At 39.4% G+C, this 268,031-nt stretch overlaps 2 protein-coding genes across 6 annotated transcripts; both read right to left on the bottom strand.

Moving 5' to 3' along the window:
- Nucleotides 1–87,150: 87,150 nt before the first annotated feature.
- Mthfs (methenyltetrahydrofolate synthetase) lies at nucleotides 87,151–229,032 on the bottom strand. Of its 5 annotated transcripts, none has more exons than XM_040275125.2 (3): nucleotides 228,746–229,032; nucleotides 222,600–222,861; nucleotides 87,151–88,308 (listed from the first exon to the last, which is right to left on the bottom strand). In XM_040275125.2, the coding sequence occupies exons 1-3, from the start codon at nucleotides 228,860–228,862 to the stop codon at nucleotides 88,106–88,108; spliced, it is 582 nt and encodes a 193-aa protein (XP_040131059.1). In that variant the 5' UTR covers nucleotides 228,863–229,032; the 3' UTR covers nucleotides 87,151–88,105. The 5 variants fall into 5 exon arrangements, with proteins under 5 accessions (XP_040131059.1, XP_005316933.1, XP_013215498.1 ...); XM_005316876.5 differs by lacking the exon at nucleotides 87,151–88,308 and adding an exon at nucleotides 174,603–175,411 and having other exon boundaries at nucleotides 228,746–229,025; XM_013360044.3 differs by lacking the exons at nucleotides 87,151–88,308; nucleotides 228,746–229,032 and adding exons at nucleotides 174,603–175,411; nucleotides 228,535–228,653.
- Nucleotides 229,033–246,238: 17,206 nt separating this feature from the next.
- Bcl2a1 (BCL2 related protein A1) lies at nucleotides 246,239–257,854 on the bottom strand. The gene is made up of 2 exons (XM_005316877.5): nucleotides 257,096–257,854; nucleotides 246,239–246,496 (listed from the first exon to the last, which is right to left on the bottom strand). The coding sequence occupies exons 1-2, from the start codon at nucleotides 257,513–257,515 to the stop codon at nucleotides 246,389–246,391; spliced, it is 528 nt and encodes a 175-aa protein (XP_005316934.1). The 5' UTR covers nucleotides 257,516–257,854; the 3' UTR covers nucleotides 246,239–246,388.
- Between the last annotated feature and the right edge of the window lie 10,177 nt (nucleotides 257,855–268,031).

Here is a 268,031-nt window from a genome sequence, read left to right as displayed (position 1 = left end):
TGTGTGGTTGATGGAGTGTGGACCCTGTGGGTAGACTGTGGAAAGGGAATGTGATCCAGGGTCTAGATGAAGGAGATCTTTGGCTAACAGGAGGTGTACCTCGTGCACTAGAGTGGGGAAAGGAAGGAAGGAGCTACATACAGGTACGTTTCTAAGTGAAGGAGGCAGGAGAAAGGATGGTAGCTCAGAACATCCAGATATACCATGTGAAAGTCAGTGAGAAGAGGACAGAGGACAGAACAACCAGCATGTAAGAGGCTGCAGGGAAAGAGGTGTCCATCAAGGGGACTGGGGAAAAGCAGCTAGAGAAACAGGAGAAAGATCTGGCCTAACCAGGAAGGTTGCCAGCAGAGATGCTGCTGAACAGGGTCGGGTAGCATGTAGAAAAAAGGAAATTGGAAGATTACTGATGACCTTCAGGAAAAGCCAACAGGCAGTGGGTGAAGAGGTGCACTTCTTAGAGGCAGCACAGGTCCTACCAGCACTTCCAGAAAGTGACCTCCCTCCTTATTTAGGACAGTCCTTTCTTCCCCGCCACTTCCCATCTCAGAGACTGCTCTGCCTTCTCCTCCTCCCATGCCACGAATACCCATTCTCCAGGATGATCTTTTTAGTCCTCCCTTGTCCTCATGACACACATTCTCTTTCTGTGACCTCAGCTACTACTTATGGGCTCATACTGAATATCAAACTCCACCCAGAACATCTCTCAAAATAAAAGGAGTGAAGAATTAACACACACACACTTGGGAGAAAATTCTCAAGGGAGTTAAGGATTTTAAAGAAAATAGAAACAGGTTAATGGGATAGAAAGTGATTGAGAGAATGAAATTAATAATCTTAGATAATGTGGGGTTGACTGAATGAATCATCTGAATGATGAGGGGTTAACTTTAGAAGGATAAAGACTTTTTAGAGGTAGGGATAGCATAAGTCAAAGTTTGCAGTCTGGGCCAAAATACTTAGTGAGCTCCAGAAACAGAAAGAGGGAGCCAGAGAAGCCAAGCCCTGTGAGAAAATGGAGAGAGTGAAGAGAGGCCAGCGAAGAAAGCAGAGGCCAGATAGGCAGCACATTTCCAGTCTTGCAGGAACTCACAAGTTAGTACAGGCATTAATAGTAGATTTCAAGCATGGGGTTTATAATGGCTAATCTGCATTGTCAACTTGATAGGATTAAGAGAGCCTAAGACTAAGAGGCTTCTGGGTATATCAATGAGGGTGTTTTTAGGAATGATTGGCATGCAGGACAGTGAACCGGAGACCCACCCTCAGTGTGGGCAGCATGGTCCAATAGGTTGGAAGCTTCAATGGAATAAAAGTTGGAAGAACAGGAAGCAGCACCAGATGCCAGCTTCTCCAACCAGCTCTTGATTGCTGCTGCGATTGCCTGAGGACATCAGACTCCAGCAACTTCACTCTTCCAAAGCATATACTGCCCAGGGATTCTCCAGGGGGTTTCCAGGCCTTCAGTCTCGGACTAGGGTAGCATAGTGATCCTTCTTGTTCTGAGGCTTCAGCATCTTAGACTAGATGGTTACTGGTTCCTTCAGCTCTCCAGCCTGGAAATGGCCATTGTGGTCTCTCCAGCTTCTGGTTGTGTAAGACAATCTAATAAATCATCTCTATGTGTATCCTGTTAGTTCTGTTCCTCTAGTGAATCGTGACATGTACAAAGTTGTTGTAATCTAATGTGTGTTTTGAAAATATCACAGTTGCTATGTAATGAATGGCGTGGCAGGACCAAGGGCCAGTAAGCAAGCCCTGCAGTAGTCCAGGGTCAAGGTGCCAGAGCTTGGACTGGGGGCCACAGTGGAGACACAAAAAAGTAGGATGTGAGAGAACCACTGGGTCTGGCGGCAGGGTTGATGAGATCAAGTTTTCTGGGCTAAACTATTGGGCAGATGGAGCAAAACCGTTCAATAGGATGAAGCAAATGTTGCAAGAAGAGGTTTGGGAAAATCATGAATTAAGATTGGGATTGCAGTGATGGTGATGATAAAAGTGGTAGTAGAAGCATAAGAAAAGAATAGTATAAGAAGAATTGCCCCTCATTTCTATGGAATCTTTAGAGAGATACATTATTTTAAAATAACTTCAATTTAGAGTATTATATGGAATTATAGATAAAAATTTTTGCCTTGATTTTTAATGGAAAGTCAATATAACTGAAATCTATGCAACCTTGATTTTAAAAGTTAGCTTCTATACTGGACAAGGTCATTAAGACATTTCTATCTTTATACTATCTTCTTAACCAATAATTCTCTCTTAAATTCTTCCAAGAACCCTGAGTACTTACTACATTATTTCACTATCCAATAAGCTACTAGCTGCAAGGGTTCCTAAGCACCTAAAAAGAGACTGTTTTTGATGTGTTGTAAGTGTAAAATACACTCAGATTTGAAAACTTAAAGGACAAAAAAATGGAAACTATCTCATTAATACATTTCATATTAATTACACTTTCAAGGAGGATAGTTTAGATATATGAATTAAAATAAAATATTACAACTAATTGGACCTGTTTATGTTTACTTTTTAAATGTGCCTACTAGTAAATTTAAATTTACATGTGTCTTCTTTTTTATTTCTATAGGACAACATTAAAATTATTTAATAGAATAGGATGTTGCTTTCCAACATGATATAACCCATCATTTAATAAGAATTTCTAACCTAGTGAGTTTTTGGGGGGTCCAGAAAGTTCCAGAATGTAGAAGGAATACATAGATACAACAAACAGGAATATTATTTCAGTAGAAGATGTACAGAAGGTTATAATTTGCATAATTTTAATAGGTAAGTCATTTTGGGTCTGTGTTCAGCTACCTATAACAGAAAACCTACATAAAAGTGATATGACCAAATAAAAATTTATTTTTCTAATACAGTGACCAGTGCTGAGTTGCTAGCCTTGATTTCTCAGTTCCAGGAGAGAAGGGATTAATCCTCTGTGGGTCATCAGAAGGCGGCTGCTGCTTCAGCTATTCATGGCAGACACAGAGGAAAGGCCACAAGATGTCAAGCAAGTTTGTCCCTTATTGAAAAAGTCTTCCCAGAAGTTCCACCTAATGGCTTCCTTTTATATATCATTGGCTTAGAAATATCACTTAAAGGCCAAGAAGTATAGGGTTTCGTCTAGGCAGGCAGGCATCTATGCTACAACAAGGGTTGGAAATTTCCATCATCCTGCCAAAGCTTTGTTTCATTGGGAAATATTCATTGTTCATTTGGATTTGTTATCCTGCTACTCACCTTTATTCTGTGTGCAACTGACTCAAGGAAAAAGACTCAGGATCATAAAACATCTGATCTATAGGTTTTCAAACACTTGTATTAATCCTTTTCAAAACTACCAGGTACATTTGCTTTCAATCAAACTCCTATCATTAGATAATTGCTTCAAAGTAAAATTATAATGCATTTGTAGAGATACATTATATTATGTATTACAAATTCTGTGGAAGTGAAATGCTTTATCTGATGCCAAGAGAAAGTTAGGTCCTTTTCACTCAAAAATATCATCTCAAAATATATAGCATGGCTGTCTGTTAGGCACTGGAGATTCCAAATAGGAAAAAAAAAGTCATGCTTTCAAAGAATGCACAGACTAGCAGGGAGGGACAGGAGGAACAGATGTATCAAATATTTGACATAATATTTAACATGCTTATTGCAATAAAATTTTAAAGTTCTATTATGATATTGTTTCAGGGATCAAGGACAGCTTATGCACACATAATTACCTGTCACTGATAATAATGTATAATACATTGCAAAGTGCTTGGTGTACACAGGCATTGTGCTACAAACTATGCACACCCTGCCTCATTTGTTCCCCACAACCACCTTTAAGATAGGTGCAATAGCATGCCCACCTAACAGAAGAGGACTTTAAAGACTCTTTGGCACCCTCTACTGCTCCTTTGCAGCCCAGCTCAGGATCATTATTAAATGCATAACTATGATTATCTGCTTACCATCCATCTTCCTTGCTAGAGGGCTAGCTCCATGAGGGCTGGAGCTATATCTGTCTCACTCTCCACTGTACACCAGGCATGACTCAGTGCCAAGCACAAAGTGAACACACACTTTTCTGTCCAGTAGCTTAATAATTCGATCCAGTGCAGTAAATGTGTTTCATCAAGCATTCCAACCCTATTTTATTGATAGAGCCTACTTGCAGAGAGAGGATGAGTAAATACTTGGAGCTGCAACTTGATTAGTTGGGAAGAGATCTGTGATTCATTAGTGAACTCTGGGGCATGAGAGTAACCTGTGTACCATGAAGTTGCCAGCTCTGAATTAGATTCCATGAATTTGACCATGAAGTCTATGCATTGTGCTGCTTCTATGTTCATCATATTAGACACCCAACACTAAACAACTAGTAAATAAACGCTTGTTTCAGTTAATTGACTTTATCAGGTGGCTAATGGTCAGGCATCTAAAGCCAGTTTTGTTCAATAAGATCATTCTTCAAGTGTGCCCATCCAAAGTAAAAGAAAAAAAAAATCCCTGATAATGTCCCATGGCAACTATTAGGTGTTCTAATAGGCAATCTATAGTTTATTGATGGGCCTTGTAGACCCCTAAAAGTCTCAGAGGAAATTCATCACATTCTACAACAGCCTAGCCAGTGATGTTTGCCAACTTTTCCCTTATTTCCCGATTTTCAAACGGAAACAGGACTATCTCTCAGCCTCCTTCAGAGGCTGTGAAGAATAAGTAACAAACAAGCATTTGTAAAGCAGTTGACACAAGCTGGAGGGCTCCCTGACCGTGAGCAAGTGGGAATTCATAAATCCCTCTCCCAACCATCTCATCTGTCTTGGCTTCCTCTGTCCATTTACTTACCATCATTTATTTTTAATCAGAAAATAAGTTACCTCAGCTCAGAGGATTTTTTTTTAAGATCTCATAGAAAATATGACTTTAGGAAATCGGATGCAGGCTATGAAAAATGCATTTACTGTCAGCAAACAAGGGATCCAAATTACTCAAGCCCAAGCTATTTTCACTTATCCTTGGCTTTCGCTACTTGCTACCTGTATTTCTGTGAAGGCATTTGAGAGCAAATTGATGATATTCTTTCCCTTCAAGGCCTTGTATATAGTTGTAGTCAATCCCCTGAGCCAAACCAGGGCAGGGTGGTGGGGGTAGGGGACAGTGGCAGGAGAGACAAGGAAGAGAAGAAAAAAAAATAAATGAAGAGAAAAAAAATAACTCATATCTTGGGTACACGAGTATCCACACACACATCCTGTTTCTATGGTAGCTATGGTTTACCTGATTCACTGTGGACACTCCAAAGAAAGGTTTTCATGTGAAATGTAACTGGTAAGTGCTTGATGTGGACTAGGCATTCATTAAATCATTCATTAAATTACTTTTTCCATGTGGAATTGGGTTCAAAAGAAGCCACAGTTAAAATTAAATCCTTAACTGGCACTTGACACATTTCAAAATAATCTTGATATAGTAGCATTTCTATTACTTGAAAAATGAAAAAACACCTTTGCCATCAACCCCCTACCACTCAAACCTATTACAGAACATATTAATTAATTTCCAAGTAGGCACAGGGATGGTCAAAGAGTTAGCAGAAAGGGAAAACTTAGAATGCCTTGAGGAGGAGTTCCAACTTTATTCTGCTCCTGAAGACCCATCAGGATGCTTCAGACAGGAAAGCAAAATGGATGGGCTTATGATGAATGAAAATTATACTGATGATGATGTGAAGGAGAAATTAGAGAAGCTGGGGACTCAGATATGAAGGAGAAATTAGAGAAGCTGGGGACACAAGTTAGGAAGGAGATTGGTGGCAGTAGGTAAGTAATCTGGATAAAATTAGGTTGACAAAGAAGAGAAGAACAGTGGTGGGTTGGGGTCCGGGTGCAGAGTTGATAAGTTTACCAAGATGGAAATTAGAGACTGGGAAGAAAGAGCAGAACACAGCAGGATGAGGCAATACAATTGAAAATTAATTACTAATTTTCATATTAAACTTATATTTTAACTTATGCAGTCATACAAATAATATTTCAAAAGCATATGCTGGCAAGTACTGGTGTTGTGAGGGAACCAATGGCAAATCCATTTATATGTAAGGACATCTCAAAATTGAAACTTTGCAGACTCTCCATAGTGCAAAATCAAATTTAGATTTTACCTTCAAATCAAGAGCACATCTTAAATTTTATTGCATACTGAAAGAAGCATGAACAAACAAGTGGAAAAAAACAAATTGCAACTGCACTTTCCAATTGGATCCACTGGCCCCATCTAGAATTAAGGACAGTGTTTCCAAGCTAGCCACCCCAGGTAACCAGAGCAAGAATCTTCAATAGAGCACTTAGGTCCATAGGAAAATTTGTTACAGAGCAAGAACACCCGCTGTCTATGAAATGTTTTATAAAACAGATTTCATGGCACACCCTTGTCGTCAGTTCAAAGAATAGTAAAAAGGGAAAACTAATATTTATTTTGTCTTAAAATCACTTATTTTCACACTAGACTAGTCATAGAATTTATTATGATTCTAACTGAATTTTCTCCTAAAATAGTTAACCATGTATACATTAAAAATTTACTGAATTTTCAATTTTTATCCTAATATTATGAATTTTATCTTTACCTTGTATGAAATTTCAGATAATCAATCTATGTTTATATTTTATTCTCTATCATTATTTTAATTATTTAATTATTATTATTTTAATTGTTGTGGTCTTAAATGTAATGTCTAAGAGGGAAATAGGGGCCTCTCTTAACCCTGGATAAATAAGATAAGAAATTTGAATTTATTGCCATCTGGCCAGGCTGATAAGATGAGCTGGGCTAAAAGGAGCTGGCTGCAGCAATAACTAAGAAAATGGCTAAGAAACCACGTAACACATGAACATGAGCTTCGAGGGTGGGACTGCTCTGTGACCCCAAGGGTCAGCTCCATGCTGGGCAGCGCTGGAAAGGAAGACAGTGCACCTAGAACCCCCTATTAATTGGGGAAAAGACATCTGATAGAATATTCCACCCAAATAAGGCCAGGGCTAGGGTTTCAAAAGGTGGAGTCTTGCTTGGTGATGTCTTGTGGTCAGCAGATTGATTGACATCTTGGCAAATCACACCCATCTCAGGTATTGTGTGGGATTACAGGCAGAGCGAAAGGAAAGACACACTTTCGTCACACAGCCCAATCAATGCACAACACCAGACCAGTCCCTTCATATGCTCAAATGCACATAGCTCACACACAGCCCATGGATGGCTCATGACATGAATTTCTTTTTTAAACATAATGATCAGCTTCTAAGTTGTATAGTGTTTGCCAATAAGCTTCAGGGTTAAAGAAAAAATGCATTTTAAAGTAAATAAATTTCCACGGCATCTTCTTCAACCTCAACGGGAGCCAGTTTTTACTGATTTAGTGACAATATTTTCTCGAAAAAATAGAAATACTTCTAGTGCCAATAGATTCAATACTTTATTTTTTCATGATTAATTTAAATCTTCTTTACTATTGAATTGATTTGAATGCTTTTGAAATATTATTTGTATGACTGCATAAGTTAAAATATAAGTTTAATATGAAAATTAGTAATTAATTTTCAATTGTATTGTCACTGGGTTGGGAGTCCTGAGAAGGTCCCCAAAAGGGAACTGCACCTCAACTCAGACCCTGAGGGTCCTGGATGTCACATAAAGAAATGTGAGGATGGGTCCAAGTGAAGCACAGATTGATTTTATTAAAAGAAAGAAGCACACACTCTGGGAGACAGGGTAGAGTGTGAGCATTGGAGAGGAACGTGCTAGCCTCCGTCTTAGCAGGGCGTATTTACACATGTCAAATCTATAGTGCAGAAACATTGTCTAAGAAGGTGTTTTCAGATCTTCTTTGTATTGGTGATTGACCATATTGGCCATTACCAGGATGGAGGTCACTTTGGAATATGTTAGTCCTTATCAGGGCTGAGGCTCAGTGGTAGAGCGCTTGCCTCACACATATGAGGCATTGGATTCCATCCTCAGCACCACATAAAAATAAATAAATAACGATATTGTGTCCATCTACAACTAAAATAAATAAATAGACCATTATCAGAAAGGCAGTCATTTTCTGACATGTTGGACATTATCAGGATCATTTTCTTTTGTTTTTGAGCATTCTGCTTTATGAATTGAAGCAGTACTACATTATAAGGACTAACAATTGATTTAACAGTGTTGTTTGTGATCAGAATATGTGAACCTGACCTTTATATCTGAACTTCTAATCCATGTGAAAGTGGACTTTAAATCTGGGCAATAAATCATGGTTGTTTTAAACATGACTAAATCTTGTGTTGCTTCTTGGTTCTCTTTTTTTTTTTTTTTTTTTTGTACCAGGGATTGAACCCAGGAGCTTAATCACTGACCCACATCCCAACCCTTTTTATTATTTTATTTAGAGACAGGTTTTCGCTAAGTTTCTGAGGCTGGCTTTGAACTTATAATCTTCCTGCCTCAGCCTCCTGAGCTGCTGGGATTACAGGTGTGCACCACTGCGCCCATCCCTTGGTTCTCCTTTCAACCTATCCTTACATCTTCTCCCCTACCTCATTATAACTGGGGTAAAAGATTCATCATTAACCTTAAGGGGAATTTTTAAAAGTTGCATCATACTCAGAGGCAGAGGGAAAGAGAGACTATTCAAACTTAAATTGTCTTTAGGTATTAAGGTGAATAATTCACTTGCTCATCATCCTATTGCTTTAAACTTTTTAATAAAATGATAACTAACAGTTTATTTTCTAAAAAAAAAAACAAATGTGATATGATTTGTTCTGGATTCATTAATTTTAATTCCTATAAGTTCACTTGGAAGTCAATGACTCATCTTCTCTCACATTTCTAAATGTCTTACAAGCAGAGGCACAGAGGCACAGACTCACTTTGTTCTAACATTGTATGGAACAGCCATGGAGAATAGAAAGAAGGTTTCTTTCCAGAAGAAAAGGCAAGTTTGTTACTGTCCAATAGGATACATATGATGTCTCTCTCTCTTTAGGGCAAAGTTCTGGCAGGTTCAGGTAACACCTATTAAAAAGAGCTGGGTTTCCTAAGTCCCTGGTTCCCCAGATGTGATGCAGATCCACTGTAAGCACAGCAGGCACCTGGGACCCTCCACGCCACCTCTGAGGGGTTTGGGAGCAAGGAAAATTAATGTAAACATAAAGTTCATGCTGTTTGTTGTGCCACTGACTAGAAACATTCTCTGTCTCTGACCCAGAAGTCTCATATCTTCTGCCAGCACCTCTGAAACTGTGCAGACTTACTTAATATCTTGCAAGTAGGTCAAAATCACATGCCCTTGACAGCTTTTGTCAATGAGGATGAGATGCAGAGAGGGGCATGGCTTTCTAGAAGAGAAGGAACAAGAGCCTCATGGGCCAGTTGAGGGGATATGAAAAGGTACAGATACAGTTGTCCTTGCTCCCACCCAAGTCGTAGATGAGGAAGAAGAAAGGGCAGGAGTCTTCAACTGTCTTATCTATGAATGAATGACACAGGCTGAGAAGCAAGAGGTGAAATGGAAACAAGCCCCCAGTGATGCTCAGTTGTTTTTTACTCTCCCTTGGGAAAAAGAAAGAAGGGATATTTTCATGACACCAGGGCAACAAATCCCTGACCCCAGCGAACAGCCATAGCAACTGAATCAAGGATACTCCAAAGTCAAAGTAGTTGATGTGATTAACAAGGATAGAGGGCTTTGGGGGGACTAAAAGCATTAGAGGTATGTTGACTGAGCCACTGGAAAATCAAAGCAAATGATCTTTGTTGACTAACACAAGACTGTCCCCCTCACCCCTGACTTCTCCTTGCCCTTTACCCTAGCCTCAGCTACCTCAAGGAAATAATGATTAGGGGAAGGCAAAGGTCTCCCTGTCCCCAAGGAGTACCAAGGGCCATATGCACCTATCTGAGTATGCTGAAATAACTTTGGAGACAGGAGGACTAGTCATCATCTCACCCTGTCCTGGTAGACTAGCGGACTCTTAAATTCAACTGATGAGGGTTTGCAGCCTTATAGGCAGAGTCCTTCAGCATGATTCAATGTCCTGCTGCTGTGGTGTCCATTGCTGAATGTAAAACTTAATTGATATCCCCACACCAGTACTAGGCATGCTCATAAGTTCCAGAGGGTATTATCTGGACTAGAAAGAGCCAGATATAGAAAAGTACAAGAAACTTTATTGAGGTCCCACAATAAAGCCTTTGAGAGAGACCACTCTGTGTTTGCTAACTTGATTAACTGGATCCTCTAACAAAGGGCTAACCTCCATATGGAGAAGTCCCTTGGGATTAGGAATCATGCCTGCCTCTCTCGGCTACCAGCTAGACTCCTTTTCTTTCCTTCTTTCTTTGAATTGTTTAAATTCAATTTTTTTATTCCAAGATCATTACAAATTCACACTCAGTTATAAAAAAACACAGATATATATACCTCTTATCTAGTTTTCTCGGTGATAATATCTTGCAAAATTCTAGTATGATAACCATACCATGAACCCCTCTTTCAAAGCAGCTGTTAGTTTGCTGTTGGGCTCTTGGACAAACTAAATGACTAACCCATGGAGGTTTTGTAAATCTCTGACTTCATAATTCATTTATGGGGTAGGTCAGCTCAGACACAGTGCTTACCCAGGAAAATACAATATTCCAGAATGCACCAACTTGGCCTCAAGGGTATCTCATCTTTACATTAAAAAGTGATACCCATCTCTTTGGGTACCTACCTCTTTCCCTCCCACTTCAGTGCCTGAAGCAATGCTTGTGGTATAAAGAGACCGTCAATCCACAGAGATTTTCCTAAATTCCTGGGCCTTGTTTACCAATGGTTCAGTCAAACTGAAACCTGCTGGTGTCCACCAGCCTGCTGCAGCGGTTGAGGCTCAGCATCAGCTTGGCAGCACTGAAAATGATGCAGTTACTCTCCCAGGTAGGCTAAATTCCAGGCTGTCCTCATAGCTCTGGAAACACTTTTCTTCGTGAACTTTGCTGTATTTTCACTATCCCTGGGACTGTTGCCAATGGCTTAGCTGTATGCCCTACCACGTGGAAAACTACAAACTGGAAGCTGAAAGACACCTCTCACAAACTGTGGAAGCAAGTCACTCTGCTGATTGAACCCTTGGAGTCACTGGTGTAAATCTCAGAGTAAAGGCCCATTCTCTGATGAGATTGGCTGGAATGAAACTGCTGATGGAGTGTGTGCTATCATTGCTGCCTGGATCCTCCATCAACAGGAGATGGCAACACATCCACCATGCAGAGTCAAGGACTGGATGGGCCTGATGCTCACTTAGGACTACCTATGACTTCTGCAGCTGACCTGTTTGTCTTGCAGGAAGGAGGCCATATTACACAGGGCATGACCCCAGCCTGCCCCTGGTGGAGTGACTACAGTGGACCTTCGGTTTCCTCCCAGAGGTACCAGCCTCATCGCTGTCAACTTTGGTGCCTATTTCACCATTGCTGTTCCAGTCCAATCAGCTGACTCCAACCACATCTCTGTGGCCCTGGAGTAGAATCCTTAATATGTGTTCAGCTTTCTGGGTGTAGTCTGAAAACAATGCCCCTTATCTGTAAAATCTACTTTAAAATGGACTGATAATTAAGGCATTCAATGACCTTCTAAGCTCCCCACCATTCAGAAGTATCTGAGATTACTGAGCAGCATGCTCACCTCCTTAAAAATCAACTCAAAAAGATTTTTTCTTACTCTACTTCCCTTATCTAATCCAAATCTATTTACCTTAATAAGTCAACTTGGTCACCAAATGCATTTGTCTCCTGAAAGGGATCATCTTCTCTGAGCCATTTCCTGGATAATGGTCAGGATAAAAAGGAATGGGAATTTTAGACTTATTTTGAGAAATTTAGGATTCTATCATAGGTATGATGTATCTTTCTTTTTTTCTAATAGCAATCCCAGGCCAGCCTTGAAGCAGCAAACACACACACACACACACACACACACACACCGGAAGGGATGGCAGGTATCGGGGGTCCCAAGAAATTCAAACTTAATTATGGTCCATTCCTTTGGATTCTCTCTTGGCTTGACATAGTCATCTGGGAAGGCTTCAACTCACATGCTAGGGTTGTTATAGACAATAGAATTTCCCTAGATTTTCTTGTGTGCCAAGACAGAGTGTGAGCAATCAGTAATGCATCTGCCCATAGCTGGATTAATGTCCTAGGCCAAATGGAAAAATCAATACAGAAACTTAAGGAGAGGGAAAATTGGTTTTGTAAGGTATATGCTGATGGTTTATGGGATTTGTTCAGTTGGTTGGATCCAGGACCCTGAGGGATATGTTAATGTCAGTCCTGCAGGTTGGCCTCATCCTGATGCTTGGAGTCCTATTGACAGTAGCCTTAATTAAATGCTGTTTGAGACAAATTGAATAGATTTGGTACCAGCCTCAGTTGGTCATATTAATCAGAGTGGCAGAACGAATGGCACACATGCATGGGGGCATTTTTCAGAATCCAAGACAGTGTAGAAATGAGGGGTGGATTTTGTTGGAAACAATTTTCTTGTGGGTCTCTCATGTTTCTTCATGCCTCCGAGCAGAGGCATTGGCTATCTCTTCAAGGATGCCCTCCCTACAGAGCCAAGGGCTGGTTTAGTTACATTGTAACATAATAAAGATTAAATCTCCCTCTGGAGCAAAAGGCAGGCAGGTTTGCTTATTGCCCATTTTGAAAGCTTCAGGTTCCACAACCTCAGGGTTCCCTGGCTTTCATAAAAACCAGCTAAGTACCCAGCATCTGCTTGGACCCCTCTGCATTGCCCCTAGGGATTGGGAGGCAAGAGGCACCAACACAAGAATAATGTTCCTGCCGCTTGCTGCACCATGAATAATAAACTTCTCTGTCTTCAACCCAGGAGTTCATGACTTCTGCTGGAATTCACAAAACTTTGTTTTTACTAAGGCAAAATGATTTGTTTTGTGTTTTATTTTTTTATTTAGTGTTATTTTAGGGAAAAACAATTTCATACATTCATTTTATTGCAACCTCACTAAATTCAGATAGTGCTCTAGTTGCTTATATGGGCCTCCTATGTGAATGAACAGAACATCTGTAAATGGTAATAATTTCATCTCTTACTTTCCAGTATATATATATATATATATCCTGCTTATTCTATACTTATTTTTTTGGCTAAAATTTACAGAAAAGTATTAATAAATAATACTCACAATCATCCTTACCCATGATTTTCAAGGTATATTTCATCATTATTTGTACATTTGGTTCCATATTAGAAATAGGTTTTCCTCATGTTTTTAAGATTATTAAAATCTTTTATTAGGCATTAACATTGAATTTTATCAAAGGTTTTTTTGGTGCCTGTCTAAATAATTATATCCTAAACCACATTCCATTGAATACTCTTCTGGTAGACATTAATAAATATGGGCTTTGCAAAAGGATTATATTATCAAGTAAGTTTGTGAAAGGTGGTCTATGACCTTTTAAAACTCACAATGTGTATGACCATAATAAAGTTTCTGAGTATGCTCAAGTAAAGAAATATACTTAACTTTGTTAACCTGCAGTTTCCTAAAGTTACCTAAGTATAAATTAGTAAAACTTCCCAGAGCATGCTTTTCCCATAATGTTTTATTGTGTCCTTGACACATAAATGATAACTTGGCACATAGTAGGATAGTTTTCCATCAAATCATACCCATTGTGCTATCTTTTTGTTCTATATGTCCCCCCAAACCCAAATTCATGTGCTAAAGCCCTAATCTCCAATGTAATAGTATTTGAAAGAGGGGCTCTTGGGAAAAAATGAGGTCATGATGGTGGCGTGCTCTTGAATGGAATTAGTGCCATAATAAAAAAGAGACACAGGAGAGATGTTGTCTCCTTCTGCCACATAAGGACAAAGAACGGTGTCCAACTGCAAACCAGGAAGAGGGCCCTCCCCAGGAACTGAGTTGTCCGGCACTTTTATCTTGGACTTTTCAGCTTCTAGATCTGTGAGAAGTAAAATTCCTTTGCTACTTCACTCAATCTGTGGTCCTTTGTTATAGCACGTGTACAGCTACAATGTGTGGTACTCAGGATTGGAGAAGTTTCTGCAGCAATCCTCAGTTTTTTGTTTTTTGGGTTTTTTGGCAAGTTTTTTTTCCCCTTTTAGATACACATAACATTCTTTTTCCATGATTGAAATTCAGGATTTCCCCCAGGATATATGTCTACATACTGGTTTTATTAATATCATCTGGAATTTAGAGGGCTCTTTTGGTATGTAGATTCAGGCAAATTTTCTTTTGTGATGTCTTGACATCTTTTGTTGGATTTCACCTGCCTTCTCTCAGAACCATCAAGTATTTCTACACTGATATCTGTTATCTGGCTTTTATTGTTGTCATTTCCTCACTGGTTATTTTTTTTCTTTCTGTTACCATCAGGAAATGTTTCCCAAGCTTTTCTTCCACATCATGAATTTAGTTCTCTCTCTTCCGCTCATTGGTCCATCTAATCTCGTTTTTACAGCCAAGCTTGTATCTTTCATTCTTAACTTTACCAGCTCTTTTCACACTGTTGCCTCATCTTGGCTTCCCTCTTGTTTCATAGACTCCTATAGCAGTTAAATGTTATCTAATGCTTGGTTTTCTACAGCAAGGTTACAACAGGGAGTGGTAGACACTGTGGTCAGTTGAATGGCCCATGGCCATCTGAAGTGCAAATCGGGCCAACCAATACCTGCCACAGGAGCCTGGTATCGCCTGATCTGCTCCAGAAATTCAGGTTTTCTTAATGTAAATTCTATTTATTTATAATAGCTGACAATATTTACTTTTTCAAGAACTCTCTATGGGCCATTTCTGTGACCCAGATGAAATGCACAGACTACTGGTTTGCAAACTCTAATGTTTGAGATTGTAAAGCTCTAAAGAATTCTAGGCTAGGACTATTAAATTTTAAATTAAATATTAACTTAACTTTGGACATTTTCAGTTAGAAACAAACTGGTGAAATCTTCTGGCCAGCAATCGGAAATATGTATTTGCATTGTTCCAAAAAGCTAAAACACCCCCTGAGGAAATCCAGAGCTAACACCTGATGTCTCTGATGATTTTCAACACTGTTGATATCCTTCCTCCTGATAGCAGCCCTGCATATCTGTGTCAGGGGATTTACATGCATTATCTCATTGAAGCTCATATATTCCAAACTTAGGACTGAAGAACCATTACTATACCTATTTAGGAAGAGTAAAATGAACAATAACAGATATTAGTATGTTCAAAGTCAATTCATATTTTAGAAATGTGTGGACTAAATTGAGGAAATAGGATTATGCCCAATCATAAATTAGAAAGCATACATGCATCCACACATGCGTGCACACGTATGTACACACACACATGCACACATACATTTGCTGGCTTGTTCAAGGACCAACAGCTTATAATATCTGGCATTGTTTTCACAACAGGGCATAGTAGAGTTTCCATAAAGACAAGATAGCGCACCATCTAGAACAGGACAGGCCTCCCACCTTGAGAGGAAACGGGGGTATAGATCTCATGGACATGGATAACAGCACTGTGAGGTTCCCCAGATAAGATGCTAACAGGGGAAACTAAAGATCATAATAAGAAAGATCAACGGAAGGAGGGAATTGTGATCTTATATATAAATGCCAATCCAATAGGACTTGCTTAGAACTTGTAGGTATCGTGGGTTCATCATGGGTAATAAACAGGTGGGTACAGAGTCAAAGTGCCTCCCTGTTCATTAAGCAGCATCGTGATAAGAAGAAAAGTTAAGGCAAGAAACAGGAGTTAGAGTTAAGGATTCCTTTGAAGCCTCTGCTCTAAGGTGATTTTGAACAGCTTGTGGTTTGCGTTGCTCCCCTGACTCTCAAATTCAACCAGGTATTTGAGATCTATGGTCCAGAAGAGAGGGTCAGTAATTATCAGACTAGTACACAGAAGCTCACAGAGGTGATATAACGTATCTAAATGCACAGCTCATTAGCAGAGGCCTGGGATTTTCCCATACTTCCTGACCTCCACTCCTCTGCATCCCTTGGTTTCCTGAAGCTGAATGTTCTGGACCTCCATGTACCACCCCTGCCCCATCATCTGACAGGTAGATCTGTTTGACATTTATGGAAGGAAATCTCATGCAGGAAGTCTCCAGAGTCTGTGCCCTTCAGTGAAATGAATCCATATGGGTTAAGATGGGAAGTGATACATCCTGAAAGTCAACACACAGGGAGCTCAGAACAAGCACTTGTCAGACTGTCTCTCTGGAGACTTGAAGCCATAAAGGAAGCAGATCCAAGTACCTTCTAGGAAAGGAAGATGTTTAAAGGGCACACACATCCTTTTCTTTCTTTACTTCTTGTCAAACATCATTTGCTAAACTGTGATTTTTAGCAAAGGCTGGTATTTTATACCCAAAGTCTCTTTTCATATTAAATATATCCCTGGTTCATATATTTCTAGTCTGGGATGAATTTGACATGGTATTGAAATTGTCAAGGGAAATCAGTGGAGGAGACAATGTTAGAAACAGATTGTCTGAGCTGATAGCTTGAAAAAGTTATTTTAAAACAAAACAGCAGCAATAAAGAGGAGATGGACAGCTGTGTGTTTGAGGAAGGGGGAGATAGGGGAGGAGACACGACATTTCCTTGCAGCAGGGTACAAATGCATCACACAGAGGTGTCAGACAGTCCACACTGAAGGATTCTGAGCTTCAGACCCAACAGACATCACCAGATTCCCCATCAAGTGAGATCATTTGTCTATAAGCCTTTTGAAGGTATAAAGCATTCAGGAGCCATAAGGTCTCATAATTATTACTACTATCCTTACTTAATCGGTGGTGCTCGTTGTCTGTTTTGGGAGGACACTTCCAGACAAGAGGTGAATGAGAAATGTCTGTAATACACAGTTGACCTCTTTCCTCTATATTTGTCATCCCCAGGCCATGAGTCAGACTGAGACGGAGCAAGACTGACTTCTCTATATTAATAATGCACAGTGCTCTATTTTAATAATCACTATCCATCAGGTGTGCACAGTGATTCATGGTTTGCAAAACATTTTCACCCCCATACTTTCACATTGCCCAGGGAGTTGGAGTTGAGACTGATCAGCACCAGGGGCAGCCAATCAAGTACCACACCAAGAGTCTTCTCTTCAGGGGCAATGACAGAATTGTTGGCCTTTCTGCTTCTGCTGCTCCAACCGGAGAACTCTACTCTCTCTGTTGCTTTGAGATGATTCATCTTTAGAAAGCAGAAGACAAAGCACTTTGGAGTGGTCAAGTTCAGACTCTTTGTGCTCCTGGAGGGCCTTTTAGCAATCTGAGAAGAAAGTGTGAGCAGGTGATTTCCTCCTTCTTCCCACTTTGTGATATGCATGGTCATCTTACGTCTTAAAAACAACAAAACGATCTTCCTGTCTGCCCCACCACTCTGTAAGCAGCTTGAAGGAGCCCATTTACTGCAGTTATCATAGTCCCTTAAGAAGTAGTTAATAAAAGATATTTAGGGAGGGTGGGAGTGATTGAAGGGCCTTTGGCATTCCTTAGCTGTCCTACTACTCTTCAGTGGATTCCAGTATGTGGGTCATTGACCTTTTAAATATTCCTACAGAGGGTACTATTTTTGACATTCCACCTTCTTCCTTCCTAGCAAAGGGAAATTATTTCTGATTTTATTCTGGTATCTCCCTATCCATAATGCTCTGTGCTTGTGTGTCTGTCACCAGAAGACATCTGAGAAATTTCAAAAGGGGACCTCAATTCAGGACAAGCAGGGTCCTTGACAAGTGATGGAATAGAATTTCAGCATGTGCCAGTCAGAGAGAGAGACAGAGGGAAAGAGATTGATTTATTCAGGAAAGCAGATACACATTTAAAGAAAAATGTGGACCATCTCAAAAAAGAGACGCCTTTGGGGGATAAAGCCAGAAACACACACTCAAGGGAGGATGTGGGCATCTCAACAGATGGGTACCTGGGAATAAAGCAAGGAACATGCACTCAAAGGAGAATGCAGGCCATCTTCAGAATGACAGACACACTTTGGTGGCTCCTAGCTCCTTTTTAAAAGGAAACTTGTTGAAGGGGGATAGGGAAAACATACGGGGTTGACGTCAACCTCATGATCACAAGATGGTTTGTGGTGGTCTAGCCATTCTCAGGATCCTGATGTGGTCTACATTGTCTGATCATCCAATAATGCTGGAAAGTACCCTAAATTATAGGTTTCTTAAAATTTCAAATCTCTCTTTGCTTATTCTATTTATTAGTGGGATAGCTGACAGCGCACAAGTTAATTTTTGTAAGTAGATAATTTTATGGTAATCCTATGGGAAATCTCTATGACTTAGAGATTTTTCTAGAAATTTTGGAGCCACAGGCCTGGGAGAGGGACTGACTGGGGAAATGACAGGCCTGGAAAAGTCTGAGGAACTTTTGACTCAAATTAGAGTTCCTGTCCTTCTTTTTATCTCCTTTCTACGTTCTTTTTATTTTCTTCTAGCCTACCTCAGATCAACCTCAGGCCTAATATTTCCCCTTCATCTTCATCCCCTTTATTACCCAGAGCTCATTGAAATGGATAAGCCTAGATCCATCCCTATCAAATCAGGTCCCCTGGTATCCACCTGTGAACCATGCTTTCTGCTCACAGGCCTTTCAACAGAAGGCGTCCAGGGAGTTCCTGGAGATAGGGAGTGTTTTAGTGTTTTAGTCAGCTTTTCATTGCAGTGGTCAAAACATCTGGCAAGAGCAACTTAGAGGAGGAAAAGTTTATTTTGACTCATAGATTCCGAGGTCCCGTCCATGGTCAGCCAACTCCATAGCTCTGGGTCCAACGTGAGGACTCAGATCATGGTGAAAAGGTACAACAGAGGAAAGTAGCTCAGGAGGTGGCAACCAGGGAGAAGAAAGAGAGCCCTGCTCACCAGAGACAAAATATAAACCCCAAAGTCATGTCCCCTTGGCCTACTGCCTCCAGCCACATCCTACCTGTCTATGGTCAGCACCCAGTTGATTCATGTCAGTGGTTTACGCCACTGATTAGGTTACAACTCTCATAATCTAATCATTTTACCCCTGAAACATTCCTGCATTATCTTACACATGAGCCTTTGAGGGAATCTCATATCTAACATAACAGCAACCTCAATCAACTCAGGACAGGTTGAAAAAAACTGAATTTTATAAGTTCTACAGGCAATTCTTTTTTAAATTATTTATTTATTCTAATTTGTTATACATGATGGCAGAATGCAATTCATTTCATATGACACATATATAGAGCACGATTTTCAAGTCACTGATTGTATACAAAGTATTTTCACACTTTTCGTGTCTTCATACATGTACTTAGGGTAATGATGTCTAATTCATTCCACCATCATTCCTACCCCTTTCTCCTCCCTTCCCCTCCCTCCCCTTTGCCCTATCTAAAGTTCCTCCAATCCTCCCATTACCGATCCCCCCCCTCCGATTGCCATTATGAGTCAGCATCCTCATATCAAAGAAAAGATCTGACCTTTGTTTTGGGGGGATTAGCTAATTTCACTTAGCATTATCTTCTCCAACTTCATTCATTTACCTGCAAATGCCATGATTTTATTCTCTTTTAATGCTGAGTCATGTTCCAATGTGCATATATACCAAAATTTCCCTATCCATTCATCTACTGAAGGGCATCTGGGTTGGTTCCACAATTTAGCTATTGTGAATTGTGCTGCTATAAACATTGAAATAGCTGTGTCCCTGTAGTATGCTGTTTTTAAGTTGCAGGCAGTTCTTATATTTGGGCAACTTTGAGATTCTTGCATTAAATGATGTATCATCCCCTGAGAAGTTGTTAGTGGTTCAGGGTAACACCCAGCCTTGGCTGATCTCATTACACTGAAAGGAAATCATAGCATTCCAAGGTCCAGAGAGTCAGCTTCACTCAAACTCTCCAGCTAGATGTGACCAAAGAAGAATATATGTCCTGAATGCTATTGGCCACCATCTTGCAACCATGAGGGGAACCAGCCTGAAGACCAAGCCAACACCTCAGGTTGGTGCAGAAGAGAGACAAAGAGAGCCTGTGTCCTAGATAACACACTAGGACACCAAATGATCCAACCCTGGAGCCTGTCCTAAATTAAACTTCTCATTATGTGAAATAATAAATGCCTTTACTGTGTAAGTCACTGCTGTGAGTCAAGTTTTCTGTTACTTACTAAAAGCATCTGATTAATTCTACTCCTGGCAGCAGCAGCTGTAGCACATCTAGACCTCCACTTAAGCAGCCAAAATCCAAAAAGTAATCAAAACAGTTATCACTTACTGAGTGTTTGCTATGCCAGGCACTGTGCTAAGTGGTTTGTATTGATTATTTCAGTTATTCTCTACAGCCATCCAGCAGGTGGAAACTTATAGGGTGCCCTCATTTATAGATAAGGAAACTGAGGAAAAGAGACTTGAAAACAAATTCTCCAAAGCAAGTGGCAGAGCCAGAATTTGAATCCAGGGGATTTGACTCCATCACTTACCCTATTAACCACTGAGCCCAAACTGAGTCTCTGCCCATTGAAGCCCACTATTGAAGTCCTACAAGAAAGGCAGGGCTGAATGGTGTCAATAGGATTTCACCATCCAGGATGGTTTGCCAAGCTCCACATTTCTAAAGAGGTGTTCATCCATCTGCAGCATCAACCAAGGGAGAATGTGCCAGTTTCCCATTGGAAAAATTATTGGCAGGGCTAGGAACATGAGGTCGGACTTCAAATTAGTGTCAGAGAGTTTAAGTATGTCCAATCTTCAGGCACCCGAGGAGGAGCAATTAGAGATCTTTTCTTTCCAGGTCCTCATTTTAAGTCAGTAAATCCCACCTGCAAATTGATACTTTCCTTTAGATCTTAAGTTCACTTAATGTGGGTGCATGAGAGTAGGGAAATCACATAATAAATAAGCTGGCTCTAATCACTGTAGGAGGCTCACTTCTGGCTTGAGGACTAACTTAGAATCAATTTTAAAGGGGAATGCCCTTTAAAAGTTGGACAGAGATGAAATGCTAGTGTTCAAACTTCTACCAATATATCCAAATAAACACCAGTTTCCAGGGTCAAAGTATAAAGCCAATTTAATCAGCTAATGGAAAAGGGGAAAAAAGCCAGCCAAGCTGTTTATGTTTTCTATTTTTGTTGTGATTTTTGTAGTCTTCTATTTGTTTGGATGGTTCCTTGTATTTTGTTGTTCTTGTTTTTAAATCCATATAGATCCAGTCTGTGTCTTACTTTTCAGCTATTCTAGTAGCCAAAAGTGTAATAGTATGTTCTATTAAAAACAGTAGCTACATATGCTCCTAATATTTTAATGAATGTGTTATAGCTCTCAAAGAGGTTTGAGATTTGACACTGTACTTGATCCTAGACCATTTATGCTCTGACATCTACTTTATCCTGAGCAACATTAAGCATTCAGACTTGATTACCCAGTGTGTGATTCCTGGACCAGCAGCTTCAGCATCCCTTGGGAGTATCACCTGCCAAATCAGACTCTGCATTTAAACCAGACCCTCTGATGATTGCTTTGCACATTATAGTTTGAGATGTAAAAAATAATAATAAAGTGACAAATAAGAGATGGAGCTTTTCCTCTAAGAGGAAGACAGGAACACAAAACTAGGTAATCACAATACACTGGGTTTGATGCTGTAGTGGAATAAAGCTCAGAGGATCCTGGGAGCCCAGAATTGGGGCATGCTGACTCCTGGGAAGTCAAGGAGGTTTCCAGAAAAAAATAATCTTGTGCTAACCCCAGCAGAGTAGGAGGCCCCCTCCTAGAAGGTGCAGGAGACAATTCACACAGAAGACAGTTTCTTGCTGTGAGAATCTGCATGCCTGGGCAGGTTTTCCATGTCTAAAACTTTATCACTATCAGTGCTCTTTAGGTACACATGGCTTTAACATGCCACAGATTTTGTATCTCAAAACCTGGGAAGCATGGAAGGGTAGCTGAAAAGAAAACGAGGAAATGGGAGATGGGCGAGCAAGAAATGAAAGATGGAGACCAGGCAGAGGTACATGCAAGAGTTTATTTGTCAGAGCTGACAAATAAAGGCACATCTCTCCATAGACAGAGAGAGGCAAGACAGGCTTGGATTTGGGGGCTTTTATGATCAGGCTCAGGGACAGAACTGATGGGTCCTAATGCAGTTTAAGGGTGAGGTTGGTATGAAGGAGTGGTGATATGCCCTTGGGCAGGAAAGAATGTGAGAGGTAAAGGGTTGGGTTGGTATGAGGGAATAGTGAGCCTTTCACAGAAAAATCATCTGTCACTTAAGAGGGTCACCCACATGCTAAGCAAGGACTTTACAGTAGCAAAAGAAAATAAAGCATTTTATATAGCAATAATTATGTGATCCCTATTATATAAAATTTCAATGCATTTAAATTTTATTTATTTAATAATGATTTTCCCATGCTTCTTGGATAGTTCATAATAGATTGTAGGGATATATGCTTTGCCTATAGAAGAATCTAACTAAGTTAAAATGCCTCTCTCCTTGCTTGCTTCATGAAGAAGATCACTGACACCAAACTGTTTTAATTTCTGTTACTTTCCAATAAAACATCAAAGCCCAAAGTCAGACCTTCTTGATGGACTCAGCCTAGGATTCCATAGCCTTTGAGGGAACTGTGGAGGTGACACAGCATTAGTTATAATGTAGGAGTTGAGAGAAGGTGAGGTACTACCACAGGGAGGGCCTGCTGAATGCTAAGAGCTATGTGAGTCAATTTTTCAGAATGATTTTCTTTGATCCCCAAAGTGGCTTCACATCTCGTGATAAATACCAACACAGAGGTGAGAGATACTTCTAGTGGTGAGGTAATCAGAATCCAAATCCTCCTTCTTATTTCACCTCTGATTACTTTTCATACAAGGCACAACCACCACCTCCCAAGAGACTTCTCTTTTCTGTGCCACCCTTTCCATCTCCTTCTCTCCCCTCCTTCTGCCAATCTTCAGCTGCATCATACTCTGTGTTTCAGGCTTTTACTAGCAGCTCTCATCACTGTATGTCTACAGGTTCTGCCAACATCCCATTAGTGTGTGATAGAAAATGCACCAAATCTGCATTTATGCTCCTGATTATTTCCTGCCTTTTAATAGCATTGATCCTGGACTTCAGCTCTCTTCCATCTTGCAACCCCCATTCTAAGTGATTGATATTAAACTTTCAACTATAATATTCTATATATTACACTCTGTCAGTTTTCATGTTCCACCTGTTAAGCATCATGGGAGTTGATATTGTGAGGGCAGTAATGTTGATGTAGGACCAAGGTAGAGGGGAAACAAGCAGAGTGCTCAACAATGTGGCTGAAGGTGGGGGTCAGGGGGGAAGCCAACAAGAGTTTGAACTCTGGTGAAGGAGGGAGCCAATTGAATGCCCAACATCCGATCCAAAGAGCAATGTTACAACATAAATAAAACAAGTAGCTTACATTTAGAAGTTGGTAGAATCCTGAATAGAGGCAATGAGTAGCTGAGATAAGACATTCAAGAATCATCCTTTCATGTAACTCTTCATGCAATTTCTCTATGTGGTTTTGGTGACATAAAGGAACCTGCAGATCTAGTCACATGTGGCCTTAAAAGCTCTTTATTCAAGTCCTGAAGGCTGGATGACCTACATGATTAGGCAACTTTGTTTGAAACTTATTTATTTTTTTTGTCAAATTCCTTTTTGGGTGGTTTGCTCAAAATAACAAAAGTAGAATTTTGCTCTTCTTCCATGGGTCCAGGTAACTATTTTATGAACTTTCCTTGGGTTTATGTAGTTGATAAAAGGAAACATATTTGAACTTTCGGCTCACAGCAGGATGATCTATTTTTATTTTCAACCACAAACTAAGGAAGAATGCCTGTATTCCTACACACACACACACACACACACGCAATGACACAGATAACTATTGTCAAGTCAAGGACAGGAGCAAGACATTATTTGAAATGGGGCCAGTAAATTTTTATGTAAAGAGCCAGAGAGTAAATATTTTAAGCTTATGGACCACTCAGTCCTTGTCATAGTCACTTAATTCTATTGTTGTAGCACAAAAGCAGTCATGGTACATAAATAGATGGATGTGGCTGTGCTTTAATATAATCTTATTTATAAACTCTAAAACTTGAATTTCATGTAATTTTTTGTGTTACTAGGGACTGAACCCAGGAGTGAGCCACCCCTGAGCCACATCCACAGTTCTTTCTATTTTTTATTTTGAGATAGGATCTCATTGACAGTCTTCCTGCTTTACCCTCCTGAGTAATTGGGATAACAGGGAGTTTCATATAATTTTAATACATCATGAAGTTTTATTCCTTTTTTGCTTTTTTTGGAACTGAGAATTGAACCCAGGGGTATTCAACCACTGAATCACATCCCCACCCCTTTTTTTATTTTTTATTTAGAGACCAGGTCTCACTAAGTTGCTAAGTGCCTCAATATATTGCTGAGGCTGGCTTTGAACTCGCAGTCCTCCTGCCTCAGCCTCCCAAGCTGCTGGGATTACAGGCCTGAGCCACCATGCCTAGCCCTTTTTTGCTTTTTTGAAACCATTTCAAAACATAAAATATCTTCTTAGCTTGTATGTTAACAAAAACAGGCAGATTAACTTGGCATATGGTCATGTGAAGTGGAGTTTGACAATCCCTAATTTAGAAGGTCCTTTTATAAGGTGTGATCCTGGGGTTAGAATTAATCTGCTTTTTAGAATATTTGATTTTTTTATATATATGGGCATGTTATTTCAGTGTTATCTTTATTTTTATTTATTTATTTTTTATTAGTTACATGACAGTACAATGATCTTGACATATCATACATTTGAATCAAATGGGGTGTAATTTCTCATTTTTCTGAGTGTACAGATTGCAAAATCACATTGGTTAGAGAGAGAGAAAGATTGAAACCCATGGATGACATCTTAAATAAAGATGGCTGCTATGGTTTGTATAAGCGTATCACAAAGGCCCATGCATTAAAGGCTTGGTCCCCAGTCTGTGGTGCTATTGGGAGGTTGTGGCGCCTTTGGAAGGAGCCTCTGGAACCTAGTGGTAGAAAGTTAGGTCATTGGCGTAGTGCCCTTGAAAAGAATTATGGTATTATGGTATTCTGGTCTCTTCTTCATGTCTCTTTGCCTTCTGGCCACCATGAGATGAGTGGCTTGCTCAACCACATGTTCTCCACCATGATGTTCTGCCTCTCCAAAGGCCCAAAGGCAAAGGGATCAAGCATCTATCAACAAAAATCACTGAAACTATGAATTACTAAAATCAACCTTTCCGCCTTTTTAAATGAATTATCTCAAGTAATTGTTACAGTAATAGAAATCTAACTAGCTAATAAAATATTCCTAAGAACCTCAGAATATAGGCAGGTAGGTCCAAACCAACAGCATCAACATGAGTGTGAGTGGTGTGAAAGCAACCCAGGACAAACAAGGACATCTGGTGACCCTGCAAGCTAAGAAATCTAGCAATCACCCCCAAAAGGAAAGGATCTGCTCAGACCTGAGGATCTTTAGCCACAGTGCAAACAATGGTCAAACTGGATGGAGCCTCTCAGGTTCTGACTTGTAGGTGAGCTGTCAGGGGTCATGATGGAAGTTCTGAAAGGATAAGGGTGGTTCAAAATGTTAGAATAAGGACAGACTCTGCATGAGGAGAAACTGATAGAAATGGCACACAAATTGATCAAGATAGAAATGCTTGGAGTAAAGGGTAAGAAGGTTCAGCTATAACCAGGCTCAGAGGAACAGAGAAGATAAATCTCAGGAAAAGGAGTTCAGTATCAGGAAACCCATTAATACAATTATCATATTAATAAAGCTAATGAGAAAAATTGTGTCATCTCCATAGATACCAAAGAGAAAGTTCAATATCCATCTTAAAAATAGTCAGCAAAATAAAAATTGGGAGATATTTTTCTGAACAGGATAGAATACACATACCACAGGCCCAAACTGGCAGCTTTCTTAAGGGGAAATCATTAGCAAAAATTTCTTAATTATCTTATGAATCCATTTATTAGATAGGCTAAAAAGCTACATTTTTATTTTCACCAAACTCCAACAGAAATTTAGCTTTTTCCATCAATTATGAATAAATCACAGTAGTAGTAAAAATTATTTATGGCTCTTTCACTAATAGAAATCACAGATACTTTTATATCACATTACAGTTGTTGCAGTTATTTCAAAATGTTGTTTACACTACTCATTGTTTTAAAATTTGCAAACCCCCAAGATATTTAATAGACCTGAAACTATATTTGGTATTTGATGAATAATGATATTTCAATAACTATTTCAGTACTTGGTTTTCTCTATAATCCCATGTATTTTACTTTATGTCTTTAAAATCTCAATTCAGAGAAGCAGTCTATAATCTTTAGCTGACTGACAGAAGGATCTGGGGCACAAAAAGAGATTATGGACTCTTACATTCATCATTTTCCAATAAAATGAGGAACAGAGATTTCCACTCTCTCCAATTGTGTGAAGTATACTCAGACTAGAAGCTGAGCCAGTCTAAAAATGATAATGAAGTCTATGGCTAACCTTCTATACCTGATCTTTCCTCGTTATGTGCACATAGACACAGTCAATTTTGGTTCTTTACTAAATGAAGAGATAAGGGAAGAAAGATACAAAGTAGGAAAGGAAAACATTAATCCACAGCACAATGCAGCCTGTTTCTAACATTTGCAAACCTCCAAGTCTCTCAACAGAGGTTACAGCATTCTGATTCCCAAGAATAATCCAGACCAGGCCTAACAAGAGGTAGCAGGTCAACTCCAGCAGCAGGAGACACTTGCAAGAAGAATATAGCCCAAGTCCATGCCCAGTGTGTCCAGGGGCTGGGTGTGGGTCCTCAAAAATGGCACCAATGCTTACTCTCACCTCATGGCTCCTTCTAACTGTTCAGGCTTCCTTGACTTCCTGGACTTACTCTGGTCCCTCCGCAAATATTACAGTCCTGCCTGGACATCTGTCCATTCAGTTGAAGCCCTGATTCCTTATCTGACTTTAACAAAATCTTCCCCCTCAAAGAATGGCAAGAAAGGGAGCTATATGATCCGCCCTGGCTTGCAGCAGCTCATTGGAACTAAAGGAGCCATGATGTTGTGTTTGACCTAGCAATGAAGACCATCATTATTTTGTGAATGTGGCAAATCCAAATTTTTAGACGGCCAAGCAGATATACATCACATATTAGAAATTTAGTATAAAGTCAGGAACTAAAGCAGAACAAGCATCTTCACTTAAAGATATTCAAATAATATATTAAAAGACACACATACACAGCTGGGTGTGGTGGCCCACGCCTATAATCTCAGCAGCTTGGGAGGCTGAGGCGAGAGGATGGAGAGTTCCAAGCCAGCCTCAGCAACTTAGTGAAGCACTAAGCAACTCAGTGAGACCCTGTCTCTAAATAAAATATAAAATCAGCCTGGGAATGTGGCACAGTGTTTGAGTGCCCTGAGTTCAATCCTCGGTACCCATCCCCACTAAAAAAAAAAAGAAAGAAAGAAAAGGACATACACACCATGAAGTGAGCTGAACAAAGCAAGTCTGCAGGCTTTCCTCAGCCCCAAAAGTCACCAGTTTGCAACCTCCATCAATTCCTGCCCTCTCTACAAATTACTCAGTCCTGTGGGGAGAGGCTGTACCATAAATTAAGACTACAGATGTGACATTTCTTTGTACCCCATAATCTGGGCTATTTGTTTCTCCATCCCCTGGGGAAACTTGGAGCTCTCCACTACCATATCAGATTCCTTGTTTCTTATACTCACCAGTTAAGCTCCTGAGCAGCCAGCATGCCTGGCGTCTGAGTAATGACCCAGGTCAGCACACCCTCCTGTGAGTCCTCACAGACTCTCTTCCTGAATGCATGCACAAAATTGCTCCTAGAACCAAATAGAACAGTTGACTAAAGAAGGAGGCATCGAGAATCTAAATATAGTTATAAGTCAGGTGCAATTTCTTCACTGAGCAGAGAATATATCAACTGAATTATTTTTAACTCTTGGAGTAAAATATATTATTGTGGGCTTCATTCATGAACCAATTATTTTACATAATCCATGCTTATTTTAAAATATCCTTGTCATTTGACAGGCCACAGAAAGGTAGGTTGACTAGAAAATTAGCATTAGCGCTGCTTGAAAATTGCAGGTTTTAATAGCTCTAGTCACAGTCACAGAAATAACCAAGGAAAATCAAATTAAGAAACTAAAGCAATCCAAAAGGCTCAAAGGAAAAGAAGAAATGGAAATTCTAAGATTCGCACAGCAGTCTGCAGTTTATAAAGGGCTTTCGTGTATATTATTCACTGAAATCTTCATAATCCATGTGCAGAGGGGTTATTATCCCTGTTCCATAGAGGAGGAAACTGAAATCCAGAGTGGTTCCCTCAATATTCTAGCTGGAGAGTGCCCGAGCCAGAACTGAAGTTAGTTGTGCTGGCTCCAAGCCAGCATTGCCCTACTACATGGATCAGAAAATTTTGTCTGTAAAAGGTCATGTAGTAAATATTTTAGGCTTTGAAGTCTGTAGGGTCTCTATTAGAACTACCCAACTCTGCCATGGTAGAACCAGAGCAGACTTAGACAATATGTAAACAAATATGGCTGTGTTCCAATAAAATTTTGTTTATAGAAACAGGTAGAGGGCTAGATTTGGTCCACATACTAAATCCAGGGTGAGCAGCCTTTGCTTGTTCTCACCGGGTCACCTTTGCATATTTCCAAAGAATCAGAGATTCAACATGGTCGTGGTCTCCCTATGTTATAGTTTGGATCTAGAGTCTTCCTGAAAAGCTCATGTATAGAAAGCATAGTCCCCAATGTAGAAGGGTTCAGAGGTACAATTTTTAGGCAATGATTGTATCACAAGGAATGTGATCTCATAGTGGATTAATCTATTTGAGGGTGGGATAATCTATTAATCTACTGACAGCTGAATGAACTACTGGGAGCTTGGACATCATTAGAGAAAGTAGGTCACTGGGGGTGTTCCAGGAAGGGTTTATTTTTCTCCTCAGCCCCTTTCTCTTTCTTCTTCTGTCTCTTGGCTGCCAGGAGGTGAGCAGTTTTCCTCCTCCACACCCTTCTGCCATGATGTTCTGCCCCACTTGAGGCCCAGAGCAGTAGAGTCTGCCCCCCTACCAACTGAGACCTCTGAAATGGTGAGCCCCAAATAAATTGTTCTTGTCAGGCATTTTTGTGAGGACACTACAACGCTGACCAACACAACGTGATAGCATCTCATGGGAATCACACAAGATACTAGGTTGGGAAGTGTTTAAAATGAGGGGCCTGATAAGGAAACTGTGACCGAGATAGATGAACAAGACCACTCAGGCCTCAACTGAGGTGATGGGTGAGGACAGGTAAAGAAAGGGTGGGTGTAGGCACAGTCTAAAGAAAAAAAATGGCAAATCTGAGGTGGAATCAAAGTAGATAGAGAGGTCAATGAGGTTGAGGATATTGAGGGGGACTCAAGATGTCAAGCTGGGTCAGCTCAGAGACCCCGAGACTGAGTCATAACCACAAGATATTAGAACAGGGAGTAGGTTCTGGGGAGAAGGGCTGAACCACAGATGCTGAAGGAGCCTTCTCCTCACCGTGAAGGGAGAGCTGGAGGTAAACCCAGGACACAGCATCTGATACTACACCACACACATCACATGAACAAAGATGAGAGACAGCACAAAGTCTGACACCATTGAATGTGACCTTCCCTAGGAGGTGCCGTCTGCTTCTAGGCTGTTTGGGTTAATGTCACCAATGAACATCACCAAAGAGAGACAACTGAATGAGGTTTAATACTAAGGGAATCCAGAACCTGCCAGCCCAAATTATGTCACTTTGGCATATGGACTATTTTGAGATAAAGGCACTCTCAAAACAGCCACTACAAAAAGAACACTTGACCTTCCTTCTTTTTTAAAGCAAGAGATGAAATTCCCATGGGAAATCCTTCTTAGACTAGAAGAATGACCTTAGAGTGCCATTCTTACCATTAAGGATGGAAGCTCAGGCCAAGAGACATCTGTACAGACAAACTTTGCTGAACTCACCCTTCACTTCCTCATCACTTCTCCATCCACAAAACCAGCGTGGACAAAGCTCCTTTGCCTCATTACGATTTCATCATTTTCTACTCTTTATCTAGTTCTGTACATAAGTATTCAACTTTAACTGTATTTTGGGGGTCTTTGTTTTCTTACGAAGGCTCCTGTGCCACATAAATGTGTATCTCCTGTCTGTCTTATGTTCATTCTCCAGCCCAACCAGAAAATCATAAGAGAGTAGAGGTTAAATGTTGCTCCCACTAAAATACCAACTATAGAGTGACCCCATCCTGTGAGCTGGAACCATGGAATAAGAACTAGTCATTTCTTGGGCCTTTTTTTCTTCCTAAATGCCCCCATCATCCCTTTCTTTGGCATTATTGATGTCTTGGAAATGACTGGGTGTGCCCCTGGGTGTGAAGCTCTTGATAACAAGTGTGCAGAATTCATTCATTGAGTCGCCTCCATTGAATTCACCCTTAAAAAGCCTTAGGGGGCCAAGTATAATTAAACAACATTAATTAAAATACTGAAGATCAGAAAAGGGCAACCACAGGAGGGACAATGGAATAGCATCAAAGAGATGGAAAATAACAAAAATAGCAGCAATCACTGTGCATGAAAGCCTGGGAGGTTGACAGCTCAGCTGGAGGGCCTTCAGAGGAAAATTTCACAGACACCCAGCCCAACGAGAAATGAGGGGACAGGGCAGTGGAAAGGAGGAGCCCCAGTGGGTGCACAGAGGGTCTCCTTTCACTCTCCACAGAAGTCCAAGAGGTCCGTGGTCTTTGTAGATCATAATTAACCATTTTGATAGGACTTGCCTTCAGAAATTTCTGACCATGCACAACAGACCCCGGCTTTCTGTGGTCTAATATGCTGCCGCAGAGCCTCAGTGTTGGGTTTTTAATTAAAAGGAAAGAATCCTAGCATCTTGCTAAATTGCAGAGTGATTTTTCTCACACCTATTTCTCTAGCTTAACCTCCATTAGATTTAAAAATAAAGTTCTTATAGCCAGAGTCAGTGGTGGTATGGTTCCAGTTTAAGGAGCTGGAGTACACTGTACGATGAATAACCTCACCTGCAATCTGGAGGTGTGGGGACTGCATCATCAGTGGTTTGACCCAAGGCAATTTGAACCCAAGTTCCTCTCCCCAAAGGTAACAAGTGCTGTCCGCTTCTCACGTGTGCTCCCAGACATGATCTATGCATAAATAAGCACATATGTGCCCCAATATATTACTTTTCACACAAATAGTAACATATTATGCACATTGTCTATACAACTTGGTTGCTTTTTTTCCCCCCACTTAAAAATACATCTTAGGGGCTAGGGTTGTGGCTCAGCAGTAGAGCGCTTGCTTAGCACATGTAAGATGCTGGGTTCCATCCTCAGCACCACATAAAAATAAATAAATAAAATAAAGTTATTGTATCCAACTACAACTAAGAAAAAAAAATTTTTTAATACATCTTAGAAAACCTTCCATACCAGATCACACAGAGTTGTTTAATTCTTTCCAATAGCCACAGGAGTGTTCCATTGTGTAAATTTTCCATAGTTTGTTAAGCCAGTCCCCTAGTTCAGCTTCCACACTTTATTCCAATCAGTGCTGGAATGAACAATATTGTATATGGGCCAGTTTCATATGCACAAATCTATTTATAGGATGAATTCTTATAGATGAATTGCTCGGTCAGAGTATGCAAAGTGGAGATAAAAATAGCACCTATTTCTTGAGTTGTTTTGAAGAGTACATGAGCTTTTGCATGTTAAAATCACACTAGAAGGCTCAATAAATAGGTTTTTTTTTTTTGAAGGCAAAGTCCTGAGCACTGGAAGAAGGGGGGCTGTGAGGGGAACACAAATACATCAACAGAGGTGAATTCACAGTCCCTTCCAGAAAATATTTCAAGTTTAGTAGCATAGAAAATTAGTAGATGCTATCTTGGGCATAGACACCAAATTCTAATGGTATAGAGAAGAAATAAGTAAATTTCACATGGAAAAGTTCTTTTTTAAAAAAAATGGAGCTTATGTGCTGGGTTTTGAGCATGGCCATAATCTAAAGAGACAGAGGACAGAGCACATTCCATCAGGCTGGGAATCAGAGGCACAAAGTCCAGACAGGCAGAACCGACCCTTGAAAGCACTGTGGAATACTAGGAAATCACGGTAGTCAACAAAACCAATATCTCTCTGGATAAACTTACACATGTGCTTCAGGGGAAAAAAAAGTCAGATAAGAACTGGCCAGAAGAGACTCAAATGTGGGGAATTTTGGTGCAAAGCCTTGGTTGATTTCTCACCTTGCAAGGGTGCTCTAAGGACTTAGGGACTCTGGGAGCTGGGAGGTTCTCCTTAAAGCTTCCAGACAGAACACACACTGCACCATGCCTAGTTCCTTGGGAAATTAGAGCAGAATCCAACTACCAGAATCATTCTAAAATCAAAAGGAATAGGGGTTAACAGCTAGCCCTTTAGAATTCATCAATATTTCATCTAAATGTTGCAACCACCACATCTGTTTTTACTGACAGCTGTTTCTTCCTAAGAGACTGACAGCTCACATTTCACAACTTTGCTTTAAAAATGTATGGGCAATGCATGGTTTAGCTAAATCTCAATGGTATTACTGAAAAAGTTTGCCGAAGAAACCTGCAACTTGCAAGTTTCTCTGAATGTCTGATAGGATTGTGAGACCTGCCCCTGATGTTCTGTGAATGTTTTCCAACAACCTTCTGTGGATGTTTTCCATCTCTCTTCATTGGACCTGTGGGGTAGCACTTGGTACAAGACCACATTGCCTGGGCACAGCTATCTAGGACATGCTCCTAGCCTGATTTCCTATCTGCATGTTAGAAGTAACAAGTTTCAAAAAAGCAAAACTTTGTCCTGCCCTGCCCCAGTGATGCATGTCTGTAATCCTAGCAGCTTGGGAGGCTGAGACAGGAGGATCACAAATTCAAAGCCAGCCTCAGCCAGCCTTAGAACTTAACATGTCTTGAAGCAACTTAGACTTTGTCTCAAAACAAAATAAAAAAGGCTGAAAATGGTCAAAAAATACATGAAAGAAATGTTCAGCACTTCTAGCCATTAGAGAAATGCATATTAAAACTACACTGAGATTTCATCTCACTCCAGTCAGAATGACAATTATCAAGAATACAAGTAACAAATAATTGTTGGTGAGGATGTGGGGAAAAAGGTACACTCACACACTGGTGGGACTGTAAATTGGTGCAACCAGTCTGGAAAGCAGTATGGAGATTCCTTGGGAAATTTGGAATGGAATCACCATTTGACCCAGTTATCCCATTCCGAGGTTTATACCCAAAGGACTTAAAATCAGCATACTATGGTAACACAGCCACATTAATGTTTATAACTCACAATAGCTAATTCAGTTCAATTCACAATAGCTAAGCTGTGAAACCAACCTATATGCCCTTCAACAGATGAATGGATTAAGAAAATGTGGTATAAATACACAATGAAAAGTTACTCAGCCGTAAAGAAGAATGAAATAATGGCATTTGCCTTAAACGGATGCAACTGGAGACTATCATGCTAAGTGACAGAAGCCAATCCCAAAAAACCAAAGGCCAAATGTTCTCTCTGATATGCAGATGCTGACACACAATAAGTGCAGGAGGCAGTAAAGAAGTTCATTGGGTTGGACAAAGGGGAATGAAGGGAAGTGATGGAGATAAGAATAGGAAAGACAGTAGAATGAGTCTGATAGAACTTTCCTGTGTACATATATGAAAGCAGGACCTGAGGCATTTGCTTTATTCCACATGTAATGAGAAGCTTTTGGATAATGAGAAAGGGAGTGGCATTACCCGGTTCACATCTGGGAAAGACTGCTTTAACTGACATGTGAGAAATTCCATATCATTACAACAGCAAGAATGGGAGCCTAATTAGGATGAGTTATACTCCATGTATGTATAATATGTCAAATTACACTCTAATGTCATGTATACCTAAAAAAGAAAAAAATTTAAAAAGGAGGGATGGAGATGTGGCTCAGTGCCCCTGGGTTCAATACCCAGTACCAAAAAAAAAAAAAAAAAAAAAAGTGATACTTTTGAGCAAAAGAAAAAAATATTTTACATATTTTAGGAACAAGGAATTCATTCCCTGTATAATAACTGTAGGTTTGTTTTATTTCATAAAATCCTTAGGTGAGCCCTGCCGACCTATCATTCAAGTTAGAGCCACTTTTTGATTCCTTCTTCTTTAATGTCTCCCAGTTGCTGCCATACTGAATTAGTCACCAGCCCCAGTCGTTTCTATGTCTCCACTCCTACACATCTTCCATTCTCCCTGCCATGCCCTAAGCTCTGCTCCTCTACATCACTACAGCAGCTCCCAAGCAAGCTTGACCTGCGTCTGGTCTCTCCCTGTCCTGACTTCTCCATGCAGACACCATGGGTATCTTGCAGAAATGCAGAGCTTCCATCATTCTCTTTGGGATATGCTCATAGCCTCCAGAATAAAACCTAAAATCTTGTTTGACATTCAGGACGACTCCTCATTTGCTCCCTCCATCTACCCAACTTCCTCTCCTTTTGCTTTCTCCCATTTCCCACACTGTCCAGCCATTACGAGATTATGTGCCGCTCTATAAGCTGGTATAAATTCAGGTTTTCATCTTCACAACTACCCTCATCTGAAATTTCCTCTCCCTCTCCTCTCCTCATTCTTCAAAACCCAATTCCTGCTGAAGCTTCCCAACAATGGCCAAGTACAGGCAGTCAACTTCCACGCTCTCCAAGAGCACTTCGTCACTCTCGAATGATCTCCCCAGGAGGAGAGCACATCGGAGACAAATACACATCGGATCTATCTATAGTGGAAACAGAGTCCCAAAAGGGAAATTTGAAGTGTTTTTGAAAACACAAGGAGATTCAAATTCACAGAGCTCGAGGAAGTTTTCTTAGTGGGATCTCATGAAAATAGAAGGGAAACAAGTGGAGTGGAAGAAAAGCACAGAGGAGGGAGGAGGGACGATACTGGGGAATTCAATTAACACCAATTATACTATGTCGTGTACAAACATGTCACAATGAGTCCCACTATTACATATTATTATAATGCACCAATAAAAAATAAAGGGGCAAAAGGAAAGTTTTTTTCCATTTCTTGATGCTCTACCCTATACACTGAATAGCTAAAAAATAGTCACAATTTGCATTACTGTAAAATACTGATCTGAGTGAGCGAAGTAATTTCTGATCCTCTTGCATCCTGTGAAATTAAATCATCACTTAACTTTTCTTCTTAAGACTGCAGGTGCTTCTATTAGCTTGTGTCAAGCATAAACCTTTCTTTTTTTAATATTTTGACTTTGCAATATTCTGTCATTAAAACCATGTATGAGAGGTTTTTTAAAAAAGAATAATGATGACATCATAATAATATAATTATAAACATTCAAATGATATTTAAAATTATTTTGGGGGGTACTAGGAATTGAGCTCAGGGGCACTTGACCCAGCCCTATTCTGTATTTTATTTAAAGACAGGGTCTCATTGAATTGCTTAGTGCCTCACTTTTGCTGAGGCTGGCTTGAACTCACAATCCTCCTGCCTCAGCCTCAATCCTCCACCAGGATTACAGGCATGCACCACCAAACCTGGCTTAAAATTAATTTTTTAAAAACAAAAAGTAATATCACCCAAATTTAACTCCTCATGTAAATCATCATTCATGTTGGACAAACACCATCACTATAGACACTGTTCTTTACATTGATACAGAAACCAGGATGGTGCCACTTGCATTATTTTAATATAATTAATTTAATGTCATTTGTGTGTAACAGAAGAAAGAGCAGTTGACAAGAAACTGAAGAAATTGCTAAAGTTCCGATAAATGTTTCTTTGCCAGAGATGTTCATGCCTAAAATTCCCCTCTAAAATTAGAAAAACTTTAATTAAAAATGGAAGATGTAGGACTGGTATTTTTTTAGCTTTACATTTTAATGTTGGCATAATTCTGGAATTCATTTATTCATTCATGAGTAGCTACCATGCGCAAGACTCTATACAGAACTAGAAAATCAATAAATATAATATCAGATGGAGATGTGGACTAGGAAGAGAAATAAACCAGAATACAAAGTCAGAGGGGCCAATTATGATCAAAGAGTCACAGAGGGTTTCTCTGGGGATGAGAAAGGATTTGAATAAGATGAAGAAGTGAGGCCTAAATACATGTAGGAAGAGAACATTCCAGGGAGAAAGAATTTCAAATACAGATGCCCCAAGGCTGAACCATTTTGTAATGTTATAGCAACAGCAAAAAGGTCAATGTGACCTTGTAGTGGCACCACCTCCTCCACAGAAATTCTTAATTAAGCTTCTCCAGAGATTCCACCATAACTGTTCTGAGACTGTCAGCAAGAATTTCTGCAACAGAGTTTTCAGGTAGGAAGTGTATTTCGGAAGCAGGGTATGATAAGAAAGACTAACCCAAGGCCTTCTCAGAGGCTTTGGCATTTCCATAGATAATAGTCAGGTCCTGTCAAGTTAGCAGGCAGGAGAGAAGAGGAGGAGAGCTCTTCCTGTCCTGGATGCCGGTTCTTGAAGAGAGCATTCTTGATTTTTGTATCCAGGCCTGGGTTCCACTTTTCTGGGAAAAGCTGCTTTTGTGTGGACTCTGCAGATCGTGAGCCTCTGAGCCCCTCCCCTACACACTGGGTATAAAGTTCTGAAACTTTCTAAACTCAGGGTTCAGAGGGATTGATGAACAGAGGCAAAAGCCCCACTTCTGAGCCTGGCTGCAACCAATAAACCTGCTTCCTGCTTATTCTGGGTGTCCAGCCTCCTCTGTCCCACAACAAGCTGAGTGATCAACAAAAAAGGGGTGGGTAGTGAGGGGGAGCTGTAGCCCAGGCTGCACAGAGCCTTATAAGCCTGGGTAAGGCATTTGCTTTATTCCACATGTAATGAGAAGCTTTTGGATAATGAGAAAGGGAGTGGCTGACCCAGTTCACATCTGGGAAAGACTGCTTTAACTTATGTGTGAGAAATTACCTCTGGTGGGCTTGGGCGAGAGAAGAAGCAGAGACCCTAGTCAATAGGTTATTGCCATCTTTTGGAAGAAGATAAGAAGACTGGCTGGTGAGTGGAAGAGGAGGTGTATGTTAGTTTCCTAGGGATGTAACCAAGTGCTAGAAGCCAAGTGGCTTAAAACAATAGAATTGTCTTGTCTCACAGTACTGGAGGCTTGATGTCTGGAATTATGGTGTCACCATATGGGCCATGTTCCTTCTGAAACCTGAGGAGGACTCCTTTCTTACCTCTTCCTAACTTCTGGTGCTCTGATGGCAGTCTTGGGCACTCTGTGGCTTGCAACCGCATGACTTCCATCTCTGCTTTGTTGTCACATGGCATTCTCTGTGTCCTGTGATCACAAGGTGTCTTCCCCTAAGGACAACAGCCATATTGATTAGGAGCCCACCCTACTCTAACATGTCCTCCCCCTAACCAATGACATTTGCAAACCCATATCAAAATATGGTCACATTCTGAAGTGCTGGTAGTTAGGACATCTATGTACTTTTTTTGTGGTTGTGGGTGACAGAAACACAATGACATCCATCTATATCAGGGAGTGAAATAAAGAAGAGAACTGAGAATGATATCTCAGATTTTGACCTAAGCAATGGAGTGAACGGCGGTGCCATTTTTGAAATGAGAGAGAATGGATGGGGAAGTGTGTGATCAGATTCATGAGAGTAAATAAATAAATAGATAGATAAATGAATGCTTTTAAAATGTTATGTTTGAGTTGGCTCAAAGTGGAATTATGGGTATAGGAAAAAAAAAACCTTATTTTCTCAACTGTGAAAATCTGAACAGAGGAATGGGACAGAGAGGTAATTTGGAAATGATCAGGGTACAGAAGGTTAATAACGGCCAGAGAAGTAAATGACATTACCTAGGAAGTAAATGCAGGCAGAAGAGAACAAAGCTGCAACTGCATTTTGGGACACGCCAACATTTAGAGCTGACAAAGAAGAAAGGGATGAAGCCAAGACAGCGACAGAGTTGGCAATGAGGCTGGAGGAAAACCAGAAGCCAGAAGAATCTCAGGAATCAATTAAGTGCTTCAAGAAGGACGGAGTCAACTAGTACATGGGATGCACTGAGGGATCTTGTACACGGACAACACCTATGACTTCCACAAAGGTGGTTTCCAGTGAGTGGTGGTATTAAGATCTGTTTCAGAGAACGTGGGAAGTGAAGGACTTAAAGTAGAAAACACATTAAAGATGCTGTTGTCTTTCGGGGAGCAGATAAATAAGTTGATAATTGAAGAGGATCTGGGGCTCAGGAGATAGGGGAGATATTGTGGTTCATTTCAATGGTGATGAGAATGGCTCAGAAGAGGGGAAAACGGTGGGTGAAGAAGAGAAGATGATTATAGCAGCAAAGAACATGAGAAGGACAGAGGAACTGGGATCAGGACAAAAGAAGAAAATTAGCCTTAGGCAGAAGCCGGAAGAACTTGTCCTTTAGAAGAGAGATGAATTCTTCTTTATAAAAGAAGTCAAAGTATGTAAGTATAGATGTTACTAGTCATGCAAGCCTTGTAGAGGAAAATTAGGGTATTCTAGTCTGATGATTTATTTCCATTTGCTTATTTTTTTAAAGGGCCAGATCATCATTTTAGACTGAAAAAGTGCTGGGGTAGGTGGGAGACTGAAGTAGTTACTCGGGAGAGTAAGTAAAGAAACTGACTGAAAAAAAACGGACAAGACTTGCTGAATAGGGTGGTCCCGTCAGTTAGAACAAGACCATGGAGCATGGCTGTATTGTCCTCCAGTCACATTTAAGCTTATAGTTACAGGTGAAAAGTAAGCAGAGAACTGCTTTTAAACAGATTGGTGAGTAAGATAGGACAGAGTTGAGTAGTTAGGTGGTTATAATGATGAACCATGGAATTCATAAGAGATGAAAATGGAAGGAAAGGAAAGAAGCAGCCTCAACTTGGTGGCTAGAGGTCCTTACAGGATCCAAGAGTTGGTGAAATTTAAACCTGATAGATAAGGGGTGGTGGTAGAATGGGAAACTTGAGTCAAGATTGGATGGCATGATTCCCAGTAATTATGCAACAGAGGAAAAATATAGGAAGAGAGATCCAAAAACTGAGAGCTTAGACGCGTGGGTGAGTCGACTAACTGGATGTTGGAAGAATATCTGACATGGATGCTGATGTCACCAAGCATGACAACTAGAGAGATAGACATGGGCTCTAAATCAATTGCTAACAACTACAATGAATGAATGATTATAAGGAATGGCCCCAAAGATTGTACATAAATGCTACAAGGAAAATTAATGGGCAGTATAACATTTTCTTAAAAGGCTAGAAAGTTTCAGGGAGAAGGAAAGAAAAATGAAAATGGTCAGGTAGCATCAATGAAAAACCAAGGACGTCTACTCCTTAGGACCATGCTTCTCAGGTTAATGGGGAAGGGGGTTTTTCTTTCTGTGCTAGTGCTGCTCTACCCCTCTCCCTCAGCTCACTCATCTTCCTAGCAGACCTGTCCATGGCTAGGCATAGGGAGAAAGGGAATTTAAGAAAAATTCTTACTTGAATGGTTCTTTTGCAAAACCTAGAGACACTTTTATGGGTTTCTTGGTATTTGGGGATCTGGGAAACTCCAATTAACATTCTCACGAAGCCAGGTGCAGTGGTGCACACCTGTAATCCCAGCAACTCAGGAGGCTGAGGCAGGAGGATCTCAAGTTTAAAGCCAGCCTTAGCAACAGTGAGGCACTAAGCAGCAACTCAGACCTGAGACCCTGTTTCTAAATAAAATACATAAAAAGGGGGGTTGTGAATGTGGCGGTGATTGAGTGCCCCTGAGTTCAATCCCCAGTGCTCCCCCACCTTTTTTTTCCACAATGTGAGTGATGCCTTTGCTCTGGTCTGGCCTTAAATGAACTCTGACCACTAAAACACGGAATGCCAGAAAGGGCCTTATAAATATTCTTATTGGAGACTCACTGTACTCTTGGTGGCCTCCTTAGACATAGTCTGTTGAGCAGCATCTACATTCCAGTCTGGCTGTCCCACATGGTCCACATCTGCTCTGGAAAACGGGTTTGAGAGCTTGTGCTGCTCTGGGTGGAATGACGGCCTTCCCCAGTGCAGAGCTCCTTCTCCCTGTCTTTCTTCGTTGGGCTGAGAAGCTGCTGCAACCTGCCCTTAGAAGTTCCAGGCCCACTCCCAGCCCACTGTGACCCCTCAACCCTGGAACACACAACAAGCTCTAACGGGAAAGACCTTCTCAGTAACCATGGGGCAGTCTCAGAGCATGGTCCTTCTCCGTAACCCTCGTTAGTTGACAGAGGGAAAATCGGCAACACTGCAACCACTTCCTCCAAAGACATTTTTTCTTCCTCCTTCAACATTCATCCTTTTTATTATTTCTTATTTGTTCTTTTAAATATACACCCTTATGTTCAGGAGAGTGATCGGCTAAGAGACAAAATAAAAAGTCCTGCCTTAGGCCATTCCCTCCAAAAGCCCTGCAAAAGGAGTCCAGCACCAAACTTTTGAGACAGGGCACCTGTGATTTTATTTTTAGCTTTAGAGACCTCTCCCAGTACCAAGACAGAACCAGTCCCATTTTAATTATCTGCTACCCCAGTAATTAATATTCTCAGCCTTCTTCATTCATTTCCAACTCAAACTTCAGGTCTCATTAAAATTATTTTTGCTTTTCCAAGGTTTATAAATCTTATATTTGGTCTGTAATTATAATTCCCGCCATCAAAACATATTTTTAATTCAGCTTTTTCATTCCTCAGATTTTTAAAAATTTCTCCTTTGGCTATATTTCATTGCCATTTAGGTTTCTTGTTGAATGTAGACCTTTATCCATGTAGACCTAAGATTTTTGCTAAGGTATTGGAAAGACCACTTTTACTACCTTTAACATTCATGCCACATTTTCTTTTGCTCAATGCTGTCTCTCTTGTTCTACTGGCTTCCAACCCAAAATGATGCTATAGTCCTTTGATTTAGGTCTCTCCTTTTATAAATTGGTTGCCTTTATTGGTAGCTGAATTGTTTGATTGATGCTATTTTTTTTTCAAGAAAAGCTCATGTGTGCTACAATTCTTACTTGAGAATTTTCCAAACATGGTTTTCATACTTAAAGAATGATTTGACTGCTATAAATTACTAGGCCAAACCATTTTTTCTTGAACTTTAAGCATTGTTCTATTTGATTCTGGCATTGAATGCTGCTATGGGAAAGCCTAAGGCAAAGCAGATTTTTTTTGGTTCGATATCTTGCTTTTTCTACCTAGATACCTAAAGAAATCTTCTACCTCTTCATAAACTTTATAAATTGGTGCAAATTCAAACATTCTATATCATTGTATATCAGTTTTTCTGAAATACAATCTGTATATTAGGTTTATACTTATTTCGGAAAAAAAACAATTTTATTACAATTTTGTCCATATTTTGTATCGTTTGTTTCCATGTTGTTTATTCTATACAGATGATTCCCAAATAGCAATAGTTTGACTTGTGCTTTTAAACTTAGTGCAAAAGAAGTACACATTCAGGAGAAACTGTACTTTGAATTTTGGTGTTTTCTGAGGCTGGAAATAAACAGAATGATACGCTCTTCTCTTTTTGATCAGCAGTAGCAAACCATAGCTCCCACTTGTCACACAAGCAAGAGCTAACAACCAGTACTTTATACCACTGTCCTGCTAAACTGGGGTGTTTGGAAGTATTTTTTTATTTAAGTCAAGAAGCATCTGTACTTTTCTGATTATAATTTATGTTGGATATTGTTATAGATCATTTATATTAATTAGTCTTTGTTGAACTGCTTTTCTTTTTTGGAGGGGAGGTCCAGGGGACTGAACCAGAGTTGCTAAATGCTGAGCCACATGCCCAGACCCCTTGTGTGTGTGCATGTCAGGTCTCACTAAATTGCTGAGGCTGGCTTTGAACTTGTGATCCTCCTGCTTCAACCTCCGTACCACTGGTATTACACTGGTATTACATGGTGCACCACCGTGCCTGGCTGCTTTTATCTTTCGATTCTTGCTGCAGTCACTCCATTCTCTCTTCTATGTTGGCAGTTCAGTATTCAGCCATGTCTAATCTAACCCTTGATCACTCCAATTTAGTTACTAATTAGATAATGAGATTGTTTTGGTTCTCTACATTGCTCTTTTTCTTCTAAATCTGCTGGCAAGCACTGTGTGTCTGAATAGTTGCTGGGACATTTTTTTTTCATCTTGCTCATGATCTTCGGGAAGTCTCCACCACTCCTTTTCCTTGCCCAGTTTAGTTATGGACACCTTCTCTTTGGCATGACGTTTGCGTTGATATGACATCTGTCTATACAGCTATGGTTTAGGGCTAAAGGAACATGCCCTGTCATTCTTTCTATAACTGGAGGGTTTGACAAGAGAGGGACAAAGAGAGGGCTATCCTTTCAAAGAATTTTTTTAAATGTCCAGGGTTCATTATTCTTCATTGAAAATGTTCTCTTAGATTCCCAAATTCAGCAGAGAACTCTGAAAAATGGATGTTCCTGGATTTTTCTCTACATTAAATGCCATCCTGGGATGCTGCAAGACTGAGGACTGGGGCTCATTCTCTTAAGGATTTTCCTTATGATTCCTCCAAGTAGCTCCCTCATCTCCATAATGTATTTCTTCTAAATTTGGGGGTCAGAAGGAAAATTCTCAAGATGTTTTTAACCACTTGATCTTTCCCCAAATCAACTTTGAAATGTTGGAGTAGGGTGCAGGTGGTATTAAGACCATCCAGAATCTTGCCAATATCTTTGATTCTTTATTGTGATCACATGTTTAAAGTTAGGGCATGACAGGCTGCCACTTGAAATGGTATCACTTTATACTTTCCTTTTTTTTACTTTATATAATCAGAACTTTCCATAACATTGCTTCATTTTGCCATCTTCACCTAAAGCCTGTTATTTTATGATTTTAAATCACTATGTCTTGTAAACAATGTTTATTTTCCTCCAGAATGGAACATTTCCATTTTATCATGAAAGCCATATAAAGCATAGCATCAAAATACTGAGACTCAATTACAAGAGAGGTCTTATGTTTTGTTTTGTTTTTAATGTATTTATTCCATGGAGTGAATGCCAACTAGAAAAAGCACAATCTTCACAAGCTTCTAGCACTGATTCAGACCTGAAGAACTCTTTTCTTCCTTTCTTTGCAGGTAGTCTATTCATATGGCCATTTTTTTGCAAAAAAAAAAAAAAGGAGAGAGAGAGAGAAACATTTATATATTTTAGTCACAATGTAGATTCTGGACATTGTCTACACTCTGATGCTTTAAATTTTGACTTAAAATTAAATCAATAAAAATAATAAAATCAGGGCTAGAGTTGTAGCTCAGCAGTAGAACACTTGCCTCATATGTGTGAGACACTGGTTTGATTCCCAGCACCATATATAAATAAGTAAATAAAATAAAGGTCCATCAACAACTAAAAAATTATTTTAAAAAAATAATAAAATCAGACTGAGAAACTTTAACTTGATCAGAAGCAAAAATAATAAATAAATAAGTGATAACAACAAACTCTCAAAAAGAAATGCTTCCATTACTTATTTATGTTTTGGATGAGTTTCTTCCTTTGGAAGCCTATTCTATGGAGGAATTTTTAAAATGCATTGAAAGAGTAGATTTTAATGTTTTTCTCTATTGCTAAGTTGAGATCTGATTCATGCTTCTGATTTTGTTCTTTGGGATTAGAGAAGGGGGAACAGAAATGAGGGCTAATTGCAAAAGAACCTCTTCCATAACGCTGTCACAGTGGGAGGGAAAAGCACAGATGCCTTCTGATTCACTTGAAGGAGAGATTTGCTCATTTTCCTTATTTGGCTTGTTTCAGGCTTGTGTCATTTGGCCCCAAGTGGGATGTCTTTCATATTCACTTTGAGTTAGGATAAATGCAAACCATCAAAAAGTTTAATCTGGTCCTCACATTAATGAAGCTGATAAAGACAGAAAAGGAAAAGCCAGTGTCTTAGTCTGTTCTATGCTGCTATAACAAAATACCAAAGACTAATTTATAAAGAACAGAAATTTATCCTCTCACAGTTCTGGAGGTGGGAAGTCCAAGATTATGATGGCTTTAGAAGTGCCTTCTGACTGCATCATCATGTGGTAGAAGGCAGGACAAGAGAGCATCAAGCCCCTTTATAAAGGCCCCTAATCCCATTCATGAGGGTAGAGCCCTCATGACCTAATCACCTCTTAGAGACTCCACTCTTAATAGGATCATATTGGCAACACCTGGATTTTGAAGGGGACATATTCATAGCATCTGGATGTCGGACTCATCCATTCCTCTGGTGTCAACTCTGGTGACTTGTATTGTTAAGCTTATATCACACTCTGAGTTCCAGTGCCTACCTGACTTCTCATGTAGAGGGCTCCCAACTCAGCAGGTCACAAACCAACCTCCATTGTTGCCAAGTCCACACTCATGAAACTGCCCAGGCCTCTCCTTTCCTCATGGTTGGCTCTGCTTATGCTGAGAGGACATTGGAAGTCTTCCTTAACTGCTTTCCTCTTTGTGGCTCAAATCCAGATAAGATAGGGTCATCTGAAACACCTCCTAGGGACCTTCTTGTCTATCACTATTGCCACCACCAGGCTTCAGACCTTATCTGTCCTGACTCATCCCTATGGGAGATGGAGCTGAACAACGTAAACTGCACCAATGTCTCCACCCTGACATCTTATACAATATGACCTCACCACTCCTCCACCAGGGAATGGGGTGTCCCTTCTTGAATCTGGGCTTCCCTGTGACTTGTTTCAACCCATGAAGGCAACATGGTTGTGACTTGGAAATAATTTCTAACACTGGGACTTAAGAAATCTACAGATTGAGCCTTCGCCAATTGGAATGCTCCTTCCTGGAAGTCTACGTCCATGTTAGAAGGTCAACTACCCTGAAATCGTTTTCCCATAAAGAATCCCAGGAAGCCCCTCCCCACAGGAGAGAGGCCATGTAGAGGAGCACTGGGCTGCCAGGCAGCAGAACCAAGCCTTCTCGGACCTTCCAGCCAGCCCACCCCTTGGGACCACAGTCAATACCACATGCAAGAGGGCAGCCCAGCCCTACCCTGCTGGATTCCTGGACCACAGTAAGGGAGGAGTAAAGGAAACACTCCTCTGTTAAGGCACTAGTCTGGGATAGTTGCTACAGAGCAGCAGATAACTAAGGCACTCCCTCTGCATCTAGTCCCCCCACTATGGACCTTTGCCATTTTGCCGTCAGTGCTTTGTTCTGAACTCTGGTGGGACCACAACACTGCAGAATCAACACCAAACCCCTTGGTCCCTTGCCAAGTAACCTTCTCTGTCAGTCTCCCACTCACCTGCCCAACTTTAGCTTTTGTCCCACCTTCCTCCACCCCTGTCTCTCCCAGATCCCTCAGACATGCCTCCCAGACATACATCTCTTCCTGCATTGTACCCCATGATCCTATGTCACTGGGATGTTCTTCCTACATCAAACCATCTCTGGTACAAAACCCAATTGCTCTGTGAGACCTCAGAACACTCAGAGCTCTCACTTACCCAGTGCTACCGTCAGCACTCTTTCACGGGTCTTTTCCCAGATCTGACTGCACATGGAATCATCAGGGCAGATCATTAAAAATACACATTTCTCAACTTCTTTCCACCCTATGGAATAGGACCTGGGAGTGAGGCCTACAAATCTGGATTTTTGAAGCACCCTAGGTGTTACAGACAGAGCCAAGCAGAACCCATATTCAGGACTGAGTTTGAATTGGAATTACTTGCCAGGTTGCCTGCCTTTGCCCTAGGCTGGCATCCCCTGGAGGACAAGAATCACCTCGTCATCTCTGTGTCCTTGAGTCTAGCTTCCTCCCACAATGAACATAGGAACAGAGAATGGCTTTCAGGAGATCTGTAAGACAGTAAGAAGGCCAAAAGATTCAAGTCTTTCTTAAAGGAAGAAGGAAGCCAAAGAGCAAGAAACTTCAGTCCTCCTGCCTGTCACCTGCTGCTCAGCAGAGAATTTCCCACAATGCAACTCCTTTGCTTCCAGACTTAACTAATTTAGCTCTATCCTAGGGCCTGGTCTAGTACCTGGAAAACAATAATTACTCATTGAAATTAATGAGATGAATGAATAACTATAAACCAAGAGGAAACAGAACAGTTGTGACTGAGGCCTCTCCAATTGCTTGGTTTTGACCACACTGCTCAGGCCGGGGCTTGGTACTTTCGACCTTAACTGTCCACAGATATTATCATTGGACATTACCTCTCTCAGCTCTGATAGTGCAGGATGCCAGGTGGGTGTCACCCTGCATGAAAGATCTGTCTATAGCTACCCATGGATTCTTGTTCCATTTACACTCACAAGATGCTGCTTGGCATCTCTGTATCCGAGGGTGACGTGTCTTTATATCAAATCCCGTGACTGCGCCCAGAAAGGTTAATGCTTCTTTCTGCTGCTGGATTCCACGCTGAGTAGGCAACCTTTAGCTAAGTTCCCCAGAGAATAATTACTGATTTATTAAGGGTAGAATGACACAGATAGAAACAATGATAAAACTGAGCTAAAAGTGTAGTCAAATGATAGCATGTTGCCTAAGATATACTTGTTGGCACTAAATATCCAAGAGACAGTTAAATTAGAATCAATTGTCTATAGCCATTTATTCTTTCAAAGCCGATTTTCTCTACTCTTATTCATCTTTATATATTTTCTCTTAGAAAAAAAATGTTTTTCTGAGAAATTTTTTTTTTCTGAAGAACAATGAGAATAATAGAGCTTTCAGTGAGGCATTATCACCTTCATATTTCAACAAAGCAGATCCAGCTTTTAAATTGGAGTCGGCCCTAGAGAGAGCTAAGTCAACAATCAAAGTAGCCCCTGATGCCTTTAAGGACCCTGGGAACATTTTATGCATTGGCCCATGAGCAAAGAGCAGCACCCCTTCTTCTTTAATTGAAAGCTGTTTATTTGCTGGTGTTTGATATTTGTGCTGATAGTAAATGGACAGCCTGCCAGCCTGTACTGCTCATTAACTCAGCGCTCCCCCAGGGCCTCCTTCCTGCTGCTCTGTAACCTGGGCTGTCAAGATTTCCTGCCAAATGGGACAGCCTTGTCCTCACATCTGCCTGTACCGCCTGTTCTCCTAGGTGCCTGTTTTCCCCACCTCAAACAACCAGCCTGACTTTAGCACCATGAACCTTGACCACTTAAAGCCTGCATTTTTCTATAGTCAGAGGCTTAACTCTCAAGGTTAGTGCCTGCAGGGGAATAGCTTTGCAGAAAAGCAGCTGATGTGAATACCATGTACTAAGTTTCTATCAAATTGCATTTATTTAAAATAGATTTTTGAGACCCTGTCACATGCCAGACACCGTTCTAAGTATGGGATGTAGTAAGTAAGCAAGGCAAGCCACATGCTGCCTTCACACAGCTTGCACTCTTCGCAGAGAGAGACCGTATGCAAGTCAACAGAAATAACTTCAGACAGCAAACTCTGCAGTGAAGGTACAACAGGATGAAGTGATGGAGAGAGGAAAGCTTCTCAAAGAGATGTTTTTGAGTTCCAACCTGAATGTTGAAAAGAAGCCAGATATTCATGAATTGAAGAAAACTACTCCCTGCAGAGGGCGGGGAAATGCAAAGATCCTGTGGCCAGAGCAAGCTTGGAGAGTCTAAGTGTTTGGGAAACAAGAAAATTTAAAATTTTTTTAAATATATGTATGTGTGTGCATATGTATTAAATTATATATTATTGTACATATTATAAAATATATTATGTAGACTTACAGCTTATACATATAATAACAGCAGTGCAACATTATGGGGGTGAGAAGTCCAGTGGGGTGTTCACACTGGAGAGGGCAATGAATCATATACTGATTAGCCATTCAACATCGTTATCTTGCCCACCTTTGGAATCTTCAATACATACGTATTACTCAGGGTGCCGAGTATAAGACAGGCATCCTACATTTATTCAGGCATTTGACATTTATTAAACTTCCTTTTGCCAAACAGTAGGCTAGAGCAGGGATGGACACACTTTTTCCATGGATTTCAGTGAATGTGTAGCTTGCAGGCCACATACAGTCTCTCTCTCATACTGTTTTGCTGGGCTTTTTACCACCCTAAAAATGTAGAGACCCCTCAACATGAGGGCTGCCACAAGTAGACCACAGGTTAGATTGAACCTGTGGGCTACAGTATGCCCGGACTTAACTGAACAAGACACACATCCCTGCCTCAAAAAGACAAGAAATCCTAGTACAGAGTGACAGGGATGACTTCCCAGCAGATGAGGAGACTTAGGAAGGGCCCTTAGCCCCAGGCAGGAAACCCAAGCCATGCCTTCGAAAAACTCTCTGTTAATCCTAGAATCAAGGACTGTGGCTGCAATTGTAGACAGAGGCCAAGCAGGCTGTGGAAGGAGCTGAGCATGACACCTCTTGGCGTCAGTGTCAGGGTGCAACAGGGGTCAGGGCACACAGGCCTGGTTAATGGGGCAGCTGGCACTTAGCTCCAATGTGGGCAAATGTGATTTTTGTTTTCAAAAGACAGATTTTTAAAAATATTTTATTTGTTCTTTTAGTTACACATGACAGTAGAATCATTTTGACACATCATATATACGCGGAGTGTAACTTCCTATTTTTGTGATATGGAATTACACTGGCCATGTATTCATATATGAACATAGGAAAGTTATGTCCAGTTCATTTTATTGTCTTTCCTAGTCCCATCTACAATCCCCTCTCTTCATTCCCCTTTGTCTAATCCAGTGAACTTCTATTCTTCCTCCCCACCAACCCCCCACCCCAAAACTTATTGTGAGTTAGCATCCATATATCAGAGAGAACCTTCAGCCATTGGTTTGCGGGGATTGGCTGATTTCATTTAGGATGACAGCCTCGAGTTCCATCCATTTACCAGCAAATGCCATCATTTCATTCTTCTTGATGGCTGAGTAACATTCCATTGTATATATGTTCCACATTTTTAATCCATTCATTGAAGGGCACCTATGTTGGTTCCATAGCTTAGCTATTGTGAATTGAGCTGCTATGAACATTGATGTGGCCACGTCACTATACTGTGCTGATTTGAAGTCCTTTGGGCATATGCTGAGAAGTGGGATAAGTGAGTCAAATGGTGGTTCCATTCCAAGTTTTCTGAGGACTCCCCATCCTGAAAACACAGAAGGTTTGATCTGTATCTTCAAAGACTGGTGAGATGGCTTTCATAATTTTAAAGACTGTGAGGGTAAATATTTTGTGAGTCTAGTACGACATATCTACAGGACAACTTTGGCACCCTGGCCTCGGTTTCTTAGACATTGGGATGCATCATAAAGGGACAGAGATGGGACTAAAGAAGCCAGTCAAGGCCATGTCTACTGACTGAATAAAAAATAATAACAATGTGGAACAGGAGATGAGAGAAGAAAGACAAGAAGAAGAAAAAAGGAAACCCGGTCCCTTAGAGCCCAGGTATAATTTGTTGCTTTGAAGCCCTGTGCCTTTTTTTTTTTTTTTTTTTTTTTAGAAAGAGATCATGTAGGTCAGTTCCAGCCTTGAAAGGCAAGTTGGTTTCTCTGTCTAATGAGCCTGCTCATTCATTCCTTTGACAAATATTTAAACACCTACCATGTGCCAGGCTCCCTTCTAGGCCTTTGGTACGTGTCCGTGAATATCACAGGTGGTTACTCTTGCCCCCAAATATCTTACGTTCTGAGGAGTGAGAAGTGGTAAAGAAACAAAAACTTTAAATGTAATAAATATGTAAACTGGATAGTGTTTCAGGAGATGATAAGTTCTACAGGGAAAAACAAGGCAGAACTGAGGCTGGACAGGAGTTAAAGAAGAAATAGTTGGACTTTGAAATAGGGACCTGAAACTGGGCCTCTGGAGTAGAGGCTTGAAGGAAAGGAGAGGCATCTGAGAAGCATTCCAGCAGAGGGGCACTCAGTGCAAAGGCCCTGGGGCCTGAGTGTACCTAGTGTGTGGAAGACAGGGCGGGGAGGAACTGCGGCCACAGCAGGGTGACCCGTGTAGGGGAGTTGTATTAGCAGCAGTTCGAGTTGAAGGTCAAAAGGATCAAATTAATCAGTTTCTGTGATTCTGTTCTCAGATCAGTGTAGAGAAAATTCCTCCATCCCCAGAAAAATCCACATGCAAGCAGCTATCTCTGGCAACAATTCTAAGCAGAGTACCAGCTTCCAGGCTGAGAGCCCTGGGGACTCAGTCTGAGTGTGACACCTCAGCATCTTAGATTTCCAGACCAGTCAGTGGCTTCAAGCCAAGGAAGGCACCTGACTAGGGCTACGTGGAATTGTCTAAGAGGCACCTGGACATGGATGAATTAAGGGAATTGTGATCCAGGGGCTCAAGCTCCGCATGTTTCATCCTGAAGTTGATCTGCCACAGACCATCCTCTGCTCACCCAGTCTGCAACCACTAGACAAGAGAAAAGCAAAAGTCCCCCATTCTGTTCCATTATCTCTGTGTGGCATTGGGGGGCGGGGCAGGAAGGTTGGTGTGAAAATCTCAAAGCACTCACAAGGGGAAGCCCCTTCGGTGAGTCATTGGGCACTCAGATCCGGAGGGTCCGGGCTTCTCCTGCTGGGGGCCTGTGTCAAATGCTCTGAATTAGATATGGAGAGAGGAGTCGTGGGAGTAATAACAGTTTTTAACAACCTGGCCTCCTCCATCCCCCACCTAATACAAAAGAACGCCTTGCTCTTAAGGGAGAGTCACGTAAGAGCAAAGCAGACAACAGACTGCAGGCCAGAAGCTGCCTCTTGCATGGATTTAAACACAGACGACTGCTGGCGAGGTGGAGGCTGGGTGGCTACAACTCCAGCTGCCAGGAGCCACATTCTGGGTGAACTCCACAGTGTCGTGTGGCAGGGATGAGGAATAGGCTTTTGTGGCCATGCTGTTAAGAGAAGAAAGGCACTGGTCCCCAGGCTTCCTCTCCTGTTTCTTGGCACATCAGGTTTTCTAAGATTTCCCCTTCTCTAACAAATTCTTAAGCCCCCAATAAGGGGCACTGTGGAATTTGTTCAAGTTCCTGTGCCTAAGAGATGGTGAGCCCTAAAGGACCCAACAGTCTTTTCAGGTAAACAATACAGAGAGAACTTTTGCTTGATGAGTTTGTAGCCCTCGGGGGACATAAAGGGTCAACTGGACTACCCTGGGCATGAGTCAAGATACCTGGAGAGCCAGCAGCCATGCTTTGTTGGGCCACTCTAAGCAGAGTAGGTCACTGGGAGAAGACGGATCAAGTGGCTTTAGTGACTGAAAGTCAACACAGTCCCAGAGAGGCTGTGTACTCTGTCTGAAGGCACTAGCCCCTCCCACCCTACTGAGGTTCTTGGGTCACTAGCCACGTCCTCTGAGATTGCTGACTGGGTTGAAGCCACCCAAAAACCATAGAAACCACTCAGGGATCTGGTGAGGTCTGATGTGTCTGAGGACATGACAACACCTTAAAGAACAGGGTTTCTTGTCCCTCTACCACACTGGCACTCCAGGAGGAATTGCCGGACCCAGACACAAGTTTACATCAGTTAGGCTGAGAATCCACAGCAGGCAGGCAGAAGGAAGGGTTAATCCAGCCTGCCCCAGAGCACGTAGCTGGACTGATCCCAGGAGGTGGGGAGGGAACACTCTTGCCTTCTATAGATGAGTGCCCAGTGGCAGAGAGGCCTCCAGGACGAACCCCTCTGAAGGACAGCCTGCTGGGTGAGCTGATTCCTCCCTGGTATGGAGGCTGGAAGGGAGAAGAATGGGCTCTGGGCTCTAGGCCAAGTTCACAGGAAGTTGGCCAGCCACTGAGGCTGCAGGGTGCATAGAAAAACCCAGACTGATTCACAAAGCCCAGTGGGAGGTGAGCAGGGTTAAATGAGGGCAGGAAAATTAGCACAACCGTTAATAACAGAAAATATTCAGAAGACAATCAAGAAGGAAGGGGAAAGGCAGAGAATTGAATGAGTTTGGGTTTGGGGAGGAGACCCTTTCGTTAGGGATGTCATCTCCCAGGCCTTCAACTGGGAAGCTCTGCAGTCCTCTCCCTGGTGGAGTCCATTCAGACCATGAGGCCCCAGGCCTGGGTTCCAGGCCTCCCCACCCAAGGAAGGTACCACGTCAGCCACCGGGGACTGCAGATATTCAAATGTCTAGTATTTCCCAGCTCTTATTAACATAAAGAAAACTTTTCCATCCCTTCCTGACACATGAGTCTTTACCGGTTGGATAGCTTTCTTTTTCACTGATCACATAGGAAAGTTTAATCATGCTGTGTCACAAAATTAATGGAGTTGTTTCTCATCTTTATCTTTGACTCATTTAATTATTCTCCAAAACAGAAAGCCAATGTTTTACACATGCACGCATCACATTTACCAGATTTGTTTTATAAATGTCCTTTGACATACCTATAACCTTGCCCAATTACAAATTCAGTAAAGAGAAACTGCATAGTGATTTATGACCTTATTTTTATAACATTATAAAATGGATAAATTACATTAGTGATGCATCATTTTAATCCTAACTGGACTGATTTTATTATCTATCCAACAAAATGGGCCCCATAATTTTTTTTTTCCAGTGGCATTTATAAGAGTGTTAGAAATGCTTATTAGCGTGTTTGGTTGAATTGAAAAAAAACAAGGTTAGTTTTTTTTATGTTTGTTTTGTTTTGATTTTTTTTATCAGGAAGTAAGAATGATTTGGCTAATTGATTTTAAAGAGAGGACTAACTTTGCCAATTAGATTTTATAGTAGTGTTTTACAAACTCATATTCCAAGGTTTTGATGAAAATATATTCAAAGCACACGATTTTAAAAAAAAACTATTGTATAAAAAATGTCTCAGCAAGCCTACTGTGGTGGTGCATGCCTGTAAGAAAGACTGAGGCAGGAGGATCAGGAATCAAAGGCAGCCTCAGCAACTTAAGGAGGCCATAAGCAATTCAGTGAGACCCTGTTTCTAAATAAAATATTTAAAAAGGGCTTGGGACATTAAAAGAGAATAAAATTATGGAATTTTCAGGTAAATGGATGGAGTTAGAGAATATCATGCTAAGTGAAGTAGGCCAACCCCCCAAAACCAAAGGTCAAATGTTCTCATAATGGGGGGGGGAGGGTATAGAAAGAATGGAGAAACTTTGGATTAGGCAAAGGAGAGGGGGTAGGAGAAAGGGGTATGGGGGCCAGAAAGATGGTGGAATGAGATGGACATCATTACCCTAGGTACATGTATGACTGCACAAATGGCGCCATTCTACATCAGAGAAGTGCAAAGTTGGGCTCCTTTGTGTACAATGAAATGAAACACATTCTATCTCGTGTATAACTAATTAGAAAAAAATGTTAAAATAAAAAAAAAAGAATGTCATTGACTGGTAAATGGATGAAAATGAGAACATCATACTGAATTAAACAGCCAGATGCAGAAAGTCAAGGGTTGAATGTTTTATACGCAGAAGCTAGAGAGAAATGAGGAAGTTTTGAGGTGTTTTCTTTTTTAAAGATGGGGGTGGATCTCATGAAAATAAGAGGAGAACAGTGGAATAGAGGAAGGGAGAGTAAGAAGAGATGGGGAAGGGGAGGAACAGCAGAATGAAATTAACTAAACTATGTCACAAGCATGCACAAACATATCACAATGAATTTTACTTTTGTAGTATAACTGTAATGCACCAATTAAGAAAATAAATCAAACATAAAAAATCAAGTAAGAAAAAACCAATTTTAAATGTATAAATATAAAAGTAAATTAAATGTAAATTAAAATCCAATCAATTGAAGAAAAAAATAAAGGGCTGGGTGTGTTGATCAGTGATTAAGCATCCCTGGTACCAAAAAAAAAAAAAAGTATCAGCAAAAGTTTTAGGAAATACCATTATGCAATTTTCCCAAATTTTTAAAAAATATGTCTGACTAAACAAGGTGCCTCTAAGTGAAAGAATACCTGGGAATACGAATAGGTAGTTGATAATATTACAAAAGCCTCTCTGATAATCTTCCCGGTAATTGGAAAGTTGAATGACTCTCTAACAGTGGATAACACATCCTTTTCCAAGTGGTATATTTTTCAATTCCCTGCTTTTAACAAAATTAAAAATTATTTTAATGATAAATCATTGTGTGAGTTTTGGCAAATAACTTGAAAGGCATTCAAATATACAAGTGACAGTGACATAGCAAAGTTCCATTTCTTGCACTTGTTTATATGAACACATTTTTTTTTCAGTGTTTATGTCTCTAAAAAGAAAAATAGCATGAAAAAAGGTCCTTGATTCTGTATCATTGAATAGCAGTCATATCATAGAGAAATGAATTAATTAGAAAAAAGCTTCACTCGTTAGTGTATTTCCAATAAAAATACTTGTCTTTATTATAATTAAAAATTTAATATAATTGCTATTTTGAATGCTTATGTACTACTAATCATTTTAATTATAACTTAGCATATAATTGTTTAAACACTTAGAGCTTTATAGTCAGAAAGAAAGTAAATTTTAAAATTTAAGTTTAGAAGACATAATCTTAATGAGATAAATATGACAGGATGACCAATGAAAAACTTTCAAGCATGAAATAAAGATATATTAATTTAAAAAATTCTAGGCAAATCACATAAAACAAACATTAAAAAGATAGTGCATCACGATCAAGTGGGGTTCATCCCAGGGATGTAAGGTTGGTTCAACATCCAGAAATCAATAAACATAATTCATCACATGAATAAACTTAAAGACAAGAATTATATGATCATCTCAATAGCATTTGACAATATACAGCACCACTTCATGTTCAAAACACTAGAAAAACTAGGTATAGTAGGAACATACCTCAACATTGTAAAAGCTATCTATGCTAAACACAAGGCCAACATCATTCTAAATGGAGGAAAATTGAAAGCATTCTCTCTAAAAACTGGAACAAGACAAAGATGCCCTTTTGACATTTCTATTCAACATAATCCTTGAAACTCTAGCCATAGCAATTAGAGAAAGAAATTAAAGAAATATGAATAGGAAAAAGAACTAAACTAGTTCTAAACTATTTACCAATGGGATGATTCTATGTTTAGAAGATCCAAAAAATTCCACTAGAAAATTTCTAAAAATTCATAAGTGAATTCAGCAAAATAGCATAACATAAAATCAGCACCCATAAATCAAATGCATTTCTATACATCAGTAATGAATCCTCTGAAAGAGAAATTAGGAAAACTACCCCATTCACAGTAACCTCAAAAAATAAAATAAAATACTTGGGGCTCAATCTAACAAAAGAGGTAAAAGACCTCTTTTACAAGTGATAGAACATGAAAGAAAGAAATTGAAGAAGTCCTTAGAAGATGGAAAGATCTCCCATGATCTTGGATAGGCAGAATTAATATTGTCAAAATGGCCATACTACCAAAAGCACTGTACAAATTTAATGCAATTTCTATTAAAATCCCAATGACATTCTTCATAGAAATTTTAAAAAGCAATCATGAAATTCATTTGGAAAAAATAAGAGATGTAGAATAACCAAAGCAATCCTTAGCAAGAAGAGTGAATCATGAGGCATCACAATACCAGACCATAAACTATACTACAGAGCCATAATAACAAAAACAGCATGATATTGGCACCAAAACAGACACACAGACCAATGGTACATAATAGAAGACAAAGAGACAAACCCACATAAATATAGTTATCTCATACAAGACAAAGGTGCCAAAAACATTCACTGGAGAAAAGATAGCCTATTCAACAAATGGTGCTGGGAAAAATGGAAATCCATATATAACAAAATGAAATTAAACCCCTATCATTCACCCTGCATAAAATTCAACTCAAGTAGATCAAAGACTTAGGCACTAGAACAGAGACCCTACACCTAATAGAAGCCCAAATCTCCACCATGTTGGCTTAGGACTTGACTTGCTTAATAAGATTGCTAAAGTGCAAGAGGTAAAATCAAGAATCAATAAGTGGGATGGAATCAAACTAAAAAAACTGCTTCACAGCAAAGGAAACAATCAATACTGTGAAGAGAGAACCTATAGAATGGGAAAAAATCTTTACCACATGCACCTCAGATACAGCATTAATCTACAGGATATATAAAGAACTCAAAAAACTTAACAACAACAACAAAAAAAAATAACCCATTCAATAAATGGGCTAAAGAACTGAATACACATTTCACAAAGAAATAAATTTGATCAACAAATATATGAAAAAATATTCAACATCTCCAGCAATTAGAGAAATGCAAATCAAAACTTCTCTAAGATATCATCTCACTCTAGTCAGAATAGCAATCATCAAGAATATAAGCACCAATAAATGTTGGCAAGGATGTGGGGGAAAAGGTACACTTATGCATTGTTGGTGGGATTGTAAATTGTTGCAACCATTATAGAAAGCAGTATGGAGATTCCTCAGAAAACATGGAATGGAACCACCATTCAACTCAGCTATCTCACTTCTCAGTTTATCCCCAAAGGACTTAAATCAGCACAGCCACATCAATGTTTATAACAGCTCAACTTAAAACAGCTAAACTATGGGACCAACCTAGGTGTCTTTCAACAGATAAATGGCTAAATAAATTGTGGAGTGTATATATATATATTTGTGGTGTAAATATACTATATATATATATATACACACACACATACACACACACAATGGAATATTACTCAGCCTTAAAAAAGAATGAAATCATGGCATTTGCCAGTATATTGATGGAACTGGAGAATATTATGCTAAGTGAAATAAACCGGTTCCAAAACACCAAAGGCTGAATATTTTCTCTGATATGCAAATGTTAATTCACAATAAGTGGGGGTGGTTGGTAGGGAAGAATAGAGTTACTTTGGATTAGACAGAGGGGAGTGAAGGGAAGGGAGGGGTATAGGCATAGGAAAGATAGTAGAATGAATCGGACATTATTACCCTTTGTGCATATTTGACCACATGACCAGTGTGATTCTACATCATGTACAACCAGAAGAATGAGAAGTTATACTCCATTTATGTGTGATGTGTCAAAAGTGCATTCTACTGTCATGTATAACTAATTACAACAAATAAAATAAAATATTTTTAAATTCTAGGAGAAATGGATGGAAAGGAAATATAAAACTTCAAAGTGCTGAAAAACAGTTTGTTTATACATTTATTTAAGTGAAGGAAGGGGTCTCATATCATCGTGACATTTAGATTCCATTGGCCACATCTTTAAATATTTAAATTTTCTTTTCAAAACTGTCAATTTTTACAGCATATTGAAAATCACATCCTTCCCAACTCTTTAGGGAGAAGATGAGATATTTTAGACACCAGCTTTATAATGTGCATAGATTTTTTCCACAAAGGTGTCTGGAGGCACATGAGGAAAACTGTCAGAACACTGTGCTAGACCAGGAGAGCCAGAAAGACAGGAAGGATCAACTAATCCAGCCCCTCCACACTAGCTCCTGCGCCACTTTACAGAACAGAAAACTGAGCCCAGAGAGAAACAGTGAGCCTCTCACTCCCTAAACCTTTGGCTATGGCCCTGGGCACAAAGTCAGAGTCAGTGCCACAGGAAAAGCCCAGGTGTGCCGACCTCCCCCGCAGTGTTGATTACAACCCCATGCTCAACAGTGGTGCTCACCTCTTGTACCAGGGGTCAGTGTGTTGACATCAAGTAAATGTCACACTTGCCAAGCTGCACTGCCCCCCCCCTTCTTAATTTCCTCAGCATTTCGTTCATCTCCCCATCCAACTGTCCCCAAGGATTTGACAACTTTCTGCTGTTGATAACATTATCGAAACCACAGGGTTCATTGTGACAGAAATGACAGCCAGGAGCCTAGACAGACAATAGGGACCCACAGGGAGGAAAGCAAGCCACTATAGAAGGGGCACCAAGTGAACAGACAACCAAACAGGAACCAAGAGGAAGACGTTGACTGCATGTGCCCCACACCTGTCGCAGCCAGGGCTGGATCACAGCACAGCCAAGCATGGGACTGGAGGCTCCTGGCCTCTCCTTAGTTGTTCAGTCTCTTTCACACTTGATACTAGTTATTTGGGCTCAAGAATGGCCAGGGATTAACCAAGAATCAACAAATAGGATGGATTTAAACTAAAAAGTTTTTTTCTCAGCAAAAGAAACAATCTGTTAGGTGAACAGAGAGCCTACATCCTGGGAACAAATTTTTACCCCTCACACATCAGATAGAGCTCTAATCTCTAGGGTATATAAAGAGCTGAACAAGATAAGCACCAAAAAAAATAAAATGATAATAATCCAATCAATAGATGGGCCAAGGACCTGAACAGACACTTCTCAGAAGAGGATATACAATCAATCAACAAATATACAAAAAATGCTCATCATCTCTTGCAATCAGAGAGATGAAAATGCAAAACTACTCTAAGATACCATCTCACTCCAGTAAGAATGGCAGCCATTATGAAGACAAACAACAATAAGTGTTGGCGAGGATGTGGGGGAAAGGTACACTCATACACTGCTGGTGGGACTGCAAATTGGTACAGCCAATTTGGAAAGCAGTATGGAGATTCCTTGGAAATCTGGGAATGGAACCACCATTTGACCCAGATATTCCTCTTCTTGGACTATACCCAAAGGACCTAAAAACAGCATATTACAGGGACACAGCCACATCAATGTTTATAGCAGCACAATTCACAATAGCTAAACTGTGGAGCCAACCTAGATGTCCTTCAGAGGATGAATGGATTAAAAAAGTGGCATTTGTACACAATGGAATAATACTCAGCAATAAAAAGAATAAGATCATGGCATTTGCAGGGAAATGGATGGCATTACAGAAGATTATGCTAAGTGAAGTTAGCCAATCCCCCCAAAATAAATGCCAAATGTCTTCTCTGATATAAGAATGGAGACTCAAAATGGGGTTGGGAGGGAGAGCAAGGGAGAAAGATTACCTCTAGATAGGGAATAGGGGTGGGAGGGAAAGGGAGAGAGAAGGAGAATAGCATGGATGGTGAAAGGAGACTCTCATCACTATACAAAATACATGTATGAAGATGTGAATTTGGTGTCAACATACCTTATATACAAACAGAGATATGATAAATGGTGGTATAAAGGTGTATTAAGAATTGTAATGCAAAAATAATAAGAGAGCTCATGTATAATGGCATAATTTGGCATGAACATACTTTATATAAAGTTATGAAAAATTGTGCTGTGAATGGATAATTATTAATGTAATTCATTCCACTATTGTCATGTATTTAAGAAATAAAAATAAATAAATAAAAATAAAATTTTAAAAAAAGAATAGCCAGGGAACCAACCATTAGATTATCATGACACTTGGATCCACAAATACGGTAAGGCAGGCAGAAGATTTACAAGTCCGAATAACTAAAGTTGAATACTTTCAAACTTGCAAAGGAGCCTAAATGGCATGCATCGACTGCCAAGTTTTTGTGGTTCTGTCATTTCTAAACTTGATTTTGAAATCCCAGGTAAAAGACTAAGCTGGCTTGTGACTATGAAAGGTATGCTGCCCTCAGATGCTAATAACATGCTACATCTTACTTTGAATTTGAAGGCTTAAAGTCTTAAGTTGATAAGGAGATTAATTCACTTGGAATTTTTTTAAGTCAAAAACAATATAAAGTTTTTCATTCAAAACTTTTTTAACTCAAGTTAAAAAGAACATGATATTTTGAAATAATATTTTGCTATTATTTCATTTAAAACATTTACATTCATCAAAGAGGAATACAAAGAAGCAAAAATGGCATTATCCAAGTAAATTTTGTTGGCATTTAAAACATGAAAGTAATATAGATAAGAGAATGAAAAGACAAGGTAGAAACAAGAAGGGATTTGCAAATGATACATCTGATATGAGACTTCTACCCAGAGTACATTAAAAAATCCTCTCAAAACTCATCATTAAGAAATCTATACAAAGTTTGGAGTTATGTTAATCATAATGTGCTAAAGCAGATTTCCTAAATTTTGATTTATATACCATATGATAAAACATGTCAACTCTAGGAGAAAATGGTAACAGTTACACAGCAACCCTACCATTTCTATAACTTTTCTGTAAATTTAAAGCTGTTCTAAGCAGGGCAAAGTGGCACATGCCTGTAATCCCAGCAACTAAGGAGGATGAGGCAAGGGGATCGTAAGTTCAAAGCCAGCCTCAGCAACTTGGTGAGGCCTTAAGCTACTTAGTGAAACCTTATTTCTAAATTTAAAATAAAAATTTTAAAGGGCTAGGATGTGGCTCAGTGGTTAAGCAACGCTGGATTCAATTCCTAGTCCCCCCATTCCCCCACCCCCCAAAAAAAAAACTGTTCCAAAACAAGGTTCATTAAAAAAAACTTGACAAAAAGAAAATAAACAACCATATTCAAAAATAGATAAAATACGTGAATCAACACTTCACAAAGAGGGTATGTGGATGGCAAGCACATGGAAAGATGTGACAGTGCTCAGTGACAATGGCAGGGTAAGGACCTCTGACAATTCTCTTCTCCATAAAAGCCACAGGGCACTGGCAGAAATTGCCTACATTGTTTTCTGCTTATTAACTAAAGGCTTTCAGCAATCTGAAGAGCATTCATTAAAAAAAATAAAAGGCAGGATCTCATAAGAACAGTGAGCCCCTATATACAACCTCCACTTCTATCCAATTTCCACCTCCCGCCTAGGTCCACAGGACCCTGAAAACCAATAGCCTGCAACCAACCACAGCTTTGGGGATTAAACAACACACTCCTAAATAAAACATGAGTCAAAGAAGCAGTCTCAAGAGAAATTTTAAAATATTTTGAGCTAAATTAAAATGCAACTGCAACCAGCCAAACTTTTCTGATAAAGTGAAAGTGGTGCTTGAGGGACATTGAGAGCACTTAATGCAGATACTAGAAAAGAACCATCTAAATTCAGTAACATGAATGTCTATCTACCTTAGTTTACTGAGGGGAAACCTAATAAACCCTCTAGCTTCACTGTATCTTGGTGGAGTTACAAATCACTAATCTTGGAGGTCACACAACTGGGCAGTACCTATTAGTCTCCCACTAGCTTTGCTTAGATAACACCTCTGATGTGTGTGACTCATGCTAATAACAGTTGCCTAGGTTACTTTTCAGGGACCTGAAGGCCACTTTTGTCAAAAAATGACTCTTCACTTTGGCCTGCAGATGTCCCATGGGTGACTGAAACAGAAGTAAAAGGCTTGGCATATTTGCCTTCATATTGTGTCTGTCCCCTTTGCTGCCCTAACCTTTGGGTCAGAGTCTATGCAGCTCTGTGCATAGACATGTTGATTAATTTGAGAAAGTGTTGTTCAGAACTAGAACACAGGGTTAACCTGACCTAGACTCGCCTAGTCGCTCTCTCTGCCCTCAAGCCTAAAGACCTTTACCAGCCACCATATCTGGAAACACCAGACTATAAAAGGAGGGAAAAGAGGAGGCACCTGAGTTTCTGGAAGATTTCTGCCTCTTTCCAGAAAGAATACAAATATCCTTCCTGTTTACTAGACTGGGTCTCTCCCTCATTATTCCTGTTCTATATCTGCAACCCCTCAACTCCCCGGAATTGAGAAGCTGATTTGTGAGCAAAGCTCCTACTTCTCCATTCTTTGACCACTGATACATCTCGTTCTTCTGTCACTCTGTCCCGGCCTTATCAAGCAGCAGCAGAATTGACCTTTTCCCAATTACATTAGGACTAGAGGAAGAAGAGCAATATGAGATTACAGCAAGCAGAAGAAAAACAAATAGTAACAGAGCAGGAATCAATGAAATTAAATACTGGAAATCAATTAAAATTAATGAAAATAAGATCTCGTTTTTCAAAAGATTAATAAAATTGATAAAATTCTAGCTAAGCTAACCAACATAGAAAGAGAGAACTTACAAATTTTAATATCAGAACTGAAAGAGAGGTCATCACTTGTGATACCATGGATATTAACAGCATAATAAAGGAATATTATGAAAAACTCTGTACCCATAAATTTAATAGCATGGAAGAAATTGAACAATTCCTTAAAGTAGAAAAACTACCAAAATTCACACACAAGGAAAATAAGTGATTCTAATAGTCTGACATATATTTTTAAAATGTAAGTCATAATTAACCTTTCAAAATAGGAAGTTCCAGGCCCAGACGGTTTCTGGTAAAACCTACTACATATTTAAAGAAGAATATTACTATTTCTCTATAATCACTTCTAAAAAATAGAAGCAGAAGGAACACTTCCTAAATTTTTTTATGACACCACTTTACTATAATATCAAAACCAAACCAAGATATTACGAGAAAGAAAAAAACTACAATCTGATCTCCCTTATGAACGTAAATGCAAAACTCCTCAACCAAATATTAGCAAGTCAAATTTGTGATATGTAAGGAATCATTCACCATGACCAAATAGGATCTATTTGAGGTATGCAGAGCAGTTTCAACCATTCAAAAATCAATATAATCCATCACATCAGCAGACAAAAGAAGGAAATTTATATGATCAAATCAATAAATGCAGCCAAAGCATCTGACAAAATCTAATGCCCATTCATGATTAAAAGAGAAAAAAACTCTCAGTACACTAGGAATTCCTCAACTTGATAAGAACATCCATAGAAAACCTACAGCTAACGTACTTAATGATGAGACACCAGACGTTTTCATCCAAAGTTCAGGAAGAAGACAAGCATGTCTTCTCTTGCCACTCCCATCCAAGATCACATTGGAAGGCCCAACTAATAAAATAAGACCCAAAAAGCCACAAAATATATACTGATTGGAAAATTCATGTATGGCAATGATTGTGTAAAAAATATCAAATATATAAGAGAAGAAAAAACCCTCCTGATACTAGTAAGCAGTGATCACATGGTTACAGAATATAAAGTACATTAGGAAAAAAAATTCAGTTGCTTTCCAGTTGCTAATAACAAAACTACTGGAATCTGAAATTAAAAACACAATACCACTTACATTAGGACACACGTATATGTGCGCGCACACACACACACCCACAACTCTGGGTATAAAGAGCATTCACAAAAATTCCAGAGCTAACTTCATACTTAATAGTAAAAGAATAGATGTTTTCCTGACTAAGATCAGGAAAAAGACATGGATATGTGCTCATACTGCTTCATTTTGACATAGTACAAGAGTTTTTAGTGAGGGCAAATAAGTAAGAAAAAGAAACAATTTCCCTTTTTTGTTTTCTAGATTGAAAATTAGAAAAATTACTTCTACTTGCATATGATATTATATAGAAAATCTTAAGGAATGTACATACGCACACCTACTAGAGCTTTAGTTATTAGGTTTAATTTTTAATAATAAATGAGTTGCAGGATGAAAGATCAATATACAAAGTGTTTTTCTATACACTTGCAACAAACAATGAAAATGAAATGATTTTTGCAATGAACTATGCAAAAACAGTTAAGAAAACAATGCTATTTAAAAATAGCATCAAAAACAATAAAATAGAGACTGGGATTGTGGCTCAGCGGTAGAGCCTCACCTAGCATGGGCGGGGCCTGGATTCGATCCTCAGCACCACATAAAAATAAAGGTATTGTGTTGTGTAGAAATAAAAAATTAATACTCTAAAACTAGAGAACATCATTGAAGGAAGTTAAAAAAGGTTTAAAGAAATGGAAAGATGTCCCATATAACACTGTTAAAACTGATCTGCAGATTCAAAGAAATCCCTATCAGAATCCCTGCTATCTTCTTTGTAGAGATTACAAGCTCATTTCTTATGGAATTAGAAAGTCACCCAGAAATAACCATAACAATTTTGAAAAGGAAGAACAATACAGGAAGACTCATACTTCCCAACTTCAAAACTTACTACAAAGAACAACGATCAAGAGAATGCAGTTCTGGGACATGGATAGACATACAGGACAGAAGAATAGGATTGTCACACATTCTATTGTCAACTAACACATGACCAGGTTTCCAGGAGCAATCATCAGAGAAACTTCCGTCTTTCCAAATTTGTGTGTCAGAAGGAGAAGGGGCCATGCCCACATAGTGGCTGTTTTGCTTTTATGCTATGAAACCCATCCTGACAATTGAGAATGTTAGACATTTTTCTTCCTTCTGTCTTCTCCTATTTTTTTCTGCTTAACAGTGTATAACTTCATTCCCTTTATGAGAAAATGAAGCAATGCAAAATCACAAAGCATAAAATATAAATATCCCTTTCCAAACACTCCTACTGCCCTTAGAGATAACAAGCATTCGGAGATTCGGAATTGGGTAGATTGTCCTATTGCCCAATCTTTTTCTGTTTTCATACATTCATATTAAACATGAACATGTTTTATTAAAATGCAGTTGTGCTCTACCCATTGTCCTGAAACCTATTTTCTTAATAACATGCCTGAGACTGTACTGAATCACCGCACATTAACCTACCTGGTTCTGTCCTAAGTGCTACATTATGGCGATATCTAATACTTAGGAAGAGGCGACTATGTTGAGAATCTATTCAAAGCACTTCAGACTCCTAATTCACTTAACCTCACCATAACCCTATCAGAGAAATTAAATCATTACATCTAGAGATCAGGAAATTGAGGAAGTTAGCTGATTTTTCCAAAGTGATGGGGAAGAAACCAAACCCCAGGTAGTCTCAGCAGCAGCAGGCAAGCTTTTTAACTCCTAGGCTTCTTTACTCCTTGGTGATGTAAAGGCCGGGTAATGTATCTGAACGGTTCCCGATCGAAGAAGCTTTAGTTTCTAATTTTTCACCATTATAAACAGGCTGTAATTAGCGTCCTTGTGCCTGTAATCAAATCTATCAATCTTTTCCTTTACAGCTTGTGCGTTTCAATCTTGTGTGGGAAGGCCTCTCTACCCCTAAGTTATAAATAATCTTTCTTCATTTTCTTCTATAACTTTTATGGTTTGGTTTTATTCATTTAGCACTTGCGTCCCTCTGGAATTTACTTTGATGTATGGCATTATTTAGATGTCTAATTGGATTGTCTTCCATATGGATAGCCAATTGTTCCAATGTCATTTCTGAATAGTCTCTGTCTTTTTTCTTGGTTGCAGAAATATTTCCCAAGAAAATCTTGTAAGACTGAAAAACAGCTTACACCATCACATTAAAATCTACCCATGCTTAATCAACTGTTGAGAAATATAAACATAAAGTGGTTTGTTAAACATACAGGAAAAATCCAGTGTGCAGAATAGGAAAAACAAGGAGAGAAAACAGGAATTTTTTTCCCCATATCAAATGCACTGAATAAATATTTCTAATGGGAATATTTTGGACTTGGTTCAGATCCTGGCTCTGCCCCTTAACCATAATTTGTCTTGAATAAATCCCCTAACTTGTGTGTCTCTGTTTCCTCATCTGTAAGAAGGGGACAGTAGTAATAGAGGTCTTAGGAAGTTGCTGTAAGGCTTAGAGCACCTGGCACACAGTAGGTGTATCGCTCAGTACAGAAGGACCGATTTCCCATTTTTTTCTGAGAGAACTAAAGTATCTCCATAGACAGCTCAGCTCTTACACTCACGAGTCTCTAGATGACATAATGGTGCTTACTATTAAGAACATTTGCTTTTGTAGAACATTGTGCAATGTTCTCAATTGGACCTTGGCTTCCAGGAACAGATTTCCAGAAGTAGATGTAAAGGTTATTGGTGATTTCTTGGAAAAAAAATGAAGAGAATTCAATTTCTTTGATATGTTTTATGGGCTCAAAAATACCAGGGATAAAAAATAGAGAAATAGTTGAAAGACAAATAATGTCTCCCTTTTTGTCTTATCTTCTTTCCCACAACACTTATTCCAAACCTTATTCTTTCTTGGTCTTTCTACTCGGTCACTTCATTTGACAACTCATCTCACTTCACTTCCTACATCAGAGAAAATAAAGCCCCTCACCCCTCAAATTCCTGCTGCCAAACTCACTGGTGCCCACAGCTGTGTTCACCCATTCTCCTTCCCACCAGCCTCTCCCTCTCCATGGTGCCTTCCTTTTATCAAGTCTGTAGCACTCCGAATCCTAACAACCGCCACCACTGCAAATCCTCCCTCAGCCCCACATGGCCCCCCAGCTATTGCTCTCTTCCCTTTACTCAAATTCTTTTATAAGAAGGTACACTCTTGCTATGTTAGCTTCCTCTCTTCCCTCAAAATCTCATTCTACTGTCATATGGCTGTTGCCCCCACCTCCAAATCTGCCTCACCAAGATCAATAAGAACATCTTTGTGCTAATTACAGTGGTCACTCCTCCGTCCCCATCCAGAGTGCCCCCTGAGCAGCCTGGTCCCCTTGACTATGTCCTCCTTCTTAAAATAGCCTCTTGTCTTGGATTTTATGATACTGTAATTTTTCATTTTTCTCCAACCACTGTTCAATTCTTGCTAGTCTTGCTCCTGACCCTCTCATTCTCTGCTCATATCTTACATGTTGGCATCTTTGGAATTCTGGTCTAGGCCCTCTTCTATTTTTCTTTATATATATTCCCTGAGTGCTCCAATTGACATTCATATGATCTTGGCTTCCAAAACCATAAATCCACCCTTGGCCAGCAGACCCATAACCCAGCTTCCTCATAGACAGCACCTTTTGACTGCCCCCTTTAAGTTCCTTCAGCACAATATAATCCAGCTAAAGGGTCACATCCCTTCCATTCCCATATTTATCATCTATAAAGAGGACCAGGGTCCAAAGTCACCTCTCTCTCCTTCTTCTCCCTTGTTCCAAGTGCTGTCCATCCTGCCCCTGAACAGCTCTTGAAACAAACTACTTCTCTCCAACTGCACAGGTACCATCCAGGTTCAGTCACCAACCCCTCTCAACTGGATTTCTGTCTACCTCCCAACTGGTCTACCTTCCTCCATCCTGTCCAGTATGACACTGCAGTTGGGATCATTTTTATATGTCAAATCTGATCTTTTTATTTCTTAACCCCATCCAGTATCTTCTTTCTCTTATGATAAACTTCAGAGTTTTTTATATGGCTTACAATCCCACATATCTTACCCCCTCACCTCTCTTCAGCATTATCTCCTACTGTCCATACTTCTTTCTACACACACACATGAATGCACACATGCACACGCGCGTGCGCACACACACACACACACACACACACACACACACACATATCTTATACTGAATATGTTTTACTTGCCCCAAATACACTTTTTGACTTGTACACTGTTATTCCCTCTTCCTGGAACAGGAGCTCCAACATGACCCCAATCACTTTCTACCCAACTCATACTTCAGAGTATAATTCACTTCTGCTGGGAAGGTCCCTCTGAATTCTCTCTCATGAGCAGCTCCTGTAGCCATGTAGGCCACTCTTTATCAGACTAACTCCATTGTAGTAAGTTACAAATTCTGCTCATCTGCAGGGATCCCTCATGGTTGGTGAGCACAAGGATTTCCTATTTCTGGGTTATTTTTCACCACCTAACACAGTGCTGGAGCAGAACAGACACTTAGGGCACTTCTGAATGAATGAGTAAGACCTGCTGTGGTACTTACTACTTTATCAAGAAACATTATGCTTACAACCATGGAATCCCAACCAGTTTAGTCAAAGTGAAGAGAAATATAACTAAAATGGTTTCTTTGATTTGGAAAAAAAATCATTAATGGAATTTACCAAAATAAGTTCTGTTTAAAGTTACAATAGATGAAATGTTATTTGTAGCAATTTTTATCTTTAAAAAATCTCTAGCACTTGGGAAAGCATTTCAACTTCTACTATGTCACAGATGAGCATTTCCAGTCTAATTTCACCTAGGTCTCTTGCTATACCTATCATCCTCACTCACAGAGCCCAAGAGCCTAATCATGTCCTTACCCAACGTGGGCCATTCTGCTTCAATGATTAGGCCAACAGCATCAGGATAACTAGAAAAGGGACTTCTTCAAGCCTTGAATCCTCTGTTTTTCAGCTACAACATTGGACATCCCATTTATTTATGTACTGGCAATTTTCTTTGACATACTAAAGAACAAAATCATATTTTCCTAATGGGATTCACTGGGCTGAGACTAAAGGTTAAATGACAAGCATCTGTACGGTGGTTCCTTTCCGTACCCATCAAGGACAATCCACCATTCATCACAGTGACTTTCAATGCTTCCTCCTACCGAGAAGCAGCCTAAAGAGTTACTTTACAGTGAGATGATGAGTACATTTATCTTTCCATTGTCCCCTCAAAAATCTCTGGAAATGTACAATTTCCACATCCAACTTGTATGTATCAAGCACCAAAAAAGGCATCACTGTGAAGAGAACAAGGAACTGCAGTTGTATGGCCCTAGCTTTGGTCTTTTGACAATTAGTCTTTCTGGGATTTGGTTTTCTTATCTGAAAAAATAGGAACAGTTTATCAACTTCATATGAGGATTAAATGAGGCTAGGTGTAAGCACCTGGTCATCAATAAGTATCAGCACCAGCCTTACTTTCCATCATATACTCAGCATTCAGTCAGGCCAGTTCCAAGAGAGGAACTCAAACTCAAGTGCAAATTAACAGGAGATGCCTCCTGATTAAAAAATCTCAAAGTTTTTACAACATCTGTGAGAAAATTCATTTTTACAGCAATTGAACAACAGAGGGGCCTTGGATAAGGTCAGAATTCCAAATGGGCATAAACCAAAAACTGAATTTCAAAGCTAGAGTCATGGCAGTATCATTCTTATCTAGAAGACCCAAAACAGGTTATGATGATCCACCAGCAAGACAAACAACTCCTCCTAGTTCCCTGGGACTCTGAGTTTTGGTTCTAAAAATCCCATATCCCAGGAAGCCTCTTAGTCCTGGGAAAACCAAGATAGTTGGTCCCCTACTACACAAGACAGTGAAATGCCTGGTTGGCATGTATCCAAGGGCAGTTTCTATTTTAAGAAAGCAATGGTGAGGATGTGAAGGAAAGGGAACTTTGCACATTGTTGTAGGAATGTAAATTAGCACATCTGGTATGGATAACAATATCAAGCTTCCTCAAAAAATTAAAAATAGAAGAATCATATGATCCATAAATCCCACTTCTGGGTATATACCCAAAGGAAGTGAAGTCCATTTGTTGAAGACACATCTGTACTCCGATCTCCATTACTGCCCTATTCATCATAGCCAAAGTATAGAATCAAACTAAGGATCCATCCACAAATGAAGAGATTTTACATATATACACAGTGAAAATTATTTGGCCTTAAAAAAAGAAGGAATTCTGTCATTTGTGATGATACAAATAAGCAAAAGAACATTTTATTAAGTAAAATAAGCCATACACAGAGAGATAAATGCTGTGTGATCACACTTATATATACAATCTAAAAAGTTGGAACTCTTAGAAGCAGAGTAGAATGGTGGTGACCACCACTGGGGTTGGGGAGCGGTTAGGGAGGGGTGTTATGGAGAGGTTGGTTATACAGAATATAAAATTTCACCCAGATAGAAGAAACAAATTAAAGAGTTCTGTCAAACAATATAATTAGTTAATAACATGATATTGTGTTCTTGAAAATTACTAAGAGAGTAGACTCAAGGGTTCTCACTACAAATAAATGATGGTATGTGAAGTAATACATATGTTAATTAGCTCAATTTACCTATTCCACAATGTATTTCAAAACAGCATGGTAAAGCTTCATGACAGAGTTTATGCTTAGTATGTGCAAGGACCTGGGTTCAATCTCCAGCAAAGAAAGAGGGAGGGATGGAGGGAATAGAAAAGAAAAGGAAAGAGAGAAAAAGAAAAGAAAGAGAAAGGAAGGAGAGGGAGGGAGAGAGAAACAGGTAGAAAAGAAGAAAGGAAAGAAGAAAATAAAATGACTGTTTACACAATAAATATATATTTTTTGATTTTTCAATTTTAAAAAATTGACTATTTACTATTTATCAAAAAAGAAAAAAGCAATGAGACAACCAGGTTTTCAGGGCTTTTGAATTATTCCCTCTAAGGCCTAGAAGAGATAACCTCAGTTTTTATAAAGGTTTTATAGTTCAGTGGTTCACATCCTTGGGTGCCATTGGAATCACCTGGGGAACCACCATCAGAAATTCTGACTTAATTGTTCTGGGGTGGGAATCAGACAGATATTTTTAAAACATCTCTCTTGGTGATTTTAATGCATAACTAGGGTTGAGAACCACTGTATAAGTTCTCAGAAGCATTGTCTCTGTGTTCACCCTTCAAAAACTTTAAAATGGCTTTTGAATATTAAAAGGAGATTTAAGAATATAAAGCAATCTTTTTCACATGTGTAAGCAAAACTGGAATATATGCTTAGGAATGAAAATGTTAGTATTCATAGTAAAACTGTCCAATAATTGAGTTAAGAATACACACACAGAAAAGAGCTTTTGAGGAAAATCTTGTCTTCAACAAAGATCCCAGGAGTTATACATCTGAATTATTATGTCCCTTAAAAGTTGTTACTACATGAAAAGAAGCTATAAACTTATTTTAATGATGCTGCCACTGTGGAAAAACAAATTTATTAGAGAGAAATTGCCTTTTGAGGCTGAGATAGATTCATTAAAATGTCTTGAATTGTGGAAAATTTTGATCCTTGGTTATGGTTTAATCTCTGGAAGAAATAAGTTATCACCCAGACCCAGGTATGTGAGTTGACAGTTAATCCCGCTGGGTGATCTCATGGTACCATGAGGCCCAAGGTCTCTGACGGGGTCTTGTTTAATACCATAGCCCTCAGGAAGTTACATTTTTCCTAGCATGACGCACAAGCTCCTTGATTGAACTTAAATGAAACAATAGGACAGGTTACCATTCTTGGCCTTGAGGGTCATTTCCAAAGAAGAGATGAGAAATGTTTGGAGCAATAATGCCTAACTGAAGTAAGGGCAGACTTTCCCAGGTGTGCCGCGTTCTCACAGTATATTTGTGACAAAGACCACTTTAGTACTTCCTAAAGATATTTGAATCAAAAAAGGAAGTGACCCATGAAAAAGTCATGATGGTTCCAAAAGAAGATGGTGGCTGTGTCTGGAAATTTCACTAGTGGACATCCATTACTGTACATGACCCAAAAGGTAGGTCTGCCCCATGGATGTGCAGGTCAAATCCATAATTATCAGCACACAGAGAATGGGTCTGATGTTCAAAGCTGGAGTCTCACTGGACTCAGAATGATGGACAACACTGGAATTCCAATTAGTTACATTACAAAGATAAGTAGAATAGGAGCTGTAGGAGCCAGAGGCCTCTGGAAATTATGACAGGAACACTTTCTCCCAGAAAAGCACATTCAAGGGGGGAGTTGAGTCACCATCAGTAGGCTGGTTGGTGGACAGAAACTCAAGATCAGGTGACTAAATTAAAGCCTCAGCAGCATTCAGTCAGGAGATCCCGAAGACTATTTCTCACAACAGGTGAGCCCTTCAGTGGAAATACAGCACTCAAGTTCAATGGTGGGGATGGCTCTGCCCCATTTCAGCCTGCCTACCTGTATTTTAATTTTTGTGTCCATAACTGACCAATTCTTTTCCAATTGGTGTATTCTTTCCTTGTCTAGGTTAATGGAACTGATTTAAAGAATGTGAATGTTGAAGCTCTGCCTGTCTTCACCAAGGAAGGAGAACTGGAATATATGGAAGTGTTTGTTATCATGTTACATTGTCTTTCAAGCCTTTAAACCAGTCTTTCAAGCCTTTAAACCAGTCTTTCTGGAGTACAGTAGAGGAAGGGGCTCGAGGGGTGGGGCAGAGAATTGGGTAAGGGGAGCAACTGCAGAATTTAATTTACAAAATTATGCTCTGTGCATGAATGAATACCTCAAATCAATTCCATTTTTATGTATATGAATAATGTACCAATATAAAAAGCAATATGAAGACCAGTAGATAGAAGAAAGGGATGGGGAGAGCAGAGAAAGGAGAGAAAGGGAAAGTTCTGGGAAATGAGAATAAGCAAACTATGCTATATGCATTGATGATAATGTCAAAGAACATTAAACAATAATTCTAAAAGACAAAAAAGGCTTTATTTTTAAAGACAATTTTGTGCTTCTTGCTCTGGTTAATTATGAATTGACTTTAATGCTTAACTCTTATTTCTCTGTTTTCTAAGTTTATGAACTTCTGGAAATGTACCTAGCCCAATATGTACAACACTTTGGGGTAGCAACAGAATCCCCATATTTTTTTTAAAAAAATCATAATAAAAATCCATCCATTTATTTCCACTCATTCAACAAATATTGATTGTTCCAGATACTTTTCCCAATGCTGGCAACTCAGTGGTAAACAAAACAAAGTCCCAGTCTTTATGGGCCTTACATTTCTGTTGAAGGACAGAAACTAAATGAGGAAAAAAATACCTATATCAAATAAGTTCATAGAGCTACAAAGAGAAAAGAAGTAACATTTAAAAAGTTCACTTCCGAATAAGAGAAAAATTATCACCTCAGGGAAATTTTAAACCATATCATATGTGGCCCCAAAATGACTAAAAGTATCAGTGTCAATGTAGAGAAAATGACAAGGAAGGTCCCACTCAAAAGAAAACAGAGAAATCTGAGACCAGGGGCTGAAAATCCACATATCCATGACAATGGGTCTAGGACCTGTGTGGTTCTGCAGTCCCAGGAATCTATGCCAGTGAATTTTCTACCTTCCAGTGCTGCTTGTATTTTTGACAGTTTCCTCAGGATCTATGGCCTTAAATGATGCATGGAGAAAGGGAAAATGAAATTACTTTTTTGTGCCTACCTGAATTTAATGTCTAGCAGCAATGCCCCAGATTCTTACTTTGGGCCTTGCAAAAGAAATATCTCACCATCAGGCATGGGCAAGAATGGAGGCAAGAAGTGTCTAAGTACCTGAAAAAAGACCCTCATGTTAGCCTAAAAATAGGGAAGCAGGAGCCACAGTAATTATGATCATTATAGCATATATCATTTATTGAGTACCACTATGGCTTATGTTCTAAAGAGACATTTTGCATATTCTACCCAAATAAATTCTTAGACCCCTTGTGACCTGATCTCCAGGCAAAGTCATATGCAAAGAAATACAATCCAGTAGTAAAAAACTAATAATTTTAAAAATAATTCTGGTTTTTTTACTTGCATTTATAAATAAAGGCTGTAAGACCCTCTTTCTTCTCCTTTCTATTCTCACATACCTTTGGCAGTTCTAGAACCTTTCACCTGCTCCCTACCCTCTATTTCTACCCAGGATGCACTGAAAACTGGCCACCACCATTGAAAAGGACCCTGGTCTCTTCTTTTGCTTCCCCCTTTCTCCCATTTTTCTCGTCCTCTTTTTCTCTAACTATTCTTCTAATTCTAAAACTCAAACAGCCAGAGAGTGAGGCAAGCAAACCAGAAGTCATCTGTTGAGATGGGGAATGGAAACAGTTCGAAAGACAAAAACAATATTATCTTTACAGGTTTGGAACAAGAGGAGCGGGAAAGAGAAAGGCTGAGAACATCCATATGTTGTTAACAGGCATGAGAGATGATTGTAACAATGGCCCCAAGAAATCTCCTTCCCTGTTTCCAGCCTTTTTGAAATAGGACATGCCTGACCTTGAGTCTGGACTGGCCTTTGTGTTCTGTTTGGAACAAAGATTGCAGCAGAGGTAAAGTACTACAGTTGTGTTCTGGAACCTTGTCTTGAGGAAACTTTGAAGCATCTGTTTTTGCTCTTTGAACCCTGAGATCATCATGCTGCAAACAAACCCAGTTCAGCCTGCTGGAGGATGAGAGACCATGTGGAAGACCAACACACCTCAACCATCCCTATGATTGACATGTGAGCGAGGCCATCTAGGATTCTCTGGCACCAGCTGAGACATGGGTGGATGCTGCATCAGATGACACAGTCACATGAGGGATTCCAGACAAGAACTAAAGAGCTGCGCAGATCACCAAACCACAAAATTATAAAGGAATAATAAATGATTGGGGGTGGATCATAACAGAACAAAGCTCTCCCATATATAAATCATCAGCTCATGTAATTCTTGCAATACAAAGTAGGTTGTCTAATATTATATCTGTAATTGTGAAACTAAAGTTTCATAAAACCAACTATCTTGTTTAAGGTCACATAACTTTCAAGTGGTAAAACCAGTATTAACATCCTGGTCTAATTTCAAATCTCATTTATACATGATTTGTTGACTCCACCTCTTTGAAATCTGAGTAATGTCTACTGAGAATCATTCCTCTGTTAACCTCATAGAAACTATTCATTCAAAGCAACCTTATCCTTCACATCTCCACTTCCCAACAGATTTAGGATTCATGCATACACCTCCTTATTGTTGGAAGCATGTTTAATTTGTGTTGTAGTGAGTGTCTCCATGGCATTTCATACATAGTTAAGGACATTGTTTAACTTGAACTTTAAAGGCATTTTATTGGTAGTTTTGTTCTTTCATTTATTTTCATTTATCAACTGTGATGATCACTATAAATTGTTGAATACTTACTGTGGTTCAGGCTCTCTACTCAGCACTTTATACGCATTATCTCATTTAATCCTCATGAAAATGTAATTGTGTTGCTATCTTCATTTTGCCAGTGAGAAGACTGAGGCTCAAAGAATGATATAGCTATTAATGATAAAGCTGAAATGAAAACCCAGGCCTGTCTGATAATAAAGCCTGTGCCCTTAACTAGTAGATTGTATTCGTGCTGTTCTAGTAAGAGAATACAAATACCTCTCTAAGAGGGGGAGGAAAAGCCATGATTTGTAGACCTTGCTGATTGCCATGGTGTAAATAATCTTCAGTATCAAGTTAACAAAGTGAATTTGAGGTAGAATAGAAAAAAATAAGGACAGTTAGGAGAAAAGAGGAAAAGAGGAACTGTACTTTTAAATCTAAAAACTCCAAGAACAACTTCACCTTAACCCCCACGCCTGTTTTTCTCCAGAAGGAAACCTCCTTGGACCCCATCCAGTGACAACATCACTAAAGGTAGAGTTGGGAAAAGATGCACACAGTTGATTTGGGGATCCTGTAGACCTGACCCTGGCACACCACTGGTTCTACTGCCCTATTCTCTGAGCTAGGGCCTGAGCTAAGCTCTGAGAATACAGAGTCAAATGTCCCCATGTGGAAGAGCTTAGAGAAGAGGAACCACGAGGCTTTAACCTCCTTCTGGTCTGTTGGGTGTGCTCTGAGGCCAAGATGAGGCAGGACATCATGGCAGAAGAGCGTGGCTGAGGAAAGCTCTCCACTCACTATAGTTAGGAAGCAGGAAGAGAGAGGAAAGTGCAAGAAAGACACCCCCAATAACCTACTGCCTCCAATAGGCCCCACATCCCAGTAGTTCATTCAGCCATCAATAGATCGATTAATCCACTTAGGAGATCAGATCAGAGTCCCCACCATCCAATCACTTCCCCAAAGTTCCCCCTCTGAACACATGAGACTTTGGGAGACATTCCAGACCCAAACCATACAGAATTGTTGTAAGAGACCTCGTACCCTTGCGCATCACACTGCCCTAAACAAGGAGCCATTCTCCCATGTACTTGTACTACCTGGCACATTTTCATACTCCCTGCCACTCTTCTGAATGCTCATAACAATCCACAGGCCATGCTTAACTTTGCATGGGCTCTGCTTGGAAGCTCTGGTTCAGAGAGTCAGGGCTGATTTACAGGTGTTCAAGGAAAACGTACTCTACCACAGAAAAGAGGTCCTGGGGACACCATCCCTTATAAGAACAGAGGACACAGGGTAAATTGTGGAAAAAAAAATCTTATAAAGCACCTACCACACTTGCATCTGTTCCATGAACCAGATGTAGCCTATGACATAGGAGGTCCAGAGACTTGGCTGACAGCACAAATTGCTGCCCACCATCTTGGGGCAAGTTCAGGATGCACTTCTCAAACCAGAAGATTGAACTGATATTAGATGTCCCAAAAGATGTTCCCACCTTCCTATGATGTCCTGGTTATTCACTAGCCACTGTTATGGCAGCCCACCTTCCAAGGAGGCATCACAAATTGCCTCATCCTGGAGAGACCTCAGGGGGTCTCCAGTTCAACTTCCTTTTCTAAATAAGCCTTTCTCCTCATCGCCAGCAGAGGGCGACCTGAACAGAATATTGGCCTTGGGTGTTTCAAAGGAGCTCCAGTTAGGATACAGATTTCTATCTGGGTCAGAAGTGTCAGGGACATCCAGGAAGGGCAAGTCAGATAAGAACAAGAAACACATGGCCCATGGTTAAGGATGTGGACTGTAGAATCAGATACACTTGGAAATAATCCCAGACCCATCCAATACTAGACATGGACCTTGGACATTTTACTTAACCTCTCCATGCCTCCATTTCTTCTTCTGCAGAATATAGTAATAATATCCTCTCAAAGTTAGAAGTAATGCATACTCTCATGTATGTAAAGGCTGGCACCCAAAAAATTGTGCAATAAACTCTTAGCATTCATTATTAGTTACTACACTCAGGAAATCCGGAAGGCTGGACAGAAAGATGAAATATGAATCCTGACACTAAACAGCAAGAGAATAATGGGGTGTCAGGATAGTGAAATCTACAATAGATTTCCAGCGAAGAACTGATTTCAGCTTTGTAGCAAGATATAAGAGTAGACTAACCCAGAAAAATGGAGACCCACCAAACCCAACTGAGCAGTCATGAAGGCTTGCAGCAAGAGTAGAGACAGCAGGAGAGCTTAGAAAGGAATGCAAGAGATGGGTGAGCCTGGGGATGTTAACAGGAGGGAGGTGAGGACGAAGGAACTCCAGACTGAGACTGTGGGATGCTCAGGAGGGATGAGGTGGGTCTGTCCAGGACCATTCTGGATATTGAAGGTATAGATACTCAGCAGGAAGTTGGGAAGGTGTGTAGAGCACTGGAGGCAGCATGAGGATGTGGGGGTTCAACTTATAACCAACCAGCTGTGATGCCTCCTCCAGGAGCCAAAGCTCCACCAACATCGATCTTAACTGGGCAGAAGAGTTTGACAGAGCAAATAAGGAGGTGACAAACAGCAACTGCTGGAAAGATAACAGCTTTATGCAGTAGCAAATGGAATCTTGCAGAAATTAAAAAGCAGGGAAGTATTTTAGAACCACAGCAGGACTTCTCAAGATAGCAACACTTATAATAGACAGTCAAAGAAATTAGAAAACCAAGATTCCATTTTAGGATGAAACATTTTTTTGGCCTGTAAAATAAATTAGTTTTCTATTATTGCTTATATGAGATTTTGAAAATGAATGAAAAATGGGAAAACGGAAAAAATTATAAAGCATGGCTTCATAGAAACACTATAGTTATTAGTATTTTAGACTTTTTTTGTACTTTGCTCTTCCACTTAATATTATTTAAAAAAAGAATTTTTGCAAGAACATACAATATAACCCACTCTGCATGAAAAACTGGACTATTTCATAGAGTACCAATTATCAAATTACAAAAGAAGTATTTTAAAAACAATGAGGGGCTGGGGATATAGCTCAGTTGGTAGAGTGCTTGCTTCAAATGCACAAGGCCCTGGGTTCAATCCCCAGCACCAAAAAACACACACACAAAAAAAAAAAAAAAACAATGAGAAAAGGAGGTTTATCAATAAGTGGTATTGGCATCAATGTTTATAGCAGCACAATTCACAATAGTCAAGTTATGGAACTAGCCCAGGTGCCTGTCAACAGATGAATGAATTTTTATAAATGTGGTCTATATACACAGTTTTTCTCAGCTATGAAGAAGAATGAAATTATGGCATTTGCCAGTTAATGGATGGAACTGGAGAATATCACACTAAGTGAAATAAGTCAGGCTCAGAAAATCAAGGGTCAAATGTTTTCTCTCATATGTGGAAGTTAGAGCAAAATAAGGGGGGGAAGGGAAAGGGGGTCAAATCTCACAAAAATAGAGGAAAAATCAGTGCAGTGGACAAAGGAGATTGGGAGAGGGAATGCAGAATGAATTTGACAAAAATTACACTATGCACATGTATAAATACACCACAGTGAGTTCCACCTTTATGTATATCTATAAAGCACCAATTTTTTTAAAAAAGAAAATAAATAAATAGAAGGAACACTGGTAGATGGAGGAAGGAGAGGGAGAGAGGAAGCACTGGGGACTGAGAATGTAGTAAATTAAATTCCATGCATATATGATTATGTCAAAACAAACCCAACTATTATGTATAACTATAATGCACTAATAAAAGCATTTTAAAAACTAATGTTATGTAAGAGGGTGCTAATTATATGTGGCCTCGAGCATTTCTCCCTTGTGAATCTCAGAAATCATTTCTTGCTTATTTCCAACAAAGGAGAGAAAATGTATGATTATGTATGATTATGGGATACAAGTAGCAAATAAAAGATATGTATGCATATAAAAACAAAACAAAACAACAAAAAAAAGTGGTGTTGGTTCAAATTGGTTAGCAATTTGAAAACACAGTATTCATTTAGGTCCTTATCTTTTCCTTTGGAGTAAAACAAATTCCTGTTGGGTTAAAACATTTCTTAAAAAAAATAAAACATGAAAGCTAAAGAGGATATAATTAAATATTTATTAAATTTCTGGAGGGAAAGGACTATTTGTCTCCTTTCTAAGCTAAGATGTGGTAAAATAAATCAAATATAAACTACAAAAAGACTAACATTCTTTCTCCTTTAAGAACTGAATCAGGGCTGGAGATGTAGATCAGTAGCTCCATGGTAAAGTGTTTGCCTGGCATGCACAAGACCCTGGGTTCTATCCCCAACACCACCAAACAAACAAACAAACAACAACAAAAAACACTGAATCAAATCAATACAAAAATCACTAATGAAAAAATGGCAAAGGACATAAACAGACAAAAGAAAAATATGAGAAAAATAACCAGTCAACAAATAAAAATAACCAGTCAATAAAATAAAATAACCTGTGTGATGTGTGACTCCAGTAATAATTAAAGAAATATAAACTCAAAACAATGTTACTTTGAGTTTGTTGTTGTTATCTGTTAAACTAGTGAGCTTTACGCATCATCCTCAGTTAAGCAATCAGGAGAGCCAGGTCATGCAATGATAACAATCAAGCACAAAGATCCAGTGGCAGAAAACAGAAGTGGACAAACTTTCTGTAAAGGGACAAATAAGAATATTTTAGTCTTTGTAAGCCCTGTTGCAGCTACTCAACTCTGCCACTGTAGCAAAAAGGCAACAATGGATAAATTATAAAGGAATGGAAATTTTATGTGAAAACAGGAGGTGGGCTGGCATGGCCTGCAGGTCACAGCTTGTGAACCCCTGGCTTAAAGTAAGTTTTATTTTTCTCTCATGGTCCATGTCCTTTGCAGGACAGCAGGAGCATTCTGATCACTATAGACACTTAGGGATCCATGCTAATGAAGTCTCCATATTGACTTTTGCTTCTATAGCTACCTTAGCATGAGAATTTTATAAAATCTCACAAAGGCAGTTCAATGCCCCAACCACTCACTTCCGTGCATGTCATTGACCAGTCACATGACTGTGTCCCACCATAGGGGACAGGAAATTCAGTTTTCCCTGTTCTCAAACCGGATTTCCATGAATAGCACTGATCTGAAAACCACACTTGGTACAAGTGAAGAGGAAGAATATAGGCATTCTTGCCTGCAGCTGACTTTTGATGTTCATGCATATATAGTTGGACTGATAAATACAGAAAATGAAAATACAAGGCAATTTCAAATAAACCACAAATAAGGTTTTGGTGTAAGTATGTCCCAATCACTCCTGCCTGCCAGTCCGCATTGTGTGCCCTTGTGTTATCCTGGTTGTGACCATGAGTTGGCAGGTCATCATGCCATCCAGGTCTTTAAAGCTATTTATATTGAGTACATCATGTCTGAGACAAATTGTTGTCATTTTACAGATAACTGAAGCTAAAAGAGTTTAGGTAACTTATCCAACATCAAAAAAATGTGGCAAATGGCGAAGCAGGGATTGGAGATGCTATGCTGCCCCTATTGTGCTATGAAAGGGACAGTCAGAAAGATGCAGCATCCTCCTCCTTCAGTTTCCCATCAGTACAATGAAAGGGTTGGTCCAGAAGGTCTCTGAGGACCCCTGGTTCTGGGACTCTCTGAATCAAGAATGCTCTGAAATTAGTCTTTTTTCTTTTTTTCTTTTTTTTTTTTTTTTTTTAGCATTGCAAGACTAGGGACATACATTTGAGAACTGCTCCAATTTTATCAATATCATCAGCGGGTATGATTATTTCGTATGATCAACAGTGCCAAACCCGAGACCTATTCCAAGGAATGTGCCTGCTAGGTGGATAAGGTGAAGAATTTCAACTTGGAAGCCTAAAGAAAGAGCTCAGGTCCATAACTTGGGAACCAGAATACCTGGGGCTGAAGTGAATTCAACCCCTTACTAATCATGAACACTCAAACAAGTTACTTTTCCCTTCTGTGTCTCAATTTCCTTATCAGCAAAATGGAGGTAATAATAAACAAAGACCCTTGAGCCTTTCATAAGGAGTAAATGAGATAATGCACTTAAAACATTGCCTGGCACACAAATAACTATCAACAAGAACTAAATGCTATGTTTTATTATTATCTTCCTCCTGATTTCAGTTTCTGTTCATTCTTTTCAGCATTTGGCCCCAAAATGATCCGGTTGATTTGAACATCATACTTGCCTTGCTGAGATCTTTTGGCATCTATTGTTGAATTACTTCCATCTTGATCCTGGTCCCAGCTCCATCCCTCCTGTTAGTATAAGACATATAGCAGACTTACAAAGCCTGACTTTGGCTTCATACCTCTATCCTTGTCCCAATATACCATATATACTTCCCTTCCCTAAGGTACTTCACATCTTGATCTTGTAAATGAAGATCCTGGGGCTGGGGATGTGGCTCAAGCGGTAGCGCGCTCGCCTGCCATGCGTGCGGCCCGGGTTCGGTCCTCAGCACCACATACCAACAAAGATGTTGTGTCCGCCGAGAACTAAAAAATAAATACTAAAAATTCTCTCTCTCTCTCTCTCTCTCTCTCTCTCTCTCTCTCTCTCTCTCTCTCTCTCCTCTCTCACTCTCTCTTAAAAAAAAATGAAGATCCTTATCCTTCCAAAAATTATTTTCATTTATTTACTCATTTACTCATTTGACAAATATTTATCAATGGCCTCCCCTGAGACAGGGAGTGGAGATCACATCAGTGAGCACAACAAACCAAACTCCTATCCCAGACAGAAAACAGTGCAGCACAGGAGACAGACCAACAAAATAATGCATGCCAGGGGACCCTGAGGGCAGATGACTGTGCCATTCGGACACTGTGGTCAGGGTTGGCTGAGATATTTCATGTCGGTCTATGAAGAAATTGAGGAGGCAGCTCTTGGCTATGACTTTGAAGAAGACAGCTGCCTGGGGCACACAGGGGAGGACAAGGAACATTCTATGTTACTGGAAAGCTTTCAAGGAAGTCATTGGTCAAATGGGAGCCACTTGGCTTTTCCAGTGGGGATTCCTGGCCCAGGGCGGTTCCAGCTCTCCTCAGTATCAGGGTTTGAATTCTAATAAAAGTCTAACCGCTGCTAAAGCTGCAGAGGTTTCTATGGGTCCAGGTGTCTCTGGTTCCTGGGTCAACCATTTGTGACTCTAAGGTCATATCACAAGAAAGAGCCCAGGTATCTAGGCCTAAGAAGGGACCTCAAGGTTCTGAGGCCGTCTCCCCATGCAACATGGGCCTCATCTTCCCAGAGCCTTGGAGAATCTGAGCAGCACCCTCTGGATTATCAGAGGACTTTTGCAGGGAGTTCCTGTGACATAAACCACAGGGAGGATGCTTCCCTTCTACTAGTGTACCTCCAGTAAATTCTTTGGATCTCCTTAGGTCAGGGTGAGAAGCTTCCAGAGGTTTCCTTACAGGAGAGTTTCATAGATAAGACCCAAGTTTTATAAATCTCACTCTTCCTCCCCCCTCCTCTTCTCTGCAGGTCTTCACCTTCCCCACACACTCAGAGAACCCGAGAGGCAGAACACTCAGGGAAAAGAAGCCTGGTCTCCAAGAACCTTGGGGGAAAGGATAATTTCTGATGACCTACTGGGAGTTCTTCACCTTCCCTGAGAGAAATTACCAGGCGTCACCTCCAGTCTCAGCCCATTGGCCCCCATCCACCAGACTACGGAAGGTGATACCTGCTCCCTGAGGAGAGGCTAGGGGACAGTCCTCCTGGAGGATCCTTGTCCATAAAGCCCAAGAACTTCTACCTTAACAGCTCCCACGGCTTTTCTCTAACTCACATGGACCCATTTTCTTCAAGACCAACCATATAAGAAGCATCTTATTATGCCTCATCTTATTCTAAGCAAAGTGCTTTCCTTTTGGCTTATTTAAAAAAAAAAAAAAAAGCAGATTTGTGGGGGAAAGTCAGGCACAGCTGAGGTTACATAAGATGCCAAGGGCTTACTCTCATGGGCTTGGCAATGATTTCAGAACAAGGTATGAGAAGTCACACATTTAAAATAGATGAAAATGCATTTCATTCATAACCAAATTAAAAATCTTCAAGCTCTATGAGTAATCTTGGGCTGGTCTCTTTTTTTATTCTCAGTCGCCTAATATAACCATCTGGAATTCTTTTTAAAGTGCCATCCTATTCAGCATTTAGAAATAAAGGACTTGACTTTAAATGGAAAATCTACATCTCATTGTAAGGGGGAAACTCAACACTCATGGCCCATTCTGCACAAATCACAAATACATATGCTTAGCGGATGGGAAAAGATAGTTCCAGAAAATTCATTTCACACATGACAGGAGACATGAAAATGTATGAATGGACTGAAACTCATGAGTAGGCAAACCTAAAAAGTGCACCCCTGTCCTGTGTCTCCAGGATCCCGTGATATCTTTTCTAAGTATCTGGAATGCTGTGGAATATATGCTCACATCATATCTAGGCACAGAATAGTGTGTGGCATGCATTGTAATCCTCATCTAATTTGAAATTATGGACTGCCAACATAGTTCAAAATCAGTCTTGATTACTTGATCTCTAAAATGGGACTGAAAACCAACTTCACACTGATTTACAACATTCAAAATTTTAAATAAAAAAATGTGTGTCAGTTCTTGAGAAATCCTAAAACATTATATAAGTGTTAATTTACAAATAAGGTAAATTAAGGTATAAGAGCTGACAGATCCCATACTGTAGGGTATAAGAGCTGACAGATCCCAAAGGATTGTGATGGTGGGATAGGGTTAGGGTTAGGTCCTTACTGTCAGCCCAGCTGTCATTTGGCAAGAGCAAAACCTGAGGAGTCCAGTGTAGTGTTCCTCCAATAAATAGTTTGGATCTCCTTAGGTCAGGGTGAGAAGCTTTCAGAGGTTTCCTTACAGCTTCATAGATAAGACCCGAGTTTTATAAATCTCCCTCTTACAAGCGTTCGTTCGGGGAGAAATGGGGAGCAGAAGAACATGCTTGAGGATGCTGTAATATGCAGGAAGGGAGAATGTCAAAGAGGCCTAAACTGGAGCAGAGGCAGAAGAAATAAACCGAGGGAAAAAACTCAGGTATATTGAGAAGGTTCTACTGATAGTTGGCCAGAGCTGGGTGGGATGAAGAAAAGGAAGGAACCTGGAATGACTCCGGAGTGTTGTCTGACAAAATGAAATGGAAGGTGCTACTATTGATTGAAATCATAAATCCACAAGAAAGTCAGGATTTTCAGGGATTAACAATACTGTCCATCTTGGGAAGGTTATGTGTGAGGTGCCTGGAGATGGCCAGGTGGGCCCAGATAGTCAACAGGCAACTGGATACGAAGGTCCTGAGTTCAAGACAAAGGAGTCCAATTTTGGAATTATGGGCACGTGTTGCTAATAACTGAAGTCGTAAATCCATATGAGATCGTCAGGGGTGCTGGACATTTTGCTTTACCTTCTATGGGGGTCTCACATGCGGCCTGTTGGAATGTGCATCATAAAGCCTCCCTACAGCACCCGGGCCAGGATGGCCAGTCATAGCACTCCAGGGCCCTGCACAGTCACTAGTCCAGGGACAGGCACTTGACCCAGGAAGAGCAATTCAAAATCTCCTCTGGGATTGTCACCTAGAGCTGGGGAGACTGTGCAGAATGAAGCCCTTACAGGGAAGGCGAGAGAACATGAGATGGAAAAAAATGACAGAGTCCAAACAATGACATTTGAACCCTTATTTAGCAAGGCTCAAAACTAGATTCCACCCCCTTGATTTGTCAACTCTGAACCAATTAATTTCCTTCTATTATAATTGTTGTTAATGTTGACTTAATTTGAGTTTCTTGCAAACCACTAGTCCTCACGAACACAGAAATTGGTACCAGAAGTAAGGTGCTACTAATAAAGCAACCTGAAGGACAGAACTGGCTGAATCAAGGAAAAACAACAGAAATCCCTCGGCTTTCTGACCCAATAGTTGGCAATGCATATTGTGTGGTAACAGTGCAACTGGCTGGACCCTTGTCGACCTCAGGACTCAGATCACGTACCTTCTAAGCCCTTTAAGAAGTTGACTTAACTTCAAGATACATAAAGAACTCAAAAACTTAACACCAAAAGAACAAATAACCCAATCAATAAATGGGCTCAGGAACTGAACAGAAGAAGAAATACACTCGATCAAAATGTATGTGAAAAATGTTTAACCTCTCTGCAATTAGAGAAATGCAAATCAAAACCACACTTATATTCATCTCACTCCAGTCAGAATGGCAATTATCAAGAATACAAGTAACAATAAATGTTGGTGAGGAGGTGGGGAAAAAGGTACACTGATATATTGCTGGTGGGACTGTAAACTGGTGCAACCACTATGGAAAGCAATATGGAGATTTCTCAGAAAACATGGAATGGAACCACCATTTGACCCAGTTATCTGACTCCTTGGCATACACCCAAAGAACTTGAAATCAGCATGCTACAATGATGCAGCCACATTAATATATATAGAAGCTCAATTTACAATAGCTAAGCTCTAGAACCAACCTAGGTGTCCTTCAACAGATAAATGGATAAAAAAGGGCTGGGGATATAGCTCAGTTGGTAGAGTGCTTGCCTCCCATGCACAAGGCCCTGGGTTCAATCCCCAGCACCACAAAAAAAAAAAGAAATTCAATGACTTTCTTTAAATGGATAAAAAAAAATATATGGTCTATATACTCAATGGAATATTACTCAGCCTTAAAGAAGAATGAATTTATGGCATTTGCAGGTAAATGAACGGAAGCTGGAGAATATTATGCTAAGTGGAATAAGCCAGTCCCAAAAAACCAAAGACCAAATGTTTTCTCTGATGTGGACACTAATTCACAATAAGGGTGGAGGGAAGAACAGAGGTACTTTAGATACCTATCTAGAGGGGAGTGAAAAGAGGGATGGGGATATGGGAGTAGGAAGGATAGTAGAATTAATTGGACGTTATTACCCTATGTGCATATATAATTACATGACCTGTGTAACTCTACATCATGTACCACCAGAAGAATGAGAAGTTAAATTCCATTTATGTATGATGTGTCAAGATGCATCAACTGTCATGTATAACTAACAAGAACAAATAAAAATTTTTTAAAAAGAAGTTGACTTAAATCCATGCAGGAGAAGGGCTGTGGGCAGTGGAACTCATCTATTGCAGGTGCCATTTGCAACAGGGCCAGATCTGGGAGACTGGCTACATGAAAGAGATTGAGTAAATAAGCAATTATATTTCAGGTGACTGGAGTCAGATTGCTCACTGTCAGAGAAGAAAGGTAAAGTATGGAAAGTGAAAAAGACTAGAAGAGCCTAGGAAATATGTGCATGTAATGTATATACAAACCTGCAGACATTCATATGTATTTATATCTATTTCTTTGTTTCTCTATTTAAAAACCATGAACTCACACTGACATCTCTAATTCTAATCCATCACCCAGGGACTTAGTCTTGTACTTTCTCTACGTAGATGTAGAAACTGTGACCTCCCAGAAACACACAAGTCTTCCAGATCTAGGCTATTCCATACCATTCTTCATTAAAAAGAGCAGGACTCCATGAAGAAATGGCAGATGTAGAGAAAGGACAAGATGATTCTGGAATATTTTGATATGCCAAAAAATAAGGAAGCACTCAAGGAATAATGGAAGCCTATCAAAAGGACACTGAAGCCAGCAGGAAAGCCTCCTACTGGCCAAAACCAGAAATATTTGGGCATCAAGAATGTTTTCTCTGATATAAGGGGATAGGGAGGGGGAGCATGGGAGGAAGAGATGAATTCTAGATAGGGCAGAGGGGAGGGAGGGGAAGAGAGAGGGAAGGGGATTAGCAAGGATGGTGGAATGTGATGGACATCATTATATAAAATACATGTATGAAGACACGAATTGGGTGTCAACATACTTTATATACAGAGATATGAAAAATTGTGGTATACATGTGTAATAAGAATTGTAATGCAAAAAAACTATATGGATAAAGACGTGAATTGGCATGAATATACTTTATATATAAAGATATGAAAAACTGTGTGTCTATATGTGTAATAAGAATTGTAATGCATTCCGCTGTCATGTATTTAAAAAAATAAAATCAATTTAAAAAGAAAGAAAAAAAGAAATATTGAAAAAATAAGAATCTATGAATCTATATTAATATAAATAAACAGATAAATGTATGCAATTCAATAAATAAATACATTATACTGTGTAGTAGAATGCTAATTAATAAATGTAGAAGAAATTGTGGAATTAGAAAGATCACCAATTGATCGACATGGCAGTAAGAATAGATTCAAGCAAGAATCTTTGGTAGATATAAAAACCAGTGAATGAAGTTTTGACGAGGAAGAAGATAATTACAAATTCTCAAGAGTCTCCACATTTTAATCACCAAGCACAAAGTGCTTATTCATTACCATTACTATGAATACACTGGTAGAAGCCATCCTAACCAGTGATAAAAGTTAACACTTAAGTTATGAAATAAATTGACATGTGCCTCCTTGTATGAAGAACTGAGAACACAGGATCCTATATGTTGTTTCTGCAAAAACAAAAAACACACAACCCAAATATAATCATGAGAAAGCCGCAAACAAATCAAATTGAGACTATCATTCAAAGTTACAAGCCTAAACCTTCTAAAATATCAGGGTTATAAAGACAAATCATTTACACACAAAAAAAGAGATATCTACATATGTACACAGATAGTCATATATGGGGCAAGTCATTTAGAGAGAGAATAAGACAAATGTGGTAAGAGATTAATAATGGGAGAATATGGGCCAAGGGGGTTAATATGAATATTCTTCCTTCTATTCTTGCAACATTTTGGTTAATTAAAAACTTAAAATAAGTTAATTTAACAAAATGAATTCTCTCTCTCTCTCTCACACACACACACACATTCACACACTCACACACACTCACACACTCACACACACTCACACTCACACACACACACTCACACACACACTCTCTCACACACACACTCACACACACACTCACACACACTCTCACACACACTCACACACACACTCACACACACACACACTCACACACTCTCTCACACACACACACACTCACACACACACACACACACACACACTGCTTGGAATGGTATATTGTCATGTGCTGGCCCCTTCACCTCTTCAAGAAAAGGTCAAGTTTCAATTCCTGCTGCCTTGTCTGAAAGTGGAATGAGAAAGACTCATCTTTTTCCAGAAAGATCATTTTGCCTGGGGTCATTAATAAGACACCATCAGTTATCAGATAATAACTTGTCTTTGGAAGCAAAAAGGCCAAATTCCCCACTTCAAGATAAATGTGGCAGGGCCTCATGGGAGGAAAGCAAGGAGCCTGACGGAGAAGGAGACCGAGATGCAGGTGGAGCCATAGAAAGGAGAATCCTCTCCAGCGCCCCCTGCTGGCACATGTAGGTGGGTGCACCATCCATGGTTGTGCTGCCAGGGTGAAGGCTTCCATCCAGGTCTGTTGCTTTTTCAAAGACAGCCATATCTGGGGGGGAAAAAGCGAAATCTGTGGTTAAGACAAAGTGAAACCTAGATTTAATATTTTTCTTGTGTGATAAGAAGGCTGGAGATAGGTAGTCACTGATATTGATCCAGTAGATTTAAGAGGTTAGGGCTGAAATCTCTTGAGATTTACTTAGCCTTTCCTTCATAGTCTCCCACTGTAAAAAAAAAAAAAAAAATTCTGCTACAATTACACTTGCATTCTGGGCAAAAATGAAAAGGACTGATGAATCACTCCACTGACAGAGCGGGGGACTGCTGCTTTCCCCACACAGGCAGGATCAGGGACCACAGGATTTTGTTTCTCCTTCTCTCTTTTGGAGGGGAGGTTTTATTGTGGTAATCCAGCATAACAGCTATCATGTATTTCCTGTAAGGAGCAACGTATAACAGAGGCTTAAGCACTAAAGACATGTAATTATCATATATTGCAAGACGTCTGGAAGAAGTGAGGCCTGGTTTGGGCAAGTAGTTCAAGCATATCACCAAGAACAAAGCTCTCTCTATCTGCTTCTCTGATATTCTCAGTAGGTTAGCTTCTTGCTGATATAGGACTGACATACAGTTTTAGGAGTAATAGTCTCCATCTATACTGGAAATCCCCAGAGATGGAGAATCTGAGGCCTGCATAAGTCCATTTTCCCTTCATATGCAAAGATTATTTCTGCAGAATAAGTCAGCATGCAGAGGAAAAAGTTGAGGCTCGAAAAGAGAAACACACCGTGACAGCACCATCGGAGGTCCTGGATACAACTGACCCGACTTCCACCTCCACATTTCCCAGTTACTTGGCCCACAGCACTCCTTTTTTTATTCTTCCTGTTTCTCTTCCTCTTCTTTTTTTGGTTTAAAAATCAGGTGGTCCAGCGATTTCACTTCTGATTATATATCCAAAGAATTGAAAGCAAGGTCTCAAAGAGTTATTGGTATGCATACTCATGTTCATAGCAGTGTCATTCACAGTAGCCAAAAGATGGAAGCAAGTTTCCAATGACAGATGAACAGATAAACAAAATGTAGTGTGTGTGTGTGTGTGTGTGTGTGTGTGTGTGTGTGTGTGTGAGTAAAGATGAAGAAGAGAGCACTGGAGAACCCCAACATGGAAAGGGGAGCTGGAAAAAGAGCAGCCAGTGAACATGACTGGGATGAAGCTCCCTAGCAGCACAGGCAATGAGCCATGAGAAAATGATTTCAAGGAAGCCAGCACAGAAGTGACAAACTCCAGCGGGCTCCAGGAGGTCAAATGGTGTAAATATTGAAAAGTGCCTATTAGATTTAACAAGTAGAAAGCTTTTCCCGTGCTGAATCATTAGAACCAAAAGAGAAATTACAGTGGGCTAAAGGATTAATGAGAAGAGAGAGAGAAAAGAGAAAGAAAACAAAAACTGACTTTTAACGACCTTAGAAGACTATCACTTCAGATTAATTCCAGAATTTACAAGCCATAGTGATAGGAAGGAGCAGCAAGGCCCATCCCTGGGCTATCCAGTAGCCGGTCTAGTGGCCTTTCTGCTGGCAGCCTGCTCTGGAGACAGACAGGCCTGCTCCCTAACTTAGTCTCTCTCCTCCCTTAGAAAGGTCTGTGGACCCCAGTCCTTGGCTCATGCTCTGCCATGGCACCACCCTGAGTCTGACCTTGGGCAAGAAGGATCCCAGAAAAATGTGCTTCCCACATGACACTAAAATCCGAACCTCTCAGCTGGTGAATTGACACTGCCCTGGGGCCTGTTTCTTTTTGCTATGGAATTATCTCTTCATTCTCAAGAACAATGGTCCCCTCATATGCCAGTCTGGTCTTGAGGGTTTGGCCTTGCTCCTTCTGTTTCCTCTGAGTTCACCTGTCCCCTCTCCAACGGGTATCAAGAGACGTGCCCCATTCTCAGCAGTCCCTATATTTCCTATACTCCTTCCCTGTAGCTAGGCCCCTCAGACCACAGTGACAACCTATAGGGCAGATCCATCTTTGCCACATGAGAAGTCATTTAATACAAAATCCAGTAATGGTTGAACCAGGGTGTAAACGCATGCCCAGAGACACTAACTAAACCAGTCTAGGTTAAACAGCTATTACTGAGCTGTCCCAGCAATCAAACCCAAGTCCACCTGACTCCAGAGCCTGGGTTCTTTCCACACCACATCAGTCCCCCTAACAGAATCCCATTCAGGCAAACCACACTGGGTGTCTCTAGCTAAATGTCATCTGCCTCTTCCCCCTGCTCTATTCTCCACCACCTGTGCAAACACCCCTATCACCCCTTTTACTCTCTGACAACTGTTTTTGTTTTTGGGGGGGTTTTTTTGCCTGAATGCGTCCATTTCTACAGCCACACTTTGAACATAGTATTTCCTCACTATCCAGAATACAGTCCATTAACCAATAGCAACAGACATCACGTGGGAACTTGTCAGAAATACAGAATTTTGAGCCTTGCCCTAGATGTACAGAATCAAAAACCATGTTGTAACAAGATCCCCAGGTACACTCACACTGACAAGGGAAGGGCGGCTGTGTTTCACGTGCTAACACTATTCCTCCACTGCCTGTGGCTGGGTAGACCCTCCACCCTCCCTGCCATCACCTAATGCAGGCTGTCCCCCCCCCCCCAGGTCCAAGTTCCTATAGAGGCTCTGTCCACACAGCAGGGTGGCCATGCCTGGAAAGGTCCAGAAATACAACAGATTTCATCCATGACTCCCATGAATGAGATAACACATTTTAAGTCCTTTAGGAAGAATCTCCTCCATAAACTGGATTGTTCTGCTTCCTTCCTTGGGTTCTTTAGTAGGAGTGTGAACATTTGCATCTGGAAGAGATTTTCATTTTTAGTCCTCTATAAATAAGTCGACACATGACGTCCTTTGTCACATTCTGCCCTCCACTCATTCATCAGCCCCCACAGCTGGAACAGCTCAACGCTGCCCCCATCCTCCCCAGCTTGCAGAGTCAATGTCAATGTGTCTGCCTAAACCACCACCTGAGGACCCTGTGGCGTCACCAGCCCTGCGTGCCTTACCTGGAAGCAATGCCATCCCTTGTCGGTGGCCTCTGCTTGGATTCTCAACCCCACCTGCGTGTCTTGAATTGTCCTTGTGGCTTGAGGCTTTGTCTCTGAGTTTTAGTTTTGTCACCTGCCCATATCCTAGCCTCCTCTGAAACCCTACCCTTTACTTAACAGGCTCTTCTCACTACAGTGCCTGGGTCTGTAGATCTAGAGCAAGGCTCAATGTCCGCCTTTATCCTCCTGCCAGAACATGCACTGATTCATCTTGTCAGTTGTTTACCAGGATCATCCAGAATCTGCCATAACCTTGGAAACTTGCACTGATTTTCAGTCTCACACTGATAGATGCTAGAAGAGAGGGCATTCTTGGCCAGGGATCTGGGAGGAACTTCAAGTGGACATGGCTAGTTAATTTTTCTTTAGTTGAACAGAATGGATTTTATGTCACTGTAGTTTTCACATGAATTCCTTACACACTACAAATTGTCCTGCCTAATTTTACTTTCTTTACAATGCTGTCTGGGTGCCCGAGAGAGTAGACTGTTCAGGTTTCTGGCTAGGGATGGCATCTCCTAGGACAGGGAGAGGGTCAAAGCAGGAAAGGGTTCACCCTGAAATGGGGCATGGTGTAAATTTGGGTTAAAAGAGTACCAAGATCCAGAATCCCAGCCCCCAAAATTCTGATGGAAAAGGGAGGCAGGCAAAGAAGGAAAAGTCAAGTCCAAGTAAAGGATCTACTCTTCATGTCAGTCAGACAGGACGAGAGCAGAAAGCGGAGTCTAGAGAGAGTCTGGGGGTACAGGGACTGGGAGAATGAGAGAGGACTGGGAGCTCATAAATTTGGTATAGGTGTGGAGAGAGAGAATGAAACTGGTTCAGACAAAATAAATCAGACACGGAGAGGATAATGATATAACAGGACATAAACCCTGTCCTAACTAAATCACCTTACTAGAAAAAAAGTGAATTCAAATCACTCTGTCAATGTGACATAGCAGAGAAATAGCCAGGTCACAACACAGCCAACAGACACATGAAAAATGCTCACCATCATTAGTCATTTGGGAAAATGCAAAGTAAAACTAGAATGAGATGCTACTACCCGCCTATTAGAATGGCTAAAATTTTTTGAATCAACAATACCAAGTGTTGATGAGTATGTGAAGTAACTGGAACTCTCATAAACTGCTGAGGCTGTAAGATGGTACAACCACTTTGGAAAACCTTCACTCCTAGGAATTTATCCAAGGTTAATAAAAGCATATGTCTACACAAAAACTTACACCCAAAAGTTCTTATCAGCTTTATTTGTGATAACCAAAAACTAGAAGCCAACCAAATTTCCATCTGCAAATGAATCAAAACATAATTGTGGAATAGCTACATGATGGAATACTATACGGCAATAAAAAGGAAGGGACCATCAATACACACACAACAAGGCGATTCTCTAAATCATTATGCTAAATAAAGAAGCCAATAGAAAAAAGAGTTACTGCTGTATGCTTTCATATGTTAAAAATTCTAGAATATGCAAAACAACCTAAAGTAGTAGTAAGCAAGTCAATGGTAGCCTGAAGACAGAGTTGGAGGAAGGCATGGAATGCCAAGGGGATCAGGGAAGTTTTTTGGGGTATTGGAAATCTTCATCTTCTTAATTGTGGTGATAATGTCAAAATTGTATGCACATGTCAAAATGTGTCAAATTTTACACTTTGAATAGATGCAGTTTATGATGCTTCAATTATAACCAAATGAAGATAAATAAAAACAAGACAAAATAAAGCAAATAACTTCAGCATTCAATTCATCATGTTCCCTTTCTTCCTCCTGATATGATGACCAGTGACAGATAGATGGTAAGGTCCCTATCAACCTCCATTTCTGAAGGAGACATGAAAAAAATTTCCCAACCAAGCTGGGATGAACATGTAGCACAAGGAAAAAAAATAAGCCTTGAATTTTTTAAGCAAATGAGATGCACATGTTATTTATTACTGCAGCATAACCTTACCCAACCTGACTGACATAATTCCCAAACTCAGTGTATTATCCCAAAATCTCATTGGGGAAAAAAAAAAGTTAATAGTTCAAATCATAACAAAATGTGAAACACAATGGCAGGTAAAATCTACCCCCAAGGAATTTGTGAAACCCAAATTAGATTTCTATTTGTTCAAGTGACAGAACCATCGTGGCCTTTGTTTTGAGATACAAACACTTGAAGAGATCGATCCTGCCCATCTCAACATATGAGGTAATGATGAAGACTAGAATATTACAAAGGAGCAATGGGAAGATTGGATATGCCACAAGCCATCCCATCTCACACCAAGATATCATCTACAGCACACTGAAGAACACAGAATACATCCTGAAGAAAGAAAAAGTAATATGAAGATGATCACTTTAGTGAGATAAACTGAACTATTGATCTGTTCTTTCAGGGGGAAAAAATGAGGTTACACAGAATCTATTTGAGGATGGCACCAGCCATACTGGATCATTTGGACAAACCTTTCTCAATTAATATAAGAGTTCCTTGGGATGTCAGCAGACCCAGAAAGAAGATCTGGATTCATACTAATTAAGTTGAGTTGAAGTAATGCTAAGGAATGCAAATTCCTTTTTCAGTCTTTGGGGTAAAATTGGGTTAGTTACAGATAGACACAATACATTTATTTATTCGTTTATCTATCTATCTATTTATTTATTTAATGTGGTTCTGAGGCTTTGATTCAGTGCCTCACCTGCGCTAGGCGAGCACTCTGCCACTGTACCACAACCCCAGTCCCCAGGGAAAAAAATTATTGAAATGATCAAGTATTAAATATTAGGCTTTACAAGAAGAATTTCAGTGTCATCATCACTAGAGAGGTGAGACCAGAATGTAGGTCCAAGCCAGGACCTGTTAGGTGAAACACTAGGCCTATCCTCATTCTTAAAGGAACAATGTCATCTCCAGATGAGGTGAAGAAGAGTCACCAGTTTTTCTGCCAGGACTGAGAGAAGATGTCTTCGTGGTGGAATGTTAGACCATCATGGAACCCATGGAGAATGTGAATCAATTCTTCAAAATAGATTTGTGATTGGATACTTTTGTGCTGTATTTGTTTATAAAACATAGACTAAAATTTCACGACCCTACTTTAGTTTTCCTTTCTTTTTTAATTTAAAAAAATGGTTATCAGAAAAAAAGAATGTCGGGCTGGGGTTGTGGCCCAGCGGTAGAACACTCACCTAGCATGTGCAAGGCCCTGGGTTCCATCCTCAGCACCATATAAAAATAAATAAATAAAATAAAGGTATTGCATCAACTACAACTAAAAAATAAATATGTAAAAAAAAAAATGAGAATGTCCTGGATCTTGCCGTCACTGAGAAACTCCAATTAAAGCATTCACACTCACATCCAATCCTGCCAACACACAAGGCCAGAGAGGATTGCACTCACTTCAGAGTCAAGAAAATCTTAGACCAAGGCTAAATATGAGGTGATGGACACAAGAAGGCACATGGCCCTAGGGAAGGAAAGCAATGTACTCTGGAGGAAAACTCAGCCATCAGATGATGAAGCACTTGCCATTGGGAGTTGCAGGAGAAACAAGAAGGCGAGGATGTACAATTAATAAAATAAGGAAGTGGTAACTATGTAGGACACTCTCTGAAGTTCTCAGTCATAAGGTTTAATCCTTCTCTTAATCCCACGAATGGTTCAAGGAGATGAGTTGTCCATAGAAACCTACTGATGTGGTGCTACTGTAAGATGCTCACTGGACATTTTTGTAAAATGAATTATCTAAACACCCTCCAGAACTCAGTGGGCCTCCAGTCTATGGAAAAGCCAGATAAGCCTAACAGGTGCCCCTCTCAGTGTCCTCACAGCAAGAGTCTCTGAATGGCTCTGGTCACATGGCTAACCATTGGCAAAGCTGGAATGCACTTGATTTCTAGCTCCATGTACTTTTCACAATGCCAGAGAAGATAAATAGATTTCATGTCTGTGTTAGTTTTCTGTTGCCATAACAAACACCTACAAAGTCAGCTTATCAAGACAAAAGGGTTATTTGGGGCATATAGTTTTAGAGGTTTCAGTCCACAGTTGGTTGGTCCCATTGATTTTGGGCCTGTGGCAAGGCAACACATCATGGCAGAGAGCACATGGTAGAGCAACGCTGCTCACCTCATAATGAGTGGGAAGCAAAAAAGAGAGGAAAGAAGAGACAGAGGGTCCCACAATTCCCTTCCAGGGCATGACCCAAAACCTCCCACTAACTCCCACCTCTTACAGGTTTCCACCACCTTCCAATAGGCCAAGCTAGGAACTACTCCTTTAATACACAGAACTTTGGGTGATATTCCAGATCCAAACTCTAGCAACGTCACATGTTAACTATGATTGATTTTTAGTGGGCACCTGAAGACAGTGTTAAGAAAGAGTCTGAGGTTGTACCTAAGCTTCGTACCCAGCATCTGTTATTCCTTCACTTCTTTAGCCTGAGTCTGGACTCAGTTCTATATTAGGACAAATTCTTAATTAGAATTTTCACTACCTCTATCTCTAACCCACACAACTCTTTCAGGAATTTCGCAGGATGTAACTCTTAAATAATAGGATCAAAAAATATACATGTGCAATTAAAATAGTAAGATTATTAAGGAAAAAATTCTTGCAGAAGTAGGAGGTATTCCCCTGGAGACATGTAATCCATGCCCCCATTGGGAGAACAAATCTCCCTTCACCTGGAAGCAGTACTCTTTCTGCAAAAATAAAACTGAAGGGAGGAAAAATTAACCCCAGACTAATTCTAAATCTGGGTGTGTTACAGGGGCGAGTAAGGAAGTAGCTGTATCAAAGACAGTCACTGATTCTCATTTTCAGAAATCAATTATGACCCCACAGCCATTAAAAAGTAAAATTATAACTATTTCACAAGAAGCACAGAATGTGCCAATACAAATGATGACTGTCCTATGATTAAATTTTGTATGCACAAAGGTAAGAGCTTGAACAAAGCATGAATAAATATGAACAGCTTGATTTGTGGCACCGGTCAGAGCATGGGTTAATTTCTTTCAGTTTGGTTTCCATTAATGTTGTTCGTACAACAAATAATTTGTAAAAAGCCATTAAGGTGCCTCGGTGACAATTGGAAAACCAATTATAAATTCCTGCATCTCTAAAATGAGACTGAACCAATGGTGCAGAGCCACAGCATGGAGAAACAAAGCCTCTGCACTCTTTTTTTTTTTTGCCTGAATAGAAGGAAGGCTTCACTTAAAGAGAAAAGGTACTTTTATCTGAGTGTCATTTATCTGTTTCACTCTAAGAATATAGCCTCTTTATAAAGACTGTTCAAATCATATCTGAGATTCATCCCATATATTCACTGCCACAGGGATTCATTGGAGACGCTGACCTACTGCCACCCTGCCCTATGTTTCAGCATTAGTCAGTACCCAGGGGCAAGCCATGCCTCTCAACAAGGCCCTTTGCATGTACTACTCTGATACCTGAAGAAGTCACACAACATAAATGTTCCATTCTTAGTGTCGTAGCAAATTTGGATCAATTACTTGCCCATGGGCAAAGACCTAAGTTTCCTGAGATGAGAGGACAAGACTTAAAGCCCAAGTGGACTTTCTAGGCATCTCCACCCCTACCCTGACATAGCAGCTTAGAGGTGCATCCTGATTGGTTAAAACATTCATGGTGCTCTCATTCCCCCTACCAAGGAATAGGTTAAGTTTCCAAGATGACATTGATAAAATCAGGTTTTCCTATGGCCTCAGGATTGACCCAGCTGAGGCTAATGAGATTCAGGGGGTTCTTTGATTGGATGTTGCTATACCCACATTAGGTCCAAATTTGGGGCACTTCTCTGTTGTCACCCTGAGAAAAACTGAGCCAAGAGAATTGCTGGAAAATACAAAGTGTGCCACTGGATTAAGTCGATCTCAAGCTCACTCTACTTCTGATTTCTAGCCATAAGGCCTTTATCATTTATGCAAATTTGAGTTTCATGGTCCATTAGATCCCAATTGGTGCTAGACTCCATCTCTGACATCCCTATCAATCAAGATGGAGGAATCCATATGACACTACAAGGTGAGGTAGATACAATTTCCAGAATTATCTAGCCCTCTTGATCCCCACCCATCTTCACTGCCATTTCCTACAAATTCACATGCATTTGCCTGAAATTGTACATTCAAATGACAATAGAAGCAAAAGGGAGCATGCTTGAGAGGTTATTCTAGAAATTCTTTTAAAGGAGATCATCTTCTTTAAACTGCTCACAATACTCGTGAGGAAATTGAGATCTTTGGAGGAAACTGTACTTCTCAAATGCAATTCAGAGAGACAGAATTTAGTAACCAGCTAAAATATCAACTTTTTAGCACATTTTTCCCCAAGAATAACCTCCCCCAACATGGCCCAAAGCAAATTGGTTATCCCTTTTTCAGTGCCACCAATATATTTTGTAACCACCTCTATTATAAACAGCCCCCTTAACATTGCATAATCACTGGCCACACTAGACTGTGTACTTCTTGAAAGCAGGGACCACTATATTCAGTGTCTGATACTGTAGGTACTTGATTGTTAAACAAATGGACCAATATCTTTGATTTCGTAGAAATACATTATGTCTAATTGATTAATTTCAACTTTGTTCACATAGAATTTGTGATATTTCTGAATGAGGTTATAGTAGGAAGAAGTTCTAAAATAACCTCCAAAACACATTCCAGCCTAGTCCTCTGGAATCCATAAACATGATGAAATACCACTACCATGATTATGTTATATTATATGGCACATGGACCCCAGAAAAGGGAGTTGACAAGATGCCATAATATAATGGTACGTGAACACTTAGCAGTAGAGAACCTTCTGTGACTGAGTGCAGAAGTGGAGGGCAGAAAATATTTGAAGTCAGAAATATCTGAAGCATGAGAAACATTTGATACACTATTGCAGGCTTTGAAGATAGAGGAATCCATGAGCCAGGGAATTCAGGAATCCTTTAATGGCTGAGAAAACCCTTGGTTGACAGTCCACAAGGAAACAGAAATTTCAGACTTACAGACACACACAACTGAATTCGACCAACAGACTGAAGGAGTTTAAAATCAAATTTGGTCCCAGAGCCAGGCCAACAGACACCTTGTTTCCAGCCTAATAAAAGTCTGAACGCCCAGCCAAGACTACCTTTTGTTCCAACATACAAAACTACAGAATAGTGGACAGGAACATTGAAGGGAGAGTAAATATTGTTTTAAGCTGATAAATTTTGGATAATTTGTTATGCAGAAAAGAAAACTAATACAGAGGGTTATTTGTGGTGGAAGTGAGGGGAGGATAAGATAACATAGTTAATAAGAAGCAGAACTAGGAATCCAAGCCTCCTAGGACCCAAATCTAGTTTTCTTTACACTAGGCAGAGTTTACTAACCTCAGTGGAGTTAAAATATTGATTCCATTCTAATTCACACTTCAAGACTCTCCAGGCCCTGGCAGCATCACAGGGCTTACATCATGAGCACGGAAGTCTGTCTGAGGACACATGGCCAGGCCCACCCTGAGGAGCCTCCAATCCTGTAACCTACCCTCTTTGCTCAAAGCTGGCCAGTAAAAGGAGGCCATTCCTTCCTTCTCCTCTCCTTCTCTTCCCCCAACAAGGTGGAAGCAATCCACAACCCAGGGATACAGTTAGAAGGGTGAGAACTAGGAGACCCTGAAACATCAGGTCACCAAAAGGAAATTAGAGCTACAAAGCAGAAGTCAATGGGGGAAGCATAGAGGAAGCAATCAAACTGCAGACTGCATGAACTCCCCATGCCACCATGTTTGTTGCTCCATGTACCTTGGCAGGCCCCACCTGAGCAAATGAAAGCTCTTTCTGGGCTCTACTCAGGGCTAGGCACAGACCATTTCTTACCCAGTCAGTTGTCCGATATTGGGTTTCTTCTGGAAATTCTGTGAGTGTAACTGAGGAAACTCAACAGCAGCCCCTGCAAAGAGCTGTCCAAATTCTTAGTCTCTCTCCAAGTACAGGTTTCTGAACATTGATTCCAGACCCATCTGTCAGCTCTAGGAGCCTGCTGCCTCTTCTTGGCTTCTTTGGGCTCTGCCTGATGGACTTCTGATCATCACTGTCCCAGGGTAAGCCCAACTTATCCACTAGGAAAGGAAATCAGCAGGGAACACTCACCTCATGATGCATAGAGAATGAACTGCTTGCTGGAAATGCAAATTCTGAAGGATGAAAATCTCACTTCTGAATATATAAGGGTCCCTAATTAGCTCACAAGTAATTAGAGCAATTACCAAGGGCCAGCACACACTTGGAGGTTGTGTACCTAAGTTTTCTGTCTCTAGGGAACATATAGCCAAATGGTTAAAATTCCTTTTCAGCAAAGATGATATTTTTCCATACATTATCATTGAACCAACTTTGATTGTATAAATGTGGTCATAAATGTTCCTATTTACAGCCTTTTCTATGAGTCACTGCCAACATGACCTTAGCTTCACCCTCAGCTGGGTAATGAGGGGGCCTGTCTGCCTCAAAGTCATACAGATAGTCTCCTATGAGAGGAGCTAAAGGGGAGGGGTGCATAGATTTGAAATTTGTTCTAATGTTCTCAAAGCCATAGAACTATTATGCTTTTTACCTCAGTAATCTCACAGCAGGAACCGTTTTAGACACAGTAAATCACTCTAAATAATGAAAAAATTGCACTGTTTTAGCCTGGTTTGCCCAGAAATCTGACTTGAAATTACAAACACGTGCTACAACTTTAGTAGAGAATTTAATATCAGGGAAATGGGATCAAGGAGGAAAGAGGGGAATGAAGCAGAAAAGAAGGAAGAACCAACACAAGGGGGTCTTTTCCTGAGCTGACCATTGTTTGATATTAAGAGAGACTGATTGCTTGATCTCTTCCAGGCCATGACTGCCATGACTAAAGCAGAGAGTCCAGCAGGGGCCCAGGAAGAAGGGCAAAAAAATCTATCCTGTGGCTTTCATCTCCCATTGGTCAAAGTTTTGTCCCAGGAGATATTAATTCCCTCATACCTCCAAAGTGTGTGGATGCTGAGAGGGTCCCTGATGTCTCACACCTCATTCTCAACAGGGAAACCCAGAGTGTGAGGTGCAGTGGGTAGGATGCACCTACGTGGAGTTGACAGACTGGCTCCAGAGATGGCTGTCAAGGTGGCAGTTGAGGAATGTAAGCCACCACACCTTTAAGATGGGGAAGCTGAGAGTCTCTAAAGAAGTTTTAAATGTGCAGAATGTCCATCTCAGTGTGGTTTCCGATGAAAAGCCCAAGTTAGATAGTTAAATCATCTTCTATATGTATCCTGACTCTGCCACTTACTAGCTGTAGGTCATAGGTCAAACTAATTTTTCTGCACCTAGATTTCCACATTCGTTAAATGAGAATAATACCTACCCCACAGAATGTGTGAATGGGAACATCTCTGTAGCATATGTGACCCAGAACATGAGCTTAACAAAGCTAAATTCCCTTTTCAAATAATAACAATAATTTGAAACAACATAAATATCCAATAATAGAGGAATAGTAAATAAACCACTGTGCAACCAGTTAACAAATTCCTGTGTCTCCTTTAAGAGTGATGGTAACTGGACAAGGTGGCATATGCATTATCGTCCCAGCTACTCAGGACAGAGTGAGGGAGGATGGCTTGAGCCCAGGAATTCAGGGCCCAGCCCTGGCAACATAGCAAGACCCTACTCTTAGGAAAAATAATTGATGATAAGTGGCAAAATGGAAAATTGTTTATGATATCTTTAAAAGCACAACACCAAAAGGAGGTGTCATGGACAACACAAATACTATATGCAAATGCTTGACATGAGCATTCATGGCATTTGGTGAGGAAAGCGTGAAAAACACTAGTAATTGCTACTCAGTGCTATTCTTCTTTCTTGTTAGCACAACTACAAATTTGTTTATGGTAGCAATGCACTCTTCCCCAAGTGACAAATCTTAATGTGTCTCAAACAATCTGGAAAAATCTTTTTCCCCAAAAGCCAACCCCCTGGCAATTGGAGAAGACCATGAAATAAACTTCTGTACAGAATGATCTAATGAGAAGTTTCCTAGTTTCCTTCCAAGATCTAGGAAAGCTTTGCTTTCCTGATAGCAGGCACCATCCCTTTTCCTTTCTTTCCACCTTGCACGTGGATGTGAAGTAAGGGACTGCAGTAGCCATCTGTGACCACAAGGTGGGCAGCATGAGGGAAAGTTCAAGAAATTCAGCCCTGTCATTTTTGAGTCACTGAATCAACATCAAAAACTACTTAAAGTCTCTTATTATACACTTACTTGTTTAAGCCTCTATAGTCAGGTTTTCTGTTACTTATAAATAAATACCCACAACTGGTAAAGGATGGTATACTGATCAGTTTTGTTTTTTTATAAAATTTTATTTATTTATTATTATGTTTTATGTATTAGTTTTACTCAATTATACATGACAGTAGAAAGCTCTTCAATTAATTGTACACAAATGGAGCAGAATTTTTGACTTCTCTGGTTGCACGTGAAGTAGAGTCACACCATTCGCATAATCATACATGTACCTAGGGTTATGGGGTCCATCTCATTCCACCATCTTTCCTGAGTAGTTTGTAGTTCTTAACTCATTGGATTTTTACAGTAGCTGTTTAAAGAATATGTCACAATTCCCATTTTACAAATAACTGAGAACCTAAGTGACTTACCCAAGGTCACCTCACTATCAAGGCTCTGAAGCAGAGTTATACCCAGTCTTTAGTCTCCCTACCACTTTTATAGCACATAGTTCAGAACAGAATGCAAGAGACTGGGAGGCAGAGAACAGAGGCTGATGAGAAGAGACTGTGAGGCTGATGAGAAGAACTAAGTCCAGGCTATGAAAATGGTGTTGTATGCCGTGCTAAGGCATTGGGGTAGGGAGCAGCAATGTGCTAAAGACCTGCACTTCATCACACATTGCTGCCATGTTCCCAAGGCCTCATGCATGACAGGGCTCAATAAACACAGTGTAAAGGCATGAATGAATGGATGAATGAATGAGTGAATGAACCGAGAAACGATTAGATAAAATTCCCTAGGTGTATATGGAGAATGAATCAAAGCAATCAAGAGTAGAGGCAAGGAGATCATTCAGGAGACTATTGCATGAGATCTTTGAAAGTATGAATCATGGCAGTATTTATAGAATTAGAAAGGAGGGAACAAATTCAAGAGCAGTTCAGAAAACCAAACTGATAGAGTCATGGTCTTTGCATGCTGCCAGCTTAACCTCCTAAAAGGGTATTTTTTATTAGGCCATTTGGCTAATCTGAAACCCTCACTGGTTTCTCACTGCTTGTAGACCGCATCTTAAAATTTACCACCTGGCATTTATGGTACTTCCTTGCTTCCAGCTCTAGATCTGTCCCACTGACTATTCATCAAATGCCATTGAATATATATGCAAATAAGTAATTCATTAATTTGCATAACACTTAATCATTAACAAATGTCTCCATCTACATTATTTATTCACTTGGATCTTCCTTCATTGGCTATTTATTGTTTCTCAACAACCACGAGTTAAGCAGGATAGCATGTGAGCAGTAACAAGTAGCAGTCTTATTGATGAAGAAACCAAGAGTCAGAAAGACCAATTGTTAAATTGACCCCCTGATCAGACCCTCCCCATGTGCTGCCCCTAGAACTCACAGCTCATTCTGCCCTGCAAGTTGCTGGCTCTCTCCTTGCCCCAGGCTCATACTTAGCTCTTTCAGCTTCTGGCCCCAGAATTATGGGCATGCTTGGTATCTGTCCTATTCTATCTAAACCTCAGATGAACCCTCCATCAAATCCCACACCCAGACAGCTCTGTTAGCAAGAAAATTGAAGTCATCACTCTTAACCCAGAAATTGGTTTACAGATCTTTGTCCCACACAGATGGATCATAAACCGCTCTGTTGAACACTATTAAATATGAAACTTCTGAAAGCTTTTTAATGGACAAAGATGATTCTAAATCTTTCACAAAACTTCTCATAATAAATGACTCTTGCAAATAGTTCCCCCCTGGCTAGAATGTGTGTCAATATCTGGAGTTTCTAGTCAACTATAATTCATCCTTCAAAACCCCACATTAAGTCTACCTCCTCCAGGAAGTCCTCTGGCACAGAGTTGGCCACCAAAGATCCATGTTCCCTTTCTCATAGGTTAGAGCTGGGTTTGGAGAAAACATGCCTAACCAGGGGTTTCATTCCAACCATTTAAAGCCAAGATAGGGCCATGTGACTTGTTCTACTTAATGAAATGTGAGGGAAAGGGATATAATGTCAATTCTGGACCAATATGATTAAAATCTAGATGTGTCTTCCCTAATTGCTCTTCTCCCAGCACCTGGCCAGAGTTCAGAAACCATAGCATGTTGGAGATGTAGGGTCTCCATCAGGCTGTATCTCTAGGCACATGAAGCAGTACTTCTCAATCTCCCTGAGCCCTCACCCCAATCCTGATCCCACCAACCAGTAATACCTGCAATCCACTATTAGATAATACCAAGACATTGAAATCTTGGATTTTTTTATTGTTGTTGCTATAGCTAATGTTAGCATAACAGATATACCCTTCACATCCCTCCAATATAGTTTAACATTCCTTTTTTCAAATTCTATACTAAATTTGTCAAACAGTTATACTAGAAGAATCCATGGCTGTTCTCGTTGCATTATAATACACCACAGTCAACTTATTTGTCCATCTTCCCTACCAGCTTGTGTCTGATAGAAAGAAATATTGGGTGCTGAGGTTGTGGCTCAGTGGTACAACGCTTGCCTAGACGTGTGAGACACTGGGTTCCATCCTCAGCACCACATAAAAATAAATAAAATAAAGATATTGTATCAATCTACAACTAAAAAAAAAAAAAAAGAAGAAGGTTCTGGGTGTTCTCTAACTCTACATTTCCAGCTACTGGAACACAGTGGTTAGTTATTATTGTGTGCTGAATCAATTTTTGAAAAAATAAATGAAATTCTGAAAAACTTACCAGTTTACAACATTCTTTATACTGGCCCATTAGGGAACTGGCTCTTTGTGGCCAAATATGTGCAAATAGAAAACAGCTTTGAATAGGAAGTGTAAGGGCAGTTCTTGAAATATACGCTTAATACGCATATTTGATTTCAGTTTTGATCCTCGCTCAATTCAGGATATATTTACTAAAATTGTTATGTTCTCTGAGTGGGGAGACCATGGTGATAAATTCCTATCATCCCAGTGTTGCCAAAGGAAACCGTGAGACTCTCATAGTTTCAGTTGTTAAGTTGACATGCTGAGTACGTGATGGGTACTATGTGGCCAGTAATAATATGTCAACTGATTCTCACTTAGATATGTGTTCAGGGTGTTCTAGTTAATAAATTGTCTCCAAAAACTGTAATGTTTTCTGCTTTCATCCTAAGACCTGCCTCAGCACAGTGTAGGCAAACAACTTCACAGAAACCTGGTTTGCCATAAAATATACAGAAATACTGTGTCAATTCTAGAGGGAATAGCCAGTGAGCTGGCATCTAATGTCATGCCTGCTGGGTTTAGTGTAGTTTGCTTTATCCTGGAATCCGCAATGGGTTTTAGTCCAGAAAATTGAAATGCAATACTAGATGCCCAAGGTCTGCAACCATGCACTGGACCTTCGCCTATAGCAGACCACTAGTTGACTATCAAATGAGCATTTGACTCTTCTTCCTGGCTAACAAAACCTCATTTTGTCCAAAGAATGCAACCTCCCCACAAAGTCAAGGGATCTTGTGTTAGGGTTGGGCATGTGATGGTCAATGAGGAGTCTGACAGGGACCTTCTGTGAGAGACAAAAAGACATGGGAAGAAGTGATCCTTCTTCTTCAAGTGCATGGAACTTGGTTTGAATGATGTCTAGAACTGATGCAGCTGACTCAAAGATGAAAGTTGGACTCTAAGAAGGGCAAGGTGACACCCAGGAAGGACAGCTGGAACCCTGAAGGACATATGGAGCCCTGAAGCACCACACTCCCAGTCTGTCCTAATAACAGGCTTCTTGTTGTATGAAATGAGAAATTCTCTGGTCCATTAAGCCATTTTGACTTTACTTACCTTTGAATGTATCCTACAATAAGCTACCATTTTGGTTAGTAATTGAATCTGGATTAATATAACAGAAAATTCAATTAAGAGAAGACTAAGATAGGCTATTATTTCTGTCCCATAATGGTAAGCCTAGAAATAGGTTTTGTTGGTTGGGACTGGGGGTGTAGCTCAGCAGCAGAGTAGTTGCCTAACATGTTCGCGGCCCTAAGTTTAATCCCAAACACCACACATGCACACACAAAAAAGTCAGGGTCAAGACCTTTAAAATTCTCCTGGTTTTTCCTTAATATTTGTAAGGTGGATTCTTTGGTTCCAGCCATCAGATCTGAGTTCCAAGAATGAGAAAGGTCCACAGGGAGTAAGGCACGGTGTCTATATGGGAAACAAAACATCCAAAAAAACCCCAGGTTTTTACTTATAATTACTAGCTTCAAGGATAGTCTAGAAGAATAGTTTTTCATCTGAGAACAATGTCATCCTCAACAAAATTGGGGCTTTTTTTAAAAAGTAAAAAAGGACAATAGTCAGTGAGTAGGAAAAAAATTAGTTTCTACCAAATCAGTCTGTAATGTATAGACCTAAAAATCCACTGAAATCAGAGTCAATAAAAATTACTTAGTGGAATATCCAGAACACAGTCAAAGCAGAGAGGAAGAAGTTAAAAACTACCAAGCATGCATGCTTTCTTACACCATGAAATGCCCAAGAAAGGAGAAATTTTGCAGCCAAAGGAGACATAAGCAAGGTATCTGAACAACAAAGCCGAAAGTTTAAACAATGGTCTGAGCATGTACCACAAGACATTTCCTTATGACAAGGAAATGGTGCTTTGCCACTACCCAGGACCTGTCTGGACACAATCCAGGGGCAGGCATAGTTATCCAAGGTTTGCTAAGATGGCAAGTAGAAACCCTGTCTGGTATGGAAGGAAGGTGCAAAAAGGCAGCCCCACAAATCCTATCTAGTATCACTCTCCTATACAAGAACTTGACTGGCCCATTCCCAGATGGAATGGAACACAAACACTCATCTTCTCACTCTCTTCTAATATCATCAAAAAATAGGAAAGTCTGTACCAGTGCAATGGAGAGTGACATAAAAGTCTAGAAATTTTGTAAAATTTTTGTAGAATGGAATTGGTTGGGGAAATTTCTAATCATATCCTAATTGAGAGCATCTAAGAAAGTTCATCCAGAAAGCAAAAGGGCAGTACCCATAATGGAACCACAAAGCACACCTAACTGGCCATGGTACCATTAGAGAGAAGTGGGAGTGAACAGAGGCAAAACTTGTTTCTATAAATTACTTAAGGACATGCCCCTGTGTTTGACACCATGTGGTTGGCTCTGTTTCTCACCTCCAGCCTTTATATGGAATTAATTGCATATTTTAAAAAGTGAAGGTATAGCTACAGGGGACACCATTTTCAGCATCAGTGAACAAGTAGTGTGCAGCTAAATGCACATGTACATATGCACACTTCCCCAACTAACACAGAAAAGAAATCATTTTGTCCAGGTCTTCTCTATGGCATAGTCAATGCCATCTCATTCTCCTTAATAGCTACCAGCAGCTGGAACTCTAGCTTGACAAACCATCTCCTAAACTGCAGCAGCAAGGGCTGAGACAAGGACTGGTCATGGGATAGTTATAAGGAAGAAATCTGGATGCTATTCTTCATTTAGGGATGTGCAGGTTCTCAAGGTACAGAATGAATGGCCTCTTCAGTCTCTCACAGCCCAAACTTGGTTGGCAAGGGGGTGCTTAGTAATGGAAAGAAGACATTACCATAACTGACATCTAACAATGGCAGTGCTATGGTGCCAATGCCCCAGTTAGCTTGGGGTCTGACCACAGGTAGAGAAAGCCAACCTTCAGCATGCCAGGGTGGATCCTGCTACATGGCAGAAGTTGCTTCCCATCATCCCTCACAGATTAACAGACATCTAACCTCATGAACAGAACTACCAATGAAAAGCTTTTCCTTTCCTCCTTTTCTGGGGCTAAAAAGATGTGAAAGGGATCTATACAATTTTTAACAGAAGATTCATAATGGAAGTCTGTATTCCCCCCTGCCCAAATGAGAAAACAAACAAATCCTTGAACATATGAAAAGATTAAGATATTAAGAAAAATGGAATCATTTCAGAAATCAGAGAAATGAAGTATAATTAATCCAAATACATATGAAAATAACATTGTTTTATGCAAAGATAAAATTCTGTAATCATAAAATGTTTCATTCTAGTGGAAAACATTATTATCACTTATTAAAGTATTACAACAAGAATACTATTAATTAAAAATAACAGAATGTTCTATGATTGAGCCCTCACTATATGCCAAGCACTATTCTAAGTTAGGTATGTATATAAACTCATTCATTTCTCACAACACACTGTAGGATAGGTGCTGTCAATTTACCCATTTTAAAGATAATGATACTAAGAGTTAAATAACATGTCATGGTTACACATCTGTAACAGAAGAAGTAACAACCAACAGGACTCTGTGAAACATTGAATCCAATAATTAGAAAAAGAAATTTTCTCAGACTCAAAATAAAATAGAAAAAAATATTTTAATTTAAAGCTCAGAAAAGTGGAGGCAATAGTTTCTTTTCATTTGCAAAACTATTGATTTTTAAGAAGATCAGTTTATCTTTTTTTTCTTGTTGGGCCATAATTTTCATATTATCTCTAATATATCTTAGCCTAAGTCAAAGATTTTTCTCCTTTGCCTTATTATAAAAGTTTACTGTTTTTGCTCTTACATTTAACTTTCTAATTTATTTTGATTTAGTTTTTGCATATGACAGGAGATTACAGTCTAGCTTCATCTTTTAGCATGTGGATATCCAATTGTCCCTGCTCCATTTTTTGAATACACTATACCTTCCACCAAAGAAGTGTCTGGGTGTCTTTGTTAAAATAAATTTAATTTATCTATAAAAATTTATTTCTAGATGCTTAGATCTGTTTCCTTGATCTTCATGTATATCTCTATACCAGTACCACTGACCTGATAACTGTGACTTTATTGTAATCAGGAAATAAAAGTTTTACAACTTTGTTCTTTTTCAAAATTGTTTTGACTATGTAAGTATTTTGCCTTTCCATATAAACTTTACAATATGTCAATTTCTGCAAAAAAAAAGTGTGCTATTATTTTGATGAAGAATGCATTGGATCTATGATCAATTTAGGGAAAATTTACACCTTAACAATATTAAATCTTCCAGTTCATGAACATGGAATGTCTCTCCCTTTCTTAGATCTTCAATCTCACTTAGCAAAGCTTTGCTATTTTCAGTGTTCAAGACTTGTACTTCTTTTGTTAAATTCATTCCAAAATTACATCATTTTTAATTTTAAAAGATATAATTTATATAATTATGTAAATTATATGCTCCTAAATTATTAATTTATTTCTAAATTTATTCTTTTGGGATGTTATTATAAATAGAAATTTACTCTTAAATATTTTTATGATCCTATCATACTGGTTAAAATTGACAGTGTTTTGTGATAATATGGAAGAGATGATTTTGAATTAGAGGTATACCATGGCTGTGACTTATGCAGCTTGATCTCAGAAGTGGGACTGGTGCAAGACACAGGATCAGTTCTGCTGCCTTATATGAAGACATAGGGAGATAACTCTGGCAACTCTCTAGATGTGGAATATATACTACCTATTTTCCTCAACGTAGGATTCAGCAGCAATTCTAGAACAACATGAAAAGCCTTGGCTAATATTCTATTTTGAGCAATCTTCCCCCTCTCTAGTACAGCATTGACACCTAAAGAGAGAATCCATATCCAATAATGGTGAGTGGTTATCTGTCAGTAGCTCCCCATCACTATAAGGGCAATGTTAAAACCCTTAATAAAGGAACACACATAAGGCAAAGGCAAAGAGCTGACATTTGCTAAGTCTACTATAAAGTTGTTGGCACTTAGTTTTATTTAAATCTTAAAAGCCTCTTGAAAATAAGTATTATTATTCTAATTTTTCAATGAGGAAACTTAAACACAGAAAGATTAAGAAATTCACCCATGGCACATAAATATCTGCATATACCTGGGTTTTGAACCTAATTCTAAATCTAAAATTTAAACCCAATCTTTAGCTTCCAAGGCCCATTGGGTCCCACAATTACCCCATGCTATCTTCCTTCAGGATGTGAACTCTCTGTCATCAGGCTGGGGGGAGGCAGGGGCAAGGTCCTAACCTGACTGCACACTGGAAGCGCCTGGGAGGTTGTTTGCAAATATTAATAGGGGGCGAGGTATACAGAAGGGATCTTTTTGAGACCCAGGGGTTTCAATGTGCGACCAAGGCTAAGAATTCCTACCCTAAAGCTCACTCCCTCTTTTCCCCAGGCCCTTTGTGCTAACCTTGCTACAGTGCTTGGGATCTCTCCCACAGGGGCACCTGTGCTCCCAGCTCTGGGTCTTTGCACTTATTCTTCTCCCTGAATATCAATTCTCCCACATGATTTCTCTGTCTACCCACTCTACAAGATTTAGTCCCAGTGTCACCCTCTCTGGCCCTGGGTGCAATTTGTTTCTCCTTCTCCCATAAGGCACAGTATAGGTAAATCTACTGTTGCCATTTATGCCCAGTTATATTAATTGCTACTGACAAATAATTCTTTCCTTTTAGAATCTGAGCTCTTTGAAGCCACAGATAAGCAGTCCCTCCTATATCTCTGTCTCATAAGATAATCCATGACTGATATCAGGCCCTCAAAATATTTGTTAAGTTAATGAATTTTACTCTCATAGGAATAAAAACCCAATTTGGCAAGGAAGGCTCCACTCATTCTCTAATTCTGGTATTTCCACCTATTATCAGCATGACCTTGAAACCACATGGGTTGAGGCTTCGCTTACCGGGTGACCGCCATCTAGATTTTAGTCTCAACATACAAAGATGGATAAAGTAGCCTTGGGAGAAAGCTGGCTCTGCAAACTCAGCCCCTTAAAGTGACAGATTAGGCAGCAGCTGGTGTTCTGCTTCCCTGGCCATGCCTGGCTCTCAGCTGGGCCCTCCCCGCTTACCTGCTGTCCTGTTCCCTGGGCTCTGTCTGCAGGGCAAGATAATTCGTGTTGTCCTTTTCCTTCAATCCAAGGAATATCTGATTATGGATTTAGCCTGGAGCTCCAAATTCCAGAAAAACTCAGATTTAAAACTGTGGGTAACTACTCTCAGGAGTGGGAGCAAGGCTGACATTTAGCACATCCCTTCAGAACCTGTGAGCTGCTCTCCTACACACCGGCTCTCTGAAGATCCAAACTACTCTTTAAGATAGACATTATTTTACAGATAAGGAAAACAAAGAGGGAATAAGAACATGCCCCATCAGCTCATCAGAGATAGAGCTGGAATCCAATGCCAGGTATCCAACTTTGGAGCTCCCCCACTCAGGGCTGTCTGACCTCATTGGGGACACTTCCCAGGAGCTAAAGAAGGTACTATTCACCTCAGTACATTTGGGGCCAGATAATTCTGTTGCAGGAGGGCAGTGGCATCTGTGGCCTCTATCCTTAGATACCAGCAGCACTTTCAAGTTTTAAAAAACAAAACTCTAGAAATTACCAAATAACTCCTGGAGGCAAAATCATCCCCAAGTTGTTGCAAGTTAAAGGATCCCATTGTATTCTCAGATCTTGCTTTCGAACAACTGAAATTGATTAAAGGAAATAAAAAGATTGTATTGGAATGGTATTCAATGACTCACATAAGTCTATAAGGAAACTATAGAATAAAATATGGGGTGGGAGGGAACAGGGGCAGACAGGCTACCAAAATCACCCCATGGAAAGATTTCATTCATTCTTCCAGCAAATACTTAATCTAACAAGTATTGCTTGAGTGCTTTCTATGTGCCAGTACTTTGGATACAATAGCAAACAAAGTCCCCACAGCCATGGAGCTTGTATTCTATCAGGGAAAAGCATAAGGAATAAACTAAAAAATAAGTAAATGACATGTTAGAAGATGGAAAATGAATCTTTTTTAAAAACTGAAGATAAGGGGTTAAGAGTGCTGAGTACAGGTGGTGACAAGTCTTATTACACAAAGAGTCAACTTAAACATCTCTGCCATATGTAGATCACTCCTCCAAGCCCTATGCCCTGGAGACTACTAGGATTACTGCTCCCCCAAGATGGTAGGTGTCATTTGTTAGAAGAACAAATTCTTTATTCCCTGCTTCTTTGCTAAGTAGCACCAGCTGCATGAATGAACCAGCCTAGATCACGTGAGTGCATCCCAGCTCCAAGGACAAGGGACAGCAAGAGTCTGGCCATTTTGGCATCTGGGGTAGGAAACAGGCTTCCTCAACCACATAAGAGGCCAGGTGAAAAAATAAAAAATAAAAGAATGCCCAACAGTTTGGACATGAACCCAGAAATTAGGCCAGCAGGCAGAGCAGATGAAAGGAACGAGGTAAAGATATCAGAGCACATTAGCAGAGGGTTTATGAGATGAGACCAACATAAAGGATTCCGGTTTCAGAGACCCGCTCAGTTGAGCCCATTATGTGTCTTCTTATAAACAGGTTCTTTTTTTAAAAAGCCAACAAACTGTAAATAATTCTGTACAAACTAGATTTCCACTCCAATGAATCCGTGTTAAACAAAGTCTGATGAAGAAAAATTGAGGCATTTAAATTGCTGTTTCCATAACCAGTGTTGAGTATCAAATTTAAATTTGTAGGAACGGTGATTAGGGCACTGGGGGTCATCATATCAAATGCAGCATCTTTCTCCTGTGTTGTATTAAACTGCTCTTCTGGCTGTTTGCCTGAAAATGGGGCCTTGACTCATCCTCTAATTGTTGTCAAGATGTAGCTCAGTCATGAAGGTTAAAAAAAAAATGTCTAAATCAGCAGAGAAATGAACACTGGCACTCCTTCCCTTTTAGTTAATCTGCTTACACCCATTTTGCTTTTATTGTTTACAAGATTCTCATACTGGTTGGTGGATTTGCAGCTCATGTTCACAGTATGCATTGTCAAGGCCAAGCGCTAACAAGATTAGTAGGTAGCCATGCCATACCAGACATTAAAGATTTTAACACCTCTCCAGTGGAGCCCGAGGGGCAACTGGTGGGTCTTTTATGTAAGTCATGAAAGAGCTATAAGTGATCTTACAGGGCATGGGATTCACCCTCATTTCCCAGTGAAAAATAGAGACCAAACAAAGGCAAGAATTTCTTCAAATATACGCAGTCAGCCCATGCCTTCCTTGCTCCCTCTCTAGTCCATAATGGGAAGAGATACAGAGAATTAAGATAAGCAGTATCTAGATCAGCTCTGGCCAATGGAACATCACGCCAGCCACAATGAAAGCCCCATATGACAATCTAAATTTTCTAGTAGTCACATATTCAAGAAGTAAAAAAAAAAAAAAATAGGTAAGAGAAGCAGAATAATATATATTTTATTTTACTCAGTATACCTAAAGTCATATCACTTCAACATATAATCAACAGAAGAAAAATTATTAATGAGATGTTTTACATTCTTTATACTAAGTCTTCAAACTCCCATGTGCTTTTTATGTTTACTATGTAACTCCATCAGCAGCAGCTATATGCAGCTAGTGGCCCAGCACTAGACTGTACTGGAGCTCATTTTATGTTTGCATCTGGGAAGTTCCTTCTCTAATTAGCCAATCAGTTCTCAAAAAATCTTGAAGAGTTGGCAGAATGTGAAAAAAAGAAAATCAAATCATTAGAAATTTCAAGTTAGGCATTTGGAAGAATTTCAGTGCCTTGTAATGCATTTCCAGGAAAGATGAAGTACATTTCCCTGTCTGGCAATTTTAAAGAAAAATGCAACTTTAAGAACACTCGTTGAATGCCAACCATGAGCCAGGCGCTATGTGAGGCTCTGCAGATGCCCCATCAACAAGTTAGACCTCCTACTCTCAAAGCTCCTGGCCCTCTGCTAGGAGAAGGATGCCAGAGGCTGTGGAGGGGTGAGCACCACACCTGCAGCCATGTGGCCCTAGCACCACCCGAAGAGAACAGAATGAAGTGTTGGAACATAGAGTGCAACTAGGGCATTCCTCTTCTTCCCAGGGTTTTGATCAACTGAAAGATGCCACAGAATTCAGATGGGGGTCAATGAGTCAGCTTGATAGCTGCTAGATAGAGCAAGGATAGAACAGGCATCTTTCTTCTTCCCTGCAAACTAAATGCCCTCCTCATTATAGATTCAACAGTTGGATACCTGCTTCTTTCTCCACCAAGGGGTCCAGCTTGCCCCGTGCAAGCAGGCTGAAGCCTGCCTGAAAAAGAGAGCCAAAGAGGGTAGAAACTGGGTTCTGCAAAGCCATGTCCTTGCCCGTCTCACCATCACTCAGGTCATCCCAACTTGGAGGTTCCTAGGGACAAACTGGTCAGAGGAACCTGTTGGTTCCTCTCACAGGTAGGGCCTTCTGTACTGTGGTTTTTACATTGAAGCACATGGTCAACCAAGGGCACTAGCATCCCCAGTGAAGGGAGGCAAGAGAGGGGCAGGCTTTCATCAGCACTGGCCTCTTCTTTCTCCTGTGCAGACACCACGCTTTCCTTCAGGACCAGTGGTGGGCTGTTCAGCTCCTGCCCACAAAAGGTCCCTGGAATGGATCCAAGCAACATATCATCTAAAGGACTCACTAAACTCTAGGACAAAGAGGCACTCATTAATTTTTTCCTAATTTTGAATTGTGCACAGCTCCATGTTCTAGAACAGCCCACTCACAGAATAGGCAACAAGTATAGATGATAACCCAAAATGTCTCCAACAATTGTAACACCAGCCACACAAATAATCAATGCTCTTGTTCAGAACCTAAATATTCTGAATCTCCTCCCATTCCTAATATCCCAAGAAAAAAACAAAGGCCCCAAAATAAAAGTTCCCTTCCCTTATAACTTAAAGTTCATGCAAATTCTCATGTTTTTTCTCTCTTTCTGACTCCCCAATCTTTCACTTCAAGCCATAGAGGTTCCACCTGGAATGTGGGTGGAGAGAAGCTTCTTTTGGCAGCTCACAGTCTGGGAAGGCTTTTTCTGGAGTGGTTGAAGTTCTTCCTGGCTCTTTGTGTCCACAGCACACAGAAAGTCACCACAGCACCAGCCTCAACCACAGTCATCCTTAGATCCTACAGCAGTTATCCCAGGAACAGTTTGCAGGATGCAGGGCCCAGAATCACCCAGACCTACATTGCTATTGTTAGCAAAGTCTAGTAGAGAGTTAGTGGCCTCTTGAATAAATAGAAAAATCTCAAGAGAGAAGAGAAATGCTCCTTTGTCTTGTAGGATGCTGGCTGTCTATGTGGGTCATCTTCAGTTCTTGACCAATGAGCTTCCAGTCAAGTGGAAGAAACTCTTCATCAAGTGTGCAATTGTGCTCCTGAGTCCTCCTCCACCCAGTCCAGGCAGAAGGCCAGTGTGCTGTCAGCCTGGGCTTCCCTTAGATGCTGAATACAGGCAAGGTCCTCTGCCTTGTGCTTTTCCATGGAATCTTGCCTTTTCAGCTTTTAATTTTCCCATGCTTTAGTTAACCTTCTCTGCTTCAATTGGGAATATAAAAATCCCTTTCCACCCACTCTTTTCCTGCTTCAGCAGGATTTAACGTTGCAGAGCTAAGAAAGGGGAAGAAGGCAGGGCAAAAGTTAAAAAAAAAAAAAAGTATTTGCCTTTTAACCCCAGTGCTCAGCAGTGCACAAACTGTAAATGTTAAAAAACAGCAAGTGTGCACTTGAACCTTGTGGCTCAGGAACTGGAAAACACCAAGAAGCATCTTTACACATCTTATACAATCTAAGAGGAAGTGAAGGCCTTGCCCTCTCCATGTGAGACTCTGAAGTTCCCGAGGAGCAAAGTGCATCTTCGGGGTCAGTTCCCTGAGAAAGATCTGAGAAAGACCCAGAGGGGAAATTCACTCGTACTAAAGAAGTCTGTTCATTTGGCACCTATTTAAGCCAAGAACCCACCTACGACAAACATCGATCATGATACAAACCTTTGCAGACCACAAGCACTAACTGGTCCTAATTAAACTTCCCAAACCTTCTGCCAGTCAAGTCTTGCTATGTAGAATTTGGGCCACCACATCATTGACTGCTTCTCATTAGGGTTTCCCAGTTGGCACAACATATGTTGAAGGCTCAAAATGATAGTTAGTTGTCCCCCACTCTCCATTTCATAATGTAAGAAACACAAATCTCATGGTGATTAAAATATCTACTACTGATAAGCTAGAACAATTTAGAAAATAAAATTCGAACCCAAAGGCAAAGTGCTTTTTCTTCACCCAGTTGAAAGCAGAGGATCTGGACAGTTGTAGGCTTCCCCCTGGGACTTCCCCATGCCCACCTCCACCATGCTCCTGTGAGCACAGAGCTTGCCCCAGCTTGCCCATCATGTGCAGAAGGCAAAGAAGAGGAGAGAAGGCAGTGGCAGCAAGATTCCAAGACAGAGCCATGGAGAACAGTGACATACCTGTGTGATGGCCCTCTTCCCAACCTCACCCATGAAAGAGGTCATCACAGCCCATGAGAGGAGCAAAGAAAAGGTAAAAGGAAAAGCAGAAACCATTCCCCAGTGCTCTCAGGGTACAAACTCTCATTTTTCTGGCTGGCGATAATGTGTGGAAAGGAAAGATTGTTCCCCCTGCAAAAAATATGTGAAGAATTAATTTTGATAAAAATTATTCAATAGCTAGTGGAAAGTTAGTCCTAGAAAGGATCATAAGACCATAAGAGAAGCTGACTTGCTCAAGGAAATACAACAATGCCAATCTGAAATCCCGGACCTCTCAATGCCCCAGCATGTGTTCTCTCCTGAGACCACCTATGTGTATTTACTCATTTATTTTTAAGTTAACAATTAGTGAGCACTTGCCATACACAAAGCAAGCAGTGTCACACTTAATCTACATTAGATTTTATGAAGAGAGGACTACCATTATGCCCATATTACTCTTAAAGAAAGGCTTAAGTGATTGTTAAAAACTTATCCAAAGTCATACAGCTAGTAAAATAAATAGAAGTGGGCTTCAAATTCAGAGAGTCTGGCTCCTGAGTGTATATACTAGTTACACAGCCTATAATTAGGTAGCCATCTACCCCTGAAATCTAGGCCCTTTGTCTCAATTACTACTCTTTCCTGGCTTGTGAGAGATCCCCATTCAGGGATAATATAGGTCTAGCAGGATTGTGTGGGAACTCTCTCCCACCTGCCCAGGAAGAAATTGATGTTCTTGTCAACTTCTACATTCATAAAGACACTGTCAGACAGTTCCTTGGTTTATAGCAAGACATTGTCCCTGACCTATGGGATCCACAGTCTTCTCTTTACTTCACTGAAAAGTAAATAAATCACCGCAAAAAATAAATAAAATGTGAGCTGGGAATGGTGGCACATGCCTGTGATCACAGGACTTGGGAGGCTGAGGCAAGTCAGCCTAAGCAAAAGTGAGACCCTGTTTCTAAACAAAATACAAAATAGGGCTGGGGATGTGGCTCAGTAGTTGAGTGCCCCTGAGTTCAATCCCTGATACACCCCCTCAACAAAAAATGTGATATGCACTGAGGCAGGGATGCAGAGATGTGTACAAGATGTTATATGGGGATGGATTCATTCTCATACCAGGCAGAATCCTGCGTCATTTGAAGAGAGACTCATAAAGGAACTATCTACAAAGGCAAAAGTAGGGATTAGGTGCAAAAACTTGGATTTGCAACATTCAGAAGCCATCACCACCCAGGTCTGTGAGGCAGTCCTCCACGTATATCTCCCCTTTCCAGATTCCAGATTCTAGTAACTTCCTGAGTGGATCTTAAGAACTACTCATGTGAGTTACCCTTGTTAATACCCACTAAGAGAAGCACCCTGGCAATCTTCTCATTGCTCTTGTTGCTGGATGTATTTTGCTGCATGAAACATTGACTTACCCTGGTCTGCTTGGAGCTCCAGCTCTTATGTGGGTTACATGTTTACAGAGGTTCATAAAATCATGTACTCAGTAGGAAGCATGGTGGAGGAAGAAGATATAGAGAATGGAGCTTGCTGAGAATGTAGTTCAGAGCTAGGTTGAAAGTGATCTTACAATCCATGAAATGCCTACTAGAGAAATCCAGAGAGAAAGAGAGAGGAGGGAGGGCGAGAGACAGAGACAGTCCTAGGTCAATCCAACAAATGAGAGCTGGACCAGGAAGGGAAGGAAGAAAACAAAATCCTGAGGAGAAATGCAGGAAGGTCAGTTGATCAGCCCAGGCACAACTACAAGGACTGCGGTGCTCGAAAGCTGGTGGTCCGAGTGAAGGCTGCATCAAGAGAGCGGAATCAAAGGAAGGAGTATGCTGCTGATTTACTTTACTGACCTGGTATCACCTCTGAGAGGAGAGCCCCTAACTGGCATGCGTTTCCATGCTACTCCTGCAGTTAAGGACCTGTCACAATCCTGAGCAAGCTAGAAGTCAAATAACCAACGCTGGCTGATGGCAAGCCATTAGAGTTTGACTTGGAAGGCTGTGTTTCTTTCCATTTGGAGGTGTCCTTTCCTGGAGTGGAAGAGAGTTATCAAAGGCAGCAGCAGTGGAAAGAATAGAGATTACATCAACAACAGCAGGGGTCCACTGTTTAGATCTTTCTTTGCAGGCCAAGGAAATAAGATATAAAGCAGACAACCAACTGCCCAAGAAGTCAGTGGCAAATCCAACAAAGTAGGAAATCTCAGGAGGGTCTTATGGGAGAATAAACATGTGGCCCTATTTATTCTCCATCCCAAACCTTCTTCATGCACATATCTGTACATTTGTGCAAAGGGCATGAGTGGATCTGGAGACCCATCTCTTGGCTGGATGGGCACTCAGGGTCAAATGTTAATATATTAGTCACCCTTGCCACAGATAATCTGTATATCTGGATCTGGCCAGACTTGTGAAGAGAAAGTCAAATATGAACATTTGAGGCTGAAATGGATATATTTTTCACTAAACCAAGTACCCGAGTATGAAGCATTGGAAAGGTGGCTGGGCTGACTGGAGGGTTTTTTGTCCATCCAGAATTTCCTGAGCCCTGTCTGAAATAACATCACTGAGAATTCTTCTTTCCCCAGGGTGAGCAGCTGCACTTTGAGTACACCTCACTTAGAGATTAGCACAGTGCGTTGAGAATAATTGAACATCCTTACTGTCCCACATGATGAGAAAAACAACCTTATACATAATTGTCCAGACATCTAAAACCAGTGAATTCCCAATCTAAAAGGGAGATGAATGATGGACTTAGAGAGGGTGTTATATTGGTTTTGTTTTCCTATATAGATTTGCTTTGAAGCCCCATGGTGGTGGTTTTCACAGTTGTAGTGTTTTGTTTTCAACTAAGAATAGAAAGTTTACCTGTTGACCAGAGAGATCCATAGTCCCTCTTTAATATTCTCATCTGTCTCATTGCAAAGTCAATGTTTATTGGTACCAACTAAGACTCTTGATGAAGCCCTAAGAACCCAGATAGTCAGTACTCCTGGCCTTCATCACTCAAAAAACACACACATACACACACACACTCATGCACATACACACACAACAGACACACTCTAAGGGATAGAGCAAGGAAGCACTATTTACATTATAAACTAGATAAGTCTTTGTTGGGAGAGCTTTCCTCTGCATTGTGGGGTATTTAGCAGCATGCCTGGCTTCTATACCCTGGATGTCAATAATACCCTTCCCTTGTAGTAACAATGTATTTCATACATCACCAAATGGCCCCTGTGAGTCAATGTGGCCCCTGGTTGAACCCTAGACAACGAAAGTTTACATGGAAGCCCTTTCTCTTGTTCCAGGTAAATGTGATGTCCAAGTACTAGACCCAAGAAAATTTCTTGCAGGCATTTTCCCTGATCTCTGCAATGACCCCCCGCCCCGCCCCCGCCACTCTGGATGGCAGCTAACAACCTAAGCAACTGGCACAAGGAAATTGCTGAGCTGGTTTCAAAGCTACCTTGCTTTGTTCCATTGTGACTGAACTGTTCAGAGAAAGTCTGGCCCCAATACAAGATGTCCAACAGAAAGCCAGATGTAAAACAGCTAAAGAAAGCAAATAATTCTTCAACATAAAGCAGTCATTGATTTTTTAAAGTGAGAACTTAAAATAATTAGTAGCTTTACTGAAGGTTCGTCGATTGGTTGATAGTGATATACATCCCTGTCTGATTCCCAAAAGTTTTGGAGACCACTAATGTGGTTCTTTTGAGACATTTCCTGACTCAGGAGAAACCACAGCAAGTCTGTCCAGGAAAAGAGCAATTTGAGTTCTTTCTCTCTGTTCTCTTCTCCCTCTCTGTTTTTTTTTTTTTTTTTTTTTGGTGGGGAAGAGAAAGATGAATGAAGAGTGAGGTACCCCATAGCACTTTAAGGGCTTTTCCTGGTAGAGAGAAGGGGGGAAGGAGAAGGAACACTTGCTTGTGCCTGCTCTATGCTGAGAATTCCACCTGCATGTGTAACCCTGTTCCAGAGTATGAGGCAGGCTCGCTGTGCACTGCTCATCTATTTGCCTAAGTTTAGTGAGACGGAAACACTTACGAGCAATGAGTTGCTTTAAGTGGATTGATTACTTACAGAGAGGCAGCAAGAAACAGCAGAAGTCTACAAGTCATTTTGAGCCAGACCCACCAGGGCTCAGGAAAGCTGTCCCCAATGAATGGTGTCTCATCTTCATGGGCCTCACTTGTGCCACAGCTAGAAACCCCATAAAGCAGCCCATCCTGGACTGGACAGCTCAGGGTTACGAGACCCACTGGGCTAACATGTTGAGGAACATCCTATCTAGGAGCCCGGGCTGATCAGCCAACTTCCCTGTGACTCACAACATCACACTGCAAGTGAGTTCTACAGTTAGTCTCCAGAACTATGAGTGAGAAAGGGGAAAACCAGGTTCCCTAGAGCGCTGTCCTATGAAGGTTACTTTGACCTTGGAGTTAGAGAAAATTGGTTCACTCCCTCTTTGGGGCCCTAAGGGGACTCTAACCCTTCTTTAGGATTTCTGTGGATTCCTTCAGCCTCAGCATCCCAAGGGTCGCCTTTACTAAAATGTCCTGCTCCTGTGTCTCTGTCTTACTCACATCTCATTCCATTTACTTTTCCCTCAACTATGGAACATATTCTCTTTCTTTGACTTTCCGAAAATGAATTAATTTCTCTTTCTTTGACTTTCCAAATGAATTAATTTCTTTTTATTTGACTTTCCAAAAATAAATTGATTTCTCTTTCTTTCTCCTTCCTTTCTTAATCTCTTTCTTCATTCCTTCTTTTCTTTTCAGTTATCTGTTTTGAATATTTTTTGGCCGTTTATCATGCTCTGGACACTTGAGCTATGTACTGGGGATAAACCAATGAGTAAAATCAGACATACTGTCATTAGGCCTAAAGTAAGGAAAGTGGACAAGAATCAAATAATGATTCAAAAATGTGTTATTTTTATGGTTTTATATTGTCTATGAAGCTTGAGAACATCTTATAGCCTAGAGAGTCACAGAAGACTTCCTGGGTCAATGACATCCCTGCTTCTGATGGAAGGATAGAAACTGACTCAGAAAAGAAGTGGAAGAAGGGAATACCAAGCAGAGGGAATAGCATATTCTAAGGCCCTGTGGCAGGAGGGACCAAGGAAACAAAAGGATGCCATGTGAACATTATACAGAAAGATAGGGTAAATGTAATGAGATGGGAAGGAGATGTAGATCATCCAGGACAGACAGGATGGGTCTCTAACCTAATAGAACAGAGAAGGCATTAGTGGAAAGGAGAGCCTGGTGTGGTATTGGGGAGTGCTGAAAGGTGTGGACTTCTTTTAATGCTTCTTTATACTCACACAAATAAATGCACGTACAGACACATGAGTATTTTAAATGTAACACCTGTATAACCCACACTGAAATAAGATATGCAACAGTTCACATCCCCAGAAAATCCCCTCTGAATCCTTTCCAAACAACCTCTATCTAGCACCTCACACACAAATACTATTGTTCTGATACCCCTCACCACAAACTATTTTTGTTCATTCTTAGACTTCAAATGGAATCACATGGTATAGACTCTTTTCTTATATATGTGGCTGTGAGGTAAACAGCAGACTGCAGAGAAATAATAAGGGATGTGAGAAGACCCGATGAGAGATAAAGACAACAATCCAGTGATGGTGAGATGGGGAGCAAGTGGACAGACTGAAGAGGGAACTAATTTTTTTTTCATGTTAAAAGTCTCAGTTTTATTTTATTTATTTATGAATTAAAAATAAAACTTAACGATATATATTCTGCTTGACAATCTCACCACAACTTCATCTCTTCTCATTTTTCTTTATTATATTCCCTCTGCCCTGATTCCTGTCATCATTTCTTTTTCTTAAATATTATTGGGTATGATATGTCAAGATCATTGTATTGTCATGTGCAACTAATAAAAAAAATGTAAAAAAAAATGTTATTGGTTCTTTTTAGTTATACATGACAGTAGAATCCATTTTGATATAATTATACAAGCATGAAATATATCTTATTCTAATTCAGACCCCAATACCTCTCTTTCCCCTTTCTTTTTCCAACCCCTATTCCCTTCCCTATATTGATCTTTCTGCCATTTACCCATAATTATTTTTTAATTGATTTCTTATGGATGTATATGATGATGAGATTCACTGTGGTATATTTAAATATATACATAAGAAAATTACATCAGAATCATTTCACTGTCTTTCCTTTTCCCTTCCTCCCTCCATTCCCCTTTGTCTAATCCACTGAACTATTCCTCCCCACCACTTACTGTGGGTTAGCTTCCACATATGAGAAAACATTCAACCTTTGGTTTGGGGGGATTTACTTATTTCACCAACATGGTAGTCTCCAGATCCAACCATTTACCTGAAAATGTCATAAAGTCATTCTTCTTATGGCTGAGTAATACTCAACTGTGCATATATACCACATTTTCTTTATCCATTCATCTGTTAAAGGGCACCTAGGTTGGTTCTATAGCTTTGCTATTGTAAATTAAACTGCTATAAATATTGATGTGACTCTGTCACTGTAGTATGCTGATTTTAAATTCTTTGGATATATATACCCAGGAATGCAATAACTGGGTCAAATGGTGGTTCCATTCCTAGGTTTTTGAGGAATCTCCATACTGCTTTCCAGAGTGGTTGCACCAGTTTGCAGTCCCCCAAACAATGTGAGTACACCCTTTTCCCCACACAGAGGGAGCTATTTCTAAGGGAAACAGAACAGTAAAGGATTGGATATGGAGGTTAAGACAGAGAAAGAAAGAGATGTTATGGATGACATAGGCATTAGAGTGTTTAAAGGTTTCAAGTCTTGGAAAATGTAAGAACCAACAACTTAAATGTTGCATGTAAGTATGGTTATTCTTCAAAATATTAAACATAGAATTACTCTATCATTCAGCAACTTCACTTCTGGATACATCCCTGAAAGTATTGAAAGCAAGGGCTTGAGCAGATTTTGTACACAAATGTTCACAGTAGCATTATTCAGTGTAACCACAAGTTGGAAACAATCCAAATGTTCATTGACAGACGACAGATGAATGGATAAATAAAATGTTGCATATACACTCAATGGAATATCATTCAGCCTTAAAAAAAAAAGGAAGGAAACCCTGACACATGCTACAACATGAATGAAACTCAAGAACATCATGCTAAGTGAAATAAGCCAGATGCAAAAAGAAAAATATTGGATGATTGCACTTATATCTCTAAACCTAGAATAGCCACATTCATAGAGATGGAAAGTACAACCATAGCTACCTGAGGTGGCAGGTGGGGAATGAGGAATTACTGCTTAGCAAGTACAGAGTTTCAGTTTGGAGTGATGAAGTGATGAAAAAGTTCTGAGATGGATGGTGGTGAAGTTTGAAGAACAGTGTAAATTGCTAAATGTCACTGAACCGTACACTTAAAATGACTAACATGATAAATTTTATGTCATGTATATTTTGTCACAATAAAAATCTATTTTTAAAAGTGCAAGGAGAAATTAATTGATTTTTCTCTGTTAATTAGAAGATTACTTACAACAGACACTAGTATGGCAGTATGTATAAACATGGATGTGTAACCAATGTGATCCTGCAATCTGTACACGTGGTAAAAATGGGAGTGCATAACCCACTTGAATCAAATGTATGAAATATGATATGTCAAGAGCATTGTAATGTTTTGAGCAACCAATAAAAAAAGAAAAAGAAATTGCACAAGAAACAGCCTTCTTAAAACTTCCTAGGCATTTCTTAATAGTTTTAAAGCTCTCATGACAGTTTTCCACAAGTGCCCACGCTCCCACAATGAGTCCCAACTGCTCTCTGAGCAATCCCTCCACCATTTCTTCTCCCCAGCCCTCCCCAAGTCTCTGTAATCTACTTTTTTCAATCTACTGCCCTGGTTTTCAGTTCTACTTTACATTCCATGAGTTCTCCCAGTGATCCTCCAAAAGTCCTACATTTTTTGCTTAAGCTGGTCTGTATTAGTTTTTGATAGTTGGAAGCCAAAGAGTAAAGGACTATATGTGTTTATAGTAAGTGTAACATAAAACAATATGACAACTGAAATCAAAATTATCACTAATATCAATAAATATAAATAGACCAAATGCATCCATTCAAAATATATTTTAGATTGTCAATAAATACAACTCTCATGTTTTCTCAGGAAACATACGAAAAACCAAAAATCAGAAAATTTGAAATAAAAAGAAAAATGAAAATGAAAAAAAGACAAATATAGAATGAAAACAAGTGTCATGATTCTGATGTCAAATATTCTACAATTGGGGGCTAAAAACATTGAACAACACATAGAAGGAGACTTTATGATGCTAAAGGCCATAATGCATCATGGTGATGTTATTATTGCTTTTAATCTCTGTCCCTAAAACAATATGGCAGCAACTTTCACAAAACAAAACTATGAAGACAAAAGGAAAAATAGACAAAAATCATACTAATAATAAGAAAATTTAAAACACTTCCTCAGATCTAGACAAATTAAGGGGAAAATAATTATCAAGGATATAGAAAATATAAATAAGCAATCAAAGAATGAATATTAAAGCTATATATCCAAGCCTATGCTCTGATAATGTAGAACAGTCATTCTTTAAAAAAAGCAATATATATCAATTATGAAAACAGACCCCATTTTAAGTCACAAGAAAAATCTAAATTAATTTCAAAAACAGAAATAACATTGAAAACATCCTGACCAGAATACAGTAAAGCTGTAAATTTCTGTCTCAAAATACCTGAGGGAATTCACTCATAAAGAGAAAATGGTTATTTCACTCATGGTTTTGGAGTTTCCAGTTCATGATTGAGTGGCCATTGCTTTAGGGTCATGGCAAAGCAGTATATCATGGCAGGAGTGTATGGCAAAGCAAACCACACACCTCATAAGCCTGAAAGCAAGAGTCCCACATCTCCATCTGAGGCATGCCCACATGACCTAAGGACCTTTCACAAGGTCCCACCCTGTAAGAGTCCACAGCATTCCTACAGGTGCCACTACGAGAACCGTGCCTCTATCACCTGGGTCTTTGGGGGTAACTCATGGAAATCATCCAAACCATAGAAATTCCTCCCAAATTTTTTAACATATGCCATTTCACCTGGCAAATGTTTTAAAATTCATTGTTTAAAAAAAAAAAAAAAAAAAAAAAAACCTCTCAGGTCAGAGGATATGCAAAATAAAATCATAAGGTTTCTAGAAAGTATCCATAATGAAAGCACCTCTGGAAATACAACAAAAGTAACTCTCATGGGAAAAACATGGATATCCTTAAATAACCTTATCAATAAGGATAAAAATGAAAATAAATTGCCTAATATCCAACTCAACCAATTTGAAAAAAAAACATAAAGAAGAAATGTTAAAAAGGTAACAGCAGAAAATAATTACTAAGGAAAAAAACTGTAGAAGTAATGTTTAATGTTTTTTATTCAGCAGTTGAAAGAGAGGAGAGGAAAATGTGAATACACAAAATAAGAAATGTTGGGCTGGGGATGTGGCTCAAGTGGTAGCGCACTCGGCATGCGTGTGGCCCGGGTTCGATCCTCAGCACCACATACAAACAAAGATGTTGTGTCCACCGAAAACTAAAAAATAAATATTAAAAAATTCTCTCTCTCTCTCTCTCTCTCTCTCTCTCTCTCTCTCTCTCTCTCTCTAAAAAAAAGAAAAGAAATGTCAAACAGAACATATTGACAGTGGAAATTTTGAAATCATCAGATGTTACTTCTTAAATAAATAAAAAAATTTTCTTCACGGTGGGGGACCAGGGATTGAACCTAGGGGCACTTGACCACTGAGCCACATCCTCAACCCTTTTTTTATATTTTATTTAAAGACAGGGGCTTACTGAGTTGCTTAGGGGCTTGCCAAGTTGCTGAGGCTGACTTTGAACTCATGATCTTCCTGTCTCAGTCTTCTGAGCTGCTGGGATTACAGGTATGCACCCCTTCACCTGGCTACAAATAATTTTTAAAAGCTAAAATTAACAACTTCCTGGGAAAATATAATTTACCAAAACTAACTACAGTGAAGACATTAAGTCCAGAAATTGGTGTGTAGCTCAGTGATGGAGAGCTTGCCTAGCAGACAGGAGCCCTGGAATCTCTCCAGCACGGCAAAAGAAAAAGAAAGGAAAAAAAAAGATATAAGACCAAAAAGGACACATTCCTGAAGGGAAAAAAAAGTTACCTATATGCACTCTCCTGACTCTTAAAATGATCACTAACTGCAAATGGTTTCACAGGGAAGTTCTATCCAAAGTTCTAAAAATAAGATTATTTGCAAATGATAGTATTCAAAAGCATAGATAAAGGATAAAAACTTTTTCATACCAATAACTGACACATATTTCACAAAAAGAAAAAGACAACCCAATCTCACTTAACAACAACAAGGCAAAATGGAACAAGTCCAGAGATCTAAGGTACAACATCAGAACTACAGGTAATAAAAGCATACTAAAAGGGGATTCATGCTAAATGGGAAAATCTTAGCTGCTCTTGCCACCAAAATATATTTATACACACACACATACACACACACATATACATATCTTTGAAGTAATGAATATGTTAATTTGCTTCACTGTACTAACCTTTTTATTATTTATATGCATCCTATACCATCACATTTTATACCTTAAATATTCATTGTAAAATTTATTTTTAAAAATATCAGCAAATAGGATTCAACATCACCAACAAAGACACATCATGACTAAGTGTGACTCATTTGGGAATGCAAGAATGACTCCATATTAAGTCGTCCTGTTTTTATAAGTCCCCATGCTGATAGTGTTGGGGAAAATCATATAACCATTTTCATAAATGCTAAGTTAAAAGAGTATTGGGGACTTCTGGAATTTCTCTTCTGATTGTCCTTCATTTCTCAGTAAAACTGAATTAAGCATATCAGCTGAGAGTGAGAATTGGAAAACAAGGGAAAATATAAAATGTAAAATTGTCATGTAGGAAATTGCTTACCTTAATCAAATTGAATAAAACTGTGTCACCATAGATTATTTCTGCAATGTTCCTGTGGGAAAGGTTATTGTGGTTCTAACTTCATGCTAGCCAAATCAATTTCCTTTTCTCCAATTCAAAGCATCATTTCTGTTCTGTCACCTACAGGACGTGAAGTCTTCTGCCCCCCAAAATGACAGCCTGGGGTGGAACTATTTAGGTCTGTCCCTTCTTCTAGGCAACCTCCAACTTCCCTCCCTGCTCCCATTGTTACCTTCCTCCAGTTCATCTTTCACATCAGACATCTAGTATAAACTTACTCATCTTCCAGATAATATAGATGTCATCACCTCAATTCCTCTTCCAAGAATTTACTCTAAAAATATGTTGGCCCATATATTTAATGGTATGTGTAAATGCATGCTCATTGCAGAATTATCTGTATAGAAATCAGCTAAGACAACCACCAACAAAGGACTGAGGAAACTGTGTTACTCCATTACAATAGAAAGCAATGCAGCCCTTAAAAAGTAAATGCAGACTGAATTGGGAGGTATTGAGCATGGGGTGGAAGTCCAATGTCAGAGAAAAAGCTGCCAGTAGTCTTGGTCTCCTAGAGGAAGATAAGTTCAAGCAGTTCCCTGCCCAAGACTGGCTGGTTTTGATAAAAATGAAGATGCATCTGTCTTGGAGGATCACTGAAATGATGACAATGTGGAGGATGACTTTGCTGATCAGTCACAAGATGGACATGAGAAATACAGTTATAACATGGAGACTTCACAGCATCCAGGAAAGATGATGAAGTGCCCAACCTTAACTGTATGCTAAATCTAGGACAGACTCAGTAGCAGATACTTTAAAAATATGTTTATTTCATTATCTGCTTGAATTTATATTTGTTTCTGTAACAAAAAATAAATGTTCTGTGGTTTGTTTGTTTTTTAAGGAAATTTAGTAGATCTCTATAGGACACTCTACATCCCCCAGCCATTTTTTTTTTTTTCAAATCTGGCTAAATTGCTGAGGTTGAACTTGAAATTCTCCTGTCTCAGCCTCCCAAGTAGCTGGGATTATAGGCATGTGTCACTGTGCCAGACTATAGATTTATTCTATATACATTGATTTTGAAAACTTTCCAGGATACATTATGAAGTGATGGGTTGGGGAAAGTCTTAGAAGCAATATTAATACAATCTCATCTCTTTCTAAAATTGCATACACACATAGGAATTCATCATTATCTGTGAAGTGAACAAATCAGTCGACTGGTTATGGAGAAGTCAGAAATCCTTTTTATTTAAAAAAAAGTATTAACAATGAACTAATTACCTCTAAAATCAGTCCCCAAACATGTGCCACCTGCTCCACTGGAATCAATTTCCACCAGCCTGATTAGCCTCTTCTTTGGGTGGCCTCTGGTCCACAGGAAACTCTAGGAGAGGTACTCACTATCTTCGCACAATTTGCAGAAGCACTGGGTTTTTCTGATGCTCCTGTGCCACAATCTACAGGAGCAATCACTAGGGAATCTTAAAAAGCCTCGGGAAATTGGGTCTCTTACTTGCCAAGTGACTCATTAAAAGTCTGTTAATGGCAAAGTTAAATCTTGAACATGCTTTTGTTCCCATGGTTTTGCCACTATTTAAATCATTCAACTGTCTCATCTAATCCATACTCATGAAGTCTTCCAGGATTCCTTTAGCAGGAAACAGTGCCCCCTTTCTCTGAACCCCAGCAACACAGAACATGAATTACCCCTGTGGACTTTGATGATGTGTGTTTTGGCTGGAGCTGCTGATATATGGAGTTATCTGCCCACTCCTCCACGAACTCCTTGAGGGAAATTCATTCATACATTGGGTTTTCGAATACCCAGAGTCAGGATTGGGGTGAGGCAAGTGAAGGACCTAGGGTGTAAAATTAAACACAGCACTCACTCTCAGTCTTGCAATCACAGGGTCACTAGTCTCAGCTCTGGCAAAAATTGATAGAAATAAAGGTCTACCATATCCTGAGACTATGTTGCCACACACAGCTTTAGATGGACGGGTGAACCACCCAAAGTCAGAGTAATGGTTGATGGCGCAGAAAGTCCAGTGTTCCTAGCCTTCCAACTTTGAAGATTATTCAAAGGCCAAACCCATCATATTAGGTTCCAGGGAAAACTAGAAGGAGAGGAGTTTTCAAAGATGAGTGAGACATGGTGCCACCTCCTGATGCTCACATACAAGAAGGAGCCCAGGGTAGCCACTCTCAGGTTCCAAGGTAGATTATATATGAAGGCAAGATCTCTTTGCCAAATTGCATTTTCTGTCATTTACAAAACAATGATTTATTAATGAAATGTGCATTCTCCATGAAATAATTTGAAATTAGATGAAAAACTAAAAAGAAATTGGATAAATTAAATGAGCCTATTTATCATTTTCTTTGTCCTAGGGTCTAAAGCACTTCCTTTCATTTTTATTCAAAATTTCTAGGCTGAGCTGGTCAGCAGATGAATGAGGCCAGTCAGACAGCTCCCATCAGATCCTCTGGGCTATACAGAGGGGCCCGGTGCTCTGGCTTCATTCCAACCACCTGCCAAATCACTCCTCAGAGAGAACAGTGGGAATTGAGCTTGACATCTATTTGCTGTATTGAGAAAAAAACCTGAGGGTCCCATTGAGATGGCTGAATGGTTGTCCAACTTTGAAGAAGCTTCTGAGTCCAGGATAATTCCCTGGGCCCCAGGTGAATACAGGATCTGAAAGAAATCTCCCTTGACTTGGTATTTCTTAAAACAGCAACCAAACCGGTTGGGTCAGTAACAGAACAGCATCCAGGGATGATGCCTATATCTATTCTACCAAGACAGGTCATGTCAGGTCAGCTTGATTGCTGACAGATTCCTGGCCTTCCTTCTCTGTACCTAGGAATTCCTTCAGTCAATGGGCAGGAAGTGTTTGGAGGAGTGGCACATTCCAATTGAAGTGACTTCTCTGCCTTCCAGCAGGGAGCTTCCTTCATCCTTCAGATGTTTTGGTCAGTCGAGGGATATCTTGGGGACAAGCACACTGTAGACAAGTGGAGAGTCCATATGTGAGATGGTTCTGCTAGCATTTATTTCCCTTTCCCATAGTTATCTGCTCCCAGATGAACACCATCTTTCAGAATCACTGAATCCATCCCAACTGCCCCTGACAGAACTCAGTCTGGGATCTTTCCATCTTCTAAGGTCTTCTTTGATTTCTTTCTTTAGGGTTCTGCAGTTTTCATTGTACAGATCTTTCACCTCTTTTGTTAAGTTGATGGAAAGTTCTACCTTGCTCTTGGATAAGCAGAATTAATATTACCAAAATGACCTTACTCCCAAAAGCACTATGCAGATTTAATGCAATTATGATCAAAATCCCAATGACATTCCTCATAGAAATAGAAAAAGCAATCATGAAATTCATCTTGAAAAACTAGAGACCCAGAATAGCTGAAGTAATCCTTAGCAGAAAGAGTGAAGCGGGTGGCATCACTATACCAGAACTTAAACTATACTACAGAACAATAGTAACAAAAACAGCATGGATTTGGCACCAAAACAGATTGGTAGACCAATGGTACAGAATAGAGGACACAGAGACTAACCTGCAAAATTACAATTATCTTATATTAGACAAAGGTGCCAAAAACATGCACTGGAGAAAAGATAGCCTATTCAACAAATGGTGCTGGGAAAACTGGAAATCCATATACAACAAAATGAAATTAAACCCCTATCTCTCACCATGAACAAAACTCAAGTGGATCAAGGACCTAGGAATTAAACCAGAGACTCTGCATCCAACAGAAGAAAAAGTAGACCCTAATATTCATCATGTGGGATTAGACCCCCACTTCCTTAATAAGACTCCTATAGTGCAAGAATTAAAACCAAGAATCAGTAAATGGGATGGAATCAAACTAAAAAGTTTCTCCTCAGCAAAAGAAACAATCTGCAAGGTGAACAGAGAGCCTACATCCCGGGAGCAAATTTTTTACTCCTCACACATCAGATAGAGCACTATCTCTAGGGTATATAAAGAACTCAAAAAGCTAAGCACCAAAAGAAACAAACAACCCAATCAACAAATGGGCCAAGGACCTGAACAGACATGTCTCAGAAGAGGATATACAGTCAATCAACAAATATATGAAAAAATGTTCATCATCACTAGCAATTAGAGAAATGCAAATCAAACTACTCTAAGATATCATTTCATTTCAGTCAGAATGGCAGTTATTATGAAGACAAACAACAATAAGTATTGGAGAAGATGTGGGGGGGAAAGGCACACTCATATGTTGCTGGTGGGACTGTAAATTGGTGTAGCCAATATGGAAAGCAGTATGGAGATTCCTTTGAAAACTGGGAATGGAACCACCATTTGACCCAGCTGTCCCACTCTTTGGTATACCCAAAAGACTTAAAAACAGCATACTACAGGGACACAGCCACATCAATGTTTATAGCAGCACAATTCACAATAGCTAAACTATGGAGTCAACCTAGATGCCCTTCAGTGAATGAATGGATTAAAAAATGTGGCATATATATACAATGGAATTTTACTCAACAATAAAAGAGAATAAAATCATGGCATTTGCAGGTAAATGGATGGCACTGGAGAAGATAATGCTAAGTGAAGTTAGCCAATCCCCCAAAAGACAAATGCTGAATGTTTTCTTTGATATAAGGAGGCTGACTCATAGTGGGGTAGGGAGGGGGAGCATGAGAGGAATAGATGAACTCTAGATAGGGCAGAGGGGTGGGAGGGAAAGGAAGGGGGCAGGGGGTTAGCAAGGATGGTGGAATGTGATGGACACCATTATCCAAAGTACATGTATGAAGACATGAATTGATGTCAACATACTTTATATACAACTAGAGATATGGAAAATTGTGCTGTATATGTGTAATAAGAATTGTAATGCATTCCGCTGTCATTTATTTTTTTAAAAATCAACAAAATTTTAATTAAAAATAAAAGAATTCAGTCTGGGAAACCAAACTTCCACACAAGAACAAGGACCATCTCAAGTCCATTCCTGAAATGTCAACTCTGACCAACCGGTCAGAAAACACATCTCCAAATTTACACCAGATCTTCAGTAGTTCTCAATCTTTTCCCCTCAAGAGCAGTCAGGGCATGCTTCCCAAGCGGACTGCCTACATTCCTAGGAATAAAAATGTCTGACCAAAAGAGTCAGAGAAGGTTTTGATCACAGCCTAATAATTATATTTATATAACATAAACCAGACTTGATACCATTTATACTGTTATTTCTGACAGAAGAGATGACATGGAGGCGGGGAATAAATGCAAGGAGCCTTTGCTGTCTATTTTTTTCAATGTTTGTCAACAGTTTTATTAAGATAATAATTTGCATACTGTTTTAGTCAGATATTTCATCATTGTGACCAAAGACCTGACAAGAACAATGTAGTTAAGGGAAAGTTTATTTTGACTCACAAGTTTCAGAAGTTCAGTCCACAGTTGGCCAACTCCGGGTCCAAGATGAGGCAGGATATCAGGGCAGAGGGGCAGGGCCAGGAGATAGGATGCAGCAGCAGAAAGCAAGCAGAGGGAGCTTTGCTCAACAGCACAACATATAGACCTCAAAGATTCACCCCTAGGGATCTACATCATCCAGCCTAACCTACCAGCCTGCAGTTACCACCCAGTTAATCCTTATCAGTGGATTAATTCACTGATTTGGCTAAAGATATCATTATCTAATTATTTCACCTCTGAAAAATTCTTGCATTGCCTCACACAAGAGTTTTTGGGGGACACCTCATCTAAACTATAACATGAACCACATAATTAATTAGTTAATTTAAAGTGTACAATTATTAGTTTATTCACAGATTTGTGCAACCATCACCACAGCAATTTTAGAACATGTTTACAACTCTAAAAAGAAATACCACACCCATTAACAGTCATTCTTCTTTCCTTTCAGTGAGCCAACCCTAAACAGCCTCTGTGGATGTACCTATTCTGAACCTTTCCTATAAATTAAATCATGTAATGCATTATGATCTTTTGTGTCTGGCTTCTTTCACTTAGGTTCACCCAAGCTGTAGCACTTTTCATGGCTGACTAATTGTCCTTTGTATGGATATACAATATTTTGTTTATCCACAGACATTGATGGATATAAGGATTGTTTCCAAATTTGGGCTATTCACATTTACATATTTGGCTATGTATACTCATAGACAAGTTTTTGTGTAGATGTATATTTTCATATCTTTTATTTGCTGGGTCAAAGGATAATTCTTTGTTAACATTTTGAAGAACTGCCAATTACTTTTGCAAAGTTGCTATATTTTGCACCACCTCTACCAGTATAGGAGAGTTACAATTTCTGTCTGTACCTCTTCAACATTTATTGTCTTTTTTTTTTAATTTAGTCATGCTAGTGATTATGAAGTGGCATCATCTCATTGTCATGGATCTGCATTTCCCTGATGATTAATGGGTAGAACATCTTTTCTTATGCCTATTGGCCAATTGTAGATGTGTTATTTGAAGAAATGTTTATTCAGATTCTTGGCCCATTTTAATTAGGTTATTTATCTATACTACTGAGTTGTTAGAATTCTGAATTCTAGTCCCTAATCAGATAAATGACCTGCAAATATTTTTCTTCATCACACAATTTATCTTTTCACATTCTTAGTGATATCCTCTGAAACACAAAAAATTTTAGTTTCAATAAAATTCAATATGCATATTGGACTTTTATTTCTTTTGTCACATTTGCTTTTGATTTAATATCTAAGAAACCATTGACTAACACAAGGTCAGGAAGACCTAATCCTGTTTTATTCTAAGAGTTTTGTCATTTTAGCCCCTTTAGGAATTTTATTTTTTTAAAGTAAATTTTTGCATATGCTATGAGGTAGGAGTCCAACCTCACTCTTTTGCATATGGATATACAATTGTCCCAGCACAGTGCTAAAAGATAATTCTTTCTACATTTAATTGTCTTTGCATCCTTATCAAAAATCAATTGACTATAAATATAAGGCTTCATTTTTGAAGTTTATAGTATGTTTTAAAGTTAGAAAGTACAAATTTTCCAATCTGTTAGAAAATAAAAATTTTCAAATCTCTCTCTCTCTCTCTCTCTCTCATTTTATTGTGTATTGTTTACATTTCTATGCAAACTTTAGAATCAGTTTATCATTTATCAATTTCTGAAAAAATGGTGGTTGGAATTTTGAAAAGAATCACCTTTTTTTCCCCTACTTTTTATACATCCTTGTTTTTCTTTATTTGGGTTTTTTTTCCTTCACCCATTTATTTATTTGTTCTTTTTTTTTAATACATGACAGTAGAATGGCATTTTGACATATTATACATATATGGAATACAACTTCTAGTTGTACATGATGTGCAATTACACTGGTTGTGCATTCACTGTATGAATATAGAAAATTAATATCTGATTCATTGTACTAACTCTCCTACTCCCAATCCCTTCCCTTCCCTTCATTCCCCTTTGTCTAATACAAAATACTTCTATTTTTCCCTATCCCCCTTATTGATTTCAGTGATGGGATTTGGATTTATGAACACCTTTATCCAAATGTACTCCATTTAGCTGAAGACATTGTATTGTTTGCTCCTGCAAAGCCAATAGATGCTCTGAAATCCATAAAGTGCTGGATTGCCCAAGCCAGTGTGATTTCCTGTGTTACCCCATGAGCTCACAAGCTACCACTACTAAGGAGCAGAAGGCCTGGAAGCAGACACAAAAATCATCTCCTGACTCCCACTCCAAATATTCTTAGAAACGAGAAACCCTATCTGAGTATTGCAATCAATATTCTGGGGCCAGACACAGACATAAATCAGCCCTGTCACTAAGTTATAAACTTTGGATATGTTTCTTCTCTCTCTCTCTCTCTCTCTCTCTCTCTCTCTCTCTCTTCCCCCTCCCTCCCCCCCCGCCCACTCAACACACAAGACATCTTCCAAATTGCCTTGCAAAGAATTTAAACTTCTTGATAAGCCCAATCATGTATTTTTTTTTAAGTATCTTTTCCTTCTTTTGATAATAGTTTTCATGAGGAGCCTGGCAAAAAAAAAAAAAAAAATGAATGCTCAGCTGTAGGCTTCTTTTAAATGCAAAGATTGGCTTCTGATTGTACAGAAACTATTATGAACTAGGAATACGTACTATATAGGCAAGATTTGCATATGCAAATTAGACTATCATCCCTTAACTTCTTTCCCCCCAGCAAATACATGATAGAGTATGCCTTAATCTGATTAAATTTAAACACAAAATTCTCAGCTGTTTCTTGGTGAATTAATAGACAGTATATTCAAATGCATCAGATAGAAAACTATTCTCCCATCAGTGTCCTAATAATGGAATAACTTTACCTTAAATAAACTTATTTTTCCTTTCTGATGAACTTCACATGGAAGTTGTCTCTATGAATAGTCAAAATCCAGGTTCAACCATGAAAATAAATGTAATCTTTATGGATTCATCCTTCAGGGACTAGATCTAAGCTTTGCATAATCCATACATAGTAATCAAGTAAAATTAAGAACATAGTGCTGAGTTTGCAGACTCTTATCTCTACAGATTCATTTGTGGTGCTGCAAATAAGAAAGAAAGTAAATGAAATAAGGTAAATTACATAAATGATGCTTTGTAAGCTGTCATAGAAAGAAAATGCTAGTTACTACTATAATAGTGATTATTATTATTATTATTATTATTATTATCAGAGTTGGAATTGGGAGGCCTTTATTCTATTTTCTGTTTTTGTTAGTTTCCTTATACTTTGTGGGTCTTTGGCCAGATGTGACTGGGAACAACCTTTTGCTTTGTGGTACCCAACAGGCAGAGCAGATCTCTATCCCACAAGAGAGAAATGAAAAAGGCTCTCTTCTGAGTTAAATAAAGTAGGACCTTGAACTTGGGGCTAACCTTTGGAACTCAATTCCAAGCTCTCAGTATCTCCATCCCTTCAACCCCTTTCCTTCCCACCCCTACCAACTCCATGGTTTTCTTTCCTGTACAATCTTTGCATGCCTCTGACCATTCACATTCCAAAAAAAAAAAAAAGTGACAGAGAATAAAGAATAGAAAGGGGACATGTTTAATGTGGAGGGGAATCTATTTTTTAAAAATACAGCTTGACAGAAACATCAGCTGAAGAGCTGTCTCTAGATGACGTTGACTGTCATAGGAGCAGGGAGGTCCCTGTCACTGGAGCACTGAGTCAGGGGATTAAAGCTTCTCCACAGAGATTTGCATCACATGATATGCAGGTGGTACTGAACTTAGTAACCTGTAAAATCTAGGATTCTAGAAGTCATTCATTTCAACACAAACACAGGCCCGGACACTTCAATATCTTAGAGTTAGAACAATACTGAGTCCTGCCTCTAAAATGTCCATTTTAATTCTATGAAAATGGTGAGTGTATCTCAACTGTTACTTGGATTCCTCCTATTCTAGACCTTGAAAGATGCCCTGGGTGACCAGCTAGACCCCAGTTCTGTCCTTTCCAGGGGTATTGGCTGTGGGACTGGACACTGGCCATCTTTATGAGATAACACTAGTGCTGAGCTGCCTTCAGAGCCCTTGGTTTCCCGTGCTCCCCAAGTACATCTGTGCTCAAGACTAAGGCTGCTGTTCCTAGCACCAGCAGAGGGTTGTCACAGTGCTAGAAAAGGGGGCACAGGGCAGTATGGAGGTTTGGGACACACAAAACATTGGGGAGGCCACAAAAGCTGGCACCCCATGTCCCCTGGGAATTCAGAAGAGTCACTGGTTTGACACTGAGGGGAACAGCAAGTAGGAAAGGAGGCAATCTGTGCTCAGAGTGAAAGCCCATCCCTGTGACCTACGGAGCTTGCTCTTGGCCTTTCATCAGCATCTGGTGGTACCAGCCATTCCATCCACTCTCCTTCTTTGCCTTCTCTCAAATCTTCTTTTGTTTTTAATCCTTTTGCATCCTTTCTTCAATCAATATTTGTTGACCTACCCTGTCCCAGGCAGGCACTGACTGAAGCACTGGGGATACAGTGGTGAGCAGAGCAGGCCCATTTCCAGTCCTGATGGAAGCTGCTGTCTATTGGGAAAGTCACATGTTCTCCAAATAGTCATCAACTCTCAGCTGTACATACCTGATTCACTGGAGAGGGATGTGGCACAGCCAAGGAAGTCTGTCTGAAGGAATTTGACACAGTCAAGGAAGTCAAGGAAGCCGGCCCTGGGGAAGCAGTGGTTGCTGTGATGGGTGGGTATTCACCTGATGGTCAGTATGAAGAAGAGCCGTGTGATTTCAGGAAGAAGGAAGAGCAAAGGTGTCTTAGGTCCCTCCCCAGACACAGAGCCTGAGATAGGGATTCCAGTACATGTGATTTATCAAGAGAATGCTTTCAGAAGAAGGGTGTTAGAGAAAAGCTAAATCACTTTGTAGTCTCAGCTGGAGGCTCGCTTCAACCTGACCCTGTGGCCAGCTTGGGAAGGCAATTACACCAGAGTTGGTGCCCCTTGAAATGGGAGCATTGGCCTTTTGCACTGGCTCCTACATAAGCCAGTCATTGGCTGTGGATTAAGGGACACATAACTGCCAAGGAAAGTACTTCGTATTGACAAAGGGCAGCTCTCCAGAGAGGGGGCAGCTATGACCCCTTAGCAAACGACACTCCCAACTGCTGGAGTATGGGCACACCTGCCCTATAAGGAGATCTGAGCAAGACACCAAAAGCCCCTATTCCAGGAGCCAACATGGTGTGAATCCTGAGTGGAAACTCTTCTGGATTCTAGGCCCTCAGCTAAATGCCTTCCCCTCCCTCTCAACCTGAGTTTTCTTTCCTGTACAATCTTTGCATGCCTCTGATCATTCACATTCCATGATTCTGTTTCCGTCTTTTGGCTTCCAGGCTGTGTTCACTTTAGGATACAACTCCCATCTGCCCAGATGAAGAGCTTAGGGACTGGGTATCAGCATCATCTCCAGCCCTCCAACAAAGAACTACAGAAGAAGCCAAATTTGGAGAATATAGTACATGTGAGAGCTCACGCAAGAGATTTCTGAGCCAAGAGGTCAGAATAAGGTTGGTGAGCCAGGCAGGTGGTAAGTCAGGCTCCACAGAAGTGAGTAACAGAAGTGAGAACACTAACGCAAAGGGAAGGCCCAGGAAGAGAGTAGACCTAGTCTAGGCACGAGCAGGACAGAGGAGCCTGGCACATTACAGAGTATGGCTAAAGAAGGAACACACATGGATGCTGGATTCCCCTGGGGAGCCATCAAGCTCCCCGTGGTGGCTCCCATTACACCAGGCTTGTAGGTTGCAGCTGGGCAAATGGTAGCTTTAAATCTCCCCTTATGACTTTTCACAGTAACTTCTATTGAGCTAACACTCAGATTCTGCATAACAGGTTAAAACCAAAAGCAGCAAATGGAGCAGGCATCAGAAGAGCAGGGGAACAAAGAAATGTTAAGATGAGAATACTGAATTTCAGAGAGGTCACCAAGCTGACACATCCAGAATCTGAATATAAACTCATATCTTTCTTCTGACCACAAAAAAACACTATGTATACACATTTGTGGTATGATAAATTTTACCATTCTGCATATGGTAATCCATGCACTAAAACATAGAGCTTTAACAACTCAACTCCATTCCCAGTTCCATGTGACTTTCACAAACCAATTTCAGATCTCTGTATATAGAGAACAAAATAAATATAGCAATCCTTTATTGAACAACTGTGCTAAGCTTTGCATACTTTATTTACATAATGCTAGGTTTTACATAAATCATCTTTTTAATCCTTTCAACAATCCCTAGAAATGTATTATTATCTCCATTCTACAGATGAGAATACTGAATTTCAGAGAGGTCACCAAGCTAGCATATGCAGAATCTGAATATAAACTCAGATCTTTCTTCTAACCACAAAAGTACATTTACAACAGAAATATCAGATCTGACCTATGCAAGTGAGTTTGCTCCACTCAAATATGCCCCCTAGAGACCACCTTAGAAAGTTTGCTAACCTCAAGCACAATCGTCTGAACATTCTCATTGCAGTCAAGGCTTTGCCCTCAAAGGATGGAATTGATTTGGAGCAGTCATTTGGAGCAAAAGCTTGTTAGGCCTGGGGACCAGGGATGGGCAAAGAGCACATCTGTCTTCTTGAAGCTTAGTCATCCTTCTCTGTAGAGGAACATATTCTCCACATCCCTACCATGTGTACCTCTTCCAATTCCTGAGTTCAGGTGGACATTCTTGCTACCTTATCCTCCTGCCTGTGTATTTGGCCCCAGAAGTGGACATATAGCCAAAGTAAGGCAAATCAGAAAATCTCTATAGAATCTAGGGTGAGAAAATAGTATAAACAATATAAACACTACAATCCCCATCTAAATGCCAATGATTTTCTTCACAGAACTAGAAAAATACAGTCTTAAAATTCATATGGAAGAACATAAGAATCAGAATAGCCAAAGCCATCCTGAGCAAGAAGAGCAAGTCCAGAGCTATCACAATACCTGATCTCAAATTTACTATAGAGCTATAGTAACGAACAACATGGTGTTGATATCAAAACAGACATGAAGACCAATGGAATAGAAGACCCAGGGACAAATCCACATAGATACAGTCATCTGATCCTTGACAAAGGAGCCAAAAACATATGTTGGAGAAAAGAGAGTCTTTTAAACAAATGGTGCTTGGAAATCTGGACATCCACATGTATAAGAATGAAACTAGATCCCTGCTTCTCTAACCCTGCCCAAAAATCAACTCAAAGTAAATCAAAGACCTAGGAATGAGAATAGAAACAGTGAAACTACAAGAATAAAACATAGGGGCAATACTCCAACATATTGGTACAAGCACCAACCTCCTCAATATGTTTCCTAAAGCCCAAGAAATAAAACCAAGAATCAATAAGTGGGATGGTATCAAATTAAAAAACTTTGCACAAATTAGGGAAATTATATCAAAACTACACAGAGATTTCATCTCACTCTAGTTAGAATGTCAACCATCAAGAACACAAACAATAATAAATGCTGAAAAGCTCAGAGGAGGACATACAATCAATCCACAAGCACATGAGAAAATGCTCACCATCTCTAGCAATCAGAGAAATGCAAATCAAAACCACCCTAAGATACCATTTCACTCCTGTAAGATTGGCAGCCATTATGAAGTCAAACAACAATAAGTGTTGGCGAGGATGTGGGGAAAAGGGCACACTTGTTCACTGCTGGTGGGACTGCAAAATGGTGAGGCCATTTTGGAAAGCAGTATGGAGATTCCTGGGAAAGCTGGGAATGGATCCACCATTTGACCCAGCTATTGCCCTTCTTGGACTATTCCCTGAGGACCTTAAAAGAGCACACTATACGGATACGGCCACATCAATGATTATAGCAGCACAATTCACAATAGCTAGACTGTGGAACCAACCTAGATGCCCTTCAATAGATGAGTGGATAAAAAAACTGTGGCAGCTATACACAATGGAGTATTATGCAGCACTAAGAAACGACAAAATCATAGAATTCGCAGGGAAATGGATGGCATTAGAGCAGATTATGCTAAGTGAAGCTAGCCAAGCCCTAAAAAACAAATGTCAAATGTCTTCTTTGATATAAAGAGAGCCACTAAGAATAGAACAAGAAGGAAGAGCATGAGGAAAAGACTAACAGTAAACTAAGACGAATGGGGGGAGAGAAAGGAAGAGAGAAGGGAAAACATATGGAAATGGTAGGAGACCTTCAGTGATACACAAAATTATAAGAGGTTATGAGGGGCAAGGGGGTGGGGGGAAAAAAAGGGGAGAGAATTGAACAACAGCAGAGGAGGTAGAGAGGGAAGATGGGAGGGGAGGGGAGGGGAGGGGAGGGGGGATAGTAGGGGATAGGAAAGGTAGCAGAATACAACAGTCACTAATATGCCATTATGTAAAAATGTGAGTATGTAACAGAAGTGAGTCTGTATTATGTATTTGGGGAGTTCAAAACCCAATTGAGTCGAATGTATGAAAGATGATGTCTTGAGCTCTGTAATGTTTTGAACAATCAATAAAAAAAAAATAATAAAAAAAAATAAAAATTTAAAAAAAAAATAAATAAATAAATGCTGAAAAGGATATGAGGGGAAAGGAACACTTTGACACTGTTGGTGGGATTGTAAATTAGTATGACCACTATGGAAATCAGTATGGAAGTTCCTCGAAAAACTAAGAATTGAACTGCCACAAGCCTCAGCTGTACCACTCCTCAGTATTTATCTTAAAGAATTAAAGTCAGCATACTCCTGTTATACACGCATAATTCTATCAATAGCAGCCCAAATCACAAAAGCCAAAATATGGAATCAGCCTAGGTGTATGTCAGTAGATAAATTGATAAAGAAAATGTAGTATGGATACACAATAATACACAATGGAATTTTATTCAGCTGTAAAGAAGAATGAAATTATGTCATTTACAGGAAAATGGTTGGAACTTGAGAGCATTACATTAAAATGAAATAAATCAAATGCAGAAAGTCAAAGGTCACACTTTTCCCTCTCACATGTGGAAGTTAGAGAGAAAAAAAGGGGGTTGGGAGTGGGTTAGCTCTCATGAACATAGAATGGAGACCAGTAGAATAAAGGGACAAGGGGGATGGAGAAGGAGAGGAAAAGAGGAAATACTGGGGGAAAATATCAACCAAATTACACTGTTATATTGTGTGCACATACAAATATGTAACAATGAATCCCACCATTATATATAGTTATAAAATGGAACAATAAAAGTATGGGGAGAATAAATTGGCTTCTTCACACCAAAGGAAACAAGAATGTGAGAAAAATCTTGGCCAGCTACTCTTGTAACAGGGGATTAATATCCAGAACATATAAAGAACTCAAAAAGCTTGACACCAAAATAATAATAATAATAATAATAATAACCCAATCAATAAATGAACAAATGAGATAGCAGACATTTCTCAAAAGAAGTACAAATGGCCAACAAATTTATGAAGAAATGGTCAGCATTCTTAACAATCAGGAAAATGCAAAACTACACTGAGATTTCATCTTACTCCAGTTAGAAGGACAATCATCAAGACTACAAATACTAATAATTTATGGCAAGGATATGGGGAAAAGTTACACTTAATGCATTGTTGGTGGACCTGCAAATTATTACAATCACTTTGGAAAGCAGTATGGAGATTCCTTAAAAGACCAGGAATAGAACCACCACATGACCCAGCTATCCCCCTGCCCCACTGCTTGGTATTTATCCAAAAGAACTAAAATCATCATACCAATGTCTCCATCAGCATGAGCACAATCCACAAGTTCTGTAATGAGTCTACATACCCATCAATAGACAAATGGATAAAGAAAATGTGATGTGATGTGTGTGTGTGTGTGTGTGTGTGTGTGTGCAATATATAATGGAGTTTTACTCACTCATAAAGGAGAATGAAATTGTGTCATTTGTTAGTAAGTGAATGGAACAGGAGAACATCATGCTTAGTGAAATAAGTGGGACTCAGAAAGCCAAGGGTTATGTTTTCTTTCATATTTGGAAGCTAGAAAGAGAATAAAAAGGAATCTCATGAAAATAGAAGGAAAACCAATAGAATAGAGAAGTGGGATTGAGAGGGAAGGTGAAGGGGAAAGCATGGGAAAGTACTAGGGAATGAAATCTATCAAGTTATGCTGTGTTCTTGTAGGAATATACCACAATGAATCATAGATGTAGCATAACATGAAAGATAAAACTCGATAGCTATATGATTAAAATGTACTAATTAATAATAATAATAGAGGGAAGATCAGTAGAATAGAGCGGACGGAGCAGGGAGGGAGAAAGAGACAGAAAGGGAAGTACTGGGGAATGAAATTTCTCAAATTATAGTGTGTGCATGTATGAATATCGCAAAATGAATCCTACTACTATGTACAATTACAACACAAAAATAAAATTTTTTAAATACCTCTCTGAAATTCAGGTAAGTGCAGACTAGAAGAAAATATTTTCAAAACATTTATCTGGTAAAGGATTTATATTCAAAAGTATTCAAATAACTCATGTCTAAATAATAAGTTAACCCTAATTTTTTAATGCAAAAATAATTTGAATAATCACCTCACCAAAGAAGATAAATTTGTAAGTACATGAAGATTCTCGATACTTTTAGTGATCCTGGAAATGTAAATTAAAATGACATTGAAATGCCCCTGCACGCTCACTAGAATGACTAAAATTAAAGACTGTTAATACCAAATGTTGGTAAGTATAGGAAACAACTGAAACTCTCAAACATTGCTAAGGCAAAATGGCACATCCTCTTTAGGAAAGTTCAATAGTTCCTTATAGAATTAAACATGCATTTACTCTCTGATCCAGCAATGCTGCTCCTAGGTATTTACTCATGACATTTTTTTCAAGTTTTATATATATAAATGTGTGTGTGTGTATTAGTTGTCAATGGACCTTTATTTTATTTATATGAAGTGCTAAGAATCAAACCCAATGCCTCACACATTCTAAGCAAGCACTCTACTCCTGAGCCACAACCCCAGCCCCTACTCTTGAGATATTGAAACATAATTTCACACAAGGCTTGTACTTTATTCAGAAATGGAGCCCCAATATCTATAAAGTGGTAAATAAATAAATAAATAAATTGTGTCATTTCTATAGAATTGAATACTACTCAGCAATAAAAAGGAGAACTACTGATGTTTGGAAGAACATGGCTAGCTCCTGAAAGCATCATGCTATGTGAAGGAAACCAGACACCAACAGATGGACAGTGTAGAATCCATTGACATGAAATCTACACAAGCAAAACAATGACAGAAAGCAGATCAGTGACACCCAAAGCCCAACGAGGGAAGGAGACTGGTGGTAAAGGGGCATAAGGGTGTTATGGGGGGGTGACAGAAGTGTTCTGTATCATGGTTGTGATGGGGGTTACAGGAATGTATACTTTTTTATTTTATTTTATTTTTTACTTTTTGTAGTTGTAGTGGACACAATGCCTTTATTTTATTTGTTTATTTTTATGTGGTGCTGAGGATGGAATCCAGTGCCTCATGCATGCTAGGCAAGCGCTCTGCCACTAAGCTACAGTCCCAGCCCAGGAATGTATATTTTTTCAAAGCTCATTAGGTTGTACTTTTTGTCTTGTTTTGTTTTGTGTGTGTGTGCTCTGGGGGATTGAGCCCAGGGGTGCTCTTCCACTGAGCTACATTCTCAGCCCTTTTATTCTATTTTGAGACAGGGTCTCCCTAAATTGCCCAGGTTTCAATTTACAATCCCACTGCCTCAGTCTTCTAAGTAGCTAGGATTACAGGCATGCCTCAGGCTAAATTGTACTTTTCATTTTGATAAAATTTATCAAATGTAAATAACCAGATAAAATTATTTTTTTAAAAAAAAATCCTCTTTTCCACTAGTGCAAAGGATATACCAGGCCTCCAAAATAGAGGAGATCTGCAGCTATAATGCACCAATAAAAATATGGAAAAAATAAAATGGATGATATAACCTTTTGCTAGCTCTGTGAAATAAGAAAACAATTAATTTCTCTACCAGCTCATCCTGCCTCACTTAGAAAACATTGCCCTTACCTTAGTAGGTTCACCTTGATTTCTCATACCTGCAACCAAAAGAGCTCTGATGAAGACATTTTTGATTTAAGAAAAATTAAATTTCTCAAGTAACTTAGGAAGCCCAAACTACCTAGAATCATAATGTCATAAAATCTAATACTGTATTCAGATGTCCTTATCCCTTCTGGAATGCTAACTTTCATCTTGCCATCCTCTTAATATCACTGCATGCATAATGAGCACAAATCACCACCTCACTTCCACCAAGTCCATTCAAGGACTGAACTCATCTTTCTGTAATGATCCCCCAAATTAAGATGTTCCTGGCAGAATGGTCTCAACATTCATTCTTTTTACAGATAGCACAATTTAAAGTTCAATTTTCTGTGATTACTCCACAGAAAGAGCAAGTCATCCCTGAGCTGCCCTTGCTTGGACTGTAGCATCCTGACAGGTCTGTATGTTTCCAGCCAAGGAGGAGCAGCTGAGTCCCAGGAACCAGCCCGCTCCCAGGACTCCTGAGCTGGTGGCTCCTACCTTCTAGTAGGACAAGCTCCAGGGAGGACACCACCCTTTCCAATTTCCAGGCCATGTTGTATGTGCTGAGCAGATCAGCACAGCTTGGCAGCCAGCACTGCAGAGGGGTTCCACTGGCCACGAAATAATGGCTTGTCATGGCTTCACAATTCCATCCAACTCTGGGAGTCTCATCCAAGAAGACCAGCAGCCAAAAGTTTAAGTGCTTGTATCATGACAAACATAATTATGAGACAGAAAGAGCCTATTAGTTTTACCATGTAATTTTAAACTTCAAACTATTAAAATAAATAAATAAATAAAAACTCCTTTTCATTTTGAGAAGACTGTCATTATTCAAGGTCCACAATAGCTCACTTGTTAAGTGGCCATTTTTAGCTGGCAAGGCTTCCTTCTGTACTGGTCCAGGTGTCTGAATGGTTCAGATGCAAGAGACTAAGCCAGACAACCTGATGAAATCCCGGTTCTCTAAGCTTGAGAATGTGATGCTGGAATAGAACATGCCTTATTTATTATTTGTTTTTAAATAGGATATTGCAAATGCCACTAACAGGTGTGCGTGTTTCTGTATATGTGGGTCTGAGTGTGCACACACTGTCACTGTGGGTCTGCACAAGTCTCGGAGACATTCCTATGTATGTGCTCCACCATCTGGATGCTTTTCTGTAAGTGTAGATGATCTCAAGGCTTGAGCACAGACTTTCACTCTCAAATTGTCTGTCTGGTTTAAACAGTCTTGTGGGTCCTGGCAATGTAAAGTGTCCTGGACCAAAAGCTGATTTGCTGTTCTGTTTAGGCAAATTGTTTTATCTCACTATCTCCACTTCCTTCTCTGTAAAAATGAAGCTAAGAACATCTAATTCACAGGACTCATAGAAGGATTTGATGAGCAAACATGTGCGTAGGCCTTTTGTGAGTTTGTTATATGACAATAATATTCATGGAATGGTGTAGTATAGTCACATGTCTCTTAAAGAGGGGCATATGTTCTGAGGAATGTGTCATTAGGCTATTTCACCACTGCATGAACTTAACTACAAGGCACTTGCACAGACCTTGATAGTAGAGCCTACTACACTCCTAGGCTACCCAGTGTATCTATATGGCATTATCTTAGTGCCATGTTGAATAAAACAATATGAGATTAAATCAAGCACAGGGAAAAAATATGCAATCAGGAGACATGGTAAACACAAGATGTATGAGGCTGCTGTTGGCATTACATGGCATACTGTTGTACAGTAAATTTTTTTAATAAGTAGTATAATGATAAAGAGTATAGCAGAGCAAATACATAAACCAGTAACGGTCATTTATTGCCATTATCAAGCATTATGTACAGTACATAATCATATGTGCTATACCTTTTTGGGTTTTTGTTGTTGTTGCTGTTGTTTTGTTTTTACTGAGGATTAAACCAGGGAAACTCTACCACTGAGCTATAACCCCAGCCCTTTCTACTTTTTATTTTTAGACAGGATCTCACTAAGTTACCAAGACTGGTCTCAAACTTGCAATCCCCCCTGCCTCAGCCCTTCAAGTTTTTGTGATTACAGGTATGCACCATCATGCCCAGGCTATGCTATACTTTTATATGATGGTAGCAAAGTAAGTTTGTTTATACCAGCATTGCCACAAACAAGAGAGTAATGTTTCACACTACAACATCACTAGGTGGCAGGAATTTCTCAGCTCCGTTGCAATCTTAGGGAACCACCATACTATATATGGTGCACTGTTCAGCACATCTCTGTATTATGTAGCAGTGGTGCTTGTATATGTTTGCATTCCCCCAGCAGTAGACTCTGACAAAAATTTGGGGTGTGAAGAAGAATGGGAAAGAAGACAAGGAAGAGAGCCCAGGTATTAAAGGGTGCATTATCAACCAGCGACCACTGTGGATTACAAAAGCTGGACCCTGCAAGGACATTGGGAAAACGAGGTAGAATACATTGTGGGGTTGCCCCACTCAGGCCTGAGGGATCTTATGAAATCACACATCAACTCTTCCAGCCTCTGGTGAGCATCTGGGGTGGGCAGTTAGATTCTCAGCCTGCTATGGACAAGGGCCAAGGATTATAGACCCTGCTGTTTAAAATGTGCCCACTCCGCACCAGGGCCAAGACCTGAGAAGTAGGAGCGGGTCCTGGCAGCATCTGCTTGGGGATAAGATTGGCAACACTGCAAAGCAGTGTTTCACAAGGAAAGTTCTACATTCTGGGCAGGCTTGGATTCCAAAATAGGGAGTGCACAAAGGGCAATTTCAGGAGGAAAGTGAGCCAAAAGGGGAGATCTCTCAGGTCTAGCTGCGTTCATGTCTGTCTCTCTTCCATTTAGTTACAAAAATATTTGAGCACCTGCTCTTTGCAGACCTCATACTTAAGGCTGCAGGTTTGGTGATGAACAAGACAGATTGGGCCCTACCTGCCAGGAGCTCTAGCAGGGATGCCCAACTTAAACCATCACTGGGACAAATATGTGATTATAAACAGTAATCTGAATTTAAGTTGAAAGTGAACAAGGGTGAGAGGACAGCAGGGAAGACTTTCTGAGTGACATTCAAGCTCAGACCTCAAGGCTGAGGAGGGATGGCCAGGTGAAGGGGAGGGAAACTCCAAGCAGATGGCTTAACATGTGCAAGGGCCTTGAGGCAGGAAAGAGCTTGGCACTCTCCACACCCGAGTGAATGGGGCTGGAGCCCAGTGAGAAGAAGCATGTGGGAAAAATAAGGCTGGAGAACTAGGGAGGCGTCAGACCAGGCATCTAGAGTCCCAAGAAAAACAACAGATTTCATCCTAAGTGCTATGGGGGCTAGAGGGTCACCCAGGCTGAGCTGGTGATCAGATACCTGGGGTGTCAGCAGGAAGCCACTAGGGGCGGAGATGGACATTGGTCAGGTGGGTGGGGGTAGGGTCCACCTTCCAGTCCAACTTACCCTGCAAACAAACAAAAACCCACCTAAGACTAGTTTTCCATTTGGGAACTTGAGCAGGGTATGCATATATGTGTTCATACACATGCACACACATACACACACACACACACACACACACACACATACACACACACACACACATGCATGTGTTGATGTAAATATACACCTGGAAATATCCATGAATGGGCTCCCATATCAGCATGCATATGAATGCCAACAGCTCACATTCCTGGGTGCTGGCATTGTGCTCTAATTTCTGGATCGCCTTATTTAATCCCCAGAGGAGCCCTGAAACATTGTCACCTCACTTTACAGACAAGGAAACTGTATGTTGGAATAGCTTCCTATCTGTGTGATGGCCACAATGGTCGCCATTGTGGGGTGTGAGTTACATGCACATCTGTGTGCAGAATGCTTGTTTGTTCCTAGATCACACATGGACTCCAGAGAGAGATTGTCAACTTTTCTCAAGGTCACATGGCAGAGACAAGAACTCATTTCTATCCTATAAAGCCCTTCCAAAAACTCAATGAAAATTGGCTCTGAGATAGAAGCATAACTTTTTAATGTAGTCTGTATCAGTCACAATATTAGAAAAAAGAAAAATACCCTAGCACAGTGTAGCATTCGATGATCCCTCTGCTCTCTAATAAAGCAAGTGATGAATCTGATCTCAGCAGACATCTGTTCCAAATCCACTGTCTGATTTAATAACTCTTTAAAAAACAAACAAGTAAAATTTAATTTGCTCATAAAAAATATCATTTTGGGGTTTCTAGCACATTAAAAAAGGTAAAAGACAAAGCATTCAAATCATCTTGGCTTTCCAGTCACTTAAATCATTTTAGCTTCATGTCCAGCTTTTCATAATCCAAACTGACATATAAAATGCTGTGTGTGTGTGTGTGTGTGTGTGTGTGTGTGTGTGTAAAGCTGCTGGCGTTTCCTTTGTGCTGACTCCAAACAAACTGGGAAAGATTGGATAAGTGCATCTCACCCCTGATCCTTTGCCCTTCTTTCCTAAGGGGTATTATTGGAGCCCTGGGAGCAGCACCTGGCACCTAGTGAGCACCATAAAGTGTTAGCATCTGTGTGATGGCCACAATGGTCGCCATTGTCATCACAACCACCACCATCGGCGCTTCTCCCCGTTTGTGCCCACAGTACGAAGAGCTCCCGAGGACCCTGTGCTCCATCTTGTAAATCCACATCGTCTCATCTCTCACCCTGTCCCCTGTACTCTCCACTCCTGCCACTGTGGCTTCCCGACTTCCTCACATTTGCCATTCTCCCTCCCATGCTGGGGCCTAGCACATTCATTCCCAGCCTGGACACCCTTCCCCGCTCTCCTCCCAGTTACTCCCTGCACATCTTCAGGTGGCTGCACTGTCACCTCCCCCCAAAGGAAGATTGCTTCCAGCTCCCTGACTTAGTCCCCTCTCCCCCTGTTAAACTGAAAGTTCCACATCCCCAGAGTCCCAAAGTCAAGCACCTGGAATGGAGACTAACAGGCACTCACTCAGTAATATTAGTCACATAACTTATTAAAAAAGGGATCTGAAATAACAGTGCAAGAGGGAAGGCACTAGAAGAAGGGTGACAGCAAAGAGAGAGAATGCAACCAGATGCTTACATTGGCTCTCCTTCATCCATGCTGCCCCCCCCCGCCCCAATCCCATCCTGCATCCTTCCCCAGACAGAGATACAGACCCATGCTGGGAACTTCAGAGCCCATCTGGCTGGGGCACAGTCACTCTGCCAGGGCTTTAAGGATGCACCTGGTATGTTTCCAGTGACAAAGTGACTCCAAATAATACCCTGTCCATGTGTCCAGCCCTCCTCTCCCTGCCACAGAGGGAGCCTCTCCACATTCCAGCACCATCTGCTTGTGCACAGCATGCCAGACTCCCCTGGCTACAGGGGCCCTCTTGGCAGCAGGGGTTCCTATGCCACCATGGAACCAGCACCTATTGTAGGAAGGTGGGCAGAAGCCAAACACAATGATCTGGGTCAGGGACACGGTCCCAGCTGCTTGGTCCCATGGAAGACATAGGAGACAAGATGGGAGTCTCCATGGAAGTCATGATGGGAAAGCAAGTCAATTCTGAGTTAATTTGCCCTAAAGTGAAAACTGTCCCATAGCAATGAGGAATGATGTGTTGCTGGCACTGTGGATGTCCTGAATCTGGGAGATAAAATTGAGGAACAAACCTAGTCAAGACAAAGTGAGGAGTCTGGGTCAGCATCCTAAGGGCCAGCTTGGCTAGCATGTTAGTCAGCCTTCCATTGCTGTGATAAAATACCCAAGAAAAACAACTTAAAAGAGGAAAATTTTACTTTGGCTCACAGTTTCAGTTCATGGTCATTTGGATCTGTTCTGAGCCTGTGGTGAGGCAGAACATCAATACAGGGAGGGTGTGGTAGAACAAAGCTGCTTACTTCATAGCAGCCAAGAAGAGAGAGGGAGGAAGGAGATCCCAGTGACTCAATTAGGTTTTACCTTCTATAGTTTCCACCACCTCCCCAAAGTCCATTCAGCTATGAATCCACCAAATGGATTAATCCACTGATGAGACCAGAGCCCTCATGATCCACTCATTTTCTAAAATCCCCATCTCTGAACATAGCTGCACTGAGAACCAAGTCTTTAGTACTTGAGCCTTTGGGGGACATTCCAAATATAAACTATTACAGCTAGAGAAAGGGGCCTAATATATGTCCTCACGTACCAACCAGGGTGAGGACCATGGGTCTGAGTTAACACAAGGGGACACAGGAAATATCACCCAGACTAGGAGCAAAGCCAACACAAATGAAGGATATGGGAAGCCATAGTACTGCTCAACTGCAATAAATCCCTTGATGCTGGAACTAGGTGCTGGATCTGCACTAGGTCAGGTTCAGTGTGGGATTCTCCCCAAGATGCAGCTGCTACTGGGAACATAAGCAGAAAAAGCAAGGCTCATAACTGAGGAGGTGGGATGTGAATTATAGGTCAACCCTTACCAGCTGTGTGACCTCATCTAAGTCACTGAACTTCTCTGAGCCTCCACAACTGAAGTGGAAATTTAAACTCTGCCTCACAGAGTTGAGAGCCTCCTGTGTGCCAAGCAGTAGACAAGCCTCTGGTGATATATTCTTGAGCAAAGCCAGGCATGACTCTGTCATTGTAGGGCTTATGAACCAGTGGGAGAGGTGGACATTAATGACTCATTTTTATCACACTGAAATAAATTCTAGAATGAAAAGCATCAGAAGCTGGAGATCTGGCAAGGGAGGCTTTGTCCTAGTGTAGAAAGGGGAGTACCAGGGATCTTCCGGGGGAGACAACAATAAGCAGCCTTCATCTGGTGGATGAAGAGGGGCATCCACCATGCCTGGGCAAGTCTGGGAAGGAAAGGAGAGCATTCCAGGAGAGCAAGCACATGTGTGGCTGTGCTGGTGCAGAGCCTGAGCGAAGGAATAGAGTGCAAGCAGGAGCAAGATCCCAGAAGGCACTCTTGGCCTGACAGGAAGTTGTAAGGAGCATTCAGGGCTGGCTTAGCAGTCATCAGAATAGCAGCCCCAGCATCGCATGCAAAAGGGCACCCCAGCCAAAAGCCAGCCCCAGCAACTGCATCTTCTCAAGGATGGTTTTTAGATTACCCAGACATTCCCCCTAAAAGCATAGCACAGTCTTTATCTACCCTCTTAGTTCCCAAATCTGGACCCCTTTGTTGCTCCCAAATGGGGCACTAGCCCCAAGAGGCCTCTTTACTATTTCTCCTGAGAAACCCAGCCCACCCTCAGGACAACAAGGATCCAGCGAGTCTGTGCCAAGAAGCCAGGGTTCTCAAGGGAGGCACCTCGCCACCCCCACTGCCCTGCACCCACCCTCCCTGCTCACTCAAGGGGATGGAGGGAGCTTGGTATTTATTCCTGGAATCCTAGAAATCTCCTTGTCAAAGAACCAGCAGGGATTCTGATTATCCATTCATTGAATTCCTCCACCGAGCTTCTTTTTGGGGGGAACCACTATCCCTGAGCTGCATACTTCCAGCTTCATGAAAAGGAGGATGCAATACAGCAGTCCCCAATCTCTCAGCCACTGTAAATCCACAGAATTGTCTGTCTCTCCCTCCATCTGCTTCGCCTCTCAGAGTGTGTAATTAAGCCAGAGGAGCCTGGAAAACCCCTTTCTGATCAATAATTCAAACCGCTGGTCTCCTGCGACATTTTTTTCATTACTATTCTTCAGGTCAGGCATTCATGAGTTTTCCAGGATAGAATTCCCTGCTGGGACACCAAAGTAGAACTAATGCAATCTGGAGTAATTAGGTATTTTTTAATTATCCCTCTCTTTCTTTCCCCACTAAACAGCCAGAGAGAATTGTGTATAAATAAAGGAAAATGGTATGGTCTCATGAGTTGGGCATCTGTAAAGGAGATTTAAGTGAGGGTACAAATGAGAGGAGCAGGAAACATTTTGGGTATTTGCTGAATCAAGAAAGCCCCATTTAGAAAGAGGTAAAAATAGTTTGAGCACTGTTCAGAAACTCCTGACGTGACACCCCAGCTTTGCAACGTGCACTGTTGAAGCATTGGTGGTCTTGCTCCTTCCTCAGCTCTTCCTCCCACCTCCCCACCATAGTCCTGCAGTAGACATTGCTGGTGGCTTAGCTAATATCCATTCTCTGCTCCTCTTGATATTCTACACCAACAATAGAACCCCAGTTTCATTCAGTATGGCAATAGGTCCAACCAAAAATACCTTCCCAGGGGCCAGGGTTGTGGCTCAGTGGTAGAGCATTTGCCTAGCATGTGTGAGGCCCTGAATTGAACCTCAGCACCACATAAAAATAAATAAAATAAAGGTATCATGTCCAACTACAACTAAAAAATAAATATTGGAAATATATATATATACATACCTTCCCAGGGCTGGGGTAGAAGCTCAGTGGTAGAGAGTGCTTACCTAGCATGTATGAGGCACTGGGTTGGATCCTCAGCACCATATATAAATAAATAATTCAGTTAAGATATTGTGCCCATCTACAACTAAAAAAAGAAAAATTAAAAAAAAAAACCTCACAATCCAGGCGTGATGGTACACGTCTATAAGCCCAGCTGCTCAGGAAGCTGAGGCAGGAAGATCACAAGTTCAAGGCCAGCAACTTACCAAGGCCTAAGCAATTTAATGAGATCCTGTCTCAAAATATAAAATATAAAAAGGGCTGGGGATGTAGCTCAGTGGTTGAACCCTCCTGGTATCAATCCCTGGTACCAAAAAAGAAAAACCTCCCAATTTCACTGCAACAAAATGTGACCAGGAAAACCCTCCTGGCTGATGAGGAGAAAACAAAGTGTACTATGTGGGAAATTATGGGAAACAAACTTCCTCAGGTGATATATGCCTCTGTGCCTATTCCTTTTTAACTTCTTCCTGCTTGGAAGATGGGAGAAATGCCTGTGAAGCCAGAATCAGACAGGCAGTCAATATAGACAGGTAAATTGAGTCAGGTCCAATCAAGACCAGTTTAAGTCTAGGAAGTTGGAGACTGCCTCCTGGGGAACTGAAATGCCTTCAGAGCCCTTCCTCCACCCTTATCAAGATAACCTGCCCAGCTCCAACCTGTTGCTAAGGTAACCTGTCCCAGGGATTGCCCCTCTCCTACAGGGAGTTCTAAGTTCAAGGCCACTGTGGACAACCCTGTCTCAAAAAAAAAAGTAAGCAAAAAAGGCTAAGGATATAGCATGTAGTTCAATGGTAGAGCATTCCTGGGTTCAATCTCCTACACCTCTTTCCCCCAAAAAAACAGTTGACTAATTGTATCTTCTATACACTTCACCATAATTTTTTAAATGTTCATTTAATCTTCCCTTTCTTCTGCCAGTTTCCTCTATGTACACACATAGCTGCTGGAGCATCCTGCAACCTGGAAGTAATCCCGATTCCTCCTCTTCCAACTCCCATCAACAATCCCTTTGATGCTGCCTTCAAACCACATGTCCATACCCACACACCTTTTCACTATCACCCTTAGCTCCAAGCTGCCCTCATGTCTCACTGGGATGAATGTGAGGCGTCCTCCTGAGACCCCACATCCTCTATTGCCCTCTGCCATCCATTCTTCCAGCAATCAGAACATACCACCTCCCAGATGGCTGTCTATGGCTGCCCCAATGCACCTAAAGTCCAAAAGTTTGGCCCACAGACTTGCATAACCCCTCCTCTGACTTTCTGTTCAGCCACACATGGCATTTCCCATGGCTCACCAGTGGACTAGAATAAGCAATCATCAACTCCCACTGATGCTGTTCTTCCACTGATCTTAGCATGAGCGCAGGTTTCTGAACCTTTACAGCTCACCTTGAAATTCCCTCAGAGATGCTTTCTGTAGCTCCCTAACTAAATGGTCCCCATAAGTATTCTCTAACACAGCATCCACCTGTGACTATGTGTCTGCTGACTTGTTCAATGTGTGTTTCTCCCCCTGGACTGTAAAGTCCAAAAAGGAAGCAAGATCTTTGTCTTGGTCACTACTGTCACCCATACCTGGCACACAGAAGATACTCAGTGTTTACTGGCTGAATCAACATATGAGTATTGCTAAATTCTCTTATTTCAGTCAGAGGCTAGCAGGAAAAAGTGGCTCCTCTCTCTGTTGCCCTTAGCCACTAGGAAAACTTGTGCTTCTCATCCCAATAATTTTAGGCCTGTGGTCTAGAGGTTAGTTCAAAAAGGAAGAATGCTTCCATCAGGGGATACAGCAGTGATTCTACTCACCTGGAAGTTGAGTCCTCTGGCCTCCTCTTATCATTGAGCATTGGAGGTTCCTATACTGGCTAGAACAATCACTCCTGACGAGCAAGGATGGGTATGACACAATAGGGTGAGAGAGAGCATGCCTAGAATACGGGAGATCCTCCGGGGTGAGCCCCTCATGTCCAGTGATTGAAGCTGATAAAAATTTACAACCCCCCAATAGGGGCAGGACTGCTGATGGCCTAAGCCCATGAGCGGTAAACTACATGCCAAATCTGGCCCTCCACCTATTTGTGCAATAAAGTTTTATTATAACATAGCAACATCAAGTTGAGTAGCTGAGACAGAGATTGTACAACCCTCTAAGCCTAAGTTTTGCTATCTGACCCTTCACCTGACCTAGACATACACTACCTGGAGTGCCCACTGAAGGCAAGGGAAATAGTCAACAAAGTCATAGATGGAGGTGTTATAAATAATCAGCTACAACCATACGACCAGCTGCATAAATGACTTATAAAATATATGTCTTTATTATTTTGTTGTAAATGCTCGTATATATAAACAACACATGTTTGTTTTCCCCCTCTATCATCCCTTCGTGATCTATGTAAGATGTGCTAATAGCAATTAACTTTATATCTCAGTGTTTAAACTATATATATTAAATAGGAAATGAGAATCAACTAAGAGAAAAGTGAACATTACCCCAAGGAAAAAAAGGGACAATATACTCTCTTCTGTGTGTTAGGTTTCTGTTGCTGTGACCAAAATGTCTGAAAAGAACAAGTTAGAGGAGGAAAAGTTCATCTGGGCTTAGGTTGGCCAACTCCATCACTCTGGGCCCAAGACAAGGCAGAACATCACAGTGGCAGGGCCTGGCAGAGGAAAGCAGCTCAGCTTAGGGCAGCAGGAAGCAGAAATTGGGAGAGGACAAAGAGGCAGGGATAAAATATAAACCCCAAGGGCACTCCCTCAGTGACCAAATTTCTTCCTGTGATTCCCCACCTACATACAGTTACCACCCAGCCAGTCCATTCAAATTATTTATCCACTGAATGCATTAACCCACTAGGTACAACTCTCATAATCCAATAATTTCACCACCTATATTAATACAGGAGCTTTGGCAGAGAGAGGGACAACTCATATCCAAACCATAACAGTTAAGTGTTCGTTGTGTGGAGGTTGCTTATATCCTGTTAGGTAGAACCGTGACTGTTACTGTCTTCATTTGGAAAATAAGTATGGTTTAAGGTGTGAGTGCAAGATTGACAGAAGTGGACCTAAGTGACTTGTGATAACTTGATTAAGCTAAATGGCATGTCCCATATTCCCATTCCTGGAGGTTTCTGATCCGGGCATTACACATGAGAGAGCATCATGGCAGATCTGGAAAGCAGAGGAGAGCAGCAGCCATTGACACCTGCACTTTGCCAGTGATTTGACTCGCAGCTGGACCTGCAAATACTCCATCTCCTCAAGCTCTGACTCAGGTTCTCCAATTCTTGGCCAGGTATGTGTGGTTAGTTCCAGGTTGAAGGGCCCTGGATCCTTCAGAAGACCCACACCAACAAGGTCGTAAGTCCAGGCCATCTGTGTGGTTCCTAGGTTGAGCTTGTGGTTATTACTTATTCTTGTTTTCTTCTCCTTTACACCCACTTTCCCTTCCCAACCACCTGATCTGTGAACTTCCACTTATAGCACCAAGAAGTCAAATTCCTCTAACAAATTCTGTAACAAAACCAGATATATGCGGGCAAGATCTCCTTGTGGTTCTGCTCTTCTGACTGGACCCTGACTCATACACCAAATATCTACTAAATGCAAGGTATGCTTGAGGTAGTACAGGGGTAGGATGGCATAAAACTCTGTCTGGAGCTCACATTACGACAGAGGAAAAAGGCTCAAACAGAAGGAAAAACAGGATGGAGGGCACAACAGAAGCATAAACAATGTGCTCTTGGGCATAGTAAGTAGCAAAGGCTTTACAGAGAGACAGACCTGAATTATAATCCAGGACCTAACAGTTGTTTGGCCTTGGTAATATCACCCAGAGTTGACTTAGCTTCTTATACTTTCCTCTCTGGAAGGGAACTTCAGGGGAAAGAGAGACTGGTTTTGATGGCGGGAAACATGTCAGGAAAGGCTTCATGTTAAAGGATGTGATATTTCAACTGGGTTTTGCAGGAACACAGGTCAGCACAGCATTTTTTATGTCTTATATAGAAGGTGTTAATGCATTTTGGTGGGATAGAGTGGGAAAAGGTCATTCTGCAAATATTCAAAAGCAATTTCATGAAACAGTGGCCTCTCATCCATCTGCTGTAACAAACTAGCTGGGAGCTGTGGAGCCTTAAGCACTATATGTTCAGAGAAATTATGACTCCCACTGGGGATATATTGTATTTTTTTCAAGGCTGAAATGAAAAGATATACAGTACACTGTATACATAGACCTATTATGCCAGGGAAAATATCAGAGCCAGTTTTGCTGTTTATAGAAGATCAATGATAAATCAACCTGTATAATCTGCAACTGACTGTTTCATTTGTTCTTTAATGTTCCACTGATCTTTTGGAAATGAAAGAATTTCACATAAAACAAGTAGTTTGATGAACTTTAATCTTACCCATAATTGGATAATAAAATTGGGTACGCACAGTAATTAAAAGGATTGCGATAAAAGAGTCAATCTGCAGTTTCATACTGAGCCTCTTCCATAAACCAAGAAGTTCAGTGCAGGGCACACCAAGAGTAAAAAACACATACACATACACAACACAGCCCTATGGCAGGCAAACTGTTTTTTCGTTAGAGGAAAACCTATTTATGGAGAAGATATACCATGTCAGTGAGGACTCATATTATCACCTGGGGAGCTCTGAGATAAGGGAGATAAGGCTTCGATTTGTTAGTGAACAGGAAGTAAAATCCTTGAGTTTTTATTTAATGAGCTCATTTTTCCAGGTTATCTCTAGATTGGTTCATCTATCACACATTTTCATCACTGCCTGTTTTGCATAAATGCAGACTTGCAACTTGCATACAAGTCTGCATGTGCCCAATCTTTGTTTCTGGGCTCTTTATAATGCCTGTCACATCTGCTTCCAGTCTTGAGATTAGGAAGAAAAACAAAAATCCAAGTGTCTCCTTTGCCCAACTGAAATGACTTGCTTTTTTCTTGGAGCCTCCAAGTCCTAGAATCCAACCACAAGGACTCTGAGCTGGAAGCCACCACTCCTAGAATATCCCCTCCAAAAATTCTTTCAGTTGCTGCTTTCGACTTTTCAAACACTTCTTTAAGTCTGTTTCAGTGCTGGCCTTGGCCTGCTACCAAAATTCCCATCCTCAATTACTGACTTCAGACCCAACCTTGTGGACCACCTGCCCAGCTCTAACTCAGCCATATGCCAGGTCATTAGCCACGCCATACTGGTTCCTTTAATTCTTTGTTCTCCAATGACCCTTAGGAAGTTTTCCTTTGCCTCACTATCAACAAAAATGTGAGAAAATAACCAACAATCTACAAAGTGCTAATCTCCAAGGTACAGTTGTGAGGACAAAATAAAACAATGGTTAGAAAAGTGACCAGTAAAGCACTGAACGGATATGAATGTTATTAAATAAGGCAAGAGCAACTTCTGTCTTACAGATGAGGAAACCACCTCTCAAAGAGCCAAGGCAATCAATCAGTCCAGGACTCACAGAGAACAAATTTAGGACTACAAAGCAGGCAAATTTAGGACTATGAAGCAGGCCAGTCTTTCTACATGCTAGTGATCAGTATTCTTGTTTTCTTTTTATCTTTTTTAATATTCACATTTCTCACATTTCTATATATAATAAGGCAGTTACCATATTAACATTTTGGCATATATTCTTCCGTTGATTTTTTTTTAATGCTGTTTTTCCACCGCATTATGCAATTATTATGATATACTGCTCTGTAGCCTATTTTAAAAAAACAAGAACAAAATCTTGGAGTGCAAACATTCCCCCTCTTTAAATATTTGTTGATGTTTTTGATGGCAACACGGTATACAATTGGTTTGTGGACCAATCTCCTATTGTCATATGACTGCATTTTATTAGAGAGCAGCAATTATCTCTATTAAAACAGTCCTATGCTGAGCATCTTTGTGTAAAACTCTGCAAATAGCTTATATTATTTCATTGGGATAAATTCCTGAAAATAGAATCTCAGGGTCAAAGGTCATGGGAAGTTTCAATAAATTTTTGTTGCATTTTGGTATATTTTTTCTCCAAAAAGCCAAAATTTATATTCATACAACAGAATGTGAGTGTCTATCTCCCTGTTCCATAGTCAAAACTCAATATTATTGTTCTGATTATTTTTTACCACTCACCTGGTTTGAATTTGCATTTCTTTGATGAAGCTTGAAATATTTCTCATATATTTATGCCTACTTGTATGTCTTCTTTCATGAATTATCTATTCAAGTCCTTTGCCCTTTTTTAATTGGGCATATTTATTATTTTCTTATTGATTTGTGTAGCACTTCCTGAGAAGCCCATAAATCTAGACAATCAAAGAACTCCAAAGTGGAATGCGTCCTCAGAAGTCAGAGAGAACTAAGGGAAACCATCTTGCTAGGTGGCTCGATTTGCCCTCGGGTCTGAGCACCTAGGGACAGCTGTGGCAGGAAGTAGCAGAGGAAAGGTACATAAGAGGGACTACTGACTCTGGGATAGGGAGTAGGAAAGGACTTGTATAGGGTGACATCCTGAACTGAACTCTAGTCCTATACCACTGGTAGATGAGATGGAGCCTAAGTTGGAGGATGACAAGCAGATATATATTGAAGCTCAAAAACAAAACTTCTATTAGTGGAAGGAGGAAGAGAGGTGGCATGTAATTCCTCCAACTCCTGGGCTACCAAAGAATCCTAGAGTCGTCCTTGATCTCTAAATTCCAGGTTCTTTTCTATTACAAGCTTCTGCCTTCTACACAAAAGTCAGTGCAAATTAATGTATCTCTAAAAGGCAAATAACTTCCTCTTAGACTGAACTCTTGGCAAAAGACCAACCATTTTTCATCTCTGATTAAAATGTCTATAGACGAAATTAAAAATAATTCAGCAAAGGAGCTACCTCTCATGGAGTTGCAGAATACAAAATAAATCTAGAGATATTGGTACAAGTATCATGCTTCCTTCCCTGCACACAGAACAATCAGACTCTTTCCTGCCAGTATATGCAGGGTGCCTTGGGTAAGGGGACTCACTGGGGGTACTGGAATATCCATAGGCAACTAGAGCAAGGAGAACCCTGATGAACCACTTGCTCAGTGCTTCCCAAGTGTGCCTTTGTTAGAAGCACTTGCTAGAACTACAAATTACAAGTTTTTTTAAAATAACTTTTTAGTTGTAGATGGATACAATATCTTTATTTATTTTTATGTAGTTTGAACCCAGTATATCACATGTGCAAGGCAGGTGCTCCACCACTGAGCCACAGCCACAGCCCCACAAGTCTTTTTTTATAAAATTGTGGTTCAGTGTATCTAAAGTAGGACCAGGAAACCAACATTATTAAACATGGGTGTTAGGTGATGAGACCTTCTTATGATGTAGGAAGGAGCTGATTTCATCCAGTATATCTCATTTTAAAATCACTTGAAGAGATTAAAAAAACAATATCAGGAAATTCCATTTCTGCCTGTGACAGATTAATTTATTGAGATCAATTCTTCTACCAAGAACAAACAGAAATGCTAAACAAAATAATATTTTTAAAAAAACAAATTCCATTTGAAAGCATCAGAGAGCTATCACATGTGGTGAGATCTAAAGGCACCAAGATCTCAAAGAGAATAGAGGCACAGAAATGAGCCTAATGTTTGGCACAGCTTTTTGCCTTGAAACATTTGCTCATGCTCAAGAAAAAAACTAAAAGCTAAGAAGTTGTATTTTTGATCAGTGAAGAAGCCAAGAGAAGAAATGAAATAGAAACCACCAGTCAAGCAGCTAGGAAGCTGAGTTTCGATAGTCCCACCTACCTACACTGGGGGAACAAAAATGAGAGTTTAGGGCTCACCAAGAAGGAGGCACTTGGTATACACCCCAAACTTTCAGAAAGAACTACTGAGTCCTAGAAAGGAGGACAAATCAGGAACAGACCAGGATTTATGGGAAAAAAAAGCCTGGCTTCCCATCTGCTCCATCCCAGACGGGATTATGACAATCTGCCCTGACCCTAACTTCCAAAAGCAACAGCAGATCTTCTCAGGAGAAAAAAATGCAATATCCAGAGCCTCAAATTCTCTCTCCAAATTTTCACATACAACTGACATAATATACAACAACAAAAAAAATTTAAATAAAAAAATTACAAAGCATACTGGGAAAAGGCCAGAAACCAAGAAGAAGATAATAAACACAGAAATACAAAGAGATCCTGATACTGAAATTATAACACAAGATCAGTGTAATCAACATTTCTAAAAACTGAATTTTAACAAAGAATTAAAGTCCATTTTTAAAAATCAAATGAAAGTTCTGTTCTGAAATATATAATAATTAAGCTAGGAACTCAACAGGTGGGTAGGCAAAGCTGAAGAAAAGATTAGGGAATTCAAAAATATGTAATAGAGAATATTTAGACTGAAAGAATGGAGGAACAAAATGGAAAGTATTAGGGGAATGAAAGAGGAGTGTACAAGACCTAATGGGACATGGTGAACAGGTCCAGCATACATGTAATTGGGGTCCTACAGAGGAAAGAGCAAATGGAGCAGAAATAACTTTTACAGAGATAATGACCAAGAATTTTCCAAACCTGGCAAAAGACCACAAACCATATATTCTATAAGTGTTATGAACCCTAAACAGAATAAATGCATAGAACCACAGTTACACACATGTAGCAAAACTGCTACAAAAATAAATAAATAAACAGGAAAATCTTAAAACCAAAGTTAAGAACTAAATCAATTTTCTTAATTGACTTATTATTTAATTTGCTTTTATTATTTAATTTGCTTTAATTATTTATTAATGGCCAATTATACCAGATTCTCTGAGAGTTGGGCCAGGGCATGAATCATGGGGAGGGTGCTTTTTACAAATGTACATCCTAGAGCACTGTAAATTAGCCCATTTTCTGTTCCTAATAACACAATCCCACAAATTGAGTAAGTTATAAAGAAAAGGTTTATTTTGGCTTCTGGTTCAGGTCCAAGGTTGAGGGGCCATACCTGGTGACTATCTTCTAATGTCCCAGGATGTACATTGTAAAAGAGTGCAAATGTGGGGTAAGTATGTGAGTATGTCTGTGTCATCTTTCTCCCTCCTTATATTTAGTCATAGCCCTCCCCGCTCCATGACTTTATATAATTCTAATTATCTCCCAAAGGCCCTACCTCTGCATACCATAGTCAGATTAAGATTCCAACCTTTTAATACCTCACAATGAGATTAAATTCCAATATGAGTTTTAGAGGGAACAAACCATATTTGAACCATAACAAGCACTGCTACAGATTCTGATTTTGGCCAACTATAGGCAAAGCCCCTGAATCAGAATTTTCAACAATCCATCCAGGTAATTCTGATGTAGAAATTCACACACCCTGCTTCTTCAAACCTGGTTCTGTCTATATCCCCTTATAACTAAGGAAACTGAGGCCCAGCCAAGCAAGTCTGAAGTCACCCAAAGTGATACTATGAGTTGTGGCAGGACCACAAAGGGCACATTGGCAATCAGGGGTCAACCCTGAATAGCAGCCCTTCTGATGAAGTAACTGCAGGCATCCCAGACCATAGTAAGCAGGGCAGGCAAGCAAAGTATACTTATAAGATGGCAGAAAGGAATTGAAAATACCTGATGACCTCTACAAGCAGACCCTGCATGAGGCCTTTTTTAAGATTTCCTTTGATTCTAAAATTGAGCCTAAGGCTACATCATTTATCCAACCTATCATATGCTAGACACAGTATTACATACTTTATTATCTCTTTTAACCTTTACCACAAACCTATGATGCAGATACCATTATCAGTCCTCATTTTATAAAGAGGCACAGAGAAATTAACTTATTGAATAGTGGGATCTGAAAGCATAAATCCTGATTTCAGAGTATATCTATAACTTCAGAGTTCTACTACCTTTACTCCCCTATCTCTACCCACCCACCAGCTCTAATATACTTACCCTGCATGCCAAAGGACGGTTTCTTTAACACTCCCTATATAGTCTATAGACTGTTTTTGGTAACAGGGTAAAACAAAAAGGCACAGGAATGGGAAAACCTGGGTTATTTCCTTGGCTCTACCACTCCATTCTATAATTTTACATAGGTTCCTTCCCTCCTGCAGCCTCCAATTTTTCCATCTGGCAAACAGAGGCAATGATGTCTATCTCAGGATTGTGGTAAGGATTAAACACCTTCAAAAGCCCCAGAGTATGGTTGACATAGAGGGGATATGTTTGGGTTCTACTGTGCTTGGAAAGACCTGGGCACTCTGTCTGCCAGATAACAGGCCGTGCTGTGGATGGTTCCTAAGAAGCAGTGTGGCTCAGCCTGCAGGGTGACCCTGTGCTGCAGTGCAGTGTGCCGCAGTGTTCATTGCTGCCAGAGCCAGCACCTGCCGGAGGGGTGCTCTCCTCTCCACTACCCACACAGCCGACAGTTCCCACATTATTAAATGGCTCACCTAGCTGCACTTGTTTTATAAAACAGCATGAGCAGTCATGCAGTTATCTATAGGTTTTTCAATAAACTTAGAAATCTGATCATCTCATTCTCTGAAATTTCCCTTCTGGTGGCTGGGTGTTGAAGGGATTTTTTTAAAAACTTTTATCTAAGCTTTAATAAAAGACTGATGGATTAAATGGTAGAAAAAAATGTTCTTAGAGGTGATAATAATACAGGCAGAACTGACTAGGCAAACTGTCAAGAGAATAAAATGAGGCATAAAACCCTTCCTCTCTCCCTTTGTTATCTTCCCTCTTGCTAGAGGAAGGGGATTGAAGCCCACCTTCACCTCTGTAGCAGCTGTCCTTTTGCCCAGCATCCTCAAGAGACTTCTGTGATATCCAGGAATGCTTTACAGTCCCTTAGCTCCTTGCAAAATGTTCCTACAGTGCTGCCTTCTACTAGATTACATTTTGGAATCTGATAATCCTGTGGCAAAGATTCTTCCTTTGCAGATAGTCCTATCCCCCCCTGAGGTTCAAGGCTAATGGGAAGCAAAGAGGGAGAGAAAGAAAAAGAGGGGAAAACAGGTAGAAAAGAAAGATGAGGGGGTAAGAAGAGAGAAGGAAAGAGAAAAAGTAAAGGGAAAGAGGAGGAAAATGGGGATGTACAGTAGTTCAACCATCTGCAGAGACTGAAAAGCAAGCGCATAACCACGTGCAGAGTGTCAGAAAGGCTTATAAGATCAATAAGAAACCCAGGTTTAGGGAAGGTATCAGAGCCCAACAGAATAGACTAACCAGCTAGAGACTACATGCATCTTTGTAACCACAGAGAATTATAATTAAAGGCTGGCCCAGTATCTCATTGATTATTCCTGCAGACCTGACCAAGGACTGAGCTAAAGCAACTACAGATCACCCTGATATGAGGCCTGGTGAGATCTCCATGGCAGCCTCTTTGGCCTTGTGAGGACAGCGTGGCAAGCAGACATAGGTCCTGAATGGGAAACCAAAGCTCAACTCCACAGGGAGTTCTCCCAGCCTTCCCATCATGGGCCTCTTTAGATCTGCCACAGACTCGCTGAAGATTTTGTGGGCTCAGGTGCTTTAAGGAACTCAAGTTACAAGGTTCAAGTTGACCTAGTGCCCCAGGATATAAAAGAGCTCATAAGAGGGTTTCAGAAGAAAAACAGAAGCCCTCCCTTCCCAGCACTCCAAATGAGGTGCAAGATACAAGGTAGTGAAAGAACATGGACTTAAAATCAGAGTTGGTTCAGACCCTGATTTACCACGCATGTGGAATATCATCTCAGCCTTGGTTTTCTATAAAATGGGCTAGTGATACCAGTGTTACAAAAATGGGATATGCTAATATATGCAGATGTAGGCAAAGTAGTTGTTCTGCATGCCCACAACCATGTGCTCACATGGAAGGACTTTAGCCAGAATAACACTCCTGTCCTCTCTCTCCTCCTTCCCTTACACCTCCCCACCCCAGCCTGTAAGTTTTGCAGAAGAAACCAAGCTTGTGGGATATGCTTGCTCTAGTTTGTTTCATTTGGATGTGACTGTCCACAGGAAGAAAATTCTCTGCCATGTCCTGTTCTATTACCCCTCGCAGGAGGGCCAGCAGGTATCTGGTCAGTTGTGTCCCTGACTAGCTAGAAAATGGGTGTGTATGACGAAGGAGTCTCCTATAAGAAGACTGCACAACTCAGCTAAATCCACCAATCCATTAACCAAATTGATCTTCTGACTTACCACATTTGACTCCATGTCTGTCTCTCAGATGGTTCTGAACTTAGAGAAGAAAGAGTGATATTTAGTGCTCCTATTACTTAGAAAGCACTCATTAAACCTGCTATATATGCAACCCTCAGAGGTACCAACTGTGGCAGAGCTTCCTCTTGAGAGAACACTTATCCCCCTAGATAAAGCAATTCCAAGCCAGTGAAAATAAGTCAGCAACCAGTCTTCCACTTCATTTATGCACCCAGATGAATGTTGGGGAAAATGTTTATGGTTCATTTTCAACTTGCCTCCTTCCCACCCTCTTCTTTTTTAAAAAAAATATTTATTTTTTAGTTGTAGATGGACACAATACCTTTATTTATTTTTATGTGGTGCTGAGGATTGAACCCAGGGCCTCCCATGTGCTAGGCAAGCACTCGAACACTGAGCCACAACCCCAGCACCCCCATCCTATTCTTTATCAATGTGTGATCTTAACTGATCCACTGCATCCTGTGGGTAGTCTGCGAGCTGGTGACACTTGTACTTTGATGGACCATGCATATAACCAGTTACCTATTTAACAAAGTGGCAGTCTCAATTAGAAATTAGACTCAAGCCTTCTTTGGCCAAGGGGGCTGCCAGCTGGAGGCGGGGAATCTTAGGGGTGTGCATCTAGAGGGCAGGCACTGCGTGGGAACTAGAGGTCAGCTCAAGCATAGTGCAGAGTACATGCAGTCCCAGCAGAGGTTCTCCCAAAAACCCACAAAGCAGCTCTATGAAAATCATCTGGGTATATGGTAAACGAGGTCTGAGGTCAGGTGATTGATTCAAGCCAGCTATGCTACTTTCCTTGACTGTCAGAACCTTCAGAACCAGAAGAAAGGAGGTGGATGGAAGAAAATGAAATATTATATGGATACCCCTCCCCACTGATGAGTTGGAGGGTAAGGGACGCAGAAGAAACAAACAAACAAAAATTTTGATTTAAGATTGAACTGAGTTTTTTAATCCCCTCAATAGAACTCATTTTTTATATCTGAAAGATGATCAAAAAATAATAGGATCTTGCTGGACACAGTGGTGCACACCTGTAAGCCCAGTGGTTCGGGAGGCTGAGGCAGGAGGATAGCAAGTTCAAAGCCAGCCTCAGCAAAAGCGAGGCACACTAAGAAACTCAGTGAGACCCTGACTCTAAATAAAATATAAAATAGGGCTTGGGATGTGGCTCAGTTGTTGAGCCCTGGGGTTTAATCCCCAGTATCAAAAAAAAAAAAAATAGGATCTTGCCAAAATATGCTCCTGGGAAGGAGAGGGAGATCCAAATAGTGTGAAAAAGAAGACAGTTATTTCTTGATTGCTCCTTCTGGGATTGAGATTCATCCCTGAAACTGAATGCAGGCCCTGGCTCTCACCTCTATTAGCACGTAGAAACCAGAAGGCATGTGAGACCAGAGAATACACCTAGGACCAGCCACATACCTTTAGAATGCCACTGGCTTAAGGGCTTGTACCTCTTCCGTGCTATGAAGCTCTGGTGTCAGAGGTCAGCTCCACAAGCTGTACCTGAGGACAACGAGGTATGATTTTCATGGCTGGCAAGCAAGGTAGTTAAGCTGATGGGTTCCTGTCTGTCTCTGACATTTGCCTGTTCCCACATTACACTTACCTCTGGACATTAGATTTTGGATCCCGGCAGAAGTATTCCTCTAACTTCAGCAAGCATAAAAATACCCTGAGGCATTTGTTCAAAATGCAAATTTCCAGTCCTCTATTCCTACAGATTCTGATTTAATAGGTAGTCTGTAGAAAACAGTTTGAAAATCATGCTCTAGAAATTAGTGCTGTGCAATAGAACTTTCTGCAATGATGGAAATGTCTTATATTTGTGCTATTTTACAGAGTAAGCACTAGCCACATGGGGCTACAGAGCAGTTAAAGTGTGACTAGTGTAGCCATGGAAGTGTCTTTTAAATTTTATTTTTATCTCTTTAACTTTAAATAGCCACTAATCACTAAAGCTACCATACTGGGCAGTGCAGCTCAGAACACTGCTACTCAATGGGGGCAAGAAACCAGCAGCATTACCTAGGAGATTGTTAGAAATGAAGCATTCTGGGTCCTACTCTAGACCTTCCTACCACATTTTTAAAAGATCCCCAAGTGATCCATATGCCAATAAAGGTTGATATTCACTTTCTAGAATATCTTGGTGCCTCACTAAAATCTTCCACTCCCACTGAACCATCCACTACCTGTTAATATTTATATAGACTGATCTCATATTCAATTTTATAAATCTGGTTCTTACTCAGCATACTGGATTCTGATGTAACTAGCATTTTGGTCTGGAGGGCAAAAGAGGTGTTGGGGGGGAGAGGAAGAGAGAGAGAGAGAGAGAAAAGAGAGAAAGAGAGACAGAGACAGAGAGAGAGAGGGGAGAAATGAAGGAACATAGTGCCAGGTTGGAAAGGGTCCTATATGCAAGCTGAGAAATTTATTCTTTGGGCAATAGATAACCATCAAAAACTATTAAGCAGGTAGGTAGCACAAGCAGAGTTGTGTTTTATGGAGATAATGCATAGAAGGATAGAGGATGGCCTAGAGGAGATGGCCAATTGATAAGTAATCTTCACTGTCCACTGGTTCTTGTATTAAGTATACCTACTGGGAATAGAATTTATCTTATCCCCAGATTGGAGGAACAGCAAATATTTTATACTTACAGCAATATATCTATTCTACATGGTCAAGATCCACAGTATCCCAACCCAGATCTTCAGAATAATACAGTATTCTTTATCTCTAAGATTGGGAGGAAATAACAAACACTTTTTGCATTTCAATTCTGAAGAGATTATTTCTCAGTGATAAAACCAAATGTTTGTCATTTATAGTAGTAAACTCTGGGATCTGACTCAACATTGAAACAACTGTTTGCTTTGAAAGTATATTTTTTAAATGAATCATTTTAAGACTAAAAGTATATGTAAGACATTCACGGGACATATAATAATCAAAACAATTAAACCAAATGGATTTTTGTGCAGATGCCTCATTCATTGGTATTGATGTGGTCTGTTGTCATAACAAGCTACAAATGTTAAAATGAAAAGGAGCTGCAATTGGTAGAGAAGAGCGAGATGATGGAAAGGAAAAAGTGGGAGACTTAAAAAGTGTTTCTAGCTTTTTATCTAGTTTTGGGAATCCTTTCATGTACTCAGAGGGTAGGTCCTGGTCAGTCAGGGAAAAGTCTGAAAGGAAAAGACCCAAAAGAAAGGGTTCCATTATTTTCCAGGTGACAAGGTTTTTAAAGGTGCTCTGTTTCTACAGGAATGACTTCTTTCCTATTCAAACACAGACAATAAACCCAACAATCAAGATAGCAGCTCCAACCAAAGCACATGGGCAGAAGGCAAGGGGGCTGTATTAAAACATTGTGACAAAAAGAAAGACAAAAGGATCATAGGGAGGCCAGCACCAGCAATACCACACTCAGTCAACACAGACAAGGGAGAGGCAGGAAGAGGAAGTAAAAAAGCTCTGTGGCTCAACCAGAATCTCTCTTGACCAATAAACCTGTCCTTCTACCTACCCTTAGAGCAATGGTCACCAAACAGGATGACTGCCCCCAAAAGCAAGACGATATTAGAATCTCTATTTGTATTTACTCATCTTTGAAAGACAAGAAATTCAGTTTTGCTAAAATTTACAAACTGCATCAGCATATCCCTTATCAGGATAAGCAAATGTGTTTGGGGAGAAAGAACAGTTGGACAATGTGGGAGGGGGAGTTTAGTTACTTTCAGCATACTGAGACATACTGCAGTTTCTGAAGCACAGGATTTTACCTATTTCCTAATGTGGTTCCACTAAACCAACACTCTTAAAATGGACAAGTGGCTTTAAAAGATTCTTAAAAAGAAATAGTAAATCAAAGATAACTCTAAAAATGCTAGCCCAAATGAGTAACAATACTAATACTTACATTATTCATATAAGCTATCCATGAACCACACAAGGAATAACACTAAAATTTGCCAAGAAATCAACAACAAAAAATTTTGAAATTATCTCAAAGCCTTTTTGAAATAGGGATTTGTGTCCCACATGGTTAATGACGAATCAGTTTTCACATGCACAGTGAAAAGCATGATACCATCATGACTAGCAGAAGCTACAGACCAAGAAAATGAAAACAAACTTTCCACAATATGTTCAACAATATTTAATAACCTAAGCTACCTACTCCAACACTCACTGGACAGAGTTCACTAAACAGAATCACAAAGGTTTGTAAGTCTGTTAAAAGCCTTCTCACTTAATAGTGAAAGATAATTTAAATGTATATTTTAAATTTATACCATGCCATTTAAAAAAAATACTGATTGTTTACACTGTGGAAATAGGGATGAATTGCTAATAAGACAATGTCAAGAAACCTGATGCATCTTTCTGTCAAGAAGCACTATTGGATGGCATATAGAAAACACGGCTTGCAATCTGAAGACATGAGGACAGGAATAAATCCTTCATGGTGGGAGGCTGAGTCAAAAGACAGATGCTTCCAACATACCTCCTCTTGCAGTTCCACTACAAGAAGAAAGATGTTAAAGGAGAGATGAAATGGATAAGATGTATTTCTCAAAATTCACCTTAGTGTGGTGGCACACACACACACACCCAGCGGCTCAAGAGGCAGAGGCAGGAGGATCGCAAGTTCAAAGCCAACTTCAGCAATTTGGCGAGGCACTAAGCAACTCAATGAGACTCTAATAAAATACAAAATAGGGATAAGGATGTAGGTCAGTGGTCAAGTGCCCCTGAATTCAATCCCTGGTACCCCCCACCAAAAAAAAAAAAAAAAACTTAAAAAAAAAAAAAGTCTTATAGGCAGACAAAGTTTCCATTCCCTACGGAATGGCTACTTTGGGTTTTCTTTTAAAGGTAAAGTGGTGAATTCTACATTAAATATTTAGTAATAGCATCCCACATAATTCACAGATAAGATATATCCCACATGTGATAGGTTTCACTGATGTGAATTTTATAAAATTAGGATCTTTAAAAAATAATAGAGGGCTAGAGATGTAGCTTTAGAGATAAAATGCTTGCCTCACAAGCACAGGGCCTCAGGTTTAATCTCCAGCACTGCAAATATATATATATATATATATATATAAAATTTACAACTCTTTGTGATATAATAAGAAGTACACATGAGTACACATTTTGATTCACCTGCAATTTCTCTGGTTATCTCAAGATAAAATACTTTTTAAAAAGCTGTTAAACTTGAAGATGAGTTTTGCTTGTACTTTTAACCCAAAAGCAAAGATACCAATTTTTCTAACTTTTCTGAGATTACAAATGGCCACCAGTAAATTGCTAACTAAGCAGACATTTAAAAAAAAAATGCATCTAATTTGAATCTTCAGGGTAAAAGTCATGTACCATCAATGAGTCAGATGTGAACTACTTTCAGAAAGCACTTGCCTGGCATGCATGAGAACCTGGGTTCAATTCCCAGTGAAAGGAAAGAAGGAAGGAAGGGAAGGAGGGAGGGAGGGAGAGAAGAAAGAAAAAGAAAGAAAGGAAGACAGACAAAGAGGGAGCATACTAAAAATGAAAATGTTTTCATCATTATATGATTATGTTGCCAAAAACCATGACATCTATAAATGCTTTCATATCTACACAACTAAATTGGAAGCAGAATTTTTCTAACTTGGTTTAAAATCTTTCTAAGAAGTTCAATAAGTTTTGAATCCATCTGTCAACAAAGCAAATGGGTGGCGTTTTAATATGTAAGAATGACAGATCCACATCAAGAAAATGTATATTGACTAGTCATATTTCTATTTAAAATATCACTGTGAAATTAGTAGATAAAATTAAAAATTTTAGTAACTACAGCACTATATCCAACTGGATCTGCTTATCTCTGGAAGTACTTTTTTCAGCTAAAAAGCCTTTAAGACCAAATACTGAAATTAAAACCAGACTTCTGAGTCATTAAAGATGTGTTAAAATAAGGTTTTCAAAAAATAATGAGCCAGGCACGGTGGCACACGCCTGAAATCCCAGTGGCTTGGGAGGCTAAGTGAGAAGAATCCCAAATTAAAGCCAGCCTCAGCAACTCAGCAAGACCCTGTCTCTAAATAAAATACAAAAAAGGGCTGAAGATGTGGTTCAATGGATAAGTGCCCCTGGGTTCAATACCTAGCACCAAAAAAAAGAATTTGGGGATTGGATGTGTGGCTCAGTGGTAGATTACTTGCCTAGCATGCACAAGGCCCTAGGAAAAAAGGAAGGGAGAGAGGCAGGCAAGCAAGAAAGAGAGAGAAATGAGGAAGGGAAGAAAGAAGGAATAAATAAAAAATAAGTTTTTAAATCATGTTGTTCTTAAAAATGAATATAAATTATATCTAATATATCCTATTTCAACTTTATCTCATCCTTCTTGTGTGTTTTATAACATGCACATTATTATTTAGAAAAATCTGTTATTTATTTTTAAGCATAGAAGAAATCATATATTTAGGACTGGTGACCACAGAGACTGAAGGAAAAAAAAACTGGGTTTTTATGGAGGGCAATATTCAAACTGGTTCATTCTTTCATTGAATTTACTGGGGCCAGGCATGGTGGCAAATGCCTATAATCCCAGCAATGTAAAAAGCTGAGGGAGGAAGATCACAAGTTCAAGGCCAGCCTCTAAAACTTAGATCCTGTGTCAAAATAAAAAATCAAGGTTTGAGATGTAGCTCAGTAGTAATGCACCCTGCAATGGGGTTCAATGCCCAGTACCACAAAAAATAAAGAATAAGAATTTATTGGGTATTTCATTGTGCTGAGGTCTGAGGTAGGTTCTGAAGCAAAAACAAATTTGGCATGGAAGGTGTCTTTAAGGAGCTGTAGTCTAGTGGAGAAAGTATATAAATATATATTAGCCAGGCACAGTGCCCCATGCCTGTAATCCCAGCACTAGAAGAGGCTGAGGCAGAAGGATTGCAAGTTTGAAGCCAGCCTGAACAACTTAGCGAGGCCCTATCTCTAAATAAAATATTAAAAAGGGTTGGGGATATGACTCAATGGTTAAGCACCCCTGGGTTCAATCCCCAGACCACACACACAAAAAAAAGATTAAAATGCAATGAGAGTGACTGGGGTCGTGGCTCAGTGGTAGAGCACTTGCCCAGCATGTTTCAATTCTCAGCAGAATAAATAAAGATCCATTGACAACTAAAAAAATATTTTAAAAATTCAATGAGAGTAACTGAATTCAATGATCTCTAAAAGAAAAACAAAACAACTGAGGCCAGGAACTAAGCTTCTGCAATAAGCCATCCATGCCTCAACATATTTATCAATCTCTTAGAAGGCCATTGTGATTAAACATGTATTGTTCTTTTTTTAATATTTATTTTTTGCAGTTGTAGATAGACACAATTACTTTATTTTATTTATTTATTTATTTTTATGTAGTGCTGAGGATGGAACCCAGGGCCTTGCACGTGCAAGGCAAGTGCTCTACCGCTGAGCCACAACCCCAGCCCCACATATATTGTTCTTATCCACAGCTTCATATAGTTCATTTTCTAAGTAAGCACAACTCTGCAGAATATATATCACAAACTTATTTGGGGCTGAGATGTTTCCAATTCCCAAGACTAAGAATTATTTCTGTTCAGTCCTAGTTGCTATTTCTCTCCCTTCTACCTGGATTGACCCTTTCCTGAAAGCCTCATCATTCTTGCTTCTTGTTGACCTGTACCTCCTAGAGTCAAAGGTCTTGTTCTCATCCTCTGTTTATGTCCTAATCAGGTGACAGTGTCCTTTTTACCTGCATCATGGGAGGAAAGGGTTCTCCCTTCTAATACCCTCTGCATAAAAACCACTGCATGCATTACTAGTTACTAGAAAATGGCTCTCTTTATAAATGGGAGACCCTGAAGCCTCCTGGCTTTCTTGAATTTCAGCACCCTGCTTCTTCTGGCCAGTTGACTACCTGTTCTACCTGTACTTAAGAAGCTGGCTGAGTGGTTTTAAACACCATCTTTTGGTAGAAGAATAACATACACTGAGTTGATTGGGCAAAACTTACCTGATGTGAAGTAATTTGGGAATTTCAGACCAATAGTCACATCAGTCATATTAATATTCACCTTAACCTTACAGTTGAAGTAACATTTAAGGTTTTTAACCAGTATAACAATATGACTTTACAGCTTGTAAGAATTACATTTCTCTCCCATTTTGCATTGTACATCTTAAACTGTACAGATCCATCTTTAGCCTATTGACATTTTAAAGTTTGGGATTTTTCCTACTTTTGTGCATGAAATAATAAATCACATATGAATCCAAATCATGAATCATGAATCCAAAGAATGGTGGATCTATGTTTTAAGTGAAATATATCTAAATATATTCAATTAACTCATTAAAAATATTTTCAAACACCCACTCTATGTCTCACTGTCTATGAAGTAGGACGTCTTTGGCACTCACAGTTCTGTGAAGTATGTAAACTAATAAGTGCTATAGAGGACAAGAAGATGAACAGCCAGGGTTGTTCAAACAAGGAATGGAACATAAACCTGCCTGAGAAAGCAGAGGAAGACTTCACAGAAGAGGCAAAGCAGGAGCACAGTCCAGATGCACAAAATGAGTGTTTCAGCCAAAAGGGTTCACTCAGTACAAAGGGCAGAAGCAGCCAGTAATGCTCAATATGTGGCATAGAAGGAGAATGTGGGGTGTAAAGACAAGAGACTAGAAAAAGGAAGGTGGTAGCCTCTCCTAAGGGATGTTGTACACAATAGAAGACATCACCAAAACCCAGAGGGCTCTGAAGAGTCCCCAAAATACTCCAATCAGAAGTGCTTCATGATCAGATTTGTGTTTTATAATACCACTCTGAAAGACATTGGAGGAAAAGAAGCCAGGTATGAGATGCTTGCCTAATTCCACTTAGAAATGCTGAGGGGCTGGACAAAAGCAGCAGCAGGACAAAGGAGAGGACAGCAGATGTAAGACGCATTTTGGAGGCAAGATCAACAGGAGCTGGTGACAGGCAGGAGGTGGGAAATGAGAGGAGAGTGGAGTCCAGGAAGACTCCTGGGTTTTCTGGTGATAACCAAATCCTCCCCCACCAACAAAATTACCACGGTCTAGCTGTGAGGCCATCTGCCAACCTTCAGCTAACAGCATCTTTCATTTTCCAAAACAGAACCCATGAGCAAACAGACACAATTCCTAACTTAGATCTTAAAGTGACACACAAAACAGCAAGAGAGACCAATCAGTTAAATAAAAATATTAAATCATCAAAAATTTTCATACATTAACCACCAACAACTACAAAGTGCCAAACATCAGATTTCAGAGTGAGTAAATGAAATCATGATGAATTAGTACAATATTATCAGGAAATTTGGTACCTAAAACAAACACCGACAAATCAATTAATAAGCTCCAAGTCTATGTCTGGCCAGGCCCATGACAGGCCAAAATGAAATACAGTGTCTACCCACCATGTGTTTACCTTCCTCTCACACTCTGAGTTAGAACACAGTTCCTCATAAATATTTAACTTAAACTGCAAAACCGAGAGATTAACTTGTCACATTAACACCAGGAAATTATGTTGAAAATCATATGGTGATAGCCTCCATTTTAATCAATATTCTAGTATTCACATTTATATTGATTTCAAAAGACAATTTAATATTAGGTATATCATATGTACACTAAAAATTATCCAAGTCCATATTCAATTTAATGTGAAATTTCAATTAATTTTTGACACAGGAAAAAATATACATATATTCCTAACTCTGATACAAAACACTGACGATTTGGCTGTAGTCATCTGGTCTTAAGATGGTGAAGAGTCTTCGTAAAGAACTTCATCTACCTTCATGTCATGTTCATCCACTGGGACCTGCAGGCAAATCTGCTCTTTGAAAGCCAAGGCCAAGGTGTAGGGTTTCACTTCCTGACACTGCAGACAGCGCTTCAGGTAGGTGTCATAATAGCCTTTGCCCCTCCCCAGCCGGTTGCCATGTTTGTCAAACCCAAGACCTGGCATGAAGATGAGATCAAGTCCCCCTGTGGAAAAAAGGAATAAATTTGAGAGGATTAGCAGTTTCTGTAAGATCACTTTGGAATGAAATGTGGTTTTCTTTTTTTTTAAGTTGTAGATGGATGCAATATCTTTATTTTTATGTGGTAATGAAGAGCGAACCCAGTGCCTCACATTTGTGAGGCAAATGCTCTACCACTGAGCCACAACACCAGCCCCTGGTTTTCTTTCTTTCTTTCCCTTTTTTTTTTTTTAGTTGTAGTTGGACATAATATCTTTATTTTATTTATTTAGTTTTATGTGGTGCTGAGGATCAAACCCAGGGCCTTGCACGTGCTAGGCAAGCACTCTACTGCTAAGCCACAACCTCAGCCCCTGATTTTTATTTTTAATGACATCTATTCTTTCTCTGATTCCTAAAGAATATACGATCACTGTAGAAAGTCCAGGGAGCAGGAGGAAGAGGGGGACAAAGAAAGAAATAATTACTCAGCAACTCAGTAAGTCCTTCTTCCATCCTTCTGCAGTTCTTTCATGTATATCTTATGTAAAAATGCAAGATTCCCATGCCCTAAAGAGACTCTCTGAGGATACAGCCTAAGAACTTCTTCCTTTTTTCCAGATAATTCTACATATCTGTCAGGTTTAGGAACCATTGCCCCAGGATAATAACAGCTGGAGAAGTGGGAAAGGGTGAGGGAGAAGCTGAAAAGGACATCGAGCAGGAGAGGTACCATGCAGCTCAGACAACCTACCTCTCTTCACTTCCCATCCCCCTGGAGAGGTGAGGCCAGGTTCTCAAGCTTCCCCAGATGCACATGAGGTAGGTTTTTGCCTACTCTGGGGCATTGCGTAAGTACAAAATGAGGTCCCATAACCAGTCACCTGGCAGGAATCTTCCCAGGTAAGACAGGGCCCAGAAATTGGCATGGATTCATCAGGATACAGCAGGATGCTGGAGCTCAGGGTAAAGGGCAGGTTCTTAGAGTGGGAGTCTATGAAAATAGGTAATAATGGTCACTAGGTGGAAGAGCTCTGTGGATATTATGAACCTCTGGCAGAGAGGACAAGGACAAAGACAAGGACTAGTGCAAGAGCCAAATGAGGTGTCTACTCAGTGCTTTCCCCTGAGGCCTTCTTGTATTGGACCTTGGCCTCCTAAAAGCTTTCGTGGGGGCTTCTAGATGACCTACAGATTAGTCATGGACTAACCACTCAGACAACTTTGTTGCCTTACACTGGGTTGGAAGACAAGAACTCTCCAGAACAGGATATTACTGGAGATGGTCAGACTGCCAGCTAGGTTGGCCCCTGCTTTCAGCAGCTGTTCTGACTTCCTACAGAACTGTGAGGTTAACACAGCTTTTCTCTGGCTCCCAGCAAACACCTGTCAACCCTGCTTGCCAAAATCCAGCAGAGCAGATCTCAGGTTACAGTCATGACTTTCCTGTGTAAACCTGCCTGTCCATTCTAATCCCCACTTACTAAAGGGCCCTGGTCACTGATCTGTGTTCCTGTCCAGCTCATTTTCTCTTAGGATTGACACTGACCTGTGCTTTGTCTATTAGCAGAGCCTACTAAGGATTAAAGTTCAGCTCCTGTCTTCTAAACCTAGAACACACACTCACACACCTTCCTAGGACTCCTGGCCTCTTTACAGTATGGAAAGGTGTTGTGTAAAATACTCTGAGGGATTGACAGGTGGGGGCACACAATCTCTGCTCTTAAGGAGATGGCAGTTCAGTTAACATAAAACATACACATGTAATATCCATTCCAGTGTAAAGCAACAATCTCTGCCAGTTGTCCCAAAAGCAATAGACACAATGGGTCTTCAGCAGAAGAAAAGTAATTCTAGCTAGGTGGTCAGGGAAGGAGGCATGGAGAACTTTGACCTGACCTGGACTTTTAGGGAATATGTTTCAGAAACCAAAAGAAAGGTGGCAGGTGCAGAGTGATGAGAAGAGAGTGGAAGGCAGTTTATTTGCTAGGACAGAAGAATCAGGCTGAAGAGCAGCAGAAGAAATGAGTGTGCAGTTCCCTTGTGCACTGTTAGCAGAAGTATAAAATGGAAGAGCTGCAATGGAAAACAGTATATAAGTTCCTTTGAAAATTAAAAACACGGAGGGCTGGGGTTGTAGCTCAGTGGTAGAGCACTTGCCTCACATATGTAAAGCCCCGGGTTTGATCCTCAACACCGCAATAAAGAGAGAGAGAGAGAGAGAGAGAGAGAGAGAGAGAGAGAGAGAGAGAGAGAGAGAGAGAGAGATTGACTGTGTCCATCTATAACTAAAAAAAAATATTAAAAAATTTTAAAACAGAACTACCATATTATCCAGTTATTCCACTTCTGAATATTCATCCAAATAATTGAAATCAGAGTCTCAGGAAGGCTTCTGTTCTTCCATCCTCACTGCAACATTATTCACAATATTTAATAAGTAGAAATGGCCTATGTGTCCATTGTAGCATAAATGGATAAATAAACTACTGTACACACATACAATGAAATATTATTCAACCATGAAAAAGATGGAAATTCTGCAATATGGGACAACATGAATGAACTCTGAGGATATTACAGTAAGTGAAAGAAGTAAGACACAAAAAGACATGCACTGGAGCTATAGATGTGGCTCAGGGGTAGAGTGCCTGTCTAGCATACATGAGGTTTAATCCCCAGCACCGAAATAAATAAATAACAAATACAATATGATTCTAATTCTATGAAGTATTTAGAGTAATCAAACTTTTAGAAACAGAAAGTAGAACGTCAGTTGCCAGAGGCTAGAAGAAGATGGAAATGGGGAGCTACTGTTCAATAGGTACAGAGTTTTAGTCATACAAAAAGAAAATACTCTAGAAATCGGCTCTATTACATTATATTTATAATTAATACAACTTTATTATGCAATTAAAATTTTTAGAAGGGTAGATCTCATATGCTATTTAACACAATTTTTTTAAAAGGCAGAGCAAAAGGGAAGCCAACAGAATGGTTAAGATTTCCAGTTAACTCAATACACAAGAAAAAAAGGGCAAATTTTTGGAGCAGCCACATTTAAGCTATTGGAAAAAAAAAAAGAGAGAATAAAGAAAAGAAACAGAAAGGTAAGAAAACAAAATTCTAGTGCCCTCAAGTTATAATTAATCTTGTTCCCTCTATTCTTGTTACTCCCTGTACTCCAATTACAGCTCTGAAGTCTACCTTGTCCTACAGCTGGTTGTATATGTCTTTGTCTACCCTCCTGGACAGCAAATTTCCTTGTAGGCCATAATTTTTTCCAACTCATCCTTCATGCTTGAATTTTAATAGAATTCTAGGCCAAAGGAATCCTGAAAGATGAGTGTATTATCTGCAAATGGATCAATCCTGGCATGACATCCCATACTTTAATAACTCCAAGGCATATAGATTCAGATCAAGGTGGCAACATTAGGGAAAAACAAAATGATATAAGTACATCCTTGCATGGCTGCCAGTTCAAAGAGAGCTCTGCAACTGTTAAGCAAGAAAAAGAATAGCCTTTAGATTCTTAGGTCACTCAAGACTCTGAAATGGCCCTTCATAGGCGGATGAGGGTCCTGACGTCCTATTTGGGATGTTGCTGTTGGACCTCCTGCCCACAGGATTGCTAATTTCTCCATTCAACCATAGGGGCACCTATAGTTGCCCCTTGCTTCACTTCTTTGGAATGCCCTTCCTGGTCTGCTGATTCTGCTACTTGGTGAATTCAAGCATTTTCCTAAAACACACATGGCATTTTTTGCTTGATTTCATTCATTTGTTGTTACCCCTGAAGTTCTCCCTATGCCTTAGCATCATCATCACATGCATTACTTCATTACACACACACACACACACATACACACACACACACACACACACACACACACACACACAGAGACACACACTCACCACACATACCTGGAGCTCTTCACATATTCATAACACTATGTAGAATGCTTCTGCCACCCACCTGCAAAGGTGAAGAATCAGTGTGGCATGATGATGATGCACAGGTTCAACATACTGACTCAATGAGCTTCCTGTGCACAAGCTGGTCCCACCCTGGGCCATACCCAGTAATAAAGAAAGATCCTAGACCCACTGTAAATTATCACAAAGTTAAAACTCAGGAAAGGAAAGGAGAAAAACCCTTTTTCTCCTGTATTTCTAGTTTTCTAATGTGACTTTGTACTCCAAAACTGCAAACTAACCTTGGAAAACTGACCCAGTCCCACATACTATATTTGCTCTAAGACAGTGGTGTCCTCTGAAGGCAGGCTGGAGTGGTGGTTAGGAGCAAGGGCCACAGGGCTATCTTAATTGTGTGATCAAGAGCACTGCCCAATTTTGCTTTAATATTTTCATCTGCAAAACAGAACTGGTCCTGGAAATTAAATTAGATAATTCTAAGAAACTCCCCAGCAAGGTGCCTTTTATGATCTTTATATTTACTATGATACTTTTTTCTTTCTTTTTTTCAATTTTTTTTAGCTGCAGAAGGACATAATACCTTTATTTTATTTGTTTATTTTTATGTGGTGTTGAGGATTGAACCCAGTGCCTCACATCTGCTAGGCAAGTGCTCCACCACAACCCCAGCCCTAGTTTTATATATATATATATATATATATGAATGAATAAATAAATATCAGGCACTATTACTTGAACCAACTGGCAAGGAAAAGAGTAGTACTCCTTCAGTACTTCAAGTCATTTTTTTTTTTTTTTAGGTGTGGATGGACACAACACAATGCCTTTATTTTTATGTGGTGCTGAGAATCGAACCTGGGTCCCACCCGTGCTAGGGGAACACTCCACTGCTGAGCCACAATCCCAGCCCTAGTACTTCAAGTCAATTTTTAACCTGAGTTTTCACAATCTTACATTAGAACTGGCTCCCAGCTCTAGGATTCAACACAGCAAGAAAAGAGGAGCAAGAAAACCAGAAGAGAGTGAGGTTATAGAATAGGAATCAGTAGTTTTTTCCTGTGAAGGTCCAAGAGTAATAATTTTAATTTTTAAATTAATAATTATTTAATTATTATATAAATTATATATATATATATATATATATAATTTGCAGGCCATAGGTCTATGTCACAACTTCTTAACTCTGCTGTGCACTGTGAACCCAGTCATAGATAGTATATAAATGAATAACTGTAGCTGTGTTCCAATCAAATTTTACTTACAGAAACAGGTGGAGGGCCAGATGTGGCCTTCGGGGCTGCAGTTTGCTAAACCCCACCATAGAATATAAAGGAAGAGAGTTTCAGAAACAGAGACGTGGAGATAATGTCACAAGTGGCAGAATGGACAAGTAAGCAGAGGACATAAAAGTATCTATTAGATTTGGAAATCACTGGGGTAAGGATACTTTAACTGGGGAGATGGGAATAGATACAAAGCTGCAAGAGCTTCATTGAAAAAAGAAAAAAAAGACATAGAAAGTAGGCCTTGAAAAGAAATGAAAAAGAATTTTATAAATGCTTTTCCTTATTCCTAGTTCTGAAGCACTAGGCTCTGAGGATTCAGTTCACTTTCACAAAACCTTCTATTTAACTCTGTTAGTGAGGCAGCAGCTAGGCCACTGACACCTCCTCGGATGTCCTAAGCTCAGACTCCCTGTCCTGAGATCTTCAGAATGTAGGTTTAGCCAGCAGACTATCTACGCCATAATACTTAAGAGAAAGCCAAAAATAACAAGTGTTACAGCCCAGGATATGCATACAGCTTTCTATTTTCAACAGGTATAACAGTACTATTTTTATACTTCCCTTTCTCCTTCTAATTTTTTTTAACGTACATTTCATAGGAACTTCATGACTTAGGACATTCTCCAAAATTAACCTTCTGCAATATGGCCAGAGTTCTCTCTTCTACTCTTTAATTCTGAATATGCCAATTCTCTTGAAAGTTCACCTGGTTATCCCACCTCTAGTTACTTCTGGTCCAAATCCAACCTAAAATGCAGAATTCATCCTGGTTCTTCTTTGCTCAAAATATTTAGCCAATCACAACCTCTTAAAGATAACATCCAAACCCTCTTACCAGGTATGTAGAACCCACTGCAATCTCATTTGCATTACCTTCCCACACCATCTCTCACTGCACTCTGGTAATGCTCATTAAATGGACTGATTCATTGTCCCACAAACTCACTCATGATTTCCTGTCCATATACCTTAACTCCTGCTAAACTGTTCTCCATTCCTGAGGTCCTTCCACTCTTTTTCTTATCATAACAATCATCATGTTAACCTCAGTTCAATTTTCACCAAGTCTTCCTTTCCACTCACTTAAGTGCAACCGGCTCTTATCCCACACTGCACAATGTGTACGATCCACAAAGAAGTAGAAATCCTTCTCTCTTCACTCCAGGAACAGAGGTTTTGTCTTTCCCCCAAGGAGGTGTTAAAACAAAGAATAAGAGTAAGGGTTATAACGAGTGGTTATTTCACCATATTTATCTTAGTGTCCTGACTATACCCAAGAAGTCCTATTCAGACCATCCCACGAGACATCTAACTCTAAACCAAAGTGCTGCTTCTAGAAGAGCACTGAAATTAGCATTTAGGAAGTGCCTACAAGGTGACAGGCAACCCTAGGTTTCAAAAGTTGAATAAAACCAGCTGGTCAGGACATCTACTAGTAAGGCAGTGGGGGGCAGAGATTATCATATCCATTTCACAGATGCTCAGAGGTCAACTTTCTCCGTATGGTTATTCAGCTCCTAAGAGATGAGGCTGTCCCAGGTGAGTAATGATTCAACAATACACACTGTTCTTACTGACAAAAGATACAGGTGAGATTAAGCAAAAAGATAGAGGGAACATAAGAAGGCAAAGTACCTTAAGAATCAGAAGAGAGGAGAGGTGGAGTACGCAGGCTTCTAGGCAGGATGTGTGGGTCTCAATCTCAGCACCAACATGTATTAGCTACAAAACAATAGTCAAAACTGCCTTCACCTAAACCTAGAATAAATAGGCATATTATGATATAGTCCCTGAGCTATTAACACCAAACATCAATTTAATAAATTCCTGCATGCCTTCTTAGGCCATGCACCTGACTACTGAGACACATGCACTTCCATCAAACATGCTTCCAAAACATGAAGAAGGTGAAATCCTAAAATAAAATACAGGACCAATAATTCTTGATAGCTCTTGTGGCAGAACTCTCAAAAATCAATACAATATACTTTGAACTCATTATGGTTGCCTTAGAAATAACAGACTGAAGCATGACCCCCTTGAATCACCCGATCTTCATAGTAAAACAGTGCAGAGCATACAAAGGCAATAAACAAAACCATTAAGAGACTACAATTAATAAAACATATTCAACCTCTTATTATGTATAAAATCATATTTTGAAAAAACATGCTTCCCTATAAATCTATAATGCACTTAAAGAAGAGCCAACCAACTAAACCACCTAATGTGGACTGGCAATTTTTTTAAAATTACATTGTAAATGTACCTTCACTTTTTCTGCCATGTTTGGTCACAATATATTTTTGTCATTTAGGAATCTCCATGTAGAATCAAGCATGCTATAGCAAGAATCATCTATTAAAGACATGATTTTTCACAACTGATCATGTCTGCATTGGTATTATAAAATCCTTTCTTTTAGCACAGGCACCCAGGTTTGCATCAAAATACAGGGGCTGCATTTGTCACAAGAGCACTGGGGACAAGTACTGAACACCATGTAAGATAACCTTCTCCTAATATTCCTGGGTATGACAGGTCCTTCTGTTCATCAGCTAATGAAATATTCAGAATATAAGCAAATCATACAGAGATTTACATTTAAAGCATACAGAGCCTTACATTTAAAACCTAAGAGCATTATGAGTCTGAGGTTTTTACTCAACCCTATGGACACTATGTGTTTAAATAAAGAAAGTAGGAGGTGACTGAAGTTTAAACTCTTCTGGGTAAAGCTGAAAGCAAAGAAAAAAGAAGGCTGAATGGCAATGAGGTGACTTAACTGCTGAGTATCTACACCAACAGCTGAGAGACAGGCCTCCAACCTAGTGCAGACAGCCTAGAAAAACAGCAAGGTCAACAAGACAGAAGTTGAAGTGTGAGCTAAGATGAACTATGAGGACCAATCATACTTCTCCCTATAATGTCAGTACACTTCCACAAGAATATATCAGGAAGGACATAACAGAAGAATGACCATCTCTAGAGTAAAGACTTGGATGAAAAGGGTACTTTATATTTTATATATGAAAAGGGTACTTTATACTTTATATTTTCACACTACTTCTGTATAAAAGTTTTTACCATGTGCACATAAAACAAAATACTTTTAAATACCCTCTAAATGTCAACCTTCTAGTCTGTGAAGGACAAGAGCCCTGGAGACAGTTTAGCCCAGAAGCTGAGATATGGGCTTCTAGAGAGACTGTCTGGATTCAAATCGTACAAGTACCACTATTAGCTAAGAAATATTAGTCAAGGTACTGAATCTCTCCTTAAAATGGGAATGATAATACCATCTGCTTTGCAGAGTGAGTAAGTAAATAAAGTATGCAAAAACTCACTCTTTTTTTAGAGTGAGAGAGGAGAGAGAATTTTTTTTTTAAATCAGGTGCTATGAATGCAAAAACTCTAGTAAATGCTAACTTATATTATACTTAGAGATATAAGTAATATCTATTCTCTTTTTTCTGACTCTGAAAATTATTTTCTTTCGAATCATAACACTTTTCCAAAAGTTATGTAGACTTTCTATCAGCTCAAACCACCTCCCGTCAGCAGGCCTGGCTCTCTACTGCCACCTTCTGTCAGTTAGAGACATCCATAAGAGACTACTAAAGCCCAGAGGAAAGCAGGAGCCATAATGGCTCTCTGAAATGTAGACTCTAACACAGGTGAAATGGGAAAGCATTCATCTGTTACAAATGGCCTTTCCCTTTACAGAGAATCCTCTGAGGAGTATCTTTTTACAAACCAAGAACAATGGAATTGCTCTTTTACACTGTCTCTTCGCGCTTTCACCAAGAGCCAGACACTGCTCTAACAACTTCACGGACACATCCTCATTTGAACTGTCCAGCAGTCCCCTAAAGCAGACATTACAATCCACTTTTTCCAAATGGGAAAACCAAAGAGGTGATGCAATGTGCTCAAGTCATATGGTAGTAATGTCAGAGTTGGAATTGGAGCTCTGGCACTCTAGCTCTAGGAAGTACAGGAGTTCCTTGTTCCCTGCCTGGAGTAACACAGACAGGAAAATTCTACTTACCTGCCTTAGAGATATGCTCACCCAGACTGATCACAGCATTTATACCAGTCAGGTCAGGGCCATGACAAGGAACAGATGGCATACAAACTGAGGATATGAGAGGAGTTTCATAAAAGAATGACTTAAACAGTGAACAGGACTTTCAAAGTAACTACTAGGAAGCCTTGACTACCCTTAAGCCTGAAAGTGCAAGGGGTGGGGCTAGGGTGAGCATGGCTATGGTCCCAAAACAGCTGCAATTAGAGGGACTACAGGACAGCAATGTGGACAATGCATTGGGGTGGGAAAGGTTAACACCTACCTCACTCTCTGGCACACTCCAGTCTCTACTGGTGCCTCCTGGTATAGTAGGGTCCACACACACACACACACACACACACACACACACACACATACACACACAAACTGACTTTCTGAGTACTCAGCAAGTGAAAAGACAGACTGTGGAATTAAAGGAGGCCTACTGAAGGGATCCAGCAAGATTTAAACATATCAGTGTTACTCCTGGGTTTGATGAGGTGGCTTATTTTTAATTTATTTTTTATCCCCCCCCATTTTTAATTTCTTATTTATGTCATATCTTTGTAATCAGAAAAAAGTTATTCTTTCAAAAAAGAAATAATTTTTATGAATACAAGGAAAAATTTTCAGTCTTCTTTAGAAGATACATGTAAAACATGTTAGTGATTTTCTTAAATTTGTGTTTTTTATTATATCTTGACCAGTGTGTTGTTTAGAAAATATTTCCAAATTTCAACAGGTAAAAATAATTTGATTTACCTTATTTTCATCACCATCACCATAAACAGCGACTACAACTGTACATGAAAGATGCCAAGCTAGGTGCTAAGGACCACAGAAGTGGAATGGGGTGTCCCAATACTTCAACTACAGGGATTTGCAACTACAGCCTGGCAGCCAAACCTGGCTCCAAATAAAGTTTCACTGGAACACTGCTGAATAGTACTTTCACACTATGACAGCAGAATCGAATCACTGCAACCCACATAGCACAGGCCACAAAGCCCCAAATATTTACTATCTGGCCCTTTAGAGAGAAGGCTTTGCCAACCCCTGCTTTAGAGCATCTACCATAAGGTTCTGAGTGGGGAGCAGGAGTCAATACTTCAGCTTATCCTGTCTTAACATATATTGACCAAAATAAATCTTATTGAAAGAAAACAATTAAACTATCTTTGCTGCAGATAAGCAAAAACACAGCAAGTAAGATCCTTGGCAGCATCAGTCTAATCCCAATAACAGTATCTAAATGTGACATCTATTTTGGCTCTGAGTTTAGGATACTTTCAGCATTATTAATAATAAAATAGACTTAAAATGAACAGGAAAACTGAGAAGAAATCAGTTTGAAAGAAAAAAACTGGAGAAACTGATGGGAAAAAATGGGCAGATAGAACTCTTCAGATTCTCAGATCTCTTTAAATCAAAGCTTAATGATTCTAAAAATTTTTTAAAAATTCTCACTTGTATGTGACACAATTAAGAAATAAGTCACAAAGGTTCCATTTACATGAGGTGTGATAAAGCAGTCAAATTCACAGAAACAGAAAGTGATGGTGCTTGCCAGGAATTGGAGAGAGGGAGAAACAGAATAGTTGTCTAATGGGTAATGGGGTAAGAGTTTGGAGTCTGTAAGAAGAAAATTTCTAGATCTCTTCCACAATAATGTGAATGTACTTACTTACCACTACTGTACTGTGCACTTAAAAATGGTTAAGATGGTGAATTTTATGCTATGTGTTTCTTTACTGCAATAATAAAACAAAGAAATAAAGAAAGAAAAAGAATGTGACATTGGGAGAAGACTGGAGGGCAGCCTATCCTGTGGCACAAGTTTACATGAGGTTGCACCCAAGAAAGAAAAGAAAAGCCTGGTTTTCTCTTGAGAGCAGTGAAGAACAATTTCTTCAGATACTGAAATATAATGGTGCTTTTGGAGCTCTTGGTATTTTTCTCAATTTTTAGAAGACAAGTTCTCAAAGTCATTATTCTAAATAATTATAGCACTGTGTAATTTCTATGTCTTAGGAACTTAGCAAATTGGAAACTTCTCCCTGGCTTCCACCATTTGTTTTACCAAGACATTAAATAGGCACTTGAAAGTCCTGTAACCTCTCTGGTTCCATACATTTAACGAAAACAAAATTACATGGCCCACTATATTTCTTCTGCTTGCTCTCTTCCTTCAAATCTAGGAGGCACATAGCTCGACTAATATGAACCTTGTGCCATCTACAAAAATTCTATTACTGCAAGTCTAAGATAAAGTAACCTATTGCTTTGAAATAATAGCACCTGGATTTTATATAATGTCCTTTTCCAGTGAATTCCAAGTGCTTTTTTCACTCCAGCTAGCCTTATTATCTGCTTCAATAAGTCTTTTTCTGGTAGGTAAGAAACTTGCTCTTGAAACTTTTAATGTTCCCTAAAACCTACAAGAGCAGCTTGACAGAAAAGAGGAAGGAGGAAAAAAATACTGAAGGCTTTTCCCTCAATCAAAATTCAATGATCATGAAAATAGAAGGAAGGACCAGTAGAGTAGAGGAAAGGGACCAGGAGGAGAGAGGGGGGGAGTACTAGGGAATAAAATTAACCAAATTATGTTATATACATGTGTGAATATGTAACAACAAATCCCACTATTATGTTATAATTATAATGCACCAATTTACAAAGGGAAATAACCAATGAAATAAGGTCAATAAATAGCCAAGACCAATAACTAGATACATGGAAGGCCCTGTCCATAGAAATACATAGACAGTAGAGACAAGTAATTATCAATAAAGACCTAACAAGGGGGCTGGGGCTGGGGCCCAGTGGTAGAGCAGTCATCTGGCATGTGTGAGGCCCTGGGTTCGATCCTCAGCACCACATAAATAAATAAAATAATAAATAATAAAATAAATAATAAAAAATAATAAATAAAATTAAAAGGTATTGTGTCTACTACAACTAAAAAAAATTTCAAAGAAAAAAAAAGACCTAACAATTAGCCCATCTAAAAATTTGCCTAGTAAGTTGAGGTAAAGAGATAATTAAGTAACTGAATTAATGGGTAATGTAAGTGCCAGGAAATAAGTAAAAAAGAAGAAAGTTATATCTCTTCAAGGAGAGGGAAATAACCACTAAGGAGGTGGCAATTGTGTGATGTGAATGATGAAAAAATGAGTAGGATCCTGAAAATCAGGATGAGGCAGGGATAACACATGAGGCATAATAAAAACAGAGTAAACGAAAGTACAGATTTAGATAAGTGTGGCATATGTTCAGAGCCAGTAACTGGTTCCCTTTGGAAGGACTTACTGAAACTAAAGCAAGATGCCTAGAAGGATGCACTGAAACCATACTGAGAAATGCTTCCAGTGGCAGAGTAAGAAATCTACTTAACCCTGCAGGTAGAACCAATATATCTCTTGGTCAACCTCTGAGAGGAAAATGAAGTAGACAACATTGGCTACAGGGAGCCAAGCTGAGTTTCCAGCCTTCTATATGTGTGTCCCACCTTTTGAGTCTCTGCTTTTGTAATCCTGCCCTTCCTTTACACTCAACTCACAGTTGCTTCCTTCACCTTCCCACAGGCTTTGGCTACTCTAAATTCCAGTGAGCAATGGCATTAGAGCTGTTTGTAGGTACTTACTAATGCACTCTGGTAGGTTCCCTCCTCCTCACTAATGATCAAATGTCCCACATCCTTTTCCACAAGCAGATTTTGATAGGGTGGAGTCAGCTGATTTATCTGAACTATTAGAAGGAAGTTTTTTTGAAATGGACATACAGACTATTTTATAACTTTGTTTAAAGCTTCCCCTAAGTGTTCTCCTGCCTTCTTTGCCACGATTTGTCTAATGACCATAAAACAAAGTTTTTCTATTATTTGATATATTCATTGAAAAAAATTATAGATTCCTTGCCAGTATTTTTCAATACAGACAGAACTGAATAATTTATATCATTTTTCTCAAATTCAACTAGAGGAGCTATATGCAGAGAGGGAGTGGGAGTTATTCTATTGATGTTATACAGGTATGTATACACACACACACACACACACACACACACACACACCACAAGTCCCATGGTTGTTATGAATATCAGGTCATTATATCAAAGATCAATTTCACATTTAGTAATTCTACATTCAAGTAACTATTTTCAGCCAGCTGTTTTCAGTTAGTTTCACCCAATTATTATTATTATAATCCAAGAATCTAGCCTCTTATTCCTAGAGAGTATGCCTACCCCCCAAAATTGAAAAGCATCTGCTTCCCCTCCTCCAAAATATAACTTATGCATTGGACTAAAAGCTGCATTTTTGTTTTCAATGATTTTGGTGACTATATTTCATCATTCTTTTGGAGAAGGTCTTGAAAATAAGAATACCTAGCGTTTAGCCTCACAGTTGACTGTGTGACTTTGGACAAGTCATTTGCCATCTAGACCTGTTCTCCTACCTACAAATGCCTTCCAATTCAAATGATCCCCAGAATGCTGAGTAAATGACTGAGGATATATAAATGCTGGAGACTGTAGGCAAACTACTACCTCAAACTAATAAATTTGTGAAACAGTGACATCTACTGGAAATTGAGAACACTACTTAATCCATCTAAGAAATAGCCTTTAAAAACCTCATTTTTCTCATTTTGAAAACATGTTATCAAGGATGTATGTTTCTTATGAAATCAATTTTTTAATATTTGATTTTATCAAGCTTAAGAAAATTTTGAGGAAAATAACCTTAAAATTACTTCAGAGACTCCTGGTTCCCTTTGGAAATTTGAGTCTATGCTCCTATGTTTTCCTTTACAAAACAAATAACCAACTTTAGGTGCTGGGGGTATAGCTCAGTTGGTAGAGTGCTTGCCTAGCATGCACAAGGCCCTGGGTTCAATTCCCAACACCACAAAAAAAAACCAGCTTTAAAATATAATGGAAAAATATCCATTTATAATAACAACAAATATAAATTAATTAAGGATACACTTAACAAGTAACAATACACTTAAAGGAAATAAACAGAAACAACATGACTAAAAGCAAAAACATTTACAAAGAAACAGAACAGGTCTTGAATAAATGAAGAAATGTACCATATTCCTAAAGAAGGAAGAATATTATAAAGAAATCCATTTTTCCCAAATTAATCTACAAATTTAATACTACTCCCAGTCAAGATCTCAGGCAGACCTTGAGGGAGAAATAACAAAATTATTTTCAAGCTCATTTGTAAAGTGAGTATGTAAGTATAGTATGGGGTTGGAGTCGAAGCTCAGTAGTAGAGTACATCCTTAGCATAGAGGCGACCCTGGATTCAATACCCAGTATCAAGACAAAAGAATAGCTATCTAGATTTTTCAAACCAGACCCCAACATATACAAGAATTTAGTTCGTAAAATAAAAATGGTAACGTTCAAATCAAAGAGGAAAAAAAAAGATAGATAATTGAATAAATGGTGCTGGAACACCAGGCTATCATTTTTAAAAATTACATTCTCTCCCTGAACATATCAACCCAAATTCAAAAGGAATTAACATTTCAATAGTAAAGAAATAAAATACTAGATAGTGGAGACTTCCAAAATCTCAAGAAGAAAGGAAGAAAGATCTCCTAAAAATGAAGACAAAGGCAAAAAAAAAAAAAATCCTACTTTACTCATAAAATTGTAAACATTTCTATCTCCCCCAAAACAAACCATACACAAAATTAAGAAGAAATTTTTAAATGAATAGTAACTGTTCACAGAATGACCATCACATTAACCATATGACATATTAACCATATGACAGACTAATTGTTAATATTTTAAAACATAAGAAATTCTTACCATTCAGAAAATAATGAATGCCAAAAAAAAAAAGAAAGAAAAAATTCCCAAGAGCAATGGGGTAAAAAAACAATGCTTTATAAATGACAAAAAAGACTGTACATGATGATCAAGTAGAATTCTTCCCAAGGATTCAAGGTTGGTTCAATATATGTAAATCCAATAAATGTAACTCATCACATAAACAGAAAAAAGGGCAAAAATCACATGATCATCTCAAAAGATGCAGAAAAGGCCTTCAACAAAATTCAGCACCCATTCATGTTAAAAACACTGAAGGAACTAGGGACAGAAAGAACTTGCCTCAACATTGTAAAAGCTACATATGACAAATCTAAAGCTAACATCTTACTGCAGGGAGAAAAACTGAAAGCATTTCCTCTAAAACCAGGAATACTCTCACCACTCCCATCCAAAAATTTCAACTCTAGCCAGAGCAACCAGGCAAAAGATGGAAATTAAAGGGGTACAAAGGAGAAAAGAAGAAATCAAACTATGTCTATTTGCTGGAGACAGGATTCTGTAACTAGAGGACCCAAAAAAACTCTACCAAATGGCATCTAGATCTGATAAACAACCTCAGTAAAGTAAAAGCCTACAAGATCAACATATAAAAATGAATATGGGGCTGGGGATGTGGCTCAAGAGGTAGCGCGCTCACCTGGCATGCGTGCGGCCCGGGGTTCGATCCTCAGCACCACATACAAACAAAGATGTTGTGTCTGCCAAAAGCTAAAAAAAATATATTAAAAATTCTCTCTCTCTCTCTCTCTCTCAAAAAAAAAAATCAATAGCTTTCTTATATTCCAATAGTGAATATGCTGAGAAAGAAATCAAGCAATTACTTCATTCACAATAGCCTCCAAAAAATAAAATATTTAGGAATAAATCTAAGGAGGTGAAAGATTCTACAATGAACACTATAAAGCACTGAGGAAATTGAAGAAGACCTTAGAAGATACATACCATTTTCATGGATAGGCAAAATTAATATTATCAAAATGGTAATACACCAAAAGTGATCTATAGAATCAATGTAATCTTCCAACAAAATACCAAAGACATTCTTCACAGAACTATAAAAAAAAGTTCTATAATTTATATGGAAGAATAAAAGGTTTAGAAGAGCCAAAGCAATCCTGAGCAGCAAGAACAACACTGGAGATATCTCAATACTTGACCTCAAATTAAGTTATACTACAGAGCTACAGTAACAAAAACAGCATATGTTGGGATAAAAACAGAAGGGAAGACCAATGAAACAGAATAGAAGTCACAGAGAGAAACCCACATAAATACAGTCATGTGATTCTTGACAAAGGTGCCAAAAACATGTTGGGAAAAAAGATAGTCTTTCCTTCCTTGTCCCCATGCTGGGGATCAAACGCAGGGCCTCAGACATGCCAAGCAAATGTTCTATCACTGAGCCATGTCCCCAGCCCAAAAGATACCTTCTTAACAAATTATCTGTATATCCATATGCAGAAAAATGAAACTAAATCCCTACTTCTCACCCTGCACAAAAATCAACTCTAAGTGGATCAAAGTTCAAGGAATTAGACAAAAAACAGTGAAACTGCTAGCACAAAATATAGGGACAACACTCTTAACTCTGGCACAGGCACTAACTTCCAAGACTCCTAAAGCTCAAGAAATAAAACCAAGAATCAATAAACGGGATGGTATTAAATTAAAAAGTTTCTGCACAGCAAAGAAAAACAAGAGCATGAAAAGAGAGCCTACAAAATGGGAAAAAAAATCTTTGCCAGCTACTCTTCTACTCTTCTGAAGGAATTAATAACCAGAATTCAAAATACGTAACACCAAAAAATATAATAATAACCCACTCAATAAATGGTTGAAAGCTCTAAAGAGATATTTCACAAAACAAAAAATTCAAATGGCAAAAAAAAAAAAATGAAAAAAAGTTCAACATCCTTACCAATGAGGAAGATGCAATCAAAAGTACACTGAAATTTCATCTTACCCCAGTTGAAATGGCAATCATCAAGAACAAAAATAACAATAATTGCTGGTGAGGATGTGGGGGAAAAGGCACACTTATACATTGTTGGTGGGACTACAAATTAGGATGACCACTATGGAAAGCTGTACTGAGACTCCTCAAAAGATTAGGAATGGAACTACCATATGACCCAGCTATCCCACTCCTTGGTATTTATCCAAAAAGACTAAAATCAGCATACTATCTGTGATATGTGCATATCAATTTTTATAGCAGCACAATTCACAATAGCTATATTATGGAAGCAGTCTAGTGCCCATCAGTAGATGAATGCATAACAAAAATTTGGCATATATACACAATGGAATTCTACTCGGTCACAAAAAAAGAGAATGAAATTATGTCACTTGCTAAGTTGTGTCATTTGAAGAAGTGAAGAGGAAATGCAGTTAAGTGGAAGAAACTGGAGAACATTATGCTAAGGTACATAAGCCAAACTGAGTCAAGGATTGATTTTTTTCCCTAATATATGAAAGCTAGAGAGAAAAGGGGAATTTAAACAAGGGGATATCACAAAAATAGAAGGGAGAAAAAGCAATAAAGACAGGAAAGGGGGAAGGAAAAGAGAAGGGGAATGGGAAGTACTAGGGGATGAAGTTAACTAAATCATGATCTGTACATTTATGAATATATCACAATGCATGATATTATAATGCCCAAATTGAAGAAATAAATAGAAGACCAATGGAGCAGAGGAAGGAAGTTGGTAAAGGAGGAGAGGAGGGAAAAGAGACATACTAGGGACTGAAATGGAGCAAACCATATATGCTATATGCAACTATGAATTTGTCAAAATGAATACCTACTATGATGTATAACAATAATTCACTAATGAAAACATTCTTAAAAAGTCAAGAAAAAAGGTTATAAAATAAACAATAGCCTACATATTTTATCTTTTTCCATAACAATCATATTCTGACCATTGTAATTTTAAAAAGAAATGAGGAGGAAATTAAAACAAAACTTAATAATCATCCTTTTGATCAATTCTTCAAAACAAAACCAGAAACAATAACACAACAAAACTAAGCTACTTCTAGGGCTGAAAATCCAAGCAGCAGGGGTCATAAGACACCCTAAATAAATTTCTTCTGAGAATATTAGCAAACTTTTTCAATATATTAGTGAAGTTTCCTGGTGCTACAACATACTTAAAAATTTTATTAAAAGGGGCATGCTTCTTCCTGATATAATCTCCTGGCAAACTACTACAGGTAGAATGTACCTAACTCAAAAACCTGAAATCTGAAATACTCCAAAATCTGCAACTTTTTGATTGCTGCATGTGAAATATTCCACACCTGACCTCAAGTATGGATTACAGGCACACTAAAATATTATGTAAAATTATTTTCACTCTATGTGTATAAGATACATATGGTCACAGTGAATTTTGTGTTTTAGACTTGGGTCCCACCCCCAAGATATCTGATTACGAATTTGCAAATATTCCAAAATTCAAAATTTCCAAAATATTTCTGGTCCCAAGCACTTCACATAAGGGATACTCAATCTATATTCACAATTAGATTTAGCTCAGAAATCACTGCCCTTCTGAAGCCTTCCAAAGTACTTCTAGGCAAAAAGAACTCTCCATCCTAGGTCCCTAGAGCACTCTGGGCACATCACCACTTCAATCCTTAGCACCAGGACTGAAATCACTAGTTCATGTGTATTAAGTCATCAATATCACATCATCATTACCATCAGCACTTATTATGTAACAGACACTATACTAAAAGCTTTATGCAAATTTCTTATTTAGTTTTCAAAACAATCCAGTGAAGCAGATATTGTCTTGATTTTCAAATGAAGGACCAGAGGCTTAGAGTCAGGCACTTACCTGTGACCACTAAGCTAACATACAACATTATCAGTAAGTAAACCCAGCTTTGTCTGAAACCAAAACCTGCACCTTAATCCACTCTACATCCTCTCTCCATACATCTGTTCTTTCTCAAAACACTAAGCTCCTTGTGATCAGAGACCACTGTCCCTTATTCATCTTTTTGTTTTCAGGGCATCACAGGGGCCTGGTACACAGTAAATAATCATTAGTGTTTCTTTATTTGTTATTTCAATTGTGCATTCACTCAAGGAAAAGTCTACACACCCATGTGTTGGTGACAGGTATGTCAAGTAGAGTTGCCTTTTTTGAAAAACAAAATGGAAACATCTATAAAAAATTAAGAGGGGCTAGGGCTGTAGCTCAGTGATTGAGCTCCTGCCTCGTACATGTGAGGCACTGGGTTCAATCCTCAGCACCACATAAAAATAAATAAATAAAGATACTAAGTCCATCTATAACTAAAAAAATAATAATAATAGTAATTAACAATCAGAGCCACCCTAGAGATAGCAATCAGTCCTATGGTCTTACTTGCGTAAATATGCAAAAAAATCTACCTGGATGTTGTTGTTGTTGTAGTTTTGTTATTATTTACTATTATTTTAATATTTTAAAAACAAAGGCAATCTACATGTCTATCAACAGAAGATTGCTTAAATAAATCAGAGCATATCAATACTATGGAAACATTTAGAGCCCTATGCTAGGGTTGAGGATAAAATTCAGTGGTAGAGCACTCATCTGGCATGTGCAAGATCCTGGGTTCAATCCCTAGCACCACACACAAAAAAAAGAAAAAATTTCTATGCTAGATCTACAGGTGCTGCGGTTAAAAGAATTCTAAGGTTTATTAACTATAAAAAAGCAAGATACGGAACAAAATATAGATGACTTACCTGTCATATTTACAGAATACATATAGATCTAGAGGGATACAAAAGTATGTTAACAATGGATGACTTTAAAGAATAGGGTAGAGAGACAAGAGGTGAGACTTACTCATTTCATACCCTTCTAAGCCATTTAAATTCTTTACCATGGGCACATAATTACTTTTATGAATGAATGAATGAATGTCCTATTGTTGAGAGCTTTTCTTTTTTGTTTGTTTGGGTTTTGTTTGTTTTTTAAACATCAAAACAGACTAAAATGAATTATGGTTAACTTGAGGTTGGCCGAAATGGCTAACTGTGTATTAAATCCAGTTTTGATATTCAAAGACTATATTCTCATGTTAAGATTTGGCAGCTTCTTCCTGCCACCAAAAGACAAATTGAACATACATATAATATAAGTAAAATCATCCTTTCACTCAGCATTTTTTTCATTTTACCTGCTAAATCTACAAAGAATACAAAAGAAGCAAATCTTACCTGGAAGCAACTAGTAAAATCTGCTTTTACTTGTGGTTTATCACAAACTGAACATGCAGCTAAACGTACAAAGCTAATAATTCCTCTCAGAAGGATACATTAGAAAAGCTGATGGGTGAATGGCAGGGCAGTTCTAGTATTTCTCATTTCCCATTCTCATCAATCACATCAGCCCTAATAAATGGTGTCTTATCTAAAGACACCATTCCTTATTCAGGCATCCCTTTCTCACTTTCAACAGCAATAGCAGGGGGAAAAAAAGCTAACTGCATTTATATTTATAAGTTATGCTAGTCTAGAAAATAATTTCAAAAACATTTCATGCTCTAGAAAACCTCATCTAGAAGGGATTAATGTTGATCTGCCCTATATTTGTCATACTAGCTACCAGGCTCCCTATTTAATTTTAGGTCTTGCCCCTTTACCATTCTCAGAAAATCCTGAGTCAGTATGTACTATTTCCTGACCTCCAGAAGTATACACCCAACAAGTTACATACCAGCATCTCCAGAGGCCCCAAGCCACCTGAAATGGTATTCATGATCTGCTCCCCACCCCGCACCAAACTGGTCTCCCTCCAGCATTCTCAACCTCACTGAAGAGTATCACAGATGGCAAAGCCAGGCTGTTTCTAAACAGTCTCAAATGGTCAGTTCCATGGCCTGGATACTCAATATTCTGCATGTATCAAAATCCATTCCATTCTATCAGATTTCCTAATCTCTTTAGGCTTCATCTTGCCCAGTCTGACCTCCTTAGTGCCAGAAAAACAAGCTTCCCAGACACAGAAATGATCACATCACTCCCCTGATTAAAGTCTTTCAATAACTCACATGCAAAGTTCAAAACCTTCATGCATGGCATATGATACATTTCATGATGTGGGCCTCCAGGATCATGCACTGAATCACAAACTGCCTGGAGCTGAGTGTAATAAGAGCTGCTGGTTGCACTCTCCCTTTTTTCCTCAGTAGTAGATCAGGACATTAGTAAGAAGGCCATGAATCCCACTGCAAGACTACATTTCTCAGCTTCCTTGGCAGCTATGGATGGCCTTATATCAAAGTTCTGGCAAATAAGACTTACATGATAAGGGATGTTCTTTTTGTCCCTATCACCTTTTGTTTCCTCCTGTTGTCTAGAATCAAAATTAAAAACTGAAGCTTGAAATGCTATGCTGGGCCATACAATATATGTGACAAGATCTGTCCCACATGACTACAAGACCTCCAAGACAGCCATAGACTATTACAAGTACTCCCAGATTTCTTTTCCAAGTATCTCACTGCTATTATGGGGTTTTATGACATATGTAGCCAACTCTAATTCTAATTGATAGGCTAGGCATGTTCTCCCTTTACCCAAATCCAAGGCATAAAATGGCAGCATCAAAAGGCAGAGAATACTATCCCACAAAGAGCATGTCTTTGGATAAAGCAGACCTGGCAGGAAACCCTTTTACAGCATGTTCATCAATAATGCACTAAGACTTACTTTCTTTTTTATTATTATGAGCTTTTTTAAAATTTTAATTTGTTACATATGACAACAGAATGCATTACAATTCATATTACACATATAGAGCACAATGTTTCATATCTCTGGTTGTACACAAAGTAGAGTCACATCCTTCATGTCTTCATATATATATACTCAGGGTAATGATGACCACTGCATTCCACCATCTTTCCTATCCTTATGCCCCCTCCCCTCCCCCCCCCCTTTTCCTCTTTGCCCTAGCTAGAGTTCATTTGATCCTCCCATTCCCCTACCACAGCATATTATGAATCAGCATCCTTAAATCAGAGAAATCATTCAGCATTTGGTTTGGGGGATTGGCTAATTTCACTTAGCATTATAATATCCAGCTGCCAAAGGCCAATGTCTCGGCTTGGCACCAGAATCACGAGCCACCACACAGCTTTGTAGATTCAAACAGCAATTCTTTATTCCAGCTCTCACACCACCTCCACACAGGTCCAGGGACAATCGCGTTCTGCCGTCTCCCGCACAAACCACCTACTCCATGAGGCTCTCTCCAAATCCCATTTTAATCTCACGAGAACTCAATGGGAACAAGCAGCAGGAACACCCTAATCCCAGCAATAATCTTCAACTTCCAACTTCCCTAAAACCCATTATCTTAAACTGGCAACGCCTTAAACTCAAGGAGCCGGTTACTTCCTCAAACCTGATCAGCTCTAAACCCGGATCTGCCTTGGTCCTTGAGCAAGGTCACCTCATTAAAGCATGCATGCAATGTTCCATCAAATGTCCTCTAAGCAGCATGGGGTACGCTTGGCAAGGAAATTTCGATGCGTCATTCCTACTTGGTAATGGCCCTCAGCATCCAGCTTCATCCATTTACCTGCAAATGCCATGACTTTATTCTCTTTTAATGCTGAATAATATTCCATTGTGTATATATACCACAGTTTCTTTATCCATGCATCCACTGAAGGGCATCTAGGTTGGTTCCACTAGTTTAGTTTAGCTATTGTGAATTGTACTGCTATAAACATTGATGTGGCTGTGTCCTGTAGTATACTGTTTTTCAGTCTTTGGGGTATAGACCAAGGAGAGGGATAGCTGGGTCAAATGGTGGTTCTATTCCCAGTTTTACAAGGATTCTCCATACTGCTTTCCATATTGGCTGCACTAATTTGCAGTCCCACCAGCAATGTATGAGTGTGCCTTTTCCCCCATATCCTTGTCAATACTTATTTCTGTTTGTGTTCTTAATAGCTGCCTTTCTGACTGGAGTGATATAAAATCTTAGAGGAGTTTTGATTTGCATTTCTCTAATTGCTAGAGATGTTGAACTTTTTTTCATATATTTGTTGATTGATTGTATATCATCTTCTGAGAAGTGTCTGTTCAGTTCTTTGGACCATTTGTTGATCGGGTTTTGTTTTTTAGGTGTTTTTGATTTTGTTTTTTAGGTGTTTAATATTTTTGAGTTCTTTATATATCCTAGAGATTAGTGCTCTGTCTGATGTGCGTGTGGTAAAAATTTGCTCCCAAAATCTAGGCTCTCTGTTCACCTCACTGACTGTTTCTTTTGCTGAGGAGAAGCTGTTTAGTTTGAATCAATATCATTTATTGATTCTTGATATTAACTCTTGCGCTACAGGAGTCTTATTAAGGAAGTTGGGGACTAATTCAACACAATGGAGATTTGGGCCTACTTTTTCTTCTAACAGTGTCTCTGGTTTAATTCCTAGGTCCTTTATCCACTTTGAGTTGAGTTGTGTGCATGGTGAGAGATAGGGCTTTAAAATGGTACAGAATAAAGGACATAGAGACTAACCCACATAATTATAGTTATCTTATATTTGACAAAGGCACCAAAAATGTACATTGGAGAAATGATAGCCTCTTCAACAAATGGTGCTAGGAAAATTGGAAATCCGTAAGACTTACTTCCTTTATCTGCAAAACTGATGTAATAATGTGATGAATACTGCCATTACATATGTAGAAGCACTTAGCATAATCCTTAGAACTTGATACTCAAAAGGTAAGAACTAATAATTTATCCAGATGACTACCTCTACACAAAAGTTCTTTAGGAAACAATTACCTCACTTTCTCTGCCCACTAGGATTAAATTAACAGAAACCGAGTTTTCACAAATCTTTACATACTTCATGGTTCTTCCATCAATAAAGGGTAAGAAACTACTGTTCTAAGCAGGGCCCAGGGTCTTATGCTAACTTAGTACCTCCATGTTGGCACAGTGCTACATATGGTAGGGCTCACAATGAGTGAACAGAGAAAACATTTTAGGAAGAAATAGAAAAATACACAATGTGAATAACTGATTATGGGACTCAGATCCTGACTTTCATTTATCTAATTCCTTTTTTTTCTTACATACATAACAATAATTTCATAATTATCCATTCACAGCACAGTTTTTCGTAACTCAGTATATAGAGTATGTTCATACCAAATTATGCCATTTTATATGAGCTCTCTTATTTTTTTTTGCATCACAATTCTTAATACACCTTTATACCACAATTTATCATATCTCTGTTTGTATATAAGGTTATGTTGACACAAAATTCACCACTTAGTTTCTTAAAGCAAGAAAAAAAAAACAGCCAAAAAGATTGACTGTTCACTCCAGGCAAATTTCCAAATACTATAATGTGTTTTCTGTTTGTTTCAGGTGAAGGAGTTTCATAATGAAAGAAAATATTCAGTAACCTTTTGCAGATAAATCAAAAATGTTATCAATCATATAACTCCCACTGTTCACAAAGAAAACCTTGATTTGTAAAAGATATATAATTTTCATCCTGAGGAGACAAAATAGAAAGACACCTCAACATGTGAAACTGTCATTGTTAATAAATAAATATTACACACATCTGTAATCCCAGTGACTCTGGAGGCTGAGGCAGGAGTTCAAGGCCAGCCTCTGCCACTTAGCAAGATTCTATCTAAAAATAAAAAAGTAAAATGAATTAATTAAGGGCTGAGGATGTAACTCAGTGGTAGCGAGCCTCTGGGTTCAATCCCCACAGTAAATTTCAAAAAATTTTAAAATACATTCAAGATAAGGACTTCAGCACACATATTTGACTTTCTACTTTACCATCGAAAAAATAAACTTGAGAAGTATATCTATTACTGTTAGAAATCAGGGAAGGTTGCCATAACTATGTCAGAAGCTTTGAGGTATTTATGCAAGACATACTTTAAGAAGAAAGGAAAGTAATAATGAATCTCATGTTAAAGAAAAGGCTCCCTGCTTTGGGAACAACTGGCAGAAAGCCACCTCAGAACTTTCAATCAAGCTCCAAGTCAAAGGAGCAGGCATATACTTAAAGATGGATCTAAGTGTAGCAAGCAGTCAAAAAGCAAATCTTGACCATTTTAGGGCACTAGACACCTGGTGCAAAGTTAATTTAATCACATTTAGCCCCATCCTAGCTTACCCTCAATGTCATGTGCTAAGCAAAAGGTGAGTATGGCCATGACTCCTAACAAAGGCACCAGGCTTTGGAGCTTCTACCCCAAAATATATGGTTCTATGCAGAAAACTAACTCTTTATACAGTAGCAGAGCTCCTTCTAGCAGCTCCTATAATAATCACTTACTCTCTTCTCCCCTCAGAATCTCCATTCAGGCAAAATAAACTGGCAAATTAAAATTTTTCTCTTCTACTCCAGTATGATGAATTGGTTTCCTATGTTCATATATAAATACACAACCAGGGAAATTCCACATCACACACAACTACAAGAATGGGATCCAGGAGCTGGAACTGTACTCAGTGGCCGAATGCTGCCTAGCACATGTGAGGTACTGGGTTCAATCCTTAGCACGGCATAAAAATAAAGGCATTCTGTCTATGCACTACTACAAAAACAATGGAAAAAAAAAAAGAATGGGATCCTAATTAGAATAAGTTATACTCCATGTATGTCATGTATGTACAGTGTATCAAAAATACATTCTACTTTCATGTATATATCTAAAAACAACAAATAAAAATAAATTTTAAAAAATTTTTAAATAAAAAACTTTTTCCCTTTTTTCTCAAGCTGGGTTTGAACACAACCACACATAATATCTAAAAGATAACTTCTGATATCTAATATCAGAAGAACCAATATGGAACAAACCTAAGTTTATCTTAGGTAAACAAAGAGAGAAAAATCACTGCAGTTTAATGCCTTATAAATAAATTTTTTAAAAAAAGGAACTGAAGCACCTTTTTGCCTGTGGGATAGTTTCAACAGCATTTTGATAGACTAGTGGCTAAGAATAAATACAGCAGAAAGAACATGGACAGTCCTCAAAACTAAAATGATTTGTGTTTTGTTTTGCTTTGGTTTTTTTGTTTATTTCCATGAGAAGCTCTAATTACGGGTCCGAAGATCACTGTTTTCAGTTCAAGGTCTTCCTTTTATCCTAAGTTTCCCCTTGATCATCTTCCAAATATTAGGTTTACCTATGTTATCCTGATGGAAAGTTTGAGTCCATTCTTCTCAGAGGCAGCCTAACGGCCCTCAAAAATAGTACTAAGAGAGAGTCCTGGATAGAACTTAAAGAAAAACTTTTTGTCAGTAGTTAAGATTTGGGCAGAAACCACTAACAAAAAGAAAGTTGAGGTATACATCTCTACAATATTAGCTGAATAACAGAGAGTAGCTTTACAAAATAGCAAAGCAGACCACAGAAAAGAACCTAAATGTGCAGATTTATTCAGTGGGCCAAACCCTGGGGCTACAATCTGTTTAGTGAGCATGCATACAGGAACATAAGTGCCAACATACAACCTCCAAGACATTTTCCCTCAAGAACTGAAAGTGAAGGCTGGGCCTATAGCTCAGTGGCAGAGTGCTTCGGTTGCCTAGCAAGTGTGAGGCACTGGGTTCAATTCTCAGCACCACATAAAAATAAACAAATAAAATAAAGGCATTCTTTCCATCTACAATTATAAAAATAAATAAATACTTCTTTAAAAAAAGAACTGAAAGTGATGGAAACATAACTCTTCAAATATCAAAAGGAAAATTTGCAAAACCATATGTCAACAATTTCTTCATAGTTTCCCTGTACCCCAACCTCCAACCAATTCACCTGTCTTATGAAATATAATTTACAGGGGAAAAAAACAGATTAAGACATCTTTTGAATATTCCTGTTTCAAGGAGTTTCAGATTTATTATAAAAGCTATTATAATACCTTTCCCAATTCAACAGAAACTTGAAAGTTAGCAAATCACACAAATGAAGTATAATTCTTGGTTGATTACCATCATCAATTAACTGCTGAGGTAATCAAAGCCAAACTCTGTGGAATAACATCAATATGCTCTTTCAAACGAAATCAAATTTGTGGCATAAATAAATAGGTATAAAAGTTTTCTAAGTGCTTATTTACATGTATTTCCATGTCATATATGAAGTTTTTCTGATATCATCTGTACTCATTATTATGTAAGACTACTTTTCTTATAATCTAACTAAATTGTTTTTCTCTTATAACTTGTTATACCCATCAAATTCAGAAACATTTCCAAAATTTTTTAAATGTAAATAAATGAAAAGTGAAACAAAGAGTGGGGAAATGCCAGGATAGTCATAAAAACCAACAAAAGTTTCCCAATTTCATTTATTAAAGATGCCTGTTATGGTTTGTATGTGAGGTGTCTCCTAAAAGCTCACATGTAAGACACTGCAAGAAGGTTCTGAGGAGAAATGACTGGGTTGTAAGAGTCTTATACCAATCAATTAATCCTTTTAGGGAATTGGGGGTGTCATTTGGGGGTATATATTTTGTATCTGGAGAGTAGAGTTTTTCTCTCCCTCTGTTTCCCAATCAACATATGAGCTGCTTCCCTCTGCCACACTCTGCTGCCATTATGTTCAGCTTCACCTCAAGCCCTGAGGAATGGAGCTAGCCTTCTCTGCACTAAGACCTCTGAAATCATGAGCCCCCAAATAAACTTTTTCTCCTCTACAACTGCTCTGGTCAGATCTTTTAGTTACAGCAGCAGAAAAAAACTGACTGAAACAATGCTTTAGTCACTAATGAATTCCTAGAGCTGGTGTATGTGGAGCACAAATCTCTAAAATTCTAAGAAAATTTTCCAGTGAAAGTTGCTATCAGAACTATTAAATCTGTAATTTTTCCAATCTAAAAATTATAACTTTCTAAAAACAAAGATGAAGAATCAGCACTAAGGATCTAAAGTTCAAAGTCCACATAATTTTTTAAAATATGTAACTTAGAAGCATATCTCCAATTAACAGAGAACTATAATTAACTAGGATAACAGAAGAATGTAATTGAAGGTTTAGGGAGGGGGAGAGAAGGATGGAGTTCAACAATCAGGGTTGCTATAGCCTACTCTGGCATTTTTGATTTATGATTCAAGTGAGGCCTGGATGATTTCTAAATGTTTTGCAATTTTCAGCAGAGCTAGGAGATAGTAAAAGCAATAACCAAGGCATTGTACCTAGGAATCAAGTATCTAGCTTGTTTTATGGAGTATAATTAAGTATAATTAGGAATTTCTACTAAAGGAGATTAGAAAAAAGGGCAAAATATGTACTTGTTTTTGTCTTATATCAATCTTTCTGCTCCTACTTCAACATAGTGTTCAATATACAATAGTCAATTTTGTACAACTTCAAATATAGTTTTATGCTACTGAAAATGAGTCATCATTGAAGGAACTCTATATAAAGTTTCTGTGTGGAACAGAAGGTAATCTCAGGGTCAAAGTGAAATATAATAAGTTGTATTTTAAAGAGTTCTGGAAAAGGGGAGTAATTTTTTGATGTGATGTTTAATTTTATGTGTCAACTACACTGCTCCATGGAGAGCCTAGATTATATTATTTCTGGATGTCTCTAGAAAAAAATTAACATTTGAATTGGTAGACTGAGCGAATGCCCTCCCAATGTGGGTGGGCATCATCCAATCCATTGAGAGCCTACAAAGAACAAAATATGAAGGAAGGAGGAATTTGTCAGAGGCACTTGACAGAAAATATTTGTCAACTCCTGAACTATAATTTTGAGTGAAAAGACAAGAAAGTATGAAGCAAGTATTCTACCCCATTCAAGAATCCAGTGATGTATATAAAGACATCAAAAATACAAGCATTCTGAAAATATATCCCACATAGATCACCCTGAAAAAAATTACTTAAAGGAACTCTGACTAAGAAAGTAATCAAAAAACATTAATCAAGAAAGAGGAAAGCATATAGTATAATAAAAACAGAAGCAGAAAGTCATAAACCAGGAATATGCAGAATTGTTAAATGATTGTTCTTTATTAATAAAGTAAAATCATTCCTTAAAGATACACATCTTGGGCTGGGATCGAAGGCTCAGTGATAGAGTGCTCGCCTCGCATGTAGAAGGCAGTGGATTCGATCCTCAGCACCACATAAAAATAAAAATAAAGGTATTGTGTTCATCTAAAAGTAAAAAAAATTTTTAAAAGAAGAATAGATACACATCTTTATTATTATTAGTTTAAAACCCCAGTTCATGTAGATAAAAAGTCGAAAGAAAAAGCAAAATTTTTATCTTTCACAGGAGTTATAAAGTCAATAGATACTATATTGATAATGCTAGTGAGAATTTGAGATTCAAAAAATATTTTAATGTAACCAATACCAGAAATGAATGCACTACTATCTAGTACTAGAGGGAGAAAAAGGATATAAACAAACAGAAATGACAAAAAACAATTGGTTCCCCAAAAAAAGATAATAAAATTAATACAAAGAAGGACAAACATACCAGTTATCACAAAAAGGAGGACAGATGGAACTCCCCTAATTTAAAAAAAAAAAAAAGACTCCCAGGTGGATGCAAAAAATCAAAAACCATTTGTAAGATATTTACAAGAAGCATGACTCACAGAAAATGACATCCAAAGTTTAATCTGAAGCACAGGGCCAAGGGTAAATCCAAAAACAACAGAGAGGTGCCTAAATGGATATGGTAGAATTCAAGACAAGGGTTTTAAATGGAAAAAGAAGGTTGGCTTATAATCAATACAAATTTCACAACTAAGGATGGGGCTTAGCTCAGTGGTAGAGAACTTGCCTAGCATGCATGAGGTCCTGGGTTTGATACCTAGTACTGCAATCAATCAATCAATCCATACATATATACATTAATCCACAATTAAATATAATAATTAGGAAGCCCATGCTGAGAAACATAGTGTTGAAACACATAATTTTAAAAATTACATATTAGAAATTAACAAAGCTTAATAAAACTTTAAAGACAGTGGGAGATTATAACACTTCCCCAAATTTTTACATATATCTATAAATACAATTAAAACTATTCAGTAATCGGTTTAGACCACAAAATTTATAAGCCTAGGAATGAAATTGACCTGAAAATACTGATCTTTCTTTGTCCTCTAGACAAACAGAGATTCTTTCAAAGCTTATAGAACACTGACCAGCAGGAATTGTTAATTACTAACCCAATACCCACTCTATCTGCCCTTCCTTATTGACAAACTTATGATTTATTTAAAAACAACTAACTTCCCAACCTCCCTTTTGGATAGACTCTATTATTATGCAAGCTAATGAGATGTAAGGGTTTCTAGGAAAGCTCCTTAAAGTGGGCGTAATTGACATTAGACCACTGTCATCAGCCAATTTTTCCTTCTCCTTGCCCACTATGGATATAAAATGACTGCTAAGTCTCCAGTCATTACAACTGTGAAAGAAAAGCCAAAAACTGCACGGATCACACTGGTATCATGCTTGAGCTAAGAGGCCAATGCCAACACCTGGCACTGAAATTCTTATTGCATGAAAAGAAATTATAAATAATCTCCTTCCTTGTTTAAGCCTCTATTTCACAGTATTTCTGCTTCTTACAGTCCTATGTAATTCCTAATGAACTGAAATAACCAAAATATATCAATCCACAAAGAAAATTTCAATCATTTCCAAAAGTGATAAATTGTATGTATCAATCTCTTATTCCAGGGCCACAAAATAAAGTGGTCAAAACATTTTAGTAAATTTTTAAATTATTCTAAGTATCTCTTGAGGCAACAAAGCATCCAAAACTATTAATATAAAATAAAAGAACTAGACACAGTGCCTCACACCTGTAATCCCAGTGATCCCAGAGACTAAGGCAAGAAAATCAAAAGTTCTAGCCTCAGTAATTAAGCAAGATCCTGTCTCAAAATAAAAAATACAAAGGGGTGGAGATGTAATCATGGTAGATGATTCTGGGACTGAACCCCTTCAATGTCCAGTAGTACACATGTATGTGTGTGTGTGTGTGTGTGTGTGTGTGTGTGTGTGTGTGTGTGTATCCACACACACACACATATATATATATATATATATACATATATATATATATAAAAAATACAATGAAATTTTGTTAATAAACAGAAAAGAATGAAAATAAATGAATAAGAAGTCAGGGAAAAAACAAATCATAGGACAGCAGGAAGGCAATAATGAACAAAGATAAAAACATTAATTGCTTAAATGTTAAAAAAAATTAGGTCAGGGATGATAGGTAGGGAAAGAAAGAAAGAGAAGATGAAGGAAAGACAAAGAATGGGGCAGTGGGGCCAAGCAAGGTGGCACACACCTCTAATCCCAGCAGCTCAGGAGGCTGAGGCAGGAGGATTATGAGTTCAAAGCCAGCCTCAGCAACTCAGCGAGACCCTATCTCTAAATAAAATACAAAAAAAGGGCTGAGGATGAGGCTCAGTGGTTAAGTGGCCCTGGGTTCAATCCCCAATACCAAAAAAAAAAAAAAAAATGGGGCAGGAGGGAGAGATGGGAAAGGAAAGCAAGGTCATCAGGGAGAGGAGGAAGAGTTAGACTTGATCTCTGCATCCTTCTAAATCCCTTTCCACACACTTTCTTCTTGTCTTACTGGTCTTCATTCTAAATGTTCAAGGTCTACATGTTTCCCACAGCCCTGACCTGTCCTTGCCTCCACCACCACTACCCTATCAACACCAACAGCCCACTGCAACTTCTGCCCACCTGGCTATACTCAGCCCTTAAAATCCCCAGTCTTTTAGTATAGCTAATCTCAGCTGGAAGTTAGGAAGAAAACAAGGCAGTTGAAAAATCTGCAAATGTTTCAGTGAACTCTAAAGCCAGGAGTCACCAGGCTAGATTATTTGCCAGTTATAAAACATTAGGAATATAATACTCCTGAAACTTTTCTGGAAGAAGAGAACATTGACTAAAACAGCAAATAGGGAGCGAGGCACCAGGAGGCCGAGGTAGGAGGACGGCTTTGAGGAAGGACAGAAGAAATAAGGATATGTAGAAAGGAGATAAACAGGGAAGGAAAAAGAATTGTAGCTTTAAATCTAAAGACTCAAGGAGCACCCTTATCTTCAACTCTAGGTCCCCAAGCCTATTTTCAACAGGCCAGAATTTTTATAAGAACCAAAAATAAACAAATTGTGAACTAAGTTAATTTTATCTTGTTAGCTTACACATGTATTTTTAGAATTTAATAAAGCCTAGAAAGATATATTGTTAGAGACCCATGATATGAGTACAGTCCAAGCGCTATTAACTAGATAACATCAACCTAAAGATTCTAAAAACAACCAGACCACTGTGACCAGCTCTGTGCTCCATGATCAGAAGAATTGAGAAATGAGTTCATTTAAGCTGATGTGACCCCAAGTACCTCTCGTGCACACCATTTACAAAGTTCCCCCAGATGCATATCGGCCACTCTCAAGCACTTGCGCTCCCTCTCCTTTGAGTTGGCCTCCTGCTCTATTGCTTGCTTTCCTGAATCAATCTCTGCTTGTGCCTCTTTTGGTTCATTCTGAAATTCCTTTCTGTGGAATAAATCAAGAACCTGCCAGGGCTGAGTTGAAGTCCCCTTCTCCCTTCTGGGGAACCTTCTCAGACCCCACTTAATAACAGTTTGAACTCAAGAATTTGAAGTCAGCCTGGGCAACAGAGCAAGTTCCTGATTTAAAAAATACACACCACACTCATCTAGTGCTTTATGATAACAACTAACTTGCTATAGAAAACAAAATCTTCTTAGCCAGGTACGGTGACTCAGGAGGCTGAGGCAGGAGGATCCCAAGTTGGAGACCAGCCCCAGCAATTTAGGAGGCCCTTTGCAACTTAGCAAGAACCTGTCTCAAAAAATAAAAAGCTGGGATGTGGCTCAGAGGTTAAACACTGGTTTAATACCGCACCCCACCCCACTCAAAAAAAAATCACTTTTCAAAGTAAAAAGTAAGAACAACTAATAATTTTTTTTAAAAAAAGAGAAAAAGAAAAAAAAGTAAAAAGTAAAAATATTAAATCACTATGTAATTTCCATATTATCCTCTTTCATTACCTCTTTGGTAATTAATCATTCATTTTTAGTCTTGCTGAATGATAACAATTAATTACCATGGATATTCTCAAAGATAATATTAATGCTACACTGACTGCAAAAAAAAAAAAAAAAAGGCCAGAAATAGTAAGCTCCAGGAAAATCTGTATAATGTTTGAAGTGACAGTTTAAAATTCTTGGTTAAAAAAAGAAAGAAAAATTAAATCTTGACTTCAAATGCTATTGAAAATTAAAATTTAAGCAAGGCGTGGTGGTGCATGCATGGAATCTCAGCTACTTGAAAGGCTGAGGCAGATGGATCACAATTTCAGGTCAGTCTATATAATTTAGCAAGACCCTGTCTCAAAATAAAAAGGGCTGGGGATGTAGCTCAGTGGTAGAGCACCCTTGGTTCAATTCCCAGTAACACAAAAAAAAAATAATAATAAAATAAAATTTAAAATGTTTTAAATTTAGAATTTAAAAATGTTTTAAATTACAACTAGTTCATTTCATTTTAATAGGCATCCCAAACAGAAATTCTGCAGTTTAATAAAAATAATTCTCTGAACTAAACATAGCTTTTTTTATGCTTTAATCTCTGCAGAGATCATTAAGAATTCTATAATAAAGAAATTCCATTTTCTCTGATCTAATTCTTTAATTGGGTAATGCTGTGGAGCCCGTAGAACCCTCTGGTATTATAGGACTCAGAGACCATGCCTATTTAAACAGGGAAATGTCATGTGGGGAAGGATGCCTTTTTACCATGGGAATGAACACTGGGGAAAAATCAGCCATGGAGGCCCAGTCCATTCTCTCAGTGAAACCAGAGCTGGCTGAGCAATAGGATGCAGTCAATATTGAAGGGTATGTAGTACATCCTCCAGGAAACAAAGAAGGGGGGGTAAAAAACAGCAGAAGAGGACCAGACTTTAGGACCCTCCAAATTTCAGTCCTCATCATACTATCTTAGTCCATTGTAATATCTTCTGGTGCCAGACTCCAGCTTTAGGTATATGATGTGGTGGTTGAGAACTCAGCCTTATGTCAAAATGACCTGGGTCTTAATCTCTTTTATGCCAATCATGAGTTGAGTGACCAAGGATAATACTTTATCTGAGTCTTTTTTCTGATCTATAAAATAAAGAAGCTAGGAATTAACAGCACCAATGTCTCTGCAGGATATAGAATAAATAAGGTAATGAAGAAAACTTGTTTAGCATAGTTCCTGGCAGTAGTAAACAATGAAAAAAATGCACTATTACTATTACCATATTATGCATCTCTTCCACATACCACTTGTTTGCAAATTCAAAAGTTCCTCTCTTAAACATTTCCTTTCAGTGATATGAAGGAGGAGGAAATAGAAGACGAGAAAGAAGAACCACCAAATAGATGCTCTAGAATTGAAAAGTATAATAAGCAAAATAAACATTTCACTAGAGGCACTTAAAAGTAGGAAGAAAATATCAGTAAACTTGGGCTGGGATTGTGGCTCAGAGGTAGAGCCTCGCCTAGCATGCGTGTGACACTGGGTTTGATCCTCAGCACCACATAAAATAAAATAAAGAAACTGTGTCCAACTATAACTAAAAATTAAATATTTAAAAAAAGAAAAGAATCAGTAAACTTGAAGATAGATAAGTTGAGATAACCCATTCTGAAGAATATTTTAAAAAATGATGCAACTATGTACAATAGTGCCAGGCACGATGGTGCACGTATGTAATCCCAGCTACTGAGAGTCCCATCACTCTGCCTGGTCAACATAGCAAGACCCTGACTCAAAAAAGAATTAAGAAAACTGAACAGAGCTTCACAGACTTATAGAACAATATCAAGCAAATCAATAAGACAAAGAGAAAAATCACTCAGGATAACAGAAAGAAACAACAAAAAATAACCAGTTGACTTCTCTCTCTTCTGTGTGTGTGTGTGTGTGTGTGTGTGTGGGTGTGGGTGTGCGCTGCTGGAGATGGAACCCAGGGCCTCACACATGCTAGACAAGTGTTCTACCACTGAGCTATATTCCCAGCTGGAAAAGTAAAGATAAAAAGACTATATTTTTAGCCAAGGATTAGCTCAGTGGTAGAGCATTTGCCTAGCATGTGTGATATCCTGGGTTTGATCCCTAGCACTGCAAGAAAAAAAAAAAAAAAAAGATTATTTTTTTCTCTTTTCAAAACATATGACCTTTTTAAAGCAATAATTATAATACTATCTTGTATTATAGTATTATAGTATATGTAGATATGATTCACATTACAAAAGAATAACACAAATAGTAGCAGGGGAAAGGAATTATATAAGAGCAAAATTGCTATATTTTACTGGAAATAGGTGAATACTGATCTGAAGCAGAATGTGCTAAATTATAAAATGCAATTCTCTAAATAACGATTAAAAATAAATAAAATAGAACTTAAAATCAACAGAGGAATTAAAACGGTGTATTAAAAATTTTAACACAAAAAATTTCCTCTCTCAAGTGAATATTGCTTTTGAAATGAACAATAATTCCCAAACTTTCCTGCTCACATAACTGCAGAGAAGGCTGAAACCCTGGAGGTTCTGTGCAAGCCTCCCCACAGGGCCCAAGTTGGTTTTGTTTTAATAATGTGCTTTACCTTCAAATGTTTAGTCCTTAAAATTCATGAGTTTTATTTATCTTCTACTACATATTATATATGTGATTATATTGTTTTAAAAATAATGTGGGACTTGGTTTGTGTGGGGTTTTTTTCACCAAAATTACACTTGAAAATGTTCCATGATTGTCCTTTTGCTCCATGTGTGCCCACTGCTAGGGCCCCTAAGAGATTCATGTCCTTTGGAGGAGATGGCTTTAAAACATTTTGGAACCTACTGCAAGAAAAACACCACAATCTGTTTTATACACTCTCTTCCCACCCTGCCCACCCACCGCCACCACCACCACCACTACTACCCCGCCCCATTTTCCCCTCAACTAAAAGTTTCTTTCCTATTTCTTTCTCGTTTTATTTTTCATTTATTTGTTTTAATGCTGCTGAATTGAATTTTAAGTTATTAATGAGTCATGGCTTAGTTTGAAAACTTCGTTTAGACAATCTGATAAACTATTTCATCTAAGGACTTCTTATGAATTATTCTGGCTGCCTGTATCACTATACCCAAAGAGCACTTAAAATTTTATAGAGAATCTGACTGTTTTAACCCAAAGGAATGACCTGGGCAGTCAAAAACATACTTTTGTTTCTATTCAATTCCCATATCACAGTTTGCTGCTTACATCCTCCAACAGTAATATAATAGTCCCCCTCATCAGTGGAAGAAACATTTAAAGACCCCCTAGTGGATATACAAAATCTCAGATAGTACCAAACCAAACATATACTGTGGTTTTTCTTATACATAAAGTTCTATGATAAAGTTTAACTTATAATTTACACATAGCAAGAATTTAATAATAACTAACATTAATATATAATAATAATATAGTATAAAAAAGCTATATGAACATGCTCTCTATCAAAATCTTATTGAACTACAGATCTCTGCAATCTCAATATATGTCGGTTTTTTGTTTTGTTTTGTTTTGTTTTCCTTTTCCTTAAGAACTTTTGCCTTTTTACTTAAAAAAGCACTTTAGGGCTTCTCTTTGGCTTATCTGAATTGCCAAAGCATTACCACTTCTGTGCATTTAGGCCAGTATTAAGTAAAATAAGGGTCACTTGAACATAAGTACTGAACAGTCAGTGGGAAAACATATCAGCTACTAAGTGACTAATGGGCAAGCAGTGTATACAACATGTATAACCTAGACAAAAGGATGATTCATATCCTAGGTGGGACAGAAACTAAGTCACAAGATTTCATTATGCTGCTCAGAATGATGTACATATTTTTATATTTTTTTAGTGTTGACGGACCTTTATTTTATTCATTTATTTATATGTGATGCTGAGAATTAAACCCAGTGCCTCACACATGTGAGGCAAGCACTCTACCACTGAGCCACAACCCCAGTCCCGATGTACATTTTAAGACTTGTGAAATGTTTATTTCTAAAACTGTCCACTTAATATTTTAGGACCACAGTTGACCAAGGGCAAATAAAACCACAGAAAATAAAACCAATGATAAGAGGGGACTAGTATTAGCTTGTTCTCATTTTTTTTTATAAATAACCAATACCTATGTGGCTTGTAGATAACAATTAGCACAAAAAATAAACATTGATGATTATGTGTTATTATGTTTGAATTTTTTGCAATTGCAAACAGCTATTTCATTTAACATATAATTACTAAGCATATGCTTTATATATTAGCTTTTGCCACTGTAACAAAATACCTGAGATAATCAACTTATAAAGCAGAAAGATTTATTGGCACACAGTTTTGGAAGTTTCAGTCCATGGTTTCGTGGACCCACTTCTTTTGGTTCTGCAGTAAAGCAGCACACCAGAGTAGAGAGTGTGTAGCAGAGCAAAGCAATTCACCTCATGGTAAGGACGCCAGGATATGAGAAGGAAAAAAAAAAAAAAGGAAAGCAGGGTTCCACTACCCCTCTCAAAGGCACACTCCCATTGACCTAAGACCTCTCACTAGGCCCCAACTCCTTAAGGCTCCATCACCTCCCAATAGTGCCATGGGCTAAGGACCAAGCCTCCATCCAACACATGGGACTTTGGATAATAACACAGAGAAAAATACAATGGAAGAAGTACCTAAATCTGATGAAGGAATCTAGGAAGTCCACTGAAGGAAGCAATACTCATGCTGAACCTTGAGGATGATTAAGAGTACAACAGGCAGAGGAAAAAAGATGGGTGAGCAAAGGCAAAGTGACCTTCCCAAAAACAGAAAGGAAAATTTTTAAAGCACCTCTTTTCCTCATCCTTGAATCTTTCTATAGAACTTGGGCTTATTTTCTAGGCAATGAAGGCATTTTCAAGTGGTGGAGTAACACAATCTAGTTGAATTGAGGTCACTTCAGCAGGAATTTGAAAAAATGTGGCCAGTTAGGTGAACACTGCAATAACCTACAATACAGAACTTGACCCCAATGTTTGCACAGGTCAATGGAGGCAAAGGTAATATTTCATTTATGGAGACAAAATCCTTGAAATCATATCTTGTCCTGATACTTCAACGGAAAAAAATCCCTAGCTCACTTTTCTGGAAAAAAAGAATATTATAACTCATTTTATTCATTTATTTTTTTTCTAATTCAGACTTCTCTTAAAAATTCTGCCACTTCTCTGAATTGAATGTGTACAAAAACCTACATAAACCTAATAGAAAATTTAATGTTTCAATTAAAGGTAATAAAATAAAAATTGATTTGGAAAAGCAGTTTAAATGAATGAAGTTTTATATGAAGGGAGTTTAAGTCACCTGGGTTAGTTCTTTTAAAGATATTTAAGTGTTCAATAGCACAGTCAACGAATCATTATGCTTGAATAGAACATTTAGCAGGATAACCCATCTTGGCAAGAATAATAGGCCATAACCTCAAGGAAGTATCTTTTAATCTTAATGGGCTGGGAGTTAACAAGAAGTAAATTACCACTCTCTGAAATGAGAATATATTCTTAAGTTCCTGCTGCAAAAGATAAAATAGACAATTCTGGATCGGGTCCAAGGAAGCCTATCATGGGTACACTTAGCATTCAAATGAAAGGCCCTTTATAAATGAAAGCCATAGTTGTTTTTCCTGTGTATTTTGTTGAGTACAAAATGACTGGAGGGGAAAAAAAGCTTAACTTCATGACCAGTGTATTTTTAGACACATCTGGCTCAATACATGTTCTTTCTTGAGAAAATATAATAATATTCCCATGTATACAACTATCAAGGGTACCTGTTCCATGAATGATGATTCTAATGCAGTGTGCTATCAGGAAAGAGAAGGAAAATTCAGGCAGAAAAGCAACCTTAATGAATGAGGTGTAAAGAAAAGAGATAGCACTTCAGAGGGCACTGGGATGGAAAACAGGAGAAATGAGTGACCTTACACTCTCATTAACTTGGGGAAGTCACTTGACCTCCCTGTACTGCAGTTATCCCATCTGAATAGGGAAGATGTTGCAAGGACAGTAAGGCTCTGCCTCCCACAGTGCCTAAATCTGAAGGCAATTTTCTCAATTGTCCAGAGAGGGAAGTCACCCAAAACTCCTGCCATGGCAGATGTAATATGCAAAAACACATTCCAAACTGCTTTAATTTATTTTTAGCTAGGATAATTTATTTCAAAAGTTCAAATAAAATCAATGAGGAAGATTTCTGATGAGCAAAAGACACACATGTTCGGGGCTGGGGATGTGGCTCAAGCGGTAGCACGCTCGCCTGGCATGTGTGTTGCCCGGGTTCGATCCTCAGCACCACATACAAACAAAGATGTTGTATCCGCCAAAAACTGAAAAATAAATATTGAAATTCTCATTCTCTCTCTCTCTCTCTCTCTCTCTCTCTCTCTCTCTCTCTCTCTCTCTCTCTCTCTCTCTCTCTTTAAAAAAAAAAAAGACATACATGTTCAAGGTTTAGAAACTCCAGTTCCAGTAAGAGCATGAGCTGGTGCTGTAATCATATCAAAATATCAAACCATGTAAGATCTATAACTACTTATTTCTTGGCTTGGTAAAAATTAAACAGAAAAATTCTCATGAACATGTGACAAGTCCTTTGTGTAGCAGTGGTGTTTGAATCTCCACAGACCACACTGAGAATGCTGCAGTGACCCAGCAATTCTAAGTTGGCACTCAGACTTGGGTGGCACCACAGGTACTTAGCCTTATAGAAGAACACAAAGCAGGAAGTATAGCAGGTACACCGTCTTCATCCCATCCAGGGTCCAGCAACTACCTGAGTACATGGCATCTTTTGTTCCTCATTGTGCAGCAAGAGCCAAAGCAGAGTCACCTTGACACAAGCTATAGCCTCTGTTTCCCACTGATCTTTCATATAGCTCTAGTCTCACAGATCCAAGGCTCACATGCCAAATCCCAACACAGATGTGGCAGTACCAACAGCCAGCCAAGTACAACACTCCACATTCATCTTAACTCTAAGGCTTCCCCAAAACCACACTACAGGAAGAAAAATATGGAGGCTATTTCCCCAGGCAAGCCTGGCTCAGACCAGGATTGATGTTAATATTTTACTCACAAATACCAAATAAAAATGTCATAGCATCCATAAAACTACTAATTCTGCTATACTTTTTGAAGTTTCCCTCTCTGCTTATAATTTTTAAATCCTGGTTTTCTTTCACAGCTATAAAGTATAAGCATTTGTATAAACATTCTTGGAATTCATAATAAATGTTAGCTTCACTTCAGGAAACTTTTACTGAAAGACTACAGTGCAAACCATGTAATACTAGATCCCCATGATACAATGACTTAGAAGGAGGTCTCTGCTCCTAAAGATACTAAATCTATCTGCAAAGAAAAGGAAATGCTCCTAAGGAGTATTAATAAAGCATGAGGATGAGTGCCAAGTATGTTAGGATTAAAGAAGCAAGGGCTTAGCGTATTGGAGGCAGCCAGGGAAAATACTTACTGCTTAGTATTAATAATAACTCACTGATCCCTAACAAATCAGAATGCTTCACACTTTACACACATCATTATACTTCATCCTCTCATCAACACAGTGAGTGGGGCCTGTCATTATCCCAAATTTTCAGAACAGTGTAGGTAACCTGCACAGAAAGGTATTTGTGTGAAATTAATTTGGCCAGGAAACCAATGTGAAGTTTATTCCAATGGAACAGATATGAAGAATCAAAACTGTTGAAGAAGGATGGCTGGAATTAGAGAGACACAGGTGATAAAAACACCACAAAGAAAAATCTGGCAATACTTGATACCTGGATAGGTAGAAAAGGGGTGAGGATAATCCTATGTTCACACACTGACTAGTAACAGAAATATAAAAAACATGAAGAGAATGATAAGAATGAATCCAACGTATTGAAATTAAGGGACAGTGGGATATCTCAGAAGTTGAACAGGACAACATGAGGAAAGAGACCTATGACGGTGCTAGTATACAATCCCGTCTCAATGAAGATGACCAGTTAGTTAATTCCAGAACACTGGGGACCAAGTCCACTTCATTCCCTGCTGTATCCCATCACACCTCTCACAGACTAGGTGCTCAGGAAATATTTTCTAAATAAAGTGTTATTGTGCAATCCAAATGTCTTCTGTCTATCCTTAAGGAAATCATGACTATGTCAAAAGTTTTGATGGAATCTATACACATTAACTTTATTAAATTCTTACAGATGTCATGGAGCCCTAGTAAAGAAAGAAATGAAGTCAACCAATCCTAACCTTCCCAAAAGTACTGATCATAATCAGCCTAGAAGGGTATATTCAAAAACTGTCCATGATGCTGTCCCATTTAATTACTTTAAACTGCTATGGTAGAAAATGACAAAGTGCACATAATGATCATCTATTTAGGTTAAGTTTTATATATCCACACATAGATATGAATTCCCATAAAGCCTCCAGAAAGATCAGAAACTTAAAATCATTACTGACAAAGCTATGACTATAAGGGTCTGCTAGAGTATATCATTTCAAAAATGAATGGAAGCATAGGTGAACTTGATTTTTTTACTTTCTAGTATCTATCCCTGTTTGTTCTGGAAATAGCATGTGTTTTTCAGGTGGTGAATCACTCTCACTCTACCCTCAGCTCCCCGGTTTGAGCAAGGCTGCAGAAGTGGGGACATACAACCCAGTATAAGTCCATCAACAAGCCCTTTCTCCCTGGTCTCAGAGAACAGGTCAGGGATGGGCATGTGAGATTCAGGCATAAGCCCATCAGTCTATTCCATGTCCTTGATCATAAGTGATTAATTTGGGGATGATCACTTGGTTCAATCAGAGATAGGATGAGGATTTATTGGAACTATTAGAAAACAGACTTGCTTTTATTCTGCTAGGACTGCTAGCAATATAGATGCTGCAGAAACCTGAGTCTCCACGGACTACCATGTGGCCTTACAACATGAAGCCAACATAGGTGGAAGCAGAGACAAAAGAGAAAGATTGACTTCTAATGACACAACTCTATGGATTCTTCAGTTTCTGGACCAATAAAATCCCATTTTTTGCATAAGCCAGGTTGAATCAGATTATATACTCTCAACGGAACGATACCTGATAGATAATCTAATTGCCCAAGCATCCCTCATTTCGAAGATACTTCAGTACAGAAGCAGTCCCTCTACTTCATTTGCTAATTGGCTTATTTTGCTATATACAAAATAAGTTTTTTGCTTAGAAACTTAAAATTGCAACTCAGAACACCAAAGCTCACTCTTTTCTAAGCTGAGATAACATGAGCAAACAAAAAAGATAAACAGACTACAAAGGCTACACCGAGAACAATCTGAGCTTTGATCCGCTTGTCCCAAACACTGTGAAGCTAGATTTATGCTTTAGCACTGAAGTTGCCACATTCTAAGCTGCTGATGCTAGTAAAAATCCACAGTGCAGAGTGTGATGCCAGGAGATAACAAACAGCAGAGAACTGCCTACTCAAACGTTTCTATAAACAACATTGGGGACCTTAGGCCCCCAGACTGCAGTGGCAAGAAACTTCGATATAATCCCCATCCTCTGCAACCCAGCTTGCAAGTATCTACAAAGAAAAGTGCATGGGAAGAAAGCCACTGATATCACAAATATAGCATAGCTATCACACATACAGCATGGATAAACACCATAGAAGAGAAAAAAATTAACAACCAGTTTTGGGTGTAGCCTTTTTTAAATTCAGGATCAATCTCCAAACTTCTGTGTTTTTAATATTCAGTGACTTTTCATTTGACACTTATATTTGACATATACTACAGGTTGGGATACTTACTCTATTAATATACAATTTCTGTCTCCCAGTAGACTGTGAGTCCCTTGAAGTCCAGAACCTTAAATCTGAAATAGCACCTGACACAAAACACATGCTCAGAAAATATCTGGTGGAAATTTATTAAAACATGAAATCCTTGGCTAGCAAAATTTTGCTTTCCTTAAAAAATAGTAGTTATCATTTACTGAACAGCTCCTATGTGCCAAGTGACATACTAAAAAACATACATATATGGATAATTTAGCTCACTGACTTGAACTGAGTTTATTCCAATCTCTTAACAATTAAGTTAAAGCTCTTCCCACTGCTGGACTTGAATGGAATGAACAAATGTATGAAAGTTCAAAAGAACATATTTTAGTTTAACCCAAGGAAGACAGTATAGAAAGGGCAGAGCTATTCTAAAAGGAACGAGCTGCCTCTGGAGGAACTGGTTATTGGAGAAAACCATGCAGAATTTCATTTAGCAAGTACATTACAGAAATAATGCAAGCACCAGAGGAGCAGTTTACATAGTCAGCCAGATTGGGAACATTCTCTGAGCTCTGTCCTAGAACCTGGGAGTCTAGAGAAGTAGCTTAAGTTTGAGCAATGTCAAGGCCTAAAACTTCCTGTATTTCCTTATCTTATAAACTTGGGCTCCCCTCACCCCCCCCCAAGATATGCTATATTCCCTTATTGTCTCACTGAAATCAAAATGCTTACAATCTTTCCCCTTGAAGACACAAAAGAGTCTTATAATGCTGACATTAATCTGGTCTAATGATAAAAGACATGAAGGATGTAGATCTGAATATGCTTTTCATGCCTCAGAATTAGCAAACCTCAAGACTGGAAAATACAGGAGAAGTTAAAGTAACAAAATTGATAAGTCCTTGACCCTATCACCTCCAGCTCTACCATTTTGATTTTATAAGGCATAGTGTTATATTGAATGAAACAGATATTAGTATAAGACTGCATAAAGTTGTGATGAAATTTCTTTTAAGTCTTAGTCAGAATATACACTTCTATGATGAGTTTGAGGCTTTATAATACAAACAGGCACCTTTAGCTTATTTTGCTTTCAGCTGTTTGACTGCTTAATAACAATAAAATCTCCTAAGCAGTCATGGGCTAGAGTATGCATAAAGAACCAGAAGAAATTAGCACTATTTGCCAATGATATGATTTTATAACTAGAAGACCCAAAAAGTTCCACCAGAGAACTTCTAGAACTAGTAAATGAATTCAGCAAAGTAGCAGGATATAAATCAACACCCATAAATCAAAGGCATTTCTGTACATCAGTGACAAATCCTCTGAAAGGGAAATGAGGAAAACTACGCTATTTACAATAGCCTCAAAAAAAAAACCCTTGAGAATCAATTTAATGAAAGAGGTGAAAGATATATACAATGAAAACTACAGAAACCTAAACAAAGAAATCAAAGAAGACCTTAAAAGATGGAAAGATCTACCTTGCTCTTGGATAGGCAGAATTAATATTATAAAAATGACCATACTTCCAAAAGCACTATACAGATTTAATGCAATTCCAATCAAAATCACAATGACATTCCTCATAGAAATCAAAAAAGCAGTCACGAAATTCATCTGGAAAAATAAGACACCCAGAATAGCTAAAGCAATCCTTAGCAAGAAGAATGAAGCAGGTAGCATCACTATTCCAGACCTTATACTATACTATAGAGCAACAGTAACAAAAACAGCAATAGTATTGGCACAAATAGACCTGTAGACCAATGCTTCAGAATAGAGGACACAGAGACTAACCCATATAACTATAGTTATCTTATATTAGACAAAGGCTCCAAAACCATACATTGGAAAAAATATAGCCTCTCCAACAAATGGTGCTGGGAAAACTGGAATTCCACATGCAACCAAATGAAAGTAAACCCCTTTCGCTCACCATGCACAAAATTCAACTTAAAGTGGATAAAGAACCTAGGAATACAACTAGAGACAGAAGAAAAAGTAGGCCCAAATCTCCGTTATGTTGGATTAGGCCCCAACTTCCTTAATAAGACTCCTATAGTGCAAGAATCCATATCAAGAATCAATAAATGGGATAGATTCAAACTAAAAAGCTTTAATAAACAATCAGTGAGGTGAATTTTGGGAGCAAATTTTTACCATATGCACATCAGACAGAGCACTAATCTCTAGGATATATAAAGAACTCAAAAAGCTAAACACCTAAAAAACAAATAACCCAATCAATAAATGGTCCAAGGAACTGGACAGACACTTCTAAGAAGATGACATACAATCAACAAATATATGAAAAAATGTTCAACATCTCTAGCAAATAGAGAAATGCAAATCAAAACTACTCTAGGATTTCATCTCACTCCAGTCAGAATGGCAGCTATTAAGAACACAATCAACAATAAGTGTTGGCAAGGATGTAGGGGAAAAGGTACACTCATACAGTGGGACCACAAGTTGGTACAGCCAATATGGAAAGCAGTATAGAGATTCCTTGGAAAACATGGAATGGAACCATCATTTGACCCAGCTATCCATCTCCTCAGTCTATATCCAAAGGACTGAAAAACAGCATACTACAGGGACACAGCCACATCAATGTTTATAGCAGCACAATTCACAATAGCTAAACTGTGGAACCAACCTAGAAGCCCTTCAGTAAATGAATGGATAAGGAAAATGTGGCATTTACACACAATGGAATATAGGAGGATTAGATTAACTCTAGATAGGGCAAAGAGGAGGGATGGGAAGGGAGAGGGCATAGGGATAGGAAAGACGGTGGAATGAAATGAACATCACTACCCTAAGTACACGTATGAAGACATGAATGGTGTTATTCTGTGTACAACCAGAGGTATGAAAAACTGTGCTCTATATGTATAATATAAATTGTAATGTATTCTGCTGCCATATATAACAAAATTTTAAAACTAATTTACTTATTTAAAAAAATAAATTTAAATTACTACAAAAGATAGGGCTTCTTTTTTGCAGTAACAATGACAATGTGCATAACTTTTCTTTCAGTCTGTTCCTTGTGCCTTTCGTGGATTTTCCTTAAAATAAGTAAATAAACAAAAAAGCTTGCTACCAAAAGAGCCAGCAGTAGAGAAAGCAGAGTTGAATTGAGAAACTGAGTACACTCAGAGTGGGTGAAATTAACACCATGAAGTCCAAGTGTTGAAAAACATGAAAATGGAAGATAAGGAGGACCAAGATCAGGAAGAGCCTCATTAAAGGAGTGTTTATTCACCTAAAGGCAGCAGGCAGTCACCAAAAGACTATGAACTGGCAAGAGAAGAGTTCACACTGATGTTTAGATATCTTGTTTCAATTACTATGGGGATGTAGCTGAGTGGCGGGGTGCTTGCCTAGCATGTGTAAAGCTCTAGGCTCAATCCCCAGTACCAACCACACCCCCCAAAATAAATAAATTACTATGTAGATAGTGAACTGAGAGGGAGGAGAGGATGCAAGAAGTAGACATGAACAGTTAGAGGGTGTTACAGTAGTAACCCAGGCAAGAGACTATGGCATCTTAAACTTAGCAACAGAATGCATGTAGGGCACAAAGGAAAGAAGAATCAAGACCTTAAGATATCTGGCATAGCCAAATGGATGGCTGATGGTACCATGAACTGAGATTGGTATGTGGTAGTCAGGATTGAAAGGAAGATGATTCAGTTTGGAACATGATGCATTTGAGATACCCACATGACATAGAAGTAGAAATGCCCAGAGGGTAGTTGATAGGTCTAACCTGGATATATAAAGGCACTAGCATTAATAATAATATACTTACTAGCCTACAGAGTATAAATGAACCTTGAGAAAGGATAAAATTACTCAGCCTATAAATCTAGGGCAAGCGCCTATGTGAAAACAATACCTTGCTTGATACCTTACTAGTATAGTTGACACTTCATAACTTACAGAAGATACCATATCCTAACCCAGGTAATATGGGTGTTCGAAATATAAGTGGAATACAAATTCATCCATAGAGGAAAAACAATTCCCCTGACCCAAACATAACAGGTGGATCTGAGATCTAAAATCTCATCACAGCTGACAACATCCTAAGACATCCATTCTAACACCAAAAGACTCACCTGTCGACAAAGCCTCCTCACGAACATCATCCTCACCAGGTTGATGAATATTCCAGGATGTTTTGGGAAGTAAAAAAATTTCCTCAGGTGATTCTAATTTTACCATATCCATGTGGTTGCTCTGGAACTGGTATCGAGGTATAAAACAGATTTTGCCTTGTTGGAAAATGTCCTTGATGATCTCTTCTGTCTCAATTTCATCTTGCATGCTTAGAAAGATGGAAATTCTTTTGGAATTCTGATACTGACTGTGGGCCATCACCTAAACAGGAAATGACAGCAATTATAATTTCTAAGTTTATACTTTAAAAAACTAGAGACTTTTAATAGTTTCTCCCTTCTCTCTCAGCCTTTTCCAACTTCTTTTAACTTTCCAAAAGAAAGCAGAATGTATAATAAGCTAGACAATGCTAAGCCCTGAAACTTGACTTTTAGTTCGGGACCCAAGACTTCTGATTCTTTTACCCTTTCTGGCACACCACTCTTGTAAGAATGAAAACTCATTATAAAGTCATCATCTCTTGAGAATTTCAGTTTTGACCCCACTTACCCATTTTAGTGATCTCCAGTCATATCACATGCTTCCACTAAAGTCTTTGTTTTATTCTATTTCTGAGCCTTGGCTCCCCAAAACTTCACTCCCTATATTGTCAATTTCTCTTCTTCTAAATTCTACCCAACTAAAGCACAGATCAAACCCTGACTTTTCCTAACTTCTGCAGAGCCTCACTGCATCTACTGTTGATAGGTAACTTAACACTTAATTCTGTATTGTCATGACTTGATCACTAATTATCTATTAGTTCCAAATGTAGTATTCTGAACCAGTTCATAAGCTCCCCAAGGTCATGCCTTATAATTCTCTCTCAGCCCCCTCTACCCCCACAACATTCCATTTTACTACCCCCACAACATTCCATTTTACGGAATGTTAAACTGTCAATTAAGATGGGAGTGGGGGCCATTGTAAAAGAATCCATATTCAGCTGGATCATTCATCAAGCAGGAGAAGGGGGCTGAGCTTTGTTAATCATAAAAAAGTCAACAATCTAAGGAACTTGGACTCAGATGTTGGCCCTTAGCTCTCTTTTTTTTCTCCTTTCTTTTTCTACTTTCCCCTGTCCTCCAAGCCAAGAAAAACATTGCAAAAGCCTCTTATAAATATGACTAGCAAAAATACACAGGCATAAAAAGTCAAGTTATTGCTTTTAAAAAGAGGAAAAGGAAAATTAAGTAGATACAAAACACCAACTACTGCTGAGGAAGTAAGTTAACTCCTGGTTTCTGAAAAGTTGCACAGTTGCTGAGACCTGACACAGGCAAAGAAAAATGGAAATGTGAAACTCAGACTTTAGGCAAGCCTGAGGCTTTTAGCATTCAGGTGCTATAAGAGAAAGTTGTGTGTCTTGGCTGCCAGGTGGCTGAGGCAGAAGGATCACTGATTCTTTTACCCTTTCTGGCACACCACTCTTGTAAGAATGAGAACTCATTAAAAATAATAGCCTGGGCAATTTTGCAAGACTCTGTCTCAAAATTAGAAGAAGAAAAAAAAACTGGTAGACCACTTGCCTAGCATGCATAAAGTCCCAAATATCACCAAAAAAAAAAAATGAATGAATGAACAGAATTTATCTTTCTTGTTCTCTAAAATGCAGAATATAGAAAAGCAAGAGCTGAATAAGCAGTAAGAAAGATCAGTTAAAATGCAGTGTGAAAAAAAAAATGCAGTGTGAGACTTTGCATATAATCTTCTTCCTCAAATCCCTTTACAGGACACTTGCAAAGAAGCATGAAAACAATCCATTATAGAACTGAGAATAAGGGAATAGAGGATTGAATAATTCCTGTAAAACAGAAAGTGGATGGGACAGTATTTACAAACAAAACAGCAGATCACAACACTCTGAAAACACGGATACAGGTGAGATAGAACATATTCCTCCCTTAAGCTCTCCACCAAAGTGACTACTAAAGACAGAGGACATCCCATAAGCTAATACAATTTCATCCATAAATAAGTACACACTACAAAGGATCAACAAATCTTTTGGAAGCCAAAATACAAAGTAGAAGAATAAAAAGGGAGTGAGTGGGGATAGCCCAATGGAAAACTGAGATAAGTTAAAGAACAGAGTTGTGGTTGTTGTTGTTCTTTTTAACTCTACTTAGTTTTCTCAAACTAAAAAAGATAACTGCATTTGTAAAATATCAAGAGACTGCTGTGGGAAGAAAGCAATCAGAGATTTATGAAGTGATCATTGGAAATTAAAATTATGATTAGCAAAATAAAAACAATTTAGGAGAGAGTGCTGGAGAAAGGGAAATAAGCAAAAATAGGAAAAATGAGAAAAATGTAGAGACACAGAAAACCAACCTAAGGTTATTATCTGATTAACAAGAATTCCACAAAGGTGGGGCTGGGGTTGTAGCTCAGTGGTAGAGCACTTGCCTAGCACATGTGAGACACTGGGTTCAATCTTCAACACCATATAAAAATAAATAAATGTATTGTGTTCATCTAGAAATAAAAAAAAATTAAAAAGAATTCCACAAAGGTGAAAAAGAAAAGAAATTAATCAAAGATATAACAGATGAATAAAGATGCCAATCTAGATTGAATGGAGGCCATAAGCATTGAACATGACATGGAAAATAATTTTAAATTTTAAATTCAAATTATCAATGAGGGTAAAATATTGTAATGCAAAAATCAATAAAAAGTTTACCCACCCCCATAGATTTTTTTCCTGAGGATATACTGTAATAAGAAGGAAAAAAAAATTTAAACTCAGAAAATAGCCCTAACTCAGCAGAAAAGTAAGCAGAAATTCCAAGGCAAGGACTGTGCAACCATATCACAAAGAAACAGGGGCTGGGATGTCTTGAAAAAGAAAGTGGATCTATATTCTAACAGGCAAAATGAAAAACAATCTATGGATAAGACAAAGGCATACTCTTGTTTGTCAAAAAGGTAAAAATAAAGACAATTTTTAAATCCTGGAAATATACAGAGCTAAATTAGATACGGGTTCCAAATAGGAACAAAGTTAAAATGTGGCATGGTTTTGAGCAGATGCAGAGTAAAAGAGAATATACTGGGTATCAACATTTGAAATAATCCTCTTAGCCACACATATCCAGTGAGCTAAAACTATATATCCTTTTTTTTATATATTCAATTATACAACTTGGTTCTACTGTGAATATAATCTATAAAACAAAAATACTCTAAGTACTGTTCACCAAAATTTCAAGTTTGGAATTATCACTCAGTAGACTCATTACAGTTACAGAAAATAGTTTACATATAAAACTTGACAATATCAAATAGGTCGAAGAAATTGGCAAATAATATTAAAAACAAAGCAAATAAAGGGGTACTAATTTTCTCACCTTAGAAAGTCAAGATAAAACATAAAGTTGAATTTCTTTACCATACATTACTTTCCTTATAAAATTTTTAAATTATAAAAAAGGTGCTGTGCTAATAAATTTCTTTTATGATTCAGATAAAGACATCACTTAATACCTTTACTGAGAATTCACTAAGGCAAAAACACTGTTCTAGTCACAGTACACCAATGTTTCAGGACATGATCCATTGGTTGGTCATAAAATAATTAGTGAGTTATAATCAGTGTTTTTAAATGACATATAAAGGAAAATATTAAAGTTCACTGCAAATAATAAGAGTCATGAAACAAAGTCCTTGTATGTGTATATGTGCTTATATGGTTTTTTTTAATTTTTCTCTCTCTTCCTTTGATGCCAGATCTTAGTTGTCACTCTGTTGCTGCCAGTAGTTCTGCCTCTATAAATCTACTATTTCCACCTAGAGTTTATGAATTATAATTTACAGACATTACACAGGAGGCTGAGGAAAGACTGCTTGAGCCCAGAAATTTTTTTTTTTTTTTAAAGAGAGAGTGAGAGAGGCGGGAGAGAGAGATAGAGAGAGAATTTTTAATATTTATTTTTTAGTTCTCGGCAGACACAACATCTTTGTTGGTATGTGGTGCTGAGTATCGAACCCGGGCCGCACACATACCAGGCGAGCGCGCTACCGCTTGAGCCACATCCCCAGCCCCTTGAGCCCAGAAATTTAAGGCTAATCTAGGCAACACAGCAAGACCCTATTTAAAAAAAAAAAAAAAAAAAACTTCTGTGGACACACAGACAAAAAAAAAAAAAAACTGAATTTATTTTCCCTATGCCTCTCCAGAATCTACTCTAACTCCTACATTCCTTATATATTCAGTAATGTTAAACTTTGGAATGGTGACCCTCTCCTTCCAGTACTGTCTAAACTCTATCCAGTCAGCTGCCAAATTCTGCTCATTCTCATTACACAATCTCCCACTTATCTCCTTTCTCCCATTTTTCAATGCCCATCCTCTGGATTATGTCTTTATTATCTCTCACCTAAATTATCACAACAGCCCCTTACTGGTCTTCGTATTTTTTTTTTCTGTCTTCTCTCCCCAACCCATTATCCAAATGCTACCAGTATATTCTCCTACAGGAGCTATTAAAAAATATTGAATACATTCCTTATACACCACTTCAATCTCACAACAGAACTTCAAGCATATTCAGAGAGATTAGGGGACTTGTCTAATATATAAACAGTTTGTTTGTTTGTTTTTTAAAAAAAGGAGTGGCGCCAGATTAAATCCAGATCTGTGTAGTTCCAAAGCTTATTTTAAATATGCCCTGCCCTCTCTTGCCTACATATCCCTGCAAATGTTTCCCCACCCCATCTTTCCCTTCACTTAACAAACTTCATCTATACTTCAAAGTTCATCTCAAGTTTCCAAATCCCCTGCCAAAGACTTGTTTCCCCAACACTGATATTTACCTTCAGCATATTCTAACTGCATTATAATTTTCAATTCATGTTTCCTCTCATATTCTCTACTGCTTTAAAGCAACAATTATCTCTTTCCTACAACCCAGTACATAGCAAAGTGTATAATGGTGTTCAATATGTGAATAAATTGGCTAAATTTTAAGCAACTAATATAAGGACAAGATTCTGTATCCTCAATATCTACTAAAGCACCTAGATATGCCTTCCTAATATTAGCTAAAATCATTCCATTTGAATGAACTAACATCTACAGACATACCTACATTTATTAAGATGAAATGTGTGTACTTGTTTTTAAGACTTTACCCCATAGGAAACCTGAATTTGAGAAAATAACGGATCATAAGATAGGGTACTGGGGAAGGCAAAAATCATTAGTTTAACTTATACTAATATATACTTAATCTTTGGGCATTGATGCCCCCCTCCTGCATACAACAAAAACTAGCCTCCCAAACATCTTTAAAGCATGCTTTCACGACAGTGAATGTCACTTTATTAAGCTTTTCATAGCAAACTGAAAATGTACAGCAAGTCAGTTAAACAAAGTCATAAAGCAAACGGGGAACCTCATTTTTCCTATGCTTCTCTTCTGCTTCCTACCTTCTTGAGAAGCCTGAGTAAGATAATCACTTCCTCATTAATTCAAAAAAAAAGGACTGACTGTTCACCCACTCTGCGACAGAAAACAGTAGGCCTGGAGGCTCTAGACAGCCCCAGACGTCCACGTGCTGAGAGCCGAGAAGCCAACTTGTCTTCCGTCCTTTGGCACCTCCGCACCCTCTTGGGGTGTGCCTTGGACTGAACTAAACGCATCTTTCTCTGATCGTGTTACTGACATGCCTGGCCTCTCAGGCCGCGGCTCGTTTTCCTTAAGACTGAAGGAACCTCAGCGCTGGGATCGTCCACCCATCTCCTTCACCGGAACTTCGCGTTCTGACCCTGGTTTCACCTCAGTATCTCCACTATCCCCATTAAGAAGTTCTCATTCACTACAGGAGCCACCCATCCTAACAACTCCGCTCCCTCCCTCTTCCTCATTAGTTCCACGACTCCACACCACACCGTGGGCTCCTCTCATACTGCAGCCACCGCGCCTGCAGCGCCTCCACAGCACGAGAAGCGAGTGCCGCGTGCGCGCGCCGGGGAACGTGCGTGCACCCGAGGGGACGTGCGCGCGCTCAAGGTGCTGCGCCTGCGTGGACCCGCAAGCCCGGGCAAAGCGGAATTCGGCCAGTGAGTCCGCGGTAGCGTGAGCTACCCCGTGGCTTCGCACCTTCTGGGTCAGTAGGCGGGACTGGCGCAGCCGTTCCTCGGCGCTGATTGCCCGCAGACGCTGCTTCAGCTCGGCCCGTAGGCTCCGTTTGGCACCGCTCACGGCTGCGGCCGCCATCCCGCCGAAGTCAGCCCGCTGGCGTCCTCTGGTTCGGCTCCGCTCCTGGTCGAGCACAGCTGGATCCGCCTACCTGTGGGCAGCAGGACCCTGCGAGGCGCGCCCCCTGCCTGCGGATCGCAGGCCGGTACCACTCCCCCTGCGCGCCTCCCAGCCTCGGCGCTGCCTGATGGACAGACCCCGCCCCTCTCCCGGCCCTTGGTAGCGAATGGCAGTGTGCTCTGTTGGCCCTGCCAGGCTGGTGTTGTGTAGCCCTACGCAGCCTAACTCTTCCCCCTTCGCCAAGGCTACAGAGATGGTAATACAACTGCGAGGGGTGCTCCACAGGCAGCTCACAATACACCCCGATTTGGTACTCACCTGTTGTAGTGCAGTACTGCATTGAAGGGGATTAAAAACAAGGCTAAGGCCGGTGTCCTCAGTAGGCTATGCCATGAATGTAAACCAGACATATTTGTGTCTTTCCACAATGTCAGAGTTTATTGAATTACAAATTGAAAAGCCACATCATTTTCATGGACTTTAATTCACCAAAAAAAAAAAAATTCTCCTGATTCTCTTGGTGTTTTGACTGAAACAATCACAAATTCTCTTATTCCATTTCAATCTTAATTACATCATATTTTACCAAATTATGTGTGTGTGTATTACAAGAAAGGCTATGAAAGGGTTAGGTGACCACAGGGTTGCAAGAGGCCTTTGAAGAGCAGAGGCAGAGCATATACTCATTCAAAAAAAACACTGCAGGTGGCTTATGAACCAGCCTAAGAACTAGTTCTGAGTGCAGAGCTTTCAGGGGATAGAACTTATTCTTCACGGGGCAGACAGCAGGCAGTTTCAAAGTGGGCCAGCCACATCAAGCAGGACAATCAAGCTAAGCTGAAGTCCTGGAGGTGGAGTTGGGTTTTCAATACCTGTCAACCTCCTAATGTGTTCAGTGGATTGTCTGATGGATGTGATTCCACACCACTGTCTTAGGTGCCTCTCTTTTTATGTGAGGGAGTTGCATCTGGTAAGATTGATAAGCTCACAGCCCTGGTTTTTCTGATATGGGTTTGATATGTCCGTGTGCTTTGGATGTAGTTCAGTGAACTCACAGGTGGTTATTTTTTATTAGCACAATTTACTTATCAGTTTGTGCCTTATTATTGTGCTTGCAGCTGGTGATTGTTTACTTGTACAAACAAATATTTCCCCACAAGATACTTAATCATGAAGAAACCTAGTAATCAATGTTTACATCACCAATCATAAGACAAATGTGATCCCTGATACCATTCCCTGAATAAGCCATGACTTCATTTCTATGGTAATCTTGCCAGAAATGTAGAACCTCAATCTAATAATGAAAAACTATCAAACTCAAGTTGAAGTACCTTCTACAAATTCCTGACCAGTACTCTTCAAAAGTCTCAAAGTTGTGAGAAACAAAGACACTTGAAGAAGTGTCACAGATTTACCGAGCCTAAGGAGACATGAGAACCAAATTCAATTTCACTGTCCTGGATTAAGCCCTGTACCAGAAAAGGGACATAAGTGACAAAACTGTTGAAATTCAAATAAGGTTTGTAGATTAGTTAATAGTATCATATCATTGTTAATTTTCTTGTTTGGATAATCATAATTACATAAGATGTTAATGTTAATGGAAGTTAGATGATAGATATATGCAATCTCTACTCTTGTTGCAATTTTTCTGTAAATCCAAAATTTGTTCAAAATAAAAAGTCAAAAAATAAAAGCAGAGGTAACAAATAAACTTATGAAACCATGCAACAGGAGGGCTCATCCTGTGAAAACTCTGGAAGTTTTAGTTGACCCCAAGTGCAAATTAATAAAAGTACTAACTCTCCTTACAATAGACTGCTAATCAGTCTCTCAGCTATTAAACTCTTCTACTACTTGGTCGCACCACTCCTGAACTTGGCATCCTTAGAGAATATTCTAATCAAACTTATCTCTCTAAAAATTGCCTTCAGTAACACCTAGTGTGGTGGCCCATACCTATTATCCTAACAACTCTGGAAGCTGAAGCAGGAGGATCATAAGTTCTAAGCCAGCTTCAAGAATTTAGTAAGACTGTGTCTCAGCATAAATTAAATAAATAATTGGCTGGGGATGTAATTCAGTGATGAAGTGCCCCTGGATTCAATCCCCCGTGCCAAAAAAAAAAAAAAAAAAAGGCGGGGGGAAAAGGCCTTCAGTAAGAACTTCTTTTTGTGTGCAATGTATGGGGGAGGGAAATTACCAAGGATTAAACCCAGGGGCACTTAAACACTGAGCCACTTCCCCAGCCCTGTTTTATATTTTATCTAGAGATAGGGTCTCACTGAGTTGCTTAGGGCCTCACTAAATTGCTTTGAACTTGCAATCCTCCTGCCTCAGCCTCCTGAGCCACTGGGGTTACAGGCATGGCCACCACACCCAGAAAAAAAAAGACTTCTTATGGGCCATGAGACTCCCCTCAGCCAAGATACAGACTACCTTTGCAGCTCCACCTCTTACCCGTCACTCCCACCCTTCCATAGGCCCCTGTGTATAGCTGATTTCAGTGCTATCATGATGTATTGATATGAAGAAACCCTTTTATCATCAAAACTTCTCCCAGGAAAAAGTACCATGTGTTTTGTTTTGTTTTGAAGAACTACTTCATAAGCCACTTGGGTAGTAAAGGACAGCCAAAGTGATAAAAGGGTGGTCCCCAAAGTGATGTGCTCTTCAAAGGGCAGAGAGGAGGGTAGTGAATCAAATAGAAAGAAAGAACTGAAGAGCTCATGAGGCTGGTTTCCCCTGTATTGGTGGGAAAAGCATGGAAGTAGGCGGAAAGTCCCTGGAAGCAACATAGCCAGAAGAGAAACTTGGAAGAAGACAAAAATGTCTAAGAAGATTTTTTTTCAAGTTGTTACTATTGAATATGATGTAAACCCTCACCTCTCTCCCCAGAACATTCAGTGGTCCCTATTGCACAGTTGTATGTGAATGTAATGCTGATTATAGTGGTATGAACAACATCTGGGGGATGGGAGAGCCAATATCTGGATTAGATAACACTATTAGTAGTGATAACATGTACCATTTACTGAGCTTTCTATATGTTAGATACTAAGCTAATTTCTTTACATGTTCCATGTGTTCCTCAAAACAAACCATACTGTGAAAAATAGAAATGGTCCATTTTCAGGATATAGTATTTAGCCTTAATCAGGATGTAAAGATCCACTTACAGTCATTGTAATTCTAACTCTTCCCTTTGCCCACCGCAACTTTAAAATTAGCTAAACGTGTAGATTGTAACCCCAAACTCCTCCTATCAGGAAAAGAGGCAGTGCTGACTTAGGAATGAAAGCAGGCAGACTGCCCACTCCAGTGCCCTTGCTAGCCAGGTTCATAGCACACCTTTCTCATTTAGCTACCACATGGAAGTAATCAGATTCTACCCAAGATCTCCAAAGGCAGCACTAAACCACCTCCTCTCTTGTCACAGAAGTGTTTCATAAACTCTGCTCTTGTTATCCTGGTAGAGAATGCAACTAGGACTGTGTTTTATAATTCTGTTTCAGTTCCCAGAATTGGGCCTGGGATCGATGAGTATTTGGCAAATATCTGTTTCGTCAGTGAGTGAAGGGTGCATTCTGAGCCAATCAGGCAGGAGAGCAATTGATTATGCCAATAATTATTTCAAGCTGCTGGTGAAAGTCCAGGTCAAGAAAAGGAACTCTGGGGGATGGAGTAGTGGCTCAGAGGCAGAGCACTTGCCTGGCATGTGTGAGGCATTGGTTCAATTCCAAGCACCACATATAAATAAATAAAATAAAGGTTTATTGACAATTAAAAAATTTTAAAAAGAAGAAGAAGAAGAAGAAGAAATAAAGAAAGAAGAGGAACCCCATTGTCTTTTTCACTGATAGAACCATAGCTGGAGTACTTACTGTATGACACTTCAAGGTCAAGCAAAGGAGTTGTAGTAGCCATTCTAGAAATTAAGAAGAAAAGCTAGGGTCTGCCAAGGCCAATGTCTCGGCTTGGCACCAGAATCACGAGGCACTCACAGCTTTGTAGGTTCAAACAGCAATTCTTTATTCCAGCTCTCACACCGCCTCCACACAGGTCCAGGGGCAAATGCGTTCTCCCGTCTACCCGCACAATTCACCTACTCCACGAGGCTATCTCCAAATCCCATTTTAATCTCACGAGAACTCAACGGGAACAAGCAGCAGGGACACCCTAATCCCAGCAATAATCTTCAACTTCCAACTTCCCTAAAACCCATTATCTTAAACTGGCAACGCCTTAAACTCAAGGAGCTGGTTACTTCCTCAAACCTGATCAGCTCTAAACCTGGATCCGCCTTGGTCCTTGAGCAAGGTCACCTTATTAAAGCATGCATGCAATGTCCCATCGAATGTCCTCTAAGCAGCATGGGGTACGCTTGGCAAGGAAATTTCGATGCGTCATTCCTACTTGGTAATGGCCCTCAGCAAGGGTCCATCAGGGAGAGTCAATAACCCACTACCATAAGGTGTCACTAGTTAATTTATCTTCACTTATGAAATATATGAAAGTTAAGTGCATGGAGACAGGGCAAGTTGGCAGAAGGAGAAGATGAATAGACAGAGTTCCTATCGTCAAAGGTTAAACAAGCCCTGATTTCATTCATGGTCTGGACCATTCTTAAATTCATAGACCTATATCCAAAACAGGATTTGTTTACCAATACTTTCTACTTAACTGTGGTCCATGTACCAGCAAGAATCAGTGTCAACTGGAAGATGGTTAAACATGCAGAATCTCAGACCCTCTCCAGATTGAGAGAGTCCACATCAGTATTTTAACACAAGTCCTAGATGATTTGTATCCATATTAAAATTTGAGAAGCACTACCATAGCTCAGTGTATGCAGCAAGTACAGATTTGCGTAAAGAAATAGAAGCCCTAACAGAGTTAGCATTCTCTCCATTTCAACAGATCAGTAGTTTGCCTGGTGAACCTCATTGTTCCCCCAAATCTCAAGAAGGGACTTTTCAGCTGAAATCTCAAGGCTTTGTGAGTATTCACTAGGTGGGAGGATGAGTAGAGATAGCAGAGAAAGGGAATGTTGGAGAGTTTTTCAGGAAGAAACAACTGTATGTACAAAGGTCCAGTTATAACTAAGCATGATGTTTTAGAGGAATTCCAAGATAGCCAGAATGGCTAATCAACACAGAGCAAGGAGGAGACAGGCAGATGAGACTGAAAAAAATCAGTGTCTGAAAAATCAGTGTCCGGATGACATGAGCTTCTTTTTATGTTTTGATTTTGTTTTGTTTTGTTTTGTTTTGTTTTTTTGGTATCAGGGATTGAACTCATGGGTGCTTAACCACTGAACTACATCCCCAAGCCCTTTTTATTTTTTTTGTTTTGAGATAGGATCTCACTAAGTACCTTAGAGCCTCACTAAAATACTAAGGCTAACTTCAAACCTGCAATCCTCCTGCCTCAGCCTCCAAGTCACAGAAGGCATGTGCCACCACGCCCAGCATGAGTTTGTTTTTACTAAATTTATTTCAGAATAATTTGGGGGTCACACAAAGGTAATACAGAGTTTCCACATATCCCTCACTCAGTTTCTTCAGATGTTAATGTTAACATCTTTCATTACCATTGAACATTGTCACACTAAGAATCCAACTCTGGTATGTTACTATTGACTAAACTCTAAAGTTGATTCAGATCTCACTAGTTTTTCCACTGATGTCTCTTTTTGGATCCAGGATTTCACACTGTGTTTAGTTGTCATGTCTCCATGACAACTCTGGAATGGGATAATTTTTCAGGCTTTCCTTGTTTTACATTATCTTGGCAGTTTTGAGAAGTTTAAGCCAGGTATTCTGTAAAATGTCTCTCAATTTGAGTTTGTCTGATGTTTTCCTTGGGGTTGAAGTTTGGAGGAACAGTAGCACATATATTAAATGCCCCTTTCATCATGTGATGTAACAGGGGGTTGCTATCAATCAGTCTTGGTGGTGATAACCTTGATCACTTGACCAGAGTAGGTTTACCAGGCTTCTCCACGGCAAAGTCACTTTGCTTCTCCTTTGTATACTCTTTTCTTTGGAAGTACATCATTAAGTCCAACTCAAGCTGTAGTGGAGATGGGAGGATGACACAATTTGGGGGAAGAAGTTGAGTTCCTAAGAATAACGGAAAGTCATTGAATGATTTTAAGCAAAGAGGTGACATCAAATTTACATTCTAAGATTAATATGCTGAATGTTATCCGAGAGGGCTAAAAATGTCTCACACCAGGGAAAAGTCTCCTGCAGTGATCCAGGCAGGAAGCAATGGTCCTAACAAAGGCTTGGACTAACAAAGGAGTTAGGGAGAAGTAAGGAAGTGAGTAGATTAAGAGATATTAAGAAGTAAAATTGGGGCTGGGGATGTGGCTCAAGAGGTAGTGTGCTCACCTGGCATGCGCAGGGCACTGGATTCGATCCTCAGCACCACATAAAATAAAATAAAGATGTTGTGTCCACCGTAAACTAAAAAATAAATATTAAAAAATTCTCATATTCTCTCTCTCTCTCTCTCTCTCTCTCTCTCTCTCTCTCTCTCTCAAAAAAAAAAAAAAAAAACAAGTAAAATTGGGCTTGGGTTGTGGCTTAGTGGTAGAACACTTGCCTAGTATGCTTGAGGCATTGGGTTCAATCCCCAGCACCACATAAAAAATAAACAAATAAAATAAAGGTTTTGTGTAAAGAAGAAGAATTGTTGCCAAGATTCTATCAATTTTGGGGGAATCAAAGGAATATTCAAGGGTGATCCCAGAAAAAAAATATATTTCTGGTTCCAGCAGCTGGTTAGATATTACTAAGATGGAAAGCAAAAGGACACAGTAAATAGGCAAGCAGAGAAATCTGAGGGCTCCTGAAGGAGGAAACACCAGAGTGATAGAGAAATAGTGCCATGGGTCAGATGCCTCTGCTAAATTCTGGAGGCATTGTTTTTCTGGGTGTTCATGGCTACCGTGGATGGCTCTCTACCGTGATCAGAGCCCTCTAACAATGATCAGCTGGAGTGAGGGTGTAGCTCATTGATAGAGCACTTATCAAGAATGCATTATCCCTAATGTCAGTATGGTCTTATATCAGAGGTTCCTTCTGACTGCATGCTAGGAATAAACTGTAGAGAGTCAAGGAACAAGAAAGAAGAAGAGGTCACTACAAAATCTGTCCAAGAGATTTGGGTAGCTCACATAAGTATGGCAATAGTGAAGACATTAACAGTGGAATACTGGGTATGTTTTGATGATAGAACCATTTGCTGATGATTGGATGTGTATAGGAAAATAAAGAAAATAACCAGCATCTAAAGGATTTCCACTTTCAGTGGGTGGAAAAATGGAGATCCTATCAACTAGGATGGGGAAGGATTCCGGGGTTATAGGTTTGAAGTGGATATTGATGAAAATCACTATGTTTTGGACATAGCAGATTTGATATGCTTGCTAATCATCCAAATACAGAAACGTCAGATCAGTAGTTGGATTTCTCTGTTTGGAGTTCAGAGGAGAGGTCTTGGCTAGAAATAAGAATTTGGAGGTCATAAACATATGATTGATCCTTAAGGTCACTGTGCTGAATGAGATATCCAGAAGATGAGTATAGATAAGGAAGAGAAAATGAGCTAAGTACTAGCCAGAGCACTACAATAATATTTAGTGTTAAGGAGTTCAACTCAGAAAGATTCATCTAAGGACGTACAGAGTGGCCACAAAGGTAAGAGAGTGGTGTCCCCAAAGTCAAGTAAAAATATGTATAAAAAAAAAAAAAAGTCAAGGGCTGGGGTTGTGGTTCGGTGTGAGATATTGGGTTTGATTCTCAGAATCACATATCAATAAATAAAATAAAGGTCCATTGACAACTAAAAAATATTTTAAAAAAGAGAGTCAGGGTGGGGGCTGGGGCTGTGGCTCAGTGGTAGAGCATTCACCACTAGCATGCATGAGGCACTGGGTTCCATCCTCAGCACCACATAAAAATAAAATAATTATAAAATAAAGATATTTTAAAAAGAGAGAGAGATTGGGGAATATAGCTCAGTTGGTAGAGTGCCTGCCGTGTGTGTACAAGGTCCTGGGTTCAATCCCCATCACCACAAATAAATGAATTAATAAAATGAAGGTATTGTGGTCCATCTGCAATGAAAAATATTTAAGAGAGAGAGAGAGAGAGAGAGAGAGAGAGAGAGAGAGAGAGAGTCAGCCACTGCATAAAACGGCACATATCAAGAATGTTAGGAACTGAGAATTCACCCTTGATCTTGGTAGTGGGGATAAAAGACTGAATGTAAAATGTCCACAACTCAATAAGAAGAGAGGAATTACAGCAAGTATAGATGTCTTTTGTCTGTTTTTTGTTTTGTGGTACTGAGAATTTTTCTTATTTACTCTTTTTAGTTATACATGACAGTAGACTCTATTTTGATATATTTATACAAACATGGAATATATCTTATTCTAGTTAGGATCCCAGTCTTGTGGATGTATAAAATGTTGAGATTCACTGTATCATCACTGTGGTATATTCATACATGTACACAGGAAAGTTAGGTCAGTTTCATTCCACTATCTTCCCTATTGCTATCCCCCCCTTTCCCTTTATTCCCCTTTTTTAATCCACAGAACTTCTTTCCTCTCCACTCCCTTTGTTGTGGGTCAGCATCCACATATCAGAGAGAACACTGAACCTTTGGTCTTTGGGGATTGGCTTATTTCACTTAGCATGACAATCTCCAGATCCATCCATTTACCAGTGAATGTCATCAAGTCATTCTTCTTCATGGCTGAGTAATATTCAATTGTGTATATAAACTATATTTTTTTTATCCATTCATCTGTTAATGGGCATCTATGTTGATTTCATAGCTTAGCTATTATAAATGTACTGCCATAAACATGATGTGGCTGTGTTGCCGCAGTATGCTGATTTTTAAGTCCTTTGAATATATACCAAGGAGTGGGATAACTGCTTCAAATGGTTGTTCCATTCCAAGTTTTTTGAGGAATCTCCATACTGCTTTCCATAGTGGTTGCACCAATTTGCAGCCCCGCCAGCAGTATATGAGGGTACCCTTTTCCCCACATCTTTGCCAACATTTATTATTACTTGTATTGTTGATAATGGCCATTCTGACTGGAGTGAAGTACTGGGAATTGAACCCAGAGCCTTTTGCATGCTAGGCAAGTGCTCTATCACTGAGCAGTTTTTCTATGAAAAAAAGCAGAAAAAATGGAGTATCTACTAAGAGACTATGTGCTTTGTTTTGTCTTGGCTTTTTTTTTTTTCTTTTAGGTTAATTTTTTGCTCTCTTGTTTGTTTTGAGACAGGGCCTCACTATGTTGCCCAGGCTCGTCTCCAACTTGTGGGCTCAAGTAATCCTTCCACCTCAGCCTCCCGAGTAGCTGGGACTACAAGCACTTACCACTGTGCCTGGCCTTTTTTTTTGTCTTCTTGTGTCTTGTTCGTTTCTACCATAGGAGAAATCACATTACGTTTGTGTGCCAGCAGGACTGATGTGATATAGAAGGGAAACTGTGTGATGCAGAAGAGTAAGGATGAAGAGGCGTCCTGCAGAGGGAATAAGGAACGAGGTCTGATACCCAAGGGTAGAGGTTGGCCCTGGAATAACTGATTGGCAATAGCAGCAAGAAAGGAAAATACAGATGCAGAGTAGATGAGTAGATATGGTGGAGAGGATATATGGAAGTTGTTAATAAAATAGGAAGCAAGCTCAATGACCATGAAATTGTTTCAAAATAGTTGTGTTGCAAGTGTTTAGAACACTAAAATCTATATATACATTATTCTGTGGCTCAAACAGCAGAGTCATCCACCTTCTACTTTAAAACAGTTTAAACATTGGTCATGGGTTTGGATCTCGCGTGAGCTGGTTTAATTCACTCTGCTAAAGCGATAAATCATAGCCCTGCACTCCGTCAGCTCTCTTAAAAATGCTGCCTGTGGTCTTATGGCAGATGAACCAGAGAAAACTCACCGACACCATGGAAAAATGATTTGGCCATGCCCCTTCCTGATGATGTGACCCTAAACAGCATCATCCCGCAGAAAGAGCCACAGAGAACTCCCAATGAGAAAGCTTGTTTTATTTTCACATTCTGGGGAAGTTACAAAGCAACATTTCCCTGTCAGCAACTTTGTACCCTTTGCAAAAAGTTTCTGGGTCTAAAATAGTGGCAGTCAGTTCAAGTTGGGGGTGATCCCATAGAGAGGATCAAAAACAAAAAGTTAGGGGGTTGATGATGAGTGAGTGTGAGGACACCCACCTGGCCACCAAAGGTCCTCCCCACTGGTGGGGAAGCCAATTCCACCCAGCTGGCCTTCATGCAGTTTCGACTTGTGAAAGGGGTGGAGAAGTAGGAGAGTGACTGGGCAGCTCCATGAGATCAGAGTAAGTAGAGCAATAGGAGGAGGTCCAGGAAGTGAGGACCAGCCTGAGCTCTGGAGGCCTCCCTGAGGCCCAGAGTCACCTCTGACACACTCACCCAATTCTATAAACTTGGGCAAGTTTCTTACTTGTTTTAAGCCTGTTTTTTTCCAACAGTAAAATGGGGGTGTTATCTACTTCAAAAGACTGTCATGAAGATTAAAAGAGTTAAGATAGGCACGGTGGCATGCACCTGTAATCTCAGCTAATTGAGAAGATGAGTCAGGAGGATTGCAAGTTCAAAACCATCCTGACCCTATCTCAAAATAACATCAAAGGGGTCATAGATGTTACTCAGTGGTAAAGTGCTTGCCTAGCATGCACGTGGCCCTGAGTTATATTCCCAGTACTGGGCAGGGGTGGGGTTGGGTGGGGGTTGGGGGGGTGTCACAATGGGCAAAAAAGTGCGGCTTATGCAGTCCAGGGGGAGAAATAAAGAATGTCCACGAGCTTCTGCCCTATCAATGCTTTATTCACTCAAATCATTCAATACAGTTGCACTCTATAGGTTCTTAATCAAGAAAACCACAATCCTTAATGCTAGGCACTGCAATAGACATAATCAACAGCAAACAATTCTAGATTAATTAATTCACAGCAAACAATTCTAGATTAATTCTAAGCACTGCAAAATACACTTAATCATGACAGGCTAATGACAGACATTCCCTCTGTGTGCTAAATTTGTCAGATCAAAAATCTCAAGCCTTAGGCTTTAAGATCAGCAGATGCACACTCACTCAGACCGCAGTGATTGGGTCAGGAACCAAGGCAGGCTTCTCCTGGGGTGGAGCTGATGGCCAGTCCAGAAGAAGGTGTCACAGTGTGGCTGTAGAGTTTGAGAGTGGTAAGGAAGATGCAAAGGATCAGCAAACCATGAAAAGTGTTGGGATGTCAATCCAGGTCCTCACCAGGCTCTCAGTGTGAGGGCATCATTGTCGGCTGGCTGAATGTCTGTTCATTTGTTCTATTATTTATACCAAATTTTGACCCCCCTTTCAATCCTTATCAGCTGCCACCGGATTTCTCAGTGACATCATTTACCCCCGGGGTAAAAACATCTAGTCTGGTGGTCCCCACTCTGATCTTTTCGCCTTTCCCTCTAATCCAGCGACTTTCCCTCTTACAAGGTGAGGTCACCCTGAGTTTATCAGGGTGGGGAGAAGTGACTTTTTGTGCCTGAGGGCCCTACTGGAGGGCTCGTCAGACTGCAGGTTTCAAACTGGAGTTTTAAAATGGAGTTGCTTAGGCTCAGGCCTAAGACCATCCTCACAGGGGGTGTTAAAAGACATTATTATCTAAAGTTCCTTAGCATGTGTAAAGGCCTGGGTTCAACTTGGGAAGATTTATTCACTTGTAATTTTAATAATTTTTTTTATTAACTGAATTCTACCCAAGTTCATCAATCCCCAAAGTTCATCAAGCACCAAAACAATAAAGTTCCTAACACATGCAAAATGACCAGTGAACAGCCATTGCTCTCTTCCATACTATTGCCAAGGACATGATGTTCCAACTCACCCCAGCCTCATGTGTTTGATAAACCCAGCCTAATTCCCTCTTAAGATTGGGAGACATCTCATCACAAAAACATGAAAAGTTAATTTCGGCTTTACTATAAATTACTGAGATTTCTAAACTTGCTTGAATGCCTGCCCGTGCCTTGAACTCACCCAGGCCTGGTTTTCCCTGACCAGATAACATCCCTCTCTGAAACCTTAGTGGCGCCTCATAAATTCTGATGTTGGGATCTAAATTTACTCCCTAAGTGCTGAACCATTTAGACCATCAACCTACTACCTGCCTTTGTATTATGCTTGTCAAAATCCTGTTATCTGTAAGTTCTCAAGACACCCCCTTTTGCAACTTTTTGTGCTATAAAACTGTGCTCGTAGAGAGCCGGGGTACTGTCTTCTATTCCCACAGATTTCAGGAGAGGGACAGTCCTGGCCAGTCAGAATAACAAGCTTGCTTTAATTTGATTTAAATTGGAGTCGGTGGTCTTTTCTTTGCATCATAGTTTAACAGTTACTCTTCCCAAACAAGTTAATTTTTATTCTCATATATTTTTAAGCATGTATTTATTGAACTCTTGCTAGGCTCTGAACGAGGCTCTGAGATAAAATGGTTAGTCAAAATAGCCATGGTTCCTGCCCATGTGGAACTAGCTGTTGGAGAAACAGCTAAACTGAGTTAAAAATCATACAACTGTAACAGTGGGCTTGTTTCGTAGCTGGTGTTTTGAGAGATTGTCACCGGAGATTTGAAACTCATCAGGGAAAGCATTCTTGATGAAGCAACCTGTGGACTGAGAGCTGAAGGACAAGTAGACATTAACCAGGTGAGGAGGCAGGAAAGCAGTCCAGGCAGAGGCAATAAGTTCCAAAGTCTGCGGCGAAGAGAGACTTTGGAACTTTAGATAATAATGTCTTTTAACACCCCAGGAGAGCTACAGAAGAGACAGACCACCAAGAAGGACAGAATTGAAAGGAAAAGGGACAAGTAGGGAGCAAACCATGGGGAGAGGAGTGTCAGCAGGGATTTAATTCACCATGACAAGGTGACGATCCTTTTGGATGATAAAACAAAAATAATAATGTTTCATGATTTTACTCTGGCCATTAATAACATTCCACTTTAATATTCTGGTGGTTTTATTTCTCTTGTTCTTTTCCTTATTGTTTACATTGCTGACGATGAGGGTTGATAATTTTCCACAAAAACAAAGACTCTTTTCTAAATCAACTTCATAAATGCACCAGTTTTAAGAGTACATCTCTATGAATTTTGACAAATCACACCCATGGAACTACCACCAGATGTAGATGTTTTATCACCCTGAAAAGTCCTCTCCCAGTTAACTCCCCACCCAGCCCAACCAACAACTGATCTACTTTCTGCAACACTATATTAGATTTGCTCTAGCTTCATGTGAATGAACTAATATGCTAAGTACTCTTTGGCACCTGGCTCCTTTTGCTCACCATGTCTTTGAGATTTATAATTCCTTTGCATGTATCAGTAGTTTTCCTTTTTATTGCTTAAGAAAACCTATTTTATGGAGATTCTGAAATTGCTTTATCTACTCACCTATTGATAAACATTTAGGTTATTCCTTGTTTGGAATAAAGCTGTTATGACTGGCATAGAAGTAGAAATCCTGGGTCCTAGCGTAAGTATATTTAACTTTTTTAAACAATGCTTTTTAGTTGGAGTTTTATTTATTTATATGTAGTGCTGAGAATTGAACCCAGTGCCTCCCACATGCTAGGCAAGCACTCTACCACTGAGCCACAAACCCAGCCCCTTATGTTTTAACTTTATACAAAATTTCCAACCTGTTTCCAAAGTAGACATTGTCAGCATGGTCTGTAAAAGTTTCTTTTGCTCCGCATTTTTCTAAAACTGAATAGTTTCATTTTAGCTGTACTAGAGGGTATATAGTGGTCTCAAGTTGTGGTACTTTGGTTTTGTTTGGTTTTTTGAGATAGTCTCACCACATTGTCAGGGCTGGTCTCTAATTCCTGGGCTCAAGTGATCCCCTTGCCTCAATCTCTTGAGTAACTGGGACCACAGGATCAAGCCACTCATCCCAACTTTCACTGTGGTTTAGTTTGCTTCCCTTGATGACTAATGGCATTAAGCATCTTTTCCCTGTTCATTATTCATCTGTATATCTGCTTTAGTAAAGTGTCCAAATCTTTTGCTCATTTTAAAAATTAGGTTGATGGTCTTCTTACTATTGAGTTATAAGATCATTGTAGATATTCTAGATACAAGTTCTTAGAGATTAATGTGATATATATTGTCTCCTATTCTGTGGCTTGCCTTTTGAGAGGTTTTATTTTTTGTTTGTTTGGGGTTTTTTATAGCTTTATTGAAATATAATTCAGATGCCCCATTTGAGTTCTTTCCCCTCCCCCACCATTTAGTAGATGGGAATTTAGGGGCACTTTACCACTGCGCTGCATGGCCTGTTCTTTTTATTTTTTATTTTGAGGCAGACTTAGTTGCTCAGTCTGACCATCCTCCTGCCTCAGCCTCCCAAGTGTCAGGGAACACAGGCGTGTGCCGCCATACTTGGGCCCATTTCAGTTCTTAATGGTGTCATTTTAAGAGTAAAATTTTTGGGTTTGCCTGTTTTGTTGTTGTTGTTTCAGTCCTGTTTTTGTTTGTTTGTTTTGAAACAGATTCTCACTATGTTGCCTAGATTGGCCTGGAACTGTGAGCTTGAGAGATCCTTGCACCTCAGCATCCCCAGTGCTCAGACTATAGGCATGGGCCCCCTCACTAGGCTAAAAGTAGAATATTTAAATTTCAGTGACTTCTAAATTACCCATTTAGAATCTGTGTTCTAAACAATCTCTGCCTACTCCAAGATTGGGAAGATTTTCTCCGATATTTGCTTCTAAAAGTATAGTTTTAACAAACATTAAGGTCTATGATCTGTTTCAATTTAATTTTTGTGTATGCAGTAAGAGTTGAGGTTCATAAAACCATTTTTAAAAAGTTAATTTAATAAACAAATGCACAGTGAGGTGTAGTTTACAAGATCAGGCCATAGACCAAATCAGAAAGGGTCACTGATTTCCCAATGTCACATTGCTAAAGAGGTAATTGTTGTGTAAAAGTCAGATTGTAGGGCTTCTTGTGTAAGCGTATTCCAGGTAGTAGCATACATACTTCCTGTTATGTCCACTTCTGACTGTTCATTCCCACCACGTAGCTCTCATTAATACAAAAACGAATTAAAACAAAAGCAGTTCCAGGAGTGGGTGAGACCCTTAACAGGAAGAAATAAAAGAAAATGTGGAATCTTTATCCTGCCCTCAGTAGACACAAGCCCCAGATGGCATAAGATGGCATTTTTAGATTTCATAAGTAAGCCAAAGGTACCTTGGCCACAAAGACTTCCCTACTGATTGCCCCCAGTGACCTCATCCTTCCGGTCCTCACCTCACTGTCTCCACCTCTCCACCGTTAGGAATCACACCTAGTGAGTAAAGCATTAACTGAAATTCCCCTTGAAGCTTTGGAGAGAGCGGATCTAGTTTCTTTATTAGATCTACCGACAGTTTCCTAGGAAAGATAATGCAAGCCCCAGCGGGTAGAGATTGGGGGTGGGGTGGGTCGAGGACAAGATATAGGGTTGCCACATTACAATTGGTTTTGCTGGCCTAAAAGCTGGACCACAAACAATCACTGATATTCTTTTTTTTTTCCTAACTTCTTTTATTCATTTATTTTTTATGTGGTACTGAGGATAGCCCCTCATGTGTGCTAATCAAATGCTCTATCACTGAGCTGTAACCCCAGCCCCACTGGTTTTCTTGAAAAAAAAAATTGAACACAGGTTCTAACAAAAGGTAAAGTTTTCTAATTTGTGAATTTTTACAAGAAAAAAAAAAGTTTAACAATGGCCCAGTACTGAGTCATTTACCCCATTGTCTTTGTTCAAACCATCCAGAATTTCCTACTGTAGGGGCAAAGGAGAGGGGGATCTTTTGCTTCCTATTGGGAAGGATCATGGCCAACACCCAACAAGAGACAGGTTAACAAGAGAAAAAGATAACAAATGTAGTTGCACGTGACATGGGAAACTTCAGGTTGAAGATCCAAAGACTCAAGGTGAACTGTCCATTTTTATGCTTAGGTTCAATAAAGTGGGTACAGTCACACACAGATCTAATGAAACAAGAGTGTGATCTAATATTAATGGTCTCGTGGGTGGGCAGTAAGGCCTGTCTATTCAGGTTCTTCTTGGCCTGAGTGGTATCCTTCTTTCCAGTTATGGCAGGAGCCTATCTGGCTTATATAAGTCTTATGACTTACAATCAGACAAGATCAGTCAGAGAATTTATGTAACTGTCTAGGAGGGCTGGGTTCATTGTCTCTGTTCAACTAAGAACAGAAGAACAGGACACAGAGATAGCAAGCATGCAGCAGGTTTATTGCAAAACCGAAAGAGATACACTTCTCTGAAGAGAAGGGGCCCTGGAGCCAGGAATCTGGTGGGGGGGTTTTGGCCTGTCCTTTTTATGATCTCTGGAATTTCCTCCTTTCTTTATCTCCTCCCCTGTCCTATTATTGACTGGGCCCCTCTTTCCACACATCTGTTTTAGTTTTTCTATTGGGTCCCCGCCTTAGGAGCACAAGTATGAAAGTGTCTGTCTGATTGGTTTCCCGGCTTGTGTCCACTTGACCTGTACTTTTGTCAAGCAGGAAGTTAACCTCATGAGAAGACGATGCTCTCTTCCTCTGGCCCTGCCCCTGACTCGCCATCTCACCCTGGCTGCCTGTGCCCTTCTACATTTCCCTCATTTGTTCTTATATCAAAACGTGGGGGAGAGCTGGAGTACTATTTTTGGGCTTCATGGCTGATTTTTTGGGGAGGGGTCTTGATTTCTATGACCTGTCTTGAGGAAGATGAATTCTAGTTTCTGTGTCTGGCTTAAGAAAAGAAAGAAGGGTGAAAGATGGGAGGGGAAACAGAGTGTCAGACAGAAACTTTGCTTCCGAGGACTTCACTTTGGGGTATCATTTTCTGAGCCTCAAAACTGCATATCTGTATGCTATGCCCACCGAGCCCAAATGACAGGCAAAAGAGAGTGAAGACTAAGGAGAGCATCAGTGGGAACTTGAAGCAATGGGGACACCTGGGGACACAGAAATCATGAACCCAGTAGGGAGGTGGGCCCCTGTGCTCTTCAGGCTAGAGACCCAGAGAACAAATTAGGTTGATGAGCATACCCTTAAGAAAGAGCCTGCCATGGGGCAGAAAAGACACCTCCTTCTGGGTCATCATCCTTTACTTCAATACCTGACTCCTATATTGGGCTGAGCCCTTTTGCTCAAGTTCCAGACAGCTGAAAAGATTAAGACATACATCACATAGAGAGAACAAATACATACAATTTATTCAATAAAATGAGGACCAAGTGTCCTTAACTCTGTAAAGTCAAGTTACACCATCAAAGCTGTTTGTTTAAAAGCAGAAGTCACACATGTTGACAACAGTTCTCGAAACAGCCAGAGTCTTTTTGGTCAATAGTATTGCTTCAGGAGAGACAGCATCTCACAGATCTGCCCTGTAACTCCCAGAAAAGTCAACCAGCCAGATTTAGGTTCAAACTTCTTTACAAAGCCATTTTCCTAGGAGAGAATAAAACATAACATTTTTAAAATTAGCAGAGGCTAAGTTTTTAAAAAGCAAAGAAACTTTCATTTAAATGATGCAAATAGCTACTCCACTTTATACATTTTGCTCTGTCATTGTTCTCTACCTCTTTCAAGTAGCAACATACAATAGAAATATAGCCTTAGCCATATTTTGAATTCTTGTGGTTTTAACGTTTTTGCAGCCACATGTGAAAAAATAAAAAGAAATGGGGGGAAATGATTTTAAGATATATTTAATATATTCAAAATATTATTTCAAAACAGTATAAATCATTAATGAATTTTTTTTCATAGCAAATATTCAAAGTCCTTCCACCTTAATTCAGACCAACCACATTGCAATTATTCAGCAGCCACTTGTGACTGCACAGCAAGTCAGCACAGAAGCACAGCTCTAGAGGGAACAAATTCAGTTTTTTCTTTCTCTTTCAATTGCCTCGAATCGAAATATGTATTTATATTTATACACTATCATATTGAGAATTATGAGGACTTATGGTAAACCTAAATTAAACCAGTGTTTTTGAGCCTACGAAAAGGCTGATGACTATTTCTATTGCAATTCATTCCCTTTTGAGACCAGACATAGTTTTTCAAAAAAATAGTATAACCCAATGAGCTGTATATTGTATTCAGTTAATTTATGAACTATGATTATAAAACATCCTTATTGAAAATTACTTCCAGCTTATGCCCTCTCTTATTTCAACAAATGAGAAAATTGAGGCCCAGAAAAATGTAAGCTATCTAAAATAACCCAACTCTGTAGGACCTGGATTGGAATGCAAATATTCCACTTCTTTCCACTTCCTGCATTTCCAAACAAGCACCAAAAGGATTAGAAAATTGTTAAAATTATTTTTTGAAAGGTTCATCTAGCAAATATTTGCCCTACATTTTGTAAGTTCCAGAATCTAGGGTTATAAATGCCCCCAAGGTAGCTCATAGCCTAGCATGACTAATGCTAATAAGTGAGCCAAACATCTCTTTAATAGTCAGAAGAGATTGGAGAGTCCTGCAGTGCCCTGGAATCATCTTTGTAAGGTTGCTGGCAGAGCGGATAGGCATCAGACGGGATTTTCCATCTGAAGGATTGCCTAAGGAAGCCAGCTCTGCCTATGTGCTAAGGGTAGTCTCATGCTCTGAGGCACATGCTGTCATGCTGTATATGTTAGGGCATGAAGAAACTGCTCCTCTCTTCTTCCTCTTCCCCTTCCACCATTACACACTCATATTTTCCCACACATTCTAGGTATGTAGACATTTCATTGCTCCCTTCCTAGAATTCCCCACATTTTGAAATTAGAAAAAGCCCACATCTGGCAAGTATAATAATCCCCTCTAAAATGACTTTAAAAAAAAAAACTTTTTAGTTGTAGATGGATACATTACCTTTATTTTATTTATTTACTTTTATATGGTGTGGTGCTGAGGATTGAACCCAGTGCTTTACACGTGTTAGTCAAGTACTCTACCACTGATCTATAACCCCAGCCCTAAAGTGACTTCAAACTAGTATAACAATGATTGTTGTCTATTTGATGGGGCAGGTAATATGTCACCTTTTATATGCATTGAACTTCTAAAGTAAAAAAAAGTGAACAGAGGAAAAATGGACAAATCCAGCCATGAAGATGAAACAATTTTTAATTTTTTTTTTAGTTGTAGATGGGCACAATACCTTAATTGTATTAATTTTTATGTGGTGCTGAGGATGAAACCCAGTGCCTCATGCCTGCTAGGCAAGCGCTCTGCCACTGAGCCACAACTCCAGCCCCGAGATGAAACCATTTTTTAAACTATGAAAAACCAAAAGAACAACAGATTGAGAAAATATTTACATTTACCATGAAAGAGTTCATTCCAATGAAACAGAAAGTCATCAAACATAAGTCATTAACAAATCTATGGGGGAAGTTTGATATTACTAGCAATTAAAGAAATTCAATTTTACTACAATCTTATTGTTTCTTAGATCTATTAAATTGGCTTTGTTTTAAGCCTATGAAATAAATTATTTTTTAATAATACTGCCCAATGCTGATGTTGTTCCATTGGTACAATCCTTTTGGAAAGCAATATGTATCCAGTAGGTATGAGTAATGCAATGCTCGTATCTTATGAACCACTCACTCCACTGTGAGAAAGTTATCATTAGACAATGGGAGAGGGGAAGTTATCATTAGTTCAAAATACTTGGGGGAGGGGAAAGGTAAACATACCCATGTTCACTATCAAATCATTATTTCTTTTTTTAAATTTTTTTTAGTTTTAGTTGGATACAATGACTTTATTTTATTTATTTTTATGTGGTACTGAGGATAAATGAGACAGAAAGTCATAAAACATAAGTCATCACACAGCGTCTCACATGTGTTAGGCGAGCGCTCTACCACCGAGCCACAACCCCAGCCCCTCAAATCATTATTTCTTTTTTTAATATTTATTTTTTAGGTTTACATGGACACAATATCTTTATTTACATTTATGTGGTTCTGAGGATTGAACCCGGTGCCTCATGCATACTAGGTGAGTACTCTACCACTGAGCTACAACCCCAGTCCCCAAATCATTATTTCTATAAGGAAAAACTGTTGCAAACAACCCAAATGTCCAAAAATTGGGAATTGTTTAAGTAAATCATGTCACATTAATGAAATGTTCTATAGACATTAGAAATGTTAACCTGAAATATGTGAGACAATGTTAAAAATATTTATAATATAAAGAGACTGCTCCATGTACAGCCAGAGGAATCAGAAGTTGTGCTCCATTTGTGTATGTCAAAATGCATTCTACTGTAAAATTAATTAGTTAATTAAAAAAAGAAACTGCTATGTATACCCTAATTATTTTTTTACATATAAATATCATATCCACATGTGGATATGTGATAGTAGTGGGGGGGGATTTTTCCTCCTTAAAATATGCTTTTTAAAGGTATTCTTTTCAGGGCTGGGGATATGGCTCAAGCGGTAGCATGCTCGCCTGGCATACGTGCTGCCCGGGTTTGATCCTCAGCACCACATACAAAGATGTTGTGTCCGCTGAAATCTAAAAAATAATAAATATTTTTTAAAAATATTCTTTTCAAAAATATCTCCTTTAATGATGCAATTTGTATCTTAAGATCATTATATAAAAATATATGTATAAATAAGGATTCAGTATTATCCTAGTAAACAAGGAATGTCCAGGGAACATTTCTGGGAATAGTGATAGTTGGTTAAATTAAGCTATTCTGGTTTTAAGAAAACCTAAAGCATAAACTAATATATGAGACTGCTATAGTTTGAATGTCCCCTCCAAAACCCAGTTGAATTTTAATTGCCATTAAAATTGTGTGATCTTAAGATCAACCTTGAAGAGTTGCTTAGGTCATGGGGGCCCCACCCTATATATTACGGCTGTTATTGAAGAAGCATGTAGAATTATACAAGGGAGGAGGTTCAGCCTCCTTTTATTTTCCCTTTGTCTGTCTTTCTGTCTGTCTGTCTCTCTCTGTCTCTTTCCATGTGATACCTTCTACCATATTGCAGTGTGGCAAAGGGGCCTTCGCCAAATATAGTCTTTCTATTTGATAGATCTCAGCCTCTCAGAAAATTTCTTTTTCCTATAATTTACCCTGACCGTAATATTCTGTTATAGCAGCAGAAAACAGACTACAGTATGCATTATATCAATAATGTGAAGAAAATCAGAAACTTCAGGCTTTTTCAAATCTATTGGCAAACACTACATTATAATACCACAATATTATTCCCAATTCTCTAGAGATTATTTGCTCCTTTATTCATTTAAGAAATATTCACTGAACACTGACTACACCCCAGGTACTATTTGAAGCATGGGAAACAGTGATGAACAAAATACCCAGGATCCCTGCCCTCCCTAAGCTTAAATTCTCATCACAGAGACAGATAATAAGCTGATAAGAAAATAAATATGTAATGTGTACAGCTGTGAAAACTGTTATGAAGGAAACACTGTAGGCATGGGACGGAGAGTAGCAGTGGTACTGCCTTAGATGGAGTAATCACTGAAGACTTTTCTGAGGAGATAGCCTTGGAGCAGAGGGAAGAAGGGAAGAGGAAGGGAAGGGAAGAAGGAAGCCATGCAAACATCTGGGGGGAGATTGTTCCAGGCAGAGGCAATAGCAAGTGCAAAGGCCTTGAGGGTAGAATGTGCTGAGCTTATCCAAGGAATCCTGGCTACAACAGCTCAGAAGAGATTCATAGAAAATGAGATTTGGGAGGTGTTTGAAGGCTAGATGGTGTAGGCCTTTGGGTTTGGGAGTCACGACTTTGTGTTTTTGTTCCCAAGGTGAAGGGGCATCCTGGAGAGTTTTGCTTAGGCCAGGACATGATCTAATTCAAGTTTTGAAATATCACTCTGGCTGCTATGGACACAACAGATCTTAGCAGGGGAAGAATGGAAGGAGGGATATTGCTAGGAGCCTAGTGATGGAGTCAAGTGGGAGAGGAAGGCAGCCTCAGGGCCCTGGACGGACATTCTTTGCTGATAGATTGGACATGGGGGTCTGAGGGAAAGACGTCAAGGCTGACTCCCAAAGTTAGAGAGCTCTCTAAAAGAACCTGCAGGAAGATTTTTCCTCTAACTCTTGGGTCAAAATCAGGCATTTCAACGTGATCGCAATTATATTTCACCTTATTTTTTACTAAATGATTTCAAACTCTCAAGTTAAAATTCAAAAGAAATATAAGCATTTGACTGCAAGATCAATTTAATCAAAGGACACACCCAATATTTAAGATTATATCACTATTAACATCTTTTTTAAAAATATTTTTTAGTTGTTGATAGATCTTTATTTTTTTATTTATTTATAACGTGGTGCTGAGAATCAAACCCAGTGCCTCACACATATCAGGTAAGTGTGCTACCACTGAGCCACAGCCTCAGCCCCAAGATTATATCACTATTAGATCTTTATACTTTAGTCAATCATCTACTTGTCTCTGTATGCCCAATCTGCCCATTCACTTGGCCTTAAGTTGACCTGACCATTAATTAGAGCAAGAGAGACAGAAGAGAAGGGAGGAAGGAAGGAAGGGAGGTAGGGAGGGAGGGAGGGAGAAAGAAGGGAAAGAGAGAGAACCTCTTTGCTTAACTCTTATGACCCAAGCTTTAATATTCTGGTTACTTGGAAAGCACCAACTGTGTACATCTCTACTTTAAAGGGGCTTTCTTTTGGTGTTTAGTTTCAATAATTATATGTCTAAACTTCTTGGACTTTCTCATATAACCCTCATAGCTGACAGTTCACCAGCCACTTTTACAGAAATGTTTTCTAGCCCTTTACCTTCCCTTCCAAAGTAGGTACTGTCTTCATAATATACTGTATATAAAATATATTTCTATATTATAGCATATCATATTTTATTATAACATGCATTATTTAAGGAAGATGAGTCTCAGGTACTTCAGTAATCTACTCAAGTTTATACCTGTGATAAGAAAAAGAAAATTGGAATTCAAATTTCCTGTTCCAATATTAGGTCACTGATTCATTCCATCCACAAATATTAGTTGGGTACCTTCTATGTAAACGGCCCTGTGCTAAGCATGAGGTATGTAGTGATGCATTAAGTACACATGATTACTCCTGTGTGGAGCTATGAGCTGAGAATTCTTTCCACTCCAGGAGTGCAGACAAGCACAGAAGAGTGCTCCACTGAAAGGAGTGGAGGAAGGAAAGTCACCTGGCTCAAGAGGAAAGGTGATCCAAAGGGGCAAGACATATTTTTTTGAGATAGAAACTCGCTAGGTAATCCAGCCTAGTCCTGAATTCCTGGGCCTGCCCTGAGCTGCTAAAGCACATTCTAATGGCTTCTACAAACCAACCTTTTGGTTGTAGATATAGTTCAGTGGTGAACTTGCCTACATGCAAAAGATCCTAGGTTCAATCCCCAGCACCATGCAAGGGAGAAAAAAAAATTCTCCTTCTCCTTCTCCTTCTCCTTCTCCTTCTCCTTCTCCTTCTCCTTCTCCTTCTCCTTCTCCTTCTCCTTCTCCTTCTCCTTCTCCTTCTCTTCTCCTTCCCTCCCTCCCTCTGTACTAGGGATTTAACCCAGGGTTACTGAACCATGCTGAAGTTGCTGAGGCTGACATTGAACTTGTGATCTTCTTGCCAAACTGCTGGTACCAGAGATCTAAATGCTGAAGACAGCTAAAAAATAACACTAACTCTTCTAACAGATCTTTCGAGAACCTATCCATTTTCAGCACTCCAAATTAGCAGTGAGGATGGAAAATAATAGTAAATGTGAAAGAGGAAGAAAAAGAGAGATGAGACTTCTGGAAGGAAAGAAGGAAGGGAGGGAGGAAGGAAGGAAATTAAAAAGGAAGAAAGGAAGAAAAGAAAGTAGGTCAAGCTGATTTTAAAAAAGAAACAATAAGGAATGAGATTATGATTCCTGTTATTGATACACTGGCCTTACTTTTTCCCTTTAGTGCACCTGTTTTACATGGTGGTTAATAAATAATTGTAGTTGGTCATATAACTTATGGAAACTAAATACATTTAATCAAATTCTTTCAATGGAAGCAAGCTAATACTACTACTGATAAGAGTAACTCAAGTTTTATATTGGGTTCTTATTTGCAGGATTCTTGCTTTGCATTAGTGATTTGATTCTTATATCAGTCCAGAAGATAAGCTGCAATATTCTCCTAGTTTCACAGAGGAGAAAACAAGATGTAAGGAAGTCACACATTTAAGCATTGGAGTCTAAAATGAACCCATATGTGCTGAATCAGCTCTTACATGTGTGCTGTGCTCCCATACCACATTTTTTTCTTTTCTTTTCTTTTCTTTTAGGGAGGTACCAGGGATTGAACCCAGGGGCACCTAATCTCTAAGCCACATACTTTTTTTTTTTTTTTTTTGAGACAGGGTCTCACTAAGTTGCTTAGGGTTTCCATAAGTTGCTGAGACTCTATTTGAACTTGAGATCCTCCTGCTTCAACCTCCCGAGCCCCTGGGATTACAGGCGTGCAGCACCACACCCAGCCCCATACCACATTTTTGATCCAAGAATTTTCATAAAGTCTCTGGACATGTTTTAAATGTAATTAGTTCATACATTTTGTGTTTTATGATCAGTAGGGTTTTTTTAGTTTTTCTCAGAAGGGAAAAAAGGGAGAAGTCAGTGCTCGCTTGATAAAATTGTGAATTGCCTTTTCCCTCTTTTTATGGGCCACCTGACTTAACTAGTGGTAAGCATGTGATTGTACATTTCCCATGAAATGAATCATTCAAGAGTAAATTCATTCATTTAATCATATTTGTCAACAACACTGTGAAAATAATCAGTTTGCCATGTCTGTACGACTGACTCAAAAGAGCTCTATCTGTCATTAAGAGAATCAATGTCTCCTGAGAGCTAGGAACAAAATATCAAGATGCTTTGAAAAGATCTCTTAGCAAGTTTATCTACCACATATAACACCTAAGCTACTCAGGTGTAAAAGTGAAGAGCTGGGAGCCTGCACAGAATGTTACAAAGGGTGAGTAGGTGTGCAAGCAGTTATATATATTTATATCTCCAGTTGGGGGAGCTTTCTTCTGCCACATGTTTGCTAACCCCAGTACCACCCTCAAAATAAGAGTACATTTCTAGACATTCTAAGGAACCATTTTTAACATCCTCCATTCACTATGAATTCCAGGAACTCATAAAAATCTTTGTGAAAAAGTTAAATTTTTAAGTAACATGCATTCACTGTCTGTGTGTTCCCAAGTAGCATGTCAAGCACTAGGAACACAGTCCAAGCCTATAGAGAGCTTGCAGGCTCATATGTGGGCCTCTGTGATAGAGAATAGTTGCCATCACTTGAAAGCTATATAGTATGCTGAAATTTTGCTCAGCCTTTCAGTACAGCTTCCCACAGCCAGCTAGAAGAAAACATGGCTAAGCATCTCACATGCTTCACCCAGCCTTAAATCAGGCTGAGTTAGAAAGAAGAATTCCAGGAAAAAGAAGATGATTAAAAAAGAAGACTGGCTGCAGTAACACCATCCTTAGGCAAGAAGGCCTTAAACAAAATGTAAATGGTATCAAGTAAAAGATTTATCAATCTGATTACATCAAACTTTTTTTTTATACGGGGGAATAGAATCCAGAAGCTCTTTACCACTGAGAAACATCCCAAGCCCTTTCTATTTTGTATTTTGGACATGGTCTTGATAAGTTGATTAAAGCCTCACTTAGTTGTTGAGGTTGGCCTTGAACTTGTGATCCTCCTGCCCCAGGCTCCTGAGTCTCTGGGATTACAGGTATGTGCCACCGTGCCTAACCTGAATCAAATGTTTAAATATTTATAATGACTAAAGACATGAATAGTTCATTTTAAAAGATACTCAACAAACTAGAAGATATCTGTCACATATAAAATAAACAAAAAATATCCAGAATATTCAAAGAATTCCTATAGATCAGTAAGAAAAAGACAAAATGAAAAGGCTATAAACAGATAAATCCCTAAAAAATAATTAGAAATTGTTAGTAAACATCCGAAAAGATGCTCAAAATGAAAAGATATTTAGCCTTATTTAAAAAAAAACAAGAATTAAAACAAGATATGTTTAAATATATATCTATTTTAACCCAACAAATTGGGAAAATTATGACAAATTGCTACAATGTAATGTTAGTCTTCTGATATGTAGGGAAATGTTGGATACTCTAACAAGCTCCTGATAGGAGTGTAACTTCCCAGAACCACTTTGGAGGGCAAGGATCCAGTAGATTAAACAATAGACATGTACCACAGCCCAGAAAAGCAACATCCACCGTAGAAAACCCACACATGCAGGAGGGAAGGTACACATAAAGATTATTCAGTGAAGCATTGTTCATGGTAGACAACTCTGGAAATAACCTAAATTTTCACCAACTAGACATGGCCAACTATTCGACAGCATTTACATACAACAGAATATATGACATACTTTTAAGAATACTATTTTAGCAGAACAGAATGGCACAGGCCCATAATCCCCAGGAGGCAAGAGGTTAGCAATTTCAAGGCAATTGTCAGCAATTTAGCAAGATCTGTCTCAAAATAAAACTAAAGAGAACTGGGAATGTAGCTCAGTGGTAAAGTGCCTCTTGGTTCAATCTCCATTATAAATAAATAAATAAATCCTATTATAAATAGTCTTGGTTAAAAAAAAAATAAGTTGAAAATTAAGTACCATGTAGAATTTTAACACACACACACATACACACACATACACACACATATATAAATTTTTTAACAAATAAATACTATGAGGCTGAGGGTATTGCTCAGTGGTAGGGTGTGTTATTAGCCTGTGGAAAGCTCTGGGTTTGATTCTCACCACCAAACAACAGCAATCTGTTAGCCAGGCATGCTGGGCCATGCCTGTGGTTCCAGCTACTTGGGAGGTCAAGGCAGAGAATTGCTTGAGGTCAGGAGTTCGAGGTCAATCTGGGCAAAATAATAAAACCCTACCTCTAGGAAAAAAATGCTAGGTATTTCCTATAGATATAGCATGTTTTGCATGTGAAATAATAGACAAGAGTAGATATCACTTAGGATAGATGAGAGTTAGGATTGGGCCTTAAAGAGAGGCTCCAGGGGCACATAGGTGCTTTTAAAAACTAAGAATGTAGTATATTGGGACATAAAAGGAAGCATATACATCCAGCTGTAAAAGGCTTCTTTCTGCAACCAGAAATTCTCTGCTCTTTCCTGCCAGAGAGGATGTATTCCCAGTCAACCACTTGGACAAGGAGAGAGTTTCATTTCTACATATAACTTTGTCAAGGCATACTTTAAATTTTATATAATGGGAAGGGAGTTTTTAAGAAGCTCATTTATCTTCTCTACCAGAAACTCATGTCTTAAACATACCATTTCAATCTCCTGTATTTGAAAGGGATCCACTAAAAAAATAAAAAATACCAAAATAAAAATTTTAAAAAGGGTTCTTACCAACATGAATTCTCTCACAAGTCCCTACACAGTCTTAGCTTTTTAAGGTACTGATAATAATGTGAATTTTTATTTTAAAAATATTAAGTAATGGTTCTCTTTAACCACAGTCCAGAATTTTTATATTAGAAAACTGACAAAAAATTAATTTGTAATGAACTTGCAAAAATATACACTTATCTTTTTCAACATAATACCTACATATGACAACATCTAATACCAAGTGTTTCTGTACTAATTCTACATTGTTGTGACAGTCCTAGCAAAAAGTAAGTTCTAGATTGCCTGTGCTGCTGATTCTGAAGATGCATTAGAAAGCTACTTTATAGGTCCCCAGACCTCATTACTGTAATTCATACTGTCAGAAATAAAAGCTATAAGGGTTTTCCAGCTAAAAAGTTCTAGTATTCATTGGAAATGAGCCAGAAAGATGTTAGGTTTTTTTAATTAAAAATTTCTAAAACAAACTATCCAAAGAAAATTAAATTCTTAAGTAGGTGTTTTGTGATGGTGGCTTCCATTAGCAAGGAAACTCTAAATTCCTATTTCATAGTACAAACAATGAAAAAAAATTTCCATCACACATACCCAGCCTCCATTTTGCCTTATCCATTCTCCTGCATTATTCATAATGAACTCAGCCACAAAGTAAGAGATCTCCTCGTCGGAATCCACAGCAGGGGCAATCCGCTCTCGCAGAAGTTTCTTGACCAGAACTCCTCCGAAGGCAAATATGGTCACAATCCTTCCCCAGTTCATGATGCCATCTTCAAATTCCTTTTCCATCACTTGATTGAATATTGTTCTGGCAGTATCAGCAGACACCACATCAAAATTGTCCAAGAATGGTTTCAGATTCTTTTCAACTTCTTTTTGGACTGAGAAAGCCACGTTTTGTAACACTTTGGACGTTTTGCTGGGGCTTGACCCACGTTGCGGTACCTGCAGGACGTGCTGCAGGTAGTCCTGAGCCAGCGTGTGGATGAACCTGAACTCACAGTCATTCATCTTCCACTGGTGCAGAGCAGCCCGGAGCAGGTTCCTCTGGAGGCCGTGGAGGCCAGTCGAAGCAAATGCTTACAGAGCTTGGCAGAGGCGTGACACATGTTATCTGGAGGCTGGTGGAATTTCTGTTTGCATCATGGTATAGTATCCTTCCTCCTAGTCACTTTCGAGTGTAGGCTGCATGTGAAAGAGAAAGTTCAAATGTGAAAGAGGAAAACATTTCAGAGAGGCCACTTCCTCATCCTGTGAATTCAGTTTTAAAAGTCTCAAGGGTGAGGATGTGGAGATATTAGGATCCTCATACATTGCTCTCTGGAGTGGAGATTGAGTACATATCCTGTGAAAAGGTTTGGCAGTTCCTCAAAAAGTTAATTTTAGGATTACCAAAACAGCCAGAAATTCCATTCATAGGTATTGAAGGAGTGGAAGATGTGTCATCTCAAAATATGCCAAATTGGCCTGTTATTTCAGGCTGAAATCCCTTGAGGAACTAAAACTTCAGAAAAGGCCTTTTGGCTTCTTTCACTATATGCAACAAGCCATAAAGATTCGTTCAGACAGGATGTCCTTTCCATACCAAGGCCAGAAAATAGGTTTGACCACCAGAGGCTGGTAATTGAGATTGCAGTGAACCTGAATAAACAAACTCTTTCAAGTATTTTCCACTATATCCCCACCCCACCCCTAAATACCTCTTAGTAACATCCCTACAACTTAATGTCCTAGTCTACATACTCATTTGTCCTGTCATTCCTTCACAAATTTATTTTTCTTTGTGTAAAAGAATAAATACAAGGCACTTGGACCATTTCTTCAGACTTGGTTCTCTTATGAAGATCCCCAAGTATATGTAACCTAATTAAAACTTTTATGCTATTCTCTTGTAGATCAGCTCTTGTAGTAACTGGATTCCTAGACCAGTCAAAGAGAGCACATAGAAATTAAGGAGAAAGTAGAGGAATCTCTCTGTCTCCCCCTATAGAATATACCCAAAAGAATTGAGAACAGGTATTCAAAGACTTATACATCAATGAGCATGCAGTGTGACTCATAATAACCAAAAGTTGGAAATATAACAAATGTTCATCAACAGATAAATGTATAAATAAGTTATGGAACATTATTCAGTCATAAAAAGCAAAGTACTGGTACATAACAGCAATATGGGTGAACCTCAAAAACATTATGCTAAGTGAAAGAAGATAAGCAGAAAGTCACCTATTATATGATTCTATGTGTATGAAATAAGAAAAATAAGTAAATCCATATATAATGGATTTATCAGGTAAATCTGACAGTGTTGCTATCAGAGAACAAACGGATGATAGCCAGGGATTGATGGGGTGTGAGAACAACTGCTTATGGGTGTAGAATTTCATTTTGTGTGACTCCAAATGCCACTGAATTTAAAATGGTCATTTTATGTTAGTGAATTTCACCTCCAAAAAAGTCTCAAATACAGCTCAGGAGGTAAATCAGATTACTTAGAATTTGGAATGGACATGAAGAACAGCCTGGCTGCCAGGGCACAAGGCCTCTGAACGTCACTAGGGCAGTACTGCCCTTGAGACTTTGGTCTGCCATGGGGAGGGAAGAAGAAGATGGTTTTTTGGTTTTCACCCCCCATTTATCTTAGAATTTCTGATAAATAGAAAACAACATCTGCTCAATTCATATTTTTAAGTCAGGTAAGTAATCCAACGTATGGGTCAGAGATTGTGGGAGTGGAAAGAATACTGGCTTTAGAGTCTGAGAAACTGAACTTGGTCCTGGCTAAATCCCTCTCCCTGTCCAAACCATGTGTCCTGCTCCGGGATTAATTTGTAAAAGGAATCAATCCATACTGATCACAGAGGGTTGAGGTAAAATAAAAGAGATGATCGATGTAATACACCTATCACCATGACTGGTAAAGTATAGGCACTTAATCAATGCTAGCTCCCCATTGTTTTTGTATGGACTAGCAAGAAATTTGGCTTCCCAGTCATCTTTTTTTCCAAGTAAGTGCATAACTTCGTAAGTGCACAGTTTGAAGTGAAAAGCAAATCTGTCATTTTATTTAGCTTTGGCAGCAGTTCTGAGAAAAGCTTGGCAGAGAGGTGAAATTTGTGGCTAAAAGGAGCACTGGGGACTTTAGAGTGGATTTCAAGCCTCCTCACCCAAGAGCATAGCAATTAGGCAGCAACCAAATACTTGGGGGAGGTGGGGAACCATTCTTGACTGACAGCTGCAAGCCAAATAGTCAGTGGTTAGAGAAAATTCATGGTCCTCGGAAAAATTGAATTCTCTTCCCTCCACCAGCCATACATGGAGTGATTTTATTCTTTGCAGTAGTGCCTATGAACAGCTAAAAAGAGGGGAGATTTTTTCAGATATAAATTCTATTCCTGAACTATCACCATAGAGCTAAGGAGGAAGAAAGAGGGGCTACTTTGGGTGCTAGTTAATGGGGACTTTTGGAAGTCATGAAAATGCACCTCTCAAACCTCCTACAGGAGAGTAATTGACTAAGGGCCCAGCCACTGAGCTTTGAATCTACCACTGACTTTGCACTGAAGCCACATGGCTCACAGGCTGTTCCCAGCCAACAACAGCTAGGCAGGAATACTGAGACACATTCCTTTGATAGGTAACTTTGATTCAAGGACTCTCAACCAGCTGGCAGAAACTCTGTGATACTGCACCTCAGTCTAGGACTCTTCCTACTCTTCCTTCCTTCTCTCTTTTCTTCATAATGATCAGTCCTGTGTCGCTATCAGACAGCTCACCAGTTTCTTTTGCCCTTTCCCTATTTTCCCTCACAAGCATTTTCCTCAACAAAGAAATCTCTTATACATCTATCCAACCTGCTCATGGCATTTGCTTCCTGGAAAACCCAGGCTAATATGGGATCCATATAGAACAAAGGAACACGCAGTTAGGTAGCCAAGTTACTTCTCCAAAATTTCCCCTGGAAAATTCCTCCTGGTCTATGCCTATTAGCCCACAGGAGCATGAAGCCAAGGGAAGGCTGCTTTCTCAACTCAAAACATCTTTGAGTATCATAGGAATCACCAAAGGACAGGAGGACATTCCCAGGTGCTGAGAATTTCTGAAAAAAATAATAGAAGCATGTAGCTTGAGAGTTGCAATCTAGCATTTGGAGGCCAAGGTCTGTCTCCTTTCTCTTTCACTCAGTGTCCAAGGCTGGACCCGTGGAAGGCAAGTAGTTTATCTTTGTTGAACAAATGAAATGCCCTTACATCACAACCAGATTCAATTACAGTTAGGACTTTATATTTCTGATCTTCTAGATGCAAAAAGGAGTCACTTTAAAATTCTTAAATATTGTGGCCCACTTTACTTTATTTGGGGGAGTTTCCAAATAATCACTTTTCATGAATAGGTGGAAGAAAGAAAGAATCCTTTCACATAGAGTGCAAAAGGACTGGAGCAGAGCAGGGTAGAGGGACATGTGGATCAGAGGTAAGAAGCTGACCAAGAAGCAGGTGTGAAGACCAGGGGTGTCCATTCTCAATGCCACTGCAATCTGAGTCTGTATTCACAGGGACCTAGTACACAGGATCATAGGGGTCTGCTTATGGGTCTTCATCCCCTGAGCTGCTCACATTACAATGTAGAATTTTGTATGAAAATGAGTCCCCCCACAAGTGCACTCTGAGTAAGTCAGTGTATGAGATCCAGAAAACATACAGGTATTCCATTACTCCATTAAGTATACAGTAAGGTGCTACTGTGTACCAGGGACAAAGAACTTTCAGTTTAGGAGAAAATAAGGCAATCAAAGGAACTGCCAACAAGAATAATTAGAAAAGGACACTGCAGTGGCTTTAAATGCAGAATCATTCCCTGGAATTCCATACCAAGGCCATGAAGCCCAATTTGAGGTCCCATAGCAACACTGAGATTCTAGGAAATGCACATGTGTGACCCTAATCTAATATGAGCTGAGGTGAGCAGGCCAGCTAGAGATAGGGTAAGGATGGAAGATGATTTACCAAATCTTTCCATTCTTAACAAGAACTTATGGCTGGGCTGGGGATGTGGCTCAAACGCTAGCGCACTCGCCTGGCATGCGTGTGGCCTGGGTTCGATCCTCAGCACTACATACAAACAAAGATGTTGTGTCCGCTAAATACTAAAAAATAAACATTAAAAAATTCTCTCTCTCTCTCTCTCTCTCTCTCTCCCTTTAAAAAAAAAAAAAAAAAAAGAACCTATGGCCTAGAAGGTGGGAATGTAACTCAGTGGTAGGCAACATGCCCTGGGTTTAATCCCCACCACGCACACACACACACACACACACACATATCCAACATATAGCCTGTCCAAGGTTTTCTCCATGCTTGTTTTATCCAGAAGTTTCTATTAAATAAGCATGAAGTTCTGGCTAGGACTGAAAATGTCTTTCATGGGAATAGCAACAAGAAGAAATGTACCATCCTGATAATGAATTAACTTTTTCCACCTGTAAAGTGCTTTGGACTTCATTGTAATCATTATCACTCACATACATGTGAACTCATGGGTTTGCATTATGCTAGCCTAAGTTGCCATGCTTATATACACGTGTTCCAGTTACCTACCGCTTTGTGAAAAACCACTCCCTCAAATCTCTGTGGCTTAAACAATAATCACGTATTTTTACCATGACCCTGACATTTAGGCAGGACTCAATAGGGCCTGCCCTAGGGCCTAAACCTAGAGCCTCAGTGGGGCCTGTTGCCTGTCTGGGGTTCAGCTCGAAAGATTCAAACAGCCAGGGCTCTGTTCTGTTCTGACCAGTGAACAGAGAGCAATGACTGCCCAGGGACAGGTTTTGATGGAGAATGAGAGAGCAGAACCAGGACTAGATATGTGACCTCTGGCAGAGACCACTGACGTCAACTTCCCGTTTTGCTAAAGGTGGAACCTAAAGTTTGCTGGGGTTTTGGCGGCTTCCGAGGAGGTGGCTCAGGGGAACTCCCACTCCGTTTGCTCTTTAGCTTCTCTGAACTTAGCATGCACACTTCCCTATTCTTCCCTATTCTGACCAGGGCTAGTTCTCTGCAGAGAAAAGAATGGTCTTCAAGAGTGACACCATCAAAACCCCAAGGAGAGTTAGGAAATAAGCTCAAGAAGTCACCTGCATGCCCCCTATCATCTCCCCTGGTCCTCTGGGACAGAATGCCCACTGAAGGCAAGTCAACTCGACCCGAAACTCCACCAAGAAAGCCTTCAGTGTATGGGAAGTCTTGCAGGGTCCTGAGCTTGTGAGCAGAAGGAGCCATAGCAATTAGAGTAAGTTTCAGAGCTGGTAAGGGAAGACCACTCCGATTACACATTTGCACATACACATGTGTAAGAGGGGATATGGGAGGACAGATTGGTGATATTGTTGCCTGTTGCACTCAGTCTATCTTATGTGGGGCCATCCATAATTCTCACCTCTCTCCTAGCTTCTTTTCCCCTTTCATCTCCTTTGTAGCCTCTTTATACTTAATTAAAAAATTATGTCCCACTAGCCAGGTTTCATGGCACTTCTCCCCCCACCCCTGCCTTTCAGCTCCCTTGGTTCACAACTGGTTGCTCACTCCTGTATACACTTAAAACTTGCTTCCAAATACAAAAGAAAAATTAGGAGGGCATGCTTGTTTGTTTTGCTTGTGGGATTCCCTGGAGATTAATCTCCTTAGATAGAAACCAAGCTTCTACCAGAAACCTTGCCACATCAGGACCCTGCAAGACTTCCCATTGCCTGTGAGATGGAGCCCCCAACTCTCAAAAGCCTCCAAATCAACCTAATCTCACCCCACTCCCATTCCTGCAGCACCTGCCCTGACACTGCCACTTGCTTTCCTGGTGCCAGCAATTTATTCTTCCTGTTTTATCTAATTAAAATGGCTTTTCCCTTTCGTTTCTCTGTCTCCAAAATCTTCTCCATCTTCAATTGCCAGTCAAAGGAAGCCTTCCCTATTCACTATTACCCTTGGGGGAAAAATGTCTTAGTGAGTGTTCCCACAGGCCTCTGTGCCTGTGTGATAGCAGGTCTCATACTGCAGCTACTGTACTGACTCAGCAGGCTCCAGACTGCCAGCTCTCCAGAAGACAATGGCCTACTTATCTCTGATTACTCTAGAAGGCCCAGTCCAGGGACTGGTACATGCAAAGCACTTGATAAACATTGACTGGATTCTGTTCTTATCATTGTCTGTGGTGGTGAGTATTTTACAAGTGGAATGCTTCTTAATCAGGCTGATCCTGTGAACAACACTACATTAGCTTTTCTGTTAAGTTTCACTCAACAAAGCAAAAGCAAAATTTTCTTCTTTCCCCAAATGTCAGCGTGGGGGAAGTACAAGAGGAAAGCCTATTCTAATAAGAGAATCGTGACTGGGGCAGAGGGCCTTGGACTTTCCACTGCCCTGAAGAGTATGGCAAAAGACTCAACCATATCCAAGAAGCAGAAGTACTCAGTGACAGCAAGTGAAACTGGGCCCCTTGAGGGCAACTCTGTAAAAGTCAAGGCCTGGAAACACACCCAGGAGCAAAGTACAGACAACTGACAGCTAATCGCTCAGTTAATAATTCAACTAAGTTACTGAGCACTGGCCATATGTCAGGCCCTGAGCTGGGCCCAGGGCTATGTATACAGGAGTTTTGTTCTATTAACACTGTACTCACAGTGTAACAGAGTGTTGCACAAAATACCAGAAAATTCAGCTGCAGAATGTCAAGGACCACAATACAAAATGACAGGAACGTTCAGCCTAGAGGAGACAGAGTCCTTTCCAGAGGCTACCCATACAAGCTGGCTCCTAGGATCAGAAAAACTGTTGCCAGGCAGGGAACACAGTGTTGTAAATATACATTGGTGTGTTGCAAGAAGATGCTTCTGGTGTCACTAAAATATAGACTCCAGGGTGTGGATAAGTTGCAAGAGATAAGCAGAATTCAGGGTACAGCAACCCTGTACACTAGGTTAAGAGTTTGGAAATGATTCTGAAAGATAAGAGAACCATTAGAAGGATTTTAAGCAGGAGAGTAACATGGTTAGATCTGCATCTTGGGAAGTTATTAGAAAGTACTGTTTCTAGTGAATTGGTTTCTGGAGACACTAAAGTCTGGAATAACATATTTTTCAAAAATCAACTTTATTGAGACATAATTTCTAAAAAATAAAATCCACCACCTTTTGGAGTGCACTTCAATGAGATTTGATAAATGTAAATACAAATTTAAACATCCCTATGAAGATAAGAACATTTCAACCATCCCCGAGTGTTTCTTCACACCCATTTGCAGTAGATTCCTTACTACCCACTGGCCACAGGCAAGCATTGATCTGACTCTCATCACAAGGGATTATTAGCAGTTTTTCCTATTCTAGAATTTCATATAAATGAAAACCAGCCAACACATACTCTTTTATGTCCAGCTTATTTTACTTGGCATAGTGATTTTGAGATTGATCCATGTTGCTGAGTAGAGCATGTTCCTGTTTATAACCGAGTAATATAATATTCCATTGTGTAGATATACCGTAATTTGTTATCCATTCTCCTGTTGATGGACCTTTGGGTTTTCACAATTATGGGCTATCATGAATAAAACTGAAATGAACATGAAACCCTAACATAAAGGGCTTCTTATTGGTACATTATAATCATACAAAATAGTGGGATCCACTGTGATATATTCCTATATGCACATAATTTGGTCAGTTTCCTTGCTGAGTATCCCCCCTTTCTGTTCCCTCTTTCCTTCCCTCACCAACCTCCCCCCTACTTTAGTGGTCTCCTATTTTTTTTTAAAGAGAGAGAGAGAGAGAGAGAGAGAGAGAGAGAGAATTTTTTAATATTTATTTTCTAGTTTTCGGCGAACACAACATCTTTGTTGTGTGGTGCTGAGGATCGAACCCTTCTATTTTCATGAGATCCATTTCTCCCCTTTTTTCTCTCTAATTTACACATTCATATATCCATTTTTAAATAAATGTAAGTATTTAGATGTCATAAATATGTCATAAATGTATGACAAAGTATGTCAGTTGACTATAGCTATAATATTGCCTAATAAAATTCCCTAGAAACTGAGCACCACATCCCAATAATCATTCAGTATTATGCCCACCATTTGCAGATCAATAGGGGGGCAGTTTTGCTTCAAGCTCCAGAGCTGCAGGTCAGCTCAGCTGCTCTGCTCCCATGTCTCTTGCTCCCCCAGCATGCATGGAACAATTTGTTTTTAGCTTTATTTTATTTATTTATTTTTATGTGGTGCTGAGGATTGAACCCAGAGCCTCACACATGCTAGGTGAGTGCTCTGCCACTGAGCCACAACCTCAGCCCCTGGAACAGTTTTTTTCACGGGTATGGTGAAAGCACAGCGGTAAGAATCCAGCCACAAAACTCATGTCAGGCCTCTGCTTGTCACATCTGTTTCCACTCTCTTGGACAAAGGAAATCACAGAGCCAATCTTTTAGTGAGGGGGGCATGAATATTTGCTGAATAATCCCAAATAGTATGCCAGCTACCTTGAAATTCCCTCTATTGGTAAAGAAAAAAAAAATAGATCTCTCCTGATCTGGTTATTGTAGTGAACATGTATTGTCTGTCTGCCCTGCAGACATCACTTCATATAGAAACCACTTCTCTTTTTCTAATAAATTTTCCATTCTCCAACTCTAAGGTTCTGACTGGAGGTATCAGATTTACTACAAAATCTTCTAGAACACTGATTATATTTGATTGGTCCAGGAGTAGGTATCTGACCCAGTCAGAGTGCTCCTCAAGATTTTTTATTTTGATAACATAATGCTATAGTTTGATGTGGTTTATATCCCAGGGTCCATGTGCTAGAAGCTTGGTCTTTAGTGTGGCACTATTGAAAGATGGTGGGACCTTTAAGAGGTGGGGCCCTGTGGAAGGTAATCAGGTCATGGGAGGCTCCACCTCATGAATGGATGAATACGACTTTACAGGAGAGGTCAAATCTGCTGGAGTGAGTTATTTCTCATAAGAGCAAGTTGCTATAAAAAGAGCAAACCTGGCCCTTCCAGTCTCTTACTTCCTTGCTTGAACTTGTGCCCCTTTTGCAGGTTACCAGTTCCCTTTCTGCTTCTCTGTAATGTTATAACACAGTCAAGAGGCCCCTGACAGGATGCAAGCACTGTGCTATTTGGAATTTCTAACCACCAGAATCTTCAGCCAAATAAATCTCTTTTCTTTATATATCACCTAGTGTCCGTTATTTTGTTATATTGATACAAAATGGAATAAGACACTCAACAGGAATAATTCAGTTCTCTTAGCATGCAAGTTCTGGACATGGGACCCAAGAGCTTTAGTGACTGTGTCTCTCACTTTGGGAAGGAAGTTGATAAAAGTCAATGAAGCTCATATGCAGAAGGAGAAGAAATGACAGATGGGGAGAGAGTCCTCATGGTCTCCAAATCCTTGGTTCAAATTGTTCCATCCCATATTAGGTACAGAAACATTTCAGAGCCCTTCCAATATATTCTTGTTTTTATCATTTCTGACTGAATAGCTTCAAACAAGTGTATTTTCCCAAGTTGGTGCTGTTTTAGGCGAACAGGCTTTGGCTTTAGTGAGAAAAAATCTTGAAAGAGAACAAAAGGTCCCTGAGAAAGAAATCCTATTCCTAGTAGATACAGTGATGAATGGCTACAGTGAGTTGAAGGTACAGTAAGTGAGCTCCAGGTGTTTCCCACTTCCAAGCACACCTGCTCCATCTGGTTGATAGAACTACACTTTCCTGGAGATACAACACCATGTGGCCCTGGTGGAACTGTTCTTGGCATTCCTTTCCTGATCCTACACTCCCAAACAGCAAACGCACTGAATCCTTCCACTTTTTGCTCAGAACTTTCTCCTGCAAGTATTTCTATAATCTACCAGACAAAAAATTTGCTCCTCACTTCTGTAACATCCCATGAGCAAGACAAACATTTTGGAATTCTTCTCATCATAAAGAGAAAAAACAAAATCTCCCTTGACTTCCATTTCCCAACAACTGCCACCATGTTTTTCTACTCATCACAAGATTTTCCTATACTTTTTAATATTTTTTGTTCTCATTGTCTCCCGTTCCACCCTTCCTTGAACCTACTCCAGGTAGCCCTTTATCTCTACTATTTCACCAAAACTGCCTTTGAAAGGCATGATTGGCCAATGCTGAAGTGGGAGGTGTCAAAGAAAGTTCTGGATTATCTCCTGACTCCCACCAATGAAGATGTAGCAGGTGTGCAGTGGGGTTTCTTCTTCCCACACAATCTGTATCTCCAGCATGTCTTTCCCCTAATTCTGGACTTGTATAACCATCTCTATTTAAATATCTAATTGGCATCTCAAACTTAATATATCCAAACCAATCTTTTGGTTTCCCACCTGTCCCCTAACCTCTTACTCCTATGGTGTCCCTCATTTCAGAAAAGGCTGCACCCTCCATCCCAACCAAAATATTTGGAACACTTAATTGTCTTCGCTACTTATGTCACACCCCATAACTCATCTATAA

This window comes from Ictidomys tridecemlineatus, chromosome 5 (assembly GCF_052094955.1).
Source record: "Ictidomys tridecemlineatus isolate mIctTri1 chromosome 5, mIctTri1.hap1, whole genome shotgun sequence".
NCBI lineage: Eukaryota > Metazoa > Chordata > Mammalia > Rodentia > Sciuridae > Ictidomys > Ictidomys tridecemlineatus.
The sequence above is the reverse complement of the archived record's forward strand: the minus strand, read 5'-3'. Positions and strand labels throughout refer to the sequence as shown.

What these genes read in the sequence shown, in the direction of transcription:
- Mthfs (XM_005316876.5), bottom strand. Translation starts at nt 228,862, where the DNA reads ATGGCGGCCGCAGCCGTGAGCGGTGCCAAACGGAGCCTACGGGCCGAG. An exon ending in CCCGCCTACTGACCCAGAAG is followed by an intron (nt 222,862 to 228,745) that starts GTGCGAAGCCAC and finishes TTTCCTGTTTAG; the next exon opens with GTGATGGCCCACAGTCAGTA. An exon ending in TGAGGAGGCTTTGTCGACAG is followed by an intron (nt 175,412 to 222,599) that starts GTGAGTCTTTTG and finishes TTTTTTCCACAG; the next exon opens with GGGGACTTGATCTCATCTTC.
- Bcl2a1 (XM_005316877.5), bottom strand. Translation starts at nt 257,515, where the DNA reads ATGAATGACTGTGAGTTCAGGTTCATCCACACGCTGGCTCAGGACTAC. An exon ending in TAAGGCAAAATGGAGGCTGG is followed by an intron (nt 246,497 to 257,095) that starts GTATGTGTGATG and finishes ATTCTCTCCTAG; the next exon opens with GAAAATGGCTTTGTAAAGAA.